The 288,358-nt window shown below is 37.3% G+C and overlaps 2 protein-coding genes across 3 annotated transcripts; one reads left to right on the forward strand and one right to left on the reverse strand.

The window, feature by feature from the left end:
* Positions 1 to 30,547: 30,547 nt before the first annotated feature.
* Positions 30,548 to 140,329, forward strand: Tmprss15 (transmembrane serine protease 15). 2 transcript variants are annotated; one of them, XM_032899397.1, is made up of 27 exons: positions 30,548 to 30,848; positions 33,554 to 33,687; positions 33,933 to 34,000; positions 43,658 to 43,809; positions 47,388 to 47,432; positions 52,159 to 52,203; positions 52,593 to 52,637; positions 61,108 to 61,239; positions 65,222 to 65,330; positions 67,803 to 67,909; positions 72,924 to 73,064; positions 73,840 to 73,989; positions 82,330 to 82,435; positions 82,745 to 82,895; positions 85,935 to 86,070; positions 94,638 to 94,727; positions 98,084 to 98,209; positions 99,440 to 99,580; positions 105,424 to 105,534; positions 107,185 to 107,317; positions 115,416 to 115,511; positions 118,750 to 118,799; positions 118,948 to 119,134; positions 127,781 to 127,962; positions 129,989 to 130,084; positions 134,866 to 135,005; positions 139,355 to 140,329. In XM_032899397.1, the coding sequence occupies exons 1-27, from the start codon at positions 30,704 to 30,706 to the stop codon at positions 139,508 to 139,510; spliced, it is 3,174 nt and encodes a 1,057-aa protein (XP_032755288.1). In that variant the 5' UTR covers positions 30,548 to 30,703; the 3' UTR covers positions 139,511 to 140,329. The 2 variants fall into 2 exon arrangements, with proteins under 2 accessions (XP_032755288.1, XP_032755289.1); XM_032899398.1 differs by lacking the exons at positions 30,548 to 30,848; positions 33,554 to 33,687; positions 33,933 to 34,000; ... (2 more) ...; positions 52,159 to 52,203; positions 52,593 to 52,637 and adding an exon at positions 52,741 to 52,780.
* Positions 140,330 to 141,633: 1,304 nt separating this feature from the next.
* Chodl (chondrolectin) lies at positions 141,634 to 163,470 on the reverse strand. The gene is made up of 6 exons (XM_032899399.1): positions 162,974 to 163,470; positions 152,531 to 152,840; positions 152,261 to 152,418; positions 148,343 to 148,429; positions 146,250 to 146,352; positions 141,634 to 143,012 (listed from the first exon to the last, which is right to left on the reverse strand). Exons 1-6 carry the CDS (start codon positions 163,050 to 163,052, stop codon positions 142,928 to 142,930), a joined length of 822 nt encoding a protein of 273 aa, XP_032755290.1. The 5' UTR covers positions 163,053 to 163,470; the 3' UTR covers positions 141,634 to 142,927.
* Between the last annotated feature and the right edge of the window lie 124,888 nt (positions 163,471 to 288,358).

Here is a 288,358-nt window from a genome sequence, read left to right on the forward strand (position 1 = left end):
TTTCTGCCATTATGTCTTCTTACCATGCTAGACCTCATCCCCTTAAACTTATAGCAAGAATATAGATTTTTCTCCTCACTTAACTTTTATCCCATAAAATTTCTGACAGTAGTGAGAAATATATTACTAATGTATATGTAGTGTATATTATTTAGCTGTTGAGTATTGATTATTATGAAGCAAAATGACTATAACTCTTCACCAAGGAAACAGAATATAAAGATGGATGTTAGTAGCATTTTCTACAATGCACCCATCTAATTTTCCAAAGGAATGCACAAAGCCTACAGCTGTTTATCCCTTTCTCTTCCCAATGCACATGATTTTAGTACCTGCTTCCCATTGATGTCGGTCAGCTATACAAATCATTGAAGAAATTTATTATTCCAACTCATTTTTTATTCCATCTTCCTGGCTGCAAAATCTGCCCACATGGCTATGTGCACTTGCCCTTTAAGGAAATATCTCTTAACTTAAGGTCCTCTTACATCCAGGTGTGGCTGGCAGAAATGTACTAGCCATGATACAATGGAAGAGTCAGTTCCAATATGGGCATGATCTAGTATGATCTACACAGGCCTTGTCCTGGGTCCTGAGTAGGACTGAGAACCATCATGTGGAGACAGTATACAAATGCCTCTGCATGAGATGGCCATATATACAGTTGTGTAAAATATTGTGCATTATTGAAGATATATAAGGTAATTGCTATGGTATGAGGTCTTTGCATTCTAAATTGAGTTTTACTGTATTTTCAGCTATTTGTTTGGGGGTTTGCTATTATTTGTATCTCATTAGCTACTGAATCTCAAAACCAAATACATTTGATTGGAAGAGTGGAGTTGGAGTTATACCTTAAAAGAACTTGCCTACCCATCATCAAATGGTTTCATTAGCTAAATCTAACCATATTTTCCTACCTAAATTGATTAAGGAAGTAGATTCACAGGATCCATAATGTTGGAAGAAAATCCCTGTATCAACAATGCACATCTCACTTGAGATGTTTATTAAGAAGGGTTCTAAAGCTACGGCCACACACAGCATAAGATGTTGTATCAACAATGAGCATCTCACTAGAGATGTTTATTAAGAAGGGTTCTAAAGCCATGGCCACACACAGCATAAGATGTTGTATCAACAATGCGCATCTCACTAGAGATGTTTATTAAGAAGGGTTCTAAAGCCACGGCCACACACAACATAAGATGCTGCCACCACTGTGTGTTGCATACCAACTCTTACGGACTTAAAAAATCATCTAGGTAGAATAGAAATTAACAAACCTGCTCGGGACAAACAAAACAAACTGAGAGAGCAAGGAAGGCTGTGGGTTGTTTGTGTTTGGGAGGTAGGAAGGATCTGGGAGCAGTTAGTGGAGGGAAAACTATAATCAGAACATATTCTTTGAAAAAATATTTTCAAGAAAACAAATATAATTAAAATATTTAAGCTAAAAATTAAATGAACCTTAAAAATTGTAGAAGAGTAAAAATATGTTTTTCATGAAGTCGTGCTGCCTCAGTAGAAAAATGTGTTCCCAAGACCCACTATGTTGTTGAAAGAAGATGTGTTTATCACCAACATGCATCTCAATAGAGATATCGGCTAGGGAGGATCCTGGAGCCACACACTTTTGATTGGATACCAGAATAAGTTTTACATGTCCCTATTCCTGAGACATCATACGCTTTGTCTTAAAGGACGAAGGAGAAATCAAAGTTTCACTAGTAGGTGAAACTGCTGCCAGGATTCTCTAGTGCTGTAAGAAAGTGTAAAAGTTGCCTGAGGTGCATATCGATATTCAGTTATGGATACTGTGTGCAATATACCAGGTGAGCCATGCCCACTGGTGGAAAAGTGACACGACTTTAATAGGTGTAAACAAGTATTGTTCATTTGATTTTATTGTTTTATGTGGACAAATGTTTTGTCTACTTGCATGGGCATATACCACATATGTGTCTAATGACTCTGGAGGTTAAGAATGTGTTGACTACCCTGGAATTGGAGTTATTGTTATGAGAAACCATGTGGATACTAGGAATGGAATGTGTTTCCTTTGGAAACAGCATGTGCCCTTAAACATGGAGTCTTTGTCTCTGGCACCATTTTTCTTTCAACTGTCTTTTAAAATATTTAAGGCTAGTGCTACAAGAAAGAATTCTCGTTTGGCAATATAAGTTGTATGAAAAGTGCATGGCTGGAGAGGTCTTCTACCCAATGAGTAAGGACTGCTAGTATTGTGTTAAATGAATGTCATTTACCTATCGGATCACTTTATGTACCATTGAGTTTGTACTCATAAGTTAATACTATTTTCAGACTTTGTTAGGAATTTATGTTCCAGTGATTGGTGGAATCTTAACTCCAGACATAAATAAATAAATAAATAAATAAATAAATAAATAAATAAATAAATAAATAAAGCAAGCTACTGTTTCTTTGGCATAGTTACACATTTTTTGTCAAAAAAAAAAAGCACACAACAGCATACCTCTTTTTATTTCTCCCAGTGTTCATGAGAAAGTGTAGAAGATGAAAATAAATGAATTAAAAACCCTGAAGGCATAGAGTATCATGTAGTTTCTTAAATTGAACTAGTCTATCCTGAAGAAAGGACAGAGGCTCATTAAACAAGAGTCAGAAGTTGAAAATCTACAAGTCTCATGAGACCCATTCCAAAGTTTGAATGAGCACTAAGCACTCAACAGGGAAGGGAGACTATTCAGCAGAGTGTCTGTGCATAAGTACTGAGGACTGCATCCGGGTTCTTCCTGATACTTGCCACTGAGAGTGGAAGGAACGTTTTAGTACTACAGCTCCTGTTATCGCTCATGTTCTCGTAACTAACCTATGTGTCTAGCAGTATGTCCAATAAACACAGTGTCATCAAGATCAACTCTGATGGAATTGTTTCTTTGGTGTGGTGTTACTCTTTCTAACATGGTTGAATTAACATAGTCATTCCAGGAAAAGTACTAAGCACAGATAAAATAGTTACAGAGAAATAGTTAATTGCCTGTATATAACTTCACCATGTAGAGCTGCTAATGGCATAGAGAAGAAATGTATGTTTCCAACCTTCCCTTACCATTCATTTATGAAGAAAAATCCATATATTCTAAAGCTGACAACATCATCTGTAATACTATAAAAGCTCTTTATTCTTTGATCCTAGATTTTACTGGGAATTTTTGGTATTGCACAACTGAATTTAAATTATTTATAAATCTCATTTTATATAAAGATATATGCCTTAAGAAAAGTTATGTCTAGGTTGAGAAAATATTTAAGGTAAAAATAACATTTTATAGAAATCTGTTTATTTAGACTGTATATTAACTATTATTAAAGACAGTGAGTTTGTTGAAAGTATACATATTGATTAATTTGTGAATAGTAGTTGTATAATAACATATGTATCACATCACCCACGTGTTACTTAAACTCATCAGCAGTTTCTTTTTATAAGAATTCTAGCAATCTTCCATAAGACATTCGCTTTGTATTTTCACATTTCCTCCTGCTACTTTAAAAGATTGTTTTAATTCAGTGATTCAAGCACCATAATAAAATGTATAAAGCTATGTTGCCTTCTTCTGCTTCATTTCTAGATTCCTAAAATCGAAGATGAATTAAAATGTCCTGAGGTTTGCAGATTTTAAGTTTGTGTGTGTGTGTGTGTGTGTGTGTGTGTGTGTGTGTGTGAGCGCGCGTGCGCACGCGCACGCACACGCGGGTGAATGCTAAATAGCAAGATGTGACTGGATAATTTGAGAACTCTGAAAGCAACAATTTTAGGACAAAATTAATGTCAACTCAGTAGTTGTTCAGTGAAATCTTTTCTATAGCCCATTCTATTTAAATATGTGCAGATGAACATGGGTTTAACAGAGAATGTCCCAGAGAAAAGATAAACCTCTAGATGTCCTTCCTGCTGACCAGCTAACTTCTTTTCTTGTGCACATGTTCAATTTTTCCATTGAAGAACTCTATGCTATCTGTCAAGTGTACTTGAGATAATTCCATTTGTTTGACAAAAAATAATTATATGATGCATCTAATTAAATTATTTTCTTCTTTGTTAATTGTAATGATATAACCTTACCCAAAGAATTAATTTTATTTGAAATAATTTGCATGATCTGGGGATTATTCATTTTATTAATCTACAAGTAGGCAGACGTTAATTATTCTGAAGAAATCAAATCAATTTTTTAATCAAAATTGTTATACAATACTGCAAGTGGAAATTGTTTTGCTTTCATTTCCTTTTTGGACTTAATTTTAGGCTCTCTATAGGTGTGATTAGTCCCAATCATTTGGTAGCCCTTCTTTCCCTGAACTCATTGATTGTCACTGTTGGTTTCTGACAGGAAGCCAGAGTCTCATGCTGAGAAATTTAAGGGGATTCTTTTTGGAAGAGCTCAGGACTATGAAAAAAGAAGAAGTTACCCAGGCTAAAAGGAAATATTTATAATATCTGCACAGAGCAAATGCAAAGCTCCAAGGTCTGGGGCTTACCATGGTTTTAGAAACTATAATCCTGATATTTCTAGGAAATAGAGATCATGACCTCACCAGTGCAGTTCTGGCAAAACTGCTGACACGTTGTCTGGGTGCCTTAAGGAAACATGTTTTCCACAAAGGACCATGATTATAGGATTTGATAGCCTGCTAAAGAACTTGAGCAGACATTCAAATTATTCTACCTTTTAGACTCCTAGGAAGAAGTCAGTCATTGTTTCCACTGAGGGAGATGTGTCAGCTTAACTCAGCCTAATGGATACATCTAGGAAAGCACTATTTCTGGACATGTGGATTGTAGGGCTTCTGAATTTGATTAGCATTTGATTATTTATTCGCATCAGCCTAACATTCCCACGGAATTCTTCATTTTGACTGCAATACCTACGTTTTGTCATTATTTACTTGAATCATCTTAGTTTAATGAGTGTAGAATAAAGGTGCGGTGGACCAAACGTTAATTCCAGCACTCAGAAGACAGAGGCATGCAGATCTCTGAGTTCCATGTCAGGTTACAGAGAAAGTTTTAGGACAGATAAGCCCAGGCATCAAAGGATATTCTAGAAAAGGGGGGCCTAGTTCCAGCTTCAGCAACCAGTAAAATCCAGCAGCTTTGACCTTCTGGCTTTAGCTTTTGATTGGAAAATACAAGAGATACTGGAACAGCTGATGCTGGTTAGCTACAACTAGAAAAATAGTGCTGATTAAGAAAAGACCAACATCATTTAGGTGAAGTCTTCTGAGAGGTGTTTTATGAGAGCTCTGAAACTGTGTTCCAGAGATAGCCAGGGTTGTACCTCATGCTGCAGCTGGCCTTGTAAATGTTTAAGGATCGCCCAGATGGTACTGGTTTTGAAGGTATAAAGGAAAGCAACCGAGACTTGGCAATGTGAGAGTCCAGAAAAGGCCATTGGTGAAGGTACAGCCGTAATTGCAGTCGATGGCCCAAGTCTGAAGAGGTCATGTCAAAATCTGAGCCTTAGCACCATGACAAGAACCTATGAGAAGCTACAGCTAAAGCCTAGTTTCAATGGAAGATCACAGCACATTGAAGATGCCAATACCAGACGTGACCACCAAGAACAGCAGCAGCAGTGCAGTGAAGTCAACTAGTGTCTAGAGTGCTACAGAGGGCAGAGCTCTTGATGTGACCCAAACCCTTGGCATGGGATACCTACCAAGGAAAGCTTTTAATGAGGAGTGGAAACAACCCAAGAAAAAGAACTGTATTTCAGTCAAAGAAGATGAAAGGATTTGACATCAAAAGTATAGATGCAGAGTTTGGAGTTTACCCAGCTGTATTTTGGTTGTACTTTTGTCCGGTATTTCCTCACTGTGGCATTTTAGAATGGTAATGTATATCCTCTGAGGTTGTAAGTGTGTCATCTGCTGTTTTGATTTTGATTTCATAGGGGATTACAGTTAAGTGATTGCATGCATCTCAGAAGAGACATTGAACTTTGGACTTTTAACATTGTTGAGACAGCTACAGACTATGGGGACTTTGAATTTAGACTTAATGTATTTTGCATCATGGTATGCCCCCCTCAATAGACTCATATGGGGGCCACAGAATGGAATGTGGTGGTTTAAATATGCTTGGCCCATGAGAAATGTCACTTTTAGGTGTGACCTTATTGCAGGAGATGGAGACTTAACCTTGTCAGAGGAACTATGTCAAGGTAGGGGTAGATTTTTGAAGTCTCCTATGCTTCAGTTCCACCCAGTACAGGAGAGAGTCCTCTGCCAACAGAAGACAGTTTCTTCTGCCTTAGAGTCAACATGTAAAACTCATCTCTCCTCAAGCACCACGTCTGGCTGCAGGTTGCAATGTGACATAACATAATGACAATAAAATGAAACTCTGAAACTGTAAGCCTGCCCCAGTTAAATGGTTTCTATTAAAAGAGTTGCCTTGGTCATGGTGTCTCTTTAACAGTAATAAAACCCCAAGTAAGAGATTTACTGATGAGAAACTCCCTAGGTTATAATCCTGTAAATATAGAAAATTCTCAAAGGAATTTAGCTCTTACCCCAGCAATGAACAACATAAGTCAAGAATTTCCTCTTTTTTTGGGGGGGGAGATTAAAAAAAAAGAATTTACTCTTAATAATAAACAGGGCAACTGGAGAAAACAAAACTAAGTATTGGAAACAATGTATATTGACATCTTATAAAATATGGCTTGATTGTTTCTGTGTTTAAATGACTGAGAAACCTTGCTCAATGGCATGGTATGCAAGTGTCTAAATATCTAGTTTATATGTGGATTAATAAAGATCTAAACATATCTTCATAAACAAAAATGGGGAAGAAAATTAGCTGAAAGATACTGGTTTGCAGAAAAAGAAAAACTGCAGAATTAGATCAACAAGTATAATTTAAATATGCTTTAACATCAAAATGGAAGTCAGGGAATGCTTTACATTGGGGAAGAGGTTCTGTCTATATTTCCACGGGGGATGAAAGACTATGAGTTCCATCAAATTGATAAAGATCATATCCAAGAAAGAGTAGCTTCCACCTGGAAGGCAAGACTCAAGGAAAGAAAAAAACACAGAAAAACAACAACTCAGATGATACAGAAACCTGATCTCCCCTGCATGGAGAAATCTCAGAAAACTGGCTGAAATATGACAGACCATTCATCAGACTGGCAGATTGGAAATCTTGTTACTGAAATGGAAATTTGCTGAAGGACAGATGATCCGAACTGCAGTTATGAAGGAACATTGCTTCAAGGAATCTTCATAATGTTTTTCAGACTCTTCAGCTTATCCAGTTGATAATTGTTTCCACTGTAATAATTAAATTGTACAATTTTTAGCTTAAACAGAGAGGAGGAGATATAGAAGAATTTTAATTCAGCAACATGCCTGCTCTAGTAAAAGTTTGCATGCAAAAACTGTCTAGGTTTATGTGCTCTGGCTAAAATGCAAACAGTCTGTAGATTGCAGTATGATCTGAATAGAATACTGACATGGCCCTAACACACATATTTAATCTCTAATAATAAAGATAAGGTTAGTTTTTAGGAGGAAGCAGCCATGTATGGAGGGGATATCTAATTGTTACAGAAACAAAGTGACAGATCAGAGAAGGATTTGACAGAATGTCTCAGAGGGTATGCCGAATTCTCAAGAGAACAGCACTGGAAGGAAAGGCTACATAAAGAAGAACAGGGAGAAAAAAGTGTGTGTGTGTTGGGGGGGCAGATTTACAGAGACAGGTTACAGAGAGAACAAGCGAGAAACAGGTGAAGACAGAATGAGCCAGAACATTAGCACAGATTGCCAAACTTAGTATATGGCCAAGCAGAGCAATTCACTGAGAGGCAAAAAGGAGCCAGTTGAATCAGTCAGCTTGGAGAGGAATGTGGAACCAGAGCAGCTGGGTTGAACCAGTCAGTCAGAGTTTAAAAAGAAGTAAAAGAATGAGCTCATTCAGCAGTAAGCCCCCGAGATAATAATTACATTTGGCAAATAAAAGATACAATTACCTACCATTCCTAAATAGCTTTTGTATTTTGCTAATTTTCTGAGTGTTACAGCAGGTTCAGACCATCCATTTTTAAATGGTTGCTGTACTGGCTAGTTTTATGTGTCAACTTGACACCAGCGGGAGTTATCCCAGAGAAAGGAGCCTCAGTTGTGGACATGCCTTTATGAGACTCAACTGGAAGGCATTTTCTCAACTAGTGGTCAAGATGGGAGGACCCAGCCCATTATGGGTGGTGCTGTCCCTGGGCTGGTGGTCTTGGGTTCTATAAGAAAGCAAGCTGAGGGGTTGGGGATTTAGCTCAGTGGTAGAGCGCTTGCCTAGCAAGCACAAGGCCCTGGGTTCGGTCCCCAGCTCTGAAAAAAAAAAAAAGCAAGCTGAGCAAGCCAGGGGAAGCAAGCCAGTAAGAAACATCCCTCTGTGGCCTCTGCATCAGCTCCTGCTTCTTGGCCTGCTTGAGTTCCAGTCCTGACTTCCTTTGGTGATGAACAGCAATGTGGAAGTAAGGTGAATAAACCCTTTCCTCCCCAACTTGCTTCTTGGTCATGATGTTTGTGCAGGAATAGAAACCCTGACTTAGACAGAAGCATTAGTTGCTAGAAACCTGGTTTCTAATAATTGCTTTTAGTGTTTACCTCAGCATTGGATATATTTAAGTAGAACCATTTTTATTTGTCTCAAGAAATTTTTATCTTTTTCCTAATTAGCTACCCGAACTACTATTTGTTCTGAGTACGTTGCTTCATTTCCTGTAGTTGTATACTTAATGCCTGCTGTTATAATTCATTCATAATCTTTCCACTGTTATTGAAAAAAATCTTGATAAGATTTTAGTTTTTGATATTGTTGACTTTTTTCTGGTCAAAAGCATCCATTTTCAGAAATAGCCCACATAATATTTAGAATTTGTCAGTTATGACATTATTGAATGAATTTCTGCCTTTTCTGGAAAGATGTGGATACATATTTGAATGAATTTTTATAGGACTGACCTCATGTTTTTATACATTGAACTGTCTCTGTTACTGCTTTCAATATGCAGTGTATATTATCTGCTATAATTATGATTATCCTTACTTTATTTTTGGATACATATAAGATCTCAAATTATTTTGCTTTCAATATGCACAACCTCTAATTTTACAAACTTTCTAGTGATCTTGTTTTGCTTTTTTCAATCTGTCACTGCCTCTTTTAATTAAATAATTAAATCTATTTACATTCAAGAGTTATGTTTTAGATCTTTAGATTTATTTATATATTTTGACTGTAGGTATGAATGACCACTATGGGCTTACTTGCTACTAGAGGAAGCCAGAAGAGGGTGTAAAATCCTCTGGCACTGAAGTAACACATATTATGGTAAATAACCATGATCAAGGATGTGGGCACTGATTGTCAAAACTGAGCCCTTCTTTAAAAAAAAAATAGTATTCTTGACTGCTCAGACATCTCTCTAGTCCCCAAGGTAGTTTGTGAGCAGCAAAATTTTAAGAATTTTACAGACTTGTATTATCTGTTTCATCTGACAGATATAATAACTTCTAGTATTTTATTTGAAAAGCCTGGAATTTATATTTACACATGGCATTCTTACCCTGGAGGGTGACACCAGGGGATTCTACAGTAATGCTGACATTTAAAGCTGTGTTGAATTTTTCTACCAGCTAAAGAAGCATTTAAGTGGGTCATGGCCCAAAGGTACTGAACTTCTTTCCTTGCTGACAGCTATTTCTGAGAGCAGAGTGGAAGGAAGACGATGTTCAAAACTCACAATTCATCGAAAGGAAAACAAGAGGTAAGAAGGAGTCAGCAAGTGGGGAATGGTTCTGAGAGAAATTAGGGGTAGAAAGAAATAGGAGTTTGGTCAATAAACATTGTATGTATGTATGTAGGTATGTAGGTATGTATGTATGTATGTGTGTATGTATGATTGTAATGCATGTATGAAATTCTTGAAGCATTAATAAGAATATTATATTTAGTTACATGTTCATTCTCTGGTCCATCTATTTATACATTCAACAGATGGATCTTATGACTTCCATAGACCAGATGATGAGAGTGTAGCAGGAAGAGTAGAAAACGTGTTAAGGCTCCCAGAGCTCATGTATTAATACAGTGGGCTATGAGACCATGAATTCTTACCCCAGATAACTCTTACCATGGAAATGACTCATACTTAGAGTAGTGTGCTAAGATTTGTTAGACGTGTTCTCTGATACATAAGCCACTATATGCCATACATGCTTGGGACTCAGAAATAAATTTATTACATTGTCTAGGTTTATTTAAAAACAATTTATTAGATGCCAAGACTAATTTAAGAAGGATTCTTGATGACTGAGTCTATAATTTGCTTTAACTGTTCTGCTGCAGTGGGAACAAATCTGGTTTGCAATCTGAGATCAATGAAACGCAGATGTGCTTGAATTTAGCATTTGAAAAATGACTTGAACTTATTGCAAAATATGGGTGTCTCCTGAGGGGTTCTGCCAGAGCCTTCTGGATACAGATGAGGATGTTTGCAACTAAGCATTGGACTGAGCTTGGGACCCCAATGGAAGAGTTAGAGAAAGGACTAGAATAGCAGAAGGGGTTTGCAACCCCATAGGAAGAACAACAATATCAACCAATCAGACCCCTCCCCCCAGAGCTCCTAGAGACTAAACCACCAATCACAGAATACAAATGGAGGGAGACATTGACTCCAGTCACATATGCAGCAGAGGATGGCATTGTCTGGCATCAATAGGAGGAGGAGCAATCCTATCCTTGTACTGAAAGCATAGAGTACCAAAAAGTGCTATGCAAACTACCAAGGGAGGGAAACAACCAATAGCAACCTTGTTGTCATATCTATTAACCCCAACAAAATCAGTATCACAAGATATCCTTAAAGATTAAATAGTGGTGCCCAAATCTTTTCAGTAACACACAATGTCCAACTGAACTTAAGTCCAGCTTCACAAGAACAAATCCATTTGCAGTCCTGGAAACCTAGCCAACTCTTCATGCATAGCCAGGAATGGATCTTAGAGGACAACTTACCCCAGAGTCCCTGATTGCATTCTAAATTTATTCTTATGTCCATATATATGAGGGGCATATAGACTTTGCCCCTCATAAAAATACTTCTTTTCAACAGAAGGAAATCATTACAAAACCCACAACTGTTCAAAATGCAAAGAACAAATGATTAAGGAGTCCCAGCTCCACACAACTATAACACAACTGAATCTAATGTTCAAGGAGCGTAACTAAGGAGGGGCAGAGAAATTACAAAGTCTGAGAACCAAAAAGTATCCTGTGCGGTTGTTTCTTCTAATAATTACAGAGAAGAATAATTACCCATGATACACCAAAAACATGGCTGACTGGGAAGAACTGAAGTAGAAGTAAAACATGAAGAGAAGTGATAGCATTTGTGTGTGTGTGTGTGTGTGTGTGTGTGTGTGTGTTTATATGAATTGCATGAGCATACATGCATGTGTTCTCTGAGTGTATACATGTCTATGAGTTTGCAATTTCTGCAAATGTGTGTATATATATGTGTGTGTGTATGTGTGTGTGTATGTTAAATTAAAAACAAACTTTATTTTTCTTTCTTTTCCTTTTGCCTCCTAACATTCTATTATTTTGAAGACATTCTAGCTGCTTCTAACAATCATGCAAAAAAACCAAAAACAAACAAACAAACAAACAAAAACAAAAAAAACGAGGAAGCAGATTATGGCATATCAGCAGGGCAGCAATGATCTGAATTATATTTCCCTTAAATTGGTTAGTAGGCCAGTTGGTAACATATTTTAGATCTTAATCTTGAAGTGTTGTCAATGAAAATATAAAATTTTATAATGAAAAGAATCTTAACTAATCTAAAATAGCATAAAAATGAAAAAAATTTGTTAACTATTTATCCATGTGGACATTTTAGTGAAGGTGGGTTTTTTTGTTTTGTTTTGTTTTGTATTTTTGTTTTCTTAATACAGAAGATGGAAGTCACGGAGCTCACTTTCTCATATTAGACCCTCTCTGCCTATCATGATGAGTCTTCGGCGACCAGTTCAGTTGTCTAAGCTTGAATCCTAACCTATCATTAGCTTGCTAAGTAATAATTAATAAATTAATTAAACTCTCTATTCCTCGACATTCTTCTTCAAAAACTCTTAGGAGGGGTAACTAAATCCTAACTTTAATATAATATATTTCAGATCTGAGTAAGTAGTGTGTAAGTCAGTCTTCCCTAGAAGAACAGAGTTATGAAAGGATTCTATATTACAGAAATGGATTCACTATGTTGCCTTACACGATAAAGCCTGGATATTAAAATAGGCATCTACAGTCTGAAGAACCTGAGAGTGTCTAGTACTCAGTGCACAAAGCTGGATGCTTTAGAAGTTTAGAGTTGGGCCCCAAAGTCATAGAACATTTCCAGAGGACTACTGGTCTTAGTTCTTGGAGGAAGCCAGAGAAGTTGGGTTCGAAGTTCTCAGAGGACAGATCCAGTCACCAGCAGGAGGTAAAGGTTAGCAGGCAGGATCATTGCCTGGTGCTGGGTTCATTCTCTTTCTCTCTCTCTCTCTCTCTCTCTCTCTCTCTCTCTCTCTCTCTCTCTCTCTGTCTTTTCTCTCTCTTTCTTTTAGATTTTATCATTGGATTTTTTTAAATTTCCATTTCAAATGCTGTACCCTTTCCTGGTTTTCCATCCATAAATCCCCTATCCCATCCCTGTCCCCCTTCTTCTATGAGGGTGTCCCCCCTCATACCACCTACCCCTTCCCGCCTCCACGCCCTGATATTCCTCTACACTGGGGGGGATACAGCCTTGGCAGGACCAAAGGCTTGTCCTCCCTTTGGTGCCCAACAAGGCCATCCTCTGCTACATATGCAGCTGGAGACATGGATCAGTCTATGTGTACTCTTTGGTTTAGTCCCTGGAAGCTCTGGTTGCTTGGTATTGTTGTTCTTATGGAGATGCAAACCCCTTCAGCTCCTTCAATCCTTTCTCTAACTCCTCCAATGGGGACCCGGTTCTCAGTTCAATGGTAGGCCGCAAGCAATTGCCTCTGTGTTTGAAATGCTCTGGCAGAGCAAAGCCTCTCAGGAGACAGCTATATCTGGCTCCTGTCAGTGTGCACTTTTTGTAATCAGCAATATTATCTGGGTTTGGTAGCTGTATGTATATGGGCTGGATCCCCAGGTGGGGCAGGCTCTAAATACCCATTCCTTCAGTTTCTGCTCCAAATTTTGTCTCCATATCTCCTCCTATGAATATTTTTGTTCCCTCTTTTAAGAAGGACTAAAGCATCCACACTTTGGTTGTCCTTCTACGTGAGCTTCATGTGGTCTGTGGTCTTGGGTAATTTGAGCTTCTGGGCTAATATCCACTTATCAGTAAGTGCATACTGTGTGTGTGTGTGTGTGTGTGTGTGTGTGTGTGTGTGTGTGTGTGTGTGTGTGTTTTATGGTTGGGTTACCTCACTCAGGATGATATTTTTTAGTTCAATTCATTTGCCTATGAATTTTATGATATCATTGTTTTTTAATAGCTGAGTAGTACTCCATTGTGTAGATGTACCACTTTTTCTGTAACAATTCCTCTGTTGAAGGACATCTGGGCTCTTTCCAGCTTATGGCTATTATAAATAAAGCTGCTATGAATATAGTGGAGCATGTGTCCTTGTTATATGTTGGAGCATCTTTTAGGTATATGCCCAGGAGTGGTACAGCTGGGTCCTCAGGTCGTGCAATGTCCAATTTTCTGAAGAACCTCCAGACTGATTTCCAGAGTGGTTGTACCAGCCTGGGTCTCTTTGTAGTTGGACTCCTACCTGAAGAAGACTCCTACTCTGATGAAGTGTCTTTCACCTCACTTAATTCCCCTTGAACACAGGCCTGCCCCGGTAAGTTTTTTCTTAACTTGTTTCAGGTACAAGCTGAGAGTCAAGATTACCTGTCATGAGTAGTTATTCAGTGTTACTGACTAGGATGGTTATTACTGCGTGACAGAGGTTGCCGAGTGTGGGTTGGTAAAATTAAGCAATAATAGGTCACTAAAGATGAAAAAGATACACAAAAGCTTGATCACAGAGAACAATATGTAAACAAAGATAGTTACAAATATTTCATTAAGTACAATGATGTATTCATCATCAAATCCATGTGAAATATCAGACTATACAACATGTGAATATTTGGGGTGTGATTCCCTGTAATATTTGGTTTATTTTAATGTGAATAAAAAAGGATTTCTTTACGAAGACAATATTTACAAACTTTGAAATCTTTAAAGTGTCTTCTATATATTATAATGTTGAACTTTTAAAAATTGTTTCTTGCACAATTGCTTGAATCAGAAGCATTTAAGAAATAACTTATGATTCACAAATTATGAAGGCCAGACACAGAAATGAACACAAACCATAAGAAACATTCTCTGGCAGTAGGAATCAGTGAATGATTTGTTCAGTGATCATTATGTTATTAGATTTCCTTTTCAGTAATTCTTTGGGATTTTATCATTAATTTTAGTTTATATAAAAATGTAGCAAGCCCCATGCTCCATCTACCAGCTGCTTCCAGATGTAAATCAGACAATATTATTTGAGACTTACTGTCTATAATTTTAAATGTGGATTTGTCTATAGAGTTCTCTATTTTTAAAGTAGTTTGTGGAGGGCAAGGAAAAAAAGCATGAATGGTTAATCAATATGAGTAAAACTTTAAATAACAGTAAGCTTTCAGCTTCTCAACTGGGGCTTTCTTGAAGAGTTTTTGGTGTTGCCATTCCAAGGAAAGCCTTTCTTCCTTTCAGTTCGGTTCCTTTGTGAGTACAGAACACTCTGTATTCTATTATTCATCTACTACCGGTGGTGAGTTCATTTTCCCTTAAACTGTCAGGCATTTTTTTCCTAACATTCTCTTAAAGCTTGTTTATTTAGTTTTCTGGTTCTCTCTCATGGTGCAGTGATATCAAAAAAGCACAACAAATTACTCGCAACTTCATCGTTCCACTCCTGTACTTCCTGTGCCCAGCACTTTGGGCTTCGTAGTTCTATTTTAAACACTCCATTATAATTCATAACTTCTCACAAAGCACAAGGCATTCATTTGCAGAGTCGTCTTTTCCCCCTGTCATTCCTTTGTCAATTCTTTACATGAATCTGCAGAGTTGACTTTAGTCAGCTCTGACTCAGAATTCAACCTATCAGGGTCTTGCTTATTTTTTTTTTTGCCTTCTTGTTTTAAGCAAAACAGCATCATGAGTTTTATGAATCAAAAGACTAATGAGCCCATATGTCATTTTTCGCAAGAATGCTACAATGAATCACATATTTTTCTGGCTTTTACCAGTACTGGGAAATTACTACATGTAAATGGACTCACTGAGATGTCAAAACAAGAGTGGTACATAAAACAACTCTATAGTTCCCTTAAGAAGTTTCCCTGCATTTAAAACTTTATTAGACACCTGGGAGCAGTCTGGGTAGCAGAGTTTAAACAAAGTCTTCAGAATTGTAAAAGATATAAAGGAGGATTAAACAGTTGGAAAATAGAATTTTCTAACAAGTTAGCGGAGTTATGGTCCTTGCATATTATTGCAGAGGTAAATGAAAGCCAAAAGAATAAATATAAAGCCTCATGTGGTGGCAAACACTTTGAATGCCAGCACTCAGGAAGCAGAGGCAGATGGATCTCTGAGTTCAAAGCCAGCTTAGTCTACAAAGTAAGTTCCTGGACAGCCAGGGCTATACTCAAAGGAAAATCAACTCAAAAAAATTGAATAAACATAAGATCTTATATAATATGATACAGGTATTGCTATAAGTAATTAATACATTTGAATTAAAGGTGAAAATATAATCATTTATCCTTTGTGAAGAAATTATCCTGTTTAAATATATATAGAAAACATCAATGTTAGGCTGAAAGTCCTTCTTATGTTATTCTGTATCTCATATCTGGTTTCCTGCTGATTAGAGGGTCATGATGGTCCAAGGTAGACTAAGTGGGGAAGATGATATCAAATATCCATATGCAATGCTAGCTGCAGTGAGCTATAATCAGTTTCTGTCCCATTAAGCTTTCACCGCTCAATATCAAGAAACATCTTCTATTAAAAATATCTCATTTCTTAGAGATGTATCTCGTGGTAAATTCTATTAGAAAAGAACTTCAGATGTGTAGAAAAATGAGAGTTTATATCAAAACTTAAATTCTGTGACTATGATAAAGAATACTCAAACAAAAATCAGTAAGATTATGATCAGATACATCAATCACATAATGACAATAGTAAGAAACTAAGGCAAGAGTTAGCATTGTCTATACTAGATTACAATCTCTCCATTTATGGCACTAAGGGAGAACTGAAGATCAAGTGAATGGCAATTTTGAATCTGTAAATAAAGTAATAATAAGTGATAAGTTTATATGTAACTGAGAATTCATGTCTTCTTCTTGCTATGTTTTTTTTTCATGAATTATAATTCCATATGTTTAAAGACTTCAGCCCCAGATAATGGTCCTCTTTGGAAAGGTCATGAGACCTTTAAATGATGGGCTGAAGGGCTTACATCCTGGGGGTTATTCTTCAAGGCTATATATCCTGACTCTTATTTCCTGTTCACTACCTCCTGAGTACAGTGCGGTTGTCCAGCTTTTTGATCCTGCAACTATCCATCTTCTGCCTGTTATCACATCTTTGCAACCATGACAAGAACTGTAAGCCAAATTAAAAACTTTCTTCTTTAAATTTCTTTGTCTGTGTATTTTATCTTAGCAACAGTAGTGGAACCAATGTAAGTGTGGTAACTTAAGTAACCTTAATAGGAATCACAGCCATCCACCTCAACCCTGCATAAAAGCTTGACCCACAGCATAAATAAACCAAAGTGATCCTGTCCTCATATAGTCTGATGCTTACAAAAATGCAAACCATATCAATGATTGATTACACAATTGATACCTACAAAAAGACCTAAAACCCTATGATCAACGTTTTTCGTTTCCTGTCCACAATTTCACATCCTTATTCCTAATTTCATGAATTCTTCTTGTTCCAATCTTACCAAAATATTTAGATGTGGGTATTTTGAACAAAGTAAAAGTAGAGTTTAACTAGGAAAACTCAGAAAACCATTGAGGTTAGTAATAAGATTCAAATTCTCTGAGTTACTTTTTTAGTCTAGTACCTACTGGATTGAATACATGTGATGGGTAATCTCAATTATCGACTTAATGAGCTCTGTAGTCTCCTGAGAGATGAAGATCTCTGGAAGTCCCAGAGGGTATTCTCTTAACTAGGTTAATTGCAGTGGGACATCTATCCAACAATGGGTACCACCATTCCCTGGGTGGGGATCATGAACTGTATAAGGAGGCAAATGTGAACTGAGGACTGGCGTTCTTCGCTCTCTTTCTCAACAGTGGATGCAAGGTGCTAAGCCGCCTCAATCTCCCATTTACCTGATTGTTCCTCGGTGATGGACTACACCTTCAAGCTTGGAGACTAATGAACTCTCCCTAAGTTGCATTTGTTAAGGGGCTTTATGAAAGTTAAATAAGTGAATAGTATAGTAAGTTATTTGCATATACACTTGTGCCAGTTTCCATATTAGCACAGTATGAGTAGTTAAATTATCTGACTCCTGTGTTGATGTGAGATTAAGTAAATATTAATTTCTTAGAACCCCGTGTAGAACATATAAGATGACCATTGATTGTAAGTAATTATATCTATGAGCTTACTTTATTTTGTCCAGTTTCAAATGTGTGGAGAATGCAGTTCAATGGTAGCATGCTTCTCTAGTTTTCATGGGTTCTAGAATTCAGTCTCTTGTAGCACAGATTAAATGGTGTTTTGAGCTCTTCGTCCTTCTGCATGCATCTTTGCTTAGAGTAAGATATCCTTTGTAAAGTCAGAGGCAACACCTACTGAGTCTCACCAACATGATTTTCAAAACATGAACAAGGACAAGAATAATATACATGCTAAAAGAAAAGGCCAAGGAGGCTTCAACCTTGTAAGACAAACAAGCAAATATACACAAAACAAAATAAAAAATCAAACAAAAACCTATAGGACACAAAAGAATATTGAGAGCTGGAGAATTAGCATTCATTGGGAAAAACCACACTGGTTCAGTACCAAATACCAAGTTGTCATCCCCGAAAATATACACGCAAGTAACATGTATGCTGAGCATGTTATGCTTATATACTTAGTGTACATATTCTAATAATTAATGAAAAATGACATGAATTTGAAAGAGAGCCAAGATGAGGATATGGAAGGATATAGAAGGAGGGAAGGAGGGGAGAATTATGTAATTATATTAAAATCTCAAGTAAAAAGTATTTTTCAAAAGTCAAAATAATGCTAATATCAAGACACTGATTTAACTTTCTGTTATCCTTTAAACATAATACACTGTTCTCGGCACTCTAACTGAAGTCTCTAACTGAAGTCTCTAATTGAAGTCAAAATCTCCAGTAAGTTGAGCAGTTCTCAGCTGAAAACTAGCATCAATTCTAGTGGTCTTAACAAAAGCTAAGTCGGGATGGACGCCGTAGCAAGTTTGGGCCCTTTTTGGCTTGAGATTTGTGCATACCTATCCTTTAATTTCCTCTTTGCAACCAGGAACCCACCCTGTGTCAGACGGCATGAATATCTACCTTCAACAATGGAGAATGCTACTCCCCTAGCAACACTTAATACCACCCTGTTTTGTTCAAGCATATTATGTAGACATATATGCAACCTTTGGCCAATCAAACAATTTAACCCGAATTGGGTCTGTGTCCATGAATTATAAGGAAGACTGAGTTCCTGAGTTCTCAGAGTCAATTATTTATGAAGAATCTTCTCTTTACCATGCTATGCCCACTGTGCATGTATGTGATTAAAATAATGAATATTCTGGAAAGAGACTTGTACAAGAATCCAAAACCAATACAATCTAGGATAGATATCTATTAAAATAAAGAATGCCCCTTACCTTACGTGCCTACCAACCAAACTCCTTCTCTTGAATTCATACAAGAAAGTCCCAGATAATAGTAGAAGTTTAAGAACTAAAGAAGCCCTTGAGATCTTATACTCAGGTGATCATGTTAATTTGTCTGACCTGGGCTATTCACTCTGAACAATGTTTTCATGATAATTTGAAAAGATCTAGGGGCTTAGATTTTATTCTTAAGTATGAGACCAAGAACATGGAATAATACAGTCCAGACTGGGACTACTAGAAATAAAGAATATATCATATATATTTTTTTTTCTAAAAGAGTGAGAGCTGAAATTAAGGCATTTGATAAATTCTAATTAGAATCTCCAGGAGGTTTAAGCCATTGTATTCCTAAAGAAAGGTAAAAATAAATCATGGGAAATGTCATAAATTCTTGTCAGAAAGAAACCAGATTTAATGTGGTACTCAATCAAGTGTGAGATTACTGAGAAGTTTGAGAATGTACAGCCATTCTCATCAAGTGGTGACATCATCATGGTATCACATCAGCATGGATGACTGACTGTACAATCCTTAGAATACAGCACAGTTAGCAGGATGTTCTCATTCTGACTGCCTAGAGCCACAATAGAGAAACATGACAAGATATGTAGAAACAAAAACACAATTAACCCCTTAAATCTCTCACATAATCAACAGAAGCAGGGTATGCATTGACCCTTCATTTTACAAGTTGATTTTTAGTAGCACCAAGTACTAAAATGACTCCTGGATGAAGTAAAACCAGAGGAAAAGGTGTGCTTGGACGAGATGAAGTAAATGCTACACTTATTTGTTAGTTGTTCATGACTAGAAAAATACATGCATAATAAATTTGTTTACTTTTAAGCTGAAGAAAAAGGCCAGATTACAAACTAACTCTTTTCCCTTTCCCTGAATTTCTAGAAAGTCCCAGCCGCCCCATGTAACAGTACTCCTAGGCTATTTTGAAAGAATTATTTGAAAATTTTATGTAATTCTTTGCAACTATGTCACTATTTTATTTGTATGTGTTATTAACATACACATCTATACTTAGGGAAAGTATACATGTTAGTCTGAGTATGGGCATTTCTATTTACCAATGTTGTTCATATATATATACTTGCACTTACAATCTTTGAGTATTTGTTTTTTAAATATGCAGGCCTGTAGTTTTGACTGACATATATAACTGCGTATAGCATCATTCTCCTAATTATTTTACTCATATAGGTCAATTCCCATTGATCACAATTAGCTTCTGGCAATCTGGTTAGCTCATGTCACTGGAATAAAATTTATTATTCTTCATCAAAAACAACTAGCAGCTACAGGCATTGGAGTTTTGAGCTCTACTTTTTCAGAGAGTTGTTGAGAGATTGAATTTAATTAAGTTGTGAACATATCGGTCTTGCACAGTATGGATAGCAGAAAATTTAAAATGTTTCAAAAGTAACTTGTTTTTCCTTACCATTGAATACAATTCATTAGCCATTATAATTGCATATTTAATTACAGGACTGCACCCTTTAACAAGTCCACAGCATTTTTGTTTAGGTTTTATCCCCAGAGACCTCCTCTACTGACGTTGTACCTGCTTATTTGCAATGACAGAAATATTTCAATAAGGAGGGGTCCCTGGTATGATTATGTGTAATAAAGTGATTTCAGAATCACTTACTGTTGCCTTCTTATTCTCATGGAGTAATAAGAAAATTATGGAAATAATTTGATTGGATTTTAATAGTGCATTTTAATGAGAAACAGTTAAAAAGTAGAAAGTTTAGACCAAGGGTGATTAGTGTCACATGCAGCACAAAATTTTAAGACTCCATTTTGCAAGATGTTTGAGTAAAATTTGGCTGAAGAGCAATCAATGGGATAATTTTTTGTGATATATTTTCCCTTGAGTGTATGTAAATATTGATCTTGCAATTGGTCCAAATGTAAGTTGATTACCTATCTACGTTTTAACTTTGTTATATGTAAATTTGCTCTATTTAGACTAGTTACAAGGAACTAATATCCTTAAAGGCTTATTGAAAACCAGAAAGATAAAAACAGTGTTCTCAAAAATAAACAGCTCAGACATTCCAGAAATGTGCTGTGTAACATGATATCTATAGTTAACAATAGAACCTGGTATAGCTAAGAGTAATTTTGGAAACACATAAGGAGATAGATATCAAGTATTCTTAATATACACAACGAACAAAAATAATTTATTAGAGGAATTGAAGATGCCCGTAAATTCAGTTGTAGTGATACTGCAATGACAGCTCCTGCCTAGCCTTAACAACCACTTCACATTAAATGCCTATAGTACTACACATAATCCAGGGAAACACAGAATAAAATTGAAATAGAAAATTGGGAAAAATTAAAAAGAATGCTAAGAGAAAAGTCTTAATGCATACAGCAATTTATAATGGGTGTCTATTTAGTTCACAGATTCTTTCCCTGAATTACTTTCTAAAGAAAAAAATGTCATTATACATAGAATTGAAGAATTCCTGGTTTCAAGTAAAAGAATAATCACCTTCTAAGTAAATAACATTAATTTATATCACTATTTTTATTTAAAATTCCAATTCATACTTATAATTCTCATCTCTCTGTATACAGTACAACAAAGACATATCAAGAAAAGGAAATTCTTGATTCCTGGTTACATAGAAGTAGCACTAATGAACAGCCACGTTCACACTGACATTCCCGGATAGCTTTCAAAACTGCCACTTAGCCTATTTTGTCACGATTAAAGAGAAGAATAAAATGTCATGGAAGTTTTCCTGTGTTGCTTCCTTTCTTAACCTCATGAACAGCTTTAAACTGAAGGGAAATTGAAAGGGATGATGGACAACAGGGAGCCTCCCAGTATGCATCACTAACCTGAAGGAAGTGTGAGCACAGGGTGCTTCATGCTGCTCTTGTGATCTGGGTTTTACTCACTTTACTGCGGATTAACTTCAGTGTTTTCAATATGTGAGGCGATTATTCTAACAGTAGCTCTCACCATTACACCTTTTTCTTTTTCTTTCTTTGTTTTTTTATTGGATATATTTTATTTACATTTCAAATGTCATTCCCTTTCCTGGGTTCCCACCATAAACCCTCTATCCTAGCCCCCATTCCCTTCTTCTCTGAGGGTGTTCCTCTTCCCCAACCACCCACTTCCCACCCCACCCCCGATATTCCCCTGTACTGGGGAGTCCAGCCTTTTGTGATCTTTCTGTTGTTGTGACAAAACACAGGATAAAATAATCTAAAATGGAAGAATGAACTATTTTGAGTCAATGGTCAATTAGTCCCTTTGGATGGGAAAGAAGGGAACACCATAGAAGAAAGTGTGAAGTAGACTAAAGCTCTCAGAGAATGGCTGCTGGGACACAGAGAGACAGTTATAGCAGTCTACGGTCCTACTCAAGGGCACTACCCACTGAAAGGCCCTACTTCCCAAAGACCCCCATTTTTCACAGCAGTGGCATAGGCTTCAACCATGACTTAATAGGTAAACCATTCATTGGAGGCCATTTAAAATCCAAACCAAATCAAGTCTACATAAAAATGTTACTAAATATTACATACATCTGCATAACCTTTGTTAGAAATATAACCCAGTGTGCCAATATCTTGTTTAGTTCCCCAATCAGATTAACCTAACATGTCTCTATTAGTTATTTAATGCAATAAAAGCACTAGCTAGCTTCCTGTTACTGTGCATTATTTTGTTTTCAATATTAATAGTCATATTTTTGGCAGCGACAGAATGATCATGGAAGCATTCATTAAACACACAATTTTGGATATAATATTATGTTATTTAAAAAAAATTACATGCACAGACACTACTTTCTACAAGCTGGCACAAAGGTAAGTGAATAATATTCATATAAAAATGTATTAACCCAAGACAAACTAATTCCTCAGTGGACTTATCTCAGTGGTATATAAAAAATTTTTTTCTTTGAAAAACTTGAGACCTTTGAGGTATTAATCAGAAGAAAAGAACCTTACATTTTCTAAACTAAATGTTTCTTAATGAACTTCAAGCCTGTTCTATCATTTAGGCAGGAAAATAGTATGAGCTTTTGAGCTTCTTTTAATGAAAAGACAGAAAATTTAGCAAGTCGGTGTAGATAACTTGTTCTGTGGAAAGAGTGAAAGTGGATGTAACAGTTTGGGGATGATAGCAGGGCAATTAGATAAAAAGAATGCTGAGAAAATTTGACAAGCAGGCTCCCTCTTTTTCAATATCAAAATACGTTTTGACCTCCAGGCACTAAGATGATTAAAGTTTAAAAGCAGCCTAGTGAGAAGATAAATCCTACCTGAGCTACAGATGCGGCTGGCACAACAATATACAATCATGGGGTTGAGAATTGGTTAGGATCCTGGGTACACAGGGGGTTTCTTTGAAAATGACCTAAACTAGCTGCTGATAGGGAAGAACATGCTGATATTTTTTCAAAGCTCCCTACTAACTAACTAAGATGCTAAAAAAGTGTGGTAACCCCTACTAGGAAAAATGAATCCCCCCAGGCTTAGTTCATTTTTCTTTGCTGAAATACAGGTCTATTTTTGAATACTTCCATGAATAGAGTTCTTTCCTTCAGAACGGTTAAGTGCTAGTGCTATGCAATTCAGTGTGTTCTGGTATAATACCCTTTATTCAGAAGTTTTATAATCCACTCTGCAGATAAAGGTAGATTAGGGAGATAGGCTTGGTGAGAGTGACTTTCATAGGACAAGGTAAAAAGCCACATGTGGAGCCTGCAGAAAGGCTAGAAGAGCTGGGACGAATTTGCATCAGCAGAGAGAAAGTAAACATGGTCTCATTCAGTCAGAGAAGTTGGGCAGGCAGTGAAATGGACAATGAGAGAGAAAAGTCGAGGGGAAAGATCTTAAGAAAGTGTTTTAAAAGACACCGTTTCACAGAGATGAGTTTGAGGTGACTATCTGAAACATCTGCTTTGCTTTTAAATGTGAAGGTATATAAACGTTATGCAGTCTTTTGGAAGGAGCCATAAAATTATAGAGCCAAAGTCATAACTTTTTTTAAAAAAAATCAATAACTTTCTTCTCCGGATGAGAAAAAGGCAGAACAGAATTTTTCTGGAAATCCCACGTAACACAGTAAAGGTCAGCGACTCTGCAGAATCTTGTGTCAACACTTCTAGGGCTTGGTGTGTGTGTGTGTGTGTGTGTGTGTGTGATATATATATATATATATATATATATATATATATATATATATATATATATATATATAAACCCAGGCCACCTTGTTAAATAACATCTCTAACTACTTGAAAGGGTATGCTTTTGTACTCAGACAGTCATCTGTCTACAGATGATTTAAGGGCAGCTTTAAGTCCTAAACTGAAAGTAAAAGAGGAACAGAGGAACATGAATGACTATGGTTTGGTAAGACTGCAGTAGAAGCAAAATACTGCAACTGACTTCAGCTTTCTTGCTGTTGATTTTTAGCACTGTCTTCTTCTGCCAGACACCGGGTTTTGTAGTGTTCTTTAAAACTGTTGATTAACTGAAAAATATGTCCATTTCTAGGTTGTCATAGCAAGGAAACTTCGATATGAAACTTAAATTATTTTTACATATGGATATAGTAGAATAAGGTTAACATAGTCTTCATATGTTCAGGTAAATAATTGCATTTGTTCAACATGCAGCTGAAGCTGAAGGGCAAAATATTTATCTGATATCTGTAAATGGCAAAATTGTGAAAACCTAGTTATATTCCAATAAAAAAGCCCATCATAAATGGAAAAACAAACAGAAATAAAAGCAAACAGACTAAAAAACAAAATATATCATATATGATTTGTCCAAAATTAAAATATAAAGGACCTGGGGTGTGAGCAGTAGTGAGCAGTATCTCAGCAGTTAAAAGCTCTCATGGCATTGGCCAAAGAAATTAGGTTTCCAGGACCCAAGTCTAAAGGCTAACAACTTTTGAAAAGTCAACTACAAGGGATCTACTGCTCTCTTCTGAGGTCTGTGAGTGCCTGCACACATGTGAACACACATATGCAAAATGAAAGTGAGCGCGTTATCTGCACATATGTAAGTGTAGCAAGTACACACAGTCCCAGTGGAGTACAGAAGATGCAGTGAAACCCTAGGACTTAAGAGGGTTCTAAGTAGGTGTAGGGGGCTGAAAACCGGATCATGCTCAAGCACAGAGAGTGTGCTTACCTACTTAGCCCTCTGCCCAGGCCCCAAAGGAAAATTCTTGAAAGTGAATTACTTATTTTAATAGAAATAGTTTTCTTTCAAAAGAATATTCTGATAATAATTTCTCCTTCTCTACTCCTCCTAGTATTTCCCCATCTCCTGTCCTACCTGGATCCTTACTCTTTCTGTCTCCTTAGAAATCAAACAGGTATCTAAGGAATAATAATACAATTAGATAAGATAAATCAAAACAAAGCAATTCTATATATGACAATACATCCAAACAAGACAAAAGGGTCAAACAAAAAACACATGAACCATCTATAAATGTAGAGACACTGATCAAACACCCATGAATCCCATAAAAACCTTAAACTAGGAGCCATAAAATCACCTACAATATATAGCCACAAATAACCAATAAAAAAATTCCTGACAGCATTAGGAGATGGGTGAGACAAAGAACCTCCAAGGAAATTATTAAGTTTGATTCATCTCATGGTGGGCATTGGGCCTACACTTTAATGTCTGTGAATTGGACATAACTTTGGGGTTAAAGATGAGATGTCTAGAACCCTCTCTGATTTAGACTCTTGTAGGCCTTGTGCATGCTACCTCTGTCTCTGAGTTCAAGGGTGTGGCTGTCTAACTGTGTCTAAAAAGCCTTGATTCCTTAGTCTCTTCCATCCTCTCTGCTTTTTACACTCTTTCTGAGTCCTCTTCCAAAGAGGTCCTTGTGCTCTCAAAGGATGGGGTTTGAAGGAAACATCCTTTATGGAAAGGGATTCCAAGGTCTTTTATCTTTTGCAGATTGTCCAGCTGTGGGTCTCTGTATTTTCTTATCTGCTGGAGAAGAAAGCCTCCCTGATAATGGCTGAGCAGGATACCAATCTATGAGTATAACAGAATGTTCTTAATAGTCATTTTACTGTTAACTTTCTTTAGTGAATGGTGGTTCTCAACCTTCTTTATGCTACGACCTTTAAATGCTGGTCCTTGTATTGCAGTGACCCCCAAAATAAAATTATTTTTGTTGCTACTTCATAACTATAGTTTTGCTACTGATATGGATCATAATGTAAAAATATCTGTATGCAGGATATCTGATATGTAAGCTCCACAGGGGTTATGACCAACTAGTTGAGAATCACTGTTTTAGTAGAACAGTAATATTTCCTTTTCCCCTAAGTGCTTGGTCTACCCTGTCTCAGATTTTTGGCCACCCAAACAGTACTGGGTATGAGTTCCATCTCATGGATTGGGCCTTCAATAAATCAGAACTTGCTTTGCTACACCCACATGCTTCGTTCGTGTCATGATTGCACCAGTGAATTCACTTATGAATCTTGCTGTCAGGTCAATCACTCTTTGTTCGAAGGGTTTGTGAGTTGCTGTTTACCTTTATTCTTTAGTAGCATACACATCACCATGAATACTAGTTTATAGGAAGAAAGGCACTAGGTAGTCACCAGCTTGTTTTTTTTCGATGTTCAGGGAATTGTATAGGTGTAGTAAGCAACCTACTAAGGGCCTTACTAAGTCAGTTTGTATAGAGCCCGGGTTTTTTGGAGTTTAGGTGGGACCCTTTTGACCGACAACTCAACAAGATGTAATTAATTCGCAGTAGTTGGATTTCATTTGTTGATGAAAGATGTGCAGTTGAGGACCTATATCTTACCTTGTTACTTGGCAATTTTATTTAGATCACCTTCATATCTATATATATTTTAGAAAGCTACTACTCTATGAGGTTTCCACATGCTGCATCAAATATCCCTTTATTTTGGCTGTCCTTTCCACTATTCCTTCTTCTCCTTCCTGTTTGGCCTTCTGAGTTCAATGCTCCCCTTGTCATCCATAAGTACTTACTCTATTTTCTCTTCCTAGGCACATGCACATCCCTCCCTGGTCCCTTATATGCTACCTAACTTCTAGTTGTATGGACAATAGCTTGCTTGTGGATGAATTAACAGCTCACACACACACACACACACACACACACACACACACACACGTGTGTGTGTGTGAATATATGCCTTATTTTTATTTTTTGGGTCTGGAGTTAACTCACTCAGGATGACTTTTCTAGCCCCATTCATTTACCTGTGAATTTCATGATTTTATTTATTATAACAGCTGATAATATTCCATTATATGAATGTACCATCTTTTTCTTTTAATCCCTTAATCCTTAATCCATTGACAGACATCTGAGGAAATGACAAGTGATATAATACAGGACTAGCAAGAACAGTTTGGCTGATGTCCATGGCTAGGCTATGCAACCACAGAACCAACCATTTCATAGAGAAGCCAATCAATGTATAGGGAATACCTTGGGTATCTCTAACCAAGCAAATGAAAGACTTGTAGAATACAAACCTTTAGACATTGGAAGAAATATCTGAAGATGGACAGATCTCCCATGCTCATGAATCTATGGGATTAACATAATTAAAAATGGCAATCCCACCAAAAGCAATGTACAGATTCCCTTTTTCACAGGTCACCTGCAGTTTTCACTTGCTTTTCTGAAAGATACAAGGTAGCACTTAATAACTTTTAGCAGGAAATAGAAACTTTTTTACACTTGTCATCTGAAATTCTGAGTTTGGGATGATTACAGTTCTTGGGATAATTTCCTGCTCTTGTACCTTTTGAGTGGTACCTAGACCCATAACAATGGAGGTACATGAAAGGAGGTGACAAAGAAGGTGGCTTTCTACAAAGCTTGGAATAAGACCAGGGAATTATAATTGTAAGACTGGATGTTTTTTCTCTAATAAGGAATGTCACTTTTTTGTAATGGCATGCTTTAATGTTTCCTGGTAATTTTCTCATATTTATTACAATTCTAAAAGCTGTAGTCAAGTACAAACAGGCACATACACAAACACACACACACACACACACACACAGAACACAGAAAGAAAAAGAGAGACGGGAGAGAGAGGAGAGAGAGAGAGAGAGAGAGAGAGAGAGAGAGATCTTTACTTTCGTTTTTTTTTTTTTGGTTTTTTGGTTTTTGTTTTTGTTTTTTTATTTCCCTTGGTTTATGATGCTGGGGTGTTGTTTTTGTTTTGTTTTGTTTTCAGTTTGGTTAATTTCCTTCTATCTGTATTCCCTCGCTAAAAAACTTTAGAAATTCTCTTTAAAATTCTCTCAATATGTTTATGTTTAATGTATATACTTGTTGTGCAAGGCAGCAAATTCTACAGTGCCATTTCTAAGATTTAACAGGCAGTGTAAAAACATCTTCCACTCACATGAATTTTTCTTCACCTTATCTGATGAATCAGGCACCTCTTGAGTGTTCATCATTTCCCTGCAGGACAATTGGAATAAGTCTGAGGGAAATAGGTAGTTCTGATGTCACTCTTCTATAGTGAGCATGGCTGGGTGGTGAATAATGATTACCAGGGGACCTTTGAACCTGCTCTCTTTGACTTCTACCGGTAAAGGCAAGTTACTCTTCCAGGTGCCAATATTGGTAATGGACTTGACCACACCCATGCATCAGTGAATTTATTTCCTTCCTATAATTTTTAACTTCATAATTTCCTTAGTGAACTTTCTGTGGACTACTTCCCAAATAAATTTGAGCGTTTTGAGTTACAATGGTGATCAAATAACGACTATGTTGCAAACAGATACAAAAAGATAATCTCACAACCTTTTCTCTAACTTTGACTTTGTTTTTGTAAATGTAAAATTTTCTTATAAATATACATGTAGTTCTCATATATATATATTGACCCCCACCTTGAGTTATTTACCCTGAGGCTGTGAAATAGTGATCTACTTTTATTTAATTTGCTGACAGGTATAAAAAATAAGTTTAGCATCATTCCTTCTTTGAATAGTAATTCTTTCTCAAGTATAAACAATAATAACAACAATAAACCTATGTCTAATGTATGATGTTTTCCATGCACAAATCAGGATATGGGCTCTTCATTCTACACTGTGTTGTACTTCTGCTCCTTGATTGACTACACTACATCATCACAACTCTGCAGTGAGTTCTCTGTCCTGCGTGGGTGACTCTGATTTTATTTTAATAGCTTGCGTTGTACACTTCAAGTCTTGTATATTACTCCTCACATATTCTTGTTTATTTAATTTCAAACTGTCCTCCATGAACCATTGTCTTAAACAAGACATCATACCATGTATATATTGCACACAGTCTGCTCAGTTACTTACAATGTATCAGGTGAAAGGAATTATAATCTCAAATTTTGTATTACTTCTGAATCTAAATGCATCTGTTTAGAATTTCAATTTTTTATTTTATGCATGATTTCTATGCTAGTAATAAAGTTTGTGAACTCACTATTATCTAGCATAATAAAAGAGTATTGCTTACTCCAAATAGATGAGATGCAATTGATTGATTGGATAATTGATTGATTGATTGATATATCCTGGGCTTATTATTTTCACATTACAAAAGTTCCAACTCTACATTCCACTCTAATTATAAGAAAAATTTTACTCTTCCTGGAAAGAACAGGTTTATGGTTATTGCTATGAACACCTTAACCTGCTCTCCTGTTTTATTGACATATTTAAGATGCTAAAGTACAAAAATAAATGAACAAGGTCTTCTCTACCTAGCAAATTTTCTTAAAATAGAAACCAACACTCTTTTTTATCTCTGACTGATTAATCCCAAGTACCAATAATTGCTCGAGTCATGTAATGTCGTGATATGATGCCTAAGTGGACTTTCCTTTAAGTTCAATCAATATTGCCTTACACTGCACACCATCAAGTGTGACATCATAGGGTTCACAAGGCTTGTATTTGTTTCAATTAGGTGTTGATGTACACATACATACACCTAAGAGGAAGACTGAGAGGAAAGTAGAAAGAGAGAAATGGGATAATAGAATAAGATACTATGCATTTGTACTATACATGTATAAATGTATAGATGTATTCACACTATAACTCTATGAATTTTGTGCCTTAGTTTTAACCTCTCTACAGAGAAAGGCTAATAATCAGGACCTTAGTCACAGGGCAGAAGGTTGATCTGTTTGGACTACTCCTAAATGCATTTCCCTAATGACCAATATGTCTATCGTCATATTCATGTTTTTGATAGTTCTCAAGGAGATTAAGGGTCAATTGTTTTTGTTTATGACATGCATTTAGTTTTTCTCCCCCTGACAAATGACCTGTCCATGTGACTGTAGTTTACAACTCTAGGCATCTTTACTTACTGTATTTTCTTAAAGATTAACTTCTCCTTTTAAAGATACTGAATGTACGGAGACATACCATTTCCAGAAAGACACACGCAGCACACTCACAGTGAAGATTGTCAACGTTAGCTTGAATGGCTGGTGACTGTAGAGTCCTCAGGAACTTGAGAGGTTTCACTCTAACGTTAGTATTAGAATATTCGTCTTGTTGATGTGGAAAACCGCATTGGCTCACAGTTCCTAAATTATCCAGCCTTGAAAAAGCAAAAATGAAATCTAACAGAAATGTGGCTGCAGGACATCGTTCTATCAGCTCTTTCGAAGTGATGGTCTCAGCTCTCTTCATGATGCTCATGGTCCTCTCTGTTGGGTTAATTGTGGTGTCCTGGCTGGCAGTTAAGGAATCAGAAACAGGTAAGTCATGCCCTGAAACAAGGAAGGTTTTCTAAGTCATCCTTTGTTCCATTTCAGTTATTACCGTGACTGCACCACAGATATTTGGTTTCATTTTGTGTGATTATGGACACTTTATATCACAGAATATTAAGAAAATTATTTTGTATATCATTTAAAATAATCCCACATTCAGACCTGGGAATGAGGTTTTTCTTTTTCTCTTTTTTGCAAAATAATCTTCAGGGTTGTTTTTTTTTTTCATTTTAGCACATAATACAGTAAGTTTCACATCATCTAGATTCATTGTGATATAAATGAAATCATAAACATATTGAAATATGGAAAATCCAAACTTATATACATGAATAGCAAACACTATTGTCAATTTATATAAAAATGATTTCTATATTATGTTATTGGTCTAAAATGTTGCTACTAAATTCAAATAAACAAACTCAAACATAACTTCATAAATATATAGAAATTTCATTCTGCTTGAGGAGTAATATGATTTTAAAAATTAAAATAAGAACTATGTTGTTATGGGCCAAAAATACTTCAAAGATATTCAAATACAATACCATACTGTAGTCATAACAAATCTTTGACTTTATTGTTATTGGTGCCTCATTTTCAGGTTACAAATCTGGGGAAAAATATTTGAGAACTACTTTGCAGCAAAAGTTGGCACTATGTGGTAAATAAAAGACACTAATATCAAACTGGATCCTGATTCTAAGGCTTTATTCCTATTCACTACCTATGTACTTTATAATATAATAAGTAAATCAGAATCATTGCAATGGCCTGAGAAAGGAAAGTTTATGCGTTTTTTTGATAAAATTTATTTTTAAAATGATGCATATGGGCAAATTAGCTCTATAACCTCACAAATAGGAGAGTATAACTGTGAATGACCTCAGTAGGACCCCGTAAGAATGCTGTCTTTCCTGACAAATAAATGTTCGGATGTGAATATAATAAAATATTTGTGGTTTTATAGTAGCAATGTTAGTATAATCCTTGAAAATTTAAATATTATAACCATGTATAGGGAACCTGCATTTCAGATAAATAATACTTGTAAGTAATTTGAGTTTAACTAATAACGAACATTAGAGGAAATCAAATGAATTATAGCTGTTTAATTTATGCATTTATGGACATGTAGTAGAATTTTAACATTTTTACTGGGAACGTATTTCTTTCACTTTCACCCTCAAATCTCTCCCAGCTGTCCTCCCTGGAAACCATCTAATGTCCCCCAACTCTCAAGTTGATAGCCTATTTCGTTGATTATTGTTATATGTTTACACGTGTATGTGTACAATTTCAAAATGTAAAATTATATAAAATTCTAATGTAGCCTTCACCAAAGTTGTTATTTTCTTATGAGTGCATAGTGATTATCTCTACTAAAAAGTCTCACGTTGGTGAAATACTATTAACTAGACCATATTCTCTATCCGGACTCTGCTGATTCTGTTACTGGTTTCCTACTGCCTAGGATGCAGTTCAGTTCCAAACAGAAAATCTGCTGATAAAGATCTCCGAGTCTCCTCCAATCAAACATCCCCTAACCCTTCATCATCTTCCATATTTAAAGGCAAATTTTAGATGCAACTTAATTTGTTCACAAAATGTAAATTGCATAAATACCAGTAGGATACAAAATTGTATAGTGATGACTGCATAAGCTAAATGTAAGTTAATCGTTTAAAATATTAGGTTTAATATTTTGGGAGACATGGAAATTATATATCTAGAGGAATTTGGAGTTATAGCTAGTCAAACATATATTTATATTTTAGCACCATTGTTGCTTATTTTTACTACATTAGGAAATTATGTCATTTTAAGTCCTCATTTCCTTATTTCCTCATTTTCTTCTTCTGTAGAAGAAGAAAAACGACTTATAGCTGCCACTTTGATAATTATTTAATGTTATTATTGTACTGAGAAATGCTTTCACTTTTTTGTGTGGTTAAGCCAAAGCTATTCATTTTTAATATAAATATGTATCAAAGGAAATATTCTGATAAAAGGGCGGCTTAATTTGTTCACCACGTCTTACATTATTTTCCTACCGAGACAGTGTATTTCCTACATCATTCTCAGTAACTTCTCCAAAATAGACAGCCCCTGTCTCATGCCAAAAGTCACACATGCCAAATTTATAATTACTAGAGTGTAAGAAGTGGCTTCAAAGCTGTGTTTCAAAGTTACACACATACAGAAATCTTCACAGAAATTCACATGCAGAAAGCCAGCAGTGTCCTGGAGGCTCGAGGTCCAAGAAACATCTAACAGCAGCGACACAATTTTAATGGTCCATTTCTCACTATGTTTTCCTGAATCACTTCCCATAATTGGTAAGGTCTGATTATTCCCTGTGACTTCCAACAGGAATCTCAATTTAAAAAGAAAAAGGAAAAAAAAAAAGATTGGGCTTGACTTCAAAGAAAATGGGAAGAAATAGAAGAAGAGAGAATAAATCTATAATTTGTTCAGTATTTTAAAATAACCAGACAGGTGAAAATGACAAAAAGAAAGGATAGGATTACCTAGTTTTGGATTAGAAGGACAACAAAGAAAGAGCAAGAATTTAAAAATTACAGGGAAAATGTATTAAGTGAGAATTGTTACCTCTAGGTAATAGAGCGGGATGCTATATTCTCTCCTATTCATAACTGGCAGCATTTTCTTCTTATTAATTCATCTAGATGCAGCAGCCCTGGGGAAAAGCCATGAAGTCAGAGGGAGATTTAAAATAACATCCGGAGTGACATATAATCCTAATTTACAAGACAAATTCTCAGTGGATTTCAAAGTCCTTGCTTTCGACCTTCAGCAAATGGTAGGGGACTGTTTCTACACACCTGGCTTTAAATTCCCTAATCAGTTTTAGTAACTTCTCTTCAACTAATGACAGACCAAATTTTCTTACTCAGAAAGTACTGGTGTTTACTGTACGTTACATTCATAGTTCATAAGGGTATGAAGCCCCATTCTGAAGATTTCTCCAGTTCTAAACAAATAGATAACCTCTACTCTGTATTAAAAGATCAAATATTCAGTTTAACACATTTTTCCTCTCTTTAGATAGATGAGATCTTTGAGTCAAGTAATCTGAAGAATGAATATAAAAAATCAAGAGTTTTTCAATTTGAGTGAGTATATTCTAAACCATTCTGTTAGCACATTGCTCTGGGACAAGACTTTCCAAACGTGTAGTGTTATGTCAAGGAAAGAAAAAATATTTCAAAAATGTTCTGGGGTTTTGTAAATGTTTTACAGTAAAAAAAATATTTTAGTGAGATATAATAGTAATATTTGATAATTTACATATTAACAACTTTTCTCATAGGGGTAAAAGTGAAGAAAGGTTAAGGCATTAAGATTGAATATATGTGCATGTAGAAAAAGTGTTTAATTTGTAAGAATGTGTCTAAAGCCTCCTTGCTATTAATACAACAATATTAATATAATAATATATCACCTACCTCATTTACATTTTAAATCACAAAACAGAGTAGATGTTTTAAATATCTCACTTTGGAAAAAAATAATGTAATTATAGCATCCTCTGCCCCTTCTGACGTCTATGGACACACACAGAGTATTTTCAATGTTTAATAAATGAATGAGTCTCAGAATAATAGGATAACTTAATTTCATTATGGATTCTTCATTCTTGAGTGTGAGGTTTTGTGTATGTATGCTATGGTACACTCTATATATAATATTTATTATAGGAATATTTAAGATGAAATTTAACCCTTTAAAAACTAATTAGCTCTTCAGGTATTGATCCATGTGTCTACGTTTAATCATTGTGTCCATAAATGAAAGTCCAGGACTTCGTGTCCTGTCAATCTGCTTATGCCACAGTGAATTTAGTAAGCCATAAACTCTGAGGACCAAAAGGACTTTGAAACGGAGATACAAATGAATGGCACAGCTAGCAAAGAAGAGTGTACTCCTAATGAGAATCTATAAAATTTAAAGAATAACAAAAGAGAGCTCTACTCAAAAGCTAGAAAATCCCAATGAAAAGGGGAGGCATACACATGAAACAAAACAAATAAGGGAGATTATGTCTTTTGTATCTGAAATAGACAAGAGTGTGAGAGCCTTTTGCAAAAATTAAGAAAAGACTAAACAAGGCAAATGTAATTCAGATGAGAAAACAGGCCTAATAGATCACTTCTGGGCTTTATGGATAATTTTTGGGTAAAACATTACTAAAGACAGAAAACAATGGAATGTAGTATATGCCTCCAAGATCACGCTTTGTGAACTGTCACATCACTATTAGGAACATTTTTCCTAGTGGCTTCACTCACCTCTGTATGTTTCATTTAGTTTACTTCCTAAGTTGACTTCTTATCGGAAAATTCCATTGTTTAATTGCCCCTCATTTTGGTCTCATTCCTGCTCTTTCCTCTTCAGAGAATTACTCAGTTTATGTGAGAACTTACAGCACAAACTTCATTTGAAATTCCTTTCTTTTGTAAACCAGAGAATTGATGACTCTGGAAACTATAGAAACCATATTTGAAACAGTGCAAACCTTCTCTATTCTGCTCTGTGATTTGTCATAAACCCTCCTTATTCTGTGATTTGTCTTAAATTATCTGTGTAAATAGTTATATAAGTGATATTCTCTGAAACATCAATAGAGATTGTTAGAGCAAGCATGGAGAAAGATAATAAATTAGATTATTTATTAAGTGAACCTCATCTGAATCTGATATGTGCTAGTCAAACCTGAAGCCTAGGAAGAATGTTCTAGCATTGTTCCATCTCAAATATGATACAAATACATTTTTTTACAAAATATACACTGCTTTCTTATTAAAATCTACAGGGATGTTGAAGGTATAATAAAGATTCTACAGTAACTGTCTTGTAGATATGATGTAAAGACATTTCAAAATCTTAAAATGACATACAGGTGTGGGCATGGGTGGGCGCATGCCTAGATAAAGATCTAAGTGTACTCTGTTTCAATGCAAACTCTTACCTTCATTTTCTTCTTTTCCTTCCTCCTCAGAATAGCACATCATTGTCATGTTTTGTTCAACCCAAGCAGTTATAAATAGTTCTTCAATCTGATGTGATGTAAGCTGTTACCTTAACTTTCTGTAATCTCTAGGGAGAAGCATTCTCTTCCCAAAATGGTCTTGAGCTGAGTCAGAGGAGTGGCCTCCTCTGTCAAGGAAACTGCATGCTTTGAATTAAGATCAAGTATAATGAAAATAAAGGCAAATCATGCAACTATAAATCACTGTTCTGCATGCTGGAAAAATAGAGGGCAGGGTCACACCAAGAGGCAAACATAGATACATAATTTTAATAATCAGCAAAATTTGTATGAAAATGGCAGTCATGGGTAGGGGAGAGAACTCAGTCAGTGACATCTTTGCTGTGGATTCTTGAAGACTAGAGATTTTTGTCCAGAATTGACATAACCAAACAGATTTGTACTGGGCAATTTAGGGTGGCAATGACAACTAGATTCCTAGTCCTTTCTGACCAGCTAACTAAAACAAAACTCAAATCAATGAGACCCAGAAAAAAATAAGAGATTCTGTCTTAATCAGGGAGGAGAGCTGAAGTGACCTCGGTCTCCATGTATATATAGTGTATGCATACCCTCCCTACACACAAAGGCAAATACCACCCCCATGAGAATATACACACACCCATGCCCATGTACACACAAAAAATGTAATAAATATTCATGAAAATTAAAACAAATAGTTTGTCTTCTCAACAATAAGCAATGAATGTCCACTGATGCTTCCGATTTTCTTACTCATTTATGCCAGTCCCATAGAAGCCTTGCTTTGAACCATACCATTTGCAGGTCTTTTAAGAACAAAGATACTGAGAAGTATTTTATTAAGAAGATCCCATAGACAACACCATCATGACATTCTATTGTGCTGAGGTATTATTCTCCTTCCTACATTTGCGGTGCTTATATAATTTTTAATATCCTAACTACCGAAGGTTACATAGAAGGCAATTGTTGAGTCCATGCAGCCTTAATTAGTTAATAATAAATCACTCTCTAAAAGTGCTATGAGGACACGGATTTAAAATATATTTTAAGGAAGTAGAAATATTTAAGAGTTCTATCAACATCAAGAAATGTCTGATGATTACCAAATGGCAGTGTATAGCAGATCACGTATACACAACGTACAATAGTAAAAAAGAAATTTAAGATAGTGTTGTCTAGATTGGATTGTCTGCTTCATCTGGTTTATGTTCACAACTTCAGAAGGAAGTTCATTCAGGGAGCGTGAAAAATATTCATGCTACTTAAAATTGATTCCCTCAAGCAGTATTTATAGAAAGGCTGGGAATCCATGCTTAAGATTGTTGTGGACATCCAGAAAACATCCCCCTGAGTAGTCATTGCTTTCTAGTTTGAGTTACTAGAAGGAAGCTTTATTAAATCAACCCAGTGCGCAGTTCATGCATTTCCATCCACTGACAGAAGCTGCAGCATGACACCTAGTCTTCACTCCCAACGTATCCCTTGGGTCTTCAGCTCCTGAAGACTTCACAGTATCGCCATGCTAAGCGCAGGCTTGTTCATGTGTACTGTCTCGGGCACCAATTAAGATGTCATTTCTCCTTCCTGTTCTGTTTTGGCATCTGTGTTGACCTTGTCACGTGGATATGCCTACAGCCATCTTCATTCTTCAGTGTGATTTGTCTTCAGCTGGATTCCCATTCCTCTGCTTGCCTCCTTCCTTCCCATCTGACATCAATCCATGCCCCACCCCATCCCCATCGATGCACGCCCCACCCCCATTTTAAGTGAGGACTTCTCATTCAGAGCTTTGGGCTATCATGCAAAATACCACCCTCAAGATGGACATGATGGAACTGTGTTTTTCTTCTTAGTGGACCATAAAGACTGACCACAGAGGTCAGAAGAGTTTAGGTCTCAGGGAATTGAAGTTTTGTTGGTTCTGAATAGGAATGTGGGTGCTGAGAACTTAACACTGGTCCTCTACAGGAGCAAAACGTACTCTTATCCACCAACTCTTTTCTCCAGCCTAGAATCATCTGTTCTTGTTTTATGCATTTTTTAAAACTTATTTTTACACTCTATATTTTATTCCCTTCCCAGTCCACCCTCAGACTGTTCCACATCCCATACTTCCTTCACTCCCCTCACCCACTCCTTCCATTTCCACGAGGATGTCTTTACCCCCTAGCCCACCAGACCTCTAAACTTCCTGGGGCATCCAGTCTCTTGAGGGTTAGGTGAATCTTTTGTGACTGATCCCAGACCTGTAAGTCTGCTGTATATGTGTTGGAGGCCTTACATCAGCTGGCGTATTCTGCCTGGTTGGTGATTCAGTGACTGAGAGATCTCACGAGGTAGAGGGTAGATTAATTGAGACTGCTGGTCCTCCTACAGGGTTGCCCTCCTCCTCATCGTCCTCCAGCTTTTCCCTAATTCAGCAGAGGGGTCAACAGCTTCTGTTCCTTGATTGGGTGCACATATCTGCATCTGACTCTTTCAGCTGCTTGTTGGGTCTTTCGGAGGGCCGTCATGATAGAACCCATTTTTTGAGTGACCCATAGTCTCAGTAATGGTGTTAGATCGTGGGGACTACTCTTGAGCTGGAACCCAATTTGGGTCTGGCGCTGGACCTTCTTTTCCTCAGGCTCTTCTCCATTTCTATCCTGCAGTTCTCGGTCAGAGTTTTGACTGCGATAGCAACCCCATCCCTCACTTGATGACCTGTCTTTCTGCTAGAGGTGAGCTCAACAATTCAGTGGCAAAGAAATTGCCCTAGAAGTAGGGGAAAGGGGAATGGAAAAGGTGGGGACCAGGAAGGGGGATATTTGAAATGTAAATACATAAAATATCCAATTAAAAATACAATGACATAAGGTCAAATGAAGATTATTGGGAAAAGACAGGCCAGAGTTTTGTTACATTCTTTGGAACAATAACCTAGAAAAGGGAAATGTGTTAAGGAGAAAGAAAACAAGGAGTCATTCAGAACTATTTATGTGTGTGCACACCCGTGTGTGTGTGTGTGTGTGTGTGTGTGTGTGTAGTCAGAATCTTTATTTGAACCCAGAGCACCTAGATGAGCTCAGGTTTACTATTTCTGCCTCCTAAGAGTTGGTATTGCACTTAGGTAAATGCCCTCTTAGCATTTATGAGGGCACTGGGGATTAGAATCCCAATCCCTATTCTTGTGTGGCTTCTCTTCAGCCTCAGGATTATCTTAAATAATCATGGAAGGATATCTATAGTCATAGGAAAAAGTAACAAAATCACCATTAGATTTAAGCATTTTAATTTTTAAATTATAAAATCAGGAAACAGAAATGTTCACTTTCTCTTCTACCTTACAGTATACACTGTGAAAAAAATGTATCTAAACTCCTTTAAAAACACAACAATTGGGGTTGGGGATTTAGCTCAGTGGTAGAGCGCTTGCAAGGCCTGGGTTCGGGCCCCAACTCAAAAAAAAAAAAAAAAAAAAGACAATTTTAGTAACCTCACATGACATATTATTAAGAATTTCAAATAATAATCAATCTATTTTATAGTGTTTTACAATTGATGAATGCATTTTCACCATGTTTAAAATTGTGTGTCTGTGTGAGTGTGTGTGTGTCTGTGTGTGTCTGTGTGTGTCTGTGTGTGTCTGTGTGAGTGTGTGTGTGTGTGTGAGTGTGTGTGTGTGTGAGTGTGTGTGTGTGTGTGTGTGTGTGTGTGTGTGACCAGTCTGAAGAAAGAACAGACAAAAGTTTTTTTCTCTCTCTCTCTCTTTTGGGGTACTGCTATCTGCTCTGTGGAAAGTGTTTTGATTCAGAGTATTAGCAGTTGGCTCCTTTAATAAAGGGCTGTTTACCCTCTGTGGCAACGTGCACTTTAAGTTTGCCCTTTTCATAGATGAGTCACAAAGTTCTGAAAGGAAAGGGCTGTATTTATTCAGCAAACCTAAAGGTTATCAGTATCATTAAGGAAAATATAAGATAAGAAACATTTTGATCTATTACATCCGAACTCTCTGTACAACGATAGGATTTATCTAGCTATAAAATTAAACAAAGGGAGGAGGGGCTGTGCGGCTCCTTTCTAAAAGAAAAAAAAAAAACAAAAAAAACAAAAAAAAAAACCTAGTACTTTAAAATAAAAATGTTATTATGTTTTCTTTAAGGAATGATTTTCTCATTTATCTTAATAAATAAAATAAATCTCACAGCACAGGTACAGATCATTGACAAACTACCGAAAATAAGTTTCTGTCTACTTAGCAGATGAAACAAATACTTATCAGAGTTTCCTTGATCGCTACCATATATCTTTCTTATCTCAACATTTATACTGAATGAGAAAATAAAGTATAAAGAATGCAATTGTATGTGTGTTTGTAATATAGAACTTTCATCCTCACAGGTATAAATTATTAAGAGAAATATATTATTCACAACTAGAGAGACACATCTTTTGTACAAATATGTTTATGCCTGAGGTTGAATTAATCCAGTTAGTTACAACTGAGTGAAGGGAAATTTCAGAATTGCATTTTCTCTGCCCCAAATACCTTGTGCCTGTGTCTTCTACTGCCTGATTCAAGCAAAACAAAGTCAATTGTTCTGTATAATTAGATATGAGGGAATATATAGAGAAGATGCAGATTTCATTAACATTTAAATCATCTTTGGTGCAACAAAAGAGAAAATAAAACCATGGAGCTGAAGAGAGACGATAAAAAACATTTCTGTGCACTAAGGACTTATTTTTAAAGCATATTTAATCCTAGCCACTTTTAGTCCATGCTTAAGCAGTGATGTTCTGGCAAAGGGCACGGATTCTGAACACACAAAGGAAAAGGGAGGGATAAAAGAGAGGTTGAGAAAAGAGGGGAGCGGATGAGAGGGATGAGGAAACGGAAGCAATCTCTATCAGAAGCAAATAGGAACAAAATACCCTTTTGACTGACAAAACCATCCAAGTAGCTAGCTATTTCCCCATCTATTCATATCCAAATTTCTTACAACAATACAAAACAATAGACACATGTACCTGTCTCCATCTCTTTCGTCTCTTTCGTAAAGACGAATGGTTCACTAAAGTTTTGGGGGGGAAAAAGGTGGAAATTGTATTCATGGGATTCTAAGAAGCAGAGACGTGATTATCTCCTCTGTTATAAATAGACATGGCTATCCCATCAGTTATAAGAAGCCATAGGACACTGCATAAAGTTTACCCCCTTGCTTTAGTTGTTAATGATTGTATGACTATAAAGAAAACACGGACCAGTGTGAAGCATCATGGAAATCTCCTACCTTTCACATCCTTTTCATTAAGGGTGGGATGAAACACGAGAGTTGTATACCGTTTAGCGTGGTTTTTTTTCTATTTTTAATTTTCAGTTAACAAACTGCATAAATTATCAAAGCCTTAAAAAGTAGAAGGATTTTTTGTTTTGTTTTCCTTGATTTGCTTTGATTTTTCTGACATCACAAGTCTTGGTTTCTGTGAAGGTTAATTCAATGGTCTGTTGACCAGAATAGAGAAGATTCAACTGTTTGATTCTTTTAATACGCTGCATATGACGTTCAGCCATGGCTAGCCTAATGATCCCCAGATGGTCTTCAAATGGTTCTCTGATTCTGGCTACTATGTATAGACATAAAATTAGGCAAAGAATTGAAGCAGTACTTTTCTGTAGTTTATTATTATTATTATTATCATTATTATTATTATCATTATCATTATTAACATTAAAAATAAAAGTCCAATGGTCTCTTGTCTGTCTTCTCACATTCAACTCAAAATGACTCTGTCTGGAGAAAAGGATAAAGAAGATAGCTTCTTTCCCTACAAGTGTAGAGCTAATCTCCAGTAAAAGTAGGGTTTAGAGCACTAGAGAAATGTCTCAGTGTTAAGGTCATTTGCTCTTGCAGAAGACTAGAACTTAGCTCCTAGAACCCACACCAAGTGACGCACAACCAGTAGGAGATCCATCTTTCTGTTTCGGTCTCCCTGTACACCCGACTCATGTGTGCACATCCACAACACTCCTGCCACTAACACATAGATATGTAAATAAAAAATAAGATATTAAATAAATATTTAAAAAGCAGTGGTCAGCTGGCACAGAAAACTTAAGGAGTATTGAGGACCAGGTTGTAAGAAGTGACTGTAAATCACTGAATCCTTAATAAAGACAAGAGTTCCTTATGTATGAACATTTAGGAGCTCTGACTGATTAGCAAGGTTCTATTACACTCATAAGATATGGTTACTGTGAATTAAGAAAATAAGTGGACAGTTAAACTTCCCCCGCATTTTCATATAATTAACTTAATAGATGTGAAGTGTAAGATAATTGTAACAAAGTGTTTTGGTCATTTAAATAGTGAAAAGCCAGCTTCACAGAATGGAAATATTCCTGCTGGACTGTGAACCTGCAAAAGGATGCAACCATTAAAAAGGGACACCATGTCCTGTGAAATGGGAAAATACTGTGTTTTTCCAGAAACTTCCTGCTCTCAGTACATAATCATGGAAGTGACAAATAACTTTTACTCTAGACTCTAGCCAGAAAGGTAGATAATGAAAATGTTCAGGGGTAACAAAGTCTTTAGAAATGCTCATTACCTTGAAGATACCATGGTTGCAAGAGTACAGTGGCATTGTATTAGCAGCAGCAGCCCTGGGTCAGAGCTGACTCTCCATCATCAGTTGGTCAGTCTCCAGGAGTGAACTTCAACCTGAGAAGTCCCTGTTCATCTACAGCACAAAATGCAAATCGCCTTGAGTTTCTACTCCTCTGTGGTTGTAAGCAAAGGAGGAAACTCAAAGTTAACAGAAAAGAAGGAAAGAAAACTCAACAAAATCTCTCCTGTCACTATTGCTTCCTGAGAACATCTGCTTCTTGTTTTCTTTTGTTTAACCTAAATGCTCAAAAACGTGTCCTCATTCTGACGGCTGGAAATAGCACAGACATGCCTGGGATTATTGGACATTTTATTTTTCAAAACCTTTCTACAATATAACAAAAAAAATTACCCTTTAAACTGTAAAATACTGAGAGGGGTTTAAAATAAGGAGTTTACTATTGTGGCAGATCATGTAGGCAATAAAATTATTAGTTAGGAGGATAAATATCCTGAGTGTCCCAGTAATTCCAGGTATGCTTGTCTTCTTTCCAGCCATCAAAATTAGGGCACTTTTTAAGCATTTAGGTTATACAAAAGAAAAACAAATGCTAAGTATTCCCAAAAGCTTAGTATCAGGCCTTTTGAAACCTTGTACAATTTATTCGAAGCAAGTGAAACGATGTCAGATTTCTCTTGACCTAAAAACCCACCAGACAGATACATTACAAAACCACACAAAAAGTAAAACAACTGGACACTGTTTAAGTTAACACAAGAGACTGGGACCAGTGCTGTTTTCCTAGGTCCACACTGAACAGGGATGACACTGCGTAGGTAAGCATTTATCTTCTTGGGAAAAAAAACAAAAAACAAAAAACAAACTATTGACAGTTTCTAATTGTCCTTTCCTTCGAGGGTAAATTAGGAGAGTACTTTGCTGCATCTGTTACATTCATTCTTATTTCTGCATTTTAGAAAAGCAATCTCGTAAACAGTGTTGCAGAGCAGGGCTTACAAAGCTCTCCACTGCTATAATAAGGACGGGGGAGAGGATAACTAACTAGTACATTTTACAGATATTCTGCCTGAATTGAGAACAAATCACTTGAAGACTTTGTACTCTTACATCATTACTGTTTTTTTTTTCCCCTTTTGCTTTGCAGAAATGGCAGCGTTATTGTCCTCTTTGACCTTTTTTTTGCTCAGTGGGTATCAGATGAAAATGTAAAAGAAGAACTGATTCAGGGCATTGAAGCAAATATATCCAGCCAACTGGTCACTCTCCATATTGATTTGAACAGCGTTGATATCGCAGGTATCTATGAACATTATTTGATTTCTTTGAGTCATTAAGCTATGAAATTAAGATTCTAGCAACATAGGAGCGAGGCAGGAGATTCGTCCTTGGCATTAGGTGCTTGTCGGATCGCCTGAGGTAGCACATTTACATGAGAAAAGTGAAATATTTGAAAGGAAGCATCAGTGAAGAGAGGTTTGGAAGCCATCAAATATAAAAAGGATTCTGAAAATGTCAGTGGGCAGAGAGTCTGTGAGTCTTGTCACATTCTAACTATGAGTTTCTTCAATCATTCATTAGGAAGTCAAATTATAGAATTTATGGTTGAGTCACAGACCTTGTGAGATTATGGGCAAGAGGCAAGAACAAACGTGCAATTAGAAATTGAAATAAAGAAAAAAGAGGGATCGATGAATTTAATCCAATCAATTGTCTACCAAAAAAAGTTAAGTTTATACTTAAAATGATAAAGCAATCTTTTATCTTAAGAATAAACAAAAGGTGAAAGGCTTGGGAGCCAAAGGTAACATTGGAGATCTGGGGAGATAGCTCAGCAGGTAACAATGCATGACAGACAACTTGAGTTAAACTTCCTGAAGCTAAACTGGAGAGAACTAACTCCAAAAATCATTTGCTGTTTTTATTGGATTGTTTATGTATTTATATTTCAAATGTTATCCCCTTTTTTGCCCCCCCTCTTCTATCTGCCCTCCCCCTGCTTCTATGAGGATGCTCCCCCTCCCACCTATCCACCCCCCCCTCAACACCGTGGCATTCCCTACACCAGGGGGAAAAGAGCCTTCATAGAACCAATGGCATCTCCTCCCACTGATACCAGACAATGCCATCCTCTGCTACACAATCTACTGAAGCCATGGATTCCTCCATCTGTGCTCTTTGGTTGGTGATTTAGTTCCTGAGAGCTCTGTGGTTGATATTGCTCTTTCTATGGGGTTGCAAACCCCTTCAGCTCTTTCAGTCCTTTCTCTAATTTCTATAAGCATACCCTCTTTACACATCATTCAAACAAACACACAAGCACGCACAAACAACATACACACATACAGACTACCACATACACTCACACACACTCAAACAATTACACAAAAAATACTACACAAAATAATAGTCTTTAACACTAGACAATATGTCCCCTGAACCTCTAATTTTGTATATGAAGTTTCTCTTTAAAAGGGTCCCATTGAAGAGTTGTTCTTCCATCCATACAATATTTGAAAGGTACTTGGATCAGGAAAATACTAATTTAGCCAATGAATTATCTCATTAATGAATTTCTCATTGAGTATGCTATTAGGAGGTATAGCATGCTTAACAAAAGTTAACCACTTTTGTGACTTTGTGGGATAGATAGATAGACAGATAGATAGATAGATAGATAGATAGATAGATAGATAGATAGATAGATAGATAGATAGATAGATAGATAGAGTAGTCTGTGATATTAATGTGTGTGTGTGTGTGTGTTCACTTGTCAGTTTAAGACACCAGAGCAGGAGAAACCGTCTCAGTTCAGGAATTGCCAATTGCCTGTATTGTATCTGCGTATGGTTATGTATGTGGGCATTTTCTTCTTAATGGCGGAACAATCAGCCCATGGTAGTTGATGCTTAGCCTGAAGAGATGGGTCTAGATTGTTTATAATAGTTTAATAGTTTGCTTATAATAGTTTAATAGCTGAGCAAGCTATTAAAAGGGAGCCAATAAGCAGAGTTTTTCTTGTGACTTCTGCTTCAGTTCCTGCCCCCAAGTTCTTGTCCCAGTGTCCCTAGATAAGGAGTAGGAATAAACACTTTCTTGTCCAAGTTGCTTTTGGTAATGTTGTTTATAGCAGCAACAGGAAAGCAAACTAAGTCATTTTCTTTCACCATAATTGTCCAGCCTCATCTCTTACGAAAAACAATAGAGCTAGTCACTTAAACCTGAACCTTCTGAAGTAATGAGACTAAATGAACCTTTCTTCACTTCAGTTGCTTATCTTGTCACAACTATTAAAATTAACAAATATGCACTAATGTTACTGTATTTTTTATTCTAGTTCCATTCCATTCAGTTCATTTCAAAAATATACTTATAGTCTGTGTAGTTTAGTTATAGCCAGTAATAATTTTCTTTACTTTTCTATGTTCACAGTGCTTTATTTCTAGATGCTGAAGCTAAGTATATTTCCAAATTCATATTTTGCAAATATTAGAGCACTCATATCAAAATAGCATCAGTAGATAAGTACACATGCCAAAAACAGTAGAGATAAACTGAATGACCACCATCAGTTCTGAGAAAGCACAAAGACAGTCAATGCAGATTTGCCTTTCAATTAACTGCATCAGCTTGCAGAGGGATATGTCCCTTCTGGGTTTAGACTTTTTAACAATTGATGCACACCTATGACACATTAGTATAGGATAATTTTCTTAACAGGGCTGGTTCATGAAGCACAATTTCCAGTTATTTTTCTGCTTAGTCCTTAATTACTTGCCAAGATGTTAGCTAAATTTCTCTGTATCTCAAGTAAGGCCACGTTTCCTTCAGTACAGCCTATAGAGTGAACATAGTGCATTTTGAACATGTAATGAAGTTAATTTGAAAGTTACCATTAGCCATCATTAGCTATACCAAATATGTTACCCATCAAAGCATTTTGTAAATAAGTCTAGTAGACTCTTTTTGTGGAATCATGTTCCCACTCCCATTTCGCAAAAGTAGAACAAAATCTAGAGGAGTTGGTGAATTGCTCATCATATACTGCTCACAACAGATAAGGAACTCTGACCCAGGCATTTTGAGACTATTGTTTTTCTTCTTGATCATCACTAAAGTTTGCTTACAATAGTTATATGATTGAAAAAGAACGCTTGATTTCTTTCAAGTAATTTTTTCTGAGTAAATTTCCTCTCTGATATGTGTTCACGTCAGTAGTTTCTTTGACAAACTATTTGACAGATGTGTTAAAATTAATTGTAATGGGTCCATATACTTGCATAACCTGAAAGATGAAATTAATGATCAAAAACTCAGATCGTGGTTCAAGGAAATCATATCTTCTTGAGTTGACTTTAGTCTGTCTTACACATACCACATGCTATACTGCAAAAGTCACTCAAGAACAGGCTCAAGTCAAAGTTATGTTATATTTGATTCGCTGATTATCTTAAAACATATCTGTAAACACAAAAAGCTTAACTTTTGATATGTGTGTTTAATATTTGCATTATACAACTTTTAAAATATATTTGATTTTTAAATTGATTTTTATTATTCCTGGGAATGGCAAAGTCTGATAGGTTTTGTTATTAGTTGAATATAAACTATTCCTTATAACTATAGCAAGAATGATTAGATACTCTTCATGAATTGATACAGAACAAAGCAAACTTACCTTAGGTAAGTTCTATAAACTAATTATATACTTACTAAAATATTTCTAAAAGTATCATAGACACATAATAAATAGGAATACTATGAGAAAAATGGAACTCAAAAATACAAATGTCCTTTGAAGGAATATTCAAACTGTATACAATGATTTATATTTATATTATAAAGCAAAGTATAAAATCATCTTTATTTTCTTCTAGCATCTTTGAGTAACTTCTCAACACCAATCCCTCTGACAACTTCAGGTCAGTATTTGTATTTATCACATTGTGTGTGTGTGTGTGCGTGCGTGTGTGTGTGTGTGTGTGTGTGTGTGTGTGTGTTGTGAGTACAGTAATGTCTGTGAACATGTAGATATAGACCTGAGGTTGAAGAATGCTGTTCTGCATCCTTCTTTCAATCATGTTTTCAGACAAAAATATTGGCCAACCAGTCTGAACAGCAAGCTCTGGGGACCCACCAGCCTTTCCTCACACACCATCTATAGGATACACAACCAGGCCTTGTTTTGGAGTGGAGAAGGTTTCAAAACAGGGTGTTTTTTTCTATGTAGCTGTGGCTGTCCTTGAACTCACTCTGTAGAGCAGACTGGCCATAAACTCACCTGTCTTTGCCTCCCAAGTGCTGGGATTAAAGATGTGCCACCATTTTCTGGTCAGACCTGAATTTTCTAGGAGTTCTGGGGATCTGAACTCAGTTCCTCATGCTTACATGACAGGCACTTTGCTGACTACACCATTTCACCTGCTCACTACTCAGTGATCATAAAAAATTCATGACATTATAGAAGAATATATTTTATTTCTGTAGATAACTGTGATATGTAGTCTTCATTTTAAAATATGAAAATCATATTTTGGTTAGAAGTAATGTAGCTGAGGTTATTATAAACTTAATAATACCTAGCTATTTATGCCAAGGACAGATTTCTGATTTCAATAATCTTATTTTCAACTGTATATGGTAGGCATATTGTGTTACAGCTAACCCATGTCATAAGGTGCTGGAGATCACACCTCTAAAATAATCACTGAGGAAATGTATTACATTTTTGGAAAGCAAGCCAAACTCTTTGCTAACTTGTCCACATCAGCACCTCTCTGTCTCTTTTATTTAAATTTCTATCTGACTCATAATAGTTAGAGCTTCCTCTTGTCTCATCATGGTAACATCACTATTGGTAGAATTCTCTCCAGAGAATGTTGGAACTTTTTTGTTCAAGACTAGTGTATTAAATAGTAACCAGAAATCTGAAAACTCAATTGCCAACTACCAGATCCAACAGAAATTCTTTGAAATCAGTGTCCTAAAATAGTGTGATTACTAGTTTTCTCTTGAGCGTTGGAGAAGTTATCCTAAATATCAATCTTAACTATATAACATTAAGAAATGGAAATCATTAGAAGATTGTAAAGATAATACTCCTAGTGTTCATGATATTTCCACAGTATTTGAGACAAGTACATAACTGGGCCAATCATTACATCACTTTGATTTCAGGCAGACCTGTTAGGAAAGTGACCTTTTGCACATTTAAAAGACATAAAAGAATAAATAGGAGGATGGAGAGATAGCTCAGTGCTCTGACGAAGACCTGAGTTGGACTCAGCATATACATTATAGCCAACAACTCTTAGTGATTCGAGTTCCGGGTTATCCAAGCACTCTGACTTGCATGCACAACCCACACATATTTGTGCTGCATATTTATGCATGGAGGCAAGACACTCCCTCGTCTAAAAAACAACAAGTTAATCTTTTTTTTTTTAAATAAAGAAAAATAACATGCCCAGGGTAACAAAGGTCATGTCAGTGTCAGAAAACAAAATGTCAGGTAGGAGGCATGCTTCGACTATGAGATGAGCTGTCGTGTCTCCTACCTGTATCCAGGTTGGATACTTTTAGCTCATAGGCATAAGATTAGTGATTCCTGATGTTAACTTAATGATCATTGAAAAGCATCATCTCTTACAAAAGGAAAGAGTGGGTAAAAGTCTAAAACATACATTTTAATATTTTAAAAGCCAATGAGTAATAAATATTAAAGCTTAGTTTATTAATCTAACTTAATTATCTTGCTTTGTAGTTATGTATCAAAAACATCACATTTAAGCCCATAATTTCACAAAATTGTCTTCAACTAAAATAACTATAAAGTATTAAAATAAAACATAAAAGCATAGAATCAGAGCATATCCAGATAAACAAAAATAGTTCAAATAAACTTTTTAGGTGAAATATTATACAATAAAGTCCTTATAACCAGTCTAAAATATGAAATAATAATTTTAATTTCACTTGTATTTGTAGATAACTAATACCCAGCAGTTTAATGACAACTTCAGATTGGCCTTAATATTGTTCTTTATTTTATTAATAATTTCGTTCTGTGAATGTATGTGTATGCCTGTGTTCATGTGTGTGCAACTGTGTGCATGTGTGTGTATCTGTGTGCATGTGTGTGCATGTGTGTAAATGCATGTGTATATTCATTTTTGTATGTCTGTTCATCTCTCTCTCTCTCTCTCTCTCTCTCTCTCTCTGCGTGTCTGCTGCGCGTGTGTGTGTGTGTGTGTGTGTGTGTGTGTGTGTGTGTGTGTGCCTGCCATGGTGCACTTGCTAAAGTCTAGGAAAACTCTCTTTATTCCTTGCAGATTTAAAGAACTAAATTCATGTAACTAAGCTTGAAAACAAGAACCTATTTCATGAGAGGCATGCTTTGGTTTCTATTATGACTTATACATTTGAGTCTCTTAATTCTAGAAAAAATGCTAAAAAATTAAGAACAAAATAAAAACAAAAAAATAAAAGAAAGCCAAATAATCATTATATTATATTTTATTATTTAGATGTTTGTTTATCTCTTGATGAGGAAAAAGAAAGGGGGTAAATTAGGTTGAGTGAAGAGGTGGGGACATTCTGTAAGGAGATTAGGAGGGAGAATGCTAGTTAGAATATATCACATAGAGGAGGAAAGTACTTCAGGCTGAAGCAATAATTCATTTCCAGTAACTACTATGAGAACCATTATTTTGAGATTGACCTCATTCAAATATATTAGTGAAAAACACTGTTTCTAGGAATGGCAAGATCTGGTATTTGGATATGTCATTCTATAGAACTATAGCATAAATAGTTACTTTTCTTAAATTAATACCAAACAAAGTAAACTTCGCTTTCAGAAATTATGCAAGTAGATTATTCAGTTACTAGAAATTCACCCAAGACATCAAAGCCAGGTAATAAATAGGACAGTGTGAGAACTTGGCAAAAAAAGGAACTTAAAAAACAGATGTCCTTTGACAAATATTCGAATCGTTTCCAGTATTTTACAGCCTATTTTAAAATCAGTACTCAAATCAGTTTTACTTTCTTAAAGCATCTTGGGTTCTCAGAACAACAATTCCTGCAATGACTTCATGGTCAGTACTAAACAGTACAATGGTAACCTCGTATAGAACCCCATAAAGCTGCACAATTATTTAGCAATTAACAGCTGTAAAAAACTTTTTATGAATCATCCAGGAAATTTAATGAATGCATCTAGAGACAAAGGAGAAAGTTGAGTTAATATATACTAATGGTTCACGATAAACTAAAATTATGTGCCATGTTATATTTTAGATGCATTCTTTTTTATTTATTATACTCTATGAACGAATGTTCTTCTTGCTTATCTGTGTGCACACTATGTATATGCCCAGTGCCTGTGAAGGTCAGAAGAGGGTGCCTTATTCCTGGGAATTACAGATAAAAATGGTTGGGAACCACCGTGTGGGTGCAGAGAAGACTTCCCAGGTCTTCTGTAAGAATAACAAGGCCTCTTAACCACTGAGTTACCTCTCCAGCCTCATTGGATGAAGCATTAAATAGTACTTGAATCATTTTATTAAAATATGTGATGATTTCATTTATCATTTTATTTTCTTAGATATTTGATGTATTTACATTTCAAAATTATCACCTTTCCCCCTCTCCCACAATACCCCTTCCCCATGCTTCTATGAAGATGCCCCCACTCCTACTTACCAACTCCACCCTCAACACCCTGGCATTACCCTACCTTGGAGAAACGAGACTTCACAGAACCAAGGACTTTTCCATTTTGGTCTTCGTTCTCCTTGGGCTTCACATATTCTGTGATTTTTTTACTTAGGTATTCTAAGCTTTGGGACAAATACCCACTTATCAGTGAGTGCACACCATTTGTGTTCTTTTGTGACTGGGTTACCTCACTCAGGATGATATTTTCTCGTTCTATCCTTTTACCTATGAATTTCATGTAGTCATTATTTTTAATATCTGAGTAGTACTCCATTGTGTAGATGTACTACATTTTCTGTATCCATTCCTCTGTTGAAGGGCATCTGGGTTCTTTCCAGCTTCTGGCTATTATAAATAAGGCTGCTATGAACATAGTGGAGCATGTGTCCCTGTTATATGTTGGAGCATCTTTTGGATGGATGCCCAAGAGTGGTATAGATGTGTCCTCGGGTAGTACTATGTCCAATTTTCTGAGGAGCTGATTTCTAGAGAGGTTATACCAGTCTGCAATCCCACCAACAATGGAGGAGTGTTCCTCTTTCTCCACATCCTCACCAGCATCTGCTGTAATCTGAGTTTTTGATCTTAGCCATTCTCACTGGTGTGAGTTGGAATGTCAGGGTTGGTTTGATTTGCATTTACCTGATGACTAAGGATGTGGAACATTTCTTTAGGTGCTTCTCAGCCACTCCATATTCCTCAGTGACGATTATTTTAATGTCACTTACCTTTTCAGTCCACTGGCAACCTAAAATCAGGATCAATAACATATCTACAATAGGTGCTAAAGATGCAACAACCACAACTAAAACCACAAACAACAGCCACACAAACATCATGAGAAAAAGCAACTTACACTGTAACAATGATTTAAAATAAATTTACATCATTAAATCTGAGTATCAAAGTAACTTTTCTTTCTTCTAGGGTCTTTGGATAACTTCTCAACACCAACTGTTACAACCACCTCAGGTTAGTTCTCACAGCATCAAACTGGCTTAAACTATAACAATGATTTACAATAAATTTATATCATAAATCTGAGCATCAAAGCAACTCTTCTTTCTTCTAGGGTCTTTGGATAACTTCTCAACACCAACTGTTACAACAACCTCAGGTTAGTTCTTACAGTATCAAACTGGCTTAAACTATAACAATGATTTACAATAAATTATATCATAAATCCTAGCATCGAATCAACTTTGCTTTCTTCTAGGGTCTTTGGATAACTTCTCAACACCAACTGTTACAACAACCTCAGGTTAGTTCTTACAGCATCAAACTGGCTTAAACTATAACAATGATTTACAATAAATTTATATCATAAATCTGAGCATCAAAGCAACTTTTCTTTCTTCTAGGGTTGTTGGATAACTTCTCAACACCAATTGGTACAACAACCTCAGGTTAGTTCTTACAGCATCAAACTGGCTTAAACTATAACAATGATTTACAATAAATTATATCATAAATCCTAGCATCGAATCAACTTTGCTTTCTTCTAGCACAATGGGTGAGTTCTCAATAGTAATTGTTTCACCAACTTCCGGTGAATCATAACAGCATGACACTGATTGCCATAAACATACAAAACTATTTGTCAACTAAAATAGCTGTAAAAAAAATTAAAATAACAAAATATGTATATCTCTAGATCCACACAAGATTTTATAAGTTATCATGTGTTAACGATTTACAGTAAGCTAAAAATGCTAAGGTAAAATATTATACAGAGGAAATACATAATGAATAGCTAATACTAACTTAAAATATTTTCATTCCTGAAGTATTTATTTATTTATTTATTCATCTATCTATTTATTTTTACTTATTCACTTTCTATCCTGCTCAACGCCCACTGTGTCCCAGTCACCTGTTCCCACAGACCTTGCCTTTATCCCCCCACGCCTTCTCCTCTGCGCTGGGGAGGGACCCCTTGGCTATCCTGCCACTCTGGTACATCAAATCTCTGTAAGACTGGGTGCGTCCTCTCTCACTGAGGCGAGACAAGGCAGCCCAGCTAAGAGAACTTACCCCACATACGGGAAGCGGCTTCTGGATAGCCCCGCTCCAGTTGCTCTGGAGTCTTAATATTTTTTATACTTTTTAAAGTTTTTGCCATTATTTGGAAATTATCTGGTGCCTCAGCAGTTTCATAAACTCCCTAAGAAACAAACATGGTTGTATATTTGGGGATAATATCACTATTGTCTGACTTATTCTTGACTTATTCTTATTTTTAAAACCATGGCTACCACCCATTGCCAGGCAAGAAATCATTAGGATTGAAGCATTTTCTAGAAAAGATACCAGATTTATCCAATATTAAGACACTCCCTTTTGACTATATTCTCTGCACACAACAGAGACAGAGTTGTTCTGTAAACATGGTCCTGTTATCATCAGTAATAAAATGAGGCTTAATTTATTTAGTCAATTTTTTTCTGCAGAAGTGTACTATAAGCTGGTTCCCAGGAGGTTACTTTTCTATGTATTCATTGATTTATTCCACAAATAGAAGACATGTGTCATACTCCACATATAGAAGTCACAGGAAAACGTATGGGAGTCAGTCAGTTCTCTCATCATTACATGGGTCTCAGCATCACATTCAAATCACCAGGTTTGAGAGCAAGTGTCTTCCCTCTGAGCTATGTTGCCTGCCCAGGTCTCCCTGTGAAGTGCCATTTTCTCTAGAATCCTAGTCATTTGCACATTGTGCTTCTCTTGTTTATTTTTTTGTGATTGCAATTTAATTACATTCCTCTCTTCCCTTTTCTTCCTACAAACTCTGCCGTATATCCCTCCCTGCTTTTCTTCTAATAGATGGCCTCCTTTTTCATTGTTATTGCATGCATACATGATTTTCATATGCATACAACTCATATATGAGGTACACATAGTCTATATATAAGTGATATGTCCAAGATATCAGATATATGATATATATGATATATTCAGGCATGTATTATATAGGTATATACATGTATATGTATATGTATGTGTATATATATTACAAAATCTAACCTGTTGAGTACATATTGTGTTACTTGTATGTATGTGTTCAGGGTTGACCCTTTGGCAGTGAACATTTGGTGTGTTCTTCTCTAGGGAAACCCACCTCTTTCACTCCCAGCTTTCTACAGTTCCTTGTGTAGGGTTAAGGTCTGATGGGGTTTTCCCCCGTACAGTATGGCATGCCTATTGGTGTCAACCTCTTTCAGCTCACACTTAGGTGGTCGCAATGGCAAGACTTGCCTTGGCCTTAACTTACTCTTCATGGTAAATGGCCAAAGTATGCCCCATTATTTAAATAAACTCGACAATGTCAAAAACTCTAATCTCTCTCAATTGTTCTCTCCTAATTGTTTGAAAATACTCAGACCCCCGGAATTCCTAAAGTATCAGGTAAAATTGAACACTATACACGAAGTCACAAACATACAATGGTTCAACTTTAGAATTTGGCCACTGTGATATAAAATGCACGTGTTACATTCTAATCTGTAATTTTAGTATTTAGTAAATATATAAAACATCCCATACTTTATTACAAAGTAGACCTCTTCCATGGTTTTACCGAGTTATAACTTAATACAAGTTCTCTGGGCAAGTTTAATACAGCTAATCTGAGGTAGGATGTTAGTTCATTAGCTGTATTAATGCAGCTTTGGCATGGCCTTATCGATAATGATGGTTTTAATCAAGGGATAAACCTACAGTACATGGAAGAGCACCTGCAAGTGTTATTTCTCTTCCTATACATACATGTACATTATTGCAATAAACATTTCACTGCATTTTAAAAGCCACATTAGAGTGTTCATGAAATATACAAATTTTCAATGTTATTCTTGTACTTTCGGGTCAGTTATTAAAGCAAATCATTTGTACATAAACTACGTGACTCAAGAACAACATGAAAAAGATTCCTAGTGACTTACGAGTGCTGTGTACAGGATGAATGAACTTGAAAGTGGGTGACTCATGTCCCTGGTAACATAAATTTTCAAGGCAAAAGACTTTATCATGCTGACTTCAAGGACGTGGAATTGTGCTTTCACAGTACTTTCTATGTTCTACTTTTATCTCACTAATCTGTCTATCTCAGATTACAGACATATAAGAAAAATATTTCTGGTACTATAAATGTCCTCTCCCTGTACAATATGTTCTGGTGCAGTGTTTGAAGTGTAAAATCAAGCCTGATTCATTAATTAAAATGATTTATTACTGATAATAACAATTTAGAGTCCGTGGAAAGTTCATGACAGTGTGAAGAAACCACAGTGATGTTTAGACACAGAAAAAAGAGGCCCCAACACTTTGAAAATTGTCAGTTAGTCACATTTATTTTTAAAATATGAAGAAATACTAACAGTTCCAAATATCATCTACACACACACACACACACATAATGTTCAACAACAACAACAACAACAATAATAATAATAATAATAATAATAATGGTTTCCTTTGAAAAATAATTGTTGATAACAGACTGAAAAGATAGCTTAATATTTCAAGACATTCTTCATGAGACTTGAAAATAATCAACAGGCATCTAAATTAGTGTCCTATTTTCTTGTTGTCAGTTTACAAACTCATTAATTGAATTGAGTTCTTGATGCTCTATTAGATGCGTAAAATATTCTAGAAGTGCATAGAATGGCTCAGGGATGAGAAAATAAATGTTAGAAATAAGAATACCCGTATGGGAGAGGTGGAGGGGAGGAAATTGGGGCTTATGGACAAGAAACCGGAAAGGGGAATAACATTTGAAATAAAAGTAAAGAAATATATCTAATAAAAATTAAAAAGAAGAAATACAGAAGAAAGCATTCAACATTTTCTGCTGAACTATGTTGAACAAATCAGTGAAGCGATTGTGAAACCTATCCAAACATAATGCCCAATGCCTTCTGTAGGCAGGAAAAGATAGTGGAAGAGGTTACCAAAGCTAAAACGAAATATCCAATGCACCTTTCCATCAATTAAATTAAAAGAATAAAGCCGGGGTTGGGGATTTAGCTCAGTGGTAGAGAGCTTGCCTAGCAAGCGCAAGGCCCTGGGTTCGGTCCCCAGCTCTGGAAAAAAAAAAAAAAAAGAATAAAGCCAATATACACTTGTACTTGTCTTTCTTATCGGACATGAGCAAGTGATATTCAAAATCAAGTTAAAGATGTGATATAAAAACAATAATGTATCTCAGTGCTACTGAACTTACAAGCATGCCCAGAGGTTTAGTTTATAATACCCAATATCACATAAAAATGTTCTGTGAAATTGCTCACTTGACATGACATAGTCTAATTTATGCACTGACCAACTGCAGCAACTACACCTTATGTACTTAGAAAGCTCTTTAGTATCTTAGAACTTAATAAATATCACGTAGATGATAAATATTAAAATACATGCCTAAGATGGAGCCTAGATATTTCTTGTTACTATAAAGTAGACTAAAAGTAAAAATTCAGATATCATGCCACTGTGGACACCAGAGCAATTCACACAAAGGAAGACAAAACCAATATTAATTCGATCAGTTTTCCTACTGACTTACATCAAAATAACATCAGCGTAATAGTAGCAACTTCCTATTGTTTTAAAAGAACTTTTTTCTAACTCTAGATTTTAAACAAGATTTTAAATTGGGGTTGCTCATTTAAATCTGGTAACTTATTCAACAATCAATATTGTTTCCAACTATTTCCTTTCACTGGATTGTCTTAATTAACTCATAAGCAATTGTAAGGTAACTAGGTAATGAAATACAATATTCTCCTTGGCATTAAGTTCTTGTAGCATATGAGTCCTGAATCCCACTTCTCATTTATTCCTCTCATACCGCGAGACACTATAGATTTATAGAGAGGAACAAGGCAATTAAACTTGAAAACTGCAGTTTCCAAGCAGTAATTTATTATGAATATGTCTTTCAGGGATGTTAAGTTTATTCTCATTTTTATATGCCTTGAAGATAGAGTTTGAGAAAAATCAACAAACACATGCATCATATACCCGGCATTAGTACTACAATAAATTCTGCCAAAGAGAATTTTTATATGATAACAGGTAAAAAGTCCATGTGGATTATGTTCTTTTGTTCAGCTGCCTTTGTCGCCAATTACTGTAAAGTTTTACTAACCAATTTGGAGCACTAGAAGGGAGTGACAGAAGCTAAGGTAGCATTACACAGAGTGATTTCTTGGCTGGTGCAGTGTGCCTGGAGTGGTACTTTGGGACACTTGCTTATATGCTTGCAGGCTTCCTATAATGTCGCTTGTTCTAGTCCTTTGTTCCTGACTGTGCAAGCAATGATTTCAGAAACACAAAGGTTTCAATACTATAGGCTTTTCCTATTTCGTACAAAGCACAACGTCTTGCTACTATTCTACTAAGTGGTAGAATTTGAGGATAGAGGGAAGTAACAGTCTGGTTTTGTGAATGACATGATGGTGGGCTGAAAGAATCTAGGAAGATTTGTACCCTGAATTTATCAAGCCAGAGACTTTATCCCTTAGCAAACATATTGCGGTCCTCACTTGAGAAACAACTGTCCTCACACATCTAAGCCCCCTTTATTCTCTCATGGCATGGTCCCAGCATCATGACATCTAGATAAATTAGAGCTTTCTATGTATCTTATATTGACGTCTTCTTGTCAAGTCATCACATATAATCCATACTTGTCTATTTAAGTTACTTCAAGAAACTCTTTTTAACCTAGTTTAAATGCGAGTTCTCTTGTGAAGATGATTTTAATTTTGGCCTAATCCTCGGTACCTCCATGACACCCTTATCTCCTCATTAGGAATAACGAGCATGCAGCACAGCTGGGAGAGTGGTTACCTCCTACTAACCCCTGGTTGTAACTTTTCACTGCCTCATATCCTGAGTGTGGGGGTTCACACCTACAACCCCTACACCCTCAAAATGGAAGCGGGATGACCAGAATGTCAAGGTCATCTACAACTACATAGGGAGCTTGAGACCTGCCTCAGCTTGAGAGCCTGTCTCTTGATAAAATAGCACTTATATTCTAAAGGAAGAAAGAAAGGAAGGAAGGAAGGAAGAGAAGGGAGGGAGGAGGGAGGGAGGGAGGGAGGAGGGAGGGAGTCCAGGGAGGAAGGAAGGAAGGAAGGAAGTGTCCCAAAACAAACAAACGAACAAACAAATAAATAATAAATTTTGCAAACCTACTAAAATGATTAGTCAACTATTTTCCTACATCAGGTTGAGGGAGAAGAAAGGCTGTATTGTGCCACATTTTGTCTCCTTTTATGTTTGCCTCCACACTTTACAGTTCTGTGATGTAAGAAGCCATAAACACTTGATGATTAATGATCACTACGGGGATATAATAAATCTCCACAGCCAAAAGTCACGTGGGAAGGAAAGGATTGATTTCAACTTACAGTTCCACATCATAGTCTATCACTGAGGGAAGGCAGAGGAGCAGGAATCCGAAGGCAGGAGCTAAAGCCTAAGTGCTCTTACTGGCTTCCTCACCAAGGCTTGCTCAGCTGGCTTTTTTTATGCACTCCAGGGCCACCTGTCCAGGGGTGGCACCTCCCACAATGCACTGGGCCCTCCCTAAACAAACCCTAATAGAATGCAGCTCAGTCTTGTTCACAGGCCAATCTCCTAGGGACGTTATCTTGTCAAATGACTCCAGACAAAGTAAAGTTGACATAGAACCACTCAGCACAGGAATCAAATGGCCCTGAGCACCATCTCTTGCCAATGAGACTTTGAGGGTCAAAGGATCATAGAGAGGACAAGTAGAGCTTCAGGAAAACATAGGCAGCATCAAGACAACTTTTCTTCCTAATTATAGCCCCTAATCTAGTCTTCAAAGCATTGAAACATAATCTTAGGAGTCTCTAGGAAAATAATGTATACGTTTATGTAAGTACTGTTTTCCCACCTGTTTATTTACCATACCATTAAATAGTATGCCTTTTAAGAATTGGGACACAACAGTTAATTAACTTTCTTGATAAATAGCACTTATATTCTAAGTTTTATGTTCCTTTTGGGTTTAAGAAATAATATTTATTTCTATCTTATTTTATTTTATTAAATGAAAATATTCTGCCATTTGAAAATTTATACTGATATTTATACTATGTATTTAGATGTTAACTTTTCCATTTGTCTCCCAATGATTTACATTTATTTCAATCAGAACCATTTTTTAAAGGTTGCATATAAGTGTTTATTTCTTTGCCAACTCTATAAAGGTTTAGCTTGGTATACTGATACAAATATTAGATTTTTCCCTGTTGATTTTAGAGAAGAAATCTGAGTTCATTTTATAGGTTTAAGCCCCAGCAGATGGCAGTACAAAGTTCCTTTTCGTGTTAGGAAAACCAGAGGACGTCTCTGCTCATTGCACATACTAGGAACACTAAGAGCAGTCACTGGGAGTTGGGGGAGGAAAAGATACGAGGTTGGAAAGAAGATATGTTGGGGGAGTCTAGGCAGAGCTGGAAGAGAATTGGGGATACAAGTGATCAAAAAATATTACATCCATGTATGATATTTTCAAAGAAAAATAAAAACTAAAAGTATTTGTGAAAGTTAGAAAAATAATAAAACAAAACAAAATGATATGGAGTTAATTTTTTTCAAAAACCCTTAAAGCACTTCCTGATAATCTAATCATGAACTAAAAGGTTCAAATTTCCATATTGTTCTGAAAAACAAGATACACATAATCTTGTAGGCATATAAGAATATGTCTTACCCTTAGGATCGAACTTAAAATTTTAAACTGAATTTCTAGAAGTGTTGTGTGTCCTAGAATGGCTCCATATCATATCCATGGAAGCGAGGCAGTTAAAGGATAAGCAGACTGAGAGCTACAGAATTATACTGCTGGGCAGATAGGGTATTAGTGAGCACCCTGGAGGAATGTGTTTGCATTGGATGCCCTAAAAAATGGCTGGGACAAAAAGTAGAGAATTATGAAGCAAAAGTAATCAAAGGGTTTCTCCAATTTTATTACATAGTGCATTTGCAGATATACATTTTGTATCATTTCAAAGTGCCTTTCTTTGGTACATTTTCCTATGCGGAATGTATAAACTTTATGAAATCCACTGTGTTTTCAAATAATAATGTTCAGAGTAGATGAATTTTCGACGACATGCTAGAATAAATTCAATGCATTTTCTATGTAACTCAACCTTGTTCAAGGTATCAATTTAGGGATTGGATGCTTTTCTATCACTGCGATATGACACCATGACCAAGGCAGATCATCATGGCAGCCATAGCACTGGGTTAGTGGCTGAGAGATTACATCCTGATCTTCAAGTATGGGACAGAGAGAGAGAGAGAGAGAGAGAGAGAGAGAGAGAGAGAGAGAGAGAGAGAGAGAGAGAGAGAGAGAAAGGGCAGGGAGTGCCAACTGGGAATAGCTTTTGAAATGCCAAAGCTGACCCCTTATAACACATCATCTCCAGCAATGTCATACTTCTTAATCCTTTCCAAGGAGTTCCAGGAACTGAAGATCAAGTATTCAAATATGTGACCTTATGGAGGAGGGGGACATTCTCACTCAAATGCCCATACATAGAGGCTAAGTAATTAAATTATACGTTTACAGAAATAAAATAAACACCATCAGCATTCACGTTTAACATCAGTAAAATATATTTTTTATAGAATTTAAAGTTTAAATATTTAGGAATGATTGATTCGCCAAAAGAAATAAATATTTATTTTTGCAAAATTGAAAGTACATCAATCCATTATGAAGTTTATGTGATGAAAAACCTATACGAAACATTCAGCCATTGTTTATAGCTAACCAATCAGGAAATTTACCTTTCAAAAGCTTACCGTTTGAATCTGTCTTTTAAGGCAATGTCTCAGTGGAGTGCCAACCTGGTTCACGGCCCTGTGGTAATGCTTGGGACTGCGTAGCAACTGATTTGTTTTGTGACGGAGAAGTGAATTGTCCAGATGGTGCAGATGAAGACACTGGGCTATGTGGTAAGGACACTCAGCGGTTTTCACCCTTCTTCATCCTTTCTAACCAGACACACACACACACACGCATGCACACACGCACACACACACGCACACGCACACGCACATGCACACACACACATATGCACTCTGCACAACACTCCTGCAAGCACACACACTGCAAACCACATGCAAGCACACACACATGCACACACACATACATGCACACACACACACACACACACACACATTACATTTCAGCTAGTAGAAATCAGTGATTTTTTTCAGTAACCATATGCATGATTTAATACAAACTCGGAAAGATATATGATTTTTAAACAACTGCATAGCAATTAATTTTACATAATCCCATTTAAGAACATTGTGGGGAATTCTGTGGACAGTCACACATCATTCACAGGGCAGGAAATGTCCACTTCCTTCATGTCACTTTGTCATAAGCTACCGTGATTCTTAGGTACGTTTTCATAATATTTTCACGTTCATGTAATATTATTCCCCTTACCCCTTCCCCACAGAATGAAATCGGTGAGCCTTATGCACCGCTTCTCATTGCTTTTGCTTGCCTCTTTCAGTTCTATAAATAGCATGTCTGTAACAACTTAAAGATCTTCTGAACAAAACGTGCTGTTGTTATCTGTTCTGTTTGCTCTTATTTTAATTGCTTTGTTAGTAAACACCTAAATAACACATACCCCACACCAAACATTAATCTAGATAATCTACATGGGATCTCTCCTTGATTTATGTTTCATTGTAGTTTAGTTGTGTTTTCGAAAGCTTACCACAAAGCATCTCATCAAATAATGTACTTCTATGGGCAATCTATCATCCTGTAAGTCTACATTCAGATTATAAGCAATGAGAAGTACCCTTAACAAGTCTAACCTAAAGTTTATGTTTGAAAACTTAATGAGAAGCCTGAATTAAACCTGTTTGGGTGTGATCCGTAGTCACCTTTTAATTTCTGCCTTTTTGAGAGGTCTGACCTTGAGTGCACTCTTAGGATACTCCTGATAAGGGCTCCTGGTCGCTGGAGTAGCAGACCAGCAGAGTAATACTAGTCAGCTCTATAACCCTCATAAAATTGATTGTGAACACAGCTCCTGGGCCTTTTGAGTCTGTAATTTCCTTGTCTGCGACTGTTATGCTCTCATATTCTTTTGCATTAGTTAAAGATAAAGATTTGAATAAGGAACTAATTTAGAAAAATCACCTATCCACTAGGTTCACGCTTCCTAAGACAGGTCCAAGGTCTGTTCTTCAGCAACAACTCAAAACAGCGCCTACACCTAACGTTTCTTTTCACTGAAAATTCCCAAATCAAATGTTCTTGGACAAATTCCAAACATATGGAATTGAATTAGATTCTTTGAAATGCAGTTGTCATGTATTGGAAAGAAAGTGAAGTCTACGGAGTATTTTAAATCCATTTTATATAGCTATGTTACTCAAAGAGGGGGATGGTGAATGTTAGATATTTGTATTCCTGGCATTTTCCAAAACCTTTTTCAAGAGAATATTATCCAAGTGTGCCATCAAGAGGAAAGACTGGTGATGCTGATTTCTGTTTCAGAAGCAACAATCCATGTCAAAATTAGACATAAGCTTTAAACCTATGTACAAATGATCGACAACAGTGAAATAGGAAATGATGTAACAACATTAGGCCAATGAAATAATTTGAAAATGTGTCTCATAGATTCATTGGTCTTAGGACCAAATTTGCCTACTTATTGAAAACTTCGTTTGGAAAATAAGTTGAGAACAACTCATACCAAAAAAAAAAAAAATCATATGATTAATAATATGAGGATGAAAAGTTTTCTCCGAATAAGTTTTAAAGTAATTTAATTATTTTTACAAGTCGCAAGATGAGTCTCAGTGCCTAAATTAAATGTCTACCTTTGCTTTAAACACATGAGGATCTGCCTGATTTTTTTTTCCAGTGGCTTTACCTTTATTAAACCTTCAGGTCATCCAGCTTTCAAGTGACTCAAGTTTTTGTGTGTTTGTATTCTCTGTTTCCCTATATGTACTTAAATATACTGTTTCATTTATTTCAGAAAGATAGTTTCAAATCATTGTTTAGACTCGGTAGCAGAAAAATCAATCGAATGGACCGGCTTCAGCAGCAGGCATTTCCGAGCACAGGTGGCCTTACTCATTTTAATCAGCGGTGGTGGCGAGCGCTGAGCCCTAGACAGCCCTTCAGCGCCAACTCCAGTGTTTAGCAGCAGGACACCATCCCAGAGCCCCCATGCATCAATCCATACTCAGAGGAAAATGTATAAGTTAATTTAAGAGCTTTCTCTGTGAGACACTGACCTTTGATCTCTTGCTTATTTATTGATTTTTTTTACCCCAGCTGCAGGCTCGGATTCTAGTGTGTGTTATTAACGGATTCATATTAATGATTGCTTCCGTATCGAGTTTCTGTATTTAGTCTTTGGTTATTTAGGTTTGTACAACTTATAGCTGACTACGGCTAAAATAAGATTTCTTTAAATTGTGTTTCCCTACTGATTAGTATCGGATCAGCAAGAAAGTTTACTTTTTAGCTGACCTATGTGGGGAAACGATGCCGATTCCCAGCTCTTAGGCCAAGGTACAGGGATGTTTAAAGTTAGCAAGTGTTCTTGTGACTTGCATGCTCAAAAGTGTGCACACAGGATTGTTTGCTGTGTCTGAATAGATCATGTTTAATTCCTGTATCTACAGAATTCAACGCCTGAAGAAAGATAGGACTGGTAAATATTGAGCCAGCAGAGGGAGCTCGTGGTCAGCCCCAAGCTCGTGCCACTGGAACTATTTTGTGAACGCAGGCTACATGTCCGTAGCTAACAGGGTAGCTGCTGTCATTTGCTGTTGACTTGTGTCCCACTCACAATTTGCTGTAGTGTTCTTCTAGGAGGCTCTCGGAAGGTCACAGAATCACAATTCTAAACACTCTTCTTCTTCATATTGAGTTATATTTTTAATGTCTTTTAATCCTGAGAATCTTTCTTGCTTCACTGTCAACTGCAAGACTGCCTTATTCAAACATATTCTGGAAAAAATAATGGCATTATCTACCTATTTTTTGTTACGATATTTTTGGCATTTTGACCAATGTTATTGTAAATTGTTGAATACTGTTGTAAGTTTAAATGCCTTCAGGGATATTCTATACTTTGGTTTATATTTAGGACCTAGCAGGGTCCATTTATACTAGACTAAAATACAGATTATTTCCTGGCAATAAAAATGTGAAGATTCATAGAAAATTAGACGGACTAGAAACCATGACACAAAACCCTAGCCGCTTAAGATGATAATAGCCTCATAATTCAGTCACAGATACTTACCTAAGCATTAGGGGTGCCAGGTTCCTGTCTGTTTCCCTTCTTCCTTGGCTCTTCTCATAAACTGTTCACCCGCAAGAAGATACTTAAATTATTTCTAGATATTTATCTAGAAATAGATGATTAAGCAACTCAGTCACATGACTCCATGTGAGTGCAAGGCACCTGATGAAGTACAGAAAAGTTGTCTGTTCCTGAAAGACCAGTCAAGGGCTTCAACAAACAGAATAATCACAATCTTGGGTGAAATTACAAATCAAATTCTACAGCATGAATCTGTTGATTCCTTTTTCTCTAGAAATATGTCAGAAATAAATCTAAGAACAGCTAGATTTCTTCAGCATAGAGATGAGCTGTAGCAAATATTTAAAGTGTTCGTTTTCTCATCTTTTTATGTCACCCCTTCTTGTTTTCATGCCACAACTGACAGGACCAGTATTAGTGTTCAAGAACCTTGCAAAAGATGGAAATTTTTAATTTGCTTTTGCTTGTTTGACGTTCATTGTCAAGGGGAAGTGCACATAGAGGCCTCTAGAGAAAGAAGTCCTGCTGAGAATATTATTTATGAACAATGGGGTCAGTTAATTAATCTCAAATTCAAAGACTACGTATTGCTAATATTGCCTGACGTATTCACACAGCCACAGCTTGTGATGGAAGATTTTTGTTGACGGGAGATTCTGGGGTTTTCCAAGCCAATCGTTATCCACAGCCAGATGAATCAGGTGTTGTTTGCCGCTGGATCATCCGGTAAGAGACCATCTCTTAGATGTACCTGTTCATCTGGTTACTGAGAGTTAGCATTTCTGTTCCAAAAGTTAGCAAAAACCAAATGGGACTGTTCTCCTCTGCTCCCTAGTTCTTCCTCCAAAAGGTACAAATCAATGAAAAAAAAGCTCTAAGCATGCTTCTCTTATGTTCATATGAATTATAATTAAACACATGTCAGATAAAGAATTCAGGATTTTCTTGTCTTTAGACACCAAGACTGCAAGTTTAAAAGATCAGATTTTCTTTTTTTTTCTTTTCTTTTTTTGCATTTTTTCTTTTTTTTTTTTCTTTCATTTTTGTCTTCCGTAGCATTGGCTCTAGCTTGCCTCGTAGGTTTTTTTTTTTTTTAAGATTTATTTATTTATTTATTTATTTATTTATTATTTATTTATTTATTTATATGAGTATACTGTAGGCTGTCTTCAGACACACCAGAAAAGAGCATCAAACTCTATTTTTACAGATGGTTGTGAGCCACCATGTGGTTGCTGGGAATTGAACTCAGGACCTCTGGAAGATAAGTCAGTGCTCTTAACCACTGACTCATCTCTCCAGCACCTTCCACAGTTGTCTTACTGGTAGGCTAACTCAACATTTCTCTGAGCTGCCCTAGCTGCAACAAAATTAAATATGCAGCCACCACCATCAGCCTTGCCTCCTCCTCTTAGTCTGAGTTGGGGCTCCTGCACTCCAACTCCACAATTGCCTGGATCATATTCCTGCAGTGAGAAAGCAAGTCAGAGTAAATGTTTTCTGCAATATCTACACACTCTTGCAGTTTTGTAAATTTATTACTGCAAAACAGTAACTATATTAAACTGAATATTTGCAATGAACCATCTGCTTTTTGCTATAATGTATTACTGAAAGGTAACCTGACAGTATTTAATTCATGAGCATGTAATAATGTATACAAATATTAGAAAACTCAAGAATGAGTCAACAAATTTGATTTTAAATCACAAATTCCTGATAGGCAAGACAGTAAGTGTGTGGCTAATGTCATGACTAATATAACAAGGTTATAGGTAACATAATCCACATAAATTAGAAAACAGAATTGTTTAAACGTTCACAGTTTGCAGACTCTCTGTCATCTATAGCAAAATACTAATGATAATTTTACATAAGTAAAAGACATTCATGGAAAATGCAAAACCACAAAGAATAAAAAATCAGAAAAATCTAGAATAGACACTGCTCTGGACGATAATTTCTTAGGTGTGACATAACACAAGCAATGCAAGCAAATGGGTAAATAAAATCACCTTCAAATTAACAGCTTCCATAAAGCAGAGGAAACACTAAGACTGTAGAAAGAGTTGGGAAAATACTTTTCTAATCATCCACAATTCTAATGAATAAACATCTGAAATCATAAGGAATTCCTGTAGTAATGCCTTAGAAAATAATACCAACGTGAGTGAGAATGAACAAGATGGGGGTTCAGCAATGGCAAGCATTTTCTATTCCTCCAACAAACCAGGGTCTGAGTCCTAAAATGTACAAAGCATCTCACAGCCATCCCTGTGCCTAGAGCCAGCTCCCAGGCACTAGGTGCACAGGTGATGCACAAACACACACGCAGGTAAAACATCCATAACATAAAGGGTTTTTAGTTGAATTAATATGTGTCTTCATGATGTTTACCAAAAGAAAGTAGGTAAAAGGTTTTATTAAGCATCAACCCAATGAGATAGAAATGGACAAGTACATGACAAATTTTGAATGTTCCAAATAAAAAATGAAATTTAAATCACCACCACTAAGGGCAGTTACCAAAGGCAGATGGTAAACTACTATATAAAATAACAAACGTGTTGGCAAAAAGAGGGAAATTGGAACTTTTGTTTATTAGTAGTAGAAATATAATATCATGAATGGTGTTTCTCTTATACAAATACTATATCGTTTATTTTTTAACCTGTGATCCAGTTCAGGTTATTAATATAAAAGACTAGAATCAGGGTATCAAAAGGTAATTTCCTGAACCTATCAGCAGTTTCTGACAATGGTCTGTATGTAGAATTCAAATATTGTAAAACATCTTTATTCAGCATAGAAAATGGTTTCCTATCCATTATTCATGATTGCAACGTGAGGCTTGGAAATGAAATATGCTAGAAATAAGGTAACCATGCAAGAAGAGTCTTGCATAATTCCAATTAATCAATGTACTTAAAATTGCTAAATTCTTAGAATAATATAACTGGGCTGGGCAATATTGGAAAGAATTTGTTTAATTGATGCTGAATTTCAATTGTGCTAGATGAAAAAGTCCTAAATGTGTGTGTTCTGATAGTCGTTAACAGCACTGTTTTGTGTGGTTAAACTTGTAGAATGGCTTATCCCATATGTTTTGCATCACAAGAATGGAAAATATAAACAAATTGTAGAATGCATTGAGATTTATCACAACTTAAGAACTTTATGTTTTTCTTTTTAATTTAGTGTAAACCAAGGACTTTCCATTAGAATGAGCTTTGGAAAATTTATTTCACATTATACAGATGTGTTAGATATTTATGAAGGTGTAGGACCTAGCAAAATTCTAAGAGGTAAGTTAAAACAAACGCACGATTGATTATCACAATGAAAATAAATGGGAAGCTTTGTGAGTGGCAAAATTGCCCTTTGACTGTTTGAGGAGAATATTAACTTGACATTTAATTTACTAAAAGAAAGATGGCCTTCACTGTCAAAAATAGGACAGGAATGCTGTACCTTGTGTTCTTGCAGTAAAACTACAGCTTTAAACGTCATGTAAATTAATGTATCTGTAAATATGTTATTTGTTTTTTAAATGTTGACCCCACTTAGTAAAATTAAATCAACCCTTAGGATTGTGCTCTCTTTATTCATAGCACTGCTTAGATTACAAACTCAGAATCTCTCATGTTATTTTCAAGTATGTTCTCAGTGTCTCCTGAAGTAGTAGTAGTAGTAGTAGTAGTAGTAGTAGTAGTAGTAGTAGTAGTAGTAGCAATAGTAATAATAATAATAATAATAATAATAATAATAATAATAATAATAAAATGTCTGGTATAGCACCTGTCATAGGAGGGATCACAGTGACAAAGACGTGTAAATGATGCTGCTGTGTCAGAACCATTGGTCATTAGTGCTGAGACAGTGATGGAGTGGTGAAAAGGTGGGAAATCAACTATTGGTCCCCACCAGACCTGTGAATTTCACTTCACTTGGCCTGAATTTCATGGCCTGATTATCACAGAGAAAGAAATTAGAGGAAAAATCCAGATAGGAATTAAATATGAATGAAAAGGCAACATGGAGCAAAACATATAGTAACCAGCTTTTCTCTTAATTGAGGGGAAATAGAGAAAACAAAATTTCAAATAATTCCTAATAGTAAGCATAATGATTTCACCTTTGAATTATATGAATGATGAAAATGATGATTCTGAAATAGTTAAATGGTTTTTGTTGATTTCTTAATGATATATATTTAAGCATACCCCAAAAAATATAAATTGTAGTGTCGCTTCCGTCTCCGTCCCGCAGAAAGAGCGACACCACGGCAGTTTATTCAGGAACCTTTCTTTCTGCATGCAAGCAGCAATCTCTCTTTTCTTCCCTTCCTCCTCCCCAGCCCCCGAGCACACTCCCTTATATCCTCCCTCAACTCCGCCTCCTCAGTCCAGACTGCGTAATCTCAGTTCATAGGTCCATGTCACATGGCCTGATCTTGCGTCATGGTGCGCCTGCGCAGCTCTCACAATGGACATGGCTAGTTTCAGGTGTGTGAGGAAGTCAGGTGCTAGTCATGAGACTTAGCTGCAGTCCTGGGCGCCATCTTGGGACTGCCGCCACACCCGCTCCCCACATCCTTTGTGACTGTATAGCTCAGAATGGCTCCCTACATTGTAGTACATATTACTGATCTAAGATTGCATTGGATAATCTGTATGAACTTTCTAATTCAATATCATCAATGAGCTTGGAAAATACATGTTACCAAAGAATGAGATAAGGTGGAACAAACTAAGTTCAGAGTGTTAGAGGCAGAAGTCAGCACATAGCTTTCTACCTTTAAATACTGTGATATCATACACTGTGTTCTTAATGCCCAAATCAACCATCACGAAGAGGATGCCTACAACACCCAAGATTATGTGCTCATATTTTACTTAATTGAATAGAGCAATCCGCTAATAATCTGTTTCTGTAGCTTAATACTGCAGTTTTCAAAGTAAAAATTGAAAAAAGACGGATGGTTAAATACTGTGGCCCAATTAAATCTCAAAAAAGTCTAATATGTCACTAGTAGATGCTAGCTAGAATCATCACTGACAGTGTAGAAATCAGCCCTTCAGACTTCTCAATAAATGCTTTCAAATTTGTATACACTGTAGCAAAATGTATCAAGCCAATGATAAAATCTAAATAGATTCTATTTATCTATAGAAGAAAATTTCCATAGATTGTTGTACACTTTCATCCTCCTTTACTCTTCAAAGGCCTGTCATTTTTAAAATGTATTTTCATATGCTTAGTTTTGACAATAAATGAACGTTGAAACAATTGGGCATGATGATGTCAATAACATAATAGTAATTATCACAATACTGGTGTATGCAGCTCATTTTGTATCACAAAAATGGATCTATGAATGCTTCTTTATATGACAACAGTCACTTAAAGACTTTATACAAAAACTTCAAATTAAATATGTGCATATCAATCTTAACAAGAAATATGATAAGTCTTTTAAAATTAGAGCACTCACTTTTAACTCCAACAATGTTTCTAATATTTAGCATACATCCAGAATTCTAAAAACTCAGGATTTCTTTATATAAACCTAAACCAAAGGCCTATATTCTTATAATATAATAATACACTACAAAATCAAAGATACCAGCAGTATTTATCAAAACTATATACATATTTTATGAAAACACAGCTAATACCTTTATTTTAATTGGCCAGCAAATGTTTTCAAACCTGTTTTGCATCTTTTGTTTGAGAGATGTTTACCAGATGTCTTTCATTGAATTCTAATTCAAAATTTATAGCTGAAATGCTGTTGTTATTTTATCATGTTAGAAAATGGATGTATTTCTTACTTAAACCTGGGGAAAATATCGAAAGAAATTATTATAAGAAAAGGAAGCAGTCCAGTATCACAAAATAATTGTTATTTGCATTGTTAAGGAAGTCAAAACAGATAAATTCCAGAAATATTCATTAGTAACACTTACATAATACTTCTAAAGAGATTGCCAGAGTTCGGTCAAAGTCTTTCTCTTTCGGTTACACTCAATAAGACATGATCTTAATTCAGCGACTTTAGTAAATATCAATGTTAAGTATTAAATAGATGTCCTGTGAGCAGTGGACTCCTTTCCATTGCTGCCTTAAATACTCTGTACTTCGATAGTACAAATTTACCTCATTAGTGTGCCTGGAAATTTTAGGCATTCTTTCCTGATTATTCCCTTCGTGTACCACAGCAAATAATTCCAGTCCTTTATTGTGTTGACTTAAATGTCTAGATTTTTCTAATGAGGCATCTAGCTACTTCTCCAGATCATCAACACATGGCACTATACTCAACTCTCAGGGGTCACTTAAAGCAACACATTGGGCATCTTTGAGGTCCTTCTGTAATAAACTGATGCTCCGGTTTTTCGTGCGTAAATAAAAGAACATAGCTCTCTTTTACAGTACCTGTTGAAACCTACTCTGTAGAATGTCTGCCATTTCTGCCCTTTGCCCCCTCTGTAAACACCATGCATGTTTACCATGGCTCTCTGCTCTCTTTTCACCAGAGTTAATGCTGTTAGGAAAGACATGATTAGTTGATCTATGATACCTATGCAATTTCATATAAATGAATATCCATATAACTCTTTAAAAAAGATATAGGTGAAAATTAAACTATCAGTTATAATGTAATATTCAGGAAAAATCATCTTTTAAAATTATAAACTGATTTTTATACAAATAATAGACTGTAGGAATACTAAATAACTCTGATTATTCATATTTTAGTACTTGGGCTCAATCATCAACTAAAATGTGCTCATGACGTGTCCAAGTGACAAAGGCACACCAACTATTAAATCATTAAATCATGCCTTTGCTTTTCGGGATTAAAAATCTAATTGTTGAGGTAAAGAAATAATTGCATTCATTGAGCATGCACTGTGTATTAACTTCTGTTCCCCACAAAAGTGACTTATTTATCCCTCTCATAGAAATCAGTTCACTCCATCAGAGTAAAGAGGAGCAAAAGGAAACAGAGGGAGACGTGAGGGAGATGAAACTGAACACGGTCTACAGAGCCTTGACCTTCAGATCTTAGCCCCCTGCTACCCTCTTTGGTGCAGAGCATGCCATCTGGCACTGTGGTTCTGATTCGATATGTGATCAAAAAAGTTTTCCTGTATGACAAATGCTTCACGAAATCTCTACAGATAAACACCATATACTTTTCCCAGAGCACTGCTTGTACACCAAAAACAGGTTAATGAGCCATGTGCCCAAAACCCTTGAGCTATTTACAGCAGATCCCTAACATTTGCCAATGTGGGGTCTGATACACTGTCATATGCATTGATGTCCCTGCTCTTATTTGACCCACCCAGAAGTCACTCTTCATAGAATTTTAATATACAACAAATGAACACAGTGGCAGAAGGGGGCATAAGCTTAAAGCCAAGCTTCTAGCATATTCCTATCTACAAGATTTTCAGAATGAGACTCATGACGGTGATAAGTCACATACACTTGTAGGGAGAGTCAAATAGACTACACAAGTACAAAGCTGAGTGAAGGACACACGGACGGGAACATTTAAAAATACCTCATGATATTTCTACTGGGTTCTATGAAAATTGCCATGTCAATGTGAAGTTCTATGAATTTGTACAGAAGTACATATTTTTTATCTATCTCATGAAGTGTCACTATGAAAGAAAGTTACAGGCACTGATATGTCCTCCTTCTGAAGTCTGACACTTTTCAAAGGCCTGAATTTGATACCCGATCCAGAATGCCCATCTAAATTATGTGCTTTTGCACACTTAAACATTACACTTTTAGCATTTGCACTTTTCCCTATAAAACCCAATTCTAATATCTCATAAGTGAGATATTAGTTCCTTTGATGATACACATGGCAAGCTACACACTGCTATAAAAGCATTTCATATAATGATAATTTTATAAATCATGTGAGATCCTTTACTATTACAACATATCAATCCTGGAGAATTAAAAGTGGAAAAATACTTCCAAGGTAGCAGAGTTAAGACAGAATAATAATATAATCAATATAAATTCCATAGAAGCAATTTTTACATTATCTATTATTAGTTTGAGGTTCTATTGTTATATGGATAAGCAGAACAAAATTATTCACTATTTACTTTGCTATTAAGATGCTGTTTTAGCTCTCAACGCTGTGGTATGGGACACATGTTAGCATTTAGTCCTATAATGGCCCTACTTTGTTTTATTAAAGGAGTATGATGCAAATTACTTCATCTTTTTCTTTCATATGCAGATATAGAATATGCTTATAATAATTTCTGAACATTTTTACAGGCTCTTTTTGGGAAACTGATCCTGGAACAATTCGAATTTTTTCTAACCAAGTTACTGTCACCTTTCTGATAAAATCAGATGAGTATGATTATATTGGCTTTAATGCAACATACAGCACTTTCAACAGCAGCGAGCTTAACAGTAAGTTCTCTCTACTGTTTAGTCTTTCACTCTACTGTTCAGTCTGACGCTCTGCTGACTGTAGTATTTTTAACAGCCACACAATCTAATTTTCTCACTATGTAAATTCTTTCCCAGCCCTTAACTGATTCTCTTAGGTAGTGAGAAACAAATGACAAATTAAAAGCAAACATTATTTTTTCGTAGGAATCGAGGACCAGCTTTAGAAAAATCATGGGGGAGCACCCTATTATGGGCAAATGGGAGTGGGGATGTGGGGTTTGGGGAGGGGAGCCTGAGAAGAGAAACATTTGAAATGTAAATAATTGAAACAACCAATAAAAAAATGAAAAATGATAAAAGGAAGAAAAACCACCAGTCAATGTAACAATTAAATGAAATTTTTATAATCAGTAAGCATTACCAGTAAAAGTGGATTAATACGAACTAATCCTGAGAAATTTCAACAAAAAGTTGATTGGATCGAACTACTGAATTTAGTTTTACCAGAGGGAAACTGACAAGACAAAGCCTATGTGGGTAAACAGTGTAATTATCACAGAAAAAAAAGGAAACAATGTGAGTTTGCACAGTTAAAGGCCAATATATAATAATAGGTCATGGTTGAAACAAATAAGTACTTTAAAATAAATAAAATGGACCAGAGTTTACGTCAATAAAAACAATAACTTGATCCACAGCAAGCAATCACAAACTATATAAAGTCGAATTGTTTTCTATGTAATAAATCATTAAGGTTAAACATTAAATTGAAGGGGTGTTTTTTCCTTCACAGATTATGAAAAAATCAACTGTACATTTGATGATGGCTTTTGCTTCTGGACCCAGGATCTTGATGATGATAATGAGTGGGAAAGGAACCAAATGGCCAGGTTTCCTTGTTACACTGGCCCACTTTCTGACCATACATTTGGAAACGAATCAGGTATGATTTATCGTTATTCATGAATCAAAATAGCATTCAGTACTACATTATGTAAATAGAGCTACATTAAGCAAGATGTTTTATTTTTCCAGTATAAACTAATATACAGATATAAATATACGCATATAGATGTTTCAAAAATGGCAATCAAATGTTTAAGTGTAAGTGAGTTGGTTTTAAAATATATTATTTTATACTTTTTACCCAGATATGATGATGAGAAGTAATGAAAGCTCATTAGAGATAAGGAAATTAGCTTGTAACAATAGCCTGAAAATGATTCATTAGGACATGGACTGGGGTCAGATAATTAAATTTTTTGACCATTAGTCTGTTTTACTTTAATTTCATTTTTCTATTGTTCATTGCGAGCACTCAGGAGTATAATCTAGTTTAATGCATTGGTCCAGAACCCATATGTGTTGTGAACTTGTTCATTGTTTCAGAAAGTGTTGTTTCTAGAAATAAAAAGCAACTTAGAATTTGTGAATGTACAAAGTCTATCAGAAAAAAATAAATACAGGTTGTTTTTAGGGAACGATGGAGAAGAGTGACTTGAGAGCATCGATTGCAAGGGAAAGCTGTGGTGTGTAAAGTTAGCTTCCGGTGAATGAGATGCTAGATTCCATGTAGATAAACCATCATTGAAGACAAAACAATTTGACTAAGTAGGAAAGTATGGAAAAATTAGGGATAAATAATAGTACTGGGAAGATACTACTGAGAAACTTGAAGTAACTCATTTGTAACATTAATAAACCCAGTGAGTAAATGTTGCAAACTTAGTAAAAACATGTATTATAAATCTTAAGAGGAATCACAATCACAATGAATGAAAAATATCTGTGTATATTCATGTGTATTTGCGTGTATGTTTATGTGAGCATGCGCATGTATACATGTGTGCATGTGTATGTGTATATATGTATATGTGCATGTGTATATATGTGTATATGTTCATGTGTGTATATATATATGTGTTTTGTATTTATGTGTATATGTCTGTATACATATATGTATACCCACACACACATATATATGTATAGACATATATAGAAACAAATACATTCCTTAAAATGACCTGTAATGTCACAGATAAAACTGTAGTAACAGGAGCCTTAGACGGACAGTGTTGTGTTCAAGCTCTGAGGATGCAACTCACATGTTACAGTTTCCATACAGTAGTGGGACTTCAGAGTTGAACCCTTCCTTTCTATCAGACACTCTGTGCTGACCTGCTGGTTCCTTTGCCACAGCATTCTTTCCAATGACAAGCATACAGCGATTTTTATGTTGCTCTAACCAACATGTAAAGTCATTTTGAATGTAGGAATGGATGTGTACATCTTTGACTCAATTATCCATGTCTGAATTATTTATCCAGTGAAACAAATTACAGAGCTAATTGTCTAAGCGCATGTATGGAAGAAGTTACGCCACACGTTTGTGTCACAAAGACCAGTATTTTCCAGTTTATGACCTGCAGAGTAAATAGTTGATGTAATGTGAGCTGTGACTGGCATATGACTTAAACAAAATTGAAAAGTTAAGTATTTTTCAACATAGAAACCTGTTTAACTCTGATTCTTTAAACAGAAACATCTCAATGATAGATAAATATGCTAATATCCTTTAATTATCTGTTTTACTAACATGACTATAATTAATGTATTTTCACAGTAATCACCAAAACCACCTTTGATGTGTTCTTTTATTCATTTTGGACCCCTAAGCCCTGTACAAGATACTCATAGTTCATATATGGATTAACACACACACACACACACACATTCATACATTCGGTTTTCATAGGTCACAAGTTCTATTAAAATTAGAATAGTAAGCAGTTTACAGGAAAAGTAATTTTGGTACATTAAATGTGCATGAAGAACCTAGGGAAAAATAATGCTGTGAGTAGAAATGGGAAAGTAAGTATTCATTAAAACAAGGCAATCACTTCAGATGTCATTGAAACAGTGACATGAAACAATGTTCTAAAGGATCACAGGAGCCAGCCCTACAGATTCTAGACAAAGGGAGCAAAGACAGCTAAGAGAACAGAACGTTACGCTGGCCCCTTTGAGGAAAAGCCTTTGGACCCACCGGGCTGGAGTGCAGTAATGTAAACAGGAAAGCATATCTGACCAGGGCTCCGCTGTGGTGCTGTCTTGAATACTGAGGATCCGAAGGAACTGGGTTAATGTTCAGCTCAGAGAAGTGTAAGGGCTCATGGTAACCTATCAAACTCGCACAGTTTATAGCAAGGCAAGACAGTGGAAGAGACTCCAGCACTGTGGTACCCACTGACCCAGAGAAGGGGGTCACAGGACCTGATCAGAGAGCAGATTTGATAGGTTAGATTGCGAATGAAAGGACTAACAGTCACAGGTAGTAATTACTAGTTAATAATAAGTAACGGCTATTAATTAAAAATGAAATATTATATATATATATATTCTAGACATATGCATATAAATGTGTTCTGCATAGATGATGGCTTCCAAAGGCCCAATGTTATTTAATATTGAAAATGATGACATATGAATGATCCTATGCAATTAGCCTGGATTAAATTGTTTCTAAGAGCCTGATCCCATACAGATAAACTACTAACCCACCCATTAGACTAACCATTAGATTGATAATCACTCAATCCTTCTAAAAACATACTGAAATAGCCATATAACATGATCACCTTTTATTTCCTCTTGGGTAAAAAGAAAAAATAAAATAAAGTCTCTACCACACTTAACCAAGAGGAGTTAGATGAAAGTTCAGGAAACCATTAGTACCTATTGACTATGACAGATAAGTGTTATGTTGTTGAAGCCTTTGATGTTGAAATTCTCATTTTATGCTTTTGTGTCATTATTATAGAGATCAAATTATTCTTTTGCTGTTTAAAGGAGTCTAAGTGCATTACAGGAGGAAAAAAATGCTTTCAGCTTGCTAACGGATTAATAACTGAAGAAATGAGATGAAACTGGACAAAGGTGTAGCAGGATGAATGTGGGATAAAGATTTTAAATAGTTGGGAGGGGATTGTAGTCTCAGGAGAAAGTTATGTTGCAGGACTTATGAAAATTAGACAAGATCAAGCAGGTCAGAACGCACCAGTAGCAGTGGGTAATGAAGGTGAAGGTAGGTCTCACCAGCTCACAAAGCTGTGATTTCATAATCTACCAGTCATTCACCCCCCGGGGTATTTTTCTTCCTACTGGCTTTTTTTTTAATGTGACAGAACATTGTACATCTGAAATGAAGGAGAATTAAATGTCTCCTGCAGTTCTTCTTATCTATGTAGGGTTCTTTTGTTCTTAACCTTCCCTTTAAATGACAGGAAAGCCTAAATGGAACAGATAAACTTTGAATTAGCATCACTTTAGGGAAGAACATCTAAGCTGCTTAACTTTTTCCAGATCTTCTAAAGGACTCCCTCTTGGGGGAGACACAGCTCCTCAATCTTTGCCCTGTCAGCTCTCAGGGTCTCTTTGTACCCCTTAAAAGAAAAGAGAATTGGGAGATGGTGGGGAGGATGCAGGGCAGTGCTCAGTGGGGGGCTATTTGTTCAGAACATTTAGGGCAAAAGAGGTGAGTAGCATAAAAAGACTTCACAAATGTCGGGGTCACTAAAGGGATTGCTGTCTTTGGTTATTTTTCCCTTCTTTTCAACAAGACTGCATTGTTTCCAGTGCTTTGAGGAGTAACACTGAGTAGAAGGGAAGTCATTAAAATTAAGACCTTGACGTCTTAGCTAAGGTTAAATATTATTACCCCCTGTTCTGTTAATGTAAATTACCTTTCTTCTTCTCTATCTTGATTTCTTCCTTTAGGCACCAAGATTGATGAAATTTAGATATTTAAGATATACAATCATTCAAGTCACCATTATATTCTACAGAGGTCAGAAAAATACCTGACACAAGTGTCAAATAATGCTAACATTATTTTCTTTCATGGCACGAAAGTATTAAAGAGGCAGTAGGTGTTCATGGTTGTATTCTAAGTTGTTGTTTGTAAGGGAAATAGTTGCTTGGCACACGGGGTGTGGGGTGTGTGTGTGTGTGTGTGTGTGTGTGTGTGTGTACCTATATACATATGTTTTTTTCTTTTAAATATTTCATTTCGACTTGGCAAATAAATATACCTTTTAGTGTAATTTACGTCCTTTTAAAGTAGCATTCTTCTCATTGGTCTCATCTTTATTGTTGTATTAAATTTTAGAAAATTTTAAAAACTTTGTATTATTTTAAAAAGCCTAGTTTAGACCAATCTTTATATTAAAACTCTCAGGAATATTTATCTGTAGATTCAACTATCTTATAAACACACCGGGGCACACGAAGCCACCTAAGCCAGCCTATATTCTTTCGAAGGAGGCTGACAATTTTATAGAAACCAGAACCACCTTGCCAGGCTCCAAGGCACCTTGCCAGGCACCTTGCCGTATGCATCAGCATCAGAGTCTGCCTAGAATTTACAGCTTTAATTGGATGTTGGCGGGAGAGAGTTTGAATTCAGTTCCTGGAGAGACAAACAGAAAAAGCGACAGAAGGAAGTTGTAAGAAAAAAATTTAATGACTCGAGAAAAAGTTCATTGTGTGCTTGAATTAGCAAACTTTGTTCAATTTTCTGATTTTAAGGTTGCTTTCAAGGGATCTAAAATGAGATTTGAGAAAATTAAAGAATTAAAAAAAATTATCATTTAACCATGGCGACCTCACGTGATTACATAAAATTTCTAGTGAGTCATTCCTTCTTTGTAAGAGTTAATAAATGTGGAAGCAAGTCTAATTGGTGTAACAAAGATAGAATAAACTGCGTTTACCAATAACCAAATAGAAAATACAAAAGAAAAGAAAATACTACTCATTTCCCCACATTCATCATGTTTAGCAAGTATGCAGCCTACAGAGGTAGCTTCATGGATAAAGTGTTCACCAGGCAAAAATGACGTCCTGAACTGGATCCCCCAATACCATGGTAAAAAGCCTATGCAGGGTGTGGGCAGCTGCAATTTCATAGAATGATGGGAGGGAAGAGAAATTGAAGGATTCCTTGGGCTGCCTGCTCAGCCAGAATAGCCAAGTCATGAAGCCTTGGCCAGTGAAAGCCCCTGCACCCAAAATAATGGAAGAGCTCCAAAAGTTTGACACTAAGGTCATCCCTTGGCCTACATAAGCTTGTGCCCTTGTGCATAAACAGGTGAACCTGCACAAACACTGACACAAACAAACGTGTACATATGCACAAATATCTATACAAATAAAAATAAAATAAAATAATAAAAATTGCCCTGTCTCACTTATATAAAAAGAGAATGAGCATCCCACCATACAAATTAACATCAAAGGGGAAAATACATTGAGAATTCAAATGCTGTGGTCACTTGTATCAAGGAAGCTTTCTTCAGGAACTTAGTTAAATTTTCTACAAATAAAAGTCTATTATTTTAAGTATAGTGCATTAAGACAGAATAGTTGGAAGAAGGAGACTATAGCCAGAGATTACAAAGGATCTGAAATGTCCACAAATTTGTACATGGAAATACACAGAATTAGAACTTAAAGATCTGATTTGCATTTAATAGATAACTCATTATGACTAGGGCTAGAAGTTACGGCTGCCATAGTAAAGAGGCCTCAACAGAATGATTTTGTATTTGTTTAGATAGAAGACCTTGCATAATGAACAGATCAGGTTACATCTCAGAAAGCATCATTAAGCAGTGCTGTAGGAATTCTGCTGATACAGAATTCCTGATTAATCGAACAAGTTAGAGGAAGGCACATTTGAAAATAAAGACTACAACAGTGTTCTAATTAGCTTATATGTTGCTGTAAGAAAACGTTGATTAAAGCAACTTGAAAAGGAAAGGGGTTTATTTGGTGTACATCTTACAGTCCATCATAAATGGAAGGCAAGTCAGGAACTCTCGGAAGGAACCCGGAGGCAAGAACTGAGACAAAGACCATGGGGACTACTTACTTGTCTGCTTCCTCAGACTTGCTCAGCAATTTGTCTTATACAGCCCAGACTCAAGTGCCCAGAGTTAACACATCCCACAGTGGACTATACCTTTCTAGATCAATTACAAATTAAGAAAATGCTTTCTCAAATGTGCTCAATTGAGGTTATCTCTTCTCCTTAACTATTTCTGTCAAGCTCAAAAAATTTAATAAGCACAAGTGGTTTCATGACTTGGTGTCATCATTCATAGTGCTGGGATTGCTTTCTCTACCTGATGATATACCGCAGTTAAAATGTTGTCTCTCTAATGTCTTACTCCAAGCATAAACTGCTAGATGTATAGCTAATTTAGAGTTCAACCCATGAAGGCACAAAGTCATGCTTATAGAACATGCAAATTTTGGAAAGCTGAAAAATATGGTCAGTTGTTAGAAGACTGAAGAAAGACAACATAATATCCTAGAAATATTTTAAAACGTATCTTATCCCAGAGACAAAAGGGAGCAAAGTGTTGTAACTAAAACATTAATCCTCTAGATTAGAAAATCTCTTAGACTAGAAAAAAAATCTAATCAAGTTAAAGTGAAATAATATTCCCTTTGAGTATTTCTATTGCATGCTGTTCATGTGATCAATATCAAAATGTCATAGTTAATATTAAAGAAAAATTGGGTGAGCGGTTTAAATTTAGTATAAATTACATGCTCAACTTTGATAATTTTATAGGGAATTTATTTCATCTTTTGTTAGCTGAATAATTTATCTAGCTTAGGCAATAATTTAGTAATAGTATATTATTTTATATATTATAATATCTATACCTGCACACTGACATTAACTTATTTTTGTAAAAGATTAAGGGTATTATAATTTCCATAATTAATGTTGTTTTATGCAGACAAGAAGTCATGTATTGATCATATGATCAGTTCTAAACCTATTACCACTAGATACAGGAATAATAGACTTAATGTCTATTGACATTATTGACTTGAAATTATACCTAGTAGACATGCTGTGATGTGTGAACATGGCTGAACAGAAAGAGAAACAGGAGGTGTGCTTCTGTTGTACAACTACCAGCTAACTAGAAATATTTCTATGCAGTTAGACCTAGTAGACTAACTAGTGAAATATGAATGTAAAACCAAACCATGTAATACAAGATGAATTTGAAAGGAAATTGGATGTGGAAAGTTAGAGATCACATGCAGGGATTTCTGTTGACCCGAAGCTGCTCCTACACATAGCTTTGAATAAGTGGGGATAGACACAGCTAAAATATCCATAAAATATTATGACATACATAAAAATGTGAGTAAGCTATTACTAGCATAACTTGTTAAACACGTTTATTTTATCTTACATTTTGTAATATGAACCCAATGTATGTGCATAGATTACATTTAACCACAATTTTCACCTTGAAAGAACCCTTATTTAATCTGAATAACTTCTGCCTCATTAGTATAAAATATGTGTTTATCCATAGCTCTACTTGTATTTCTCCTCTTTGCTTCTTACTCTTACTCTGATTATTACAAACAAATTAGTTTGCCTTTTATATACAGCATTGCTTATACTTTTCTATTGAAAGGCTTGATAGAGAAGATGTTGATCTCAAGCAAACACATTTGAGCATTTCATAAAATAGGGCATAGCCATCACATTCTGTTAGTGCAAATATTTCATTTACTTTTATAATGGTTTGCTGCATGATTCTTGTTTCTTCTGTTTTAATATATGAGTAGCAAACTAAGAATGAAGTAAAGTCCCCAATGAGTGTTCAAGATATTCTTCCTAATCATGCTTCACACACTTGGAATGGCTCAAATCACTGGTTGGAATAATGAATTCTCGACCAGAAAGCACTTATGCAGTGTCTTGTGCTATTTCAAAAGATTTTATGTGGATTAGCATGCGGCCTGCTCCTCTGTGACCTGATTAGTTATCATCAAAGAAACACAGAAATATGAAACCCTTATAAAAAAATCAGGCATCTTCTTGTGTAAAGATATGCAGTGTGGTCAATGGGATATAAAATTAGTGTTCCTTAGAATACTTAGCCCTGTCATCAAATGAGATTAAGTAATTGTGTATCCCATGAGTCAACCAATCAGAATACCTAAAAAAAGTCAGCCATGGGCTGACTGCCTGTCAAGCTGTGAATTCATCGAGATGTGTAGAAAATTAGAATTAATGATGGGAGTCCAGAGTGGAGTGATTTTCATAAACAATTTATTATGGCAGAGTCAACTGTTCTGAACACAAGTCTAGTATCTTATCCAGTGTTGAAAATTGCATGTCCGAATGCTTTATTTTAACGGCTTATGTCCTTTAAACAAGTAAAAGTTCTTGGTTGCCTTACAGGATTTTACATTTCTACACCAGCTGAGCAGGCATGGAAAAGCGAAAGAGTGGGCCTCTCAAGCCTTCCTTTAAGCCTCACTTCGGAGCCTGTCTGCCTTCATTTCTGGTACGTTTCCAGTCAGTCCCTTAGCTTTCAGTAGGAAATACTTGAATGCTTTCTTTGTAAATGGGTAGGTAGCAATGCTTTTCTTAGGGATGCAGGCTAAGATTTAACTAAGATTTTGGCTAAGGGGTTAGTTAATGCATTATTTTTTATTGATAGAAGAGCAAAGTGTTAATAGAACACAGACCCTCTCCCCGAGAAACAACAAAAGAAAACAAGAATACTTTAAATACAAGGAAAGATGTGAAAAGAACTAGATAAATGTATTCAATATGTCAGGAAACTAACTATCTTTGCTCATTCCCAAACCAGGTATTACATGTGCTGTGAAAATGTCTACAACTTAAACATTCATGTCAGCAGCGCTGAAACCACAGACAAGATAGTTTTTCAAAGGCAAGGAAACTATGGGAGGAATTGGAACTATGGTCAAGTCACATTAAACGAAACAGTAGAATTTAAGGTTGGCAAACACACTTTGTCATTTCTGTGTGTTTTTGTGTTTGTGTGATAGTATGAGTATATTTTATGATGATATAATCAAGTATTTTGTAGAGAAATGCTAGTAACTTTCTCTCCTTTTCTAACCTATCTTATTTATTCTTTTAGGACATTTCTTTTCATTTCTATTCACTCTTTACTTTTAAGAAATAACTTCCAATGTTAACATTCCACTCATGTTGTTTCATGAAATCCATAGGAAAGGAGGCACCTCATCTCCTTCCACCAAGCTCTATGCTGCCTTACGGGGACTTTGAACAGTTCACAAACTCTGCAGTTCAACTCTACTCATTCTAGATAATTATCTCTTCCTAGTAGGACATCCATGCCCATAAATATCCACCAAACTGACCCTACAATGACTTAATCTCTGTGGAGTTCCTTTAGAAGGAAATTCTATGAGCCGTATCATTGGGAAGTCTCTGATCGTTTATTCTGCATTAAGTTAAATTAATTTTTCCAGATAAGAATTTAATGTCTTCATTTCTTGAGGGTTGGTGCAATTAGAATATAGGATATTGTAGCCTATTAGTTTGACTAAATTAACAGCCTTTTAATTGAGTGATTTGAAACAAGCTAGTATCACTTTCAGAGGATATATGTTTGAACAGACAGCGTTATCACCAGAGACATAAATTCTCCCTTATGACAGAGAGCAGTGGTTCTCAACCTTCTTAATGCTGCTATTCTGTTCTTCATGTTGTGGTGACCCCAACCATAAACTAATTCTATTACTACTTCATAGCTGTCATTTTGGTATTGCTATGATTCTTTATGTAACTATCTAATATGCAAGATATCAGATATGTGATCCCTGTGCAAAGGTCATGTGACTCCCAAAGGGGTTGTGATCCATGGGTTGAAAACCACTGACTTAGATTATGACAGCCACAATCAGTGACCTTAGTCTGTATTTTTCATCATATTTTCCTTCATTTTCTTCTTTGTGAATTTTCTTCTTTGATTTTGTTTGTTCTCTGATAATTTGAATAAGGAAGACAGACTATCAAACCAAAAAAAGATAAATGAAATGAGGAAATCAATACCTCGGCAGGCTATCCTGGACGTTGATGTTCTTTTCTAAATTCTGAATGATTCATTATTTTTGAACATAGCTCACCAAGTAGAAAGACATTGGCACATCTCACATGCACAGTAATGATTGTTTATTCATGATTTAGTTCCCTTGGCTTAGTTTTAACTGCAATCCTAAAGCATTAAATGTAAAACTTTAAAAGTAATCCCTGCCAGGTAGTGAGGGTGCACACATCTTTAATGTCAACATTCAGGAGACAAAGGCAGGTGGATCTCTATGAGTTTGAGGCCAACCTGGTCCACAGAGTGAGTTCCAGGACAGCAAGAGATACAGAGAGAAATGATGTGTCAGAAAATCATTTTCATCAGACAAAGTTTTTTATGATATATTATTATTATTATTATATTGTATAACAGTAATTTGGGGATATATAGACTAACATCTAATCACTCTAGATGGGGAAGTAATGACAAACCAAAGTAAAGACACCAACAAAGTCTAACTTGATGAACCAATGAGATTCCTGGGATTATTTATGTGTGAGGGTTACCTAGGGGAGCAGAAATGCCTCAAAGACAGCTATATCACCAAAGTATAGATGATCATCCACAAAGACTGGAAACTTGAAACTAGCTCTTCACTAAACTGAACCTATACAGGTAGCTCCACTTGTCTTGAGAATGCTTCTCAACACTTTGTCCTACTTAAATAACCTTGAAGAGGATAGAACTCATGATCCTCATCAATTCGAAGGAAGTCTTGAATCTATTGGATAATCTGATTCCTGAGTTAAAAAGAACTTCCCTTCAGGATGGAATGTTTTGCCTTCTATTAGAATATCCTGAGTTATAAGGAGTTTCCTTGCAAGATGGAGGAAATTGTTTCACAAAAGATCAGTTCTTATACATTATGTTACTATTGTTGATTCGTACTGTGCCTGATTTATAAATCATACTTTTTTGTAGGTAAGGTAGTATATGACATATTGAGGTCAGCATAAGGTTCAGCAATACTTGGAATTTTAAAAATGCAGTGGGTTCTGCAAGGTATCATTTTCTATAGGAGAATATTAACTCACTTTTTGGTTATGCCATTATATTGAGAGATTTTAGACAACTTACTGTTATGTCCTTAAATCTTGATTTTTTTCTCTCATGGGATAGAGAAAGACTCACGCTTATTTAGAATAGTGTCTGTTAGGAGATCTATAAAATTAATGAAGAAATGAATGAATTGAGGAATACATAATCCTAAGAAATCAAATAAGCTATATGTATCTTGTGTCTAGTACAACAAATACCATGCAACAAAGATCATTTCATTCTTCTACTCAAGATAGGTCCAAGGCAATGTTGTTGAAAACAGCTACATTTCTGAGAAACTGCTGCACATAGACCCCAGCACCTATGACTAAGTCTGTTTGTGCATCTTGTGGTTAGATGCTCAGGAGAGGTCAGCTCAGCACTCTAAGTGAACTACTGCCAGTACAAGATGATCCTGAATGCTCGCGCTATGTTACCCATTTACGCTTGTCCATTTTTTTCCTAATTAAATAATCTAATCACAGTACCTACTCTTTAGGACTGTATATATTATTAAGGAAAACATATCAGGATTTTAACATCATCAGGAGGAGGCTCATCTCTGCTTCAAAATTATGTATAGGCTTTACTAAGTTAACTAAAATATGATAAGAATCAGGAGAAAGAGACGAATCATAAAGCTGTAATCTAACTCAGAATGAAGACATCTGTGGATATTTTGCCAACATTTATATGTGATTAGAAAGTGGAGATACTCGAAAGAATATATAATGGATAATTTATCAATATTTCAAGGTGGATTGTTTTATTATGCATCACATATGCATGTAATACTGAATCCCCAACGTTATTGAACCATAAGAAAAAACAAAATCAGAAATTATTAGAGTGCAATAATATTATATCCCTCTCTGAATTTCAGGTTGTGTTCAATGCTTTTAGAAACCGAGGTTGCAGTACAATAGCCCTGGATGATATAAGTCTAACAAATGGGATCTGTAGTGAGAGTCCTTATCCAGAACCAACCTTGGTTCCCACCCCTCCACCAGAGCGTCCTAGTAAGTAACTCCATTGGGGTTCTCACTGCCGTTTTCAGGAAAGATTTGGGGACTACAATTGCTAAGTTAAGACAAAAACTACTACGAGTCCACTTTTAGAATGGTTTGAAAACAAATATGAAACCTAAACTTTTAATATACAGGCATAACAAATGGAAAATATTCTCCTCCTGAAATGATGCTTTGGTAAGACTTTGGAATATGTTCCCTTGACAGCAGCTTAAAAATTATAATTGAGCAATACCTAAGGTTTTCATATTGCCACAACTTTTAGCTCAAAGAATAAAATGGATCATATGCCTAGTTCTATTCTTAGGTCAAAATGGAAATCCTAAATTTGAAAGAAGCCTCATTACTATTCATCTTCTCCTTATACAAGGAGCACATCCTATTACCCAACCATGATATTTGACAAGCCATAAAAAGAGAATGCCACATAAAGATATCTTATAATGCCTTATATGACACACCTACTGTCCCTTTGTCAGTGCAGGACTATGTCTTTAATATCTCTCTTGTCTTGTGATCATGGAAAAAGGAGAGAGACAATATATATCTGAACAGTCAAACATTTTTCTACTTATAAACTTCAACTTAAAATAAGCAAACAAACGAATAAGAAAAAGCAAAAATGTTTGGCAAAGACCTCCATGGATAAAGAAAGGCATTTGTAACCAAACCTGATTGTCTTATAATTGTCTTCTGCCTTTCACATGCTCAGAATGCATACACACAGACACACAGGACACAGACATGCAAGTACATACACAGAGAGAGAGAGAGAGAGAGAGAGAGACAGAGAGACAGAGAGAGAGAGAGAATACATTCATCTGCTTTTTTGTTGTTTTTCAGAAGCAGATTTTATTTGAAAGTGGTTTTAACAAACCCAAAGTCTTTTTTTTTAATGGCTTCTTTTTGACACCTTTTAGCAAATGAGCATCCATTCAAGAAAGATGCAGTTCATCCTGGCCTCAAGCTGCCATCTTGGATATCTTAGTATATCCCAAGAAAAGGCTTGTATCTACACTCCTTACATATGGGCAAGTTTAGATGGTTCCTGAATTCTGCAGTATTTTCATCATTCATTTAAGTCACAGATATCTGGTCTGAGAATGACACTGCCAAAAAATCTTAGGAGGTGTCTAAGGGTATGAAAAAATTTTAGGGATTCTAAGATCAGAATGACAAAAATTTTAGCATAAGGAAATAAAATAAAATCAATGTGTTAAACAGTTCATAGACTGATGTGGACCCAAGAGAACACAAATGCCAGCCCAGGACAGCAAATGCTATGTGCAAAACTCACTCCATTGTTGATGGGATTTAATCAAAGGATAACCCAAAATGGTGCCCCAACATATAAAAAGACAAGTGCTCCACTATGTTCATACTTGGCCTTATTTTAATGAGAACTTGTGAGGACAAGGTTTATAGCACCAGTGGAAGGGGAAGCCCTTGGTTTTCTCCAAGACTGAACCCCAGTGAACATGATTGTTGGGGGAGGGGCGGTAATGGGGGAGGATGGGAGGGGAACACCCATAGAGAAGGAGAGGGGGAGGGGTTAGGGGGATGTTGGCCTGGAAACCAGAAAGGGGAATAACAATAGAAATGTAAATAAGAAATACTCAAGTTAATAAACATGGAAAAAATAAAGAAAGAACATATGTGAATGAAAGCGGCACTTGGAAAACTTCACGAGAGGGAGCAAGGACCCTGGTGCCACAATACTGTGCTAAATTCTAGAGAGACCCGAGGTTTTATTATTTTCTGATTCTGGGAACAAAGTGCAAGGCTTCTAACATACACAGCTGTGCTCCTTAACACCAATGCTTTTGCTCAGTTTAGCCCACCTGTGTTTCATTGTATCTGTTTGGTTCCTAACATCCCATGAAGTTAATGATCCATAAATACTGTTAAACATGCTTCTTCATGCTTTTGTCATATTCCTCTTTTGATATCCAAAATAGTTTTTGAAATAGATATTTTCATAGGAACTAAACCTTGAAGTAATGCCAGTATGGATGGAATAATCCAGGCTTGCTTGGTAGCGTTGGAAGATAGTGGTCTTATTTTTATTCTATGTTGTATATATAGTACTACAACATCTCATAGTATATAACATCTTATGTAAAATTGCATGTTCAAAATTCTTAAAATCATTACTGGTTTGATGAGTATTTCCTAAAAGCTAAATGCTTTTTGATGATTCAGGAAAATAGATTTTGTCTGTCAGTGTGCCCTTCTATTAATCAATAAATAGTCCAATCTTTTCTAAGTTTTCATAGAAAAGTCTCAGATGTTCCATACTTAAGACATTAGCCAAGTTACATTACTTAATATATAAAATCTGAGATAACAAGTTATATAATATGACACATAGAACAAATGATGGCAACATGGCTGCCCACGCTAAAATCTATATAATGTGTAACATCATCATATCTATTTTAGTCAGAAAAAAACAAACAACAACAACAAAACCCCACAGTCTCTCAATATGCAAAAGTACAAAAGTTTGACATCCATGTACATTTTAGGACTGGGAGCATTGTACTGTTAGAACAACCAAACTGATTTTAAGACATACATTTTAACACATAAAATTTGCCCAGAGTGTTTGTTCCACTTCCCAAGTGGTTCACTTTGAGCCAATGTTTAGCACAGCATAAAATGTTAATTACCATCCAAGGCATTCTGAACAATTTCTTTCTAATGCCCTTTGCAGTTGGGTCAATGGAAGTTCTATTTTTAAAGAGCTATTTGGATTCCAAATCACTGATTTGTTTAAGCAAAAATAAAAGGAAATCACGGTTGACTTGCTAAAACCTTTCAGTCTTTACACAGCAGTTAAATGAGAAAATCTCAGACAAGTGGGTGAACAATAAAACTCCATGTACACTCCACTCCTGAGGTTATTGTTGGTAGAGTTTTGTGGACAATTCACAACTCAGGGGTGCGTCTACCATGTGACTTTAATCTGTGCTCCCTCAATTCCAGGATGGCCCTTGTAATGGTGATACAATTAATATCAATATAGAGACTCTACTGAGAGAAGTTTATAAAAGCTAATATTCTACTGTACAAGCATCATATTGATTTGAAAAACGATTCTGAAATTCTGTGCTGAAGTACAGTAAATATAGACTGAAAGAAATCTACACTCCAGGCCCTGGTTGACTTCTGAGGTTCTTGATTAATTAAGAAAAGGAGTGACTTCAACCATTTTAATGTTCACTATTTTTAAGATTGTTTTTTCTATTGTATCTAGATTTAAGCCATTTTTCATTTATTAACACACAGTAAGAGTTAATATACTAAACAGCCATGTGAAAATCAATCTGTATTCATGCTGTCTTAGTTCATTACTTCAGAGCAGCATTCTATGGTATGTGTTTGATTTGATATTTAACCCTCGTACACAGAAATAGTAATTTCATTCATAAAATCTCTCATCAAAGAACATTTTCCTATTCTATATTGTTTTTGCCAGTCTGTCTTTACAACAACTGGCCCATTTAGTGTTACCATTGGTTACAAGTTTCAAAAATAAATAAAATTTGATTTTCATGAATAAACATTTAAGCCAATTTGTCAAAAATTACATAAAGCTATTTATATTATGAATAGTTACAATAATGGATTAAAATTATTAATGTTTAAAAATCAGACTCTAAATTGTCAGAATAGATTTAATTTTGGATTCTAATATAAACTTATTAATGTGTTCCATGTAATGTCAAAAGATTTATTATATATTATTAAGATAATAGGTATTATAATTGAGAATATTGAAAATCACTTAACATAAACTCAATGTGACTTATTACTTTTCAAGTTGTATTTATTATTTCCTCACAAAAGACTATCAATCACAAGCCTATTAGTAATTGAAATTATGACTTCATTTCTTATCTTCTTCCACATGTGTTTAATTCAAAGTTTCTTACTGTGAGTGAAAGTTAACCCTCGTCTTTCTCTCTTGCTGGACACACCTCCATATGAACACTTACCTTATAAGTGTTCGACTTAAGCACAGATTACCAATAAAACGTCTCAAGAACAGACTCCATCTTCAAAATCTAAGATATGATGTCAAAACAAACAAACAAACAAAAAACCTAACTTGGAATATGCTACAAAAACACATTGTGATAATGAAAATCCCTATGGCATACTAAGAGACTAATCAAAATACAAACATTTGAAAGAACAGAACTAGTACTACTAAAATGTGAGAATTTAATACTGTTAATGGAAAGACTTCTCCAGGCTAGTCACCCTACTTTATTTTCATTGGCTATGTGGGCATTGATTACATATTAGCAAGGCCTGACTGAAATTCCTAGAACCACATATCATGAGTCTATGGCACTTCTGAGAATCACGTGATACACTCACACTGTGGGAACGCCACCATTAAATGAGTCGTGTGCTGTTATCTACCATGGCATACAGTGACTTCTGAATTGCTAACGGTCATTAACACAGAGCTAGCCATTGAAACAACCTTTATCTAAAGATTAAAGAATTAAAGAATCTGGCTGGTCAGTTATTTGATGAGAAATTATACTTTGAATATATTTTAAAAGGGGCATCTTAAGCACCTTAGAGGAATGACTTTCCCAAGTTTTCTGTTTGCAGGCTAAATGCTAATTTAATCACCTGCCTGATTAGGCTTAACAGTTAAAACTGACATAAATTTTACTTCTGGTTGTGAGATTATTAAAGAGCTAACTATCCATCTTTCTCACATACTACAAAACCTTAAACTCTTAAAATATTACCTATATTTTAATAGCAGTGTTTGACTTAGAAATTTTCTATTTTTAAATAGAAAATGGGAAAATAGTAATGTTCACATGAAAACACACTTGTGCACAAATCGACCATACCCATACCTGTATATAGACAATGCACATGACAATGTACACACATAAACACACAATCATACATGAAAAACAGACACCAAATCACATGTATTCATATGCACACAGATACACATATATGCAGAAATTCACAAAAGTTCACAGGCATATACCATGTACTCATAGTAACACACATGTACACTCATACTCACCTACTGATAGGCACACACACAGGCACACATATATGCCTCACAGATATACACCCTCACAGATACACACATATATACTATGAATACACAAAACTATACATATTCACACAGACTACATCCACACATATGTTTGCAGGCACATAGAAACACATATAGAACTGCACTCACACGAACACACATAAACATGCACATTCATACACAATGCATACACTCTCATACACATAAGCACATATACACACATACAAACAGAAACACATTGGCGCATTTGAAAACTTACACGCATATATATATATATATATATATATTCACACACATATGAACTTTACACATAAGTACACTTATAATTTAAACAAATGCACACACTCACATTCATAAATATATAATGAAGACATTTAAAGTCAAACAATCTGCACACATACCTACACACTGACTAACACAATTATACATCATGAAGACATACACACTCTCACATGCATACAGACAGATATACTTTTGTCAGTGACAAAAACAAACAACAAGAAGTCAAATCATGGGTCCAAGCTGGCACCCTATGTTCTGCTCAAGACAGTGTTCCAGATTGCTTTCTCTTTGTTCATCTTCCACTGAAGATCTCCAGATAGTGCTCTCTCTCTCTCTCTCTCTCTCTCTCTCTCTCTCTCTCTCTCTCTCTCTCTCTCTCTCTCTCTGTGTGTGTGTTCTGCTTGAGACATGTCTGAATAGCTCATCCCCTGCAGAGTATAAGCCCAGTCTTATTTTACCTATCAATCGAGTCACTTATTCCAGGTTCCCTTTTATTATCCTTGAATCTGCATCCCCATAACCCAACCTCTTAATTCTTAAGAGACAGGAAGCACATACATTTTTTAATATTGCAAATGAATTCAGAGATCTGTCTCTTTGTTAAACACAGACAATAAGCTAGCTACTTTTGTGCTTTAAGATTCATTAAGCCTCTCATATAATTCATACTACATCCTTATATTTTGCATAGTTGAGAAATTATATATTTTGAAATCATGTTTTCATTGTTCTTTTCTACAGCCTTAAGGGATATCCCAAAGATCTTAGCTTTTACCTTTTTTTTTTTTTTTTTTTTTTTGTTTTTTGTTTTTTTTGTTTTTTTAAATTTTTTTTTTTATTTTTTTTCTTTACTTACATTTCAAACGTTATTCCCCTTTCCAGTTTCCTGTCCATAAGCCCTCATTCCCTCCCCTCTCCCTCCCCCATATTGGTATTCCCTCCATACATCCCCCTTATTGTACCCCCCATATTCCCCTGCACTGGGGATCCAACCTTTAAGGATCAAGTGCTTCTCCTTCCACTGGTGCCCAACAAGGCTATTCTCTGCTACATATGCAGCTGGAGCCCTGGATCAGTCCATGTATAGTCTTTCAGGAGTGGTTTAGTCCCTGGAAGCTCTGGTTGGTTGGCATTGTTGTTCTTATGGGGTTGCAAGCCCCTTCAACTCTTTCAATCCTTCCTCTAATTCCCCCAAGGGGGTTCTATTCTCAGTTCGGTGGTTTGCTACTAGCATTGACCTCTGTATTGGACATGATCTGGATGTGTCTCTCAGGAGAGATCTATATCCGGTCCCTTTCAGCATGCATTTTCTAGCTTCATCAATCTTATCTAGTTTTGGTGGCTGTATATATATGGGCCACATGTGGGTCAGGCTCTGAATGGCCATTCTTTGAGTTGCTGCTCTAAACTTTCCTTCCATATCCCCTCCTATGGATATTTGTTTTCTTCCTTTTAAGGAGTGGGAACATCTGCATTTTGGTCATCCTTCTTCTTGAGATGCCTGTGGTCCTTCGATTCTATCTTGGCTACTTTGAGCTTTTGGTTAATGTCCACTTGTCAATGAGTGCATACCAGAACAGCTTTTACCATTTTACTGAGACATTAGCCATACTCCCTAACCTAAGACTCTGCCTGTCTCTGATTATCGTGGAGTCAATAACATTAACAGGAATGACATTACTTGAAGGAGGAATGTAAAAATATGTACACTATTATGCAAACAAGCCTTAAGTCCACAGCAGTCATTGATATTCCTGGAGGCCCTTGCCCTTTTGGCCCTCTTCCAAGGTCAGAAAACGTATCATTCCACCCCCACAAGGACAGGCTGGACCTGGAAAGCTGGTTCACACAAACACACAATCATATACAATTACATATGTGTATACACACTTTCATGCATACAAACACACATATGCTTTTGTACAGAAACCACACACAAACATACGTACAAACTCACACAAGTACACAAACATTCATCCACATGCACAAATACCTATGGAAACAGAAATAAACATACATATACACACATGCATGCATGCATAAACAATCTCACATATACAAGCATGTATATGCACACATTCACAAAAAGTTCAAGTGGTTTAGATAGAGAAGGTGTGAGTAAAGGTTTGTATGAATATATTTTTCTTAATTAGCTTAATTATCCCTCCTCCAATGTGATTTTTAAGTTCTTCAGAATAAAAAAAAGTCTAACTTTATTTGCCTTCGCTAAAAAGCAAAATACTTCATATAGTTAAATCAGCTACCTACATTTTGGAAATCATTTTTGAGTATAACAGTGGTAACAAGTATTAAAACCAGGTCCTTAAAATAGTCAATGATTATTAAGCTATTTCTAATAAATAAAATACACTAAATATCAGAATTTTAACACATTGAATTGTAGCCAGAACTAAAAGATTTAGTCATAACTATATAAGTTTCTAATAAATTTAATTAAACTCTGGGAATCCCAATCGACTCTTGTAAAATGGTAACAGAGTTAACCAGAAAGAAAACTAAAACTTGCTGTTTGTGTTGGGTGGGGGCGGTTGTATACAGGCTCTCGGGTAGCATGGGGTGTCTTTGGATTTGAAATACACCTGATTTCATGCTCTAGGACTGATATTACAGGTGTTCCCCAGCATACATTGCCTCAGAAACATTATTAAACGAGAGGAAAAAGTGTCATTCTCCCCTTCCTAGCTACCAAACATTTCAATGTTTAGTGGCATTTCTACCCAGTATCTTGAGAATAAAAGATTTTTAAAACCATAGCAAAGCTCAGATTGTGAGATCAGCAGCACTGGGTCTTCTAGGATGGTGGTGAGGATGGGATATGCTCTATTGTAAACATCCATGCTTCCCTGCAGCCATCATTTCTCTCCCTTTTGTTTTGCAAAATATTTCTCTTCATCAAATAAACATGCAAAATATTTTCCCTTGATCAAGCCCTGTACACTATTATAATCTTTTAATACGTTATAAGGGCAATAAAAGTATAGAGGTCTTGAGAACTTTTCTAGTAATGACACTGATGTACTGACATTGTTTCCCTGACAACTTATACAACATGCATGATGAATTTTTCAGAACTAGCATTGTAGGAAATGTAATCGTAAGATGTCTGGCATCTAATAGAATCTCTGACCAATGGGAATGATGTGGTTAACGATTCTTTCCTAATCCCTTCCAGCTGACTGTGGAGGACCTTTTGAACTATGGGAGCCAAATACAACGTTCAGTTCTCCAAACTTTCCAGACAATTACCCCAACCAAGCTTTCTGTAAGTCTTTTTCCCCCAGTTTATCAAAGAAAAAACGTATATACAAGGGAGATACCTTTTAAATGAGCAAAATAGATTATGAATTTGTTAAAATGAATACAGTAGCCTGTTTACTACTATGAAATATTTCTTTAAGGATTTGTTTGATTTTTGAGAATATTTGTAATTACATCATTTTTCTTTGCTTTTCTCTCTCTGAAGCCTCCCATAAACCCTTCCCTGATTTTTTCCTTTCAAACTTATGAGCTACTTTTTCATTAGTAACTAGAATGGACGCAAAGCAATGATGCACACCATACATTATCTCAAGGAACTCTCACAATTATTCCTTGAAGTTATTTTAGTAATGTGATTCCAGAATAAAAACATAAAGCAATACCCTTGATGTCAATAGTTCTTTCTTACCATTTTCTAGCTCACTGATCTGACTCCCAGAGGATGTACCACAAACTTTCAGTTTTATAGAACAAGGTCGATGGAATGTGTAAAAACAGGCAGTGTAATGTCTTCACATGTAGAGAACATGTACTAGATTCAATGAAGACTATAGCTAGGGTAACATGATTAGACTCCCAGCATGAATGCGCTAATAAATGGGGGCCATTGAAATACCTAAATTTAGAGAAATCAACCTACAAATTATGTACAAAAGTTACTGCTGGGCCAGGGTTACTACCTAGAGACATTCACTATAGCTGTCTGAAGATTACATAGTCTGCATTACAAATTCAAATTCTCTGGGTTCTTTCCAGCTTCTGGCTATTACCAATAAGGCTAGTATGAGAATAAGTGGAACACGTGTCCTTGTTATATGTTGGAGCATATTTTGGGTATATGCACAGGAGTGATATGGATGGGTCCTCAGGTAGTGCAATGTCCAGTTTTCTGAGGAACCTCCAGGCTGATTTCCAGAGTGGTTGTATCAGCTTGTAATCCCACCAACAATGTACGAGTGTTCCTCTTTCTCCACATCCTTGACAGCATCTGCAGTCCTCTGAGTTTTTTATCTTTAGGTGTTTTTCGGCCTTCATTATTCCTCAGTTGAAAATTTTTTGTTTAGTTCTGTTCCCCATTTTTTTTAAGTGGGATTACTTGATTCTCTGAAGTAATGACAGTGTCATTTACCTTACAGAAGCTTTGCAATTTTATGAGGTCCCATTTGTTGATTCTTGATCTTAGAGCATAAGCCATTGGTGTTCTGTTCAGGAAATTTTCTGCTGTGCCCATGTGTTCCAGGCACTTCCCAACTTTCTCTTCTATTAGTTTCAGTGTATCTGGTTTAATGTGGTGGTCTCTGATCAACTTCAACTTGAGCAATAAGAATGGATAGATTTGCATTCTTCTTCATGCTGACCTCCAGTTGAATCAATATCATTTGTTGAAACTGTCTTTTTTCCACTGGATTGTTTTAGGTTCTTTGTGACCATAGTGTGTGAGTTCATTTCTGGGTCTTCATTTCTCTTCCATTTATCTACCTGCCTGTCTCTGTACCAATACCATACAGTTTTTATCACTATTGCTCTGAAAAACAGCTTGAGGTCAGGGTTGGTGTTTTGCCCAGAAGCTCTTTTATTGTTGAGAATAGTTTCTATTATTCTGGGTTTTTTTGTTATTCCAAATGAATTTGAAATTGCATTTCTAACTCTATGAAGAATTGAGTTGAAATTTAGATGAGTATTGCATTGAATCTGTAGATTGCTATTGGAAAGATGGCCATTTTTACTATATTAATCTTGCCAATCCATGAGCATGGGAGATCTTTCCATCTTATGAGGTCTTCTTCAATTTTTTCTTCAGAAACTTGAAGTTTTTGTTCTACAGATCTTTCCCTTGCTTGGTTAGAGTCACACCAAGGTATTTTATATTATTTGGGACTATTGTGAAGGATATCAATTCCCTAATTTCTTTCTCAGCCTTTTTATCCTTGTAGTAGAGGAAGGCTACTGATTTGATTGAAGAGAAGTAGAAGTAAACAGAAGGAAATAATCAAACTCAGGGCTGATATCAACCAAGTAGAAATGAAAAGAACTATACAAAGTATCATCAAAACCAGGAGCTGATTCTTTGAGAAAATAAACAAGATAGATAATCCCTTAGCCAGAGTAACCAGAAGGTGAAGAGACAGTATCCAAATTAACAAAATCAGAAATGAGAAGAGAGACATAACAACAGAAACTGGGGAAATTAAAAAAAAATCAGATCCTACTATAAAAGCCTATACTCAACAAAACTGGAAAATCTTGAGAAAATAGACAATTTTCTAGACAGATACCCGGTACCAAATTAAATCAGGGTCAGATAAACCATCTACACAGTCTCATAACCCCTAAAGAAATAGAAGCAAAAAAAGTTCAGGACTAGATGGGTTTTGTGCAGAATTCTACCAGACATTCAAAGAAGACCTAATACCAATACTCTTCAAACTATTCTACAAAATAGAAACAGAAGGATCACTACCAAATTCCTTCTATGAAGCCACAATTACACTTATACCTAGACTGTACAAAGACCCAAGAAAGAAAGAGAACTTCAAATCAATTTCCCTTATGAATATCAATGCAAACTACTAAATAAAATTCTCACAAATGAAATCCAAGAAGACATCAAAACAATCATCCATCATGGTCAAGTAGGCTTCATCCCAGGGATGTAGAGATGGTTCTATCTTTCCATCAAATGAGGTGCATAATGCAAATACCTGGAGAGGTCAGTACCCTACAGACAGAGGTTGGTTCTTAAAGTGTGAGTGAGGATACTCAGAGTGTAGGGGGGAATAGTATAAATTAGAATCTGAATGCTGAGTCAACTCTGAAAATAATTTAAGAAAAGAAACATTTTTGGGGCAAGCAATTTCTTAAATAGAACTAACAGCTTGCAAATTATTTTAATAAATGGAGATGCTTTCAAATAAATATCAGAGTTTGCTTATTTGATCATGGAAAATTAGGTGAACTGAGCCTGGCTAGACAGCTTATTGGGTAAAGTTGCTTTCTTGCCAATAAGCATGATACCCTCTGCTTGATTTTAGGAACTTCAATGGTAGACGAAGAGAACTATTTCCGCTATTCATCCTGTGTACACTCTGGGAAGATCATCCCAGTTCTCTCTCTCTCTCTCTCTCTCTCTCTCTCTCTCTCTCTCTCTCTCTCTCTCTCTCTCTCCTCCCTCCCTCTCTCCCTCTTGCTCTCTCTCTCTCTCTCTTACACACACACACACACACACACACACACACACACACAAACACATGCATGCATGCATGCAGGCGCACATATATGCACGTACACAAATGCACAAACAAAGAAAATAATAAAAAGACGTTCATTGTAAATTAACTGTCATTATTTATTGTCTTCAAGGTGTATGGAACTTAAATGCACAGAGTGGGAAAAATATTCAACTTCACTTTCAAGAATTCGACTTAGAAAATATCAATGATGTGGTTGAAGTTAGAGATGGGGTAAATTTTGACTCCCTGCTCTTAGGTAAGACTGAAATTTCAACCCTCTGAAAGCTGTGTAGCTCAGGAAAGATGATTTACAGAAAGAGCATTAACAGTTGGCAAGATGAAAATATAACATCTAAGTAACATGTAAAAGATTTTTATTCTACTGAAAATAATTTTTTTCAAACAATATATTCTGATAATGATTTCCCTTCTACCAAGTCTTCTCAGAATATGTTGAGTTTGATTTTGGGACATGTTTGCAATACTGACAAGAATATACTCTCCTAGAACATTCTTTGCTAATCAGGATTGCTATATTTGCTTCATGGGTATTAAAAGTTGGTAAGAGTTAACTATAGAAACATCATGTATATTCTACTATGTAGTTTTATGAAATACGTGTACATAGCTATTCAAAAATAATTATTAAATTAGATGTCCTCTGGCTCTAACATATCCAAATATTATTCCTTGTAAATATTTTAAGTCATTGTACTCTATATTTTGTCACCATTTTGTTTATTATTATCCATGGCATCCTCTTCTTCTCAACAGCTGAGGATTCAAAAGTAAACCAAGGCTTATTTTTCTCTATTGCTATTATTTTTTCTAACTAGATGTGAGAAATATTTGTGTCTGGATAATAAAATACACACTACTAGCACATTTAAAGGTTATTAGCCAAACATAAGGTTATGTCATATTATTTAGGCATTCATTTAACTCTATCCTCTGAAGAACAAGGATACTAGAGAGGATTCCCCAGATGGTTTAGGTAAAACCCACAGAGTTCCAGACCACAGCTTTCTGGAACGGACTGTTAGAGCGACACACAGAATAAAGCAACAATGAAATCCTCTGGAGCCAGCAAGAATTAGGAAACATTTCATCTGGATCTTTATACCCATTTGTAAACACATTTCAAATGTTATTTGTTGTTGTTTTTGTCATTGTTGTTTACATTTTCAGGCTAAATTCTGTTTCTTACTAAAAACCCTGCTTACATGATCAAGGAAAATAAGTTTATTATTTTCTTCTTTTTCTTAATTTTGCTTCTTAATATTCACACAAATCAAAAGAAATAAATATTCCAGAAGGATATCTAAATTATACTGTAACTTATAGATAGAAATTGTTTTGTTCTGAAATTGTTTTTCTGCTTCTAATAGATACATCTAAATTATAAGAATATGTATAATCTTTAGATGAGCCCTGGTGTACACAATCCTACCTCTAGAACTTATGGTTTCCTTTCCCTTTGTGGCAGCCGTGTATACAGGACGTGGTCCTGTGAAGGACTTGTTCTCTACCACAAATAGAATGACTGTGATTTTCGACACAGACATGAAGAACGGAGGCAAGGGCTTCAAAGCAAATTTCACTTCTGGCTATTACTTGGGGATTCCAAGTAAGTAACACACACCTCCTTAGAGTGGACCAGAACAAAACAAGGGAACAAAATCCACTTCAAGCCCGAATCTCAATGTGTATGTTTGCATTCTGAGATGATATTTTGTTTTTCTCAGCATATGGAACTGTTTTTTCTCCCTCCTCTTTATCAATATAATGGTTACCTGAGTTTTGTCACAGCAGGAGAACACATCATTTTTTGGTATATCAATTAACACTTCTCTTGGAATCTCCTTGACTCCTACTCACCAAAGTTACATTTCAACAGAAAGTTCAAAGTAAAGTAATTGACTCAGTGAGGAAGGGATTTTTCTTTTGCCAAGAGCTTGTTGAGAGAGGAGGAGGGAAATTGGCCACTGAACTGCTAGGATGCACATGACACACAATTAAAATATTAAATGCAAGGGAAAGGCTGAGCATCAGTAAAGGGGATGCAAGACACATAACACAGCAAAGAAAATCTCAAAATGAAGAACAACACTACACCAAGTTCAGAAAGAAAACCACATGGGGAAAAATAACACACTTTCTAAGTCAGATGAGAATGAACTTGAAAATCCTTATAGCAACTGAATTTTCTAAAATAAAAATTAATTAGAAAGTGTCAATATTATAGCCTTTTGTACTTAACATTCTAAGTTTACAAAACAGTATTTACGAACAATATATATATGCATATATATATATGTAAGCACATGATTACTAAACCAATTATATTGAAAAATGTAAAATAATGATATTTTAGGTTTAAGAAATACTGTGCAATGAAAAATACATAGATAACTTTATCTTATGAGACTTCAGTTACTGTCTACATGCTAAGAATGACAGTAAGACCATGTGTATTTAATTAGACATTAAATTCACCTGTATTCTGGATAGTTACATGCTAAGATATACAGGGCTTCATACAATGGATCAGGAAAATAGCTAACCCATAAAGATGCTTTCCGTGCCAGAGGAACAGACTTCTCAACAAGTTTTCAAGAGTTTTTTTTTTCATGAAAAGAAGTAATCACGAGATAATTACATGTATTTTTAAATGAAAATAAAAATGAAACCAACTGAAGTAATTTATTTTTTAATCTATACACTGACCAGTAAGTAAGAGGGTTTGTTACAAACATAAGCAATTGAAATAACTGTAGAGCATTCTTTCCTATATAAAAATGAAAGTACTTCAGGGCAAAGTTAATAGAAGCAATAGGTCTTTACAACCCTACTTTAAAGTCACAAATGGCAAGAGATGAGAAATTTGAAATCGTATAGACTATTGAAATCAAGAACAAACACAACTCTTCCAACAAAATTATTCATTATTACTTTTATATAATTCTTACTCATGAATAAAGAATGGGCTGAGTATTTTGAAAAGCTGTGTCTGAGAAAGTTACCAAAATCATATAGTTTAATGCAGTCAGTACAGAGGACATATAGTTTTATGTGAAGGGGGTCTTTGCATTTCATTGGCCATGGACCCATATTTTGGTCATGAGCATCTTGTTTATACTGTTGGGGGGAGGGCGGTAATGGGGGGGTTGGGAGGGGAACACCCATAAGGAAAGGGAGGGGGGACGGGGATGTTTGCCCGGAAACCGGGAAAGGGAATAACACTTGAAATGTATATAAGAAATACTCAAGTTAATAAAAAAAAAAAGTTAAAAAAAAAGAATCTTTTTAATTGAAGCTAGAAGAAGATAAGTCATGACTATTGTACCCAATTGTGAGCTGCTATTTCTGCTGTACCTAGAAGACAGTTCGCTGTGGGGTTGGCACAGTGAAACAGTTGTTCCTAGCTTGGTCTTTTTCTGTCAAGCTTGGTTTTGTTTGTTGGTTCATATTTTAATAACAAAGCCTGAAAAACAGTCAGAGAAACAGGCAATAAAAGATGGTCAAGCCAGTAATGACTAGTGAGATTGGGTACACATACTCCCTTACATTGATATTCTGCTTTGGCAATAATTTCAGAAAAAAATACGAAAATCATGTTATAAACTGTTTCCAGTGTTTATGAAGTCTTTCCTTGTCTTCTGAGATATTTTAGGAGTACTTGAAAGTTTTCTAATAAAATAGTTATGAGGCCTAAATTATTTTATTTATCCTCTCCCAACCGTTTCCACTCATGTTGAACTTGAGGATTCACAGTAGATATTTATTACGGTGAGTCGCTTGTGAATGTGCACCAGTTGCTTGTTTCTGGTTCAAGTAGTCTTCAGGAGGGATTCAGTAGAGCGTGCAGCAACTCACAAATGGCAGCTGGTTACAATCAGGACCCCCGACAATCAGGACCCCCGAACCCTCCCCAGCTTCTGTGCTGTGTGCCTTGGAAACCAATTCAGCTCAATTTTAAAAAGCAAGCATATGGTGTCTAAATGAAGCAGAGCTGTAGAGACTTCATAAAGAGAAGATGGGGAAATTTAAGTCTGAGTGATATTACTTTTTTCCTCCCTCACCATGGGCATAAAACTATCTGAGGTAAGATTTCAGACTCCAGAGAAAGTAAATTGTTGTATCAAAGACTTCCCAATGACCTGAAATAATGTATGTTCCAAAAAATGAAAATCAACTTTAGATGTATATGGAAAGCTTTAAATAGTTTATTCATACTTCCTCTCAGATTTTATGATTCTTATTCACTTCAGCAACAATATTCCATTTTTCTCAATTCTGAAATTGATTATATAATTTATTTTAACATCTAAACTAGCCATCTTTTCTAGACTTTCAGGTATAATCCTAACAGTTTTGAGAACAGAAGGACAGTAAATTATAATTATTTTAAAGACAAGAACATGGTACATGTGTTCACTCAAATTTTATTCATATATTTTTATTTATATTAACTAACTAAAATATGCCTTTCCAATTGAATATAACTTTACTATAATAATAAAAGCAAAATTACAAATATATCTATAAATATGTACTCTCATTGTAAGTTTATTTAACATAATGATTATAATAGCTATGGAAAACATGAAAAATTATAGTAACTGGTAATGACTAACATAGAGTACATTAAAATATTTGATTATGGGTCCAATATTAATCTTCTTACCTTATAAAATTAATGTATGCTGAAATACATATTGTTATGGAATGTATATTTATGTATATGCATTTACCTTAAAGATTTCCTAAATGTAAGTTAAAGAAATGATAACATCCAGAAGAAAGAGAAATGTTCCCACTCAGATACTCATGATTCCTTGTAAAAAATAAATATATAATCATTTGAGGCCATTTGTCATCTCAGTAATCTGTTTAAAAATATGTGTTTGTGAAACAAATTGGTAATTGCATTTACTAGAATCTCTCTAATAAGATTATGCTTTGAGATATATAACCTACTTTTCTCCTGTTATAAAAATTTGGAGAAAATGCCAGTCATAACCTCCTAAAAATACTTTCATTAAAGCAAATTGGATTTCGGTAAAAGATAGGATATTTTAAAGCTTAAAATAGACAAACATTCCCAGTTATTAACTTCTGTTACCAAGAGAGAATGGTTAGACATCTCCTGCATATCTAGTAATATGAAAGGAAGGATGGAGTGTTGATTAACAGAGAGATTTTAGAGCTCAATGCTAGGGAAGGAGGAGAGGAGAGAGGGGGGGGACGGGGAGGGGAGAGAGAGAGATTTAAAATAACATTTTAAATTTTGAGACCCACATATATGTATATACTTTCATTATATCCATGCCTATGCTCCAGCTCCTCCTTCCAACATTATACCCTCTGCTTTTTAAATCGCATTTTATGTTATTTTTACATTTGCTTAGTGAGTATGTGTATGTGTGTGGACATCTGTATATGGGCACTCATGCCAAAGTTAGAGAACCATTGTAGGAGTTCATTCTCTTCTTCACCAAGTGGGGCCCTGGAGTCAAACTCAGTTTGTCTTCCTTTGTTGCAATCACAGTGATCTATAGGGTTTTATCCTTCTCAGTCCTATTAATATTACCTATATGGACATGAGTATGGGCTCATCATGGGTAGTGTTCTTGGGACCACATTCTCAAAGAAAAATGGATCTCCTTCCTTTAATAACTGTCAACCCCCAACGGTACCCCATGTAAGGATAATGGGTAAAGACAGACTCCTCTGTCCATGCTAGATTGTCGAGCTGTTTGTTCTTGAGTAGATCTTGTTCAAGTGATCACAGCTGCTATGAATTTGTGAGTGCTACGGATATGTCATCCAAGAAGATAGCGTTTCATGGGACTTCTTTGCACCTCTCAATTCTTGCAATCTTTACATCCCCTGTTTGGTGATATTCTTAAGACTTCAGCGGCCTTTAAGGATGACCTCTTGTAGTCACATTCTCAATACTATGGCAGAAGAACAAACACTGAAGAACTCAAGAATAAGCAAGTCAATAATCTAGCATGAATGGAACAGTCTTTCATGACCCATTGTCCTTACCCAATGTGCTATTGGAGGTCAATGGCTACTAAATAAATGAAGGAAAGCTACTCCCCTGTGGGAATGTGGTTCCTAAAAATTTTACTTGTGATCCAATAATCTCAGAAAGATTAATTTATGTACATAATCTGTCTGGAATGATTAAAAAGACACAAATTTGGATAGCAAGGGAAGGACAGTGTATCCAAGTTGGGGGCTTAAAGAACATAATCAAAAATGTATGGAACTTTCAAAGAAATAATTTAAAAATTATTAAACACATGCCAATATTTGATACTTTTGTCAAATTTACTCTAAAACTTAGCTTACCAGCTGAATGATTTCTCTCTGGGACTATCACCTTTGCTCATTATAAATAAACCTACAATAATGACTACAATAATGAGCTACAATAATGACTGGTCTGACAATAATGGCACAACTAACTTGGTAGTAACAACCTTCTGATTGGATTTGCATCCAAAAAGTAATGACTATGATAATAAACACTTCTAAGGAGACAGAATAACAACAGAAAAAATGAGACAGATATCAGAGTTTTATACATGTATAAACTTTGATAATTTCATACACATATAAAACAACAATAAAAGTTGAACTCCACCTTTCTCAAATATTGTCTAACTAGTTAATACAGAACAATTAATAAAGAACAATTGTTTCTAGTGGATATCTAGGCTTATTATATATACTTTTCATTACCTAAGGTCAACACCTACTTTTGTTTTATTTACATTTCTGATTAGTGGCACTATACCATATGTGGACACAAAACACACATACACATTTGACAAACGAATAGTTAATTCATAGTAACTTTTCTATGGGAAAGGTCTTCCTTTTATTTCTGATATCCTTCTAATGAAGTCATGATTTAGTGAAATCAGTCCAAGTTTGATATAATGATACAATTCTGATTCTTTTTACATTTGCTAGTTGTTTTCAAAGTAGAATCTTCTTGTTATCAAAGGGTTTTGTTTCTGTTTCCAGATTGTCAGTGTACCATAGAACATGCAATCACAGAGTATTGAAGTTATATGTGATCTAATAGGGCTCTTCTTTGTAAGTTACGATGATGTCTCTTTGAGGAAAGTTTCTCCTAGCTATAGCTGAGATCTGTAGGGTTGGGTCATTTTAAGAACAACCTCAGCTACTTCTTAGAACTTTCCCTAATGCATTTTTGCACAAAAGGATGGCCAAGGTTTAAGCTATAATCATTTAAGCTACATATAGACCTTTAATGCTGTTTCTGAAGCAATCTGAGTAAGAAATTTGGGGTGTTTCTACATTGAAGTTTCTTCCTTCAAGCAGTAAAGCAAATGTCTTATGGTTAAAGGGTCATAAATGGATTGGGTATGCAGAAACCTTCAGTTTTTGTATTATTTATTTATGTATTTTTCTCTATAAAATAAACAGAGCCCTGCCAGGATGACGAATTTCAGTGCGAAGATGGAAACTGCATTCCAATGGGGAATCTCTGTGACAGCTACCAACACTGCAGTGACGGCTCGGATGAAGCACATTGTGGTATGTCTTATTTTCATGAAAATGCTCGTGTCATGCTAACTCTGCTTTTAGACCCCCCAAGCACGAAAGGAAGAATACATATTGTCTCACTGCAAGGGTTGAGGAACGTGAACCGCTCTCCCAGTATGAGCTTCGAAACCATTTTGGTTTGAAATAAAACCAATATAGAGACTTTTTGTTTGTGTGTGTTGCTTGTTACACTTGGTTACATGTAATAACTAAGCCTAGGACAAAAAAGATTCAGTCAGAAAACATAAATATCAAAGACAAAAATATAACCAAACCGGGCATCTAAGTACCTGGCCCATTCTCTATGCTATTGGTGTTTATTACCTTCCGAAGGAGCACCTGAATGCATATTATTACTGACTTCTCTGGTTTGGTCTCTTTGTATTTCTAGTTCTTCAGCATCTTCTATTTCTTCTGCTTTGATTGATTTTGGCCAAGCCCTCAATTCAGGTTGCGATAGTGATACGAATAACATATTATCTTATTGTATATTATTTTAATTTGATTTCTAAAAAGGTATTACATATATTATGTGCATTGCAATACAAATACGTGTGATGAAAGAGTTGCACATTCATAACTAACTTGATTTAGCCCTGAAGAAACAGAGTTTTGAAGAAATTATGTCAAAGATCATATGCCTCACAAGAGCTAAGGATGTTATTTTTTTTTAAATCATAGTCTGTTTAATTCAATATCGAATTCTTTTAATGAGAGAATAAAGTAAAAACAATGACAGCATGGTGTTTGTGGGTCACACTGCAATCACTGAGAATTTTTTTATGACAATTAGCTTAGCTTGAACCCCTTCCCAGGCATCATATTGACTGCAGAACGTTTGTAAGATTAGTGGGAAGAGGAGAGAAATCAAAGAGCACATACAGCAAACAAAAACTCATTTCTGAAAAGGCAGCACAAGTGTACAAAATGCATGAGCTTTCTCCTGAATTTCATTTTTCCCTTTTCTAGTTTATAAGCAATGCTTTTCATAAATAAATTTTAATAACATAAAAACGAAATACCCAACTTTATTTTATTCACTTTCTGGTGAATAAACTTGCACGTTTTGCTTTTGTTCATTTCATAGTCATAAAAAAAGACAAAATAATACCAACTAAACTTGGATTTTTCAATTTATATCTCCCAAGATACTCTTGAAAAAAGTATGATCAATTATTAATCTAACCGTTAAGTGAGAGCATCTTTTCCTTGTAGCCACTGTTCCTTTATGAAGTTAATCAAGATGACATGGTGTATAATCCAATATTCTTAACGAATCTCTATGTACTTACTGGTATTTTACAAATTCTGTTGAATATTTAAAAATTATAGGTGTAACTTCATGGGATGCAATGTGACATTTCGCATTATGCATATGATGTGAAATGAACCAATCTAGCTAGTCAATAGACCCAGCACCTCAAGTGCTTAATATATTTTTGTGATGAAGTAGTTTGAAATTAATTAATTAATCAATATAATAATTTAAGAGTAGATTCTCATTGTACTTGTACAGTGCACTTGGTCCCAAAAACTTTCTTCCTCCAGTATAGACAAATGTTTTTCCCTTTGATCAATATTCCCACATGACCTCCACTCCCTTATTTCCTGTTACTGACATCCTATTCTCTGCATTTTTAGTGCGATTTCTCAATGGCACACAGAGCAACAATGGATTGGTACAGTTCAATATTCATAACACATGGCATATTGCTTGTGCTGAGCCCTGGACCACACAAATTTCAAATGAAGTTTGTCACCTTCTGGGACTAGGGTAAGTGATTATAATCTACTTCCTTACTTTTTACTATTAATAGTACTTGTCGTGTATGGAGAGAGAGAGAGAGAGAGAGAGAGAGAGAGAGAGAGAGAGAATGTATATATATATATATATATATATATATATATATATGCCAGATTGCATATTGCAAATGTAAAGGTAAGAGGGCAACAGTTTTGTTATTTGATATCTGGACTTATAATTTATTTGCTAGTATAACCAACTGAAACTGAAGGTACTGATGAATTTACCTTGTTCCCACACCAGGGCCTCTAAATGTCTCAAATTCCTAAGTTCTTTTTCACCAGTATTTTGACATTGCTCCCAGGTTATAAATACAAGAAATCTTCATGCACAGGCACATGAACATACTATATGTCTGAATAATAACAATAAACAGATCATAAATGTGAAAGAGAGCAAGGAGGGGTATATGAAGGGATTAGAGTGGATGAAAGAAAAGGGATGATATTACAATTATAATTTCAAACATGAAGAACAAGAAATGTTAATTAATTAATTTGAGTTAAATATCTGAGATCAAGAGATTTTTTTTACAGATGCAAAATAAAATGTACTAGAATGAATGTATGTATCTTTAGTGCAGTTAAACTTTGTGAGTATATTTTGATTATTCCTGATTCAGAAATAAAAGCATTAGTGACAATATTAAATCAGGCCCATGAATGAATAAAATATGATTTGGTGTCATATATTTATATGGTGGGGATAAACATATCAACAGAAAATTACTATATACTATTTTAAAATGTGGTAGAGGAGACTTGAACTCAATTAGGGCATATCAGCAAAGGCTTTCAAGGGACTTGTATGAGTTGAGTAACTATAAATCAATTCTACAACACTGAGTCCTAATATTTATATGTTATCTCATCCCCAGCCAGACTTTACTGTCTGGCCCATTGACCTCATTTCCTATGGATCTCAGTTCTTGCTGTGAGACATGGAGATCAAGAGACAGGGTCCTCCAGTGTAGAAAATAAGTGATGTGGCCCATTGCCTTAGATACAATATTTTTGAGAAAGACCAGGTACTTGCTTTCTTCTCAAATGATACAGGTAATTTGCGCAAAGATGTTAATCTTTGTTTCTATCCATGCTTATTAGTCTCCATAGTGCTTTAATAACTGAGAGGACATTACAGCATTAATGAGAGTTGTCTAGACTGGCATATGGAAATCCAAAATAAATAAATAAATAAAAAACCTTAGTGTGCTTACATGATGTGTTTGGTACAGCAGGAAATAATTTAGGATCCAATTTATTAAGTGGGACTGTATTCTCTCAAGGTTATTTATGCAGATTAGGTATGAGCTGAAATTCCCCACAGACTTGAGGAAATCCCACAAGAAAGATTTCATCAGCTTTTACTCCTTTGTATTAAACATTTTAATTCCGTTTCATTTATAGCATACATAAGAAAAAAGGACTTTGAATAGCAATTTTATGTCTTTGATGAAAGTGAGAAAGTTTTGTTTGTTTAGTGTTTTGTTTGTTTGGTTGGTTTTGTTTTTACATTGAGGTGAGAGTAATGCTAAGGGTAACGGTGAGTGTTCAATTGTTTTTTTTTTTTTTCTAAGAAGGAGATCCAAAGTTTCAGCCCAACCCATTCACATGAGATTTGCCTAGTAAAATCATTAAAATTAATATTTAAAGAACATTAGTGGGAAGTAGAGCTAGTCATTCATTTCCTAATTGGGCATTTTGTGAGGGGTTATTAGCTCTCTTAAGAGTCCTGTGCAATATATTCTTACCGTACCTGCCAGACTAGTTTGTTTTATCCTCTCATTCTCAAAGCTGGACAAGAAATGGACTTGTATCGGTGTTCTTCTTCAAGATGTTTGTAAAACCTTAGGTACTGTCTGTCAGTGTCCTAATAATTTTCAACTATATAGTCAAAAGCTTTAACTCATTACAACTATACACACACACACACACACACACACATACACACACACATACACACACACACGCGCACAAACACACACACACACACACATACACACACATACACACACATACATCACACACACACAAACACACACACAGAGGAAAGGGGGAAGGGTTGGGGAGAGACAGTGTTTTTACCAGAAATTTTACAGAGACAAGTTGCAGATGAAGACAGAGTGAGCCAGAGAATGAGAAGGAGCCAGAAGGTCAGAGCAGATCGCCAGGGTTAGTCTCGGGTCAAGCAGATCGATTCAGTCAGTAGCTGAATCAGTCAGCTTAGGAGGAGTCTAGGCCAGGACAGCTGAGTTGAAACAGCCAGCCAGAGTTCAGAAAGAACTAGAAAGGGGGAGTTTATTCAGTAGTAAGTCTCCAAGACAACAATTACATCTGGTGAATAAAAGATATTTTTACACATTTTATTGTATTTATTTATTTATTTATTGGTGGGTATGTATATGTATGTGTATATATGTATATATGTGTGTATATATATATATATACACATACATATATATGTGAGAGGCAGACAGAAAGACAGACAGGGACAGAAACAGAGACAGATGCAGTGTGGTGGAGGGGGAGAAGCTCTAAACAAGTTGGAAAAATAATTTTTACTCTATTAAAATGACTACTTAAGTAATTGCAGTAAATGTTGCACTTTACTAAAAGCATGTAATTCACCTGACATACAATTTACACCCATTTTCTCCTGCTTTAAAATTAAGCTAAAAATAACTGAGGAGCTAATGAGCTGCAGTGGTTTGACAGCTTCCCAACACTCATCTCTGATCAATCATTTCCTTATGTGACTGGTCAAGGAATGCCAAGTTACAACTCAAGAACAAAAACTGTAGAGATGATTTGCCTGGGTCTACACGGTCATCTGACTTAGACATATCCACATGTGCGCACACGCACACATGCATGCACGCACACACACACATGCATGCACACACACAAACACACGCACACACACACACACGCACGCGCACACGAACACACACACACACACGCACACATGCACGCACACACATGCACACGTGCATCCCCACAAATATGTGGACAATAAATAAAAACATAACTAAATAACTTTGATTAAAATAAAACCAGTAAGACTGGGGAGAATAAAGTGAAGGAGGAGATCCATGCTGCACAAAACACTCAAGACAGTGTCCATAGAGAACTCTGCCCCCTTGACAAGCTCCTGAAAACATCGTCATCCAGCCACGCTATTGGCTGAGGAGCCAGCAGTTTGATTTCATCCAAACACTATTATGTCTGTAAGATAACAGAGAGCGATGACAAGATTGACCCATTGATTCCTCTCTTTCTGTGAGTATGGGACCTTGCACAAAGAAGGGATTGATTGGGTCGAGATAACTTTTCTATTGACATTTCTTTGCTTCCATGCATGTGTCGCAAACCTTAAAGACCCGAGGTCAGGAAAATCTGAAATTTAACCCATTTACCTGCTCTTGAAACGTCTTCTTAGGCGAGTGATAGGTCTGTTGTTTTAAATGTAGTAAATGAACGAGATTGCCATTAAAATATATCCAGGTCAGACGTGGTGTTACATAACTGCCCACTGTTGAGACTGTCAGAGTGGGATACCTTGTTTCTGATTCTCGCTCCTGTCCACCAATCCCCTGTCTGTAAAAGCCCTGAACTCTGTCCTGCCAAATCAATCCCCCTCTTCCCCTCCAATCAGAAGAGAAAGACCTTCATTCTCCCCAAGCCTTTCTAACTTAATCCCACCTGGCTCTATTCATTGCTCACACCTTTCGGGGTGTGAAATGAGCTGCAGTGTGGGGCTGCACTATTTGTAGCATGCATTATTATTCCTTCAGCTTTAGTGTGTCCGAAGGCTTAAAACATCTCTACCTAAGCTCCTGCCGCAGGGAAGAAGCCTTATCTCAGCAAATGCACTCTGCGTAGCCAAACAAAGGAGAGGCAACCTAAGCAGGGTCTGAGAGGAGTGCCTAAAGACTGAATACCATCCAAGCAGCCTGGGGATATCCTCCTTTTCTCTCCCTAAAATTCCGTTATAAGTATATTTTTATACTCCCTCTGTGACCCAGAAAGTAATGATGTTTGTATGTAAACGCTTCTCTTCTCACACAGAATAGACTTTTCCTGCAGTCAGGAGAGCCTTTTAAGTGTATAACATTGTTAATAATGGTTTGGAAATAGGTTGCTAGGAGACACTACTATGTAAGCAGAATAAAGCTATATATGGTGATCCTTATGGTACTAAATCTCTAGTCTTTTAAGACACTTGTGGGAATGGGCACCTGAGTTCTCAAAATGAATGAATCTGTAAATTAATACAAAAATGTTTAACTACTTGCGGTCATCAAAGATTGTTTCTGTGTGGTGTAATAAATAATGTACTATACTGGCCTTCTTGACTCAATTTATACACTGTGAGAAAATTTTTTTTCAAAAATGAATAATGGCATCACGTAGAGTTACTATTCTCTCATTTTCCACGTATGGTTTCTTATTTTGTCCTGTGTTAATCAATGGCATCTCTTAAACTTTTGTTGCTTTGTATTCTACTTATTGTGAATCTGACTTAAACTATTTCTAGGGGGAAAGGATACAACTGAGTGGGCAGGATTTGGATTCCATACAGTCTACTTCTAACTAAGTTGCCGAATGGATACAAAGATGAGCTGGAAGAATACTATTAGGGTTCTGATGTCAATATTAAATGAGAAGATGTACACATGCGAGTATTTTATAGATTTTATTGTGAGGGTATCTAGCAAACTAAAGATGACAAGGGCTGAATCCCTGCAATCCTAGTACTCAAGACACACTCTAGTTCTCAACAGGAGGACTGAAAGTCCATGGTTAATGCAGGATGAACGAAGAGAGTAATATCAACCTTGGATACATAGCAAGACTGTCAATAAAACTACACAATTAAAGTACTTTGTTTCTTTATAATGGAACATCATTTTTGAAATTCCTAAGGGAAGAACATGTGTCTTCTATTCCTTTTTTTGGATATTTTTATTTACATTGCAAATGTTATTCCCTTTCCTGGTTCCATAAGCCCCCTATCCCATTCCCCTTCCCTTCTACTATAAGACTGTTCCCCCTCCCCAACCACCACCTCTTCCCGCCTCTACCCCGACATTCCCTACACTGGGGGTCCACCCTTGGCAGGATGAGGCCTTCTCCTCTCATTGGTGCCCAACAAGGCCATCCTCTGCTACATATGCAGTTGGAGCCATGTATAGTCTTTAGGTAGTGGTTTAGTCCCTGGGAGCTCTGGTTCGTTGGTATTGTTGTTCTTATGGGGTTGCAAACCCCTTCAGCTTCTTCAATCCTTTCTCTAACTCCTCCAACAGGGACCCTGTTCTCAGTTCAATGATTTGCTGCTAGCATTCGCCTCTGTATTTGTCATGCTCTGGCTGAGCCTCTCAGGAGACAGCTACATCAGGCTCCTGTCAGCATGCACTTCTTGGCTTCATCAATATTGTCTAGTTTTGGTGGCTGTATATATATGGGCTGGATCCCCAGGTAGGGCAGGCTCTGAATTCTCTAGCCTTCCTTTCATTCATAATACATGTGTTAAAGTCATTAAACACAGTCTCACCATGTATCACCAATAGCAGATATATAATAAGTAGAGTAGATTAAAATATTTATAAAAATTATAATTTAATATATTTTATTTTTAATAAATTTCTACAGATACTGATAGGTCCCTTCAGTGCTTATCTTAAAGAAACTTCAAAGGAACATGGAAAGAACAGGGAAATTGAATTGTCTAATATCCAAATGCCTTCAATACAATTTAATGAAGAAGTCTTGATGGTCTCCTTTTATTCATTAATTAAAACAGATCAAATAGTTAGAAGTCAAGTTGGAAACAAAAAGATAGAGCCTTGTATTACTCTAATAAATAGAGCTTGTAACCTGGTTCCCTTTCTATAGCAAATATTAGGAACATTTGAATGGTTTGTTACAGTAGCATACTGGGCCAGCAACCTGACTTTCTGGTCCCATTGATCTAAAGTGGTTCTGGGTAGTTTATAGTTTTAATTTTTAAGTTTCTGGAGTGACAGCTACTACTGTTGACAAAACATTGTGACAATGTCTCCTGAAAGATCAGAGGCCTAGAGAATCACCTAGAAAAATGCTCAAAGGTGACAAACCTTAGGCAGAATCAGGAACTGTCACTTGAGTGAACAAGAAAAGGAAGTTGTCTGAAGAAAGATTAGAGAGTAATTATCACCATGGACTTTACCCTCCCACCATGAAGTGTACCAACCAGTCCCAGTTCATGAAATGACCATGAACAAATAAAGCCTCTTTATGTTCAGGAGGCTTGGTACTTTATGTTGGCGTGATGAGAGCTACCAGAAGCCACACACTGATAATATTTAGAGCTCTTGATCTACACTGCTATCACAAAAAAAAAAAAAATGTGTGGGTCTTCACCTGTAACTGTCTTATATCAGAAAAGAATTTTATGACTCGAGCATCCTTAGCCTTCTACATCCAATTGTGCCCCCTTTCCCCTAAGCTTCAGCAAATGCATTGCACATAGCTATTTAATAAAATAATTCTTCTGCTCATGTGGTTGGAGAAAATAGTATAAAAATCCAAAAATAACAATAGCAAGGCTTGTCTTAATTTCGGGAATTTTATTAAAGGAAGATTAATGACTTTGTGTTCTTTCATTACGTTTATCTACTTATCAAATGAGAGTGAAATATACCAAATGTTGGGACATTAGACAGAGCATCTATTTTCCCAACTTCCTGTTCAGTGGCTGGAAGGCACCAAATAAGTGTTAAGTCTTTTGAGGGCTTTGGAAAGCCTTTTTCTTTTCATTGATTATAGGAATTCTGGGTGCTTCTGACCTATTTCTCATGCACCCAAATACTCGGTTATTTTTTGCTGTCATCCAAGGGAGACCTTAAATATTCTGGAGAGGCAACAAGCACACTCAACATGTTGCTTCAGGAGATAGAGACCACATCGTCTCCTAACAACCATAGATAACAATAAAATCAATATACCTAGAATCCAGAGTCGATGACGACAACGATGATGATGGTGATGATGATGATGGTGATGATGATGATGGTGATAATGATGATGGTGATTTTCACTGTGGATGATTTCCCATATGCATATTGTATCATTTTTAACCACCGCTCTTCCCATTTCCATGTTCTTCCCACTGACTTTCACATTTAAAGGCATAATTTAAGCGTAATTCTAAGATATTGATTGAATAAAAGAACAAAAAAAAAAGATTGGGATTGAAATTGAACTGTCTAGCTAAATTTTAACATACAAGTAAAATTAATTAAGAGAAACCTTCATTGAGCCTCACAGTAGATGGAGCAGATATCACAGGTTGTAGCTTAGAGGATCTGATGCCCCTTTACATGTAGGTGTCTTTTGTCTCTCTGCGGTGGCTCAATAGTTGGTAACAGTAGATCTAGGCTACAGAGGTCCTCAGAGCAACCACATGTCATCTCCCTTATATTTAGGACTACTTTGACTTTAAATTTAATGAGATATCAAAAACAAAACAAAATTAGAGAGTTAAACTCTGAAAATCTTATTTCTCTATGCTATTCTTGGGTGATTTGATTTTCTTGAAAGATGAGTTATACATGGTGAAAGAAAGGTTTAAATCATGAGCTCTGTGTTTATTTCTCTTATTCAAATTTAATTCAAATTTTATATGAGCTGATCCATTAAATTATTCACATCCACTCAATAACGCCAAATAGGAAAAAAAAAAAAAAAAACAGAACTGGAATCAAATCCTCGAGAGAAATGTGCAGCAACCTTGTAATATAATGTAGGATATTCAAACAAGTACTAAAGGCATTTCCCCAAAAATGACTATACTTGATGTCATTAGGAATAATTTTGTTAATGATCTATAATAGTGTTTCATATTATATATATTGAAAATGGATTCTTCTCATATATAATATACCCTGACCACAATTCCCCTCCCTCCAGCTTTCTCCCAAGTATTAACATAATTTACTTCAAATTATGTATCATTAAATAATTTAAAATGTAACATATTACTGTTGGTAATTTCATCTCCTGTTCATATGTCATTTTTCCTACTCTAGGAGTGCAAACTCATCAATGCCAATACTATCTACTGGAGGTGGACCATTTGTGAGATTAAACAAAGCCCCTAATGGCAGCTTGATACTAACACCCAGGTGGGTACTAAGATGTTTTATTTCTATTTGGCACATAGAACTAAATAAAAAATATTTGAGGACAATAATATGTCAGTGACACTACATATTGACCACATATATGTGAAAATTGCTCAATTTCTTTTATTTGTGTAATGTCAAGAAACATGTTTTTTTCCTTCTAATAGGATTGTTTGATTGATCTTAATTTGTATAAGACAGTCTAATAAACTATAAACCATTAATGTTCTGGTATACAGAGAGGGAGATGATATACCATAATACTATTCTTACTCCCATATTCTGAAGCTCTAAATATCATGAAAATAAATTGTAAGTCTTAGAATAAATATGGTAAAAGCTCCTCAGACAACCATCAAAAGACAAGGGGTTACATGAGAAACAAAAGTTATCTTTCTTAGCAAATAAATGTGAATTTAATTTTAAAATAATATAATTACTCCTATATTATATCTTTTTGCTATTTTAAGTTAGATCTTCTCTTATACCCTTTTTATGAAACAACAGCATCTATTCAAATGTACGTCATACTAAATTATGTAATTTCTCCTATTTAGTCATTAGTGGTGATTTTTGTTGGAAATTGATAAAATTGGCCTCTGAATCTTATAACTCCACTACAGACAAACTCCTGAGGAGAAATGACTGCCAGAAGGCATCAAAATTGCACTCTAAAAATTAGCATCCTATTGCCTCTACATTCTGTTTAACAGACTTGATTTAAAACAGCATCAGGTTATTCCGCTATTCATGAAAGCTAGCACTCCCGAAAGCCCAAGTAATAAACGTGTTTGTAAGGACTACATTCAGTATCAATAAAAGAACCTTGGGGGTTAGTACTGGCTCAGTGGGTTTGAGCCAAACCACCTGAAAGTTTTCACACAGGTTTCTCAACTTCTGAAATTCATGGGGTTCTCCAGTATGTTGAGAATTCTACCTATTAATAAATTCCTAGATGTAAATATTAGTAAGAAAGAGTAAAAATTAGTTTAAGACTATTCAAATTAATAGAATGCCTCTTTCAGAGAAGAACCATATTATTCCAGTTTTTCTTTTTCTTCTTTACTTATTCAGTTTACATCCGGACTGCAGCCCCCTCCGTCCTCTCCTCACAATCCCATCCTCGCAAAGCCCCTCCCCCACTACCCCTCCCTTCTTTGAGAAGAAACGGAGGCCCCCACACACCTGGGTACCCATTGGCCCTCGCAGATCAAACTGTAGCAGGACTAAGTGCATCCTCTCCCACGGAGGCCGGACAAGGCAGTTCAGCCAGAGGAAAGGGATTCAGGGCCAGTCAACAAGTTGGAGACCGTGCGTGCTTCAATTGTTAGGCAATCCACAAGTAGACAGCTGCGCACATGCTACAAAGGTGCAGGGGGCCAGGGGACAGTTTCAACTAATGTCATTGCCATTGTTACATCCATGATAGTTGAAAGAAAAACACTTTATAAAGATGCATCCTTTATACTCCGAATAGGAAACAAAGCCAATTAGCTAAATGTCTTTCATCCTTTCCTTAATTGGCCATACTATACCAATCTGGCAAAATGGAGACCCGTTGACTTGTTCAATCCCCTGGCTAATTAATGCTATGTAGTTACAACGTTTAGAATAATATGGAAAAACGGTGCTTTTTAGAGTATCCTTGTTCTAAAAGTTGTATGAAAAATAAGGAAGACGTTATCAAAGAAAATGTGAATTTTCTTGTTAAATAGAACTGAACTGCTTCTGTGCTTGGTTAAAAAATATTTAAGCATTGTTTGCTCTTTCTAAAGCCAGTAACAATGTCCTGGAAGCCATACTGAATATGGACTTTTATTGATGAGTACCGTAGATATGAAAAGTGTTTTGTGAGACTTGAAAGTATCCTATAATGCATTCTGTAAGCTACTTTTCATTCAAACACAGGTGGGCATCAAAAGGAAAGTTAATTGAGATTTTTGAGCTGTTTTATATAGAGGTATATGGAGATACTGATCATTAACAAAGTACATTTTCTTATATTTCTATTGACATTGTCTTATATATTAAAAGAGAATGTTGATAACAAACTATAGTTGCATCTTCTTTTAAATAAGTTTACCAGGAATGTTCTAAAAATATTGAGTTGCTTTTAGTGAACCATAGCATTGTTTTGTGATTCTCCTGATAAACTTTTCCCAAAGTAAGAGTCCGTAAGCAATATGCACACCTCATTTAAGTAAGTACATAGGTGTAAAGCATTTAATTCTATGTGTGGGCACACGTATGTAAATATTTAATGGTTGGAATATCCTCAGAGGCACAAGAGTGGCATTGTTATGATTCCTGGTGTTACACTGGCCTCTGCTGGTAGAATTGTATAACACCTCATAAACAATTTCGTTTTTTAAAAATTTTTTTGATCTATGGAAAACCAAATTTCAAAATTATATTTGGTGCGATTTCGGCAGTTTATGCACAGTTGATACTTTATAGTCTCCATGAACATGGTTGCCTCTTTTACAAGCAGAAGCCGCAGTTCACTCATGTACTTTCCAGAATGAATTACACAGCCTCCCAAAAGAATTCATCATGGACCATCCCTGAAGTTGATGGGACGGAGGCTGATTTTCATCAGTTCTTCTTTTTCTTACAGTCTTAGTTTCTACTACTTTTGTCACCAAATGGCCAACCGTAGTCTAACAGTATTGAAGGGTAAATCCATACATTAGCAGTTCATTAGCTTTAGTCATTACCAATCTAGGTAGCAGTAGCCAATCTCATCGTGTCCGGAATGAACCATCTCCTGCTGTGGCATATATAAGGCATGCATTACCTTTCCCCTGATTCCTCAGAAGTTAATTTAATTCCCAAGAATACTTGTGCTGTTCAGTGATTTTTCTCCAAGTAAGACATGTTTTGCACAATAGTAGCACCAGAGAACAGAAATACTGTGTTTCTCTAAGTAAAAGTTTTCTAGCTAATAAGGAAGAAAAGAAAAGGAATATGGTAATATTGCTAAAAAAAAATTAAAGCCTGTCATAGTGAAATGGGGAAGCAATGAAATCCGAGTTTGCTATAATCAAAATAATTCGTGATAAAAAAAAAAGCCAAAGCAATCTTAATCACATGAGAGTAAGTGGTAAGAATATAAACACAGCCCTATTTGACCATTGTAGGGCATTTTTTTCTGTGGATTTCAACTGTCCTGAATTTCCTATCTAGTACATAGATTTAAATGTTTATTTAACTAATAAAAGCTTTTTTTCTGTTACAGTCTACAGTGCTCCCAAGATTCCTTGATTCTGTTGCAATGTAACCATAAATGTAAGTATTTGTCACCCTTCAAGCCTTCAATTTAAAATTCCAAATAGAATTTTATGTCACTCAAAGCTATTTTGTTATCACTTCAATTTTCATAACTAAGTAAATTATCTATAAATAAAGCATATCCTTTCTTCAATTATTTTGATAGCATGTGGAGAAAAAATGGTGACTCAGAAAGTTGGCCCAAAGATCGTTGGTGGAAGTGACACCCAGGCAGGGGCATGGCCGTGGGTTGTGGCTTTGTATCACAGAGAAAGGTCTGGAGACCGGCTGCTGTGCGGCGCCTCTCTCATCAGCAGTGACTGGCTGGTGTCTGCTGCACACTGTGTGTACAGGTGAGTTCGCATATGACTTCTCACTAAATGTCAGTTATTCAAACTTAAGAGCCAGGGTGAGCCAAATGTTTACCATCACCAACTATTGGTGACTTGGGACAATGGCTCTGTGTTCTCTTTCTCAGGCAATAGAGATATCATAGGTATATCCACCGCTGCGTAAGCACAGCATGGTGCACTTTTAAGGGATATTAAGTAAATCTGACAAATTAAGGAAACATGAGGAAAACTTTCAAGAGTCAGGGAAGAGAGGGATCATCCAACAGGGAAAAAGAACAAGCCCTTGACATAATCTATGAGTTTGTATTGGACCATAGTATAAACACAACAAAGTTTGAGGTAATTGTTATACAATGTATTGGTTCTATGGCTGTCTTAGTTAGGATTTTATTGCTGTGAACAGACACCATGACCAATGCAAGTTTTATAAAGGACAACATTTAATTGGGGCTGGCTTACGGGGTCAGAGGTTCAGTTCATTATCTCAAGGCGGGAGCATTCTAGACAGGAATGATGCGGGAGGAGCTGAGAGTTCTACATCTTCATCCAAAGGAAGCCAGGAACAAACTGAGCATTCTCAGGCAGCTAGGAGGAAGGTCTCCAAGCCCAACCCCACAGTGACACACTTCCTCCAACAAGGCTATACCTTCTAATAGTGCCACTCCCTGGGCCAAGCGTATGCAAATCATCACAGTGGCCTAGCAGAGACTAAGTCAACTCTCAGCCCATGTGCTCAATGTATGCTCCCCTACCCAACCAGGGAAGTGATCATGTACTGCACATAGACTACTCCCCCCATAAAGAATGTGGACCCCATCTGTCCACTGGTCTCCTCTTTAGTTAGTTATGACTGTCTGCTAGGTGTTAGTTACTGGCTACCTCACAGGTGTCCAAAGTGCTACTCATCATTCTAAGTTATCGTTGTACTTCCAGCCTCCAAACATATACATAATTCTTCTTAGTTAAAGCTAGCTAACACCTTGTCCACAAGAGAGTCTGGGATCACTTTCCTGAAAAAAACAAAGGCTTGCATCGAGATTACGTTTCAGTGGCCTGCATTATAAACAAGAATATGTTTTTGTAAAATGGCACTGAGATATGTTTCCTGGAAAATTGGGATGGCGGTCTCAGGAAATTCAGCTAGCTGGCATGGTGACACTCACCTTAATTTTCAGAACTTGACTCTTATCAGGACCTCTTGGCTACCTCACCTCATATGAAACTGCAAGTTCTTTGTTTCTTATCCCTAATGTTTCTGCCCTCACTACTTGGCTCTAACTTTCCCTTTTAACCCCAACACCCTTTCCTACTTGATTGTGCCTTTATAGTCACCACCATGGGTCCTGGGCTATTTTCTCTTAAAACCTACAGAAAATGATTTCCTACCTCAGCAAGGAGTCCTTTAGCCAACAAGGTCATCTCAACAAATGCAAAAGAGCATCTCACTTTGTATAGCCCCAAGCCCAACCATGAAAATACAATTTCAGTTTGTGACATAAACTTATCAATAATTTTCCATAAAATTATGTATAAATTCTTATTAAAATATATTAATCATTCATTATATCTCCACATACAGACAACTTGACATTTTTATCAAGTCAGAAGGTAAACATTTCAAAATGTAGAACTCATGTTTATTGCATAATTTTTATTCTTATTCAGTTAGGTCAATACTTACTGTTAGCAAAGCCTCACTATGAAAAACACATGCACCCGGAGCCCTCAAGTTATAAACACATCATGCCTTAAAAACTTGTGCGTTAAATACCTTGTAAAGACTTGATTCGCAGGTTTGCATCTATGTTGACACTACACATAGCTAAAATTTAGAACTACTTTCCACATATAGCTTTGATTTTCAACAAGAAAGAGCAAAGTGCATGTCTAATTCAGGATTCATTCCCCCTCTTTAAAAGTAATCCTTTCAAATGCAGTGCCATGGAGGAAAAGGGAGTAAGTGGGAAAGGTGAGGAAGAAAAGAGAGAATAAATGTGGTGTGGCCAAGAAACACTTCCTCTACTTCAACACAAAGAATGCCAAGTCTTTAGTTACCAACTGGCATTTCCCAATGAAATCATAAAAGAAAGAAAGATTCCTCCTAAGATGTACAGGAACCTGATATAGAATTGATACCCTACATTCCAGAGCCAAGTTGATTCTCTCTCCCATAATTTTATCTAAGAAGATTAAGTTAAGTCTCCCTTGAGCAGCAAGAGACTCTGAGAAGGAACTGTGAGCTCAGACTTGGAGGAGAAAGATTTACATAATCAGATTAGAGTAATAAAAATCTCTTTCCAATAAGGACAATAAGAGTTACTAGATGTGTGCAAACAAATTGTTGCACACTTTCAGGGAAGACAGGAGGATATGTAGAAAGTGGGAATATGATTGATTCCACCTGCATCAAGATGCCAATGGCACCATGATAAGGACAAACTCAAAAGCAGGCTCACAGAAGTCTTAGACAAATGGCAGATTACATCCAAGCTATTACATCTGTCTCCATAGCTCTTTAACCTTACATATTGGTGAAATACCGAGGTAACTCAATAATAGCATTGCTTATAATAAAAGTGCCTCTCCTTGACCCTGCTGTCCTCTGACAATTATATTTGATCTGTTTCCCAACATACCATACGAAATAACTTGTTTCTCATCTGTACTAAGTATCTTCACTCTTGTCCTATACCCTTTTTTGAGCAAGTTCAAGAGATAATCTCTATCCATAACTGTATTATAAATGAAAAGTTTAAGCTTAGTTTGGTCTTTTCTGTTTGCCTGATGGTAGGTATCAATAAGCATATTGCTTTATGATCCTCAGGTTTGGTGAGTTCCTGTTTGACATCCATATTAAAAGAAATGATTTTTACATGTCCCATAGGCCTAGAGCATTACTAGTGACATCTTTCAATTATCTAGTCCATTAATGTACTTTTTGTAGGTCAGTGATACCAATATAATATATATTTAAACCACAAATACATGAATGGGTACAAAGGCAGTCCTATCATAAGCACATGTTCAATCAGACAGAACACAAAATGTCTTCATCTAATTTCAGTTTGAACACAAACGAATAAAGGTGAGAAGTACTAGAATTATAAAAATTCATAACTTTTCTGAAATATTTGCATTTTTCTACCTTCAGTCATTTAATAGAAATTATTTCTCTTACTAATTTTCTTGTATACTGCTTGGTGTCACTGGCAAAGCTAGAAAGTTTGACCAATTATTTTAGTGATTTATAGTAAAACATTTTAACAGAATAATAGACTGATACTATCAATTTTTATTTTAATTCACTAATTTTATCAGTAAAAATAATTTCACAATGAAAGAAAAACCATGATTAAGATACTCATTGAATTAAAACTACACAAATATGTTAGGTTTTATACAACCTTAGCTGGGCTTTTACCCAGCACATGAAGTGGTCGGCTCTTCTATGCTCTTTATCTATTCAAAAATCTCTACTGGATACTTTCCTAACATGCCCTTTAATTGCATGTAACAAATATCTTGCAATTATTAGACTTCTCTGACTTTATTTTCCACGTTTCTGTACCAGATCAACAAGTTGTCTCTATGAAGACATCTACTATCTTGGTTCATATATGAATCTTTATTTGTTGTAAAAATATAAATAAAAAAATATTGTTGGTCTTTTTTTTTTACCCGCTAGGTCTGTACCTTGGTGCCCCAAGATATCTACTGAAATCTCTTGGCGGGCTCTAACCCAACAGCTGAACACTTTCCTGCCTCAAACCCTCACATAAAAGGACACACAACACAACAATCTTTGAAGCCCAATTAGTAGAATCTAATTGCTTACTTAAACATACAAAACCGGTACCATCCATCCCGCCAGGAACATTAATAACAACCTGTAAATACACAGAGCAGAATCTTGCCACTCACCTGCCATCTTGTCCTGCTGCAACTACTTCTCTCCTCTCCTCCCCCTGTCTCCTCCTCTCTCCCCTAATCTCCTCCTCTTCCTTTCAAACTTCTCTCCCATCCATCCTTCCTCTCCTCAATGACAGGCCTCTTCTATCCTGCTTAACTACCTCCCTGTGACATCATCCTACAAATCTTATTTTCTTCCTCAGTTGGGGAAAACACATGTTTACAGACTTTTATATAATTAGGGTTATGAGTTCCTCAGTCTTCTCAAGTGTTTCTTTTCCTTTCTGCTTCTTATGTTCATCCAAAAAGTGATATTTGCTAAGAACTCACCCTGCCCTAAGCATTTTGCAAATAATTGGGCTTCATAGTGCTATATGGAGCAACAAAACTCCTGTTTCAGTAGTACTTACTCTAAATATTAAAGAATGAAAACATCCAAATAAATGCTTCAGAGAACGATGTGTGCATTAAGATGTGTGAAACCACCACAGGCAGAGTGATGGAAGTACTAGATTAGCAAGAGAGAGCTTCATGTTTTTAAACCACGAATACATGAAAGGGTAGAAAGTCAGTCCCATCTATTCTAAGCACATGTTAAATCTGATCTATTTGCGGGAAGAGCTAAAGAAATAATGGACAGATAATATGATTATATATCTGCCTAGGAACGAAAACACTCTGTTGTAACAGTGTTGTAGGCCTATTATAGAAACCTCAAGAATCCATGCTACAAGTGGGTTGGCTCTTAAAGCAACAGGAATAACATGGGATATTGAAGCACAGTCTAAATGATGAGTCTTAGGCCGTCTAAGAGCCCTCTAAATATCTAACAGAGGTTATCTAATCAGACTGGTGTGTGGGGATGAAACTGCTAAACAAGAGTGGCACTAGAAGGAGAAATAGAAATTGATGGCGGTAGGCCTAGGATCACAGCTGAGGATGATGGAAATACAGTAATAATGAGACACAGATGTAAAGGTACAAGGAAGAATTAAAGGGACAATAGGTAACAGTGTGGCCTTGACATCACTACAATATTGAGAGGAGAGAAATGAGAACAAATAGGGAGTAAAAGAAAATAAAATATCTTATATTTATACATTATTTCTGAGCTATCTTTTTATTGAAAATAGATTCTTCTCTCAAGCAAAACAATGCAAGCACAATTTCCCTCTCTACACTTCAACCACTTCCTCACCTACCTTCTCCTCCAGATCCACTCCCTCAGAAAAGAGCAGGCCTCCAAAAGAGGACAGCCAAATAGGACAAAACCAGATAAAAGATGACAAGGTGAAGGCCCTCATATCGAGGCTGGACAAGGCAACCGAAAGGGAGGATAAGAGTTCCGAGAGTAGACAAGAAAGTCAGAGATGCATCTGGTCCCACTCTTAGGAATCTCACAAGAACACCAAGCTAAGAGCCCTAACATACACTCAAAGAACCCATTGAAGACCCATGTGGGCCCCATGCTTACTGATTTAGCATCTGTGAGCCCATGTGAGTCCTGCTTAGTTGATCATGATCTCCTTGTGTCCTTGATCCTTCTGACTTCTACAGTCTTTCTTTTCCTTCTCCCGGGGGTCTTCACTGATGTCCTGGGGGAGGGACCTGACAGAGACCTCAAATTTAGACTTCCCACAGTATGTCTGGCGGTTGGTCTTTATTGATACTGGTCAATTGACATGTGGGTCTAAATTCTAGAGAAGCAATACTTGAAGTATAATAACATGCTATTGATATTTGAACTCAAAGCATCACTGGATAAACTCATCTCTGGTGTAAAAGTAGATTTAAAAAAAAAAGACAATGCAGACTTCTGAAATGTTCCTATAATTAGAGCATGATATGAAAGAGATCTGGATGGGGAATAAAGAAAGAGGAGTTAAGTCAAAGGAAATCATGAGAACACAGCCTTTCTGGGAGCTACACAATGGTGGATTGTGCAAGGGTGATTTCTTGTGTGTCTGTGAACAGTACACAGGCAGATAATAGGGATTTTTAGCTCCTCCCAGCTTCTTGCTTTCCAGTACTTACACAATATTTAGACTCACTCATAGAACAGGAATTGACCATGTCTTCTCTGACTAATCGCCTTTCATAGTGCTACCACTTCTCTCATGCTTTAATTTTGATCTCTTTGGCACATATTGTAGATTCACGCCCTTCAACCAAGTTATTATGCTGACTAGGATAATTGGGATAATTTTGAGTCAAAATTTGTTGAAACATGGCCATTATCCAATTTAGTCTGATATTTTTATATTTTTCAAAACAGTTCTTTATTATTCTTAAAGGTCTTTTTACTCTTGTATCAATTTACATTCCAGAAACATTTTCATTTTTACTCCATAAAATTATAATTGACTATATATACTTCCAGGGGTTTTCATCTTATGTAGAAAAGGATAACTGTAGAGTCTAAAACCCCTTCCTAGGAGAAAGCAGAGTTTTAGACAAATTTACAGAGTCTGCTCTTGTGCCATTTTTTTATTGTAGACAATGGATTAAGTTTACACTCACAAAAGCCTACTTATTTTAATGTCTATTTCACTCTCATGTTGCTCTTCCATGACTCTCTTGCTAGTTTTACTTCCTAGAACATCCATACCTAAACCAACACCACTAGTTGGAAATAACACTGGTTTATCCATCTGGTGCAATAATAATTTCCTAGGAAGTATACTTGCCTTTGAAGTTACCAGGTGGAAATTGCACACTGCTTCTCACATCCCTCCCTAGCTTCCTTCTTCAACTCTAAGATAAGCATTTTTAGCACATCTGACACATGGAGGTAAAATTTGCCAGAGTCACAGCCAATGTATACATTCAAAGAAGCCTCATCCAGGTAGCATCCAAAGGATTAGGATTTGCTATCCATATGACAACCTGTCCACTTGTCTTCTGTATCTGTACAGGAGTATCTGTTTTTCCTCTGCCTACATGCCTCCTTTTTTCCCTTCCCTCCTTCCTTCCTTCCTTCCTTTCTTCCTTCTTTTCTTCCTTTCTTCCTTCCTATGATTTTATCACCTGTTCTTTCTTCCTACTTTCTCCTCTATTTTCACAACATTCTATTCTTTCTTTTCCTCCATCTCTGCCTTTTCAGAGCTGTGATTAATCTGAAGACCTTGCTTGTGCAAGCCAAGTGTCCTACCACTGAGCTATACTTCCAGACCAGAATGGCTAGAATGTAGAATCTGTGAAGAAAGAAAAAATTGAAAACACGAATAATCCCTTTTTCAGATAAAATGATATCCATGAAGGCTTTTCTATCTACTGCACTGGAACCAGAAGCCACATAAACTCTTCCTTCTATAAATTGCCTTTGTCATAGCATTTTTTATAGCAACAGAAAAGTAAGTCATATAATGTGAAAAGATGTTTGAGGGGACCGGATAGAAGAATAATAGTATTTATTGAGCTTCTTCCGTAATTTAAGTAGGAATATTAAAATGAGGCCACATGCAGAACCCAGGAAAGTTGGTTTTCAAAAAACTAATAATACAGTAGTAGATAACAGAAGCTAGGGAGAGCAAACTAAGAACAATGGAAGGAATGTTAATCAAAATATAAGGCTAGCAAATGCTTGAATTACCCTAGATGCAAAGAACACATGAAACTCAAGACGGATGATCAAAATGTGAATACTTCACTCCTCCTTTAAAAGGGGAACAAGAATACCCTTGGCAGGGAATAGGGAGGCAAAGATTAAAACAGAGGCAGAAGGAACACCCATTCAGAGCCTGCCCCACATGTGGCCCATATATATACAGCCACTAAATTAGGTAAGATGGATGAAGAAAAGAAGTGCTGGCTTACAGGAACCAGATGTAGATCTCTCCTGAGAGACACAGCCAGAATACGGCAAATACAGAGGCAAATGCCAGCAGCAAACCACTGAACTGAGAAAGGGATCCCCGTTTAAGGAATCAGAGAAAGGACTGGAAGAGCTTGAAGGGGCTCGAGACCCCATATGAACAACAATGCCAACCAACCAGAGCTTCCAGGGACTAAGCCACTACCCAAAGACTATACATGGACTGATCCTGGACTCTAACCTCATAGGTAGCAATGAATAGCCTAGTAAGAGCACCAGTGGAAGGGGAAGCCCTTGGTCCTGCTAAGACTGAAACCCCAGTGAACGTGATTGTTGTGGGAGGGCAGTAATGGGGGAGGATGGGAGGGAACACCCATAAGGAAGGGGAGGGGGAGGGTTAGGGGATGTTGGCCGAGAAACTTGGGGAAAGGGAATAACACTCAAAATGTAAATAAGAAATATGCAAGTTAATAAAATAAAAAAAAGAAAAGAAAAAAATATAAGGCTAGAACATAAGGTAGAAGTTAGTGTTCTTTTGCAGAGCAGTGTGGCTACAGATAACAGTGATGTCTCAAAATGGTGAATGAACTCATTTTGAATAATTTCCCCACAAGAAAATAATGTTAGAGGAGATATATAATACATACATACATACATATATATATATACATATATATATATATCTTAACCTAAACATTACATCATATACATGCCAGCATCCAAACATCAAATCTTAATCCCTAACTATGTCCAGTGAAAAATAATAATAAAACTCACTTTAACAGAAGCAGTCCATAGAGGAATCATGGATACTATAGAATGGAAATGCTACAGAGTTCCAACTTTTTGTGTTATATATCTTCTGAAAAGTTCTGTTCTGGAAGGAAAGTTTCTTGAAACTATTTTCTTATTACAATCTTCAGAAGAAATCTAGATCCAACCAGATGGACAGCAGTCCTGGGCCTGCATATGCAATCAAATCTGACTTCTCCTCAAGTAGTAAGACGGGTGGTCGATCGAATTGTCATAAACCCTCATTATGACAAACGAAGAAAGGTTAATGACATTGCTATGATGCACCTTGAGTTTAAAGTAAATTATACAGGTAAGAGAACTATATCTAGTCATCTAATATGCTGACAGCAATTCAAAATGAGACTTGAAATGTCAATCACAGCAGTACAGGGTGAAGTCATAAAAATTGGTAATTCTCTGCAGGCATTTTTATAACCTAAATGCAATTGAAGTATAAAGGAAAAATTGTGAAATCTCATACATCATAGTGTTTGAATCCAGCTATAGAGAAGGCTGGTAAAATGAACTCTTAAAGTTCTCTAAGGAAGAGGCTTCCGGGACTGCTCACGGTGCCTCTATTTGCCCTGGAATAGAAACATCGGTCCATCTACCACAATGAGCAAAACAAGACACAAGGAGATAAGAGAACAGGTTAATGAACTATGTTACCCACAAGCAGACATGGAGACATTACAACTCTCTGTGAAATTAATTCATTTCTTCAGAATCATATAAAATAATTATCCTGATTATGCTCATGTTTAATATGAGAACCAAATTTATGAAGTTGGTCTACATGTGGATTGTGAGAAAGCAGACCAGTGCAGTCCTTAGAAGCACCACACTTCGGGGGTCATCTTCTTGTTTCTATTTTTCTTGTATCTGTGTGTGTAGTGGTAAATAAAAAAAAAAGAAGAAGAATCTAGCAACCCACGCTAGTGCCAGCATCGTAGGGCCACATGACATCTGTGGGGTATTTTCATCTTAATAAGCAAAGTCGATCATCTTAATCATCTCAACCCGGCTCATCAACTCCATCCCACCGGCTGCTCTCTGAACCCTGTAGCAGCCGCCCTCTTGTAACTCTCCTGCTGTGAATTCTGCCCACATTCCCAGTATCCACGCCCTGTGGTTACAGTCACAACTCCTAGTAAACCATTGAAATCAAAACTCAATAAACTTGTAATTTAGCAATCAGACTTATATCAGTAAATACTCACCCCACAAAATGTCTACACCATTAACTCTAAACCAATTAATATTAATGTAAACTGCCCACCTAGATAAGACAAACTGTCCTATAAAAATCCATCCCTTATGAAATATTCAAACTTCCTGTGGCCCTTTGAGGCCACAGAGATCTGGGTCGTCCTTCTCCTCCTCAATCTTAGTTCCTCTTTTTCTTTCTCCTCTCTCTCTCCTCCCTTCAAAACTCTGTGCCTGCCTTACTTCTTCACTGCCCAATCACAGGCCTTGCCTTATCCTGTGCCTGCCCTCACCTGCACAGGGACAACAATCTACAGTGGGCATCAGATGTTCACTGAAAATCTAATTACTTGTAAGTTGATGCTGAAAGATCAAACATGATTCTCCCATGAGATCCAAATAGAGCAACTGTTGGGGAATTGGTTTTGATATGGTTATATATGCCCAAATATTTAAAAAAAAATCCAATATGTTTTTCTTAACTAACATTTTGGAGGAACATTAAAAGGGCCAGCAAGACCCCTCCACAGGCAGAAATAAGTAGGCAGAGGCACTTTCTTGATGGTCTGAGTTCACTCCTGGATCCTTCAAGATGACAGGAAAGAACCAGCTCTACAGAGTTGTCCCCTGACCTCAGCATGCAAATGAGTAAAATTTTACATACATGTAGACATACATCTATAAATATATACATATCTATGCATGCATGCATGTAAACATACACATATAAAGAAATAAATAAAAATTTAAAAGAGCATTTTGAACATTTTACAAAATTGGAACTATTCTCCAATGTGTACCATGACTATTTAAAAATCAAATACAAACAATGAATCCTGAAGTAAGGCGTTTGGGACAAAAAAAAGGATTAGAGAATAAACTAGAGGAATGCAGTGAGACCACCAATACCATCAAATCAAACACAAGTAAACAATGATCCTGAAAGCCTCTGTCCCTTATTATCTGAAGGGATTCCAGTATAATGAAATCAAATACAACATTTTAGATTAAATGTTGGAATTGGTTGTTTTTAATTTGTTAGAAACAAGAGTGGCATTCTTTCTCTCTGTGTGTGCTTGTTTGCCGTTATTGTTCCTCTGTTGTTTATTTTGTTTTGCTTGAGTTTTTAGATTATATACAGCCTATTTGTTTACCCGAAGAAAATCAAATATTTTCTCCAGGAAGAATGTGTTCAATTGCTGGCTGGGGATATAGTAAAATAAATGGTAAGTTATCACATTCAAAAATGAGAAAATGTTTACTAGAAAAATGTGTACTACTGAAATTTGCTGTGGATATTTTAATATTTTAATACATCTCTTATTCTACTATAATTGCAGAATCTGATAAATTGTCTGGACTATGTCAATGTTTATGCTTGTCTGATAACACCAATTGTTTTCAGATTCTTTTCAGGACTATAACATCTTGAGCAGAGTTTTGAATGCTCAGTAAAGCCAAGCCAAAAAGAAAGACACTTTTGTCTGGAATAATCACCTGAGTTCTATAGTCACGAATATTATAGTCATGATAGCTAATGGCTTCAGATGTATTTAAAATAAAATCCACAAAAAAAATGGAGAAGCCTAGTCTCAGAATGAAAGTACTCCCTTTGAAAATATCCTTTGGAGAAAATGTATGTAATAATTCAGTGGCTTTCTAGCCTTTTGGTCTCATGAGACATGGTGACAAGAAACCTCAACACGATATCATGCATGGCCATGTGTAAATACATTGTTTCCCTTCGGTTCTTTACTTCACTTTTGAAGTGGAATGAGGGAGAGGAGCTGGATCAATATGACCAAGGAATTCTGTATGTATGTGTGGATATACTAAAGAATAAACACAAAATAATCTTTTAAAAAAGTGAACAAAAGCAACTTGCTCATTAAAGGAAGCGCCGAGGTTTGAGGCCAGTGCTCACCTGCTTGCTAGCTCGGCATAATTCTCTATAACAGTCACACTACCCCGCTGACAGTACGTTATGGCTGCTGTCCGCAAGGTATATTCATGTCAAAGGCTACATATGTTATTTTTATTTCCTTTGTTTGAAAAATGTGATGACTTATTACTCTTGAAACTAAAATAGTAAAGTGACCGTGAGACGGACGCTTTATCTTTCAAACTTCAAAAACAAACGACTTTTAGCCACAATATAGACATGAAAAACAAATTATCTGCTAACAAGATTTAAGACTCTTTATTTCATGTAATTTTTTTTCGGAGCTGAGCAAGCGTAACCTCTTATTGTTCCTAAAATATATGTTTAATTGAATTAAAATGTCTCTAAAGGCCATGTGGAGCCTGAAGAAGAAGACATCGTCAGAAATCATTGGTAATGAAATGGCCAGACTGTGTTTCCAGCCTTCTTACATGTTTCCATGAATTTTATGAATTTCGCCTTATGATTTATGCCTATTCAATTTCATAAAATCCCATTTTCTGATCCTAGGAGTATATTTTATTAATTAATTATCTAAGGTATTTGAGAACATATTTTTCAGTATGAAGAGATGAGGAGAAAATGGTTTAAGTTAGGCAAACAATGCTTTAAAATAATCAAATTATGGCCATATGTCATTTTGTATTTATATCTGTGCATTGTCTCAATCATCTAAAGAAATAATGCTGGAGAGATCAGTCAGCAGGCAGTCAAGTGTAGACTGTTCTTTTACAGAACCTGAGTTCAAACCAATGCGGTTACCTCATAACTAACTGCCATTAGCTCTAGGTTTAGGGTACCAGACACCCTTTTCTGGCATCTGCTCTCTTGTGCAACGCTGCACACACATACACATAACTTGAAAGTAATAAAAACAAAAATTTTGTAAAAGAAATAAATATTAAATATAAAGATATTGCCCCTAGTTCCCTTTACAAAAGAGCTCTGTTACTTATTCAAACAAAATTTATGTTCAGGGTCAAGTACAAAGAGAGGTTTCTGGTTTTATTGTAGTTTTTCTCTAAATATTCTTTTATTGGATATTTCTTTTTTTTACATTTCAAATGTTATCTCCTTTCCCAATTTCCTCTCCCAAACCCCCAAAGCACATCCCCCTTCTCCCTGCTTCTATGAGGGTGCTCCTCCACCACCCAACCACCCACTCTCTCCTGCCTCCCTGCCCTGGCATTACCCATGCTGGGGCATCTAACCTTCAGAGGACCAAGGGCCATGCCTCCCAATGATGCCCAACAAGGACATCCTCTGTTACATATGTGGCTGGAGCCATGGGTTGCTCCATGTGCACTCTTTGGTTGGTAGTTTAGTCCCTGGGAGTTCTTGAGGTATTTGGTTGGTTGATATTGCTGTTCTTCCTATGGGTTGCATATCCCCTCAGTTACCTCAGTCCTTTCTCTAACTCCTTCCAATGGGGACTCTGTTCTCAGTCCAATGGTTAGCTGCTAGCATCCGCCTCTGTATTTGTCAGGTTCTGGAAGAGACTCTCAGGAGACAGCAATAGCAGGCTCCTGTCATTATGCACTTTTGGGCATCTGCAATATTATCTGGGTTTGGTGTCTGTATATGGGATAGACCCCCAGATGAGACAGTCAGTAGAAAAAAGACAACATTTTCAACAAATGGTACTGGTTCAAATGGTACTGGTTCAACTGGAGGTCAGCATGTTGAAGAATACAAATCAATCCATTCTTATCTCCTTGTACAAAGCTCAAGTCTAAGTGGATCAAGGACCTCCACAAAAAACCAGATACACTAAAACTAATAGAAGAGAAAGTGGGAAAGAGCCTCAAACACATGGGTACAGGGGAAATTTTCCTGAACAGAACACCAATGACTTATGCTCTAAGATAAACAATAGACAAATGGGACTTCATAAAATTGCAAAGCTTCTATAAGGCAAAGGACATTGTCAATAGGACAAAATCTCACCCAAGAGATTGGGAAAAGATCTTTACCTATTCTACATCTGATACAGTGTAATATCCAATATATTCAAAGAACTCAAGAAGTTAGTCTCCAGAGAATTAAATAACCCTATTAAAAATGGGGAACAGAGTTAAACAAAGAATTCTCAAGTGAGGAATATCTAATGGCCGCAAAGCACCTAAAGAAATGTTCAATATCCTTAGTCATCAGAGAAATGAAAATCAAAACAACCCCTTCTACCTCACACCAGTCAGAATGGCTAAGATCAAAAACTTAGGTGACAGCAGATGCTGGCAAAGATATGGAGAAAGAACATTCTTCCATTGTTGATGGGATTTCTAGCTGGTACAAATACTAGTGGTTCCTCAGAAACATGGACATAGTACTATCTGATGACCCAGCTATATCACTCTTGGGCATATACCCCAAAAATGCTCCAACATATAACAAGGACACATGCTACACTATGTTCATAGCATTCTTATTTATAATAGCCAGAAGTTGGAGAATAACCCAACTGCCCTTCAACAGAGGAATGGATTCAAAAAATGTGATACATCTACACAATGGAATACTACTCAGCTATTAAAAACAATGATTTCATGAAATTCTTGGCAAATGAATGGAACTAGAAAATATCATCCTGAGTAAGGTAGTCCAATCACAAAAGAACACACATAGTATGCACTCACTAATAAGTGCATATTAGCCCAAAAGCTCAGAATTACCCAAGATACAATTTACAGACTACATGAGGCTCAAGAAGGAAGAAGACTAAGTGTGAATGTTTCAGTCCTTCTTAGAAGGGGCAACAAAATACTCACAGGAGGAAATACAGAGACCAAGTGTGGAGCAGAGACTTATTCTGACAACATACAACCTTGATATTCACAGGGCAAATGACAAAGAGGTGTTCAATCTTCCTCATCGTTTTAGTCTTAACTTGAAATCTGCCAGGTTTTAGGACACAGTGGCAGGCTGTGTGTTGTTTACTTGGGTAGAATCATGGAATCAAGAGCTATTTGTCCATTCTTTTCCCAACTCTGTTCACATTATAGTGCTTATATCTTTAAATCACCCATTGTAGATTTGTTTGTCATCAGAAGAAATGAGGGCATATTTGAGACAATTTCCCCTAGATAACAAATAGCTACACATTTAGAAACATATACTGAGTTGTGTGTGTGTGTGTGTGTGTGTGTGTGTGTGTGTGTGTGTAAGTATGTGGTGAATTGCACTTAAATCACACATATAACTAGACACACACCTTGTTTGCTTTCTTAATATAGTAATTTTCTTAAAGTGTAAGTTAAATGGCATAAAATGGGATGGTATATGTTTTTACAATACTGCCTCACAGATATAATAAGTTACATTTAAGTTTCTACCACTTTAGTGCCACGAAATAGAATCGCTAATCAGGAAGAAGTGCTTTTGTACCCTTTCTGGAGGGACTAGCACCTGCTTGTTTCACAAGCTTCTTGGGAATAGTAGGTTAGTAAGGAGAGATTCGTACTTCTAGTGAGTGATTCGTTATACAAAACAAATGCAAATACACAATGTTAAAAATATACTTCCTTTCTCTTCACCTGTATGGGATGGCAAGCTTATCGCCCCCAGAGCCGAGCACAGTTCATCGGAGCTTTGTCCCCTGCTCAGTGTGCACCTGCTCACACGCACAGAACCACAAAGGAGCTGAATGCCTTTATACAGGAGGGAGCACCTCCTCAGGTGCTGAATGAAAAGCTCCTCTGGGTATCCGAGTTGGCGCTGATTTCCATGAATGAACTCTTTTGTGCTGGCAGACTTGGTTTCTATGAGCAATACTGTAACTCTTTAAAAACACTGAAAACGCCTAAAGACCACCCTAGTCCAATCCACAATTCCTACTACCCCTTAGGAAAGAAAGAAAACGAAAGAAATGCTATCCGTTTGCCAAAGTGCACAGATGGGTTGATTATGCACTTTAAAGTGCAGGGTTGGTAGTTAGTTCCATTATACATCCACATAGTACGTGATAATGAGAGCAAAATGCTGGGATAAATCAGATGGATGGCGTTTCATTCAAGGATGCCTCTTAATCATCACCTACTGGCTGTCTGCGTTTCCAATTTTGAGCAGGTTCTACTGTGGATGTGCTGAAAGAAGCTGATGTTCCTCTTGTATCCAATGAAAAGTGCCAGCAACAGCTGCCAGAATACAACATCACTGAAAGTATGCTATGTGCGGGGTATGAAGAAGGAGGGACGGATTCGTGTCAGGTAAATAGACGACAGTAGCCGTCGTATGCAGTGAGATAGCACTCCCTTTGTTCAGACATAATTTGGGACCCATGAAACCACTAAGGATGCTCAATTCCCCTTTCATGTTGAGAGTGAGTGACTTGGGCAAACCACTTTTCATTTATTGAGAGGGTTAAGAAGGATATCACATGTAAAGCGACCAGCAAACATTAAAAGCCAATTAGGATATCTAATCAGGAGACCCACTAAATACATTATCTGGCGCATCTCAAGTATTTGAAAATTAATGAAATATTAATTTACCACATCTACTGTGTTAAACTAAAAAAATTAGTATAGAACAAATGAATAATTTACAGATGTGAAAGTAGCCATTTATACTGTGAGAAAATGCTATACCGCATTAAAGCATAGCAACTTGTCTCGTGTAAGAAAGATAAAATGACAATACATTTTAACCCACAAGAGGGTAAATTTATAGACATACTCCCTACTTAAATCAGTGTCTCGAGTCATGTTAAATTTTCAGATTGCTTTCACATTTATTCTGCCTTGATGAACAGTTTGATTCCATATAAATCAAGCAGCTTTATACTTGTTTAAAATTTACCTGTGGATCTTTATACTTTCCATATAGAATAAAAAGAAGTGTGCTAAGGATAAGATCCATTGCCACTTAGCACGTGATTTATAGGATTATCTGTGAGAGGGAAATCAGCTCTCCAGCTTCAATTACAGTTAATGGGGGTTGCATGGCAGACACCTCACAAAGGAGGTAGAACATATGATGACTCAATGCTATTGATCTTAGAGTCACATTAAGCAAGTAACTCGCTCCAGACCTGCGAAATCTTGTTTTGCTCTGCTTTCAACAAGATCTAATCATATTATTCATTAGCAAGAAAAAAAACGTTCCTAATGCCTAGAGATATTTCACGCAATAGAATGTTGTTATAGTGGAGTTATAGCCATCACTAGATTGTCACGCAGTTTTCTTGGATCAACTGTAATGTTAGCTGATGAAGTAACAGCACATTACTTAAGATGTTTAATGTATCGTTGTTTGAATATGTTTGCTGAATCTTTTTTTTAGCCTTAAAAATCTGTGCAGTCAAGCATGCCAAATGCCTTGCATCTCTGAGGTAGTCCTCTGAATCTGGAGCCAGTAAGAGTATAAAACTAACTTCTCGTTGATAAAAGAAAGAAATTCATCTCGCTGTCCACTCGGAAACTGCATTCTTTATCATTGGCATGAAAAACACGGCCCATAGTCCATCAGATGGATCTCTTTCCCTGGAACTTGTTTAAATTGCTGAGTTTAGAACCCATCACACAACAGCAAATCAGAATATAAATTGAGGCCCAATGGTGAATGCTTTCTTGTGTCCTACAGGTGATTGTAAGATATAAAAAAGATTGAGAACCATTATTCTAGATAAAAATAGTCAATACCCCTTCACATTCAAATAAGTTGGTGATCTTTGGTGTTCTAATTGACATATACTACATATCATTGTATACTACAAGTAGTGTCTAAGTACAGTCAGTTTTAGTATTTTGTTTTTTTTTTCTCCATCTTTATTAAATTGGGTATTTCTTATTTACATTTCGATTGTTATTCCCTTTCCTGGTTTCTGGGCCAACACCCCCCTGACCCCTCCCCCTCCCCTTCTCTATGGCTGTTCCCCTCCCCATCCTTCCCTAATTACTGCCCTCCCCCCAACAATCACGTTCACTGGGGGTTCAGTCTTGGCAGGAACAAGGGCTTCCCCTTCCACTGGTGCTCTTACTAGGATATTCATTGCTACCTATGAGGTTGGAGCCCAGGGTCAGTCCATGTATAGTCTTTGGGTAGTGGCTTAGTCCCTGGAAGCTCTGGTTGGTTGGCATTGTATTTTGTGTCGTTGCATTTACTGTTGAAGTACTTATAATTCTTTGAAATAATAATAGAAATGTCATTGAATGAATTATAAAATCAAGGCCAGAAATTTACATAATAAATGGCATAGTATGTCTGGATAGTTGGAAGTGATATAATGGAAATAAAACCAAGGCTCCCAGGCAGGCAAACACCCAGGAGAAAGGTGGAAGCCTTCTGTATGGTTCATGAATCTCTGCAACTCCAATGGACTTTGTACACACTGATTAATTATAGTCCTTGATTCCAATATCTTATATTTACCTAATAAAACATCAATTATTCTTATAAAATAAATAGAACCAGGTGACTTCCTTTTTGGTTTAGTTTTAATGACTTCTAAATAATATATAACATATTGTGGGCAAGACTTCCCCATAATTATTTCAAATATACAGATCTAGGCCTCTGGATACAAAATGAAAATCACAGCCATTTCTTCAGACAGTTTTGGTACAGTTGTTTCACCTCGAATATAGGCAACGCGTTCCCCTTCAATATAGCGCCAACCATCATTAAACTATCAGGCAAGGGACCTCTCAAGGTAATTCCTCACCTACGGTTTAAATTAAATACTCTATTGTGGTAGTCATTTTGGGCAAAATGTGGAAGGTTGCATATTATCTCAAGATATTAAAACAAATAACTTTCTGAGTAGTACATGTCTTTAATTCTAGCAGAGACTGAAAGATCTTTGTGAGTTCAATGATAGACAAGCATAGCCAGTTCCAAACCAAAATGCTACATATTGAGGTCTTGCCTCAAAAATAAATAGATAGGTAGGTAGGTAAATAGATAGATAAATAGATAGATAGATAGATAGATAGATAGATAGATAGATAGATAGATAGATAGATAACCAGAATTCGGTGCATAATATAAGAGAAATTTTTCATAATTAAATAATACTACCTCATGTCCCTATCACTTCTCTTTGCATTAGAAAGGAACCATTACACACAAATAGGACCTGTATGACTAACTGTACTAGGACCCATTATTCTTTGCATTATGACAAAAGAGACATCCTCCTATAAATGAAATCTCAAGTGAAAACACATGATCTGGTTACCAGAAGACATGAGATTTGCCTAGTTCTGTTGAGATATTAAGGTTTTCGAATCTAATGGCTAGTTAACAAAACGTTCCTTCACATAGGAGAAATAAAACCAGGCCCATGCGTAAGCTCTTAACTCTTCGAAAATCGTGACGTGGAAAACTGTGGTTCCGAATCTGGCTCCCTCCTCCAGGGTGCACACTGGAAAGGAAAGGATGAAGTGGAGTCCGGAATGGGTGGGTCGGCAGGATCCCCATCAGGGAGTGCCAGAGAGAGAAGTAATTCTCCAAAAATTTCCGTGTTATAGCTCTCTTAGACAATATTCAGTGAAACGGCTTGTGCACATACACTTTGTTCAGGGTGAACAAGGGCTATGTACAAACCTCGGACAGTAGGAAGGAGTTTTCGGGGTGAATGTAAAACGTTGAACGGAGAACACACTGGGAATGCCTCATTTACATGGAGAGGCATACTGGGATTTGAGATGCTTGCTGACTGGGTTCTAATGTGGAGAGAGTAAGTTACACCTGCTATTTTGCCAAGCACTATGTGACAGTCCTCAGATAGAAAATGTGGGTATCAAGCCCTCCTAATCAGGCAGAGAAGAGGAAGGTCGGCTACAAAAAGGGAGTCCTCCATTTTGCACCAAGCTCAGGAAAGCTGTATGTAGGGGCATGATAGACTGCAAACAACCTTAGTAGCAGGGTCCAACAGAATATTTTGCCTTTTCTTTGAAGGCTTTTCTGATCTTTCCCATATTAGGTAACTAAGTGAATTGTTCAGGTTGACATGATTTCTTTTCTTTTTTAAATTTTTATTGCATATTTTATGTATTTACATTTCAAATGTTATCCCCCTTTTCCCCTCTTCCATCCCCCTTCCCATTTCTCCCTGCTTCTAAGAAAATACTCCCACTCCCACCCGTCCACTCCCACCTCAACACCCTGGCATTCCCCTACCCTGGGGAGTTGAGAGCCTTCACAGGACCAAGGGCTTCTCCTCCTATTGATGCCAGACAATGCTATTCTCTGCTACACATGCAGCTGGAGCCATGGGTCCTTCCATGTGTACTCATTGGTTGGTGCTTTAGTCCCTGGGAGCTCTATGTGTGTGTGTGGGGGGAGGATGTCTGGTTATGTTGAATAGTGAAAGTGAGAAAATAATTGATAAGAAGTGCGCCATCATAATTATTACCTTTCTGTTGTTACCATTTGCTTCATCTCCTTGGGGAAAAATATCTCCTGACTGGAATGACAATGAGAACAATGACATATAACTGTCAATCAATCATTTTTCTGTGCATTATTTTTTGACTGGTGAGCTTAGCATGTTGTACTTACTGATACTGATTGGCCACGTACTCACACTTTTCACTTCTGGTTCTTCCTTCAGGGTGATTCTGGAGGACCATTAATGTGCCAAGAAAACAACAGATGGTTTCTTGTTGGTGTGACATCATTTGGAGTCGAGTGTGCACTGCCTAATCGCCCTGGGGTATATGCCCGGGTCTCACAGTTTATAGAATGGATCCATAGCTTTCTACATTAGGCATTTTCCTGACCCAAACATAAGTGAGGGGCAGGTTTTCCTTTTTCCTTCGTTTTTACTTAAACTAGTATGGCGACTGAGAGTTTCATGAGAAGAAAAAGATCATATTTTTAGCTAAATCATTTAAATGCTGAAATGGGGATGGTAGGCAGACAATAAATTAAAATAAATCTTTGCAACATAAAGTAATCATGAAATGCATTTCTGTTTCATAATAAACAATTACTCTTCTATAGACATTGTCATTTCCTTTGTCTCAAACCAATTTTTACCATTTTCTATTGTGAGAAGGGCTATTATTTTAAGACATTTTCCATACATTTAAGTTCAAATGGGTGGAGAAGTGAAATGAAGTAGTTTGCCTAACGTATGTCATTGTTTGAAATGAGATGTTGCAACTCATCTAATTTCAATTTAGTGTTACCACCAGAGTCACTGTTGTTTTCCTGCTTCTCCACTCACATGCATTTCTATTTAAATATAATATTTCCCTGCTCATAAAAGTACATTTATTATGAGCCCATATCACAGACACTATCAAATCATAACTGTGCCTTTCTTCAAAGTAAACAGAACATGCAAAGGTCTCTCTCTTGACCTAGCATCAACACAAAAGTAAACTACTTTCCACCCTTATTCTCCACAAATGATCTTTACATTTACTTTAAGCTATCTTTTTTTATTTAAAAAATAAAAAACAGTTTAAAAATGTACAGTTTTTAGACTTTCCTGAACATGTGAAAAATTTGTTCAGACATGGTTGAATTGCCTTCTAAAGGCAAAAAATGTGTAATAAATGAATTTGCTTCAGTCCTTTAATCTCTTGGATTATTTCCAGAGTAACTGCAAATGTCAGTTCAGCTTATCAAACAGAATCTGCTGAAATCCACATTAACGTAACAGAAGGATAAATATACACACATAAGCTCACCCCAACACAGACATATTTCACCAACATAAATGCACACGTCTGTTTTTTTTCCACGAATTAAACCAATGCAAGAAGGAATAGGGTTCAAGTGAGTTGTATCAAAAGAAGCAACTGCCACGATTTGCTCTGTGGAAGGAAATGAGTTCAAGGTACCCTTAGACTGAATAATTACAATTTGATGCATTCAAGAGACACTGGAGAAAACGCTGCATCTGACAGTGACCCTGAAAACGGAGGGCAGAGGTTGAGAGGCAACCATGTTGTACCTAAAGACAGTCAGAGCCTGGAAAACATTTTAATAAAAGAAGATCCACCAAGATGATGGAGGACTAGATGTTCCCATAAGCATTAACATTAATAATCAAGAGTCTCTGACAGACTATTAGTAAAAACTTGCTAATAACCTGATCCTAAAAAGGAGAAATAAGCAGAAGAATCAGGTGTATGATTTGTTTGGAATGCTTGAATGTAGCATTTCCCAACATATATTAAAACTGTGTTCTGAAAATTAGAGCAGTTACATCGTGTATCTGCTTTTCAAGGGCCAGCTAAAACTTCAGAAACCCTTAGGACGGTGTCATCATCATCATCATCATCATCATCATCATCATCATCATCATCATCATCTTCATCTTTTAAAAGGAAAAGGAATTGTTTTTCCACCCTTGTCACAGATGGAGTTCGTCATCGACACTGGAAGTTTTCCTGACCTGGATTATGATAAAAAGGAGAACACCAGCCTTCTCCATCCACTTTGTGCTTCCACCCTTCAGTTGTTAGAGTTCAGGGTAGCGCAGAAAAAGAGGGAGACCAGTTACCCTTCTCACTGGCCTAGCTAAATGGAGAAACCGGTGGAGTTGGCATAAAAGGAAGACAGACCCAAAGCAGCTGGCCTTCCGTTTGACCCAAAAGGCTGGGGCTAAGTGAGGACAGCTGAGCTTAGAGGGCAGTTGCCCATTCTGTCTCAAAGCCAGCAGGAAAGGACCGGAGAGCCCATTTGGCCTCTTGTTTGGAAAACCAAGTCTACTTAAGGCAAGTGCCTTATTGTCTAACTGCAAAAGGCTGACAGAGAAGGAGGAAACCTCCCTGTTCTTTCGGATTGCTCTTCACAAGCAATGTTTGGTTTCATCCTCAGGTAACGATGAGACGCACCTGGGCTTTGGTCCCTTAAGAATGAAGACAGCACCAGTGATCATTCTTCAGAAACAAGAACTCTTTATTTGGCTAAAAGTAACACAGGGACATTTGAAGACAAAATAGTTACAACTCTCTTGAGAAGAACAAATACCACATGTTGAGGAAACTCCATCAGACAGAAGGAAGCCACAGTTCACAATCACAAACAACACTCATCAAAGATAAGCAAACGTCAGTGACCTCTAGTCCATGGCCCATTAGTGGATGTGATTTGTAGTTTTGTTTTTCTTCTTCTTGTTTTCTAAATCTATAATATCAGTGTGTTCTGCTTAGCATCACACTGCTGGAAACCATTGAATTTTGTATATTCTACAGGCTAAATTCAGTTAGGAAATCCTCAGCCAAACAGCAACTGACTGACTCCAAAGCCTTCCAATAGTCATCCTGTTTGACTGACAGGGAGGAGCCGCATTGATTCCTGACACTCAGGGAGCTATTTGCAATTCTATAGGCAACATGTGAAGACCTGTGGTTTGTACTGCAGATGCCATTTTTTCCAAGGTTAACTACATCGGTGTCTATACAAGTATTAATTAGTAAAGATACTTTATTACAAAAATCTGTTTAATTTTAAATTAGGAATAATTGTAAGGCACATGTCTTGCACAATTGAAGTTAGACAGTTCTTGCCTCTAAGTACTGTTTCAGCAGATATATAGCACAGTCAATGAAATGGTTTCTTATTTCTGAAGAGACTTCCTAACCTTTATTGAACCAAAAGCAAAGAAACAGAAAGGACATGAACTATTCTACAAAAGAAATGTTTTCCCAATGGAAAGATTTCTTTGTGTCTGTGTGAATTCAGTTTTTAATGAAAACAGCATGTGCGTAAAAATCAAATGCCCATAAATATAAATATCAGAACACTCTATTTTCATCAAACACTTTAGCAAAGGTAAAATGTTTCTGCACACTGTAAATTGGAATATAATTTATAGTATATGAAGTAGGTCAAAATTTATGAAGATTAAAAAAAAAAGCCAAAGTAACTACTCCCGACACAGGTAATTCCAGGTATTTCCATGGAAATTATATCTACATGGTCCATTTTGTTTACATGAAGTTTGGGTGTATCCTTTAGTAGAGCAAGCAGGCCTCACTCAGTATATTTTGTAAGTGAAACTGTGAACATATAAAAATTATTTTGACATTTGCCTCAAGGGGGAGCTTACAGTTCATCTTGCAGATCCTTTGAGATTTCAAGCCATTCCAAACTAATGATGCCATTCCTTACACTGATCAAGGATTACAAAACTACTCTTATTTTCCAGAGCAATATCAGTTCATTATTATACCTCCATGCCACTTTCCTTCCTAGTGCTTTTTGAAATCCATAGTGTAGACTGGTTCGGGCTAGTTTTTGTTCTTCCTTTACTGAAAAAAGAAAGAAAGAAAGAAATTCAGTTCTTGATTCATACCAAACCAGACATGTCTTGGTCCAAATGGAGATAGTTAGACAGATATTATGAGTTCTTCTTGCCTCCTGAGAATATTTTCCACTCCTACAAAAAAGTCTAGATTATTCCAATGTGGAAAGATGGCGAACAGTTCTTATGAGTGTTGAAAGCAGACAAGCAAATATATTTGCATCTTTTGACTAACCATGGAATTCAAACACACATGTGTAAAAATGCCTGACTGAGTACTAAAACTTCCCACTTTTCCTCAATAAACTTTGTTTTCTTTGGCCATGTTTCTGAATTTTGCTTTATGGGCCCTCTGATATAATGGCTGATGCCATTAGTGTCGAATCATTCACAAACACATGTTCCGATCCTAAGGGTAAGTAACCACCTATAACTTTCTTTCACTAGTCTTCCTGAACTGGACTTAAGTCATTTGTGTCCTGAAAGGTTAATTATTCTCTCTCTCTCTCTCTCTCTCTCTCTCTCTCTCTCTCTCTCCAATGTATGCTCAAGGCAGATGCATATTCAAGGACTTAGGAGGAGCTTGTGAGCTCTTCCTCCAAGAATGTCTGACATGTAACTTCCATTCTGCAGAGCTAGAACTTAGGCCCTTCTGGTAACTTGTGCTTGGGATTCAAATTGTTCTTTCCCACAATAGTCACTGTTCTGGCTCCTGTAAGAGTGCCTGTGTGTAAGTAGCCCCAAGATTACATGTCAAGTTCTGCATTTCTTTGCCTTAGTTTCCTGGAAATAATCTCTCACTTGGTCTACCCATAGCCCCCTACATTTAGTACTTATGTCTACCCCTAGGCTCCCATACTTCAGCCTATTATAGCTTTTGCCACCCTCACAGATATACTGTTTCTTGCACTGTTCCACCATCCTGCCACTTTGCAGAACTCCGTAAAGACAAAGAAGATCTATTTTTAAAGCCTTGAGCATTACAACGCAAAAATACTGACTTCATATCAATTCGAGTGTTGTGGTGATAAGTAGAATTACACATTCTATTCATATTCCTTCTAACAAGATAAGAACGACATAGTTTAATTCTACCAGGTATATCCAGCATGAACAGAAATAAGTCAGGCAAAGTTTATGAAGAAGAGAGTATTTAAAATGGAGGGAAAAATAATTAAGTTTTCCACGTGGCTTCAATTGTAATGAATATTTACTAAAAATGTTCTACTAGTTCAGGGAAAGAGAGTTATTTTGGAAATGGTATGGAATGAGAGAACCCGCCATGTGTACCAGATTGGAATTTAAACTTTCTGCAAGGCACTCAGATGATAATGGAGTGGAGTCTTTGATGAAGTTTCTCCTTGCTTTCCTGGAAGAAAGGAAAAGGGGAGGCTCTAAGAACGATGGACAAAGGACTTAAGCTCATCCCGGCAACCGAAAGTGCCCAATTTTGGTTTATTTTCTCACACTGAAATTTTCAAAACAAGTGAAAACAGCCACAGATCTTTTGAATGAAAACAATTGCTCTTGGGAAAAACAAAACAAACCTTAAAGGCCATGCTGTTGCTCAACATTTAGCGCATTTCACTTGACAAGTGAGAATGTTTGAATCATACATGTAGTGTTTCCTAACTGATCTGCTATTTAAATGGCCACTTTAACAGTCTGTCCGGGTAAGAAGTGATTTGTAACCCCCCATGCCACTGCTTTCCCAGTAAGAAGTCAATGTGATTCCATTCACAGTCTTACGAATTAGGACAAGAAATGGCATATTTTCTATTGTGTATAATATTCATATACATATATACATATATATGCATATATATAAAACAGGAAAATAAACAGTGTTTAACATATCTTTTAATGGAAATCTAGAGGGCCTCAAAATATAATATTAATTTCCCAGACTTTGTTTTGCCACTTCTTATCTTTTAATGATTTTATATTTTCAAATGTCATTGTTTCGTATTATTTGACTTTGTTTCTTTTGTTGTTGTTTTGTTGATTTGATTTGATTTGACTTGGTTGGCAGGGTGTGCTTGCTTGTTTGCTTGTTAGATATGTCCTTGGTATGTAGTCCAGGTTGTTTCTTAGATATGTCCTTGGTATGTACTCCAGGTTGTACTCAAATTCATAGTCCTACCCTTTCTAACCTCCTGAGTTCTGTAACTGAGGGCATGATCTACCAGGCATGCCTAAATTAGATCACTTATAAATACAAATTGGTAATTTATAATTAACATTTTTGAGGGACTGCGCCTTTTCAGGTTCTTTAGAATTTATTTAAGGAAAAGAAAATAATGAAACAGGAAGAGAAAGAAAACAATTTCATTTGCATCCACGATGCAAGTCTTCCTTTGTTCAGTTATTTAACCACAAGCAAAGAGGTTATTTATTCTAGCAAATCTGTCCTTACTTAGATGCATCTTCTACTTTTTTCATGGATACATAATTTTGCAATTTAATTGACAAACTGTACCACACATGAAAAGTTTACTTTATTGACTCCCTGGAAATCTTACCATTAGTTCATGTCATTTTATTTCAAAATTTCTGTCAGACAGTGTGTGTGTGTGTGTGTGTGTGTGTGTGTGTGTGTGTGTGTGTGTGTGTTTGGAACAGAATGCTTTATTGTTATGATTATTATTGAGAATGCTTACTCAGGCTGGCCTTACATTCATGATAATCCTGTCTCAATCTTTCAAACTACCACACTTATCCTTGCTATCTTTATAACTACACTGAATTTCCCAATCTAAAGATATCTTTTTGAAATAAAATAGAAGGCTATGATTTGAATCTTGAATCTATACTACATGTATACCTTTAAAACCGAGTTTTCCAGGTAACTCAATATTCTGATTGAAAGGTTTAATACTTTTGTTAATTTACCATCCCAGCGACTGGATGGTATAGTACACCTTATATGAGCCTACAAGCTTTCTGACTTCAGATCCACAATATAAGCTAGCAGTACAACACAAGGCAAATAAAGGTAATATACCATCTTCCTGACTGGCAAACAGATACTGTCCACGGGACTTATGAAGTATAAAGGAGACACTGATGCCTCATAAAACCCAAGTATGCACTATAGTTTTATATGCTGGAATTGTACTGACAGCTAAGAAAACCAAAAGTGTTTAATATAAGTTGAAGACATAGTAACATTTTTTAAAGACGTCTCAAAATATATTTAAAGGGATTTTTCCCTTATTTATCTGGACAGCAATATGGTTTTTACCTTTTATGCAACATCTGGAAACAGCATGTTCCGAAAGCAACTAGTATCAGCAAAAGCAGCGGAATCGTTGGTATAATAACATAGATTAGATTGGGAATTATGCCTACAAAAGAAAAATAGTCTTAGTGTTCAGAGATAGCTCAGGAAGGATGCCAACACTAGGTTATCAACACATATCCCTAAGGATTAAGGTAAAATAGGACATTCACCAGAATAAGTAAATTTCAAGTACAAAAAATTATTAAAAATACACGGATGCTTTGAAAATACTATAAACAAAATTGCAATGCCCAGGTTGACATGCTCAATTAAATATGCATGCTTTTAAATTTTCTATAACATTTGTGATTCCAACATGAGCTCATTTTCATAATGCCTTACTAATCCTAGCTTCTCATTTTATTAATTCTCTGAATCATTGGACAGGTAGAGACATTATATTAAGGAATTACATTTTTTACAATCGTTGTTCACCTAGAAGATAATGAATTATCTTACCAGATAAGCTCAGTGTCATGGTAAGACGGAAGTGTCTGAGATTAAGTGACAATAAGCTCATACAGGACATGACACAGTCATACCCCAGAGACTAAGACTCTGGAGACAATAGCACGATTTAATTAAATTCTGAAAATAAGCACTCTTTTAACCCTACTCTATCACACTCCATAATGACGGGCATTCTTGGTACATTTTAAAGAAAATAACCAGCACTCAAGACCTGCAGAGCATGAAATGACATATATATATATATATATATATATATATATATATATGACATTGTAAGAGGAAAATGTGTGCAGTTTAATTATTTACTAATGACTTTAATTATGTTTACTATGATGAATGTTGTTAAAGGCACATATCTCATATCTGCATACAGACAGCAAGATGAGGAACATGGCATTTGGCTTGCAAACCGAAAGTTAGTCAACATTCTCACAAATGTTTATGGTTCTAAAAACAGCTGGCCATAGTCAATTCACTTCACTGCTCATCCTTTCTTCTGCTAAGGGGTGTATTTAAAGAGATCTAGTGATTGGTAATTCAGAGATGCAGTGCTGTTTAACCCAAGTTCATATGTGAATGTACTTTATTTTAATCAAGGTCACCTCTCACTCCCTACTCCAAGTGCTCAAAGATATATTTCTTTACTTATCCCTTATGTGTGTGTGTGTGTGTGTGTGTGTGTGTGTGTGTGTGTATGTGTGTGTCCTACATGGTAGTCTATCAAAATGTAGAGAATAGTGGTTATACAGTACTCAGCCTTCTTTCTGAGCCTTCATCAGGTCCATGAAACATTTTAAGGATTTGTGAAATACTTTCCTTTCAAATTACTGTTAACATTTCTGATACTAATGACACAAAACATAAAATTATATCTAGGAGTTGTTGAGTTTGAAACATTTGGGCCTTTGGATCTATATTAATGAAAGAAAAAGATAACCATTTCTGTCCATATGGTTTAGGTCATAATTTTTTTTAAAAAGAGGTCTATGAAATAAATATTAAGAGAAGTTTCTGGCTAATATGAAACTCAAATTGGGATTAGATTTGTTTTAACTTTGTCATCTGGTGTGGCAGTGGGATAGAGAGCCCATTGTGTGAACCCCCTTCTAATAAGCCACACCGTGATATCACAGGGATAGCTTCAAACTGGTCTGGTAGAGGTTTTTATACAGAGAAGTCTATAGAAGCTACAATCAGGATTATTTGTACCTCATCTCTACCTCAGTCAAGCCCTGTACATTCAATAGCAAACCACTGTTCTAAGCCCCTGAACAAGGTAGTTTGAATTATAGTCACTACATTATATTGGGAAATGCTTTGTAGATACAACTGTTAAAATTGTTCACTCAGTTTTATACTAGATGGTTCCATTTGAAATAGAAACGTTAAGAAATGTTTTTCTATTGAAAATGTATAATTGAATAATTATGTCTAATGCAGTTCCAAAATTTAAGTGTCTACGGGCCCATAATTAACATACCATATTCCTAAAACACAAGAAAAATTTCACTGGGGATGAAATGAAGGATTGATTCAAAGCACAGTTGTTTAAGTGAGAGTTAAAATGCACAGAAGAGAATCACCTGCTTCAGTAACAACCACATTCTCATGGGTGTCTTCAGGTTGGTTTGTAAAATATGGCTTTTCAACGGGGTCTGTTGGATGAATCTCTGTAAATAATTAGCATAGGAATCATGAATAATAATTACACAATGAAAATGAAAGTAAATAAAAATAAACTGTATCAGCAGACAATAAAGAGGTTTGGTTTTGACTTCTGAATATCTTGTAGGCAAATATATATTCGGAATTTAAATGTACAAAATATTAACTAACAGTAGTCAATATTTAATTATGTTTAAACAAAAGAACCAATTTGATGAATTCCCTTTATAACCAAAACTTCATTAACAACCAAGAGTGGTACAGTCAGTAAGTTAGCCTGCTACAGTCAGTAACGAAGAAGGGTTACAGGAGTACATAATAATTTCTGAACTACCCACAGCTCCCAGGGACTAGACCACCAACCAAAGAGTGTACATGGAGGGATCCATGACTCCAGATACATGCATAGCAGAGAATGCTCTTGTCTGATATCAGTGGAAGGAGAGGCTCTTGGTCCTGTGGAGGCTTGATGCCCTAGTGTAGCAGGATGCTGGAGCAGTGGGGCAGGAGAGGGTGGGTGGTTGGGTAGGGGAGCACCCTCATAGAGGCAAAAAGGAGTGGGGAGAAGGCAGATGGGATGGGAGGGGGGTATCATTTGAGATGTAAATGACAGGAAATATTAATAAAAGTGTAAGGAATAAGAAACAATTCAAAAGGCAACCAAGGTAAATTCTGTATGGAATAGCATTTACTGTACAATAATAATTAGCAGAAGTTGCATAGTTGCATGTGGAATTGCTGATTCAAGCAGCGGCCCTCTGAAGAGCATGACTGTGCTACCCAAGTAATGAGATTTGTAGGTGTGCACTCAAATAGAGCCCAGTCCCTTAAACAGTAGTAAATTGATGTTAATTAAGCTCTGCAAGTTGTTTCTTCCCTAGTTTTATATAATTAGATCTTTCAATTCCCAAATGCACGAGAAACTCTTGAGATTTCTTACTGTTAAGATGGCCAGATACAACCATCTCATATACTTTCCCCTAATGAAAACAATTGTTACTTTAACAGCTTAGCCAAAGTAAGTTGTATTCTTGAGGGGAAAATGTAGCCAGGAATGACTAAATTACAGGTGTTCTAACTAACCCACCTACCCAGCATGCACCTACTTGAGTGAAGCACACTCAAGCTGAACAGCAAGCCTACTCTGTGATCTCAATGTCTCTCCTATTGCAACTAATGATAAAGTCTTCATCCCACACCCCCAAGTCTGAACCAAGGATAACTCTTATCTAGTGCCATGCCTCTATTAAAACTGCCTGCACTCAGGTTAGGTCATATGGTCTGGTGCCCTCTACACCCTCAACCCCTAAACCTCACATCTAGAAAAGTATAAGGGCAAGGAATTCCTTTTGTTTCTCCTGACCAATAGGAATCCTCTCCCATAAGGTCTTTATCTTGCTGCCTATGCTACCTTTGTCCCTGAAGGTGAAGGGAATCAAAAGAGCTTCCCTTCGGAACTCCTATCATGCTATTGATGATGTGTGTCACTCTAAATGGAGTTCTTCTTTGAGAACTGAAATAAAACAGAAAGTCTTTGTGCAAGAGTCTTATTGCGGTATCTAATGCTTCTTCCTTAATGAAGTTCTTTCGGGTTGGGGAGTAAAGTATACTTTCATTCTACAAGCCTATAACATTCTTTTATTTATGACATGTCTAGTGGTCCACTATGAGTGTAAAGCCAGCCTGGGCTATATTTTGAGTGTCATGCCAGATTAGGTCATAAAGTAACAATAACAATAACAGGACAAAAAAGCTATAAATGTACTCATTGTTAGAGTAATTAAATTCATTATTTTACTTTTGTTATTTTATGGACAAAAGTGTTACACAGAGCATTTTTGGTCATCCTTGGAACATAATAATATTTTAAAGAATGCTAATATTGTTCTACAATCTTGATTCATTGGTGGTATATCCACCCATGTCAACTGATATTTTGGAGTAATTTATAAATACCTGTAATTAGTCAACAAACTATTTACATTTAAAATATTTTAAGAAACTCGAATGTGGCTGTTGCTTAAATAAAAAGCCAGTAACTTAATTCTACATATGCTATTTTTATCTCAAAGTAAAACTTATGAGGTAATTTGACTTTTCAAATTACATCTATTTTGGATGTGGTTGAGGGCACTGGTGCCATGGTGTGCATGTAGAGGCCAGTAAACAAGTTGAGAGACTAGGTTTTCTCCTTCTACTGTATAAATCCCTGGGACTGAACTCAGCTTTCGAGCTTGGCAATAAATGACTTTCTCTGTTGAGTCATCTCAACAGCCCCTGAAGGCAAATTTAGCACAAATAATACATTTAGAAGTACTGACATAAAAAATATGGATGATATCAGTGAACCAAAAGAATATGTATGTGTTTCAGTTATCCCAGATCTGAATAACCAGGGTAATTTATAAGAATTTATAAGGCAATTTATGAGGTAATTTATAAGAACATTTTCAACATTATTGGCCATGCTATTGGAATAAAACTATGAAAGTAAATAATAAATTTCAAACTTATCAGGCATATAATATGTACATAAATACATACATATTACTTAACTCATTTTAACCCTTGACACTGTCAATTAATAAATAATAATTACTAAATAATGAATAATAAAATAATGAATAATAAAACCTTGACATTAGTAAATGTCAAGTGTTACAGCAAATTTAAAATATCACAGAATTTCAATTGTATTTCTCCAAGACACAATTAGAAAGAATATAAATAACAAACTTGGCTTGAAAAGGTTTCCAAGAGTGTAATGACAGATTTAGCCACCAAGGGCAAAGTATAAACTCACTAGGGATATAAAAACTTGGCTAATAAACTGGAAAGAAGGATAAGCATAAGAGTAAGTCTAATCCAATAATCTCTTGTGCTTCATAGCTTTATGAGAAAGAAATTGTGTAATTTCAAGAGAATAATAGGAACATTGGCACTTGGTTATAATTGCCTTTTATGGGCACATATTATGAGATCATGCTCATAATCCTTCAAAAAGTTAAAATGACCCCTCTCAATATTGTAGAGAAAAATAGAAAAATAAATATGCGAAGACTTTAGTTTCTAATTTGAGTGTCTAAGAGGATCAAATATATGTTTGCACATCTTTGATTAGTCCTCCTTTTAGGTCAAATTCCAACTCCATTGAACTGTCTTATTGAAGGAACTCCATTTCATTATTGCAGCAGGAAGCCACACTAATGTGCCGTAGGTCAAGGGAATTTTCCCAGTCACTGCATGGGACAAAAGAAAACTGAAGAAAGTGTCATTTCTCTAAGGATACAAATCAGAGTAAGAATATAATGTGAACTTAATCCTTTTAACTATGGAACAAGTCGTTACAGTCAAGTAAAGGACCATGTGGTAAGAATCATTCTATGATGTGACTTACTAATGAGCCTGAAGAAAGTTGCTTCACTCCCCTAAATTCAACAGGGATAAACCAAGGAACTGTTGTTCCCAAGCGTGTATGTCCATAGGCACATTGGTAGCCTATGCCTACTTTCCAGAGTCTCATAAGTTTTTAAGGTATTTTCATATAGACATTGGTCACTTACAAAATACGAGAACAAATTGTTTCTTGTATAAATTATTATATTTCTCTTGGAAACACCTTTCCCAACAAATGGTTTCTACCCATTCCCCTTTCATAAGCCCGCTGGTAGGTTGACTCTAATGCAAATGATGTGTTTCAGGACACTAACAGGGCAAGCTGTGAGGTCATGCCTCTTTCATAGGAATAATAGAGAAAGATTGTTAACTGCAAAGACAAAGTCTCATAGGAACAAACATGCACAAAAAAATCTACCACAGCTATGGATGCCTTTTACCTGGTTCATACTTGCAGATGTAATTGTGCTTCATGTTGCACCTGTCATCATTCCACTGGTAAAGGTAGGGACCTCCTAGGCCAGGATTGGCAGTTGGTTGATGATACATGACTACACATTTTTCACTTCCACAAGAAGGTTCATCAGTGTACCAGTTCCTATAAATAGAGAGCCATGGGAACACTTAGCAACATCTATCAGAGCATTTCTTTGGCCCTACTGGCTCCAGAAAGGTCCAAATTAACATCTCAGGATCCAGTCATAGCTTACCGAAACTGGGAGCTACTTCCGTCAGACCACTGGTAGAGATCTGGGCAGGCGCCAGATGTCTGGCCATCTCCACTTCTCAAAAGTCCTATCCAGAAGTCACCATCTGAAATACCTGTTCCAGGTTTTGTCAGATTCTGCAACATGCTCTCGATTAACTTCTGCTCAGCTTCGTTCTCAAGACTGAGGAGGACACCTCCTTCACTTTCACAAGCGAGCCGTGCTTCCTGGAAGCTCACCCGGCTAGACAGTTCATGGAAGTAGGCCATTTTGTAACAGGGATGTTTCACATCAGCGAAGCAGACCTTTTGACCTAAAACAAACAAACAAAAATAAACTTGACTGTGAGGTCTTTATTCATAAATTTGAAGTTAATCGCAATAAAAGAACAATTCAAAATAGAAAACGTATCGAGAATTCTTTTCTCCAAAGTATGTCCATGGTAACAATAGTGGCATGATGGTTATGGATGTAAATAACTACTCTCTGAGTAGACTTAAATCCTGGCTCTCCATGATTAAGCACAAGCTTGGTATTGCTAATTTAGTCAAGAATTAATGACTAGGGAAAACATGGGCCCCCAAGGTGAAGCTACTACTGTAATTTTTGATGTGTATACATATTATCAAACCTTCCCTCCATACTCTCACGTCTCTACTCATAGACTGGTGCACTCCTCACACCATATCAGAAAAGTATTTTTGTGCAGCGGGGGCAGATTATCACAGAAACTCTATAAAGAAAGGGTGACTATAGAGTGTTCCGCCAGAAATAGGACATATATATCAGACCCTTCCACCCAAGGCCTTGCAAAAGGGTGCAGCAAGAATCTAAGAGCCAAAAGCTAGGAAGGACTGTGTCAAAACTGTTTTACAGACATGACAGGACCACTAGACTCAGGAACCCACAGCAGTTATAATTGCCTGCACAAGACATGCTTGGAATAAAGGCAGTCAGCATTGTATTGTGGAGTGGGGAAAGACTCATGAGGCCCTACATTTAAGAAACTGTGGACTGATAGTTTCTTGGAGAGAGACAGTTTTCTTTAATGGTTTGAATGGATGGTCCCACACCAAGAAGTATATGGACAGCACATATTAGTGTTGACTAATTATTAATTTTAATAAAAAGGTATGACGTTGGCAAGGGTTGTGGTGGAAGATCAGAAAGAAGTTAAGGAATAGAGTTGGGCTGAATATGATAAAAAAATTATCCTGTGTGAAATTCTCAAAGAACCGACAAAAGTATTTTAAGAGTGCCTTCGCACTCAATAAGATCAAAAAGTTTACCTTTCTAATCTATTATTTTCAATTTATAAAAGTAATAAGGCTTGGGAGATGCTCTGTGGATAGAATGCTTGCTGTGCCAACATGAAGACCTGAGTTTTTATTCCCAGTACCCACATAAAATGTTTGCATTCTCTCATACTGCCTATTAGATTTTGTAGTCTGTATGAAAAGTTGTCACATGTAGTTGGGGGACTATGCTTAAATAATGGGGGATAAATTAAGCGTTTACAATATTTTACTCTTAATTGCAATATCACATGAATGTTAGAGCAATACCCCAGCCCCTGAAACTTCAATTTGTGATAAGGGACGACACACAAGGCCCGAGTAAGCAAAAATTGGCAGAAGACCATTATCGTCACAACAGTATTTATGAGATAAGCATTCAGGATCTTGAGAAAAGATTAAACACATACAATAATTACTTAGCAATGCAACATGACATCTAACTGGGATGTGAATTCAGGAGCTGCACACAGAAAAGTGCAAAAAATTAATAAACAAGCTAAACTAACTTTAACTTAAACGGAAAATTAAATATCTTTAAAAATAGCTATGGAAAATGAGCTTAAAGGTTTTAGTAGGGCAAATAAGTCTGAAATAAATACTCATTGGTAGGAGACACTGGAAATATCAATGGTTATTTCTATTATAAATCATGTATAATTTTGAAATTTTATTGTTATTTATAGGCTTTGTGATGATTTCATTGTTTAAAACAATGATTCCTACAAGCCTATATTTTTATTATTGTATTTAAGAAGTAAGCCCTTACTGTATTTTCATCTTGTATATAGTTTACATATTTCTAAGTTTCCAAAACAATCTTAGCTACATTCCCCTAAGTGTTCAAGTTCTAAATTTTCACCCCTAAGACATTTAACCTTGTATTTCATTCAAGCATTTTTAAATACTGCCTTTTTTTAAAAGATTGCTTTGCAAGATCTCAAGGAAAAGAGAAACAGAATAACAGGATGGGTTTGATGAGTAACATGGATGTTATATGTCACAAAACTAGAGCATCTTAAGAGGCTCCCTTGATATGATTTATATACAAAAACTCACCACTCATTATCCTTGATATATTAAAAGATAAGTTCATCCCTGGTTTATACATGCAAAGACATAAAATGCAATAGACATCTATTCATTTATAATATTAAGATGACACTTAAAATGCATGAGGACTCTAAGTATGGTGCAGAAATATCTACTACTATTATATTACATTATATGTAATATAAATTATTATATTATTTATAATAGCCAGAAGCTGGAAAGAACCCAGATGTCCTGCAACAGAGGAATGGATACAAAAAATTTACACAATGGAATACTACTCAGCTATCAAAAACAATGACTTTATGAAATTCATAGGCAAATGAATGGAACTAGAAAATATCATCCTGAGTGAGATAACCCAATCACAGAAAAACACACATGGTATGCACTCACTGATAATTGGATATTAACCCAAAATCTCAGGATACCCAAGATACAACTGACAGACCACATGAAACTCAAGAAGAGGGACAACCAAAGTGCAGATGCTTCACTCCTTCTCAGAAGGGGGAACAAAAATATTCATAGGAGGAGATAATAGAGACAAAGTTTGGAGCAGAGACTGAAGGAATGGCCATTCTGAGCCTGCCCCACCTGGGGATCCAGCCCATATACATACAGTCACCAAACCCAGACAATATTGTGGATGCCAAGAGGTTCATGCTGACAGGAGCCTGATATAGCTGTCTCCTGAGACGTTCAGCCGTAGCATGACAAATAATGGAGGCAAATGCTAGCAGCAAACTATTGAGCTGAGAATGGGTCCCCATTGGAGGAGTTAGAGAAAAGATTGAAGGAGCTGAAAGTGTTTGAAACCCCATAAGAACAACAATACCAACCAACCAGAGCTCCCTGGTACTAAACCACCATCCAAAGAGTACACATGGACAGACCCATGGCTCCAGCTGCATATGTAGCAGAGGATGGCCTTGTTGGACATCAATGGGAGGAGAAGTCCTTGGTCCTGCCAAGGCTCGAGATCCCCCAGTGTAGGGGAGTGTCAGGGCTGGGGGAGGGGGGGGAGAAGGGGTGGGTGGTTGGGTGGTCAGCACCCTCATAGAAGAAGGGTAAAGGGGATGGGATAGGAGGTTTATGGACAGGAAACTGGGAAAGGGGATGACATTTGAAATATAAATTTTTAAAAAATACAATTTAAAAAAAGAATAACATTTTACCACTGAACAAAGAGTACATCCAGGGAGGACCTATGGCACCAACTGCATATGTAGCACAGGATTTCCTTATCTGGCATCAGTGGGAAGGGAGGTCTTTGGTCCTGTGGAGATTCGATGATGCTCCAGCATAGGAGAATTCTAGGGTGGAGAGGCAGGTGTTGGTGGTTGCGTGTGGGAGCTCCCTCATCGAAGCAGGGGAAGGAGAATGGGATAGGGGGTTTGTGGTGGGAAAACCAGCAAGGAAGATAGCATTTGAAATGTATATAAATAAAATAACCAATTAATTAGACAAGAATTGGGTTTTTCAGAATCCACATCCAATCTTAGTTGGGTCCTGTATGTGTTTCCAGGCTTGTCACTCTATGCAGGCAATCTTTCCCTATAGATGGAGTGGTTCATGTTCTCAAGAAATGAACAATAAAGATGATGGTGACAGCACAAAAGAGTGCTCCTGGAGAGGTCAAGACAGAAGCCTTTTATCAGCGGGAACAGACGCGTTAACCCACAGGACCTTGGGTGAGTACAAGCTGAGTCTTCATGTTTGAACTAAAAAGCCCCAACCAGGTCAGGGAGAGCAAGGCAGTTTCTTGGAAATTATAGACGTACTGCACAATTATTATGTCTTATGTGGAATCAGTTAATGCTGACAGGCTGAATGCCTTTACATATAATTCTACTTTACGACTGAGTTCTATCTTACTGTGCACATTTGGTCCCAGTCATGGCAAAATGAGCAGGAACTGGATCTGTGGAGCTTCCTGCTGCATTCAGCCGATTCCATTTGGCCGCTATCACAGTGGAACTCGAACAGCTGGGGAACAAATGCTGCCCTAATTCCCAGACAAGCTCTGCTAGGGAAGACCTTCTGACATGACTTCCCCACTCCCGGAAAAGCCTGCCTTGCTAGAGAACAACAATGATGGCCTCCCTTCTCACCCTGGCTGATTACATGGAAACAGTCCCTGACATGTAGATTTAAATGTCATATCGAATAAACTCTTCCAGAAATATTGTATAGGGGAGGTAATTTATCTGTAAGTCATACCGTGGTTTATGGTACACTGAGGTTATATTCATACTATCTAATTCTACAGAAGTCTCAATGCAGAACCTCTAGTTGAAAATCACTTCAATTTTTGCCATATCTACAAAGACTTTCCTCTCTGGATTCCAAAAACATTGATTCTGAATTCTAGAAACATTTAAGGATAATACTTAAATATTTTAATATTCTCATGTAAATTTACATAGAATTATAGAAAGAAATATTTGCCCATATTAGATTTGTACACACAGGAGCACACTGAGCACAAACCTAGATATGTACTTTTATTTACAGATAATTCTCTCTTTTTTTTTTTTTTTTTTGGTTCTCTTTTTTTTTTCGGAGCTGGGGATTGAACCCAGGGCCCTGTGCTTCCTAGGCAAGCGCTCTACCACTGAGCCAAATCCTCAACCCCTTTACAGATAATTCTTAGTAATAACTATTAAACATTCCTATTATTGTCACAACTAATTTTCTGTTTTTATTTCCATAAATAAGTATTTTGGTTCTTAATACCTATGAAAAAATCACAAACTTGAAAATGATTTTAGCAATTATATGAAGCCAAGGGTAAATTCATGAAGTTATAACAATGTGTTTCTTCTTCTTGAATAGAAACACTAACCTGGTTTTATTTCACTAAAAATATTTATTGTAGAATGCTCTGCAGCTGTGAGGTTGTCAAATGTTTTCCTTATCTATCTTACTATAACAAAACATAACCAACATTAGATAAGTATTACATATAGATCATGCTGTTCGATAAAAACATAGATAACATACTATAAATTTCTTTTCTTCAGTTATGATCCACTTGATTTTAAAAATTGATATTTTTAACACAAAATTTTAAAACAGAAAATATTTTTAAAAAGGAAAACATGATCATTCTCACCATAGCCAGACTCATTAAACTTTAGATGCTTAACTAGAATTCAAGAAACTGCTTTTTTTTTTTTTTTTATAATTCTTTCCTATCTCCCTCAAAACATACTAAAACACATGGTGGTATTGCAACCCGATAGGGTCGCATGATCTCTGAGACTAAAGCCAATTATTTTGAACTAAATGAAATAAAATGCCAATTATTCTAAGTGTTCTGTATTCAGTTCACAAGAGTACACCGATTTCTTAAGAATTTTTGATTGATGTTAAGACAGATTTACTAAAATTAAATTATTTATGAGAAATAAATTTTGTGATTCACCTAATTGCAGAGTGCACTATGGTTGGAATCTATTCTCTTACACTAAGAAAATCAAATCCACCATCTTTGGGTACTTCAGGGATGGTGGTGGCAGCCTTCCATATTTATTCCCCCAAGACACAGTAGGCTTTCTGAGAAGAGATCGGTCTCGTATTTTACATTCTGATATTTGAAATGGATATAAAGATTCTATGTGAGAGTATGACTTCAGAGTTCAAGAAGCCAATCAAAGAAGTAGTACTTTGAGTCCAGCAGAACTGCAGGTAGTTGGAATGAACAAAACATTCATGATCATTTTTTTCTTTAAATACTAACATAAGCTATGTGTTTCATAGAACCAATGATAATAACTGTTGGCTATTGTAATAGTTGTTTGAGATTGATCAATAATTCGAAATATGAGACATAACTTCCAATACAATTTGCACCTTTAGAGGAAGTAGAAAAATCAAATCTGTTGATACACAACAAAGAAGTCCTTCTGATAAACTATTCAACTAGAGAAGTAGATTTGCCCCTCAAAAACTCAACTCCAAACACAGTGATTACCAACCTAAGCCCTCTCCACATTCACAAGACATCTGTGTATTAAAAAGCTTTCTATCTTCCCAGCTCTGTGTGATGTAGATTTTCTCATCCCATCTCTATAATAAGGAAGGGGGACCTAGAGAGAGTTTAATAATTTGTCCACGATCACACAGCTTATAATTGCAAACTTGGGTTTGAAGCCAAGCTAACTTTCTGTTACCCATTTTCCTTGGTGTCTATGCTTCTCCACATGTGTCTGAAGCAATAGATGGTTAAGACACTTTAAGACACTGTATTAATAAAAGGATTATTGCATGCCACACATCTCTTCTGTGTTAGAAACATTGATCTAATATAGCCATTGGTGAGTTATTGATTGCTGGTATGAGCACAGGATTATGTATTGGGAACTTGTTTCTGAGTGTGGATTTTTCATGCTGAATAATTAGATCAAAGTTAATTTGAGGACAACTCTCTCTCTCATATATATATATATATATATATGCAGATGAGACATCACATATATATGATGTCATTTTTATTTTATTTTATTTATTTTATCAATAAAACAATTAGGGCCTAAGTTGACTGTTGTCTCAAATACAAAAATGGTCACTGTAGTCAGATTATTATGGTATACATTCAAACAGATTTCAAAAACTTTACCTTACAGTTGTCTAAATGATTACACATGTATATGAATTGAAGATCTAACACAGAAGAGAGTTGTAAATAATAAAAATAACTAATGAAGCAACAGCTGAATATACCCTTTTAGAATCCTTTTTAAAAATTATAGATGCATTTCTAGCATTAATGTATAGATATTGCCACCATAAGATAATGATGAACGGCCAGTAGGGAATAATACCTATGATAAATGGGTAGTTTATTAAATGCCTAGTAATAAGATTAATTTGCTCCCTTCTTGCCCAAGGAATACTTAAAGTAATTGCATCCTTTGCAACTTGCACTGTCATCATTTTCGACTTTGATGATGTCATGGAATCATTCTGTAAGCTTGAATGTGCTCTGCAGTTTCATTTATATATTCCTTACTATTAAAGTACTTTTTAAAGCTACTTATTGCTCATCACTTATGCAACATTCTACAGTTCTACAGTCTCTTTATGAGACAGAGAGAGAGAGAGAGAGAGAGAGAGAGAGAGAGAGAGAGAGAGAGAGAGAATTGGCTCCACTTGCTAGATCTCTCTATAGTGAATAGTGAGTTCTTTATTCTTTATGAAGTCATGGAGGAGAATGACTTAAAGTCATAGACTGAGAAAAGTTAGTGGAGAGTGACTGATTAAATTGTATTTTAAACATTATGTCTGACTGTATGAAGAGCATGAATTGCTGAAGTTGGTAGCAGATCTAATGTTCTTGTTTCTAACAGTCTGCCTTCACTCAGGCTTTGTGTATTTCAGTTGTAGTAGAGTTAAAGCTGCACATGTAAGAGAGTTCTCAAGAAATATAAGAGACGCCTGAAATATGGTTAATGCCACATCACAGCACGGGGGCGTTGAAGACCAGTGCTCTGAACTCTAAAAAAGAAACAAAAAAATTGTTAAAATACTTCAAATGTTTTGAAAAAATGTTACTTGCTTCCAAACATAGTCGCAAACTACAGACCTCAAATTTTCATCCCCCTGTTTCATATGATACCATAAGGAAAAATCTTAAAAAGCTGTCATAAGAAAAATGTCATCATCAGCTAGTGACTTTCTGAACTGAGTATTTAAAGAGATGCAACAGATGTTTTCCACACATCTGTGTGGAGTAAGAAATCACCATACAATTCAAATCCTCCAATTAGTTTCCCATGAACCATAAATTCTGTAAATACACTAATAATTATCATCAGAGTCCTCTGTGTGTTGGGGGTGTCTGTTTACTGTCCTATTACATTAGATACTCTTAAGTCTTCTGTAGATCAGCTTATGGTGAAGCTGCTCAAAATGTATCTATCCCTAAAATATTTTATCCTTAAAATGGCATGTTTAAAGGACTATAATGCATCTTGTTGAATGTTTTGGAACATGAAAAACATATCCAGAGATTTAGTTTGAGGTCATGGTGTGTAAGTGATTACATGATACTGCACAGGAATTATACATTTTCGTCCTGAAGTTCAGTAAGTAGAAATTTGTTTCCATGTGTTCTAAGTCTGTTCCAAATGGTGAAAAGCAAAGAAGCTGTCTCAATTCTCTTCAGCCTGGATAACCAGTCCCTAGTGGTATAAAATGGTTGCTACACCAGTCAGAGCAAATATCAACAGGCGGTCAGTGGACGTGTTAGGAAAAATAACAGACTTTAGGCTGCTCTCTGCTCAGCTGATAGCAGCTAAAATTGATCTAATCCACTGATTCAGAAATCGGTTTATAGATGTCTAAATTTCAATGTGAAGAGAATCAAATTATCCTCAAGAGAAATATATCTAAATAATTGTTTTAATCTCAAGCCAACATCATCATTTATACTAAATCAAATAAATCATGCTCAGTTACTTAGAAAATTTCCAGATGTCACCTTCAAGATGCCTCTGAATTGCCCCCCAAAAAAGAGCATAGCCAAAGGTTTGGAATGATTTGTGTAGAACTATAATGAAAATTAAACTTTTCCTCAACAAAGTACTTAAATTCTATGAACTCTATTCGGGATATCTCCCCATCCCCAGAACCTTAAGGTATATAAATAAGAGTGCAGCAAAGGAACATTATTTAGGTTAGTTAAATGCTTCTCTTTGTTTTTAAAATGTCATATGTTCAAGGCATAGTCTTTTGCTATTTATTTATTTGCATAAAAACTGACAAAGAAAGGTAGTGAAATACATAGTTTGTTCCACCAGATAGATCTCCTTGCAGTTTATTATGTTCTGCTAAGTTAGGAAAGAAAGGACTTAAACTCATAGGCTCTAAACATCCTGTATAAAGCTACTGGAGACTGAGTGGTTACCTGCACATTTAAGAATCTGACTGAGTGAAATACATGAATTGCTGAGGAGAAAGTCAGAAGCAAGCTTAATACGTTAGATCCTAAAGGTCTGTTCTCTGAACTCATTAAGTTACTGTCATCTCATATCTACTTCTTTATTGGTGACACCTATTGTACAGATGGATAAGCTTTCAGAGGACCACATTGGCCTTGGATAGAAGAAGCAACATTCAATAAACTCATTCCAACCATTTGATGAGCATAGCAAGAGCTTCCTCTATGGGTAACTGTTCAGCTCTTCCTGTGCAGTGCTGGTCACAGTTGCCTCAGACACGGAAGAGCCTTAAAAGGTTTTCCCACACTAAGAAAGAATGGATATGGTATGAATTGCTCAATGACTAGCCAATGGACACTGGCGGGGGTCGGGGGGTGAGGAATCAGAGACAAAGCAAGGAAGTTTGGCAATTTTGACCTTTCACTGATTTGAGAGATTTAATTGGGCACCTGCTGTTTGCACAAATCCAAATTTATTACCACGATCACCTCAAACCAAACCTTTACCCAACTCCAATGGGTTTTTCCTGATTGTTCTAATTTAGAAAATACAAAAGCGAGGGCGACAGGGCCGTAGCTCTCCCCTGTTCTTTGTGAGTCCTCCTGAGAACAAAGGCTGCAAAGTCAGACATCTGGACTGGGCTGGTCTCAGACTCTGTCCTTGTGAGCACCCTGGCTGGACTAGAGCCAGACTAACAGGAGGTGGCGTTCCTGCTGCAGCTCCTTAGTGTCCAAGCTCTGTCTGCCTAGGTCTACCACACCCCTTTCACAGGTGCCCCAGCCCTGTCTCCCTGTGTTCCACTCACTGTCTTCCAAAGAAAGTAGAGACTTTTGCCCTGAGCTCAGCTGCCCCATACATATTTATCTTAAGCTTGCTCCGTACCTATAGAAGGCGCTCAAAAAACCAACCAACCAAACAAACAAACAAAAACAGAAACAAAACAAAAAACAATAAAACCACAACTTTTTTGTTTTGGGCGGAGAAGGTGAAAGGAAAGAATATAGCGTGTTTTCTGCCTCTGGACGCCCCACTAAGTACAGTTTTCCAACTCTATGAGGAGTCTCCACCCTAGAGCAGAGTACCCCATGTTGCCCCCGAATGCCAAGTCCCTTGTTTTCTGCTGCATGGACAATGCCCCTGCCCTGACTCACCGCTGACCACCCTTCGGGCAAAGGCTCCCTGGGCGCAGAGCAGCGCAGCTCCCAGTAATAGAGAAGCAATGCGGATCATCGTGGCGAGACTTCTGCAGCAGGTGTCCAGTGGAGGAAAGGCGAGGTCCTCACGCAGCACGGCCACCGCCGGCGGCTCTAACCAGCAGCTTCCTTGCTTCCCTGCTGGGTCCTACTCCCGCCTTCCCAGAACAGGAGATAGGATCCCCTTAAGCATCGCCTTCAGTAAGGACCTGCTGCCAGGCTGCCCCGTGCAGCACTGGGTGGGAGTGCAGGACGCAGTGGGCGTGTGTCTGGGAGCAGGGGACAGTGTTAAAAGTTGCTGTGTCTGTATCTGTTGGAAAGGTTAAACAGGAGCTCTAGCGCAAACCTAAGCAGCCGCTTTCCCTTCCTTCCCAGGTCTCTGCTCTAAGGGACAGAGCTGGCGTGCCCTGGTCTGGGCTCCAACAGCAGCAACAGCAGAAGCAGCAGCAGCAGCAAGACCGCTCTGCGCTGGCTGCACACTCTTATATATGCCCAGAGCCTGGGGTTACAACCCCTAGCTAGTAATCATTTTAACTACTTCGTCCCTCCTGCCAAGCGGAGCATCTGGCCCCTCCCCTAAAACTGGAGCCACTTTGAAAAGAGTCCAGTCAGCAGTCCCTCCTCCTCCACTCCCGGTCCCCACCCCCTTCCCATTTGCCAACAGACTTCAATACTCATTTGTGTAAAATGTGACAGCTTTGCTATTAAACTCAGGCAAAAGTTGGCTCCATTTGGTTTTCTCAGAGATAAATGTCCACGGGGATGCCAAGTTTCGGGGCCTTTCTCTTTTTCTGCTAAATTGCTTGATCATATGTATGGTGAGAGGCAGGGCACTAGCCACTATTTAAGATGGATTGGCAGAGTGGAAGCCAGAACCTGCTTAGTGAATTATATAATGTGGCAGCTTTTTCCCCACCTAGGCCCTGCAAATAGATTATTTCCAAGCAGGTTGCTTGACTGAATTGCCACAGAAGCAAATTGAAAAGAATCTTGGAAACAAATTTTCCCTCAACTAATTTCAATCTCAGTGTTTGCAACTCCAAGGGGGGAAAATCGAGGCAAAATAAATATTCTCAATTGTTGGGAACTTCACGAGTGTAAAATGAGTGTATTTCTTTGAACTTATCCATCAGTGGTCTATGGATTTCATTAAAAGTAAGCCTCACTTTAAGGAATATGTACCGTTCGAAACTTGACCCACTCTGGACTGTAACAGTCCGATGACTGGCTTACCATTTTTATGGATCGTGAGAGTTCTCATAATGAGAGTTTCTATATAGTCCATGATAGGAAATCTGAAAATGTTCTTAGAATCAGCTTCTATAAAGCTGGAAATATTTTGTTATATTGCTTTTCATTATAATTTATTTGTTACAGTTTTATTTTTTATGTGTACAGTATGTAATTGTGTGTGTGCATGTGTGTACATGTGTGTGTGCGTGTGTATATGTGTGAACCTGTGTGTGCATAATATTGTATATGTGTGATTGTGTGTGTGTGTGTGTGTGTGTGTGTGTGTGTGTGTTGTGGCCCAAAGGTGTTATCAAGAATCTCCCTTGCCTTCCTTCTACCTTATTCATTGATGTAGTGTCTCACATTGAAACCCAGTTCTTATCCATATGACCTGTCTCTTTAGCCCGATTGCTTAAGGATCCCCATCTTCATCTTCGGAGGGTAGATTACTGGAGGGACACCACACCCATGTGGCATTTGTGAGGGTTCTGGGGATCCTAGCTCTTGTCCTTTTGTTTAAGTGCCAAGTGATTTAACTGCTGAACCATTTCCTCAGCCCCTATTCTATTGCTTAAATGCACCAAGATTTGTTAAATAGGATCATTTCATGTCTTAATGGGCAGCACATTTTGCTCCAAGGTCTATGTCTTTGTCTTTCATATGAAATGAGGACATTGCCTAAGGGATCATTTTCTTGGAAAACAGCAGTGTGTACTGCAACAGTAAGGACCAGTCTCACAGAATCAGATATTTCAGGAACTAGGAGATTCTTAATTACTAAATATACTTTACTAATGAAAGTACAATTTCAATATTATATATATATACGATTGATAGATTATATATATATATATATATATATATATATAGAGAGAGAGAGAGAGAGAGAGAGAGAGAGAAATAGACCTATATACACTTTTTTGTTCTTTTTATTGACTGTGAATGAACTATCCTACTGTAAAGCCATGGGCAATTGATAAATTTGAGTTTGACAGAAGGTCTATTATTTTTACTACTAGTTCACGTCCTCAAGGAGAAGATGCTATTGAGACTTTGAATAAGAGTCAGGAACCAGATACAGAACCACAGCCAGAATACAGCAAATACAGAGGCGAATGCCATCATTAAACCACTGAACTGAGAATAGGACCCCCGTTGAAGGAATCAGAGAAAGGACTGAAAGAGCTTGAAGGGGCTCAAGACCCCATATGAACAACAATGCCAACCAACCAGAGCTTCCAGGGACTAAGTCACTACCCAAAGACTCTACATGGACTGACCCTGGACTCTGACCTCATAGGTAGCAATGAATAGCTTAGTAAGAGCACCAGTGGAAGGGGAAGCCCTGGGTCCTGCCAAGACTGAACCCCCAGTGAATGTGATTGTTGGGGGGAAGGGCAGTAATGGGGGGAGGATGGGGAGGGGAACACCCATTTAGAAGGGAAGGGGAGGGGTTAGGGGGATGTTGACCTGGAAACTGGGAAAGGGAATAACAATCGAAATGTAAATAAGAAATACTCAAGTTAATAAAGGTGGAGAAAAAAAAAGAGAGAGAGAGAGAGAGATGGGAAACATAAAAAGGCCCTAGGTCCTGAGTTTGTTGTGTGGTCCTGAAAATCATGTCAGTGAGAACCATTATTTGTAGCTTTGGTCAGAAAGCTGTTTGACATAAGCTCACAATTCATCATGGAGAGAGGAAAAGATTACAACAGCCACAGTATAGAGCAAGGTATAGAAGAAGGGTAAATGAAGTGTCACACTACATGGAAGACACGAGAATTAAGTGGAAGTTATATTTGTGGTCATCCCCATTGACTGATGAATATGATTTTTATTAATGCCTGTAGAAAGAATCCAGGTAGATTTTTTTTCCTCTATCATGCATAACAATGAAAGGAACCCTCTTTGGGAAGAAGCCCCAGCAAACTGAATCATGAACACCAGACTTCTCTTAGACACCTAAGACATAACTCACTTGAAATCACTACTGGTGGGAAGGGGCGCTATGCTTTTAGTACTTGGCCACATCTGAATGACAGCAATAACTTCACCCTCAGCATGAATTCCTGGACTTTTATCTTTCACGCTAGAATTATACCAATGCAATTGAGTTAGCCATTGACTAACTGGTCCAGCAGTGATCACAGTAGGGAACGTAGTATGCAACGTAGTAACGTATTAAGGGAAACACAGTCTTGTATTCTTACTCATTTTTGACATTTTAAAAGGGATTGGCAGACAAAAATCAACATTTTTGTTTGTTTCTCTACCACTAAAAGCATCTGGGTGGCTTATCACTAACTTCAGGGAGCCTGATAGGGCTCTTAAATATAGAACAAAAAAGTGGGTATTTTCTGTAAAGAGCACTACAAGAACTTTCTCATATAGATTACAAATATTTGTCATATTATATAATCTATATAATATAATAGTAGACTTATGTCAAAATTTATCAAATTTTAATTAAAAATATATTTCAATTTCATTTAGATTTCATATATATATATATATATAATTTACACCATATTAGGTTTCCATATTACTCTTCAAATGTCCCTTAATTTTAGCTGTGTTTCCTTGTAATCTTTCCCATAACTCCATCTCTTCTTCCCCTCTCCTCTTGATCCTTCTATTCCACTCACCCCCATCTCTCCGTAGCTATCTATTCTCTTTCTCTTCCCTAATGTGTTCTATCTGTTCCGTCTAGTTCCTTAATCTCTAACTTCCCTCTGTGGATGTATGGTTCTAAGGATTGTAGCCTGGATATCACGGGCTTCACAGCTAATATACATATGTAAGTGAACATACACCATAATCATCTCTCATAGATGAATAAAAACCTAGTCACTAGAGGTAACTAAGGCTCAGCTGCTGTTTATGACTGCCAGGGGATCAGTCTCTCCATTAGAGTGACACTGGGTACATCAACCACTGTAGGACGGGCCTCATGTTTACGAGGTAAAAATGGTAGCTGCCATATCATCGCACAATGCTCCAATGGTTCGAAGAATCATACACTACTGTTAAGTAAAGTGTGATGTTTCTGGGTTTTTTTGGAAACTCAGTTGTGTTTCATGATGTTTTACCGGATGCTGTCTTGTGAGAGGATGCCTTGTTGAAACAGACACGTGAGTGGGTATACCATGATTTGTTGGAGTGGATGCAAGAGAGGGTATGTGATGTTTGGAAAGGGTATAAGCAGAACCCCCTAGACAAAGACTGCTCTTGAATTGTTATGCTTTGCAACACTTTGCTGGTCTTTGCTAGTCTTCACTGGTCTTGACTTCATAGAGAGAAATATGCCAAAAAACTTCTCATGGTATTCTGGCTGATCCTTGTCACTTCCTCTGACTCACCCTGTTTTGGAGGAACCTTGTGTTTTCTGATGAATCAAACCACTGCTTCTGATTTGTGCTTGGTGTTTCCTGTTGGACCTAACTGTAGATATCCTGACAATGATTGGAATCACCCCAAAGAATTACTTCTAAACAGGTCTACAACACCCTTGTCCTATTAAACCATCTTTCTCTCCTACCTTTGGTCAGTGGGCTAGAAGAGAGGTTGAAGCATTTAAGAACACTGAATGAAGTTGGCTTTGGAAAATGTAAGCCTACAAAAGTGTAATAAAAATTAATGAACTAGATAATATTGTGTTTGATAAATCACAATCATATCAATGTGAACATTATAGGCACTCTTTCTTAGAGGCGATGATGGTCATCTTTCTTATCTGGGGCATACATGATGAACTCTGCTGTGTCTGATTATCAAGTAACTGTGTACAGTTGTCCTACACAAAGGCAACTGATTATAAATAAATTTCTGGATTCCAGGCTATCTTCAGATGAACTAATGGGCACACGAAAGAGTTGCTCAGTGAGGAATGCACCCCGAAAGTGAATGAAGAGAGAAGTAAGTCATTAACTTGGGTTAGAGACAGCAAGTTTGAATTTCTGCAGGCAAATTAGTAACTGGCTCAAACATGGGATGAATAGGTAGCCACTCCCCCCAGATGTATTTGTTCATTTCAAAGGGTCTTTGGACTGTTGAATACATGATCTACCTCATTTGGGAACCAGTGTCACTCTTGAAATTCCAAAATTCCAAAATTCCAAAATTCTTTTGTAGGGCTCTCTGGCAGAGCCCCAGTGTTCACAGTGATGCTAGAAATGTAGTGATGAATTACATATGCAGCAAAAGGATGCTTTCCTATCACTGTAAGTTTAGAAACCATTAAAGCTGTTCTAAGTACGGATTTCTACCAGAGGAAAATTTTGCATCAGATCTGAAGAACTGATCACTTTCAATTAAAGTCAATTTTAATTAAATATTGTTAGTAGTTTCTAGTAAGCCAACCATGCTCAAATGGAACACTCCACATCCATGTTTATTTAGGGGCAAGTTAGAAAAAATGATTTATTAATATAATAGAAAGACATAAAGTTGAGTGTAGTAGAAAGGAGGAGCTAGTATGAGGGATGGGTTGAATATGATCAATGTGTATGTATCAAGTTTTCAAACATTTAATACAACTACCGAGATAAGTAAAAACAATTAAAGTTAATGACATTGTTATGAATCCAGATTGAGTAAATGTTTTTATTCTAAATTTTTGTTAATTACCAAATCCAATTTTAATTTATATTAGTATAATCTTTACCTCTGCCTTGACTGTGTAGCTTAATTAGATACATAACTGACAAATTCCTTCATTATGATCATATGCACCAGACCAGTGTCTCTCTCCCACATTCTCTAGTGTACTTTACTGTGTCTCACTCCCAGCTTTGCTTCTGCTTTTTACTATATTTTTTATTAATAATGTTCTCAATCCAATCAGTTCTGCCTATATCTAGTTATGAAGCTATTCACAGGAGCATGAACACCCTCCCAGTTGCCATAGAAAGGAGACTTCCTTCTCTCAGCAGCTATCAACTGTAGCTAGCGCCTACCCTAGGGGTGGGACATTTGACTCTCTCCCTATCTATGCTAGAATTTTGACTGACTTCAGATTGTGTAAGTTACAACACCTCATGTGAGTTTAAATATGCATAACTTTTAAAAAACAGAAAACATATAGTTACTTGCAGTTGTATAGTGCAAGGATACAAATGACTGAAAAACTCAATGTTATTGTTTAAATGGTGTAGATAAACAGGAACCCCATAGAAACAGTTGTATTTGGATTATTCTGAGGGTGAACTGTACAGTGTTTGAAAGCTTGTATAAACACCAAGTAATAAATTAATACACACAAACACACAGACACACAGGAAGAGAGAGAGGGGGAGAGAGAGAGAGAGAGAGAGAGATTATTTGGGGGGTGGAGTTGTGAGGAAGGCAAAAGGTTGCCAGGTTACTATTTCACTGACAGAAATAATTTTTCAGATGTCAACTTCTGTTGCCTGTACCCTGGACTACTCACCACTTGACTCTACGTATCCTTGGGGGTTGGAGATGAGATGGCTCAGAGTCAAGGCTACAGAGTCTAGATACCAGGAGTATGTGAAAAACACCTCAATGAGCTCATTTGAGCACTGCCGCAAGCTCCTTTAATACCGTCCACCTGTGCCCCATTGGTCCCAAGAAAGCGTCTCTTCTAAACATCAGTTCCCAATTGGCTGGCATTGTTGGCGCCAGGAATCCTTGGTCTCTCAAGCAGTCCTCAATTAGGTCCTCCAGCAGGAGATGCTTTTGAATTGTGAGATCCCTGGTGTTTACCTAGTGGTGGCCCCGCTGTTCCTGCTACAATCTTCTCCAAATGTCTTTAACCCGCTTGGCTTTTACTTTAAAAGTATGAGATGAAGAATGTGGTCACCAACTGCACGGTGTCCTACCTTTGAAATGCTGCTTCTCTATTTTACGAATTGTTCTAATTTTAAACACAGCCTCCCGCCAGTGTTGTATGAGGTCTGTACTAATTTTCTAAATGTGTATAGTCCTTGTTTCTAATGAAATGTAAAGTTAATTTTTAAATACCCTGCAAGTTATAGAGCGAGTCTCCATTTATTTAATCAATAATGTGAGCTCCTAAAATAAAAGTATATCCAATGGCTTCCTAGTCAAAGTATCTGGAAACACTGAGACAGATTACCTCCGAAGTCTCCACCATTGCATTGCTATGTCCACAGAGTTGGGAAAGCATCTGACTTTTATCCCCGCTTCCTTTTCCTTCATCCTTTGCTCCACCTTGTTCTCCCACTTCCCTCATTTTTGCTTTCTTTCCTTTCTTCTTTCCTTCCTTTCTCATACATTCTTCCTATAAAAAAATACCAATTCACAGTGAACGAATATTATCTTACTAGAGTTTTAAACTTTCAGCAAATCACAGTCCTGTGTCTGCTTCTGTGACCTTCTAAGTAATGCCATCACACTGCAAAGATGCTACATTAAACATAAAATCCAGATGAGGTAAGATTAATCTGAGGGCCAGGCAGAGTAAAGATAACCCAACCAAGAGACTCTAAACCTTGGATGGTATTTGAAAATACTGACTTTTATGTAAGAAAAAATCTTAAAAACTGCAAACAGGAGAGCTAAAGACCTAGAAAAGCATAAACGTTATATTTGTGGTGTTTCCAAATAGTGTGTGCTCACATCAATCAAGCAACTAAAAGAATGGGAATTCTGATGCTAGCCATAATAGCAAATTAACTGAGTGGTGTAGCTCGATGTACAATGTTGGAAGGGAATTTGTGGAGAAAACACAAAGGTATTCGTAGGAAAAAAAATCAATTTGCATATCCTTCTGGATGTGCACCTGTCACTTCGCTGCGTTTTCAGAACTCGTCTCAATGTGTAAACAGCTCATATGCCAAGCCCATGTGTACCTTGCAGCACAGCAAAGTGGAAATGTTGGAATTAATAAGGAGCACACTGTCACGGAGTTGCATATTCTGCCATCCACAGAAAGCAAGCCATCCATGCTCTCAAACTAAAGCTGGATACAAATGAGGAAAAGAATAAAACTAAGTGAGTCTCTGTTGCCAAAAGTCGTTGTACCAGAAAAGGACTTGCATGAGGAAGGGATGCTATACTATTTACTTCCAAAGAATAGATATAAAATAAAGTAACCTTGATTTATAAGAGCTTTAAAGACTATCAGCCAAGACAAGAAATCATCACAGATATTCTAGCCAAGTACTTTTCTAATGGGAAGAAATCATTTAACCTGATACTAAAATATCAGAAATAGCATTTAAGATTTTTAAATATTTATAAAGTTAAATAATACCACAAGCTACACACCAAGTTCTTACCAAGCACAAGCATAAGTATTGTGGTCTTGGGCTCACTTCCATGGGGACTCACTAAACTGTAAAAGACTTCTGTTAAGCTGGGGGGATGATGGCTCAGTGGGTAAAAGCATTATTTGTTCAAACATAAGAACCTGACCTGAAGTTCCCCAGCACCCATAACACTAAAAGCTAGACATGGCTGCATGTACCTACAACCCTAGCACTGATGGGAACGAAGACCTGCAGACTGGGAAGCCACCCTGAATAGCTGAAGTTTTGTGATTTTTTTTCTTGTTCACTGCGGTACCCTGTGTTAAAGACCATATGGTGGTAGAAAAAGAGCCCTGATATCTCCTTTGACATCTTTATGCATACAGGTGGGTCCATCTGCATGTGTACAGGCACTTGCACAAGCGCACACACATGCACACACACACACACACATGCACACACACACACATACTCTCACACACACGTACACGGGGTGGGGGGCTTTTGTTAAAACATGTTTATTGTAGTAGACCTTATTATCTTATCATCTTAATTAATCACACTACCATCTATAGTCATCCTGATCTAGACTTTCACATGAGCCAAGACACCACACAGCTGATTGTAGTAGTTAGCAGCCTTTAGTACCGCATGCTGGGTTCTTTTCTCAAGTTCAGTCTTCAATTTACCCAGAGCTTTAAGGCTTTAAGGTGGAGAGAGAGAGAGAGAGAGAGAGAGAGAGAGAGAGAGAGAGAGAGAGAGAGAGTCTGCTCCTACCTAAGCCTGTAGCAAGTGCTCCCTGACCACCGACTCTAAGTCCACCTCTGCGGCCTCATGGTGCCTTCAGTGTGTCTCAATACAGCATCTGTTACTCATTTAACAAATACTTGCTTGAGTATGCCATGAAGTTACTCTGCTAAAACCGTGGTAATATGTCTATTATGCTTGTCTCTTTCTGCACACTTTAAATCCTGAGCTTGGTTTGTTTACTGTTAGTGAGTGTGTTTACTCACAATCTATTGCCTACTTGGTAAGTAGATTGGGCATTTGGCAAAGGCACCATAAACAGAATATTTGATACATTTTCATAAATAAAGAATAGGAGGGCAAGCTAATTTATTTTGTAAATAAACATTAAATATTAAGTCATTGCTTAGGCTTGGGTATATGTCATGCTATAAATATTGAATGATGATGTGGTTTGAATATGAAATGTAACCCATAGCTTCATAAGCTTAAACACTTGGTCTCGAAATGGTGGTGGCTGTGGATCCTTCAAGATTTGAAACCTTGCTGGAGGAAGTGGATCAGTGGAGACTGGCCTGAGATTTTGTATGTGGTCCCAAATTCCTGCTCCCTCTCAGTTTCCAATGACAGATGTAATGTGGTCCTCCTGCCTTCAGTTCTTGCACCTTGTCTTCTCTTAGTACTCCTATTGTGATTTCCACTGTAACATTGACATGAAACTGAAAAGATACAAATAACGGTTACATCGCATAGCCATATGCTCACACCTTTGAAAGAATCCTGGGTGCTCATCTGCAGAATTCTAAGTCTTCATAAAACACACTTTAAAGACCACGGGTGTGGCCAAAATATTTCCTGAAGTAAGAGTGCCGGTGCTCAGAAACTACCACAAGTTGTCAAGGTCGAAAAAGTAAAGAACATTTCAAGGTTCGGAAAGACTGGAGAGGCGAATTACTTATTCAATAACTCAAAGAGAATACCACTGTGACTGGACACTCTACATCTAACAGTTGTTAGGAGAAAGATACATAAAACTTTAAAATGTTAAATCCTTAATATATAGAAATTAAGAGAAACTGCATTTAGCTAAATAGAAGATATTTGCCTTCTCTGGCTCACCTCTAATTCTCTAGTTTCCAATTATATTTTAGGTTGCCATGACAACAAAATACAATTGACAATAGGCTTTGATAGGAAAAATATTTCGAGTATCTACTTTATTTAAATGAACACCCTCAGTCACATGTATCATAGAATCTGCTATTTACCAAAGTATTTAAACATTTCATTCCCTCTGACAGGCACTTGTTTTTTTTTGTTGTTGTTGTTGTTGTTGTTCTTTTTTTCAGAGCTGGGGACCGAACCCATGACAGGCACTTGTTAACCCTTTATCACACTTCAATGACGCTTAACAGTCATGGACAGCATGCTCCATGCTGATACTCATAGACCTGTAGGGACGATGGTGTGCAACTCCAAGAATGAACTGGTCTTTAGCCTCCAGCCTTTTTCAACCACTTGGCATCTCATCTACACCAGTGCATTATTTTGTCTCAAATGCAGCTTTATTTTTCAAATACGTAGGATTTCAATTGCTTAACTTTTCCAATGTTAGTATAAATATGCTTATAAAGACATGCCAAGGAACTGGGGGTACAGCTCAGTTGGCAAAGTATTTGCTGAATGAGCATGAAGGGTTTGATTCACACCTTTTAGGCTGTGTATAGTAAAGTACATCTATTACCTGAGCCCTACAGAGATAAAGGCAGGGGAAGTTCCAACTTCCATTTTTTTTAAAAAAAAGATCTCTTTATATTTGTTTTCTGAGTACCTATAATGTATTTATATGTAGATGTTCATGTCCAGTTTCCTAAGGACAGAAGAAGGCATAGGATCTCCTAGAGCTAGAGTTAAAGGAAGTTGTAAGCTGCCATGATGGGCTTTTGGAATTAATCCTGATATCTCTGCAAGAGAAGCAAGTGTGCCCAACTTTTACCCCACCACAGGACATGCAAAATTCTAAAGTCCTTTTTAGTGTTTCTATTATTTGTAATTGTGTGTGTGTGTGAGTGTGAGTGTGTGTGTGTGTGTGTGTGTGTGTGTGTGTGTGGAGAGAGAGAGAGAGAGAGAGAGAGAGAGAGAGAGAGAGAGAGAGAGAGAGTATAAATGTGAATGTAAGTGCCACAGAAGGCAAAGACATTGACTCACCAGGAGCTGGAGTTAACTGTAGCAATTAGCTACCTAACAAAAGTTTTGGAAACTGAACTTCAGGTTTTTGAAGGAGCAGTGAGTCCTCTTAAAAAATATTGTAGCCATCCTTTCAGACCCTAAAGTTCCTACTTTCAAAATGCACAGACTTTTAATTGGTAGTTTGTTCAATAAAGACAGAATTTCTCTGCCCTTCATTCACAACCTTCTAAAATCTTAGTCCCTTTACCTTTCTATCTCCATTTCCATCATCTGGTTGCATAAATTAGTCATACCAGCAACTGGGCCAGTGTCCTCATTTCTCTGCATTTTTTTAAACCTTGACACTGTGAACTTTCACTTCATTCACGGAGTTTGTCTCTTCTGTTTTATGAACACCGAACACTAGCCTTCTAACCACAACAAACTAAAGAGATCTCAAAACAGTTTTCTCCCTTCCCCAAATGGAAAACTCTCAATTCTTTAGTCTTTAAATTAATCATGGACAGTATACATTTCTAAACTATCTGCATGCATATGTTTTATTTTCTTATCTAAATGGTCATATCAACTAACATCTGAGCTATGCCAACCACACTTGTGTTATTGTATTTACTGAAGTTTTATTTTCAGACCTTCGGGAGAGGAAGGCCTGTAGTCTGCCTTCTTGTCTTTCAGTGACGTATGTTGGACATTCACCCAGCACCCAAACATCAATGAGCACATAGGACATCCTTGAATTCAAAGAGAAAAATATGTACAATATTGTTTCTGGTTCTCCTTTCAATTATGTTGCCATATTTTATTTTATTAAGTTACTGCATAAATGCTGCAAATAACACCAAGTTTTCAAGTAAATAAATACAGTGTATTTAAAAGAAAGTAGCACATAGGCAATTTTCACACTGAGCAGCTTAATCTTTTTCATTAAAGTTCAAAAAATTATGTGGCCCTCAATTGCAGAGCGGCCCACTTAGCAGGATACACTCTTACAGAAAAGTATCTTTCTCAATAGCTACCAATTGCCAGTAGTCTCACAGGTAGGAATAGGACTCAGTGTCCCCTTTCATCTACATTCTGGGATGTGGCCTGGTTTGGGCTTTCATAGGTCTAGTGCATGCTGTCACATCCACTATGAGTTCAGGTACATAACTGTCCCTACTCTGTCCAACTGACAACTTTCCTTTTGGACATTTTTATTAGTTACTTTTATTGATTGACAAACACCATGACCGTGTAGTCTTGTATAAAGAAAGGTTTATTTTGGACTTACAGTTCTGTGCGGTAAGAGTCCATAATCATCAGGGAAGGAAAGGGTGGCAGCAAACACCGGGCCTGGAGGCAAAATTGAATAAGACTTCATACCTCAAACAGCAAGCTGGAAACAGTGTCCACTCAAAGGGGCAGTAGTCTCTAAATTCTAAAAGCTCGACACTAGTAACTTAATTCTTCCAACAAAGTCATATCCATACATTATCCAAATGGGGAGAATTTTTTCAAATGCCAGACTATGAGGAATATTTCTCTCCCAAAGCATCATATCATCTAATACCTTTGGCATTCATAATATTTTGGATCTCTCTTCCTTAGTGAAAAGACTATGTGTTTCATGGTCTCTTATTCTAAAATAACTGATCAAATAAATTTTAAAAGTAAATTTCTGTACCAGGCATGATCATGCAGATCAGACCTCAAATTCAATCAAAAGATTATTTGGTTACCCCACAAGAAGTCTTGCCATTATTGAATTAATGAGAACATATTATCTTCCAGGCCATATACCATTGGTGTATTTCCTCCCCATCAACATATCAATTTCTAGCCCTATAAATGCTAGTATGTTTGTAATGAGTTTCATAGTTAGACTGAGATTGCTTTATCTGTGACCTGCACCTGAAAATGTCTGATGTCTACAACAGTAGGAATTTAGCATCTAGTCATGCCAACGATCAATATCAATAGCCTTTATTATTTTACATGCCTCTGAAGCTTCTTATTTTTTTCAGTTTTTTATTGGATAGTTTACATACTTACAATTCAAATGTTCTCCCCTTTTCTGGGTTCTTCCTCTCTCCCATCCTTTCTCCTCCTGATTCTATGAGGATGCATCCTCTTTCACCCACCCACTCCACCTCAACACCCTGGCATTCCCCTACACTGGGGAAACTAGTCTCCACAGGACCAAGGGCTTCTCCTCCTACTGATGCCAGACAAGGCCATCCTCTGGTACATAGGTAGCTGGAGCCATGGGTCCCCCCATGTATGCTCCTTGGTTGGTGGTTTAGTCCTTAGGAGCTCTGGGGATCTGGTTGTTTGATATTATTGTTCTTCTTAGGGAGTTGCTTCAGCTCCTTTCTCTAACTCCTCCATTAGGGTCCCCATTCTCAGGCTGATGGTTAAGTGCAAACATCTTAATTTGTATCAGTAAGGCTCTAGCAGAGCCTCTCAAGAGACATACATATCAGACTTCTATTAGCAAACATTTCTTGGCATCAGCAATAGTGACTGGGTTTGGTGGCTGGATATGGAATGGATGAACTGCGTGTGGGGTGGTTGACCTCTGAAAGGCCTTTCTGTCAGTCCCTGCTCCACTCTTTGTCCCTGTATTTCTTTCTATGAGTATTTTGTTCCCCCTTCTAGAAGAACTGACACATCCACATTTTGGTCTTGAGCATCATATGGTCTGTGAATTGTATCTTGGGTATTCTGAGCTTTGGGGCTAATATCCACTTATCACTGAGTGCATATCATCTGATATTTTCTAGTTGCATACATTTGCCTAAGAGCAACATAGTCATTGTTTTTATTATCTAATACTCTATTGTGAAAATGTACCACATTTTTAGTGGATTTCATTGATAGATTTCTGTATATTGAACCATCCTTGCTTTAATGGGATGAGGCCTAGTTGATTCTGGTGAATGATTGTTTTGATATGTTCTTAGATTCCATTCGTGAGAATTTTATTGAGTATTTTTGCATTGATATTCATCAAGGAAATTGGTCTAAAGTTCTCTTTCTTTGTAGTCTTTGTATCATTTAAGTATAAGAGTAATTGTGACTTCAAAGAACGAATTGGGTAGTTTTCCTTCTGTTTCTATTTTGTGGAAGAGTTTGAAGAGTATTGGTTTTAGGTCTTCTATGAAGGTCTGATAAAATTCTGCACTAAACGCATTTGGTTCTGGGACTTTTTTGGTTGGGAGACTATTAATGACTGGTTCTATTTTTGTAGGGGTTATGGAACTGTTTGGATAGTTTATCTGATCCTGATTTTACTTTGGTACCTGGTATCTGCTTAGAAAATTGTTAATTTTATCCAGATTTTCCAGTTTTGTTGAGTATAAGCTTTGGTTGTAGGATCTGATAATTTTTTTAATTTCCTCAGTTTCTGTTGTTATGTCTCCCTTTTCATTTCTAATTTTGTTAATTTGTAAACATTCTCTGTGCCTTCTGGTTAGTCTGGCTAAGGGATAATCTATTTTGTTGATTTTCTCAAAGAACCAGTTCCTGGTTCTGTTGATTCTTTGTATAGTTCTTTTTGTTTCTACTTGGTTGATTTCAGCTCTGAGTTTGATTATTTCCTGCCATCCACTCCTCTTGGGTGTATTTGCTTTTTTTTTTTTTTTTTTTTTTTTTTTTTTTTGTTCTAGAGATTTAAGGTGTGCTGTCAAGCTTTTAGTGTATGCTCTTTCCACTTTCTTTTGGAGGCACTAGAGCTATGAGTTTTCCTTTGAGAACTGCTTTCATTGTGTTATATAAGTTTTGGTATGTTGTGCCTTCATTTTAATTGAATTCTAAAACGTCTTTAATTTCTTTCCTTCTTTCTTCCTTGACCAAGTTATCATTGAAATAGAGCATTGTTCAGCTTCCATGTGTATATGGGCTTTCTGTTGTTTTTGCTGTTATTGAAGACCAGCCTTAGTTTGTTGTGATTTGATAGGATGTATTGGATTATTCTCCTTGTATCTGTTGAGGCCTGTTTTGTGATCAATTATATGGTCAATTTTTGAGAAGGTACCATGAGGTGCTGAGAAGAAGGTATATTCTTTTCTTTTAGGATGAAATGTTCTATAGATATCTATTACATCCATTTGGTTCATATCTTCTGTTAGTTTTACTGTGTCTATGTTTAGTTTCTGTCTCCATAATCTGTCAATTGATGTGAGTGGGGTATTGAAGTCTCCACTATTATTGTGTCTGGTGCAAAATGCTGAGTTCTGTTTATGTATCCATTCTATTAGGCTGTTTTATTGGGAACTTGGGTCAACTGATGTTGAGAAACACTAAGGAATTATGATTGTTGTTTCCTACTATTTTTGTTGTTGGATGTGGAATTATATTTGTGTTGCTATCTTCTTTTGGGTTTTGTTGCAAGCTGATTAATTTATTGCTTTTTACATGCTATAGTTTCCCTCCTTGTGGGGGAGTTTTCCATCTATTTTCCTTTATGGGGCTGGGTTTGTAGAAAGATATCGTGTAAATTTAGTTTTGTCATGGAGTGTCTTGGTTTCTCCATCTATGTTAATTGAGAGTTTTGCTGGATACAGTAACCTGGGCTGGCATTTGTGTTCTCTTAGGATTTGTAGGGCATCTGTCCAGCATCTTCTAGCTTTCACAGTCTCTGGTGAGAAGTCTGGTGTAATTCTGATAAGTTTGCCTTTATATGTTACTTGACCTTTTTTCCTTACTGTTTTTAATATTCTTTCTTTGTTTTGAGCATTTGGTGTTTTGACTATTATGTGACGGGAGGAGTTTCTTTCCTGGTTCAATTTATTTGAAGTTCTGTATGTTTCTTGTATGTTCATGGGCATCTCTTTCTTTAAGTTAGGAAAGTTTTCTTCTATAATTTTATTACAGATATTTACTGGCACCTTAAGTTGGGAATCTTTGCTCTCTTCTATACGTATTATCCTTAGTTTTGGTCTTCTCGTTGTATTCTGGATTTCCTGGATATTTTGGATTAGGAGCTTTTTGCATTTTGCATTTTCTTTGTCTAGTGTGCCAATGTTTTCTATGGTATCTTCTGTACCTGAGGTTTTCTCTTCTTTCTCTTGTATTCTGATGTTAATTCTTGCATCTATGACTCCTGATCTCTTTCCTAGGTTTTTTTTATCTCCAGGGTTGTCTCCTTTTGTGATATATTTATTGCTTCTATATCCGTTTTTACATCCTGGATGGTTTTGTTCAGTTCCTTCACCTATTTGGTAGTATTTTCCTGTAATTCTTCAAAGGATTTTTCTGTTTCCTCTTTAAGGTCTTCAACTTGTTTACCTGTGTTTTCGTATATTTTTTAAAATGAGTTATTTATGTCTTTCTTAAAGTCCTCTATCATCATCATGAAATGTGATTTTAAAGCCAAATCTTGCTTTTCCAGTGTGTTGGGTTATCCAGGACTAGCTGTGGTGGGAGAACTGGGTTCTGATGATGTCAAATAGCCTTGGTTTCTGTTGCTTATGGTCTTGTGCTTGCCTCTTGCCATCTGGATATCTGTGGTGGTTTTGGTTTTGCTCTCTCTGCCTGGAGCCTGTCCCTCCTGTGTGCCTGTGATCCTGTGATTTTAGGAATGAGAACATTCCTAGGAGACCACCTTTCTCAGGGCAGGATTTGAGTATGGAAGGCTATAAAACAGCCTCAGCTCTGCACACAGATGGAGATCAGAAGGATCCTGTCCCAGGCTGCTCTGTGCTTTCAGTGCCCTATGCACTCTAGTCGGGTCTCTCTTTGGACAGTTATTGGAGAAAAGTGGGATATCAACTGTGAGTTTATGAGTGAGAGCACTCCTGGAGGACCAGCTCTCTCTGGGTAGGATTTGGGTACAGAGAACTGTGGAACAGCCTTAGCTCTGGGTGCAGATGGAAACCAGAAGACCTCTGGAGCTTCTGAGACAACTCATAGACAAATAACCCATGACTTGTATTGGGATTTTCACTTAATTATTGATTTCTTCTGGGGCAGCCTTTACATTCATACAGGATACCTCTGCTTATTCTTTTATTTTTAATATATTCTGTTTGTTGTTTTTGTTAGTTTGTTCCACTGTTTTGTTGTTATTATTATTGTTTTTGTGTTTTCAAGAAAAAGCTTCTCTGTGTAGTTCTGGCCATCCTGAAAGCCATGCTGTAGATCAGGCTGGAATCAAACTCAAAATATTTGCCTGCCTCTGCCTCCTGTGTGTTGGAGTAGTCATGTATCACTATTGCTGGGTAATACATTTTCAACTAGCTCCATTACCTGTGGGCCCTTTCATAATCTTTAGCTTGGTAACACTCCTCTAGTCCTTTGCTCTCTCTCTGCTCTTATCTCTGCTTTAACCTTAGCCCCTAATACCACCACCACCACCACCACCACACACACACACACACACACACACACACACACACACACACACAAATTATAAAGTTTTAATGTCATGTTTCTACAGCATTTTTATACACACATCATTATCACTAACCATTTTAATCCCCCATCATTTTCCCATCTCCATCGCTCTAGTATCTTTTTGAACTTTTCTATCACATGACCATTCTCTCTCCTTCATCTTGCTATATCCTATTATCTCTCCTTCCTTCAGGCATGCCCCATCTCAAAGGCTTTATTCTAGTTTTCTTGGTTCCACATGAACTCTAGGTTAAACATGCATCACAAAAGATGTGAAGCTAAAGTGTTTGTATGAAAAATAATAGGCCACATGAGATGTCTGTAGAACCTATTTTAAAAGACAAAATGTTTCTGTATAGTGAGACACAATCAGAAAAAGAAGGGAAGAGATAGAGGAGAATGGGAAAAATAAATTTTGCAGATGACATATGATCAAGAGTGATTTGAAAAACATTTGCCTCAACACTGCTCTCATTTATGAAGGCAATTTCCCATAGATCAGCCCTGAGTTACTAAGCAACTCTGTAGCTAAATCATTAGAGCCATATCATGATGTTGCTTGGACATTTTATTATATAGATTCATAAGATTTATCTTAACACCAGAACCATGCACCACAAGGGTAGTAGTCATAGCCTTTCTCCTACTGTGGTAGTATTTGGAACAGAGTAGAGCTTAATTTACCATAACAACTAACCACACATTTTTGGAAAGTACTATAGAACAGAGAGGGGGAGATAGGGTAGCAGGTGGAAAGGAACATCAGGAAATTGAGAGACCCAAAAGGGAAAACATTAGTCCATACCAAGCAAAGCCTCAGCTTAGTAGGCTACATAAACCTGGGTTCATGTTATTCTCCCAAATGATGTTGAGACAAAGGTCAAAATGTTATCTCTTTTGCACATTAAGAAACCTAAGTCCATCACAAGCAGACAACCTGAGACAAATTTTGTGATTTGAACCAATCCTGGTATTTTAAAAAAGAAAATGGAGGAGAGAAGGGAGGAGGGAGAGAATTAGAAAAAGAACAAAGCTTGAAAGGCCAAGAAAATATATTTCAATAGACTCTTTCACAGACTAAAAAAATAATCAAAAGATTAGCCATGTAGTCATGAACCTAGAACAACTACCCTGACCTTCAATGGGCTAGTGCAAGACTACTTCTTTACTTCTAGACCATTTCTGGAAAGCCTCGAGAATTCAGTGGATGGTCTAGTTGGAGAAGAGAAGTGTTTAAATTAACTTAAGTGGAAACACTATGTGCCAAGTCATGGAGTTATCGTACACTCAATGGCCAGCAGCCATAGAAGCAATTTCTGCTGAGTAGGTTATAAAATAAAATGGGTTACTGCAGGGCACTCTCAAAGCAGTTTCATTTTGTGATGTGCTCCAAAACATTGAGCACTTTAGTGGGCTGGCAGGGAATACAACAGTCATTTACCTTGTCAGAAATTTTTATTAAAAGTATACTACTTTATTATTACACAAATTATGATATTTTAAACTGAAAAGCTGAGTCATTTTTTTTCAAAAGCAATCTATGATATATGCCTTTCCTGAGCTACAAAACTTTTGACTTGAAATATGTCCTGTTTTCAAGATATGCTTGGGCAATGGTGGCCCAAAACTCTGATTTGACTTAAGTCATACTCCACAAGAAGGAACCCAAATGCAAAACTGCTTAGGTAACCAAAAACCAGAGACTAGATATCCCAGAAACCTGGGGTACAACTAAGTACAACTGGTCTTTTTAAAAGCTAACAATAAAATTACTTCTAATGACCACATCCAGACATTGTTCAGAGAGAGAGAGAGACAGACAGACAGACACAGACAGAAAGAAACAGACAGAGAAGGAGAGAAATTGTCAAAGAACAAACTTAAACAATAAAAATGGATATTCGGAGGATGTGAAGAGCAAAGCAGAATAAATAGGGAAGGAAGTTTTAACTGAGGGGGAATATGGGAGGTTATTACAGAAGAAGAAGGAGGGAGAGAGAAAATATAGATAACACTAAGGATGTTTGAAATGCCTTAAGCAAGCATATTATTTATATTAATGCTACATATAATGCATACTAGGCATACACAGATGTACACACACACACACACACACATATATATATATATACACATATGCGTGACTTTAAAGTACATAGATAGAAAGACAGACAGATGATAGATAGAGATGATAGATAGAGATAGACATAGGTATATATCCCCAAACAATATAGTATATTGTTTCCTTTGATTTGCCATACAGAGTGGAAGATAAACACCTATTACTAACAATGCCATGTAATTTGAGAACAGAATTGAAATGATCATAACCAGGATATGACCAGAAAGGATCATTCTTGCAGACTAGTTTTCATAGTATCATAGTGCTATATAAGCTGCCAAAGGAGAAAAACATTCTATAATCCATGATGTCTATGAAGCACATTTAACAGTGCAGTATGCTATTTCTAAGAGTATAATAGTGGCCCGCATAACCAAAGCTGTCTAATTAGTGACAAAGTGTGTAATTGGACTTAACACCTGCTTAAAAGGAGAAAAGTCATGCCTGGTACTGGAAACCCAGCCAACTACCTGGACTATGGAGGTAATGGACCTTCGAGGAGAACCTACTGCTCCCACTTTACTAAACCAGCAGAACTCCAAAATGTGTTCTCCATACTACACGTATCTGTGTGAGATGATAACACCGTGACAAAAATAACTTAGAGAACTGAGGGTTCCACCCACAGTTCCATATAACAATTCACCATCAAAACCAGTGAGGACAGGAACTTACACAGGAAAGGAACCTGGAGGCAGGAGCTGATGCAGAGGCCATGGAAGGAGTGCTGCTTACTGGCTGGCTTCCTGCACCTTGCTTAGTCTGCTTTCATATAGAACAGCCAGTCCAAGCATGGCACTACCCACAGAGGGCTAGGCTGTCCCCTTTTGGTCACTAATTAAGAAAATGCCACACATCTCCATCTTACAGAGTCATTTTCTCACTTGAGGTTCTCTCCTCTAGCTTGTATTAAGGTGGCATAAAGCTGGCCAGTACAGTACTTATACCCAAAGATAAATTTCATTCTCATCCATACCAAAGACTATTCTCTTTGCATCGGTCAGGGACCATTACAGAGAAGTACATCTAGTAAAATAAAGAGATTAACTGATTTTGATGTGCACAGCCTCAAAAAGATGTATTGACAGCTCAAATCCTACAATTACATCTCGAGTGTCATTAGGGGGGAGGTAAAAATAATACATGAACCAGAGGACCATAAAGTCTATTGTGAGACAATGTGTACCAGAAATGACAGGGAAGCTATACCTGAGAAGCCTCAACAGCGCAGTCATTGACGCTAGGGGGACATATCCATGGGAACAGCAAAGCCAGCACAGCTGCTTGACAAAGATCCAGCAAAGCTGAGCCTCACGATGCGATTGCTGTCGTGTCACCATTCACTTTTGGTCTTGATTTCCAGGTGTTGCTAGCTTAGGGAGCTTTTAATATTTGTACAATTTGGCAATATTAAATTGGTGGGACATTTCTCATAAATCACTTAAGCCTTCTCTTACGAGCACTGCTTTTAAACTTTCCTAAGGATGTCTTGAGCATACTGCCCACCTGCCACCCTCCCGCATTTAGGGAGACATCCTTAGCTGGCCCTACTTGAAGTTGTGACTCAAAGATGCCAGAACTCTCCTTATGAGGCTGACTCCAAGATACTCTTGGAACATCTGCCCCTAAGAACATCTGTACGGAGAAACAAGAAAATCAGACTACAAATAAGAGTCAATGGGCCAGAGGAGTTGTCAGCAGATCAGACTGCAGCCTCTTTCCACTAAACACTCAGGCCATTATACTGCATATAAGATTGGAGGCTGAGCTTGATATGCCCCTTGAGGAAAAGATACAGCAACAAAGTCAGATTGGCTAAAGTATTCGCTGCCCTACCCAAGGGCTTATATTAATGGACAAAGAATGGTGTGGAAAATTATATATGAAGTATTAAGTCCTCCATTTCTTAGGAGAGTTAGCTCATGCAAGGCTACTATTGTGCCATATGACCAAGAAACAAAAGAATACCAAGATTAGATACATAAATAAATTCTACAAAAAATATAAATGTCATTATGGCAGAAATTGAATAATAGCTATAGCAGGTTTGGGTCAAATTTTTTCATGGGCCTAATGACAATTAACACTCTGACCATTAAAGCTGATACTATGCTATCAAGATATGAATTTTCCCAGGCTGGCTTGGCAATTTTCTTTCTGTTCAGTGTCCTTGAAACCACAAGAGCTATCAGCCTGAGAACAAGCTGTCATGCTTTGGCAAAATATACTTCTGGATCCTTAAAAGTTAGATTATGGGATTGATGAGGGGAAATGATTGTAAGAAAATAACTGTTCTGTTACAGTTTACCAATGATTACTAAACTTATGACCTAGAGGAAATTAAAACGTGTCCAAAGATAAAAATAATATGATCTGTGTTTTGGAATAACATGAATTTATCCCTGCTTATTGAGGTCTGCATAATAAGAATCAACTTGACAGGCTGCAAGATTCCCCTGACCCCCATGCCTAACTCACTCCTCCCTCTCTGATTTCTTATCTCCTCTGTGAAACTTGGCCATCTCTGAGATGGGCCCTGGCACCTTAACATTACTGAAATATTAAAACCATATGAATAAAAATAACATCAGCAGGTATGCCAACATGCAAAGGGAAAATCTGAAGGGACCCTATCCATAGATTTAAAAAAAATTCTAAGCAACTAATGATGACTGAGAAAGGAAGGGAGAATTAATTAGTCTTCATCAGGAATAAGCACCAATGGGGTCTTCAATACTATGTGATCAACCCTGAAATCACTTATATACAAGCAACACTAAATGGATACACACTAAATGGATACAGTAAGTTCTCTCTCTCTCTCTCTCTCTCTCTCTCTCTCTCTCTCTCTCTCTGTGTGTGTGTGTGTGTGTGTGTGTGTGTGTGTGTGTGTGTGTAAAACAATTATATCAAAGAGAAAGATGCATGAATTTGAGTGGGACTGGGAGATTTTTGTAAAGAGGACTCCTGAATGGGAATTGAAAGGAAGAAGGGGAGAAGAAAATGGCTAAATTGGATTTTAAAAAAATCTTCCAATAAATGAAAAGGTACTCTGAGAGGAAGATAAAGCCCTTCCCTGATCAGGGCTCTAATAGCTAATGGGAAGAATAGAGGACATTTATATTTGTGGTCTAAAGACCGACGTGCCCATGGATTGTTTTAGAATCATGGTTTCCATTCTTCCCAAAGTATCTCTGGGAAAGTCTAAGTTTCCATCCCACTAGTGACAGGCTTCATGGTGTGATTTGTCTTAACTAAGACATTGGGATAGCCTGCAGCACCGGTTACTCACACCCAAGCTTAAAGTGAGTTTCATTGTTGTAGTTTGGCCTCTTGTTCCCTTTACCACTAACAATATCTTGGGAGTGTTTGTCTAGACAAGAGCTCTACATGACAGCTGGGTGAATGCGCCTGGTAGACCTAGATCCAGAAACAGACAGGTAAAGGGGAAATGAAGACTTTATCTAGGCTACTGAAATAATGCAGTAACTTCTTACTTGAAATCATTTCAGATAATTCTCATAAACATGCAATTCTGTAAGCTTCAAAATAGCAATTTAAAGTTACATGAAGGCAAAAGTAAGATTTTTACATGATCATCTCTTCTTGAAACCTTCTCCTATTTTTATGTGTTTTATATAATCTATTGTAAGGCAAGGATATACATGTGTTAATGATCAATTTTATTTAACCGAGCATTCTTGTATTCACGGTCTGTATTCCAGGAGACACGTTCGTAAATATTAGGTTCTACACTTTAGATCTGCAATGATTTGCTACAGGGTAAATGAGGGTCGCATGGGGGGGGGGAATCTGCATGGAAATCTATTTCATCTGCTGTGCTAAAGCCATAAGACATCCATAAAACTGACTTCATTCAGTAGAGGCCCTGCTCCATAATTATTACTCCTTATGTGCTTCACCTCACTATAAACAGTATTTTAGTTCTGATTGAGAATTTACTTTTAACAACAATCCCCTAAATCTTATTAATCAAACCTAAAGTGAGAAACAGCAACTCAGTCATTCTGGTTAACAGGATTTAAGAGTTCTCTTCTAGCTGCTCATAAAACTGGCAAGAGGATTGTGCTGGCCCGTGAGTGTCTTTACATGCCAGAGCAGCCACCAGGGGACTGAAAGCACAGCTGAGGTGCTTGGATTACTTGTGTGACAAGCCCCGGAGGAACTGCCAGGCAGATGCCCACAGTAAAACTAGCACTGCCTGTGTGTTACAAATGTGAAATTAACGATGCATCCCATGGTACAGCCGTTAAGATAAAGCCATCTGTTGGTTAGCCATCCACTATTTTGTTCCTTACAGATGTGTATGAAGGAATGGTAAAAGAAAGAGGGTGAGAGGAAGAAAAGAGAAAAAAGATCATGGAAACAATTTACACATGGATGCTCCAAAGGCAGACAGACATAGTCTATGTCTAGCCATTCAGAAATTTGAAACTCCCCTCCCTGTGCTATCTTACTTTACACCATCCACATTCTTACGTGTGTCACACTCGAAGCTTAAATTTTCAAACTGCAAGCAGCAGCAAAATCGGCCTAGTCATTTACACTATTAGTGTAAATATTGAGGCAGGATATAAGAGGACTAGCAATAGCTTGCAAACGTGCTGAGCACACAGAGGTAATTGATTGGGCTCTATCAAATTAAAAGATGAAAACCCCAAAACTCAGGGTTGCCCAGCAGGACTCGAATTATTCTCAGTAGTTTTATAATAGCAAGTCTCACAATAGTGACTTCAACACACAAGTCTTGCCCTTCAGGAAAATTAGAAACTTACCGACCTCTATAGTAAACCACAAAGTTCATTCGATACTGTCAGTATCTTCTGTTCTCTGAATTCATCTCGAAATCAAAAGAAAAAACAAAAAACTGGTGATCTGAATTTTTTCCAGTTTATGAGTTCTGTACCATTGCCTTTCTGGTGTGATACAACAGCAGACCCAGTGAAATTCATGGAAGGAAATGTTTTTTGGCTTATGTTGGCAGAGAATTTGAATCTGTAAAATGAAGACTTTGTGCTAATTCACCGCAATAGTGGCCTTTGGCACCTTGTTTCTAAGATCATTCAGTCATACGCCCCTGGCTTCTACTGCTCTTGCTTCCCACCCGTCTGTAAAAATTCATATTCCAGCATCAGCTGCTTTCCCTTTACCCTCAAACCATTTCTTCTTATTCATATCCAATCCATCTAAATTCAATCCACTAAATGCTTTGCAACGTGCTAACATCCACGAACTCTGCTGAGAACAACAGAGAAGTGTGCTTTCAATCTCAAACAAGAAAAGAATTGGGCAATACTGTTATCTGATTTTTGATAGAAACGTAATAAGGCATCTAAACGACACTTTGTATTCTGTGACGGAAATGAGAGTTTTCTGCTCCCTTCAAAATTATAGGCATGTTGATCATGTTGATAACCATTTTACACACAAAAGTAGCGCAGACTCACACAAGTCATTCAGCTATTAAAGGTTGAAAATATCCAAACAGCAATCTAGGCCAGGGAGCCTGCCTAAAAGACAAGAGCAACTTAAAAGATACACCTTTGATCGGAACATCACTCACAATTCCTGGAACAAAGGCCACAAGAAGCATTGTTCCTGTGTTGCACATTGGGCCCAGATGATTCTCTTGACATCAACGATGGAGAAAACAGAGCTTTGCATCTTTATTGGTGATTCCTGAATGCGGGACTCAGTAGATGCAGGTGATTACTCTTGAGCTGGCAACGCCATTGCTTCCCCAAATAACATTCTGTCCCTGGGCCTCCTGCTTCCACCTGATTTTGCTGCTCAAGTGTGAAGAGCATTGATTGTACTGACACATTTTATTGTGATATCATTTTCCTTTTATATGTAAATGAAAATAAATCAAGAGAGAGAGATGAGCTGACGTCTGCCAAAGTTCAAGGCAAACCTCGCAGAAAGATTTCCATGAACTGCTTCTGGACCCAGTGTTATCTTAAGTACCATATACCTTTCTCAGTACATTTTGACAACCCAGAGTGAATATCCGTGAGAAACCTGTGTTGCCTTCTTCATCCACCAGTTCTTTTAGTTTAGTGAATTTGTTTTTACGAAGAAAACCATTAAGGCTGCAGCGACTTTAGATTAATATACAGCCAAACCTGTAAATACGACTTGGCACATCTTTCAGCCCACAAACATGGGAGTTGGAAAAGCAATTCACTTGTTTCTATTTTGTTTTCAGACCAATTCTAAATTTGTCTGGGTTGTCAAGATCAAAAGTAACCTTTCCAAATGTGATTTATTGTTCATTATTTGTATCTAAAACCAAAAAGGGTCTTTCATTGATTTATTGATTCTTAAGAGCAATTATGGTGGTTTCAGACACTAAAATTGCTATTAACTATGACTTTATTTGGGCAGTAGCAGAGCCATGCTATTAGTTAACAGTCAGACTGATAGTAATTGCCATTTTTCATCAATAAACATAAATATACTCAGTATAAATGCTCAGCTTTTTTCTCTTTGAGAGTTATGATTCTACCAAAAAAAGATATTAAACATATTACATGCCTATGTCTGTATATGATATAAGATTAACTGCTACTTTATTTCTGCACATTTAATATTTCATATGTCCTTCTAATGAAAAACATTTACTACATGATTATTTGGTTCATCTACTCTAAGTTTCTTAACTTTCTTTTATTTTCTGAACATTCAGTCTCCTTTCTTTATTAAGAAAAATGTAGATTTGGCATTATCTCAACATGGGAAGAAAATAGATAATGAAACACAAAGTTTTGTTAAAAAGAACTGCAGGCAACTTATTGGAATTGTTACAACGAACTGATTGTTAATTAGTCAGTCAATTGTAACTAAGTGGTAAGTAATTGTTACAACTTATAAATTATCAGACTTTACAACAAAAGTTTATGGATGGAAATCCACAATGTCCATAAATAATCAATTAAGTTAGTGAAGAGAAAAATATCTATTTCTGTAATCAGAAAAACTGCAGTACTTGAAACATGCTCTAAATAAATAAACCCATAAGCTTTACTTCTTCAGGAACTGTTTCTCTTTTTATCTGTAGCATATATATATATATATATATATATATATATATGTATATATATACATATATATATGTTTATTTTTCATTTCTCAATTTTTCATGGAATATATATTTGATGACATTCCTTCCAATTCCTCCCAGAACATCTTTACCTTATTATTTCATTTCATTTTCCCCCGAACAAAATAAAATGAAAATCAAAACAACAACAAACCAATTTGACAAAATCATACAAACAAGCCAAGCATAGTAGTGGACACTTCTCATCAGCACTTTGGAGGCAGAAGCAAGAGAGTCTCTGTGGATTCAAGTCTACCCTTCTCTACATAGAGAAAGAGACCCTGTTTCAAAACCAAATATAAGAGCATTAGAAAGGAAGAAAGGGAGGAAAGAAGGAATGATGGAAAAAGGAAAGAGAAACAAAAGAATGAGAGGAAGGGGAGGAAAGGGAAGGAAGTAAGAAAGAAAGCGAGAAGGAAGAAAGAAAAAGCAAGGAGGAAGGAAAGAAGACAGAAAGGAAGGAGGGAAAGAAGGAGGGAGGAAGGTAGGGAGGGAGGGAAGAAAGGAAGGAAGGAAGGAAGGAAGGAAGGAAGGAAGGAAGGAAGGAAGGAAACAAGGAACACACACACACACACACACACACACACACACACATGAGTCCTTTTTGTGTTGGTTTTCCATTTGCTGGGCAAGGAGCCAGCTGTGACATGTGGTTACACAGCCAGTGACCCACCTTTGGAATCACTGATTTTCCCTTTCCCAGGGGGTATCAATTGCAATTGCTTCTTGGGTGGAATTTGTGTCCACTTTCCCTTCTCGGTGATGGGATTTTGTCTATTCTGAGTCCTTGAGTCTTGTGCATGCTGTTACAGTATCTGTGAGTTTATATGTGTATTAGTTCTGTTATGTATGGAAGACACTGTTTCCTCAGAATCATCTACCACCTCTGGTTCTCACAGTCATTCTTTCTCCTCTTTCATATAACTCCCTGATCCTTGAGGGGAATGGTCTGATGAAGACGTATAATTTAGGACTGAGTGCTCCAAAGTTTCTCACCCTGTACATTGTCAAGCTGTGGGTTTCTGTGTTAATTGGCATTTAGTGCAAACAGAAGCTTCTCTGATGGTGGCTGAGCAATGTCCTGGTCTATGGGTATAGCAGTATGCCATCAAGAGTCATTTTACAGCTATGTTCCTTCAGCAGAATAAAGTAGTAGGTTTTCCCTTAGCCCATAAACTGTCTCGTCTTGGGGTCTTGTAGACCTTGGCAATGTTATATACAGAGTCTATCTCATGGAGTTGGCCTTATCTAATCAAGATGTCGTTAGTTACCCCCATAAACTTTGTGCCTTATTGCTTGCACCAACTTATCTTCTAGCCAGATAGCTATTGTAGGTTCCAGGGTTCGTAGCTGAGTGATATTAATGATTACTTTTCTCCTCTAGCAGTATGCAAAGTCTCTTTCAGCACGTTGAACATTAGTAAGTAGAGGTGAAACTTCTACTTCGTTAGCAGTCTTCTTTCTCCATATTTGATAACGTAAGTGTTATCTTCAGCAATGGAGTTTTATAATAGGTTGTGGAGAAAAACCAATATCCCCGAGAGTACCCTGTGATGTTTGGTGAGATCTAAGGGATCTTTTTGGCCAATGTCTCCACAAGATATAACTTGTTCCTGGTCCTGAATGTTTTATTTGATGGCATAAGTTATCTAGTTGGGGTATTGTCTCTTCTACTATATGGAGATTACATTTAAACTATATAGATAGATAGATAGATAGATAGATAGATAGATAGATAGATAGATAGATAGATAGATGGATGGATGGATGGATGGATGGATAGATAGATAGATAGATATAGATATAGATATAGATATAGATATAGATATAGATATAGATATAGATATATATCCCTAAACTCTGTTACTACTCAGACCAAAACACATACATTGAAAGCTTAAAAATTTAACATCCTTATATATGAAAAATATGCAATATTTGTCTTTTGGGTCTGGGTTGGTTTCCTCATTCAGGGTAACTCTTTCGAGCTCCATCCACTTTCCTGCAAACTTCATGATTTTCATTATTTGATTGACAGTTAGGCTATTTTCAATGATGAATGAGCAAGTGTCTCTGTAGCAAGACAGATTCCTTCAGGTAAATACCCAAGAGTGGTATAACTGGATAGTGGGGCAGATCAACTTTTAGCTTCTTAAGGAATCTCCACACTGATTTTCATAACGGACCTGCCAGTTTTCATTCCCAGAGAGGGTCTCAGATGCTCAGCATAGAATATTTTCAAATGATTAAACTTATGTTGAAAAGCATGTAAGTAACTGGTAAAACTGTTCAATCCTACGTGGGCAGCTACATAGCCTCCTCCAAAGGACAGGGGCCATCTTGGAAGAAGGAATCAAAAGAAAGCTAAGATGTAGTGATGGGAAACATACAACAAAACGATATGTTCTGGGCTTGGCATGGCTAGGATGAACTCAGTGAACTGGAAAGTGGTGCATCAACAGCTCACCGTGGATAGGGCTGCTCTCATGGATCCTGCTCTCTTGGAAAAATGTTAGTTGGCAGATGTTGGGACACCAATTATCATTTTATTCCATGGTGTAAACACTAATAGGTTGTTCTCGTTCCAGTAGATAACTTCTCACCCATACTTGATAACAAAAATGTAATTCAGCTCAGTGGGACACATGAAAATAGGAGGCAAGAAAGTAATAGTGGGACAGAGAGAGAAGGAAGCATTTCAGTGGGAGAGGGAGGAGCCAAAGAGAAAGTCGCAGTGACAAATGACTACAATTAATTATATAAATGTCAAGCAATAGAAGTGTGATAATAAAACTAGCTATTACAAACAACAACTTGGAGAGTGAGAAGATGTTCACCAAATATCTCAATTCTTCTATGGCTATAAAAGTCTTAATATGTGAATAACTTATGTAATTGGTCATTCCTGAAATTAAGTGAATAAAAATGAATTCTTACATACTGAGCAGATCATATTTGTATAGTTAGGAATATATAACATATATGTATGTACATATGTATATGTAATGTAAATATATATATATATATATCAACAACTAAATAAGATGATACCAGAGATCATGAATTTGAGAAAGAGCAAAGGAGGGCCTGCCTGGTGGGATGAAAAGGAAAGGAAAAAATGCTGTATATATAGTTAGATAACTTGCTATTCGTATATAGTAACACAGATTTTTATATGTTGAATTTGTGACTGGCAACTCCATTAATTGTTAGTCCTATATTTTGGTTGTGAGCCTAGCCTTTAATGGCTGAGCCATCTGTCTAGCCACAATCTTGTTAGTCTTAACAGTATTTTTGTGGAATTTTTAGAGTCATTTATTGATATTTATTTATCAATCTGTAAAAGTGGCATATTTGTTCTTCTCCGGTATAGATAAATTTTATTTTCCTTCTTTGACTCTTTTGTCCAGGACTTCCAGTTCTGTGTTGAACATACAGACAACAGCTTTTGGGATAGCCCCCTATCGTGCCCAAAAATAGTAAAAAAAAAAAAAAAGTAAATTAATTAACAAATTTAAATAGCCTTAGATTACTTTTGATTCTTATTAAAATATTTTGTTGAATCTTCCCCTCAGTATAATGAGAATTTTAATAAAAATAAAGTAAGTATCAGATATCACAAGGACACATTATCTCAGTATGAACAGCACACAGTAGAATTCTAGGGATTATATTGGTTATTTTTGGAGATGGATTGTCAAATCAGAATCATCCAGTGTAATACTATGCCTCCTAAGGTTTGAGGTAGACCATGCTACTCCTGTTGTTTCCATACAGGAGTACTTTCTTTTAAACAAACATATTGATATAGTGGTCAACTAGACAATCTCTTACTGAATAGAGAAAAGAGCTATGCTCTGTTGATTAGTTTCAAATTAGATGTGCATTAATCTCTAAATTCTATTGAGTGGATAAAGCCTTACAAAATATGAAGTAAATGGGATAGAGTAATAAGAAGACTCTTCATGTGAAAAATTACAGAGTTTTGAGGAGCTATTACACTATCATCGAAAGCCCCTTTCAATTATAACAAGGAAATGGAATGTGTAGTCAGCAGCAAAACACAGTCATAAATCCATGTTACTGTTGTCTGAGAAGATTTAAATGCAACAAAATGTCTGCCTGAAATTTTAAAGGGTAGTGTACAATTATCTACATGCACATTTATATAAGCAAGCATTTTAGTAATTATTTTAAAATACTGCATAATTCCTGTTCATATTTGACTGAAAAAAAGATATATCAGCCTTCTGAGATGACTTTTCACTGAAGTATTTAAGGCCTCAAAATATTCAGTGGATCCTTATTAATGTTTCTTCTGTCTTTCTTCATCTTCTAATGGTCTCAAAAAATGTATCTGAGCCAGGATCTCCTCATTTTAATCAAAATAAAATCCTTAAGAGATCAGATATAATAAATAATGTGTGTGAATTATTTTGATGGTATAAATAATTACAAATATAAAAACATTGCACTTAAAAATAGAGTTTATTTTGTGATTTCATTGATCGTTACATATAAATTATTATTTTTATATTAGACAATAAAAACTATTTTTAAGATTTCCTCTTACATTATTGAAAATTACATTGGACAGATGCTAGCTTTTGGAGATTCAGCAAATTTATTATCTATGTTAACTTGAACAAAATATTATCCCTTTGAAGACAAAGGCATTTTATCACAAAACAAATTACTTTTCTATTAGCTTCTATTCTCTATGGTAATAATATGGGCTGCTATGATGAGATATTCCAAAGTTGGTGGCTTATACAATGAAGACGAATTTTTTCATCATTCTTAGTGTCAGAAGCACATGTTTCAGAGACAGAGAAACTCAGTTTTCTGTTGATGACTCTCTTCCTGATTTGTAGACAGCTGGCATTACAGGTGTGCCATGCCTGACTCCTCTAAACTTTTCCAAAATCTTCCTGAAAGTAATCCAGAAGGTCTTACCATGTCACATCAGTGCATCAACAGCAGTCATCGTTCGGGTGCCACTTTCCTGGGATAACTTTCTGACACCATAATGAGTACCTAGAGCTCCCAACTGAGAGTGAAAACTTGGATTTTTGAGGCTTCAGTTCTGTAGCAATTGCATCTTTGTTTTGAGTACTCCAGGGAAGAAGCGTGTTGGGAGTGGGTAGTGACCAATTATCTTCACCTCTGTGACAATTTGAATATACAAGATTCAGTAGATTCCTATGCTTGAATACTAGACCAACAGTTGTTGGAACTGTTGGTGACAGATTAGGTGGCATGGCCTTGTTGAGAGTGGGCTTTGAGTTTTCAAAAAACCAGTGCTGTGTCTACTTCACTCTTTGTTTCCTGCTTGCTGTCTAATATAATAAGCTCTAAGGTGTGGCTTTGTGGGCAAGCCTCTGCTCCACCAACATCAATGCTCTCTGGAACATAAAGCCCCAAATGAATTCTCCCTTATATCCTAACAATACAACCTTGTGGGTGGGAAAGAAAGAAAATGAGGAAAGACTTAGGGTCTTAGTAAAGAACTTAAGGGTGAAAGGAGATGGAAGCTGTGTACACGGGGTTTGTAGGTCAGTTAAACTATTTCTGTAGAGTAAAAATAATTGACATGATATTACGGATTTTCAGAAACTATAAGCCACAAAAACAACGTGAACCCTAATGTATGCAAGCACTTTGGTTAATGCTTTATCAGTATTAGTCTCCAGTTAATGCTATACCAATATTAGTTAGACTTTTTTAATGCTATATTAATGTAAGTTAATCAACTGTAACAGCTACTATGGTGATGAGGATGTTAATAGTAATGGAAACAGAGAGGAATGAGCCTATGCAAAGGGAATTCTCTGTACTCCATATCAATGTTTCTATGTCTAAACATTTTCTTTAGACATTCTTTTTACATGTTTCTTCCATGAAAAATATTTTCAAACATTGTGAAATGATTAAGGATATCTGCTTAAATGTATTAGCCTACCTAGAATGATTAGAAAAATAAAATTAATAAATTAATTAAAGTTAAACAAAGTGAATTTTTCTCTTTATCCTAAATTAAAATTGATTTGAGTGAATCTGCTCTTAAGAGTTACCTGAGATTATCCATCTAATCACATGATACCTGGTCTATAGTCATCTTTCTTTTTCATCCTGCTGTGTCCCCTTTCTGACGGTATCTGAAAGCCAGGAAATAGAGGTTGTCGTTTTATTCCTACAACTCTGAATCATATTTTATTAGCACTTTTGGTTTTCTAACAAGCAGAAAACTTACTTAATCAACTTTAATTCTTTGCCTCTAAACATCTTTAAAATTGTATGAGACACAAAAATATGATTTTATACTATTTTTATTCCGTAATATATCCACTGGTGATGTCTGACTCAAATGTGTTTAGTTTTCCTTCTCACCTGGTGTAATTGAAGGGAAAAGCTATGATGCTGCTACTCCCTTTGTTTCCATGTTTGTATAGTAACACATAGCAGACCAGTTGTGGTGATTTGAATATTCTTGACCCATAGTGAGTAGTATTGTTAGGAGGTGTGACCTTGTTGGAGAAAGTGTGTCACTGTGGGTGGACTTTGAAGCTTTGTCCAGTAGAAAAGAGTCAGTCTGCTCCTTGGTTACTTTTGGATGAAGATGTACAACTCTTATCTCCTGCCTGGACACTGCCATGCTCCTGCCTCTTGTTGATACTGAACTGAACCTCTTAACCTATAAGCCAGCTCCAATTACATGTTGTCATCTATAAGACCATCTTGTCTGTTCACAGCAGTAAAACTGTAGCTAAGATACCAATATAATGAACTTAACCTCAAATTACATGGAAATAAAAACACTTTTCTCCACTCAAAAATGTTTGTCTTATACTTCTACTATACTAACATAAACACAACAAACGCATAAGAGATAAGTTTTTGAAAACATATATATATATGTATATATATATATAATAAGCTAAGAGTGGTTGTTTTGTTTAGAAATATGTTAAATAACAATGTCAAATCACATGGATTAATTCATTGTGGTGTTAGAATACATTAGAATAATGACATCAAACCATTCCTAATTTTATAATGCTAACTTCTATTATTTTTTTTAAAAAAACCCTGGTTTTTAATAATAGGCCAATTTTTAAAAAGTGGGGAAAATAACATAGTTGACCGAGATGCATTTAATTTTAATCTTATTGCAAAATATTTTCATGATCTGCTATGGAGTGAAGCATAATCTCATCATTGATCTATAATTATGCCTAGATTAATAGAATGCAAAACCTCCATAAACTATTATATCCACCTAGGGAATATGAAAGCCCTTTGTATAATGCACTGCTTAGCGTCTAACTGAAAATCTAATTAAGTAAAACCATAGATGCCAAAGAACCTTTGGGCTTTCAATTGTCTGCATTAGTTGCTGACATGGAGATAACTTTCAGCTTGCTATTTTCAAATAAATAATAAAGTCCACTAGTAACCATGGCTTTTCATTAAGTAAATGCCTTTTGATTGTCAAGTCAGTTGTGTGTATTTCCTCTTAGTAGTGGCTCAAAATGCTTAGGTAAGTTTAAAGTATCATGAAATATTTATTCAGGTGCATTTGCAAATTCTATACTCACATGAATAGCTGTGAAATTGACAAAGCGTCCTGTGCAAGTTTCATGCCTTCTATTTGGTTGTTTTCCTCCTCACGAGGCAGCTTAGCAATTCTCCATTTATTAAAATCTAAACTTAAGATTTTTTAAACTAATGATTGTTACAATTTTGAAAGTTAAGGTTTCTGCAAATAACAGAAATGTCGACAACCTCATGTACACTAACATTTTAGCTCAGCTTCATTAATTTCATGGTTTCTAATTGTGCTATTCTAAATGATGTCCTTGACTTCTCTCTCCCCTTTGATGACTTTACAAACTTTTGTCCTAGATCCCATTCCATGTCATCCAATGAGAGGCACCAACTAAGTTTTAATCCTTGCGTTCACTAAATTTAAATTGTAAATAATTATTTTATACATTTATCATTGCATAATACTTGTATATTAAAGTTGTTTAACACCATGTTCAAATTTCACTTGAATCCATACTTCAACTTAAAACTACGTAAGTATACAGGTCAAGTTTATCCACCTTTATGATTTTACTTTATTCCAGCTTTATTATAATATAAATGACAAGATTATACATATTTTACATGTACAATTAATATTTTGTTATAAACCTATACTTGAAAATTATTAATACTCTGCAAGATAATTGACCTATCATTCCTTCACATGATTCTACGTGTGCTGAAAATCATCTGTGTGTAAGTTAAAGGGGAGGTAAGTGGATATATTACTGTGTGTGTGTGTGTGTGTGTGTGTGTGTGTGTGTAAGAGAAAGACATTGTGTATGAAATATATGTGTATACAAACATCTATGTACATGTATAAGAGAGAAACTGTGTATGCTTATGTATGGAATAAGATCTAATTTACTAGCAAAATTGATATTCTCCTTAATAATAGTCACTATGCGCTCTCAATTAAATCTCTAGACAAATTCTACATGCATAAAACTTAGGGCCCTTTTATTAACATCATTTCATTTTTCTTCCACATGTCCTGAAACCACAATTCTACTCTGTCCTTTCGTATTAAGCATCTTGCAATTTCACATCTAAGTACAACCATGAAGCATTTGCCCACCTTGTCTTGACTTATTTTACTTAGCATGGCATTCACCAGCTTCATAGATATCACAAACAGCAGGGCATCCTTAAGACTAGGTGTTAAGGCAAGGAATCGTTTGAATGTGCTCATCACAGCTTCTTTATTCATTTATTTATTGATGGACATTGGAGTCAGTTTCAGAACTTGGGTATTATGAGCAATGATGAAATGAGCATGGGACTCAAAAGCACGTATTTTTGAATTGTCACTAGGATATAAAGACTGATAAGCAAAAGAAACATTTTCTCTCAAATCTTCCATTGTTCTAGTTCCCAAAAGTTCACAATTTTTAATTAATTCTGACCATGCTTCTTTGTTTACATTTTGTGATGGTTATTATTAATTATCTACTTGACCAAATCTAGAATTACCAGGAAGACTGACTTCTGAAGATGTGTCTTGGGGATAATCTTGATAACATTAATTGACATGATGGGAAAACCCATCTTAATTATGGGCAGAGTATTCCCTGGACAATGAATGCCAGACTCCAAAACTGAAAATGAAGGAGCTAAGCACTCACATGTATGTATTCCTCATTCTCTACTGGCTACAGACCCCAGTTGTACCTCAAGGCCCTCACGTGGTGACTTCTTCACTATGATGAACTGTAACCTGGGATAGTAATCTTTAGCCCTTCAGTTCTTTTGTCAGAGTATTTTGTTACAGCACACAGAAAGGAGACAAGGACACATACTTTTAAGGCATATGCCAGCACCGTGTTTTTAATTTAGCAAACTATGGTGAATTTAATTATCGATTGGGATTTAGTTTGTTGGTCCCTTTTTCTTTTAATATCCTACATCTCGGTACTAGTATCTTCCCCGGTCTTTTGATGTTTCTAAGATTACATTTTGTGTTCCACCAACAGCATCACTTGACTTCCCATTCCGTGACTGTTGCTACCATCCTTCTGGCTCCAACTCCCTGATACTTGGCAGCAATGGTTTTATTTTCTCAGGATAACATTTTATTTTCCAGTTAACTTAGGTTGCCCTGATGCAAACCACCATAGAGGCAAGAGTGCCCATCTATGCGCACTGTATCTTGTTATTTTCTTAATAGTAATACTGTCTACTTAAGAAAGAGAAATTTAGGGCGGGTCCCTGCCCTCAGCAGCTCTCTGCTACCAGGCCCCCTGGAGGGGAGCTCTCACCACCAGGTCGGGTGGGCACTCCTGAGGCAGCAGAGCGGAGGAGACCACCAACGCTGCCCACCCCTGCCCACATCCCTGGCCCAGGAGGAAACTGTATACGGCCTCTGGGTACCCGTAGAGGAGGGCCCACGAGCAGCAGGTCCACTGCGTCTGAGACACTGCACCTGAAGGGACCGACCGGATAAACAGTTCTCTGCACCCAAATCCCATGGGAGGGAGAGCTAAACCTTCAGAGAGGCAGACACGCCTGGGAAACCAGAAGAGACTGCACGCTGCACACAGTACTGATCCCAGAGGAAAACACTGGAGGATATCTGGAACCCTGGTGCACGGAACCTCCCGGAAAGGGCGGCGCGGATCTTCCTGGTTGCTGAGGCCTCGGAGAGCTCATAGGCAACACCCCGCGAGCAAACTTGAGCCTGGGGACCACAGGTAAGACCAACTTTTCTGCTACAAACGACCTGCCTGGTGAACTCAAGACACAGGCCCACAGGAACAGCTGAAGACCTGTAGAGAGGAAAAACTACACGCCCGAAAGCAGAACACTCTGTCCCCATAACTGGCTGAAAGAAAACAGTAAAACAGGTCTACAGCACTCCTGACACACAGGCTTATAGGACAGTCTAGCCACTGTCAGAAATAGCAGAACAAAGTAACACTAGAGATAATCTGATGGCGAGAGGCAAGTGCAGGAACCCAAGCAACAGAAACCAAGACTACATGGCATCATCGGAGCCCAATTCTCCCACCAAAGCAAACACGGAATATCCAAACACACCAGAAAAGCAAGATCTAGTTTCAAAATCATATTTGATCATGATGTTGGAGGACTTCAAGAAAGACATGAAGAACTCCCTTAGAGAAACACAGGAAAACATAAATAAACAAGTAGAAGCCTACAGAGAGGAATCACAAAAATTCCTAAAAGAATTCCAGGAAAATATAAATAAATAAGTAGAAGCCCATAGAGAGGAGTCACAAAAATCCCTAAAAGAATTCCAGGAAAACACAATCAAATAGTTGAAGTAATTAAAAATGGAAATAGAAGCAATCAAGAAAGAACACATGGAAACAACCCTGGATATAGAAAACCAAAAGAAGAGACAAGGAGCTGTAGATACAAGCTTCACCAACAGAATACAAGAGATGGAAGAGAGAATCTCAGGAGCAGAAGATTCCATAGAAATCATTGACTCAACTGTCAAAGATAATGTAAAGCAGAAAAAGCTACTGGTCCAAAACATACAGGAAATCCAGGACTCAATGAGAAGATCAAACCTAAGGATAATAGGTATAGAAGAGAGTGAGGACTCCCAGCTCAAAGGACCAGTAAGTATCTTCGACAGAATCATGGAAGAAAACTTCCCTAGCCTAGAGAAGGAGATACCCATGGGCATACAAGAAGCCTGCAGAGCTCCAAATAGATTGGACCAGAAAAGAAACACCTCCCGTCACATAATGGTCAAAACACCAAACGCACAAAATAAAGAAAGAATATTAAAAGCAGTAAGGGAAAAAGGTCAAGTAACATATAAAGGCAGACCTATCAGAATCACACCAGACTTTTCGCCAGAAACTATGAAGGCCAGAAGATCCTGGACTGATGTCATACAGACCCTAAGAGAACACAAATGCCAGCCCAGGTTACTGTATCCTGCAAAACTCTCAATCAACATAGATGGAGAAACCAAGATATTCCATGACAAAACCAAATTTACACAATATCTTTCTACAAATCCAGCACTACAAAGGATAATAAATGGTAAAGCCCAACATAAGGAGGCAAGCTATACCCTAGAAGAGGCAAGAAACTAATCGTCTTGGCAACAAAACAAAGAGAAGAAAAGCACACAAACATAACCTCACATCCAAATATGAATACAACCGGAAGCAATAATCACTATTCCTTAATATCTCTCAACATCAATGGCCTCAACTCCCCAATAAAAAGACATAGATTAACAAACTGGATACGCAACGAGGACCCTGCATCCTGCTTCCTACAGGAAACACACCTCAGAGACAAAGACAGACACTACCTCAGAATGAAAGGCTGGAAAACAACTTTCCAAGCAAATGGTCAGAAGAAGCAAGCTGGAGTAGCCATTCTAATATCAGATAAAATCAATTTTCAACTAAAAGTCATCAAAAAAGATAAGGAAGGACACTTCATATTCATCAAAGGAGAAATCCACCAAGATGAACTCTCAATCCTAAATATCTATGCCCCAAATACAAGGGCACCTACATACGTAAAAGAAACCTTACTAAAGCTCAAACACACATTACACCTCACACAATAATAGTAGGAGATTTCAACACCCCACTCTCATCAATGGACAGATCATGGAAACAGAAATTAAACAGAGACGTAGACAGACTAAGAGAAGTCATGAGCCAAATGGACTTAACAGATATTTATAGAACATTCTATCCTAAAGCAAAAGGATATACCTTCTTCTCAGCTCCTCATGGTACTTTCTCCAAAATTGACCATATAATTGGTCAAAAACGGGCCTCAACAGGTACAGAAAGATAGAAATAATCCCATGCGTATATCGGACCACCACGGCCCAAAGCTGGTCTTCAATAACAATAAGGGAGAATGCCCACATATACGTGGAAATTGAACAATGCTCTACTCAATGATAACCTGGTCAAGGAAGAAATAAAGAAAGAAATTAAAAACGTTTTAGAATTTAATGAAAATGAAGGTACAACATACCCAAACGTATGGGACACAATGAAAGCTGTGCTAAGAGGAAAACTCACAGCGCTGAGTGCCTGCAGAAAGAAACAGGAAAGAGCATATGTCAGCAGCTTGACAGCACACCTAAAAGCTCTAGAACAAAAAGAAGCAAATACACCCAGGAGGAGTAGAAGGCAGGAAATAATCAAACTCAGAGCCGAAATCAACCAAGTTGAAACAAAAAGGACCATAGAAAGAATCAACAGAATCAAAAGTTGGTTCTTTGAGAAAATCAACAAGATAGATAAACCCTTAGCCAGACTAATGAGAGGACACAGAGAGTGTGTCCAAATTAACAAAATCAGAAATGAAAAGGGAGACATAACTACAGATTCAGAGGAAATTCAAAAAATCATCAGATCTTACTATAAAAGCCTATATTCAACAAAACTTGAAAATCTGCAGGAAATGGACAATTTCCTAGACAGATACCAGGTACCGAAGTTAAATCAGGAACAGATAAACCAGTTAAACAACCCCATAACTCCTAAGGAAATAGAAGAAGTCATTAAAGGTCTCCCAACCAAAAAGAGCCCAGGTCCAGACGGGTTTAGTGCAGAATTCTATCAGACCTTCATAGAAGACCTCGTACCAATATTATCCAAACTATTCCACAAAATTGAAACAGATGGAGCACTACCGAATTCCTTCTATGAAGCCACAATTACTCTTATACCTAAACCACACAAAGACCCAACAAAGAAAGAGAACTTCAGACCAATTTCCCTTATGAATATAGATGCAAAAGCACATCAAAACAATCATCCACCATGATCAAGTAGGCTTCATCCCAGGCATGCAGGGATGGTTTAATATACGGAAAACCATCAATGTGATCCATTATATAAACAAACTGAAAGAACAAAAACCACATGATCATTTCATTAGATGCTGAGAAAGCATTTGACAAAATTCAACACCCCTTCATGATAAAAAAGTCCTGGAAAGAATAGGAATTCAAGGCCCATACCTAAACATAGTAAAAGCCATATACAGCAAACCAGTTGCTAACATTAAACTAAATGGAGAGAAACTTGAAGCAATCCCACTAAAATCAGGGACTAGACAAGGCTGCCCACTCTCTCCCTACTTATTCAATATAGTTCTTGAAGTTCTAGCCAGAGCAATCAGACAACAAAAAGGAGGTCAAGGGATACAGATCGGAAAAGAAGAAGTCAAAAATATCACTATTTGCAGATGATATGATAGTATATTTAAGTGATCCCAAAAGTTCCACCAGAGAACTACTAAAGCTGATAAACAACTTCAGCAAAGTGGCTGGGTATAAAATTAACTCAAATAAATCAGTAGCCTTCCTCTACACAAAAGAGAAACAAGCCGAGAAAGAAATTAGGGAAATGACACCTTCATAATAGATCCAAATAATATAAAGTACCTCGGTGTGACTTTAACCAAGCAAGTAAAAGATCTGTACAATAAGAACTTCAAGACTCTGAAGAAAGAAATTGAAGAAGACCTCAGAAGATGGAAAGATCTCCCATGCTCATGGATTGGCAGGATTAATATAGTAAAAATGGCCATTCTACCAAAAGTGATCTACAGATTCAATGCAATCCCCATCAAAATACCAATCCAATTCTTCAAAGAGTTAGACAGAACAATTTGCAAATTCATCTGGAATAACAAAAAACCCAGGATAGCTAAAACTATCCTCAACTATAAAAGGACTTCAGGGGGAATCACTATCCCAGATCTCAAGCAGTATTACAGAGCAATAGTGATAAAAACTGCATGGTATTGGTACAGAGACAGACAGATAGACCAATGGAACAGAATTGAAGACCCAGAAATGAACCCACACACCTATGGGCACTTTATTTTTGACAAAGGAGCCAAAACCATCCAATGGAAAAAAGATAGCATTTTCAGCAAATGGTGCTGGTTCAACTGGAGGTCAACATGTAGAAGAATGCAGATCGATCCATGCTTATCACCCTGTACAAAGCTTAAGTCCAAGTGGATCAAGGACCTCCACATCAAACCAGACACACTCAAACTAATAGAACAAAAACTAGGGAAGCATCTGGAACACATGGGCACTGAAAAAATTTCCTGAACAAAACACCAATGGCTTATGCTCTAAGATCAAGAATTGACAAATGGGATCTCATAAAACTACAAAGCTTCTGTAAGGCAAAGGACACTGTGGTTAGGACAAAACGGCAACCAACAGATTGGGAAAAGATCTTTACCAATCCTACAACAGATAGAGGGCTTATATCCAAAATATACAAAGAACTCAAGAAGTTAGACCGCAGGGAGACAAATAACCCTATTAAAAATGGGGTTCAGAGCTAAACAAAGAATTCACAGCTGAGGAATGCCGAATGGCTGAGAAACACCTAAAGAAATGTTCAACATCTTTAGTCATAAGGGAAATGCAAATCAAAACAACCCTGAGATTTCACCTCACACCAGTGAGAATGGCTAAGATCAAAAACTCAGGTGACAGCAAATGCTGGCGAGGATGTGGAGAAAGAGGAACACTCCTCCATTGTTGGTGGGATTGCAGACTGGTACAACCATTCTGGAAATCAGTCTGGAGGTTCCTCAGAAAATTGGACATTGAACTGCCTGAGGATCCAGCTATACCTCTCCTGGGCATATACCCAAAAGATGCCCCAACATATAAAAAAGACACGTGCTCCACTATGTTCATCGCAGCCTTATTTATAATAGCCAGAAGCTGGAAAGAACCCAGATGCCCTTCAACAGAGGAATGGATACAGAAAATGTGGTACATCTACACAATGGAATATTACTCAGCTATCAAAAACAATGACTTTATGAAATTCGTAGGCAAATGGTTGGAACTGGAAAATATCATCCTGAGTGAGCTAACCCAATCACAGAAAGACATACATGGTATGTACTCATTGATAAGTGGCTATTAGCCCAAATGCTTGAATCACCCTAGATGCCTAGAACAAATGAAACTCAAGACGGATGATCAAAATGTGAATGCAGATCGCTCCTGAGAGACACAGCCAGAATACAGCAAATACAGAGGCGTATGCCAGCAGGAAACCACTGAACTGAGAACAGGACCCCCGTTGAAGGAATCAGAGAAAGAACTGGAAGAGCTTGAAGGAGCTCGAGACCCCATATGTACAGCAACGCCAACCAACCAGAGCTTCCAGGGACTAAGCCACTACCCAAAGACTATACATGGACTGACCCTGGACTCTGACCTCATAGGTAGCAATGAATATCCTAGTAAGATCACCAGTGGAAGGGGAAGCCCTGGGTCCTGCTAAGACTGAACCCCCAGTGAACTAGACTGTTGGGGGGAGGGCGGCAATGTGCGGAGGGTTGGGAGGGGAACACCCATAAGGAAGGGGAGGGGGGAGAGGGATGTTTGCCTCGGAAACCGGGAAAGGGAATAACACTCGAAATGTATATAAGAAATACTCAAGTTAATAATAAAAAAAAAAAGAAAAGAAAAAAGAAAGAGAAATTTAGGTGTTGGGGATTTAGCTCAGTGGTAGAGCACTTGCCTAGCAAGCGCAAGGCCCTGGGTTCGGTCCCCAGCTCCGAAAAAAAGAAAAAAAGAAAAGAAAGAGAAATTTAAGCACAATATGAAGAACAAATTGGCTGACAGCTCAGGTTCATGTAATCACATGAAATAACAAAATCTGATGTTTCCCTATATTGATCTGAGGCATTTCTTCAAGCGTTTTTTTTTTTCAAATACGTGTAAAACCTAGCCTTTGAGATATATCCTTTGTGAGGTTCTCAGCATGAATAGCATAGTGAAGAGGTAAGGCCATTTCACTATGCCTTAGACCTGAATGTTGCAGCCAGTCCCCCATTTCCATTTTATAGCAAACACAAAGTCAGCTAAGTATGCATGGGTGGAATCTGATTATGTTAAAAAGTCTGTATGGTATTTCTGAGTCACAGAGAAAAGGCATAAGGAACTTTTATTGATAACAAGTTGTATCTCTCATGTGCAAATACATATACAAGCAGACATATACAAGCAGACATATACAAGCAGCATACTATGCATATATATTATAATTATATATTAATTATATATTATGTGATAATATTATATATTATCACATGCATATATTTATTATATATACATGTATGTAAATTTCCTATATAGTGTGTGTGTTCATATGTGTTTGTGTGTGTGACATAAGAAGTGCTCAGGATAATAGATGGGCTCTGCATCAGCATTACACTGATTTCATTTCTATTGCCGTGATAAATAGCATGACCAAAACCAACCTGGGTAGGAAAGGGTTTAATTCATCTTACAGTTTAGACTCCATCATAAAGAGAATTCAGCTGAGAAATTCTGAGCAGGCATTTGGAGTCAGGACTAAAGCAGAGGTCATGGAAAGGCTAATTACTGGCTCGTTCCCCATAACCTGTTGAGCTTGCTTTCTTACAACACCCAGGACCACCTACCCAGAGAAAGCATTGCCAACAGGAAAATGACCCACAGATTTGCTGATGGAGGCATTTTCTCAGATAACACTAGCCTCTATAAAATTTACAAATATCTAACCAGAGAAGCAATGTAGACAGTCTGGCGAGCAGTGGCTAAGGCCAGAAGTATTTCAAGTGTGTAAGTCTTCACCAAACGTGAGTCACCCCTGATTCTGCCTATTGGAATATTGCTAGCACGAACCAGATGGTGCCTAAGCGAGCATCACTTAAACATGGATAAAGAAATAAATAAATACTGCCTGCAGGAAATTATCAGTGTTAAATTATGATGGACATTAGCGAAAAAAATCCAAATTAAGTGAACTTTCTTCTTTTATCTTGATCTATCTTTCAGGCTAAGGACCAAAAATGAACGTTGAAGGGGATAAGTTTTTTTTTTCCACCACATGCATAGACTGAAAGACCACTTGGCCATGTGATCTTGCTTTTTTCTAAATAGCTTTATTATAAATGAGAAAGTGAGCTTTCCAAAGACTTACCAGGCTTAAGTGCTTCTTTGGAAAGAGGCAGTAAATGAAAAGCCAATCTGTCACAGGGCTTAAAAGGTCCTGATGATCTTTATCGATAGCCAAGTCTCGAAGAAGAGCACTAAGTCACACTCAGGCCAGTATTGCAGGGCCAGCAACAGGAGGCTTACAAAGAAATGTAAATTATTTTTAAAGATGCTGATGGGAAAGCAAGAAACTTCAGATAACATTTCTGATAGCAGCTGCCAGTGATGCGCAGTACAAACTTGGGAAGAAGATAGTTCTGTGTAAATGTCTTCTATGAGTGGAAAGAGTGGACTTACCACTAAGATACTTCATTGTTCAGGTACTGTAGTCTGTAGAGGCAAAAGGAACTTGGCCCATTAGACTTTGGTTTTGTCTTCAAGCTGGGCAATTGGAAGCACCTGGTATCTTAGGGAAACCATCAATAAGAAAACATCCTTAGGTACCATTGAGTCCCCATAATAGGTCCTGAATTCTGCGAGCATAATTATGGACAGGAGTTATACTCTAAATGTTGGGAGTTTACTTCTATCTTAAATTTGACTTCAGTTAGAAGTGGTTTATAACAATTTTATACATCTGTTTTATTGAATTCTTTAGTCTCTTTAATCAGCCCAGCATCACAGAAAGTTGGCTTTGAAAATATAAAGTCTGTGTGTGACTGAACCAACTCTAGGGAGACAGGGTCTTCGCGGATATTAAACAAGCTTAGCTCATCCCCTTCATCGACAAAGTCTCTGAGTATCAGCCAAGGAAGAGACTAGACATGTCTCTGGATTTTACCTGGATTTCAAACCCATGGCTACCTTACTTTAATTTTCAAAGATAATTAATGATTTCCCCAGGACATTCATAGGTAGACATTCTCAAAATTGTGTAAGCATGTGTGGCTGTCATTTTATTGCTTATATACTTCTTCTATGATATCCTTATTTACATTGTATATTCCATATTCTCCAAATCTATAAGGCTTGCTATAAAATTTAGGAATCCTCATCCAGGATGGCTTCCCAAATACAAAGTGCCTTTACTCCTCTGTTGACATCAATATATATATATATATATATATATATACATATATATATGTATATATATATATACACACATATATATAATGAGATCATTTTATATATTTATATATGAAATCATTTTATATATTATATATACATTATATATTATATATATATATAAACTTGAAATAATTTTTATTCCAGATCAAGCTTCTGCAGCCCATAAGGTTTTGCTTTGCATTGCCCATGGACTGTTGCTGTGTCTACCCTTGCTTAGATTCCCATGAGAAATAATAAAGACTCAATGTATTTTGTACTATGACAGCCCAGCACCTTAAAGCATATTTTCTATGGGTAATAAGTTATTCAAAATAGCTATGAATAATCTCCCATAAAATACATGACTGATAGTGACCAATAATACCACCAACTGACATGGGAATGATAAATATCCAAAATAAAACCTATCTCTTGGTAATTGTTTCTTCATATATTTTTTAATTTTACTATATGAATCCCATAGGATATACATTTTTCCCAATCTGTGAAGTCATTCTTGTTTGTATAGAAGTTGATAATTGCACGCTCAAAATTCAATGACAAAATTAAATGTTGGAAAAATCAAGAATTACAATTCAGGCCCAGCTAAGACAGAAAGTATAGAGCTAATTTTTAAAGAACCCCAACAAAGCTACACAATAATGTCTGAGATCTGAATCTAAAGAAGAATTGGTGTCCTGTGAATTCAAATGTAACATTAGAAATGTCCTTAAAATCTCTTTTTCAAATGTGCCTCCTGTCTCCTTACAAAGAAGTATATGAGTCTCTCAAAGGAAGATGAAATCTACTTTTTTATATTTTGCCATAAATCCCAGGATGCCTTTCTTTTTTTAAATGCTCATTAAGTTGAACAGACTTCCTGTGAAGAAATATTTGGCCAATTTAAAATTTCTAAGGAGTGAAAGCTCTTGAAGTTATAGGAAAGCTTTCATGATTTAGATCTACAGAACTATGTAAAATGTTTACTTAAAAAGCAGAGAATCTCAGGCCCTATGTTTGATATTTTGTTTGACATTATTGCTTTTCATTATAATTTCACTTTCTATTAATAATGATGATAATGTTATCTTCGTATTTCTTACTTATTTCTTCTTTCTTCCAAGGTTTAGTTTCAACATCACTTATTGGAGAAAATTTATTCGATGCAATGACTCAATTATTTATATAGATATTTTGTCTGACTGTCAAGAAAAATTGATTTACTGATGGGCATTAGTTTAAAAGGTATATAATAATGTCTATAAAGATTGTGGTTCAATATATAAATTTTACATGTTAATGCATACAAACAGCTCTAAAACATTGTCTGATGAATAATAAATTAGACTCTAATTTCTAATTTGACATTTAAAACTTATTCCACATTTTAAGGTTATGGTTTAGTAAATTTATTTAGAATATTAGTGAATATATAGTGTACAAAATCCCTTTCCATTTGAAACAATGGGTCCCTAAGCATCGCCTTTCCACAGAGTCTGTAAAGGTACCAAGCATGTTTCCAAAGGGAGATAACTGACAGTCCTATTTTTTCTGTCACTGTACTTACCAAACACAACAGTCAGCAAGCCATGACAGCCCTATGTGTTCATTAGTGGTGGCATGCAAATCTTCGTGGTAACTAACAGCACTCTGTGTACCCACTGAAGAAAATAATGCCTGGTACTAGAAACTTACCCAACTAACCAAGACTAGTGAAGTCATGGATCTTGGAAGAAAACCTACAACTGCCACTTTACTAGATCACTGCAATTCTTAATTATACTCTAAATATTTAACCTGATACCCACAGATAAGCATAGTCCTCAGCCCTCACCAAGGAAAATTCTCTTTGTAATAGAAAGAGTCAATTGTAGAAAACTACAACCAATAAAACGTGCATTTGTAACCCCAGTCCCAGTGGCTATATCTACAATACAACTCTTGCAAATAAGGCTCGGTTTGGGACATGGTAGAAAAAGAAGTGCTTTTGTCTCAATTGAGTTTTTTGTTGTTGTTTGATTTTGATTTTGGTTTCTCAAGACAAGGTTTCTCTGTGTAGCTCTGGCTGTTCTGGAACTTGCTCTGTAGATCAGGCTTACTTCAAACTCAAGAGATCTGCCTCCTAATTGATGGGACTAAAGACATGTACCATCACTGCCTGACTTTACTCTATTAACAGCAGAAAGTGAAACGGCAACTCAGTTCCCATGAAGACTAAAATTAACCATTATGTCTGGCATCATTGTTTCCAAAACTTTTTGTTACTCTTTTTCTAATGTACTAACAACTTTATTTACTTCAAACACTTCAATGGTCACTCACACTTACATAGCAAAACCTTCTTCAATTAAAAGTTTAACCGTTTCCTCAGATCTCTACTGTATATGTCCCTTAAGATGTTCAGTAATGTTTTAAACTCAATGACTCCTTCAGGTGAAATAGCATGGCTACCCCTGAGATCAGCTTTCACTGTTAATATTACCATACCTACTGATCATATATTCCTGAATGATTCTTGGAAGAGGTGAGGTGTTGCAGTCATGCAAAGACTTAGACTATAAGAAGACCCATGTAGATGGGAAACTGATGATCACTGTGGTTTAATAGAATGAGAGAACATATGGCAAAACTACAAGTGGAAATGTTTTTGTAGGATGGACGTTTACCCAGAGAAAGAAAACAACTCTTAAATAATGTTGAGCCAGCTAAGAGGATCTTCCTTTACCATCAACAATCTGCTTGTGAAAATCAGACTTGGTGTTAAAATATTTATTTTTAAGAATGTACTATAGTTACATTTTTCCTTCCCTTTTCCATTCCCTAGCCCTCCCACTTGCCACTCATTACTCTATTGCTATTGTTTTCATATACACACATGGAAACACATACAAATTCCTAAATATAGCCTGCTCAGTCTGTATAATATGACTTAAATGTATGTTTTCAGGGCTAAGCATTTGGGATTAGATAAGCAACTAGTGTGCTCTTTCTCGAGGAAGAATAATTGTTCCACCATCAGCCTCCGTTCGTTGCCTGTGGTTCTTTTGTGCTGTTGAAGCCTTTGCAGACTTTCTAGCATCTGCCTTAGCCTGTCTAATGTCGGTCCTTGTTCAACTCATGTTGATGAGACTTTATAAGTGTAGCTTCCAACATTGCAGGGAATTACTAGGAATCACAGTCACACAGAAACCTCTCTTCCTGGCTGTTAAAATTCTTCTGTTGCTTCCTCAGCAATGTACCCTGAGCCTTAGGTGTTTAAGAGTTGTATCTTAGAGTGCAGGCCGACAGGAGCCGGATGTAGATCTCTCCTGAGAGACACAGCCAGAATACAGCAAATACAGAGGCGAATGCAGCAGCAAACCACTGAACTAAGAACAGGACCCCCGCTGAAGGAATCAGAGAAAGGACTGGAAGAGCTTGAAGGGGCTCGAGACCCCTATATGAACAACAATGCCAACCAACCAGAGCTTCCAGGGACTAAGCCACTACCTAAAGACTATACATGGACTGACCCTGGGCTCCAACCTCATAGGTAGCAATGAATATCCTAGTAAGATCACCAGTGGAAGGGGAAGCCCTGGGTCCTGCTAAGACTGAACCCCAGTGAACCAGACTGTTGGGGGGAGGGCGGCAATGGGGGGAGGGTGGGGAGGGGAACACCCATATGGAAGGGGAGGGGTTAGGGGGATGTTGGCCCGGAAACCGGGAAAGGGAATAACACTCGATATGTAAATAAGAAATACTCAAGTTAATAAAAATAAATAAATAGATAAATAAATAAATAAATAAATAAATAAATAAATAAATAAATAAATAAAAGAGTTGTATCTTAGATATATCCGTTGGGACTGAGCTCTACCACACTTTATTTACCAGCTTTACCACATTTTATTGACTGGGTTTTTCTGAAATTGTCTCTTTCTGTAGCAAATATCTGTGGATGTATGGACAAATATTTAGGGGAGGGGTGAGTTTGTGTGATTATTCACAAGACTTATAAATCAGCTGTTCCAGTCATTGTGAACTATTCAGATGAAAAGTAAACATTTAAAGTACAAAAATATACAGATACAATCCTAATCAACACAATCTTTATCCATTTTCACCAGCAAGAATAGGTAACATTGTATTAATAAGTGGTAAAGATAAACATTTAAAGTTCCTATAAAATTGAGCAAAATTTACTTAAAGAACTCCTGCCAATACAGATGTGAAGTCAGCCACAAGGCAATGTGAGTGAGATCCTGGGTGTGACAGAAGAACTTGTAATAACAGTAATAAAATCATTTTCTATTGTATAATACAATGGCAAATTTTTGAAAAATATTCCTGTCTCACATTGATTGTCATACTGTGTTTTCAGTAAATGGACAAAAACTGAGTGAAGGTGTTTCTATTTCACTAAACAATTCCACTTTTCCAAATGGATTCATATTGATTTTTATGAATGCCTCCTCACAAAAATAATGTGTTTCTGTCTGTTATAACTACCAGTTACCTCTTCCTGTTATTGTAACATAGCAATTTTTCAAGAAAATAAACATTCCAGAACTAGGTACAAAATGCATTTTAAAGAGTCCCAAAACAACAAAGGAGGAAAATGTCTTGGACCTTAGAAATATTAGTAGTTTATTCTTTGTCTAGATAAAAATTTTATATCAAGACATTATAGCAATAGTTATTAAACATGGTTTTAATAAATACTATTATAAGGGAATGACATTTGTTATGTGTAGCAAACCTCAGATATTAGTTGTATATGTGCACTTCTTGCTGTGTATGACATTCTAACATGAGAATTAATGAAGACACTCAGTAATTAGGGTCTTCATGTTACAAGTACTAACAAGGTTCTTGAACATAATTCTAAGTCAAAAATTCCATATTATGTGTTAAGTACAGACTGGAGCCTAGCATGGCTGCCCTCTGAGAGGCCCAAAAAGCAACTGACAACAGCTGGGATGAACAACGGTCTCAATAAACCTGGACCCCTGAGATCTCTCAGATACTCAGCCACCAACCAGGCAGCATACAGGGACTGGTCCAAGGCTGCCGACACACATACAGCAGAGGACTGCCTGGTCTGGCCTTGGTGAGAGAAGGTGCACCTAGTGTTTGAGAGACCTGGGACCCCAGGGAGAGGAGAGGCCTGGCAGGGTAGATGGGGTGTGGGGGTATGGGGATATCTTCTTGGAGACAGGGGAGGGCAGAATGGGAGGGGGATAGGGAAAGATGGTGTTGGTGATGGTGATGGTGACAGTGACGATGATGACAATGATGACGAAGAAGACCAGCAGTAACAAGGATTTACCTAAAGGTTATATAATTTGGTGTTTAACATGTCAGAAGGGTAACCATATGTTCGGATATACCAATGGCAATCCTTACCTTATATTCTTTTACAGTGTCCATTAAAGTGCTGATTTGTTCACCATCTGAGGACTTTTTTTTAGGTAGTGTTATTAGCTAAGGGTGTAGAGAACAACACAGTTAATTTATGAACTCTCTGCTTTCACTTAGTTTACCTTGCATTCAGAGGAAATGAAAAGAAGACATAAAATACCTAAATTGGAAATTGTCACTCTGTCTCACAGAGGGCTGACATAGAGTAATACAAAAGAAATTCTGTCATCTGTGACAACATGGCTAAAGTTAACAGACATTATGATAAGTGAGATAAAGAAAGCACAAAGAGCTCATGAAATTCTCTGAGTTTTATAATTTTGGCCTCTTTCTCAAACCCTTACCATGGGAAACCATTAATTCGGGTCTCAGAGAAGTGCTACTAAATGCTATTATTTGAAAACCTCACATATTAAGCATGATATGTGATATGGATAATAATCAAAAAATACCTCATGCACTGACTTTGACTGACTTACTCCTTCCTTTGCGACTACACAGATATTAACTCTAAAGTAAGTCAGTGTCTAGGCTAAGAAAACTTTAGCCCTTACTTTATTGAATTTTATAATTGAGATATTTATTTAATGGAGCTAAGAATCTTAAAGATATTTTTACTGTATAAATCAGTAGTAAACAATACAGCAGATGCAGCACAAGAGTTATTTGTCTTCCCATTTCTAATACTTTAAAGTTAACCTCTACTATGAACAGAGTTTGCTTTGTTGTTTTTGGAATTAATCTTACTATTTGAATACATTTAAAAACATATAAGAAGAAAATAATACACAAATGCCTAAATCAAAGAGGATGTTTCTTCTATGGTGAATAGATATAATTTTAATCCAAGCAAACATGAATTCTAAATAATTTTATTTACGAAGAAATCTTACTAACCACATTAAACAATAATATTAAATCCTAGATTCCAAGAAATATAAACAAAACTATAGGCTAATGTGTCTATTTTGAGACTTGGAAAACTGATTTTCTTACTGATATATTTAAATTAAAAATTTATGAAAATGTAAAAGCTTCTTTATATCTTATATTGGATTATAACTTGGAAAATTACACTTTAAAAATAAAAAGAATGACAATCTTATATTTCAATATCAAAACTGGACTTTTTGCTGAATAATTTAATTGGATCCGAACAAGGTAAGTTATAAACATTTCACTCTCAGATGAATTGATGATTTCCTTTCATGTTGGTGATACTCATAAAAGAAACTCATTCTCATCCATGCAACAAATTGGAACCTGAGGCGAAAAGTTTATTGCTCTCCTGTGAGTGGATGGGTAGCTGCCTTAGCCGAAACCCTCATTTGTCTAGAGACATCTATGTACATTTATACTCAGCCTTATTCTTTCCCTAAAAGTTACAGATCCAGGCTAAGGAGAAAATTCAGTGCAGAAATTTCTCTTTTGTTGCTGTAATAAAACACCAAGGCTACTTATTGAAGAGAGTTTATTTGGGCTTATGGTTCCAAAGGGATGAGAGTTAATCATGACAAGGAAACATAAAAATTAAGTGGCAGGGATGGCAACCAGGAGCTGGGAAATCTCATGATCAAACATCATCAAACAAAGCAAACAAGAAAACTACCCTTGCCTCTCTCAAACCTAAGCGGCAGTAGCAATCTCTCAAGGATTTTACTGGCTGCATATTTCTCACCAAGTATTAATTTCCTTTTATAATCACTCAGCAAAGCTTATAGTATTTATTATTATTATTATTTTATTTATTATTATTATTATTATTATTATTATTATTATTATTATATCATTTTATGGTCCAGTCGCTATCCTTCTCTAAGTCTGCCCTCCTACAATTCCTCCTCCAGAGTCTCCAAAAGGATGTCCCTACCCTCCAACCCCCACCCCACCAGATCTCCCTACTCCCTGAGGCCCCGTAAGTCTCTTGAGTCTTAGGTGCCTCTTATCTCAGTAAGGCTGGACCAGGCAGTCCTCTGTTGTATATGTGTCAGGGGCCTCATATCAGCTTGTGTATGCTCCCTGGTTGGTAGCTCAGCATCTGAGAGATCTCAGAGGCCCAGGTTAGTTGATACTGCAGGTCTTCCTATGACATTGCCCTCCTCTTCAGCTTTTTCCAGCTTTTCCCTAATTCAACCCCCAGTGTCCCTGGCTTTTGTCCATTGGTTGGGTGTAAGTATTTCAGTTGTTTGCTGGGCCTCTCAGGGGGCAGCCATGCTAGGCTCCTGCCTGTAAGCACACCATAGCATCAGTAATATTGTCAGGCCTTGGAGCCTCCCCTTGAGCTAGATCCCAATTTGGGCCTTTCACTGACACTCTATAGCAACTCTCTAGCATTTATCCATCAAAAGCATTTTAAAATCTTACTCATCCAACAGGTTCAAGGTCTTCCCCTCCTTTCACTCCTGCCAGAATTGAGTCCCTAATTGTAAAGTGACTATTGTGGAAATCGTTGATAAATAGAATCATGTCATATTTGTTCTTCTGTGAGTTGCTTATTTTACTTATCAACTCCTATAACTCAATTACAAAAATTACATGGTCTAATTGATTAAAAAACAGAGTGAGGTGGAAAGACGGCTCGATGGTTAAGAGCAATGGTCTCTCTTCCAGAGGACAGGTGTTTGCTTCCCAGCACCCAAACACATGGCCCTCTTCTGCCTCTGTGAGTAATATATTCAAGAAGTACGCAGACATGCACACATACAGACAAAACACCCACAGAAATAAATAAAAACGAACCATTAAAGTTTAAATTTTTCAAGATGACTAAATTCTTAAACATTTTTTCAAAGAATGCATACAAATGATCAGTGAGTTCTACCAAAAGATGCTTACTGTCGTCAATTAACAAAGAAAGATACTAATTTATACCATGACTAGATATAATGTTCTGCAGGGTTGGCTGGTTTCAGTTTTCTTCTCTCTATTTGTAGCCATGATATGTTCTTAAGGACCTTGCAGAGAACTGGCAACTGGTTCGTATAGTGTATGTTCTAATGTTTGTTGAATGAGGTGTTTTCTATAGCTATTTTTCATGTTCAATGAACTAAGAAAAACCTGGTCTGTTTACTCTTAAAAGTCTTGGCCTTTTTTATACTATGGGAACTACTTGCCAGTTCTCTGCAAGGTCCTAGAGAAGGTTTTACTACAAATAAAAAAAGAAACTGGTAAGAGCTACCCCGTGAGTAGGAGACTGGGAAGAAGGGAGTCTCAATCAGGCTGTAAAGTGAACAGATGATAGATAAATGGACAGACAGACAGACAGATAGACAGATGCATGGATCCATAAATGGATAGTGTATGGACAGATAGACAGAAAGATATACAATAAACGGCATGTGAGAGGCTCCCAGGACTCAATGGGGATGACCTTAACCAAAATGTCCAACAGTGGGAAATGGGACCTGGAGAGACCATTTCCAGTACTTAGACAGGGTCCCCATATGAGAGATGGGTCTACCCATCCATCTTCAAAATTTTGGACACAGAATTGTTACTGTTTAAAGGAAATGTAAGGACAAAAATGTAGCAGATACTGAAGGAAAGGCCAACCAGTGACCAACCCAACTTGGGATTTAACCCATGGGCAGACGTCAAACCCTGACATGGTTACAGCTGCCATGTTGTGTGCTTGCAGACAGGAGCCTAGCATACCTGTCCTCTGAGGGGCTCTACTAGAGGCTGACAGGGACAGGTAAAGATACGTACAGCCAATCTTTGGTCTGACGTCAGGAACCCCAATGGATGAGTAAAGGAAGGACGTAAGGAGGCGAACGGGATGGCAAGCCCACAGGAAGAGCAACAGTGTCAACTAACCCTGACCCCTCAGAGTTCCCAGAAGCTAAGCTGGTCTGCGGTGCCTTCTACACATACGGTAGAGGACTACCTTGTCTGGCCTTAGTGGGAGAAGACGTGCCTAATCCTGAAGAAACTTGCTGCCCCGGCAAAAGGGGGAGGGAGCTTGAGGTGAGGGGAGAATCTTCTCAGAAACAAATGGGAAAAAATGGGGATGATGAGACAGGGGAGGGTGGACTGAGGATGGGGGCAACATTTAGAATGTAAATAAATAAAATAATTTAATATCAAAAGTATTCAAAATAAATAGATAAATAGATGAAAAAAATATCTCACTACATGGAGTTGGAGAAATAGCTCAATGGTTAGAAGCAAGTACTACAGTCTTAGAGAACTGCAATCGGTTCCCAGCTTCCACATCATTAAGTTGCTCACAACAACCTGTAACTTCAGCAACAGGGGATCACACACACACAGCACACACACACACACACACACACACACACACACACACACACACACACACATACACACACCCTACAAAGGACCCATCAGAGTTCTGCTCTGCTAAAATGCCAGAATCCTATAGTACCAGAACACTGTGTGTTCTTAATTCAGGTTATTATACTTTTGATAATTATTCTTGAGTAAAAACTACATTAATAAAAATTAATAAAGTTGATGAGTCTATAAAGCTAAAAAGTTGTTATTATCTATAATATATGCCTATATTTTATCTCTATTTTCATGCGAGCTCATCTCTGAAGGAAGTAAGGTGCTAAAATTATGTTGGGATTTTTCTTTTGTTTTACACCAAAGGCAAATCTCTCACAGGAGCAATATTGATTGATTGATAAGTCAATCTCACCACTGGCATCTTCATGGATCCCTCAAGACAGGCATTAATTAAATCTACCTTAGAGGCACCTAATCTGAGGTAACTCTTTTCAGAAAAAAAAAATCTGAAATTCACATTATATTAGAATTCGTATAAAAGCCACATTATAATAATTGATTAAATTTACCCATTCATCAAACACAATAAACTTTTGCTTTTAAACATTTTCTTATTTGTGTGATTGAGTATGTGCCCAGGCCAGACGATAATTTATAGCAGTTGTTTCTCTTCCCACCACACAGTCCTGGGATCAAACTCAGATTGTCAAGATCGCTGGCAGATGTCTACACCCTTGTCTGAGCTATCTTGCTTGTAAAAAACAAAAAAAAAAAAAAACAAAACAAAACAATAAAAGATTATTTTTTTTTTCCGGAGCTGGGGACCAACCAGGGCCTTGCGCTTCAGGCAAGCGCTCTACATCAGAGCTAAATCCCAACCCATAAAAGATTATTTTATCCGTTTATTTATGTGTGTGTGTGTGTTGTGTGTGTGTGTGTGTGTGTGTGTGTGGTGTGTGTGTGTGTGTATGTGTGTGTGTGTGTGTGTGTGTGTGTGTGTGTGTGTGTGTGTGTGTGTGTGTGTGTGTGTGTGTGGTGTGTGGTGTGGTGTGTGTGTGTGTGTGTGTGTGGTGTGTGTGTGTGTGTGTGTGGTGTGTGTGTGTGATGTGTAGTGTGTGTGCGTGTGATGTGTGTGATGAGTGGTGTGTGTGTGTCTGTGTGGTGTGTGTGTGTGTGTGGTGTGTCTGTGTGTGTGTGGTGTGTGTGTGTGTGTGTGTGTGTGTGATGTGTGTGTGTGTGTGTGTGGTGTGTGTGTGTGTGTGTGTGTGTGTGTGGTGTGTGTGTGTGTGTGTGTGTGTGTGTGTGTGTGTGTGTGTGTGTGTGTGTGTGTGTGTGTGGTGTGTGTGTGTACCCAGAGAATGGTTGTGTTGTGAGTGTGTCTTTGGTCCATCATGTGTCCAATAGAACTTAGATTACCAGACCTTCCCAGCATTAGCCTTTTCTGACTAAACCATCTCAGCAGCACCCTGAAATACTATGATCAAATACCACACAACACCTCTCCAGTCATAAGACATAGCAGCTCAGAAGAACACACTCTCAGACCTGTTTTCAGACATTTTCGACAATGTTCTTAGTAAGTTCTTTCCGATAATACGATTCTCTCTGGGGGATGAGTTTGACTCTACCACGAAATAGCAGCCATCTTGATCCGTTTATGTGACCTTAGAAATGTATAAGACTTGTTCGTTTGGGAACAACATGAATTACTTTTAGTCTGGATTTGGAAATTCCAATGTAACGAAGTTATCACACTTCAAGTTCAATAAGTTTTTCCACTAAGTTTTCGCACTATTTTGAAGGTTCAATAGCTACTTAAAATAATGAGTCTGAAGCTGGGGATTTAACTGAGTGGTAGAGCACTTACCTAACAAGTACAAAGTCCTGGGTTTTGGTCCTCAGCTCCAAATGAAACAGGAAAATTAAAGTAAGTAGTTCTTTTATGTGTTAAACGATTGAGGTATGTGGTGAAGTGTCTTCAAGTTTTCTAACATCAGTAATAAACTTCACAATATTTTTCCACAAGCATGGCAAATTGTAGGATGATAATTTGAATTATGGGGCAGTTATAAATACCATTGATAAGTAGCTTTAATTGCAAAGTACTTGTGTTGAGTCTCCTCTGTCTGCGTATGAGAAAACGTTACTTAATGGAAAAACTTATTAAAATTGCTGATTGATTGATGACAGGTAGGCAAATGTATAGATGACTGAGATGTTTATAAAAATATTCTAGTCAATGACCAAAGGCATGTTAAGAGGTACCATAAGAAAGCATCATCTAATAATGTTGTAGATTTCTTAGTCTTTGTAATTGATGTTTGCATAGTGACATCACTCTAGTGAGCCAATCACCCAGCAGTCAGTTTTCCATTTCACCATAGCCCAAAACCCGAGAAGGAATCGCAGGTGTGAGAAGAAGACTTGAGCTATAGCATTGACTTCCACACACTCTGCGCTAATAATTCTGATTTTTGTTTTAATATAAGGTAATTCTCAGACAGCACATCTCTGCCCTCACATGGCATCTCCATTTCTGTTAGAATAGCTGTTACTTTATTATTTGGATTCTAATTGCAAACCTGTCATTTTCAACATATGGATAGCCCTCCAAAACATAGGCTTTTCACTTTTTTCATAGAACATAATAAATGAATGATGAATTGGACCTTATACATCTTGTTTTAAAAACAAATACATTAGACATTATATGGCTGTGCCCAGCAGCAATCATTGATTACATTTTAAATGAAAGCAAACAAAAGAATTGTCAGTGGGCAGAAAGTGATTCATAAGCCCTGGCAAGGGGATTCTAAATTAACTCGAAAGTAATATTGTATGTTTTTAATATGGACTTTAAGCATAATGAGAGCAAATAGAATGTTGTCGATGTCTGCTGTCCTTGACACTCTCCCAGTACGCAACCCATTTTAGGACATTATAAAGGAAAAGCAACTGAGACATAGAGATATAGTTTGGTTTTCGTACCAAAGAGATAAAAATCAACTGGTACTCTTGGCCTTCTTATCCCATATAGTTGCCTAACAGTTGTCTTCAGGATTGAAGGTCCATGTCTGGGTAAATAGGTACTAACAGATAATTTACCTTAATGTGCAAAGAAAGCACTAGCATTCTTTAAATCAGGAACCTTGTGGAGTAAATTACTAGAGGGAACGCAAGTATCTACACAACAGTCCTCATCTTCCTTTCTAAGGAGCGACCCTCTCCCCTATTCACATCTAGATACATATTGGCATATTCTACCTAGCCTAGGTAGCCAGGTCGATTGTGCCTACCCTAGCCACAGAAGTTACCTTAAGAACAATCCTACATGTAGGATTATATTTTTAAAAGAAAACCCTACTTTAATAAGTGTACTTAAAGGTTTTAACCACCCTTTTAGCCTACCACCCACCAGTCTTAGTGGAAAGGAAAGGTTAATAGGGCAAAGAGGAGTGTGGGCTTTTTTGGGGGGCAAATACAATCTCAATGGTCAGGCTATCTGCAAGTCAGTTCACATGAATCAGCAGTAGTAGTACAATCCACTCACAAACACCATTCATGAATCAGCATTTACAGCTTGATCCAGAAGAAACCAGGAGGCTCTACCAATCTGCCTGATTTCGAGGAAGCAACAAGAAGCTGCCAGAACACCACCAGAAATTCTCTGGTTCATTTCTCCCTACAAAGCCATGACAAACAATGATCAAAGAAGAAGGTAAGGCAAACCAATGAAGACTAGCAAGAGTAAAGTCAAATGAAGACCAGTGAAGAGTAGCAAAACGAACCAATGCCTTGTAGCATCATCCACCGTCTGTTGGGTTATATTTATACATTTTCCAAACATCATGTGTTCTCTCAAGCATCCCCTCTAACAAAACATCACATGCTCTTTTCCAGGGAGCTTCCAGAAAAACACCACGTGTCTATTATTAGCAAAACATCCTTCCACATGTCTGCTGCAGCAAAAACAACCTCTTATAAGACAGTTTCCAGGAAAACCTCACGTAATACAACCGAGCCTCCAAAGAAAGCAGAAGTTTCCATTTCACCTGCACTCAAATCCAGTCAGGGTATTGTATGAGAAGTTATAAAAGTCATAAGAATCAGTCATCCAAGGACTGTTGCAAGAGGGCTCTATCTCTAGTGGAGTAAATACACTGTGGGCGTAAATTCAACAAGGAGGAAACCAGAGCATAAAGCACAGAGGGAAGGATGTGGTCCCATCCTTACATGCAATAACACAGAAGCCAAAAGTAACTAGGAAATTCTCAATTATTTTCATCCAGGTGCTTGTGTTCTATAGATACACTAATATTTATTTATAGTGATTCTAAGTGCTGCTCCCTGACAGGGAATGGAGGGTGACCAAAGAACAACAAAACAACACCAAAAACTTCAGCTGAGCAATACAGGCATCAACCCTATCACCTGGGAGGATGAGATAGAGTTCAAGCTTATCCCAGGCTACCTAAGACCTTGTCTTAAATGACAAAAAGGAAAGAAAGAAAGAAAGAAAGAAAGAAAGAAAGAAAGAAAGAAAGAAAGAAAGAAAGAAAGAACAAAAGAACAAAAGAGAGAATGAAAGAAAGAAAGAAAGAACGAAAGAAAGGAAGAAAGAAAGAACAAAAGAGAGAATGAAAGAAAGAACAAAAGAGAGAATGAAAGAAAGAAAGAATAAAAGAAAGAAAGAACAAAAGAGAGAATGAAAGAAAGAACAAAACAAAGAAAGAAAGAAAGAAAGAACAAAAGAAAGACAGATGGACAGACAGAAAGAAAGAAAGAAAGAAAGAAAGAAAGAAAGAAAGAAAGAAAGAAAGAAAGAAAGAAAGAAAACTAAACCAAGCAAACAAACCCTGAGCATCAAGGTAATTGTAGCTGAAGACAAGTTCTCCAAGAGATGACTAGACCATAAGTCTGCCAAAACTGTTGGGAAATAAGATTTTGATGTGCAAGAGCTAACAATTCCATTATATTCTGACCCATCTTCCTGAACAGGCCCATGTACCCCTTACTTGCTTTGTTTTGTATGCAGCGCCCACAGAAAGCTAAGCTGCCCATGCTGCTTGTAGGACGAATTGGAGGAGATATTCGGTGAGAAAAGAGAGAAACCAACTTCCACATCTCCCTGGGCAATGGAAATAAGAAAGACCAAGGGTGGCTTGATGGCAAGCATTTGGAAGTTTCCATAAGCAAAGGAGAATTGACTCCTACTGCTAGTCATTTGTCTTGTTTCTGCAACACTATGTCCTGACAAAATCTATTTGAAGAAGAAATGGATTTTTTGGCTTCTGATTCCAGACATTTGTGGTAGTGAGGTTAGGGTTTCAGGTTTGAGGCAGCACTAATGGTCACGCTACTACCCTCACCATGAGGAAACAGGAATGAATGATGACTGCTAAAGACTGTTTTATTCAGCTCAGGGCACAGTACAGAGAAAGGGATCACAGCAGTTAAAGGTGAGGCTTGCCCCTCAGTGAATATAGATAATCTCTCACAGAAATGCTGAGAGACTGGCTGTGACTAGATATCCCCTCCCTGTGTTTACTACTCTCTTACAGGACTTGATCCTGTCAAGTTGACAATAAATGTAAACCATCAATCAATGCAAATGTCGCACAGGCTTTGAAGAAGTTTCTCTCTTTCCATATTTGACAGAGGACACTGAAGAACTCTACTGAATTAGCACTTAGGATGAGACTAAATCCAGGTTAAAATAAGTTTCTGATTATTGTATGTCCTTGGAGTTTCTGTAGGAAATTCACATTCAAATGATAGTTTAAAACCACTGCCTGACAAATTACAGAGGTTGGACTAAAACACAAACCCAGGTACAAAGCCTTCAACCTACAATCCATCTTACCTGCAAGACGGACTGGGGGTAGTAGAGGTGCTGAGCTTGTGGGCGCAGCCATCTGAAGGCTGGTCCAATTTGAGGTCCATGCGAGGAGACAGAGCACATGCCTGTCACTGCCTGGATGGCTAGGAAGGGAAAAGGCTGGATACCCCAAAACGTAGGATTTAAAATAATAAATCTGTTCCCTGATAGGTTCGACCAGCACCTGACCAATAAATGCATGTGTGGATACTCACAGCCAACCATTGGACTGAGCTTTGGGACCCCAATGGAAGAGCTAGGGGAAGGACTGAAGGAACTGAAGGGAATTGCAACCCCATAGGGAGAGCAGTAACAACTAACTGGATGACCCAGAGCTCCCAGGGATTAAACGATAACCAAAGAGTATACGTGAAGGAAGTGATGGCTCCAGATACATATGTAGCAGAGTATGCCTTTATCTGGCATCAATGGGAAGGGAGGCCCTTTGTCTTGTGGAGGCTTGATGCCCCAGCATGTGGGGATGCTAGAATAGTGAGGCAGGAGTGGGTGAGTGGGTAGAGGAGCTCCCTCACAGAGGCAAAGGGGAGGGGGGAAGAAATCGAGATTTGTGGAGGGGTAACTGGGAAGGGAGATATCATTTGAAGTATAAATGAATCAAATGATTAATAAAAAAGAAAAAGGAAAGATATCAATAATGTGAGTCTAATGTCATTTTACTATGCTTATAGATCAGTATCAAGCCCAGTTATTATCAGATAGGCTTCCTTCAGCAGCTAACGGGAGCAGGTGCAGAGACCCACAGCCAAACATTCGATAAAGAAAAAGCCTGAATTGGAGTTCTACCTTCCCCTCAGAGCTGGGGAAACCCTGTAGAGGAGGGGAAGGAAGAATTTTAGGAGCCAGAGGGGTGAAGGACACCGCAGAGTATATGACACACAGAATCAACAATGCAGAACTCACGAGGCTCACAGAGACTGAAGGGACAATCATGGAGCCTGATGGGTCTGTGCCAGGCCCTTTGCATATATGTTATGATGTTAGCTTGGTGTTGTTGTGGGGCTTCTAACAACGGGAGTGAGGTTGTCTCAGACTCTCACCTGCTCTTGAAAACCTTTTCGTCCTAGTGGGTTATCAACACAGCCCAGACGTCCGGGTTTGTACCTAATCTTACGGTATCGTATTATGCTACATAGAATAGGGTTGATATCCCTGGGAGGCCTGCTCTTTTCTGATTGAAAACAGAGGATGAATGGATCTGAGAGAGATGGGAGGTGTGTGTGTATAAGGAGTGCAGACTGGGAGAAGTGGAGAAAGAAGAAAACGCAGTTGGTATGCATTGTATAAGAGAAGAATTAATGAATAGATGGATAAGCAAACAACCCTGCCTCCTTGTGATTTTTACAATGAAAGCAAACACATCCCTAATTCTTTATCAGAGAGATTTAAATAACACAGAGCATTCAAGTTTGATATTTTTTTCAGTGACTTCTTCGTCACTTAGGACCATACAAACAATTCTGTGACTTAAAAATAAGAAGTAAATCAACCCAGATTTCTAAATTAGCAAAAACACATTATGTAAAGAAATTCTCAAACACTCAAATTAGTCACCTCTGCACACAACAACCTCATTGCCAATTTTATGTTATTCAAATTTCTTTTTCTGTCCAAAATCACCAAGTTACTGGATTTTTGAGGCTTTCTTTTATAACATTTTAGGTAATTCAAAAATTAAAAGAATATGTAACGTGGTACAAAGCCCATTATTAGAAGCAGTAAACTAATCCTGAAAATGAATAATTCATGTATTTAAATGTAATTTTGTGTCCAAAATGAAAACAAGGACTGTGGGAAAGTCTCTTTTAGCATTATGTTTTTAATAGGACAGTTATGTCATGAAAAATGTGTTTTGCCACTGAACTGAGAACGGGACCCCCGTTGAAGGAATCAGAGAATGAACTGGAAGAACTTGAAGGGGCTTGAGACCCCATATGTACAACAATGCCAAGCAACCAGAGCTTCCAGGGACTAAGCCACTACCTAAAGACTATACATGGACTGACCCTGGACTCTGACCTCATAGGTAGCAATGAATATCCTAGTAAGAGCACCAGTGGAAGGGGAAGCCCTGGGTCCTGCTAAGACTGAACCCCCAGTGAACTAGACTGTCGGGGAGGGCGGCAATGGGGGAGGGTGGGGGAGGAACACCCATAAGGAAGGGGGGAGGGAAGGGATGTTTGCCTGGAAACCGGGAAAGGGAATAACACTCGAAATGTACATAAGAAATACTCAAGTTAATTAAAAAAAAAAAAAAAGAAAAAAAAAAGAAAAATGTGTTTTGTAGAGTAAAAATCAAATAAATAAATATATAAATAAACAATTATGTTTCCAAAATCAAGAGTGGATAGTTGTGGTAAGAACATTCACATTTCACTGAAGCAAATCACTACAAACTTAAACAACAACTGTATTTAATCAGATTTAAAATGTTAAGCATGGGGCTGCTGGCTGGTGACGTGGCTTCTCGGCAAAGCAGGTCCTTCCTGCAGGATTTCTCTGTGCTGCATTAAGAACACAACAAAAAGAACACAACATGGCCACAGATTCGTGGACCGTTTCATCAATAATTTCAACGAGAGCCTGGGAAGCCCTGTGTCCATGTTCCAGGAATCTAAAAGGTTGTTGATATGTTTTGAGGACAAGTCATAAAAACTCCCTAAGCTACTTTAGGAAAAAGACTAGGGAAAACTATTTTGAAGAACTTGAGAATATCACTTGAATAAGAAAACCCTAAAGAAGGTTGAGATTTGGTTTCTATGGTTTCCGGCAAGGGACAGTGGCAAAGGCGTTAGAGAGATGATGGTCAAAATCTATGAGATAAGGATACAGTTTCTCACGAAGAACTAGAATCAACCTTTCCCTCTCTTCCCCTCTTTGTCTCTCTGTCTCTGTCTCTGTCTGTCTCTCTCTCTGTCTCTCTTGCTTGCTTGCTCTGTGTGTGTGTGTGTGTGTGTGTGTGTGTGTAATACCTCCTCTTATTTAGACAAAATAGCTGTACACAAAATCATCTGGCATCTTGTGCACCCTTTACTGAATTCTGTGATTGAGGAAGGATGAAACCATGGCTCTAAAGTCCTTTCATCAGAATATACAGTAGGACACAAGCATAGATAAGGAATAGAGATTTGTTACAGGGAAAGCTCTAAGTTTATAAGAATTGATATGAGGGAAATCTGGGGTATTTCCTTGGGGGAAAAGGAACCCCCAAATTTGTTCTGAAAACCTTAAAATACATTTTTTAAAGTATGAACTTTTTGAAGAATAGAGGAGCGGCTGGCAGCGAGTGTGTAGCAAAGTAGCAGCAAGAATGCCCACTCTTTGACTAAATTTATAGAATATAATAAAAAATTAGAAAGACATTTGTCATGCATTTTAGAGAAAAAAAATGAGATTAAGAAATGAAGTTACCCTAGAAGGTATTAATCCACTTGCTTTCGTTTTGAAATCAATTTACATGCAATCGAATGTGTATGGGTTTTCTATTTATTGTACATAAAATAAAGTATTTATAAGAGAAGTTTTTTGTAGCTTTATTTTTAAATATTCTTTCTATGTTGTTTGTAAAATTAAAGGAACATGTGATAGAAGCTCGAGAGACAGCTCAGTGACTAAGAACACTTGCTGCTCTTGCAGAGTACTTGGGCTCTGTTTCCAATACCCCAATGGCAGCTCACAACCATCTAAACTCAGGTCCAGAACATTTTACACATTTTCCTGGGCTCTGGGAGCACCAGGCATACACGGTGGACATGACTACATTGAGCCAAGACTCTGTAAGTTCTAAAGGTTACAGGTAAAAATGAATGCGACTTTCATCACACTACACTCCATAGAATTGTTGAACCAAGGTGAATGGGAAATTCAGCCCAGTAAATTCCTGTTGATACTCAGTCTTCTCAGAACACATCTCCCGGACTCAAGTAGGAAAAATGAAAAATATCATCAAGCCCAAACTGCTCTGGGCTCAATTCCTGACTTCTGATTTTATTTCATTTTTTTTAAACATACTCATGAGTCATTTTCTGCAAATGCCAGAATCTCAGGTTGTTCATTCGCAGTGACCTGCAATAGTGGTTCTCAGAGTAGTGCCTCTGTGAATGATTACTGCTGTTATACATGACTAATGAGGGTGTAAAACAGTGTGGGAGAACGTCTGGGGCATCTTCAAAGGGGAAACAGAATTAACATATGACCTATCAAACACTGCTTCTAGAATGTATAAGAACTAAAATTACAACTCCTTACAAAACATGGTCACAAAATGCTCACCGCAGCTTCATCTCCAGTGCTCAAAACAGTTTATCCCGGGTCAAACTTTACATAGAAGCCCCCCTTCACTTTCTTATTGCATTTCCTTACCTCGGAATAGAAATGGAATAGATAAATGGTGATAAATGCCCTTTATAAATGTTATTCAAATGTCATAAATAATATTAGGACTAACAACTGCTATTATAAAAAATTTTCCTGCAATTATGACATATTATCCAAGGGACCCCTAAAAAAGATATAACCTTTAAAAAGATGTAATAGTGCCTATTTGCGAAATATGTGTTTGAAGGCATAATTTAAACTATATTTAAAAAATGTTTTTATAGCAATGGTGGTTCCGATTAGCAAGGAGATACCCATGGAACTTATGTCTAACTACCAACCTGATAACCAAGACTTATTCAAAGCCATTTTCTCATGGTTTATATCTAATTCTGGAAACTGGAGGGGAAATAGAGGAAATGAGAAACATGGCTACACACTCATTGAAACTAAGTATTTTCATTTGGACTCAAGCTAATAGTCTTTTCAATATTGACACATTTGTTTATGTCGTGATAGTCAAACCAACAGAGTAAGTTCAATTTATTTCCCTAGAAGTGTATTCTGCATAATTGACTGGTGACATACTATGCTAAACATCGTTTAATAAAAGGAGGTACTTTATTATTTAAGATATGAAATAATTCTAGGTAAACTATGAATGAACTATTTAATTCATAAACATTTCCTTTAATTGTGTGTGTGAAGGCATAGGTTGAACAGAGCACAGTGTACACATGCAAACAGAGAAAGAATGGCTAGAGTCAGCATTCATCTTCCATCATGGGGGCTCCAAAAATTGAACTCAGTCCTTCAGTCTTGACAGTGAACACCTTTGTACAATAAGTAGTCTCAATAGCCGGCAGTTGCTATAAGTTTAAATACATTTTGACCTGCACAACACTTTATAATAAGTCAAATAAAAGGACACTTGACATATTAAGACATATTAAGTATTTTCTCACGAATAAGTACAGGTTTTCCTGTTATCCACTATCTGTAAAACATCAGAGATTTGAGATCCTGAGTTCAACAAAGCCCCTTTTGTGCAGTAGATCAGTAAAGAGTGGCACAGTTTGTAATATCTTGTTATATTTCACTGAGCTATGAAGTATGAATTTATAAATTCTTCATATCAGGTCTTTTTATGAAAATACACTCACAAACATTATCAAAGAACTCAGTGATAAACATCTCCAAAGGATGAAGAACTGACAATAGAATATCACAGGTGTCTCTTGGATATATGCCTAGAAGTGGTATATCTGGGTCCACAGGTACCACTATGTCCAGTTTTCCGAGGAACCACAAGATTGATTTCCAGAATGGTTGTACCAGCTTGCAATCCCACCAACAATGGAGGAATGTTCCTTTCTCCACATCCTTGCCAGCATCTGCTGTCACCTGAATTTTGATCTTAGCCATTCTGACTGGTGTGAGGTGGAATCTCAGGGTTGTTTTGATTTGCATTTCCCTGAAGACTAAGGATGTTGAACATTTCTTGAGGTGCTTCTCAACCATTTGGTATTCCTCAGTTGAAAATTCCTTGTTTAGCTCTGTACCCCATTTTTAATAGAGGTAAAACTTGTTGAGTTCTTTGTATATATAACATATTAGCCCTATATCAGATGTAGAATTGGTAAAGATCTTTTCCCAATCTATTGGTTCACGTTTTGTCCTATTGACAGTGTCCCATCCAGGGACTGCCCTACCTGGGGATCCATCCCATATGCAGCCACCAAACCCAGTCACTATTGCTGATACCAAGAAGTGCTTGCTGACAGAAGCCTGATATGGATGTCTCCTGAGAGGCTCTGCCAGAGCCTTACTGATATAAATGAGGATGGTTGCAGCTAACCATCGGACTGAGCACAGGGACCCCAATGGAGGAGTTAGAGAAGAGACTGGAGGAGCTGAAGGAGTTTGCAACCCCATAGGAAGAACAGTCATATCAACCAACCAGATTACTCAGTGCTCCCAGGAACTAAACCACTAACCAAAGTACACATGGAGGGATCCATGGCTCAAGCTGCATATATAGCAGAGAATGGCATTGTCTGGCATCAATAGAAGGAGAAGCCTTTGGTCCTGTGAAGGCTTGTTTCCCCAGTGTAAGGGAATACCAGAGTGTAGAGGTAGGAGTGGGTGGGTGGTAAGGGGAGCATCCTCATGGAAGCAGAGGGAGGGAGAATGGGAGAGGGGGGAACGGGGAAGGGGGATAATATTTGAAATGTAAATACATAAAATATCCAATAAAAAATAAAGTTTAAAAAGAGAGAATATCATGGACTTGGACTACTAAAATCTCAGCTCTTAGAGCTGGGGCTATAATTCAGTTGGTAGAGTGCTTGCCTAGCATGCACAAAGCCCAGGGTTTGATCTTCACCAACACCTTAAGTAAGTATGGTGCCACATACCTATAACTTCAGAACTCAAGAAGCAGAGGCAGGAAGCTCAGAAGTTCAAGGTAATTCTTGGTTATATTGTGAATTCAAGGCTATCCATCAGTACCTGAGACCCTATATCAAAACAAAAATAGTTAAATCCTAGCTCTTCAACTTCTTTACAATTTAAATTTTCAAATGAATTTTCATAATCATTTTTATTTTACTAAACTACAGAATTAATGTCTGTCTTAATGATTGTTAAATGATGATAGATAGATAGATAGATAGATAGATAGATAGATAGATAGATGATTGATAGATAGATAGATAGATGACAGATAGATGATAGAAATATAGATTATAGATAGATGATAAATAGATCAATAGATAGATCAATAGATGATAGATAGATAGATGATAGATAGATAGATAGATAGATAGATAGATAGATAGATAGATAGATAGATAGATAGATGATAGAAATATAGATTATAGATAGATGATAAATAGATCAATAGATAGATCAATAGATGATAGATAGATAGATAGATAGATAGATAGATAGATAGATAGATAGATAGATAGATAGGAGATAGATGATAGAGATCTAGATTATAGATAGATAGATAGATAGATAGATAGATAGATAGATAGATAGATAGATAGATAGATAGATAGATAGATAATAGATAGATAATAGATAAAAGATAGATAGATAGACAGACATGAATACACATTTAAATGCTAGGTAGTTGAACAGACAGATAAAAGACTATTTTAGTACACAATAAAAGTTGTAGCTAGGCCTCGCTTGCTAAGCTTGTGCAACAGTTTGGACAGTTTGATAAGTCAGAAATTGCATTGCGATTTTAATTTTAAAATTTTTTTACAATCTAATTTTAATAGCATCATATGTTATTAATGGGTAAGCTCTTTAACTCTCTCTAGTAAACAAGCATTGAATCTCTTTCCAATTATAACTCCACTATTAATAATTGTGTTTCTTATGAGCTTTTTCAATATCAAACATGTTTATACTTATTAATAAATGTGGTTTTAATTTTCCTTTATTTTCCTAAGAATAGTTCTAGTTGCATACCCCAATAAGGTTTATTGAGACAAAGAAATATGCTTGCTTTCTTGTGGTTTATAGTATAGTGTGGGATATAGATAATAATCTCATGTGATCTAGAGATTTCTAGATGTCAAAACTTATTAGTTATAAGCTTTTTTGATAAAAAAAAAAGAAGAATGTAACAGACAAAAATGAAAAAAAATTTGATCGGGTAATAATATAGATTAGGGAGGTACGCTGATACTCAGAATAGCTAACAGCTATAGGGCTTTGATTGAATAGACATTCTCTAAACAAAATCATTACCCCATGTGGAATATTTATGGGCATCCCATGGTATGGATGGACTGACCTCATTCTTGTTGAAAACCAAATCCTCCTTTTATTAATAGCTCGCAGAAGTTCCAGTGGGCACAAACTTTATTTAACTGTGGGATTTACTTTATATCTCCATTCTTCAAGCCTGCCTTTCCTACTGTGTTTGTGATTTATTAGCTATCTCATTGCTCAGGAATCTCTAGAAAAAAATAGTACATTCTTTTTTATTTTTTTATTGGTTATTTTTTTATTTACATTTCAAGTGTTTTCCCCTTCCCAGTTCCCCTCCATAAACCCCTGCTTCTATGAGGGTGCTCTCCTACGCACCACCCACTCCCACCTCACTGCTTTAGCATTCCCCTACACTGGGGCATCAAACCTTCACAGGCGGGGGCCCATTGATGACAGATGAGGCCATCCCCTGTTACATATGCTCCATGTGTACTCTTTGTTGGTGGTTTAGTCCCTGGGAGCACTGGGAAGGATCTGGTTGGTTGCTATTGCTGTTCTTCCAATGAGGTTGCTCCTTCAGTCCTTCCCCTAACTCCTTCACTGAGGTCCCCATGCTCATTCTGATGGCTGGTTGCAAGCATCCACATCTGTAGCATCTGTATCAGTAAGGCTCTGGCTGAGTTTCTCAGGAGACAGTTATATCAGGTTCCTGTCAGCAAGCGCTTCTTAGTATCAGCAATAATGTCTGGGTTTGGTGGCTGCAGATGGGATACATCCCTAGGTGGGGCAGTGTCTGCATGGCCTTTCCTTCAGTCTCTGCTCCACTCTTGTCCCTGCATTTCCTTTAGACAGGAGTAATTCTGTTTTTTGTTTGTTTTTGTTTTTGTTTTTGTTTTTGAGATGGGTAGGTGGCTCCATCCCTCAAATTAGGGCGGTGTCTAACCTCTGGACATGGTTTCTACAGGTTCTCTCTCCCTTTTGTTGGGTATTTAGGCTAATGTCATCCCCACTGGGTCCTGGAAGCCTCTTGCTTTCCTGGCATCTGGGACTTTCTAGTGGCTAATACCCATTTCCCCATCCCCCACTGCTGTGGCTCTGCTGTTAAAGGTTAGGTTCACAAACAAAACTTAGTACCTTCTAAACTTTTACTTCAAACTAAAATTAACCTATTTTTATTTTCTCTAGACAAGGAATGCTGCACCTATATTTATCCTTTGACTTCCTTGTGAGGCACTGTCTTAGTGTCACACCCTTACCTTTTGACCTTCCTCTTAATTATTGTACACACCTGTAATCTCACCTGTACTATCACTCGATCAATGCTGTCTGTGTTGGTATATCTTTTCCTGTGACCAAATACCTAAGTAAGCCAACTAAAGGAAAATAAGATTAAATTGGGGTTACAGATCTGCGGTCGCATCCACAGTGGTAGGCATGAGAACTACATGATATGGCAGTCATACCACAATGGGAAGAAGCAAGGGAGATTGCACAGGCTGGCATGTTTTCCCCTTTATTCTATCTTGTACCTCAGCCTATGAGAGGTTGCTACCCACCTTCTGCGCAAATATTTCCCACCTTAATTGTCTCTGGAAATATGCTTGTAGACATATCCAGAGTTGTGATTTACTAATGTGGAAGATCCTCAATCCAGTCAATCAACAAACATTATTAACCATCATTGAGCCTCAGGTAAATTTACAAAATCACAGCTTTGATCATAACTCTTCTCCATTTAGACAAAAACATCTTTGCATCCAATGATAAAATTTAATATATTTAGCTTTGCTTTAAAATCCTTATGTTGATCTAGGGATTTAGTTGATGTTATATGTTATCTTGTCTAGCACACATGAGACCAAGGTTTAATTCCTAGCTAAACAATGAAAAGAAAAGAAGCAAACACAAAAGAATAAACAGGCAACATATTTGTTTCTAAAATACCTTTTGGAATACTTACTGTGGTAGTTTGAAGGAGAATGGCCCCCTTTGACTTACATGTTTCAATGCTTGGTTCCCTCTTGATGTGTTAATCAGGTCGAATTAGGAAGTATGTTCTTGTTGGAGGATGCATGTTTCCGAGAGTGGATTATAAGATTTCAAAGCATAAGATTTCAAAGCATACACCAGATAAGCTTCTCTCTCTCTCTCTCTCTCTCTCTCTCTCTCTCTCTCTCTCTCTCTCTCTCTCTCTCTCTCTCCCCCCCTGCTAGCTATGGATCAGACTGTAACATTCTCAATTACTGCTCCAATGACATGCCTATCATGATGATCATAGACCTAGAACTATAAGCAAGCCCCTACCTGAATCCTTTCTTTTATAAGCATTGCCTTGGTCATGGTGTTTCATCACAGCAATAGAAACCCTAAGTCACTTACTAATCTTAAAAAATATGGATTAGTCTGACTATAAAGACAAGGGAATTATGCTTTTGAGTACAAAGAAAATGATGGCTTATTATGTTACCCATATCATTTTTGATATATAAACAATCCTGAAAGTTCTAATATGTGTTCATAATTGTTAATCTCCTCTTATAATAACTATTAGAGTATATGTGTAGGGTGACCATGAAATTCCACCAGTCTGCTGTAACTGGCTCTACCCTCTCATGTTTTAGGGCTTACATAGCCAAAACACTGCACACTGGGCCAAGCATTTTCCCTAACAATGCTCCCATAGAAGCTGACACGATACCTTGATACCTTCCATGCATTCTTCATCTCCTCTGCTCTTTTGAGTCACCATTGCTGGTTCTTTCTCTTCTAGCTGACCTCTGAACAACCTTACCCCTGCCGAGCCAGTTCTTTATCCTGTCTCCTAATGTGTTCCTTTCTTGAGTGAACTTATCCATTGGAATTCAACTGCATGGTTAATTCCTAATTATTTCTCTGTGCTCATATTCTCCTGAGCCTAGGAGTCTCGGGAGCCTTACTTAGAATCTATCTGCTTGAATGTCTTAAAAATGTAACAAAATTAATGTATTCAGAGCTAAACTTTTGATGCACCATCAATAAATAATTTTGTCTCCCTTTATCTCTATTTTGCCACATCATATTCTGTAACAAACCTGGGTCTTTTATACCCTACTATGTTTTCACATGCCTACAAATATCCATGGTCTCTGGCTCTTAAAAAAAAGGTTAGTTGGAACAGCATCTCTTTAAATGGTCTTTCATGGTTCTCAAGTAATAAAGTTCCCACAGACCTAAACTCTGTCTTAGGCATGTTAGATTGTTTTACTGAAATTACTATTTTGGTATTTTAATATTTATTATTATGTTTATGTCTTAAATATTTACATATTATGTTTTAAATATTTCAAGTATCTTTTTGTCTGTCTCCATTATCTGACTCACATATATTTGTAGTTTAATTATGTAGCCCAATACCTAGCATATAGTAATATCTATAAAATATTTGCCAAATAATGCAAAATAAAGGCATGGAATAAATATTTAAGACACCATTATACATGAGTATCTTTGACAACTAGTCTACATCTGTTTTGCAGTTTACAGAACCCAAATATATACATCAGAAAAGTCAAACTCTAATAATCATTTTTTAAAAAGTTAATAACAGTTCCATGCATTATTCAATTTCATCTAAGCAATCAGTATTTATCCTATACTTTCTGCAAGTGTCGAGGAAGGCAGTTGACCCTAAGGGTGGTTTATCCATAAAGAAACTGAAGGGGGTGTTCGTGTTTAGCTACAGATCCACATAATCAAAGGCCAATGTCTGAAGAGCGACATTATCTGACTTACAAAGTTTTCATGCCAAACCACAATTTACTCTAAAAAATATACCAAAATACTTCTAAATTTAGACCTTTTTCTCAATGTCATAAATGAATTTGGATTTTTAAACACAAAGCAGAAGCAGACCTTCAGAACCATAACTGCAGTATCAAACAAGGTGAACTGCATCCTGATAGCGAACAATGTTTTAAATGTGTGTATGTATCTCCTTCTGATTTAAGTGGAACTTGTAGGTCAGCTGTCTCTGATTTCAAAGGGGCAAACCCCACCTTATCATCTTACCATATTTTTGAACAACCACACATTCATCCATGAGTTAAACTCCATAAACAATAACCGTATCTTCAAAACTGACAAGTCAAGAAAAGCTTATAAACTTGGCCTCAAGTGTCTCTCCAAAGGACAATTCTCTGTAGTCCAATATGGACTGTCAGGAATTTTACAATTATTGCTATCATAAAACTTTCATTTAATCAGAACTTTAGCATTAAGAGTCAAAGAATTCTGGTAGATAATGTAATTCTTAGAACAGCCCTTCACCTGCTATTAAAATTAATTATGAGAGAAAGTAATTTTGTGTATTCCTTACATATGGCTTTAGATACAATCTCTGAATGCAGTGTTGCAATGTTTTGTTTGTTACTTAAAGAAATGATCTACTGTCATTATGAGGGAAAAGCAAGCTGCACCATGGTTCTGGGAGGCTTAGCATGTACAGCCTAAAAGTGGTTCTTCCTTTTCTATAAACCAACTTAGTCATCAATTTCTAGATCACTAGTCATAAGAGTCTCCCATTTGAAGTTGTTTAGAAATTCCATTTTTTTTTCTGGTTTCTCTTACTATTTTTGGCTATTTAGTATTTACAAAAAGCTTCAGTTTTCTTCTTTCAAGAATTTAGACCTATTCTTTTAACTTTAACTATCATTTTCTTTTTTTATATATACCTTAGCCAGTCTTCACTTATCTGTAAAGAAAGATGACATCAAATTTCTACTTTTAGATATTATTTTCTGTGAACAAAAGGTGACTTAAGGGCTTGCTTGCAACAAGCTCTTAAATGTAGAATTAACTTGATGTTAATCAATAATGAAATAATTAAACATATTAATAAACATTTATGACATTTATGATAAATTATAGGAGGCCTAATGATAAAAAAGTGGATTCCACATGACATAATTATATGTTCACACATCAAAGAGTGGGGTCTGGAAACTGAAATTGTGTCCTAACTGCTAAGTCATTTCCTCTGCTCACACAATTAAACATTAAGAGCATAGCAAAAAGCCTTATTTATAATAGCCAGAAGCTGGAAAGAACCCAGATGCCCTTCAACAGAGGAATGGATACAGAAAATGTGGTACATCTACACAATGGAATATTACTCAGCTATCAAAAACAATGCCTTTATGAAATTCATAGACAAATGTTTGGAACTGGAAAATACCATCCTGAGTGAGGTAACCCAATCACAGAAAAACACACATGGTATGCACTCATTGATAAGTGGCTATTAGCCCAAATGCTCGAATTACCCTAGATGCCTAGAACACATGAAACTCAAGACGGATGATCAAAATGTGAAGGCTTCACTCCTTCTTTAAAAGGGGAACAAGAATACCCTTGGCAGGGAATAGAGAGGCAAAGATTAAAACAGAGACAGAAGGAACACCCATTCATAGCCTGCCCCACATGTGGCCCATACATATACAGCCACCGAATTAGACAAGATGGATGAAGCAAAGAAATGCAGGCCGACAGGAGCCGGATGTAGATCTCTCCTGAGAGACACAGCTAGAATACAGCAAATACATAGGTGAATGCCAGCAGCAAACCACTGAACTGAGACTAGGACCCCCATTGAAGGAATCAGAGAAACAACTGGAAGAGCTTGAAGGGGCTCGAGACCCCTTATGAACATCAATGCCAAGCAACCAGAGCTTCCAGGGACTAAGCCACTACCTAAAGACTATACATGGACTGACCCTGGACTTTGACCTCATAGGTAGCAATGAATATCCTAGTAAGAGCACCAGTAGAAGGGGAAGCCCTGGGCCCTGCTAAGACTGAACCCCCAGTGAACGTAATTGTTGGGGGGAGGGCGGCAATGGGGGGAGGGTGGGGAGGAGATTACCCATAAAGAAGGGGAAGGGGAGGGATTAAGGGGATGTTTGCCTGGAAACCAAGGAAAGGGAATAACAATCAAAATGTAAATAAGAAATACTCAAGTTAATAAAAATAAATAAATAAATAAATAAATAAATAAATAAGAAAAATAAATAATACACAAACATTTTGAACAACAACAACAAAAAAAGCATAGCAAAAGTGTCCAATGTAATGTTCATTTTGAAATAGTGAAGCGGCAGACAGTGCAAAGGTTTCCTAAACAGGTAAAAGTAAATCACTGAGATGTGACAACCTCTTCCAGCTCAATAACAAGTGGTGATTATTTTTCCTGTTCTTCAAGAAGTTTGCACGATGCTCTTGCTTTTTAAGAGGACTAGAGAAGTGATGCTATTACTCAATGGACTTTGAAGGAAGGTCCTGAGAGGCAGCTGTCTTTGTTCCTGGCTTTACTCATGAATTACCTTAGAAGCCACGTACCAATGCCAAGACTTCTATCTACCCCACTGGCTGTGGAACAGAGATGAACTGTACTTCTTGACCTGTAAGTTGCACAAATTATAGGCCTATGAGCAAAATAATTGCTATTAATGTTTTAAACCATTGAGATTATTCTGATGTAGCAACAAATGGTAGAACAAATAGTAAAAATCAAGAAGAAAATGCATTGATATTTGAAAGGAAGACAAAATTATTTCTAAATGGTAACTAACACAATTATGTAACAGAAAAAAATGGTAAGTGGACCTTTGCAGCAAAAATAAAATTAAAATACTTTAGATAGACTTTGCAGTGTTTATTGTGTGCGATATAAGGTGATGATGACCTAGGGCTCATGGATGGAGTGCATACCTAGTAAATGCAAAGCCATTAGAAAGGAACCAATCCTCAGTATTTGAAAAGAAGAAGAAATTTGAAACAGAAGAAGGACGAAGAAGAGGAAGAGGAGGAGGAGGAGAAGAGGAAGAAGCAGCAGCTGCCAATTGAGCCAGGCATGTTCCACCTTGGAATATCAGTCAGGAGGCCCAGAATTCCAAGGCCAACCTGACCTACATAGTGTGAGACCCGGTTTCAAAAACAAATGAATAAAAAAATGAAACGAAAACTTTAAGAGGATATATGGCAGTGCCGGAGTTTGCTATATAAAGACTTTTTCAAAACACAGCTGTGCTACTGGCAGTGTAGTGGGCAGGGCTACTGATGAACCGATCATTCTACAAGGAACACCTCTCACACTAAAGCATCATCTGTTTTCTAATGCTAACATAGTCAGTTTAATAATCCCTGCAATGATAGCTGTGGGAATAAGCAGTCATTGGTGACAAGACTGTATTTGAAGACATCTAAAGCAGGGACAATGATTCCTGGCTTTGAGGCTTTAGCAGCTGACCTGGGATGATGACACAACGGTCATTGACAATAAGGAATGGGGAACAACACTTTCACACTTAGGGTGATCGATAGTTCTGTTTTTTTTTCTTTTATTGCATATTTTTTAATTTACATGTCAAATGTTATTCCCTTTCCCGGTTTGCCAGACATAAGCCCCCATCTCATCCCCCTCCCCTTTTTGTTTTGAGACACCTGCTACAACCCAGTTTCCCCTCCTTCCTAACCTTCCAGTCCCTTTACCTCACCTTCCCTTTTCCCCAAGGTCCACTTTTCCTCCTCCGTTTTCCTTCAGAAAAGAGCAGGCCTCATGGGGACATTAACCAAACATGGCATAATAAGTTACAATAAGGCTGGGAACAAATCCTCATATCATGACTGGATAAGGGAACCCAGTAGGAGAAAAAGGGTCCTGAGAGCAGGCAAAAGAATTTGAGATACTCCCAAACCCACTGTCAGGAGTCCCACAAAAACACCAACCGAAGAACCATACTACATAGGCAGAGGACCTAGCACAGATTCAAGTGGTCTCCATGATTGTTGCTTCAGACTCTGTGAGCCCCTATGAGCCCTGATTAACTTATTCTGTGGACCATGTTCTCTATGGTGTCCTTTTTGATCCCTCTGACTCCAACAATTCTTCCTCTCCATCTCCACAAGGTTCCCCAAGCTCCAGGAATCCAATGTAGATCTCCAATTTAGGCCCTTTCTCCATCTAATATTTAGCTATGATTCCCTGTATCTGCTCCCATTGACTGCCAGAGGATGCTTGTCCGATGATGATTTTACTAGAATATATAATACAGTAGAATATAGTAGAATATCAGCAAGAAGCATTTCATTTATTTTTTTTCTATCCTAGGTCTCTGGGGTGTCCAGTCTCTGGTTTCTGGTCCTCCAGGCAGTGTCAGGCATGGATTCCTTCTCCTGGTGTGGGCCTCAAGTTGGACCAGTCCATTGGTTGGCCACTCCCACAAGTTCTGGGCCACCTTTACCCTAGCACATCTTACAGGCTGGACAAATTTTAAGTTGAAGGTTTTTGAGCTGTGTTGATGACCTAGGTCCTCCACTGGAAGCCTTGCTTGGTTACAGGAGATGACCAGTTCAGGCTCTGTGTCTCCCATCACCAGAGGTCTTTGCTGTGGTAATCCTCATAGTTTACAGAGAGTTTCCACTGTACTAGGATTCTACTGCACTTTCAAACACCAGCTCCCCACCCCCATTTCATCTCTCCCAGTACTCTCTACCTCTATGTACCCATGGAAACAGAAGGGATCAGTGTGGGGAGGCTGTACTTTCAAAGGAACTTTGGCAAATGGCAGATCTAAGCACTGTTAAGCTGTTCCTCCTTCAGTCCCCACAACTTTATAAGAAATGTGTCATCTAGCATCTGAGGAAAAGAGGAAAAGCTAGGAGTAGGTACAGCTAGGCTTTGAAAAAAATTATCGGTTTCTAGAGGCTCTACTTTGAGACTTCACAACAAAGAAAAAAAGGGAAAAGCGAGCCTGAAGTTATTATACAAGTCAAACGCGCCAACCCAAATAATAAAAAATCTAAAATCGAACTTGCACTGCAGCCATGTAGCAGCACCACTGCATTCTTTCCTGGGCTCGATGGAGATTGAACTCTTGCCTTCGTTCTTGCAATCAGCATATCTTAATTAAATCCCTCTCGTAGATTGGAAGTTACTTGCCATCTGGAATCGAAGAGCAGCTCAGAGACTTTTAACTTAATTGGGGTGCAAGCCCTTTTGCTTGGCCCCACTGCCGTTTGGCAGCCCTGTCCTGTGCTGCAGTGTGGGGTGAGCTTCCCTTCAGACTGCAGTCAGCAAAATGAGATGTCAGGAAAAGCGCTGATGCCCGAAGCTCTGCAGCCCCAAACCACTTAATTAATATACAGGCTTAATGCACTGGGCGATTAAAATTTAATTCTTTCAAGACACAATAGCTACAACTCCTCTTGCAAGCATTTAATCCATTGCTGCTAAGAAGGAACAGGGAATTGAAACGGGGTTCTTTCTCTTTTTTAAGCATTCATCACACACCGCTGATCAGCAAATGATAGCATGTGCTTAGCCCTGCTTGATGGATCGCTGTTCTGGCTAGGATTTCTCTTTTATGGACTTTTTTTTAATTCTGTCAGAGAAAATCTGTGCATGCAAAGATATTCTTTTTAATGTATTAACAATGCAATATAAACAAGGCCACACATATTTAAAATACTGTGTAAACGAATAAGAAATAGAGTTGGGGCCTGTGAAATGTGGCTGTACACACATGCAGGCCTACACACACACACACACAGAGAGAGAGAGAGAGAGAGAGAGAGAGAGAGAGAGAGAGAGAGAGAGAAATTTAACAAGAATTTTAAGGAAAATGTGATACATGCAGGCATGTATACACACACACACACACACAATTTAAAACAATCATTGAGGAAAAGAGGACTTACTAAATCAAGTATGGACAAAATCACCATATACTTTCACTCTTCTGGGACTTGTCTAAAATCATTGGCGTCTCAGTTAAGTGCACCTGTGTCAGTATTTCTTCTAGGCTCTGCCCCACAGTTAACTGGCAACAGCCAGGTAAGGCTGACTGTTATAAAAGGAGCTGTTAACTCTCTCCCCATCCTCTTACTCTCTTAAATTCTCTGTGCTCTCTCTCTCTCCATTCCTCTCCCTTCTCTCTCTACGTATTCCTGGTCTCTCTCTCTCTCTCTCTCTCTCTCTCTCTCTCTGACAACTCCCCTCCCCATGCTCTAAATAAACTATTCTATACTATATCCATCATATGGCTGGTACCTCCCCGGGGAAAGGGATACTTCACAATGGGTCCACAGAGGCACCCCCTTCCACCTCACCATACAGCGCCTCTACAAAACATGTCCTGGCTCTTTCTTTTGTACAAGACACAGCAACCTGCCTTTGATACTAGTCTCCTCACTTGTCACACTTCGTGTGAGACCAAGGAAAGCACTTCTCTCTCCACACATCCACATGTCAGCTGCAACTTGAAAAAGATAAGACCTTCTTTTTCCTGGGCTGTTGAAATAATTAAACACGATATACAAATAACCTATCTGTGTAGAAGCATAGTTTATCATGATAGAGTGCCACAGACTTGGTGGTTTAGGACATTTCTTACTGGAAATGGAATCCATAGTCTTGGGATTTGTAAGCAATCCTCTTGCTACTGGAATGTATCTGTGATCTTTTGTTGCTGCTGTTGTGGTGATGGTGGTGATGGTGGTGATGGTGGTGATGGTGGTGATGGTGGTGGTGGTGGTAGTGGTGGTGGTGGTGGTGATGTTTTGTTTTGTTTGTTTGTTTGTTTGTTTGAGGCTAATTGTCTGGACTGGCTGTGATCATTCACTCATTCTCCATCAGCCTTCTGAGTGGCTGAGGTTCTAGGTATTGCTGTCACACACATCTTTTTTACGTATCAAGAACCTTCTTCCCAGAGTCTGGTGCAGATCTCACCAGACCAAAATCAAGATGTTGGCAGAGCTACGTTCCTATACTGAGGACTCTGGGAAAGACTGCCTCTCAGACCTGCTGTGTTCCAGAGAATATCATGTCTCTGGCTCATGGTAGAGAGCTTCCATGTTGAAAGCCAGCAGTGCTCAGCCATCAAACTGGGCCAAATCCCCCTGGTGTTGCTAGCCATCACATGCTGTGGGCACAGCTGGAATTGTGCTGAACATGTAAGGACTCTCAGGATAAGTCAGGGCCACTCTGAGGATGAGGGAGCGGGCATGGGGTGGGGGCATACTGCTTATCAAGGTGAATGAGAAAAAGCTTCAGGTATTGTCTTAATTTTAAATTCTTTATTATTTTCAACTTTCATACATTGATCAAGTAACCCATACCACCTTCTCTCCCACTAATCCTTTTTCCTCCTAGACACTCTAACCTCTACCTCCATGTCATATACACATATAGAATTGTATATATGTATGTAAATTCTAAGACCCAAAAACAGGACAAAACACATATTTGCCTTTCTGACACTGCCTTAATTCACTTATGGGACTGTCTCCACTTACATTCATTTTCCTCCAAAACACACAGCTCTGTTCTCCTTTAAGTTGTGTGTGGCAGGGAGTACCACATTTTCTCAATCCACTCCTCTGCTATTGTAGACCTAGGTTGGTTTTATAACTTAGCTACTGTGAACATTCTTTGATGTGTAGGAATCTGGGCAACCAAGCCCTAGTTTCAGAGAGGAAATCCACTCCAGTACTACATGAAACTAAATGGTTCAGTGAGAGGCCAACCTGAGCTATGTACTGAGTGAGTTCTAAACCACTCTGGGCTACTAGACAAAATCTTTTCTCAAAATTTCAACAAATAAAACCATCCCAAGATAGAATAAATCTTTTTGACAAGCATAAGAGAAAGGAAACTATCTGATGTGCAGTACCAACATTTACAACTTCACATACCAGAGAACTCTTTTCCAAGAGTTTACATTTGCATAAATGCTAAGATATTTCTTTCCCTATCCACGTTCCATCATTTCATGTGAATTCCTTATTGAGACAGGAAGGTTTTCCTCTGTCTTGTGCATTACAATTTATGTAGCAGCCTTGTTGACCTGTCCCCTCCAAATTCCAACAACACCTCTTCTCCCTCAATCATGACAAACAAGTGTCTTCAGATATCGCCAAATGTCCTTAAGGGTCAAAATTGCCTTCAGTTGAGAAACAGTGTTCTGAATTAAAATATATAAACTGTCTAGTTAATGGATGTACATTTTAAAGAATAGCATTTTTAAAAACAGAAAAAACTGGGACCTACTGCCAAACTGTTCTTGAAACATTGAAACTGGTTTTGAAATATTCAATATTCTACTTGCCTACATGCCCAATACAGTAGTAAACTGAAGAGAAAATACACGCATTCTGAAGTTTTTATTTGCCTGATATATTTGTTTTCCCAGAAATGTCATCTTCTCAGCAATTCCTCCTGGGTATGTAGGGGATGTGATCAGAATCCAGAGAGGAGGCAGGAGCAGTGTAGCACAAGTGTCTATGTTCTAATCTCTGCCTTTACCCAATGTCAGTGAGGATGTATAGAGAGTTTCTTCTACCACTGCTTTTTGTGTTTCAGGCAAATATTGGAATTCTTCAGACTAAAGATTCTATAAAGAAACTCTGAATGACTGAAAGTATTCAAGATTGACGAAAAGAAAACGACCCCCACAAACCTTTGTGTGCAATAAGCACTTAACAGTTCCTTCTTTCATCAAATGGAAAAAATTCCAGTACATGTTCATTTCCACCACTGACAAAAGCTTATGTCTAGTATCCGTATATATTCTTCTAATGATGCACACCTCAGTTTGATAGCAAAAAAAAAGTCTTGGAATCTTCTATGGTTGAAATTAATCTTTAAGTAAAGTATTCTACAAAGCCACATTAGTCTTTCTCAATTGCCAACTTCATATAGGCTCTTCACAAAAATAAAACTTCTTTGGAATTGATTTATTTTCAGATTTCTAATCTATTATATGAGACAACAATTATATACTCTTGTTGGAACAATAATTTTAAAATGGTAAAACAATAACTTTAGAATTAATAAAATAATTATCTGAAACGTACCCTAAATTCTATGTGTAAAACATACATGGACTGTGGTTATTTTATAAATATTAAATTGATGAGGTAAAATAATCCACTACCACACTTAGCTCAACAGCCTGACCATGGAGCCTCCAGCAGTAGATCTGGCCGATATAATGCACAGCTATAAAAGGCCTCTGCACATGTTGGACGGTCTCCAGTAATTACTGCAGAAGATGAGACAGTTTCGAATATGGCATTTTTATTCACATGTTATGGCCCAAATGAGAACATCTGCCCAAAGGCATTATGGGCATGCCATCTGCTCTTTGGCTAACCCAGCTTCCCTGAATGAAGAAAGACAAACTCTTCTTGGAAAAACACATAGAATTTTAAATAAAATGTAATTATCGTCTCAGAGGTATGCTTAACAATAAGTTATTACTTTTAAAAGTCTTGTTCTTGTTCTTCTTATCACAACTACTAGAAGATGCAATTTCATTTCATATTTGGCCACTATTAAATATTTCTTTCTGATTGTCCCCAAATGTATAATGGCAGACGAGCAAGACACACTGTGGAGAGAAAAAAGCTCTCGAGCAGATAATAGACAGCACACTACGATAAGCACTGTGATAAGATGCAGTTTCAAAGGTATCCATGGAGTCCTCCGTTTACACACTCTTGATTCTTCTGCCTGACCTCATGCTTCTGCAAGTGAAAGGCACAGTCTGTGCAGCATTTCCTTTGAACATGGGTAGTATTTGTGGTCACTGATATCCAGCTTTCATCCATGGTGAGCAGATATGAGACTAATGTCAGTGTAAAGAGTGATGATGGTAGTACCATGTGACACCTATGATGTAATCGTAGTTGAAGTTAGAAATCCCACCTTCCGTGCAAGCCACAATACTATCGAGAAAGCCAAGGAACCTGGAGAGAGACCAGGAGTCAGTGCATTTGTTGACAGCCTAGACTTTAAGTATCTCCAGCCCCGGAAGAGTCTTACAGTGAATATAAATCAGAAAACACGAGGCCCTAGACATCCTTCCAACTTTAAATACTGTGTGTGTGTGTGTGTGTGTGTATATGTGTGTGTGTGTGTGTGTGTGTGTGTGTGTATGTGTGTGTGTATGTGTGTGTGTGTGTGTGTGTATGTGTGTGTGTGTGTGTGTGTGTGTGTGTGTGTATATGTGTGTGTGTGTGTTGATGCTTCTGTGTGTGTTGGGTGGTGTGTGTGTGTGTGTGTGTGTGTGTGTGTGTATGTGTGGTGTGTGTGTGATGTGTATGTGTGTGTGTGTGTGTGTTCATATGTGCATAGGTTGTGCATGCATGTTTTTGTGGAGGTCCAAGGTCAGACTAGGGTGCCTTCCCTCAAGAGCCATCCACTTTTTTTTTTTAAACAAGGCCTTTCATATGGCCTGGAACTCACAAATCCTGCTAGGCAGGCTAGCCAGGGCAATCTGGAGATCCTCTTGTCTCTGCCTTCCCAGCCCTGGGTTATAAATGTATGCGGCCCCATACACCCAGCATTCTCTGTGTATTCTGGTGGTCAAACTCAGATCTCAATGTCATGTAGGGCAAGTACTTTAACAAGAACTATCTCTCCAGACCCTACTGTCAAACTTGTTTCATCTAACTCCCTGATATTTTAAAACAAAGTCTTTATCTACTTCCCTCTTCAGAAACTCCTAACTGACAAAAGCCATGACCACACTCATTTTATTCAGCCAAATTTGGGCAGATTTTTTCCATGACAATAATCATTGGAACAAATGGACAAGCCGTAGGCAAACATACTTCAATATTATATTTATAGAGAATTAAACAAGAACAAATCCATGACTGCAGTGAACTTAACTGACATTACATAATCTGGAACAGAGTTGAAAACTAAGTCCTGACTGACTTTGATTTGCTACTTCATGTGGGTGATTTTCTTAAGTTATTTTTAACAAACAATAAAACTGGTAAATTCTGAAGTTTAGGCAAACGAGAGTTTAATATAAGAAACTCCTTTTTCTTCTGAAGATAAATTAATTGGGACTTGAGAGATGTCTCAAATAGATGAAGATCTTGGTGTCCTCTTAGGAGGCTGCACAAGTGTGATAACCAGACTTCAGGTCCCCAAGAACCCACCTAACTGCCACACAAGTATGGTGTCTCTGCAATCCCAGCAGAGACAAAATGACCTTACAAGCTACCCAGCTAAACTAGCCTGGACTCAATAAGAGTTCCTGCATTAATAATTTGGAGAATGGTCAAGGAAGGCACTTAATTTCAATGACAAACCTAAGTACTCATGCACATGCTCACACACATGCACTTGCATACACACATGCGCATATGCACATAAAATACCCTACACACTCTCTACAAAAAAGCACACATATATGTGATACCATCATTGTACATACATGAACATATACAAAAACATACAGAACATTAATTCAGAATGAGTTGCCTTTTATGTTTTTACTCATACACTGCAGTGTTTCTACAGCTCTCCTAGGATGGTAAGTCACTTTACCTTCCCTCCCAGTGTGTGAGTATCTAACACCACAGAATGAGCAGCATGGCCATTTGGCCTGCAATCTACTGTGAGAGCGCCCTGTCTACAGAGCCTTTAAATTTGTTGCTTCCAGGATTTCCTTTCAGTGGATTGATGAGGTTGAGGCTTTAAAGCTACTTCGTACAAGTCTTGTCTGTCTTAATTAGCTTTTTATGCTGGCCTTGGAAAGGACAAGAATTAAATCAGTACCTTCCTTGTAACACTGACTACTGAAGCCTAAATGCTACATCAGAAAGAAAATTTTCTGTGAAGATCGTAGTCCCCATGACTGTCTTTCTTAATCAGATAAACTCTGTGAGACCTGCTCCAATTATGTAAGGAACATGGTTTCCCTAAACTCAATGACCTTGCTGCTATACCTCACAATTTCCTGAAAACCTTCAATACTACTCCCTTTTGTTTTGCAATTTACTTTTTTTTCCCCATCTTTATTAACTTCAGTATTTCTTATTTACATTTCGATTGTTATTCCCCTTCCTGGTTTCCGGGCCAACATCCCCCTAACCCCTTCCCCTCCCTTTCTATATGGGTGTTCCCCTCCCCATCCTCCCCCCATTATTACCTACCCCCCAACAATCAAGTTCACTGGGGTTCAGTCTTAGCAGGACCCAGGGCTTCCCCTTCCACTGGTGATCTTACTAGGATATTCATTGCTACCTATGAGGTCAGAGTCCAGGGTCAGTCCATGTATAGTCTTTAGGAAGACTTAGTCCCTGGAAGCTCTAGTTGCTTGGCTTTGTTGTTCATAAGGGGTCTCGAGCCCCTTCAATCTCTTCCAGTTCTTTCTCTGATTCCTTCAACGGGGGTCCTATTCTCAGTTCAGTAGTTTGCTACTGGCATTCGCCTCTGTATTTGCTATATTCTGGCTGTGTCTCTCAGGAGGATCTACATCCGGCTCCTGTCGGGCTGTACTTCTTTGCTTCATCCATATCGTCTAATTGGATGGCTGTATATGTATGGGCCACATGTGGGGCAGGCTCTGAATGGGTGTTCCTTCTGTCTCTGTTTTAATCTTTGCCTCTCTATTCCCTGCCAAGGGTATTCTTGTTCCCCTTTTAAAGAAGGAGTGAAGCATTCGCATTTTGGTCATCCTTCTTGAGTTTCATGTGTTCTGTGCATCTAGGGTAATTCAAGCATTTGGGCTAATATCTACTTATCAATGAGTGCATACCATGTGTGTTTTTCTGTGATTGGGTTACCTCACTCAGGATGATATTTTCCAGTTCCATCCATTTGCCTATGAATTTCATAAAGTAAGTGAGAATAGCTAAGATCAAAAACTCAGGTGACAGCCAATGCTGGTGAGGATGTGGAGAAAGAGGAACACTCCTCCGTTGTTGGTGGTTTTGCAGACTGGTACAACCATTCTGGAAATCAGTCTGGAGGTTCCTCAGAAAACTGGACATTGAACTACCTGAGGACCCAGCTACACCTCTCTTGGGCATATACCCAAAAGATGCCCCAACATATAACAAAGACACGTGCTCCACTATGTTCACAGCAGCCTTATTTATAATAGCCACAAGCTGGAAAGAACCCAGATGCCCTTCAACAGAGGAATGGATACAGAAAATGTGGTACATCTACACAATGGAATACTACTCAGCTATCAAAAACAATGACTTTATGTTTTGCAATTTTCAAATTATTCATGGAGACTGTTATAAAAGGTCACTGTACTTGGTATACAGGTAGGAAACCCTACCTAGTGCATTTTGTTTCACAGTAGAAGCTGAGCAAGAACAGTTGCCCTGGTATCTCCCACTTCTTTCATTTCTCCATCCCTCTCTCTGTTCTTTCTCTCCTTCCCCCTCATCCCTTTTCTTCATTTCTCTCTCTTTCTTCCTTCCTGTGTTCAGAGAAACATAAATTCCATATTTTCTATGATGTTGAACTTACAAGAAAGGACAGGTTACCCCAAAGGAGCCCAAGAGGACAGGCCAACCTTGGGAACAGTGATTAAGTAAGGCTGGCTTGATAATCTGTTCTCTGATTTAAAACTGATCGGTATTCCTAGTGTCTTTTGAATTCTCCAATAAAACTATCATTCTGTCTGTCATGAAAAACCAAAATCTGATGGAGAAGATGTGTGTGTGTGTGTGTTTGTGTGTGTGTGTGTGTGTGTGTGTGTGTGTGTACTAAAAGGACAAATTAACAGTAGACTAATTTCTGTGATTCAAAGAGCAAGTTTGCTGGAAGACTGTCTCAATTTCTTCATTATACAATGCTCATTCAAATTCCTCCTTCATATGACAGAAGCTCTGTCTTATGTGGATTGTGTGACAGCTCACCATTCAGTCCTGGACCACTTCTCAGGCCTTTGCTAATCAGTTTCTAGCTATCTTCATCTTAGTATATCATGATAACGACTTTTCTCCAGTAAACATAACCTCTTAGACAAAAAGAGCATATCATTCCCATTTTTATGCCATTTATACATTCTACCTTTAAATAGCACAACTACTTCTGAATTTTACCATCACTGTCATACCTGTTACTGTCATAGTCACTGTTATCATAGCCATTGCTATCTTGAAGTAGAAAGACTTGTCTGAAAAGCCCCTTGAGATATCCAAGGCTTCTAACATCTGCTTATGGGGGTTGGGGGTCACAGGGTTCATGAGGCCCTCATTATATCCCCACAAGATCTTCATCTTCTTGTTTCCCTCACCATAATGCCGATCTCTACTGCATAACAGACAATTAACTAGAATGGACCTCCTTAGTGTTACAGGTTTTCATAAATCATCTAAAGAACTTCTTGGTGTATTGGTGGTATAGCTGTCTTATGACTTACCCATGTTTCTGTAAATAATCTCAATAAACTATCACTCTCATCAAGCTGAATTTGAAAAAAAATATGCTTTGTTTAGTCTTCTGGTGTTCTATCTGGGGTAAATATTTGTTTTTTTATGTAACTCCAGAGAAATTATACAATACTTTCAAAAAGATATTAAGCGTAAAATTCATACTGTAGATGCCTATTAATTAATGCTAGCTCTGAAATTATGGTAGGCGTCATTGGACCTACCTCTCCTTCTAGTTCTTGTCCCTTTCTTACTTACTCAATCAAATATTAGCATAACCAGCACTCTGTAGGGCCTTGGGAGAAGAAGATAAGATTGATAATCAGTTAACCTTATCGAGGAAGAAAAATGTTTCCTCTATGCTTTTAGTTCTGCCTCTTAGGGCTTATGAATTAAACTAACAAAGAACAGAATAATAAGAACTCCCAATTTAATTAATATTTACATGAATGATAAATTGTGATGTGACAAGGACATAAATATTGGTTCTAACAGAACATGAAAGGTATTTTAATAAAGTCTGTTTATGCAAACTCACTTTGGAATCACCTTCCCATTCTGGTGATGAGTTCTTTCTGTCCCTGGTAGAGGAGCAGGAGGCACACCTACCTTGAGGAGAATTTTTTATTCCACAAATATAAAAGGTTGCAGAATTGTGACAACATGTGTTAATTTTAAATTTATGCCAGCTCAAAAGTGTCCTTATGCCAAAGTGACATATTCTGATTACATCACGAAAAGTAGATATATTATCTTGCAAACCGTGACTGAGGGTGGGGGAATTCTAGGGTACTGAGGTAGGAGTGGGTGGGTGTTTGGGAAGCACCTTCATAGAGTCACAAGGGAAGGGGAGGGGATAGGGGGTTTGTGGAGGGGAAACTGGGAAGGGGGATAACATTTGAAGTGTAAATAAATAAAATAACCAATAAAAAATGAAAAAAAAAGAATCACTCAATGTGACACTCTGTTTTGAAGATGAGAAAAAAAAAACAAAAAACAAAACAAAAGTAGACATAAGAGATAAGGAATTTCTCAACTTCTAGAAGCTACAAAATACCTTCAGTCAAGATTCAATAAGGAAAAGTCAGTCCCGTAGTCCCATGCATCATAAATCTGACAACGTTACAAATTAACTTAGAGGTAGAGTGATGGCCAGGACTTGAGAAAGAATTGGTTCTTATGTCAAGTGATTTCAGTTTCACAAAGTGCAGAATCCAGTAGATATTACCTAGATTTTTCTTATTGAACAATAAACATATTTCTAAGCAATTTCTTTCCAGATTCGTTCTATAAACAACAAAATGTATACATTAAATGGTAGTTTTTATAATAATTAACCTTCTATAAGCATACTGCTATATTTAAGAAACCACTTAAGAAGATTACCACAGACAGCACTAAAGAATGTCAAGAGGGCAGTGACCGCAGACTTAAAGAAACTGATCTAGAATTGACCTGGACGCCCTTTCTGAGGACAAGCTCCCTTAATGGCCAAGGTGCTATTTAAGCTGCTAGGAGAGAAAAGAAGTCAAAAGTTCTACTCAGTTGTGGCATCTATGAACATCACAGCAAAATACAATAGTGGCACTTAATGACCAATGGCCATTTAATTTTAGTTAGGACGTATTCAGTAAAAGGGAGTTTGTGACTGATACTATAAACACAGAGAACTATCCCTGACTGGTAAGGGTCCTGGAAAAGAATCTAATACTGCTGCCTTCTTAAATTAATATAAATTTTAACTGTGTTCTCTAAACTTATTCTCATACCCACAATAAATGTAGTTTTCACCATTCATCAAAGAAATTTCTTTTACAACATATGAAAACCACATAGAAATCTACAAGTGCTAAAAGTATAAGAATTAGGTGATCTTGGGGTGACCAACTCCAATTTGTACATCTACAACATAACTTCTACACATAAATTCTGAGTGATATTATAGAAGTAGAGGTGGAAAGATTCTCTGACAAGAGAACCAGGACATCTGCTGTGAAATGGTGTCTTCTATATATGTAAAAGTAGCATGCAAACATGGATGGGAGAAATCTCTTCACAGCCCACACCTAGATGAAGAACTACATGTAATGTATGGCTATTAAAAAGAGAAAATAAAAATAATACAAAATCAGTGTACTCTTGGAGTGAGGCCTTTAGTGTCTTATCTAACCCCAAGAAGTTGTTATCACAAAACACGGACACATCTGTGCAATACTAATGGACTTAGAAGATTGCATGGTATATATAAACATGTGCATGAATATATAACAATAATTAAAGAAAAGTCCATGAATTGAAGAGGGATCTGAAGGGGGTATGGTACAAGTTGGAGGCAGGTTAAAAAAATGGTTAAAATAAACACTTATATATGAAGGTCCCCAAAATTAACACAATTAAATTAAAACAACAGAAGGGACATCAAAAAGCTCTTTCACAGTCTGTCTATAATTTAAGAATATAATAAGATTACTTTAGTCTATAACACAAAAAGGAGTAGAATCAAGACTATCAACCATTCAAGGTCAGTCTGCTCTACATGAAAACTTGCCTCAAAAACAAAACATAACATAAATAAATAAATAAATAAATAAGCAACAGCAAAACTAACAGGAAATAAATTTTTATCATTTCTGCCATTCAGTTAGGTGTAGTTTGATGTAACATGTTGAAGTAAGACATTGCATCATTTTGCAAAGCAAGCTGTCTATTACACAACAGCTTAGTGACAACCACTTGATGACATTAATTTACATGAGATAGGCACAAGGCTCCTCAAGGGACATCATATTATCCAAAATGTGAAACTAGTTGATCTGATTATTGTGATGAAGATGCTATGCAAAACTTTGCATGTCCTACTGTTTACTTAAGCAATATAGCTAGCTGAGGGACTAGACTATCCATGTTTATAAAAACCAAAAGGTTGAGACTTGGGGAGATGAGCATGACCCTCACATTTCTTGTAATTGTGTGAGATATGGTTCTAAGAGTTCTATAACATTTAAGTGGTTGAATATCTGTCTGAATATGTGGGCTTCTTCAGTAGAACATTCCTTTATCTGGTGGAGAAATGGCTTCTGGCTTCAGAGATGTGCATATGCAGATGGTCTTTTCAGTGCGAGCCCCTTTCATTCTGAGATTAGCCAGGCCCAGCAATTATATCCAGATGGAGGAGCCACACAAAAGACAACAGTTCATCTCAGAAGGACACTTTCCCCTTTCTGGTTTTCCCATCAAATGTCATTAAAGCTGAATCACAAACCTGACTCTGGTGATTGTTTTACAAATCAGGAAGAAATTAAATAGGACAGAAAAAACAAACTCAAGCAGCACGTTCAGCAAAGAAAAATAGATTCACCAATTATACAACAGGGAGACAAAGGAGTGTTTATACAGACATCAGTAGCTTTAATCCATGACTACTGAGAGGGCAAAGAACCTCCACATGAACTTCTGTTCAATGACAACTAACCTTTTAAATTGGTTGTTTTGTTGTTTGTAGGAATAGTAGGAATAGGAGGAGAAGGAGGGTGTGTGTGTGAGAGAGAGAGAGACAGACAGACAGATAGAAAGACAGACAGAGACAGACAGAGACAGACAGAGACAGAGACAGAATGTTTTTGTGTATATGGGCTGAAAGTCAACTTTGGGTATCTCGCTCTATTGCTCATCACCTGAATTTTGCATTGATCAATTTTGCTCTTTCACAGTCTCATACATGTCCATAATGTATTCAGATTACTATCACCCCACACCAACTTCTATCTCTATTAACCACACCTGAGAGTGGAATAGTTACACCAGGTTACTCACACTTAAAACTGAGTTCCACAAATAAGAGAGAACATGTGCTACTTGTCTTTCTGAGTCTAGGTTATCTTGGTGTAATTCTTTCTAGATCCATTCATTTACCTGCAAATTTCGTGATAAGTAAAAGTACTACAGTAATAAGATAGAAGCAGCCCAAGAGGGGATAGAGGGAACAGATGCTTTCAAGTGGGGAGAAATCAGAAAGAAATCTTTCTCTAGAGAGGGAGGAAAGAAACAAGGTAAGGAAGGGAATGTAGAGAAGAAGATTGAAAAAGCCAGATGAAAACATTATTTTATGTTTACTATAAAATACATAAAAGTACATATTATATATAATTTATATATTATATATATGTATATATATAGTTACCACTCTTGAGGATATAATTCTCCGCAAAATCATAGACAATTCAGAAACTTCTGTGCTGGGAATGGATTTGAGTTGTTGGTCAGAGGAGTTCAAGAAGATTCCCAACAAAGTAATGTAGCCTATTCCATTATCCTTAGCTGTCTTCTTGAAGAAAAGATGCTATAGCACGCTCTGTGACTGCAGAAGCTAGCCACTGGAAAGGAGGCTTCCAGGTCACCTCCAGCCTGTTTTATCTCTATCTTCTTGCTTTGGAAATCTGTGGAGCTTCCCTAACAATAACTTGTAAGGAGACAGAATATTTGTTCCTATTCAGTTAAGAAGTACTTGTCAACCCCTGAACTAAAGGAACTAGCAGTGTCTACCATGATTCACAGAACCCAAAACAAATGGCCCTGGAACGCCAATGAAACTATAAAAACAGAGATTGTTTAAAAATAGAAATATCTTTCATTTGACGTCTGCCAAATACCCTTAACTTTTGCATATTTAATAAACTAATAAAGAAATGTGTTATACCTTTTTGTATGCATGGTATAATATTTAAATGAACCTATACCTATCTATATATTCAATTACTTTAATCAAGGCACTCTAAAATGTTTATGTTTTTTAATTATGGAGTGTATGAGTTCTGCCACATGTGCGGAGCTGAGAGGAAATTGTTTGGAGCCAGGCATGGCCATCTGTCTTGTTTGGAGGCGGAGTTTTGTTTGCTCTCATAGTTTCTGCTCCCACACACTACCCTCTGAGATTGCTCACCTGAGCACTTCTGCAGAGTCCTCCTGCCTCTGTCTCCCAGCTCACCACAGGAACTCTGGGCTTAGGAATGCATGACACCGCACCTTCTCACATGGGCTGGAGAGGTCAGACTCAGGTCGTCAGGATTACCATGCAATCTTTATTTATACCCACTGGGCCACCTTTCGGGCTCCATTTATTTTTATTTCCTGTTAAAACAGCCAAAATTCTGCATGTGGAAAAGTAATAAAGTAAAAGATAAAAACATACACTGAATTATGTCACACTACTGTCCAAAACCACATCAGAAGGTTCTACCAAACTCTTCAATTAATCCTCACTGGTCTACATTAAGATGTAACTAATATGTAAATTGAGATCACAGCTAGAAGCCTACCTAACACAAGAGCTGACTGACTTTAGATTCTTACACTTGGCTAGCACATTATCTGTTTGCTAGCTGGTTGACAGAAGAAGCTTAGGCAGGGTAATTTAAAGTACAGAAGAGCTTGAGCCCAGGAAGCAGTGTGAGGCCCATCAACATCTGGAGAGCGTTACCTTGGGGCCTGCAGCAGGAGCTGCACAATAGCCAAGAGCTTCCTAGAGGCTCACTTTCTGCGTGTGTAGTGTGCCATTCCTCTGTGTGCACGCTGCCAAATCCCAGCACTGCTCACCTAGGTAGGCTACTTTTAAAATTACTTAGATGCGCAAACTCAGGAGCTCTAAAAGGAAGAGCTCAGACAAATGTGAAGTCTGCCTAACAAGATGGTCTAAGAGAACTGTAGCGTATTTAAAACATATTACTGCTGTCACCTGATGATCAGAACAGGAAGCTACTCGCTCTTTGCCAAGCAGAGCACACAAGCCAAAAAAAGGGGGGGGGAAGCTAAAAAATGAGGATAGAATTGGAAAACAGGCAAGTCACTTTTGCCCTCTTCCAGGATACTGAAGCACTAGCTAACAAGAAGGTACAGAGTTCAGCTTTGATCAAAATCACATTAGGCAGAAACCTAATGTTCGTTTGCAATGCCACCAATCTGGAAAAAAAATAACTTTTCTGGGACAAATAAAGAAAGTGAATTCTCATCTTCCTTCTTTATAATGTGGATCCAACAGGGTAGTAAGAGGCTCAGAAGAACTGCTTTTAAAATAAAGTAGTGAGAAACTGCCAAACAAAATAGCAATCGTCACCATCTCCATTTCCCAATCCTTTTCTGAGGCTTACAGAATCTGTCCTTGGTATACAGTGAGAGTTACATAGACAAAGAGTTGTTACAAACATGGACATGTTCTACTTCACCCATGCTCACTATATTTATAATAAGTAAATACAGTAAGTAAGTAGTTTTTGTTTAGACTGTTAAGGATTGAACCCGTGACCTTGTGCATGCTAGGCAAGAACTCTAATACTGAGCACTCCCCATTTCTTAAAATTAAATGTGCAACAAAATAAAGATCACTCTTCTCTCTTTATTCCTTCAGAGAAAAGTTGAACATTGGATAGTATAATTCATTATAACTTAAAATTTGCATACTTTATGGTCAAAACCATCGTGATTTTTCGATAGTTTTCCAGTGCTTCACTTTGTTAGAGCAATTTTGAATATAACGTGCTTTCTTGAGACATCTTACCTTTTTACTTCAGTAATGTATCACTTCCTAAACACGTGTGCCCTGTGCCATATTCCTATCTCAAAGCAAGCACTTGTAGAAATAAAAAGAAGTAAAGCAATCATTTGGGAGTACACACAGTTTCACGTTTCTCACAGATTTTAAGAGAAGATGGAAGAAAATCACATTTACAACAATAAAATGTAAAACAAATATTTAAAGTGTGCTCTGTCGTGAAATGGGGCTGCGAAAGCTTGCTGTGTGCTGGGGTCAGTGAATTAGATCCCAGTGGCCTGTGTGTACGTGTAAATCACCTTAAATTAAACACTACCTGAAATTGCTTTGGGTGACACAGGCTAGAAATCATTGCAAGTGACAGGGACACCGGTTTGAGGGAAGCAGGTTCCATGTAAATGTGGCCTCAAGGTAAGTTGTCCGTGTGAAATGAAGAATGATAAATGAAACTACCAGTTCTCCTAGTGGCAAGCTGAAATTGCCATATTGTTTTACATTACTCACAGTTAGATGCTTCGAGCTATATGTTAACTAAAAAATGTGATGTCACAGTACAATATAATAATGCTATAAAATATGAATAATTACTTTCCCAAATATCAAATAATGCTGATATGATTTCCTTCACAATAACTGATGCCAGGAATTTAAAATCAAATGGGCTTTTAATGTAAAGATATATATGCGAAAGTAGAGATAGATGGACAGGTAGTCAGTCTCAGATATTGGGGAGTAGAAATAAAATTTTTAAGCAAGCTCGAATATCCTAACAAATCATATGTAAAATATTTCAGATGAATGTGCTTAGCTACTAATCACTAAACAAATTTTTCTATCTACGTTGTGGTGTTGCCTCAATATACTTACCTGAGTTTCATTAGATAAGTTAATGGGAAATATGAGACTCAAGAATTAAAGGGGAAAACTGTTCGATTATATTGAATAAGTGCCAAATATGTAATTTTGTAAAAGTATGCCCTGATTAATAATCCCCAGTAAAAACTAATTTTTCATAAGCTAAGAAGTTATTACTCTGAAAAAAATCTTTGTAAGTTGTTAGAATATTTGAATAATGACATTTTCATAATAGTAATTACAAACAATGATATATCATTAAACAAATTATAGAGACTATATCAAATAATTCATATACTTTAAACCATTTCAATTATCTAACTAGCATTAAAACATAAGAACTACTTACTCTGTTCTTTATGTACAAGGGGTCAAACTCAGGCCCTTACATACATTTGATAAGCATTCAACCATGAAGCTGCAAATGCAGCCTGTTATACTGTCTTCTGTACTTTGGATAGAAAGTAACACAGCTATTATATGAGAAAACTGAGGGGTTTTTTTAGTTCTCTCTCCCTCCCCTCTCCCCTTCCCCTCTCCTCCTCTCCTCCTCCTCCCTTCCTCCTTTTCTCTCTCTCTCTCTCTCTCTCTCTCTCTCTCTCTCTCTGTCTCTCTCTCTCTCTCTCTCTGTCTCTCTCTCTCTCTGTAGGTCAGACTATAACATGCAGGATTTATTTCCCTTCTTCAACCATGTGAGTTCCAGTGACTGATGCCAGTCATCAAGCTCAGCAGCAAGTGCCTCTAACCAGTTAAGTCATCTCGCCAGCCCCGAAACTGAGATTAAAATCCAGGCTTCATATACTTAATCATGATTTTTAAAAATTACTTGAAATGCAGTTTGAGATGAGTGGCGAATCCATCCCTTTATATAAAGATAAAGATAGACACAAACGTTAAAATTGTGACTTTTCAACTTTTTGTAGTATTAACTACGTTAGACAAGCGGACACGGAATAACTATTTCATATTGGCTGGAAGTAAGATGTATCAACTGACACACACATCTAAGCAGAATGAATGCATAGCTATGGTGCTCTCCCTTGATTTCTTAATAGATAGAGAATAATTCAGGGTGCTTAACCTGGAAGTTGAACTCTCAGCACTTAGTGTCATGACAGATAGAATATTTATGCTACTCATTGCGTTCAGTTATAAAGTGTTTCCCTCTAGGACTTCCTATAAGTCAATCAGCTCTATCCACTGAGAAGGAACATACTACAGAAGGGGAGGTAGCTGATTTAATTGAGCTTCGTGAAGTGCTGATTCCTTCGGTTTTAGTTGAATCTTAACTAATGAGTGGTAATGTTTCTCCCCCTCAGACATTTGTTTATACTGGATATCTAAACCCTTAGAATGGTCCAGCCTGAGCATAGAGACACACACAGCACTTGAGCACTGTGGAGCCATCAAAAGCAAAGACACCCCAGGACGTCAGCTCAGTTTACCATGCACTGCTCTAGGCATTGAGCCAGATAGAGTTGGCCTGATGACGGCCCTGGCAGACCTGACTACATACGTAATAGGAAAAGAACATTTGAACACGGGAGAACTCCAGATTAAAGAATTCTTGGAATAGAAAACTGATGGCAGAAAGTTAAGGGGAGGGGGGCGAAACGGGGTTTGGTATAGGTTACTGAGAAGGTAATTGCTTAGCACGAATTTGATCTGTGGTGTTATAGATAAAACATTGTAAGAAAACAAGGGAGGAAAAAATAGAAAGGGGAGAGAGGGTGAATGGGGTTGGGGAGGGAAAGAGGAAGGGGAAGAGAGCAAGGACATTAAGAACAACCTTCAAATTAAATTACTTTCCACAGTGAGATGGTCCAGGTGTATTGACCTTGATTTGGACTCTGATCTCCAACCTTGCAAAGTCAGAAACTGAGGTTAACACCGACCTCAGGTAAATGACACAGGAGCCAACCAAATGCTCAAAATTAATACATAGTGTAACATAGCATTTGGATAATCACATAACCTCCATTATTTATAGTCAGTAATTGGATCAGTTGGTTGATGAATGACACAGAATTAAAGTACAGTCCAAGGACTGACATGTGTAGTAAATAACCTGACGAACTCTCTGGAAATAGTTCGTCACTTAGGCCAGACATGGAAGCATACACTTTTAATCTCAGTATTCGGTGCGCGGCTGAGGAAGGTGTTCAAAATTGTCCTGGTGTACAGGACAAATTCCAGGCCAGTCAGAGCTATATAGTGAGAGTTTGTCTCAAAACAACAACAACAACAATAAAAACAAACAAACAAAAAACCAGAACTAACAAGAAACGAACTTTCTGCTTCACAGCACAATGAGCCGAGCCCCACAAATGACGTCTCATTCCCCAAACATCTAAAAGGCAATTTCATTTTTTCCTTCAGAAAGCTTCTGGAGACAAGCTAATCTTTTAGCTGTGTACACAAGATTTCAAATCTTAGTAGGTGTAAGAAGTCATGAGTGATTGAAGTTCTGAGTGGGAGCATATTGTGATGTGACCATGGCCTGTCAAAGACTCTAAGACCTCTCTGTCTAGTGTATATTGTAAATCCATTACCCATATGGGCCAGGCTCAAGAAGAATGGAAAAGCTGTTCTTGGGAGACACAGTGCAAGTGTTTATATAGGATTGATTAATGTATGCAAACGTTAGCAGCCAGGGTGTCCACGTCCTGAATGTTTAGAGCCTAAGACTGCTTACCTACAGAGACCTTCCATGGAGACGAGTGAAGACATCTCCATGCCCTGTGCATAATAAAGGGGTCTGGGTTGCAGTGATACTGAAGTGATACCCAGACAATTAGAGAACCCTACCTGACCCCAGATTCACTGTGTGTGTATCTATGTGTCTTTGTGTTTTATCTTTCCTTCATGCCTTCATAGAACTGCATTCCTGGATTTCCTTGAACAATTTAGAGGACAGTCTTCTCCCCCAAACAGTTGCTGCTATGTGTGTCCTTGGTGTGGGGGCATTATGAATCTTGTAACTTTCAGGAGCTTCTTTAGTCTTATAATTTCCTTTCAGCCCTTACCTCAGTCCTTTCTTCCTTCCTTTCTTCCTCCTTCCTTCCTTTCTCTTTCTCTCTGTCTCTCTCTGTCTCTCTGTCTCTCTCTCTCCCTCCTTCCCTCCCTCCTTCCCTCTTCCTTCCTTCCTTCCTTTCTTCCTTTCTTTCTTTCTTTCTTTCTTTTCTCTCTTTCTTTCTTTCTTTCTTTCTTTCTTTCTTCCTTTCTTTCTGAATCTTACTAGTTTCTTACCTCCTTCCAGAAGGGTATATTTCAATTAAAAGGAAATATATAAATGTAATCAGTCCACTAACATTAGACTCGAGTTGGGAATAATCATCTAACATGAAGCACATTTTTTCTATTTGTTTTTATTTTGTGCTTATGGGTGTATGGACTGCATGTTTGTTTGTGCACATTGTGTTCAGTGCCCATGGAAATCAGAATAAGGTATTAAATACCCTAGAACTAGAGCTACAGATGGTAGCATCCTACCTGCCTTGAGTACTAGGCTCTAAACCAGGTGCTCTGGAAGTGCAGCCAGTATTCATAGGCCCTGAGTCATCTCCAGGACCTATGAAGCACATTTTCTAATCCAGCCCCGAGTGTGGCATGTATTTTGTTGAGGTCTGTTTCAGAAGCAAAGACCACAATGATTGGATGAGTATGTTTACACAGCATGATAACAAAATATAGTAAGTCAAGTCATCTTCAGTATGGAACTCAATCCCAATCTCCTCAATCCCAGGTGACCTCACTCAACAAACCCTCATTTAAAAAAAAAAGGCTTTCCTACTGAAAAGAAATGTCTAGCATGAATACAAGACATCTCTTCTAAAACAGCATGAGAAAAACAATGAACCCCTACATCTTTTCAAGCAAGTACCACATTTTTAAGAGTGAAAAAGCTGCCACAAACAGCCATGTTACCGAACTGCTAGAAATATAAATATAGCTATATCTTACATTCAAATGCTCCAAAAATGCAAAGATTTCCTACCTGCCACCATTACCAATTCTCTACATGGTTTAAGATACCAATAACATGAATCATTTGTACTGGTCAAACAGCATTGCTTGTCTCAATTGACAGATTGGTGTCTACAGCTTTTCTTGTACCTGGAAATTTTCAGTGCCAAAATAGCTAGCAATCCCTGTGGAAAATTCAAATTTATATCCAGATTTGAAGACTGACCTCCCCTGGGTTACAGTGAGCCTATAAAGACTCTTCATACTAACGTATAAGGTGTAAGGGGAGCAATCGTGCCAAGGCATGTCTAAGACAACAGTGGTTCACTAGAAGACTCGTACTCTTCATAAAGTTATTAGCACTAAAAAAGTAAAATGGTCCTGAGTTCGGTACTCTCCTGGATACATGGGATTATAGGCCATCCAGAGATCAACAAGTCTACCTTCCCCTTCTATAAGAAACATTTGAGGTCTCAGGAGTGCACAAAGGTCGGACAAGTGCATGGTCTGCCTATTCTTCAATTCTGTTTGCATTTTTTCATTTACCTTCAGACCCAAAGACAGTGTTCCAGGAGCAGACTTCAGAAAGTTGCCTTCTTCCTAGAAATGGAGTCATTTTTATTAAATTAGTCTGCTAAGGCAAGAAAAGTAGAGACACAGCATTTAGTTTCTGTAGATTTAAGTAAGAGGAGATGGAACAGAACAATGAAGTAGAGACAAGAAATAATTTACTATAATTAATGTAACTGGGTAAGAACCCTTTTAGCACCATGGCCCACAGGGTAGTTCCTCAGTCATCCTGACTATTAGTTAGATATGTGCTCATAAGATACTGGTCCAGTGTTCCAGACCCATTCCCATCTTTGCCCCCATCAATTCTGGGTACTTAAGCAAAGCATTCCTTTTTAAATTAACCAAGAAATAAAATGAAGAAAAAAACATCATACCAATACATGCAGAAAGCTTTCGTCACCTAGAATAGACAATGGAATTTCTGAGGTGATTTCAGCTACAATAATCTGTGTAATAATATGTAGCTACTAGAGTTTCATTGAGTTTGCTGAGTGGAACCACCAAGGTACCTGAATCGCACAGGACTCTGAGGAACACAAAGATTGCATGCAGCCAAGGCCCCATCATCAGGTACACTGGGATGAACCAATTCCTACTACATTCACTTTTCTTTAATACATATTTCTACTTCTAAATTGTGACTATAACACCTCAAGTACAAATAATAAATTTTTATTGGACATTTTATTTATTTACATATCGAATGTTATCCTTTTTCCTGGCTTCCCCTCCACAAACACCCTATCGCATCCCCCGTCCACCTGCTTCTATGAGGGTTTTTCCTGCTTACCCACCCACCCTCACTTCACTGTGCTAGCATCCCCCTACACTGAGGCATCTAGCCTTCAGAGGACCAAGGGCCTCTCTCCCCATTGATGTCAGACAAGGCCATCCTCTGCTACATATGCAGCTGGAGCCTTGGGTCACTCCATGTATATTCTTTGGTTAATGGTTTAGTCCCTGGGAGCTCTTGGGAGTCTGGTTGTTTGATATTGTTGTTCTTTTATGGGATTGCAAACTCCATCAGCTCCTTCAGTCCTTTCCCTAACTCCTCCTTTGGAGTCCCTGAGCTCAGTCCAAAGGTTGGCTACAAACATCTGCATCTGTATTTGTCAGGCTCTGGCAGTACTCTCAGAAGACATCCATATCAGGTTCCTGTCAGCAAGCACTTCTTGGCATCTGCAATTGTTTCTGGGTTTGGTGTCCGTGTATAGAATGGATCCCCAGGTGGGGCAGTCTCTGAATGGCCTTTTCTTCAGTCTCTGCTACACACTTTGGCCTTGTATTTCCTTTAGACAGGAGCAATTCTGGTTAAAAATTTGGAGATGAGAGAGTGGCCCCATCCCTCAACCCGGGGTTGTGCCTAACCTCTATATATGGTCTCTATAAGTTTTTGTTCCCCTTTGTTGGGTATTTCAGCTAACTTCATCCATGATGGGTCCTGGGAGCCTCTTGCTTTCCTGACATCTGCAACTTTCTTGTGGCTACCCCCAGTTTCCCATCCCACATTGCTACACACCTCTGTTCAATTTCCTGACTCTTGGACATACTACCACCTGCGGACCTCCCTATACCACTCCTAGGCATATACCAAAAGATGCTCCAACATATAACAAGGAACCATGCTCCACTATGTTCATAGCAGCCTTATTTATAATAGCCAGAAGCTGGAAAGAACCCAGATGAATGGGTTGTTGCTCAAAAGAGGAATGGATACAGAAAATGTGGTACATTTACACAATGGAGTACTACTCAGCTATTAAAAACAATGACTTCATGAAATTCACAGGTAAATGGATGGAACTAGAAAATATCATCCTGAATGAGGTAGCCCAGTCACAAAAGAACGCACATGGTATGTACTCACTGATAAGTGGATATTAGGCAAAAGCTCGGAATACTCATGATACAACCCACAGACCATATGAAGCTCGCGAAGAAGGAAAACCAAAGTGTGGAGGCTTCAGTCCTCCTTAGAAAGGGCAACAAAGTACTTAAAGGAGGTAGAGGGTGGGAGGGACTTGGAAGTAAGAGAGGAGGGGGAGGGGGAAGGGGGGCAGGATTAGGTATGGGAAGAGATAGGGATGACAGGCAAATAATAAATTTTATACCACAAAACTTCCTAACTTTTCTCCAGTGGAGAGAATTACACCACTTACTTCCATGCCATGGCAAATGGCATTTTTTCCCCATTTCAACTTCTTGTTCTGTTCCATAGCATCAATTCTGCCTTCAACAGGGCTGTGCAGGAATGTTCTTTCTCCATAGTCACACTTACGGTACTGAACTTTTGGATAGTTCATCAGTAATACCTTACTTACTTTTAATTGCTGTGATAAGACACCACAGTCAAAGCAACTTACAGAAAGAGAGTTTACGCCCGGCCCGCAGCAGCTCTCTGCTCCCAGAACCCGTGGGAGAGATACCTTACCGCCTGGTCAGGTGGGCACTCCTGAGGCTGCAGAGCGGAAGAGACCACCAACACTGCCCACCCCTGCCCACATCCCTGACCCAAGAGGAAACTGTACAAGGCCTCTGGGTTCCTGTGGGGGAGGGCCCAGGAGCAGCAGGAGCCCTGCCTGAGACACCGCTGGAACCTGAAGGAAACAGACCGGATAAACAGTTCTCTGCACCCAAATCCCGTGGGAGGGAGAGCTAAACCTTCAGAGAGGCAGACACGCCTGCGAAACCAGAAGAGACTGCTCTCTGCACACATTACTGATTCCAGAGGAAAACACCGGAGGCCATCTGGAACCCTGGTGCACGGAGGCCCCCGGAAGAGGCGGCGCAGATCTTCCTGGTTGCTGCCACCGCGGAGAGCCCGTGGGCAGAACCCCGAGAGCGAACTTGAGCCTCGGGACCACAGGTAAGACTAACTTATCTGCTGCAAGTGACCTGCCTGGTGAACTCAAGGCACAGGTCCACAAGAACAGCTGAAAACCTGTAGAAAGGAAAAACTACAGGCCCGAAAGCAGAACACTCTGTCCCCATAACTGACTGAAAGAGAGGAAAACAGGTCTACAGCACTCCTGACACACAGGCCTATAGGACAGTTTAGCCACTGTCAGAAATAGCAGAACAAAGTAACACTAGAGATAATTTGATGGCGAGAGGCAAGCGCAGGAACCCAAGCAACAGAAACCAAGACTACATGGCACCATCGGAGCCCAATTCTCCCATCAAAACAAACATGGAATATCCAAACACACCAGAAAAGCAAGATCTAGATTCAAAATCATATTTGACCATGATGCTGGAGAACTTCAAGAAAGACATGATGAACTACCTTAGAGAACAAGTAGAAGCCTACAGAGAGGAATCGCAAAAATGCCTGAAAGAATTCCAGGAAAACGTAAATAAACAAGTAGAAGCCCATAGAGAGGAGACACAAAAATCCCTGAAAGAATTCCAGGAAAACACAATCAAACAGTGGAAGGAATTAAAATGGAAATAGAAGCAATCAAGAAAGAACACATGGAAACAACCCTGGATATAGAAAACCAAAAGAAGAGACAAGGAGCTGTAGATACAAGCTTTACCAACAGAATACAAGAGATGGAAGAGAGAATCTCAGGAGCAGAAGATTCCATAGAAATCATTGACTCAACTGTCAAAGATAATGTAAAGCGGGAAAAAGCTACTGGTCCAAAACATACAGGAAATCCAGGACTCAATGAGAAGATCAAACCTAAGGATAATAGGTATAGAAGAGAGTGAAGACTCCCAGCTCAAAGGACCAGTACATATCTTCAACAAAATCATAGAAGAAAACTTCCCTAACCTAAAAAAAGAGATACCCATAGGCATACAAGAAGCCTACAGAACGCCAAATAGATTGGACCAGAAAAGAAACACCTCCCGTCACATAATAGTCAAAACACCAAACGACAAAATAAAGAAAGAATATTAAAAGCAGTAAGGGAAAAGGTCAAGTAACATATAAAGGCAGACCTATCAGAATCACACCAGACTTTTCGCCAGAAACTATGAAGGCCAGAAGATCCTGGACTGATGTCATACAGACCCTAAGAGAACACAAATGCCAGCCCAGGCTACTGTATCCTGCAAAACTCTCAATTAATATAGATGGAGAAACCAAGATATTCCATGACAAAACCAAATTTACACAATATCTTTCTACAAATCCAGCGCTACAAAGGATAATAAATGGTAAAGCCCAACATAAGGAGGCAAGCTATACCCAAGAAGAGGCAAGAAACTAATCGTCTTGGCAACAAAACAAAGAGAAGAAAAGCACACAAACATAACACATCCAAGTATGAATATAACAGGAAGCAATAATCACTATTCCTTAATATCTCTCAACATCAATGGCCTCAACTCCCCAATAAAAAGACATAGATTAACAAACTGGATACGCAACGAGGACCCTGCATTCTGCTGCCTACAGGAAACACACCTCAGAGACAAAGACAGACACTACCTCAGAGTGAAAGGCTGGAAAACAACTTTCCAGGCAAATGGTCGGAAGAAGCAAGCTGGAGTAGCCATTCTAATATCAAATAAAGTCAATTTTCAACTAAAAGTCATCAAAAAAGATAAGGAAGGACACTTTATATTTATCAAAGGAAAAATCCACCAAGATGAACTCTCAATCCTAAATATCTATGCCCCAAATACAAGGGCACCTACATACGTAAAAGAAACCTTACTAAAGCTCAAAACACACATTGCACCTCACACAATAATAGTAGGAGACTTCAACACCCCACTCTCATCAATGGACAGATCATGGAAACAGAAATTAAACAGAGACGTAGACAGACTAAGAGAAGTCATGAGCCAAATGGACTTAACGGATATTTATAGAACGTTCTACCCTAATGCAAAAGAATATACCTTCTTCTCAGCTCCTCATGGTACTTTCTCCAAAATTGACCATATAATTGGTCAAAAAACGGGCCTCAACAGGTACAGAAAGATAGAAATAATCCCATGCGTGCTATCGGACCACCACGGCCTAAAGCTGGTCTTCAATAACAATAAGGGAAGAATGCCCACATATTCGTGGAAATTGAACAATGCTCTACTCAATGATAACCTGGTCAAGGAAAAATAAAGAAAGAAATTAAAAACTTTTTAGAATTTAATGAAAATGAAGGTACAACATACCCAAACTTATGGGACACGATGAAAGCTGTGCTAAGGGGAAAACTCATAGCTGAGTGCCTGCAGAAAGAAACAGGAAAGAGCATATGTCAGCAGCTTGACAGCACACCTAAAAGCTCTAGAACAAAAAGAAGCAAATACACCCAGGAGGAGTAGAAGGCAGGAAATAATCAAACTCAGAGCTGAAATCAACCAAGTAGAAACAAAAAAGGACCATAGAAAGAATCAACAGAACCAAAAGTTGGTTCTTTGAGAAAATCAACAAGATAGATAAACCCTTAGCCAGACTAACGAGAGGACACAGAGAGTGTGTCCAAATTAACAAAATCAGAAATGAAAAGGAGACATAACTACAGATTCAGAGGAAATTCAAAAATCATCAGATCTTACTATAAAAGCCTATACTCAACAAAACTTGAAAATCTGCAGGAAATGGACAATTTCCTAGACAGATACCAAATACCGAAGTTAAATCAGGAACAGATAAACCAGTTAAACAACCCCATAACTCCTAAGGAAATAGAAGCAGTCATTAAAGGTCTCCCAACCAAAAAGAGCCCAGGTCCAGACGGGTTTAGTGCAGAATTCTATCAGACCTTCATAGAAGACCTCGTACCAATATTATTCAAACTATTCCACAAAATTGAAACAGATGGAGCACTACCGAACTCCTTCTATGAAGCCACAATTACTTTATACCTAAACCACACAAAGACCCAACAAAGAAAGAGAACTTCAGACCAATTTCCCTTATGAACATCGAAAAAAAATACTCAACAAAATTCTGGCAAACCGAATCCAAGAGCACATCAAAACAATCATCCACCATGATCAAGTAGGCTTCATCCCAGGCATGCAGGGATGGTTTAATATACGGAAAACCATCAACGTGATCCATTATATAAACAAACTGAAAGAACAAAACCACATGATCATTTCATTAGATGCTGAGAAAGCATTTGACAAAATTCAACACCCCTTCATGATAAAAGTCCTGGAAAGAATAGGAATCCAAGGCCCATACCTAAACATAGTAAAAGCCATATACAGCAAACCAGTGGCTAACATTAAACTAAATGGAGAGAAACTTGAAGCAATCCCACTAAAATCAGGGACTAGACAAGGCTGCCCACTCTCTCCCTACTTATTCAATATAGTTCTTGAAGTTCTAGCCAGAGCAATCAGACAACAAAAGGAGGTCAAGGGGATACAGATCGGAAAAGAAGAAGTCAAAATATCACTATTTGCAGATGATATGATAGTATATTTAAGTGATCCCAAAAGTTCCACCAGAGAACTACTAAAGCTGATAAACAACTTCAGCAAAGTGGCTGGGTATAAAATTAACTCAAATAAATCAGTAGCCTTCCTCTACACAAAAGAAAAACAAGCCGAGAAAGAAATTAGGGAAACGACACCCTTCATAATAGACCCAAATAATATAAAGTACCTCGGTGTGACTTTAACCAAGCAAGTAAAAGATTTGTACAACAAGAACTTCAAGACTCTGAAGAAAGAAATTGAAGAAGACCTCAGAAGATGGAAAGATCTCCCATGCTCATGGATTGGCAGGATTAATATAGTAAAAATGGCCATTTTACCAAAAGCGATCTACAGATTCAATGCAATCCCCATCAAAATACCAATCCAATTTTTCAAAGAGTTAGACAGAACAATTTGCAAATTCATCTGGAATAACAAAAAACCCAGGATAGCTAAAACTATCCTCAACAATAAAAGGACTTCAGGGGGAATCGCTATCCCTGAACTCAAGCAGTATTACAGAGCAATAGTGATAAAAACTGCATGGTATTGGTACAGAGACAGACAGATAGACCAATGGAATAGAATTGAAGACCCAGAAATGAACCCACACACCTATGGTCACTTGATTTTTGACAAAGGAGCCCAAACCATCCAATGGAAAAAAAGATAGCATTTTCAGCAAATGGTGCTGGTTCAACTGGAGGTCAACATGTAGAAGAATGCAGATCGATCCATGCTTATCACCCTGTACAAAGCTTAAGTCCAAGTGGATCAAGGACCTCCACATCAAACCAGACACACTCAAACTAATAGAAGAAAAACTAGGGAAGCATCTGGAACACATGGGCACTGGAAAAAATTTCCTGAACAAAACACCAATGGCTTATGCTCTAAGATCAAGAATCGACAAATGGGATCTCATAAAACTACAAAGCTTCTGTAAGGCAAAGGACACTGTGGTCAGGACAAACGGCAACCAACAGATTGGGAAAAGATCTTTACCAATCCTACAACAGATAGAGGCCTTATATCCAAAATATACAAAGAACTCAAAAAAGTTAGACCAAGAGGGAGACAAATAACCCTATTAAAAAAATGGGGTTCAGAGCTAAACAAAGAATTCACAGTTGAGGAATGCCGAATGGCTGAGAAACACCTAAAGAAATGTTCAACATCTTTAGTCATCAGGGAAATGCAAATCAAAACAACCCTGAGATTTCACCTCACACCAGTGAGAATGGCTAAGATCAAAAACTCAGGTGACAGCAAATGCTGGCGAGGATGCGGAGAAAGAGGAACACTCCTCCATTGTTGGTGGGGTTGCAGACTGGTACAACCATTCTGGAAATCAGTCTGGAGGTTTCTCAGAAAATTGGACATTGAACTGCCTGAGGATCCAGCTATACCTCTCTTGGGCATATACCCAAAAGATGCCCCAACATATAAAAAAGACACGTGCTCCACTATGTTCATCGCAGCCTTATTTATAATAGCCAGAAGCTGGAAAGAACCCAGATGCCCTTCAACAGAGGAATGGATACAGAAAATGTGGTACATCTACACAATGGAATATTACTCAGCCATCAAAAACAACGAGTTTATGAAATTCGTAGGCAAATGGTTGGAACTGGAAAATATCATCCTGAGTGAGCTAACCCAATCACAGAAAGACATACATGGTATGCACTCACTGATAAGTGGCTATTAGCCCAAGTGCTTGAATTACCCTAGATGCCTAGAACAAATGAAACTCAAGACGGATGATCAAAATGTGAAGGCTTCACTCCTTCTTTAAAAGGGGAACAAGAATACCCTTGGCAGGGAAGAGAGAGGCAAAGATTAAAACAGAGACTGAAGGAACACCCATTCAGAGCCTGCCCTACATGTGGCCCATACACATACAGCCACCCAATTAGACAAGATGGATGAAGCAAAGAAGTGCAGACCGACAGGAGCCGGATGTAGATCGATCCTGAGAGACACAGCCAGAATACAGCAAATACAGAGGCGAATGCCAGCAGCAAACCACTGAACTGAGAACGGGACCCCGTTGGAGGAATCAGAGAATGAACTGGAAGAGCTTGAAGGGGCTCGAGACCCCATATGTACAACAATGCCAAGCAACCAGAGCTTCCAGGGACTAAGCCACTACCTAAAGACTATACATGGACTGACCCTGGACTCTGACCTCATAGGTAGCAATGAATATCCTAGTAAGAGCACCAGTGGAAGGGGAAGCCCTGGGTCCTGCTAAGACTGAACCCCCAGTGAACTAGACAGTTGGGGGAGGGCGGCAATGGGGGAGGGTGGGGAGGGAACACCCATAAGGAAGGGGGAGGGAAGGATGTTTGCCCGAAACCGGAAAGGGAATAACACTCGAAATGTACATAAGAAATACTCAAGTTAATAAAAAAAAAAAAAAAAAAAAAAAAAGAGAGTTTACTTAGACATTATGGTGTCACAGGGCAGGCGCATGATCATCGTGACAGGGAGTGTGGCAGCAGGTGAGTAAGTAGGGCTCTGGTCTTGTTCCACCAGAGGAGGCACAGCCAGCCAGCTGGAAATAGCAGCCTCAAACTGAAACTTCAAAGATAATCCCCAGCGACACACCCTCCAACATGGCCACACCTCTTAATCCTTCCCAAACTGCTCACCACATATTCAAATATATGAGCTCATGGGGTTCATTCTTTGTCAAAAATAATACTTAATGTGCTTGTAATTTCAGAATGTAAAAATCACTGTGTAGGTTTTCAGTGATGATAAGCAACTACATTGGTGTACAGATAACTATATATGAACCTGATATATCTATGAGGTTTACTTGGGGTATTAACACACAGAATATGTGATATGTGCAATAAGTCACATAATTACAGTCGTTTACATTTAGATACACACATAAAGACACATACACACACATATATATATATACACACATACATACACACACACATACACACACATATACATACACCCACAAACATACATATATACATACATACATACACACACACACACAGAGACACATCACACACACACACACTCAAGCAAGGTTATAATGTTCCTATATTTTATCTGACTACCTATTAGGGGGAAGACAAAATATTACTGAAACTGTTAGCTTTTAATTTCTACTGCAACCACACTTAAGTTTTTCCAGGGCCACATCTGCAGAGGAGTGCCCTGCTCAGACAAGAGGCATCAGCTCCTATTTGATATATCTCAGGTCTTGGCTGAGAGTGTTTCATCAGAGATGGACTGCATCTAATGTAATCAGAGGAATTAAAGCAGTTAAAGGAATGCAGTTCCCTGCCAAGAAACTTCTCTGCATTGTGCCCATGTTCGCCCTGTTCCAGAAAGTCTGTAGCCAGTCCTAATAGGCACTGGCTGCAATTCCAGAAAGAGCAGCAGGAAAAAAAGATGCTGACCTAAGTAAATTTGCCCTCACTTTACAATCCACGAAATTCTCGCTGATTGATCTGCAAGGCGACGCGCCCATCCATTCCATTACTGTTCTTTCCAAGTGCCTTTTAGGAACTCACAGGATCAATATAATTCTGTAAATGAAATGAATCTCCATCAAGATGACTATAAATATGATAACAGAAAACCTTGTCATATTTTAATTGATAGTTATTTAAACCAAAGAACATGGACGGGAGGTACCTCTACTAAGGTAATACAATTAGGCTTCAAAAAAAAACTTGTAAATAATACAAAAATAATAAACTTGTTTACTCAATTAATGGAAGCTTATTTATACCTGTTTCAGGTTACATATCTTAGATAAAGATGGACCAAACATTTTCCCAATTTTGGCTTAAATGTAATCAAATTTTAAATGTATAAAAATGTGTGACATAAACAAAAGAGAAATTTTACACTATACAGAAGAATAAAGCCTTTTATTAGCCTGCCTATAATTCTCGGACTATTATATCAAAATATAATTCTAAATGTAAATTGTTAGATGTGCTGGAAAATAGTCTTGTTTTAGTAATTAAGCTTTATGTAATAAACCAGTTTTTTACAGGAAAAGCATAATGCAGGCTACTGAAATGTATCTCAGTATCTATGAAACTTTTCAAACAAAATTTTTTCTTATTTTTTGTGGCAGAATTTCCACTGCAAATTCAGTGTTTAAAGTTTTATTCACATTGAAAATACTCACCATGTATAAACATAAAAATACACAGTATGCTGCACATTTAATGTTTATATAAGGCTCAGATGTTCAAACCCAGAAGCCATTGTGATAGCAAACGACTGACTACTTATTGAACCATTTCTTCCAGGAATGCCAACATCTGCAGATATGCAGGAATGCACATGCATATACTCTCACGTAGATACAATGGCTGTCATTTATTTTAGAGAGATGCTAAGACAGCACTTCAAAGGTAGATAACAGTTTTGTGTAAGGAAGCTGTGAATGAGACTTTTAGACTGGCAGGTTTAGTTCAGTATCTCTATAGGAGAACGACTGGGAGGAAAACAGCCCTACACAACAGTGGACCTGGAGCTTGAGACACATCACAGAAGTCAGGAAAACCTTAGCAGTGGGGCTGAATCACCAGGGCAAAGCAGTAGCTGGGAAGCATTGCCTGTGGAGGAGGTGGGGAAGAGGGCACTTCACAAACGCAAGTGAACTTAATTAGCCATGTATCCGTGTTGTAATTCTCACCCATTGACCTAGTTCTATCTCTTCTAACACACGAAATCACAATAGCTGTTTTCAATCAGTTTCTGTGGAGGTGAGGGATTAGGGGGCTGGAGGCGGGGGCGGGGGCAGAGTTGAAAGCTGATAGACACTGAGAGAGATGAGTATGGAGACACCAGTCATAGGAGCAACAGTAAAGAAGTAAAGAAGCAAGAGTTCAGACCTTAGGGGGACACACAAAGCAGAATCAGAGGTATCTTGACTGCATGAATTTCTTTAAAATGTTTAGAAGTAATGTGCTGGTTCCACATATAAATAGGCATAGGATCCATGATTCGTGAATACTGAGAAGATACCTAGACTACTCAGGTAGACAAAGCATCCATCGTTTGTCTTCGGCATCATTGGACGAAGCAATACTGATGATTCAGTGTGATACGTTTACAATGAGATGAGCAAAAGAATTTTTCTCTGTTTATCAAAATACACTGGCATTTGGGTTTCCATCTAAGTACATCTAGTAAGATTACCATAGTAGGGCAGATTATACCTAAAATCTGTAGCTAGCATATTATGTAAGGAATATCAATGTATGCTATATATGTGTTTATTTATATATAATATGCTCTAATTTGGGACAGAGGGAATTTGACTTTCTTTCCACTCAACCATAAAAGAGTCTAAATATTAGAGATCACCCAAACATGTGCAAGCTTACAGAGACTAAAAAAATGGAGAAATTGGCCATTAAACAAAAATGTGCAACAAATACTTATTTTCCTGTCACAAACTAATGGAATACTTTTAAAACTCAGTTTAGAATGACAATGACCATTCACCAAAGAGATAGTGTTCCCCACTCCTAAAGTTTATAGTACTGGAAGTTATTTTAAAGAGAATATAAATAGTGAAATTGAGCATCATTCTGAATTGTAAGTTGACCATAAGGATCAACTATTTTGAGCAGAATTTTATGCAAATAAAAATACCATCAAGATCAGTAATTATGGTTAGCATGAAAAAAATGTATTTAAAAATTAATGAGAATGGAAAATACTGTGGAATCAGTCCCATTCTGCCACTCGTTCCTCCACAGTTAAGCACCTTTACATATTCTGTTACATTCCTGTCTTAGAGGTTTGGGGTAGACTTTCATCCATAGTCATACCAAGGCTGGATTATTTTGCACAATAGCATTTCCCTGAATTGTAGTCCTTTCATATTCATCAATGTGCATATTTAAAGCTGTGTTCCTTATGATATTCTGATGCAGAGTAGAAAGTTACAGTAATAAAAAGTTTCAAATTAAAAAAAAATACCACCAAGATTAGATAAGGTGAATCATGGTCTAAAGAGATGGCTTAGTGGGTTAAAGTGCTTGCCCTATGATCATGAAGGCATAAGTTCAAATCCCAAGCACAACAACACACACCTGGGCATGAAAGTGTTTTCACTCTAGCCCTCCTCAAAATGAATCCTGAGAGAGGAGAACTTCCAGAAGCTTTTACACTAGCCCTTAGTTCACAGCAACAAAACATAAGAACCAGTATCAAAGTAGAAGGCCGGGACCAACAACCCAAGTTGTCCTCACACAAGACAATAGCATGTTCATACTCCCATTCACACATGTGAACATATGTAGACATAAATATATTACCCTCCCTCTGTCACAACAACAACAACAGACACACATACACACAAACACACACAGACACACACACACACACACACACACACTTAAAAAATGAATATTATTTGAATGTTGTTCATACATTTAATTCCTCTCACTTCAGGAATGCAGAAGGATCAGAGCCGACCAATATTTTAGTAACTGTAGCTAACATGTGAATGAGATCACAAGGCATACGTCAAAACAAATACAGTATTATAGAAACTGTTACTCATTCACTAACTCATTCAGCAACACAGACGCTACACCTGTCATGACTTGCAAGCTGCACTAGGCACAAGGGACACAAAAATGAAAGGCGTCTTTTGTCAATCAGTTTCCAGTCTGCTTTAATGAGCAATTATCCTCTAACAGAGCATTGTACTGTAGTAGATATATGGGACTATACCATTGTTAGCTCAGTGGTTAGTACATGTTTAAAAAAAGACTTCAAAGGAGATGAATATTGATATAAGAAATGGGCCAGATAAAACAAAGGGTAAAAAGATAAACTTTAATAGAAACACAATAGTCTGAGCCATGCCCAGAGGAGAGTTGAGTGGAGTGTGGGTCACCACCTTGTTTCCACAAAACTGCTCAATTTTTATCTGTTCTATGTTCTGAGTTTCCTCTAAGATTTTCTTTTAAGGTTTTATGAAAATCAAGAAGGACAAGAAGCTATAATAGGACACTATAAGAAATTAGAACCAGCTCTACTCCAACTGATAGGCTATGTGTGAAAATGGCAGAGAATTAAATTAACATGATAGGCAAAGGGCAAATTGTAAACTCGATTAAGCGTAAGCATAAGAGGAGGAAATGAAATGTCCATTTTACACAACAACAAAAGAGCCTGATCAGATCTGACACCGCCATTCCTCAATAAAAAAAAAAAAAAAAGAAAGAGACATTTGCTTGGACTAAATGTGGATTCTCTAACCCATGCATAGCTTGGGTAGTTCATAAAAGAGCAGATTTTTTTATTCTCAATAATGATAAAAATTTACTCTCTGACAGTGGAGGATGTATTTAGTAGCCAGGCTAATAGAAAAAGTGTATGTGTGTGTGTGTGTGTGTGTGTGTGTGTGTGTGTGTGTGTGTGAATACATTGTATATTGTGTGTGTGTATATTGTGTGTGTGAATATATTGTATACAGTGTGTGAATACACTGTAAGTCTGGTTGAAAGCCTATAGCTCCAACAGGACACTTATGTTATGGTAAGCAGACAGCTGGTTTACCTTCCACATATTTACTTTTAGACCCTTATATTAGTACTGTTCCGAGTGTTGATTAGAAAATTCTAAGTTGGAAAAGTAATTTTCTTCAAATGTTTTTAATACCGACAGAAGGAAAATAGCAAAGTAAGGAAAGAAAAGGAGGACTGTGTCAATGGTGTCAATAAAGGACCAAGCTGGAGGTGGAGAACGCCATGGGCACCCCAAATGCATAATAATACTGGGAAATTTCTAGGAGGCATCTCCAGTAATGATGTTGGGTCTAAGTCCTATTCTGTTCATCGTTACTGAAGAAAAACATCCACATTAATTTAAAACAGGGACAATGGAAGATTTAATATTACATATTAATATTGTATGATGGAAATGACTGGAAAAAAAGGAGTAATGTTTCCAGAGTGCAAATTCAACTCTTTATTCAAGCCAATATGATACTCCAGCATTATTGATATATTAAATAAAAGAGTTATGAATCACAATGCAAAACAGAGTTAAGGGAATAGATTTATATTGCAACATTTCAAATAATTTGTGGCATTGTCTATAAAACATTTTGTTTTATCTTATTACTTCGAGACACTGTGTCGAATTAATGTTTGTGTCTCCCTTCCCCCATGTGTCTGTTCTCCAGTAGTAGGAAGTAGTTCTTGAGAAAATTAGGTAAATGTTCTCAGAAAATTAGGTCATGAAGTAAGGGCCCCATTTGGTAACACTCTTGTTCATATAAGAAGAAATGGCATAGGGCATCCTTTTTCTCTCTGTCCTACTTGGTGAGGAAACAGAAAGATGGTGGATATCTGTAGGTTGAGAAGGGCAGTCTCACTAAAATTCAGATACCAGACTCCCTGATCAGAATGCTTATTTCCAAGGCCATCAGGGAATAGATATCCGCTGATTAAATCACTCAGCCTTCAGTGCTCTTTGAAGCAGTGTGAGCTGGCTCAGACAGATCTTTAACAAAATAAATACCATAAATACAGCATATAAAAATACAGCATCCATGAAGAATTGAGTTGGAATTTTGATGGGGATTGCCCTGAATATGTAGGTTGCTTTTGGTAAGATGTAGAAAGAGTAATTCTCAAATTCCTCTAGAGTAACAAAAATCACAGGATAGTGAAAAAGAACTTCTGGGGAATCACCATTCCTGATCTCAAACTGTATTACAGAGCAATAATGATTAAAAAAAACTGCATTACATTGGTACAGAGACAGACAGGTAGATTGATTGAATAGAATTGAAGAACCAGAAATAAACCCAAACACTTTTGACTACTTCATCTTTGACAAAGAAGCCAAAATCATGCAGTGGTAAAAGAAAGCATTTTCAACAAGTGGTGCTGGTTGAACTGGTGGTCTGCATTTAGAAGAATGCAAATCAATTGATTCTTATTGTTCTATAAAGAGTTCAAGTCCAAGTGGATCTTGGACATAAAACCAGATATGCTGAATATAATAGAAGAGAAAGTGGGAAAGAGCCTCAAACACATGGGCCCAGTGAAAAATTTCCTGAACCAATAGCTCAAGATCTAAGATAAACAATAAAAAAAATAGCTCATAAAATTGAAAAGCTTCTTTAAGCCAATGGACATTGTCAATTGGACACAAAAGCAACCTACAGAATGGAGAAAAAAATTTTGAACAATCCTACATCTGATAGAGGGCTAATGTCCAAATTCAAAGAACTCAAGAAGTTGAACTCTAGAGAGCCAAATAATTCTATTAACAATGTGGTACAGACAGAAATTTCCTAAACAGAACTCCAAAGACTCATGCGCTAAGACTAAGCATTGATAAATGAGACCTCATATAACTGGAAAAATTCTGTAAGGCAAAGACAAAGTCAATAAGACAAATCGGCATCCTACAGATTGGGAAAAAAAACTTTATTAAATCCACATCTGATAAAGGGCTAATATCCAAAATATATAAAACCTCAAGAAGCTTACCACCAAAAAAGCAAACAACCTAATCTAAATTGGGGTATAAAACTAAACCGAGAATTCAAAATAGAGCAATCTTGAATGGTCAAGAAGCATCTAAAGAAATGTTCAAAGTCCTTAGTGATCAAAGAAATGAAAATCAAAACAACCATCAGATTCTACCTTACACCAGTCAGAATGGCTAAGATCAAAATCTGAGGTGACAACAGATGTTGGTGGGGATATGGAGAAAGAGGAACACTTCTCCATTGCTGGTGGAATTGCAAACTGGTACAAGCACTCTGGAAAACAATCTGGAGGTTCCTCAGAAAATGGGAAATAGAACTACCTAAAGATCCAGAAACACCACTCTTGGGAATATACTCCAAAGATGCCCCACATGCCACAGGGGCACATGTCCCACGATGTTTATAGCAGCCTTATTTGTGATAGCCACAAGCTGGAAACAACCCAGATGTCCCATGACAGAAGAATGGATACAGAAAATGTGGCTCATTTATACAACAGAATTCTATTCAGCTACTAAGAATGAGGACATCCTGAGTTTTGCAGGCAAATGAATAGAACTAGAAAATGTCATCCTGAGTGAAGTAACTCAGACCCAAAATGACATGCACAGTATTTTCTCACTAATAAGTGGATATTATCCAAGTGCAGAATACCCGAGATACAGTCCACAGAACTCAGAAAGGTCAACAAGCTGAATGGCCCAAGTGAGGACACCTTAGTTCCACTTGCGAGGGAGAAGAAAGTAACCACAAGTGGGGAGGGAGAGACAGAGGAGGGAAAGGGGATGGGCATGGGAGGGAGAGGGGAACATGATCTGGTATTGGGTGCGGGGAAAAGACTGAAGCCTGAGGGCCAGCAGAAAGAATGAGAACTGGTAACGTCAGGAGGAAGGAGGTTGGGAAGACCCTCTAGAATGTACCAGAGACCTGGGAAGTGAGTGACTCTCAGGAATCAAAGGGGGTGGGGGGACTCTAGATGAAGGGCCGTACAATAAGGAGAGGAAACTTTTGAATCTACCTCCAGCAGAGAGACAGGGAATCAAGTGAGGGATGGGGTTGCTATCCCACAGTCAAAGCTCTGACCCATAATTCTTCCTGTCTGAAAGAAATGCAGGGATGAAAATGGAGAAAAGTCTGAGAAAAAGAAGGTCCAATGACAGGCCCAAGGTGGGATCCAGCTCAAGGGGAGGCCCCAAGACCTGACACCATTGCTGAAGTTATGAGGTGTTGACAAAAGTACCTACCATGTCTGCTCTTGAAAACACCCAACAAGCAGCTGAGTCACATGCAGATATGTGCACCCAACCAAGGAACAGAAACTTCTGACCCCTCTGGTTGAATTAGGGAAAAGCTGGAGGAAGCTAAGGAGGAGGGCGATCCTGTAGGAGGACCAGCAGTCTCAATTAACCTTGAACCCCTGAGATCTCTTAGACACTGGATCACCAACCAGGCATCATACAGCTGAGATGAGGCCTCCATCCTCAGTCAGAGAAGGTGTGCCTAATTCTCAAGAGACTGGAGACCCCGTGAAGTTTAGAGGACTGGTGAGGTGGGTGGGGTGGAAACATCCTTGTGAAGACAAAGGGGGAGGAGTGCAGTAGGGCAGAGAGGAGGTATGAGATGTGGATCCCTTGGTGGGGTAAACTGGGAGAGGAATAAAATGTGGAGTGTATAAATAAATAATAATGTGGTACAGAGCTAAACAAAAAAAAAATCTCAACTGAGGAATCTTGAATGGCCCAGAAACATAAGGAAATATTCAACATCCTTAGTCATCAAGGAAATGAAAATCAAAACGACCCTGAGATTACACTTCACACCAGTCAGAATGGCTAAGATCGAAAACTCAGGTGACAATAGATACTGGCAAAGATATGGAGAAGAGGAGTTTTCCTCCATTTTTGGTGGATTGCAAGCTGGTACAACCACTCTGGAAAACAATCTATTCATTCCTCAGAAAATTGGTAATAGTTCTACCTGAAGAACCAACTATACAACTGCTAGGCATATGCCTAAAAGATGCCCCAACATATAACAAAGATACATGCTCCACTATGTTCATATTAGCCTTATTTATAATAGCCAGATGCTGGAAAGAACCCAGATGTTCCTCAACAGAAGAATGGATAAAAAAAATGTGGTGCTACTCAGTACTACTCAGCTATTAAAAGCAATGACTTCATGAAATTTGCAGACAAAGGGATGAAACTAGAAAATATCTTCCTGAGTGAGGTAACACAGACCCAAAAGGACACACATGGAAACACTGGGAGAAAAAGAATGGAGCAGGGAATGAAGGAAAGGCCATCCAGAGACTGCCCCATGTTGGAATACATCCCATCTGTGGACACCAAACCCCCACACGATTACTTATGCCAAGACGTGCTCCCCAACAGGAGCCTGGTATGGCTGTTCTCTGACAGACTCCACTAGCATCTGACCAATACAGATATAGATACTTGCAGCCAACCATTGAACTGATCCCAGGAACCCCAATGGAAAAGTTAGGGGAAGGACTGAAGGAGCTGAAGGGGATTGCAACCCCATAGGAAGAACAACAATATCAACCGACCAGACCCTACCAGAGCTCCCAGGGACTAAACCACCAAGTAATGTGTACACGTGGTGGGGGCCCATGACTCCAGCCACATATGTAGCAGAGGATTGCCATATCTGGCTTCACTGGGAGAGTCCTGTGGAGGTTTGATGACACAGCATGGGGGGATATGAGAGTGTTGAGGCAGGAGTGAGTGAGTAGGTAGGTGGGAGAGCAAAGGGGAGAGGGATGGTATGGGGGCTTTGCAGAGGGGATACCAGCAAAGGGAACACCATTTAAAATGTAAATAAATACAATAACCAATAAAATATACAACCTCAACCTGCCTTTACACGTGGAAGTGTTTAAGCATATATAAAATATTTTAAGTGGAGCTGAAGTGAGCTTTGTTGGTAAAGCATTTGCTGAACAAATATAAGGTCTTAGGTTCAAATTCTCAGAACCTGCGTAACACTACATGTGGTGGTGCACATCAGTAATCTCTATGCTACGTCCAAATGGGAAGCAGAGAAGGAAAATCTCCTGGAAGTTTATAGGCCAAGTACCCTGATGTGCATTGGGACAGCAATTGAGAGAGAGCCTGAATCAAAAATAGTAGAAAATGAAGATTGAGGGCAGAGCTTGTCCTGTGACCTCCACTCATGAGTCATGGATATAAGTACTCAATTTTACACACACTCACGCACACACACACACACACACACACACACACACACATACACACACACGATCACACATGCACGCACACACACACATACATACATCATACACATGCACATAGAGAACATCATAGATATGTGTCAAATTATTATACTACATATTTCATAAATATATTCAAATGGTATGTCAATTAAAACATAATCATCATAACATGAAAACAAGAGAGATAAACAGCATTATCCACGAAGCAAGTTGCATTTGTGTAACTCAAGTAATGGACAAATCTTTGCCAAGCGGGAGTCTGGGAGCAACACCATGTGTCTTTTCAGAATTGGACTTGGTGTTCTCTTTAGCTAATTGGAGGAACAGATCCTTCTCAGAGAGACTGGCCAACACCTGTTACTATGGCCAATCCATTAGGGCGCTTGGGCTTTGCCACTCTGATGGATTTCATCTCCATTTTAAGGGTGGGCTGCTAGTTCCCAGGAATTCAGCCCTGTGGACACAGCGACTTTCCCAAGCTGCTTTTTATCCATGTAGATCCACCATATCCTCTATGTGAACACACAGCATCTCATTCTGTGTCAGTGTTCAAGAACTGTTCTAGTCACACACAAAGGCATAGAGAACATGGAGTCAGCACTACCAGCCACCCTCTGTAGAGGAGGAAGAGTATCGGGGATAACAAAAGCCAAAGCCAATATTCGATAAGCATATCGAATTCCTGACATGTTCCCGACATGGAACAGAAAATTAATTTAGCCAATAAAATAACCTTCTAACAGGGATAATATTGCTGATTTCATAATAAGGAGACTGAAATTGACAGGCATTACGTCAATTCTTGTATTACATATCATCATCCATAGATTTAAACTCTTAACACAGGAAATAAGCTGGGGAAGGGGACTGATTGGTGCACACATATCATTTTTCTCTCTGATCTTCCTCACTCTGCTGAAGTGAAATAGTCTGTAGACACTTCTTGTGAGCACCATCCTAAATGCATTTTCCTTCAAAGCATGCATGAAAGGGCTTGGGGAGATGGCTTAGTAGGTGAAACTGATGTCAAAACAGGAGAATCGCCAGATGCTTGTGGGCATCTGGCATATACAGATAAGTGGGGATCAGCACCTAAAAGGAGAGAGAGGGGGATATATTCTCTCTTAGGATTGCTGTTACACATCTTTACAGAGAGACACAGACATGTGAAGGAATACTAGGGGGGCATTGCACACACACACACACACACACACACACACACACACACACACACACACACACACAAGCATCTACTCAACAAAACTGCCAGGCATTCATCAGCCACATTCCAGGAAGATCACACCATTTCTGTATTATCAGAAACTTAACTGAGTGCAATTTCCCAAAGGATAAGTGGTCCACTGGGAGAGCTTAATGAACGTCTTCTTGCTGAGAGATTTTAATGCATTTCTTCTTGTATCTAAAGTGCTTCATTTAAGGTTCTCTTGAAGGTAAGGTAATGCCAGATATCTGTGAAGGTCCCTTCCAGATGTCAAGTCCTATTAAGAGGACAGTAGTTTTCTAAAGAACTCCAGAATTTCTGCCATTTATTATTCAAATTCACAGAATTTCCTCTGGTTGTGCAGCATCACTTTCTCCTCTTAAGTGCATTAAACTATTCCCTTCTATGCTTCCTTCCAACCCTTTGGCCCTTCTACTGCAATGCGTTTAGAACAGATGCTACGTGAAGGAGTAAAATTCCTATAAATTAACAAGGCTTGTCATGGAAAATGTCAGATTCCAAGTGCAGTAACAGGGCAATAGACCAAAAGCAATTCCACAAAGTAATGGAACATGATTTTAAAAAACCCTTTATCAGATATTGGTGATTAATAAGGAGTTCTAACCTTATTATAATAGAAATTATATTTCTTAATATGTTTTATAATGTAGAATTTTATTAAAATAAAATCACAATCATTTTCTTTTTATAATTAAGTAAACTTAATAGATATTGTTGCTATTGAATATGTACCTAGTAGCACTGGACAAACTCCAATAAGAAATAAAACATATTTGTTTGTTAAATGTATTGAAATGTATATTTATATAATTATATGAATTTATAGAAAAATATATAAAAAATAGGTTCTATAAAACACTGAACTACGAAGTGGACCCAAGCTATGTAGATAAAGAATGTACTTCACTTTGAATTTTAAAGACTTGAAGAGTGATCCAGTCTAATAAATATACAACAAATTTATAAAAGTATTATTAGCAAGTACAAAAATATTAAGAATAATTTTACATAAATTAATTCTTTGAGTCATAGGTAATATAGTCCTAAGTGTATCTATGAGATGATATATGACAGCATATTTTCATATATAAATTTCATCTTACTGATGCTCCCTTTGCAAACCTCCATAACCTATTTTCTCTACAATGTCACTTAGATTATCTAAGTGCAAAGTCAGATTACCAGATTATCTTCAGTCTGGGAAAGTATTCTTTCCTTACTTGCAGATGACCAGCTTTCATTATATCTTCCATGAAGGCTAATAGGAGAGAGGAAACTATTATGTCTCTTCTTATAAATCAACTAATTCATCTTCATTTCAGAATCTAATCACTGTCCAGGCCCCATCTCTTCATCCTGTCACTTTTGGGGTTAGGTTTTCAGCATATGAAGGACACAGACATTCACTCAATGACATATGCCTACAGTGCTGTTTATTGACTTTCTCTTTCTTAATAGTATATATGACTTATAAAAGATGGGATGTTCCTAAAAATTAAAACCTTTTATTTAAAATTTGAATATGCCAATGCAGTTACAATACCATATAAAGTCCATGTACTCCTTTAAGAATTTAAAAAGCATGAACTTGTGTTTATCTTTTTACATTGATATTCATGTATATTTACATAGACTATTATAAAGTACAGCTCAATAACAAATATGAAACATTTCCTGTTGTCTGTACATACCACGGTCTATCTCTGTAAATAGGAATTGTGTAAAAATGTGTCATTGTAATGATAGCATACCTAAATAAAATTAACAATATCTTAATGCAATTAATCAGTGCTTGTAAATGTATTCTTTATATCACTATTTTTTTATAATCACTTGCTTGAATTGAGAAAGTATCACTATCAGTAACAAAAACTGAATAAAAGAAGCCTCTTGGTAATAAGCTTAAGTTACTGACACCGTGAGGAAAAAAGGAAAAACAGTGAAAGTAGAAATATTAAGGATCTAGTTTTGAATAGGAATGAAAGCAATGTAAGGCTGGGTAGATGGCTTAGTGGATAAAGCCCCTGCCATTTAAGTAGGAGAACCTGAGTCCAGAGTCCAACTAACCCTTTCCAAGTCCTCGCACTGGGGCGCACATTTATAAATGCAGTGCCTAACAGTTGGAGGCCAGGGGACAGCAGATGTGCTAGACAGTCAATTTTCCCAAAATGGCATGTTTCAGGTTCAGCAAGACACAGAGATCCCATATCAAAAAAATTAAGTGAGGAATCAATGTAGTAAGATATCCTCACATCAAACTCTGGTCTCTGGACAGGTGAGCACACAGGTGCACCTCCCTCACAAAAACATACAAACATGCATACACACACAAACACACACATACACATGGCACACATGCACACATACATTCATAAATGCACACACACACACAAACACACACACACACACACACACACACACAAAAGCTTTCTTGAAAGCTATTATGCATTAGGCAAAGGTGGGCATTGTGGCAATCCAAAAGCCTTAAAGGAGCAAAGGTAAGCTGGTGAGTCTTTCATAGCATTACTGGCTTTCAGTTCAGGACCAGGTCTTGTAGCATCCGGTAACTGACCAACTACTTTACTTAATGTTGAATGGAATAGAGTGTGTTCTTAGTCAAAGGGTGTAGACAGACACCAAGGCAGTAGCAGCTATAAATCATCTGCTAGTCCTGAGCATTTTTCTGAAAGGTTCTGTCCCTCCCAACGTGGTATTATGCAAGCTCTTCTGCTTTCTGTCATGGGAAAGTCGTTACACAGGTTCTCAAGTTCAGCTCGAGACAATCCTGCTAACTCAGGTTCGCAAGGATTGAAAGCATGAGTAGACATGCCAGGTTCAAGTTTAATTCATTAATCGCATTGAAACTTATTATTCCTTTCGGAGAGTTCAGTTACAAACTATGGGTTTTGCGTACAGTTTGACAGCACTCTAATCTCATTTATGGCACAGATTTTCCTACTGTTTGACATCCTTTCCTGAATAAAAACTCATTATGCCCCCTTTGCATTATCTTTACACTCCTCTCAAATTATTGATCAGTCATATAATTAATCAATCATAAATTTAAGTGTATATCTCTTGTCCATAATTATTCATATACATGCCCTTTTGTTATTCCCACTCTGAAAAGCAAATGCCCTTCAAAATTTGATAGGAATTCTACTGAATCTGTAAGAAACATGGCTGAATATTTCCACTTTAATCCTAACTTCAAGAATTAACCACCTTTTCATATTGTTTTATTGTCAGTATATTGTAGTATATTTACTTTGTGTGTTTTCTAACTTCTATATCTTTATATATTTTAGATCTTGTATAGTTTATGTCTTGAAAACTTGTTAATTTGGAATACAAATATTTTAATAAATTTTTATTTTCTATGAATAAGTTTATATTGACTGTGAGAAGAGATATGTTTATTTATTATTTTTAATTGTGCATATGAGAACTTGGCATGTTGGTACACACAACTCCATGACTTGGAGGCCTGAAGCAGATGGATGCAGTCAAGACCAGCCTGGGTTATAACAAGGCCTTCAAAATAAAAATCTCTGCAGGTGATTCTTTCATAACTTACTTCTTTAAAATCCACAGAAAGATATGGATAGAAGGTAGGGTGAACTTTATTGTCTTATTCCTGACTATTGGAGGAAAACTTTCAATGTTTGATTTTTTTTCAACACTTACCTGAAAATTGTGAGCTATTCACAGATGTCGCTTATTATGTTGAGAAAGCTCATTCTATTTTTGTGTTTTTTATGAAAGGAAATTAAATTTCATCAGTTTTTCTGTAGCTAAAAGATAATGTTGTAATTTTATTCTTTAGAAAAACATGATATGCTGAAGTTCTCTCATCTACTGAACCATCTTTGAATTCCCATTCAAAGTATGTTATAGTATACTGGGTCACAATGTATTCTTCCTCCTCTATGTAGCTGAATTTCTCAGAGTATTGTTTTTGTTTAAGCGTGCACGTGTGTGTGTGTGTGTGTGTGTGTGTGTGTGTGTGTGTGTGTGTGTGTGATCAGTGCTGAGTTTTTACTACTGCTGTCTTATTCTACTGTTGTTCTCAAAGCACTGTTACCCTTATGGAATGAAATAAGGATTAACTTATCTTTTTACAGTTTTGAAAAATGAACTGAGAAATAGGTGATAATTTTTGAAACAATCATGACAAATACACACTTTATAATATTTCAAAAATTAACCTTTAACAGTGAGTTTAGGCTAGTATGTCAACTATTTATTTGTTATGATGCCATGCAAGTTTTATGTTTTCCCCATGAAGTATTTCTAATTGTTATTCATTTTCTAGAAAATTGTCTGTTCCTTCCATTATCTATTCGCTTTGGATTCTCCATTCATTGTACTCCCCTTTAAACATTTTTATGACTTGTTTTTGGTAGCAAGGGCTACCTTTTCATTTCAGACTTGAACAGTTTATTTTTTATTACATTTTGATATATTAATTGAGAAGGAGCACACTCCACGATTAGCCTGTTGAGGTCAGAGGATGGCTTGCATGGTTTGATCTCAACCTCCGTCATCGAGTCCCACAGATCCACAGGTCATCAGGCTTAGCAGCAAGCACATATAACTCACAGAGTCATCTCCCTGCTCAGCGACTTTGGTTATTCTACATAGTCTCTCATTGTGTCCTGATAAAGATTTATTTTTGGTGGTCTTTCCTAACAAAAAATTATGGCATCATAAATTGTCTTTATCTCTATTGTATTACCTTTTCTGTGTTGATAACTTCGGCTTCGATTACTATTCCTGCATTCTAAATTTTCTTTGACTTTAACAGGTTAACTCTGGTGTGAATCCTTTTGAGTTCTCACATATCAATAGTTTTAGCTTTATAATTTGGCAGAATAAAACCTGGAGGTTTGAGTCATGTTGTCCCAATCTAGTATTTGAAGAAATGTTCCAGATTGGGAAACAATCTTTACCAATTCTATATCCGACAGAGAGCTAATATCCAATATACACAAAGAACTCAGAAAGTTAGACTCCAAAGAGCCAAATAACCCTATTAACAAATGGGGTACAGAGTTAAACAAAGAATTCTCAGCTGAGGAATATTGAATGGCTGTGAATCATCTAAAGAAATGTTCAACATCTTTAGTTATTGGGGAAATACAAATCAAAACAACCCTGGGATTCCACCTCACACCAGACAGAATGGCTAAGATCAAAAACTCAGGTGACAACAGATGCTGGCGAGGATGTGGAGAAAGAAGAACACTCCTCCATTGTTGGTGGGATGGCAGACTGGTACAACCACTCTGGAAATCAGTCTAGAGTTTCCTCAGAAAATTGGACATTGGACTACCTGAGGACCCAGATATACCTATCTTGGGCATATACCCAAAAGATGCTTCAGCATACAACAAAGACACATGCCCCACTATGTTCATAGCAGCCTTATTTATAATACCCAAAAGCTGGAAAGAACCCAGATGCTCTTTGACAGAGGAATGGATACAGAAAATGTGGTACATCTACACAATGGAACA

Source organism: Rattus rattus, chromosome 4, assembly GCF_011064425.1.
Source record: "Rattus rattus isolate New Zealand chromosome 4, Rrattus_CSIRO_v1, whole genome shotgun sequence".
Classification (NCBI taxonomy): Eukaryota; Metazoa; Chordata; class Mammalia; order Rodentia; family Muridae; genus Rattus; species Rattus rattus.

Coding starts and splice junctions, on each gene's coding strand:
- Tmprss15 (XM_032899397.1), top strand. CDS start 30,704: ATGAAATCTAACAGAAATGTGGCTGCAGGACATCGTTCTATCAGCTCT. Junction 52,204..52,592: donor AACTGTTACAACCACCTCAG/GTTAGTTCTCAC, acceptor TCTTTCTTCTAG/GGTTGTTGGATAACTTCTCA. Junction 127,963..129,988: donor GTTTAAAGTAAATTATACAG/GTAAGAGAACTA, acceptor TTGAGTTTTTAG/ATTATATACAGCCTATTTGT.
- Chodl (XM_032899399.1), bottom strand. CDS start 163,052: ATGATCCGCATTGCTTCTCTATTACTGGGAGCTGCGCTGCTCTGCGCC. Junction 152,841..162,973: donor TGCCCGAAGGGTGGTCAGCG/GTGAGTCAGGGC, acceptor TGTTTGTTTTAG/GTCAAAAGGTCTGCTTCGCT. Junction 146,353..148,342: donor TGTGGTTGTTACTGAAGCAG/GTGATTCTCTTC, acceptor TTTCTTTTGTAG/GCATAATTCCCAATCTAATC.